At 41.9% G+C, this 288358-nt stretch overlaps 7 protein-coding genes and 2 long non-coding RNA genes across 11 annotated transcripts in view; 3 read left to right on the forward strand and 6 right to left on the reverse strand.

The window, feature by feature from the left end:
• Window positions 1-5717: 5717 nt before the first annotated feature.
• MTX3 (metaxin 3) lies at window positions 5718-15428 on the reverse strand. Of its 2 annotated transcripts, none has more exons than XM_058044099.1 (9): window positions 15328-15428; window positions 14822-14891; window positions 13298-13374; window positions 11852-11944; window positions 10649-10831; window positions 10435-10511; window positions 9429-9586; window positions 8945-9033; window positions 5718-7591 (listed from the first exon to the last, which is right to left on the reverse strand). In XM_058044099.1, exons 1-9 carry the CDS (start codon window positions 15406-15408, stop codon window positions 7481-7483), a joined length of 939 nt encoding a protein of 312 aa, XP_057900082.1. In that variant the 5' UTR covers window positions 15409-15428; the 3' UTR covers window positions 5718-7480. The 2 variants fall into 2 exon arrangements, with proteins under 2 accessions (XP_057900082.1, XP_057900081.1); XM_058044098.1 differs by having other exon boundaries at window positions 5718-7617.
• A 10839-nt stretch (window positions 15429-26267) lies between these two features.
• THBS4 (thrombospondin 4) lies at window positions 26268-61306 on the forward strand. Its single transcript, XM_058044096.1, has 21 exons — window positions 26268-26417; window positions 30492-30739; window positions 31821-31926; window positions 37244-37326; window positions 37909-37960; window positions 39292-39464; window positions 42570-42707; window positions 43304-43381; window positions 46618-46770; window positions 48111-48215; window positions 48435-48542; window positions 49984-50143; window positions 50837-50955; window positions 51791-51843; window positions 53894-54087; window positions 54378-54556; window positions 55962-56010; window positions 56103-56299; window positions 56810-56982; window positions 59079-59218; window positions 61077-61306. The coding sequence occupies exons 1-21, from the start codon at window positions 26285-26287 to the stop codon at window positions 61136-61138; spliced, it is 2703 nt and encodes a 900-aa protein (XP_057900079.1). The 5' UTR covers window positions 26268-26284; the 3' UTR covers window positions 61139-61306.
• An 8920-nt stretch (window positions 61307-70226) lies between these two features.
• SERINC5 (serine incorporator 5) lies at window positions 70227-105297 on the reverse strand. Its single transcript, XM_058044097.1, has 12 exons — window positions 105143-105297; window positions 92416-92583; window positions 86003-86181; window positions 85595-85677; window positions 82639-82732; window positions 80823-81034; window positions 79987-80082; window positions 77230-77356; window positions 75576-75642; window positions 72372-72411; window positions 71527-71674; window positions 70227-71266 (listed from the first exon to the last, which is right to left on the reverse strand). The coding sequence occupies exons 1-12, from the start codon at window positions 105167-105169 to the stop codon at window positions 71119-71121; spliced, it is 1389 nt and encodes a 462-aa protein (XP_057900080.1). The 5' UTR covers window positions 105170-105297; the 3' UTR covers window positions 70227-71118.
• A 161-nt stretch (window positions 105298-105458) lies between these two features.
• On the forward strand, window positions 105459-113680 carry LOC131095847 (uncharacterized). The gene is made up of 3 exons (XR_009115920.1): window positions 105459-106043; window positions 109965-110250; window positions 112589-113680. It is a non-coding gene; the product is annotated as an uncharacterized LOC131095847 (long non-coding RNA).
• Window positions 113681-114064: 384 nt separating this feature from the next.
• Window positions 114065-135716, reverse strand: CDK7 (cyclin dependent kinase 7). 2 transcript variants are annotated; one of them, XM_058043972.1, is made up of 12 exons: window positions 135573-135716; window positions 135308-135367; window positions 132229-132262; window positions 130389-130456; window positions 128521-128589; window positions 127077-127187; window positions 125788-125906; window positions 124663-124762; window positions 122889-122975; window positions 120999-121148; window positions 119282-119429; window positions 114065-116552 (listed from the first exon to the last, which is right to left on the reverse strand). In XM_058043972.1, exons 1-12 carry the CDS (start codon window positions 135630-135632, stop codon window positions 116527-116529), a joined length of 1032 nt encoding a protein of 343 aa, XP_057899955.1. In that variant the 5' UTR covers window positions 135633-135716; the 3' UTR covers window positions 114065-116526. The 2 variants fall into 2 exon arrangements, with proteins under 2 accessions (XP_057899955.1, XP_057899956.1); XM_058043973.1 differs by lacking the exons at window positions 132229-132262; window positions 135573-135716.
• A 2091-nt stretch (window positions 135717-137807) lies between these two features.
• MRPS36 (mitochondrial ribosomal protein S36) lies at window positions 137808-144836 on the reverse strand. Its single transcript, XM_058044423.1, has 4 exons — window positions 144751-144836; window positions 143657-143720; window positions 139175-139377; window positions 137808-137963 (listed from the first exon to the last, which is right to left on the reverse strand). The coding sequence occupies exons 1-4, from the start codon at window positions 144787-144789 to the stop codon at window positions 137946-137948; spliced, it is 324 nt and encodes a 107-aa protein (XP_057900406.1). The 5' UTR covers window positions 144790-144836; the 3' UTR covers window positions 137808-137945.
• Window positions 144837-145085: 249 nt separating this feature from the next.
• On the reverse strand, window positions 145086-152011 carry CENPH (centromere protein H). Its single transcript, XM_058044192.1, has 9 exons — window positions 151851-152011; window positions 151703-151758; window positions 150447-150513; window positions 149995-150069; window positions 149266-149322; window positions 148320-148383; window positions 147988-148039; window positions 146666-146826; window positions 145086-145940 (listed from the first exon to the last, which is right to left on the reverse strand). The coding sequence occupies exons 1-9, from the start codon at window positions 152009-152011 to the stop codon at window positions 145848-145850; spliced, it is 786 nt and encodes a 261-aa protein (XP_057900175.1). The 3' UTR covers window positions 145086-145847.
• Window positions 152012-167029: 15018 nt separating this feature from the next.
• Window positions 167030-186389, reverse strand: SLC30A5 (solute carrier family 30 member 5). Its single transcript, XM_058043671.1, has 16 exons — window positions 186127-186389; window positions 185806-185928; window positions 183352-183418; window positions 181988-182073; window positions 180526-180613; window positions 179731-179818; window positions 178048-178124; window positions 176731-176901; window positions 175812-176100; window positions 175241-175449; window positions 174083-174240; window positions 173313-173442; window positions 172697-172922; window positions 171085-171311; window positions 169099-169227; window positions 167030-168466 (listed from the first exon to the last, which is right to left on the reverse strand). The coding sequence occupies exons 1-16, from the start codon at window positions 186198-186200 to the stop codon at window positions 168296-168298; spliced, it is 2313 nt and encodes a 770-aa protein (XP_057899654.1). The 5' UTR covers window positions 186201-186389; the 3' UTR covers window positions 167030-168295.
• Window positions 186390-285396: 99007 nt separating this feature from the next.
• LOC131095929 (uncharacterized) overlaps window positions 285397-288358 on the forward strand; it is a 5023-nt gene continuing 2061 nt past the window's right edge. The window contains exons 1-2 of the long non-coding RNA XR_009115934.1: window positions 285397-285483; window positions 288065-288358. The exon at window positions 288065-288358 is cut by the window's right edge and continues 2061 nt beyond it. This is a non-coding gene — a long non-coding RNA (uncharacterized LOC131095929). The remainder of the gene's footprint in view (window positions 285484-288064) is intronic.

Below are 288358 nucleotides of genomic sequence, written 5' to 3' on the forward strand. Positions count from 1 at the left end.
CTGTGCATCAGGCTTGTTTCTGAGTCAATCCTTGTCACAACTATGGGTTAATTTCTGATGTCCCAAGACAGGGCATCCATATTTATTTGTCTTAGTACCAACCAGTTATTAAATCCCAGGACAAAAGCTGTAAAAACAGGAATGGTAACATCTTAACATGTGTTGGAACTTCCCAAACTAAACACGGTGAGCAATTTATGGACAGCTGGCAGCTTCAGGTTCAGTCTTCCTCCATCTGGTGGGACTGGAGGAGAGAAAACTGGAACAATGCCAGGGTCAAGATGCACTAACGTAAGTGAGGAACCTTCTACACCAAACCAACATAAGCGTGACCTAAGTGTGACCTGAGGCTGACCCAAGAGAAAGCTGAGCTGGTAATTTGAGGACGAATGTGGGTAGTGACCACTGTCTGTCACTGGGGGACTGCCATTTCAACTATCCTAGTTCTCTTTGGAGTCTCTGGTGGAAATTAATGTCCACTGATCAGGGCTGCAAGCAGCACAGAGCCCTTGGGGATTTCTGTCATGCCCATTGCTGGAGGCAGTATCTAGCTGATAGTATGCCTCCCACAAAATATGCTTCATGGAAAAAAAAAAGTATTCTGCCTCCTTCAGTCCTTTTGAGCATGTCACTCCGTTGCTATGTTCTCTGCACTGGGTGCCACCGATTGCCAACACCATTTCAACACTTCGTCTTCCCTCTGTAAAGACAGCTACCTGGCTCAGCTAAATTAAGGACACCAGATAAACAGAATAATCCTTGTGTGCAAGCTAAGAAAGCAAACGGAACAGGTGGGAAACTGCTTTCTTACTCCAAGGAAGCCAAGGGAATTTCTGAGATTTTCATATCCTGCACCAAGGAAACAGGACCTTTCAGGGATTTTTGAGAAAAATAAGGTACTTCTGCCCACTGCAGAGAAGCTACTAATCCATTGGCTCAAACACTTGCCAAGAGCTGTGGAGCAGCCAAAATGAGTTATCACTTTCCTTAATTGAGAGCAGAAAGCTGAAATCCCTTTCCCACGTAATCACAGAGTATCAGCTATTCCAGGAGAATTTGTGCTTGTTCTGTATCCATCAGTTCCCTTCCCTCCTCTCCAAATTTCTATCTGAGTATGAGCAATCCTTCCTGTCCAAATCACTACAGTTTTTTTACAGAACATGTAGGTGTAAATAATTAGCTTTTTCCAACAGCAGTTTCAGCAAGATATGTTTCACTGGCCCTGGAGGTGCAGTAGCTCTTCTCCTTACCATGGCTGCTGCTGAGCAGTTGTGTGTTGGTTTTACATGTCTTGGTTTTTGGTGGGAAGTGATTTTCTGTGAGAAGCTTCTGGAAGCTTCCTCCATGCCTGGCAAAGCCAGTCCTTGGCTGGCTCTGAGAACAGACATGCTGCTAAGCCAATTATAGAATTTGGTAACGCCTCTGTAATGACGTATTTAAGAAGGAACTCAAAACCATGCGCAGTTCTTCTGAGGGGTGGGGAGGCGCGGCGGCCGGGGCCATCCTGGCACTGCGAGTGTCCATGTGGCCCGTGTGACTGTGTGGCCAGCAAGCCTTGCCTGTCGTGCCACCCTCAGCCAGGTCTGCTGTGGGCAGAAGGACAGGGGCGGCGGCAGCAGCTTCTCTCTTTCCTGCACCCTGCATGGGGAGAGATGTAGAATGGTGCCAGTGCTGTGGCTGGCAGGGCCACATGGCCTGTGGTAGAAACATGGCAAGTGACTCCTCAGCATGGATCCAGATGAGATTGACCTTTCAGCACTGTGAAATCCTATAAGGACTTTTCAATTGACAGAACTTGAGAATAGTACCTATGGACAACAATTTTCTTCCTAGCCAGAGAATGGGAAGAGGTAAAGTCACACGAGGAGAGCCAACATGGCGGCACTGAGGTCAGAAAGAGGGAGAGGAGGGATCCAAGTGCCAAAGCCGAAATTTTCTTCTGCAAACTGTGCTAAAAGACTATAGTTAAGTAAGCTGTCCCCTTCGCAGCTCATCAGGTCCCCAAAACACATGCAGAGGTCCAAAAGGATGCCAAAAGGAGCTATAAAAACCTGCACTCAGGTGGACAAGTAACTCACAGGCAATAGTTTCGGGAAGCCTGTTTTGCCCATAAGCCTGTTCATGTTTGCAGAAGACTGGGTGGGGCTGCTGCTCATGAGAAGAGAACCAAGTTGGAGAAGTTCAGAGAGAACTGTCTCCCATGGGGGAACCTCACAGTATAACAGAAGAAAGACTTTTTTTCCCTGAAAAAACAGAAGAAAATTCAAAGTAATGAACTGACTAAAACTCCCATGTTTTGTCTTCCTGAGCTGTCAATGGGAAAGAGGGAGGGGCTGGGAAGAAAAAGTGTTCTAGAAGTTTATTTTAGTTCCTATTACCCTCTTTTAAATCTCTTAATAATGCATTTTTCTTTATACCTTTTAAATATGACCCTATTTTGCCCTTGGTGGTTTTTTCCTGATCCTTATCTCAACCCATGAACCCTCTGGGTTTTTTCCCCTCCTCTGCTCGACTACAGCACGAATGAACAGTTTTTGTAGATGCCTGGTCTTTCAACCGTGTCAAACCATGACAAGTTGTAACATACTGCTGAAGGGATTTTCAGAGATGTCTTTCACTAGTGGCCAACTCAGAGCAAAACTCACTGTGAAATCCTGGCCTGAACATAGCCCAGTATAGTTTCATGTATGTTTCTTTTCACCACAGCAAATGACAACGCAGGCAAAATGAACTCCATCTCCATCACTTGGAGGTTGCTTTGAGTAAGTCAGCACTTTGCAGACTTCCACTTTTTTGATTGTGCTCTCCCTCTCTCACCTCTCTGTTCCTGACAAACAAAAACTGTGATGTGTCTGTATGAGTTGGCAGGCTGCCTAGCTGCCCTTGTCAAAATGGCTTGGTAAATTTGACCTGAGTACTGAATGTTTACACAAGGATTGCTTCTACTTAATGAGCTGCTTGATACACAGGGCATATAATTTCTGTGCACTGAGGGCTTAAATGAAGGGCCACATTCTGAATTTTGAAAACAGTAAATCACCAAGAGAACCCACACGTAACACTTGAACATATACAAGATTGGAACATTGACATTCATGATTAATAAAACCCATGTGATTTTAAAGATAAATGAGCTAAAGGGAGGTGAACAGCACTGAGGAACATCCTTGTGCCATGGGCTGATGTACTGCAAGATCTTGCTTGCTCAGGAAGTACAATGATTCCTGGTCTCAGCTTAACTTTTAGTGAAATACAGTAAACCGTGCTCACTTGGTTCTGCACTGAGGCAGACTGGCCTAGCACATCACAAATATTTTTTTACCAAACTTGCAGCAATTCACTGGATTCCCCCCATGTTTTGCTCACAAAAGCAGCATATTGTAACTCATGAAGCTTTCTTTCAGTCCCAAATACCACAACATTCATAAAATTCTGACAAGAAGTCATTGAGAGTGAAAACATGCCCCTGATGCCTCTCCCTTGATCTTTCCTTTCCTTCTCATTCCTAGGTTCTCAGTCCAATCTGATCTGATAAATTTAGGGAGCTGGGATCTATTCCTGGGACTTTTGCTCCAGGCACAAGCACAAAGAGCAAACCAGCATGGCACAGGGGACCTCGACTTAGTTTTTCCCTTCTTTGCTTTAACACATCCCTCAGACAGTGCAAAAACCTCACTTGCCATCCTGGCAGCTACCACTGATACAGAACTCAGCTCCAGAACTGCTCCTGGCCCTGATGTCTGCTGGGCAGGTCTCCATTGGGTGAGGAGGGGACAATGGAGTGGGGCTTGGCCTCTGCCCTGCTGCCCAGACCAGGACACAAGGCACTACAGGAGCATTAAGCCCCACATCACCATTACCCTGGCATGGCTGGGTGTCAAACAGGCACAGGACAGCAGAGTTGCTGAGGGCCTCCAGGCCAGATATCACATACCCTAAGCCTGGCAAGTGGGGAAAAGCTTCTCACCGATAAACATGCCTATGATCAACTACTTAGGACAGCTTGTTGCCAACTGCACAGACCATCCAGATTTTTGAGCTACAATATAGTTTGTCAAGCTAACATATAAAGCTGGTCTGCCTTTCTGCATGGGGGGGAAAAAGAAAGTGCACTATGAACAGCTCCTGTTCAATGCCAAGAATTATACCAAGAAACCTGCTCAAAGGAGTCTGCAAACCATGGAATCAAATAGGGTGGGTTTTTTTCTTAATGGAGTGCTATGCTATATTAGCAAAAGCAATGTGACATCATGAATGTGTAAGTGATGTAAGTGAAAAGCCTAATATAACAGTATTTTCAGACTGGGGGTGGGGGAGGGGGAGAGGAAAAGGGGAAAGGGAGCAGCAGACATTTTTGAAGCAGTCTTGGAAATGTTAAATAGAACATATTTGCAGCTATTAATTTGTAACCTTTTTAATCTCATTTCTTCTGGAATATATATATTCCTACAACTAGGTGACACAGAAAAACACAAAATAGCCCTAAGGATGTCTACATACAGCTTTCACCAGAAAATTGCCTGGGAGCAGGGGCATTAATTTGCAACCTGCCAAAGTGGTCCACTCCACTTATAACTGGCAGCTGGATAAGTTGCTTTCAAGGTAAGATCTGTTCCTAGCCACCACCTTTCCAGGGGAAGGGCAAGGAGGATGAGGCTCATCAGCTGCCATGGTAGCAGCACGGCCCTGGAAACCCAGTGGTATATCCCACACTTGCACATCGTAGGTGTGTGCACCAGAAGCCAGAAGGGAACATGTGAACCCTAAGTACTTGGAGATTGCAGAGCCAGCTGCAGAAGCTACAGCAGCCAGTGCTCGGCACACAGGGCAGGCTGCAAACACTGGTTCCAAGGCCACACCACTGCTGCCCAGGCAGAAGGCTGCCTGACTCCTTCTGTTTCAGACCACCCACCAGCTCAGCAGTGGAGGAAAGGCCAACCACCACAGCAGGTTTTCATTTTACGGTAGCATTAGGCAGCCAGGGCTCCCTTTGCACAGAGCACAACTGCACATGTCCAGGACTCAATCGTTAGGTATTTGCTCTAAGGAGACAAATCACACCTCAATGCCATCTTTCTCCCCTAGCGAAACAGCTTTGACTATTTCAGATGAAGAGAGTTTCTCAAATTGACCCCACCCTGGAAAGCATTCACCTCCCAGCTTCAGAACTCAGGCACACAAAATATGCCAGAATAAACTAATGGGCAAGCCTGAGTTACCAGGCCAGGGATGACAAGGAGTCTGGGCTTGAATTCACCTTGGATAGAAAGTGAAATAAGGAAGTATATGGCTCTGCAAGGTCACTGTTTGCCTGGGATGGTGTGCACGACTGCAGGCAATGTTTGCTTTCACCTCCAGCCCTGTTGTCCTCTGCCATCAAGTGAATGAAGTTCCGTAAGCATTGGTTTACCAAAATTTCAGATTAGCTCAATCACACAGCCCAAAGCTCACATTTAGTAAGATCAGCAAATGTGTGGCTCCTCATTCCCTTTCCCAAAAGCAGTTGTGTTGAAAGAAAGGAATGGTACTGAAGAGGTGTGATAAAAATTTAAAATCTGATCTCATGAATATGCCAAGATGCTTCAATTTCTTGTCCTAGCAGTCAGCAACATTTTTTTGTTGTTTTTTTTAACAGACAAGACAAAACTTTTCTACAAGGAAATAAGAAAAACACTCAAAAAAATCAATGTATATAGCACAAAAAACTCTACCAAAAGTCCACTAAAAATGCAGAATTTTAATCTTGGAATAACAATCCTTTTTACAAAGAGATTTTATAGGCTGAGTGTATGCATTCACAAAAGCGACAAACTAAGGCATATTCTCCATAGCCGTGTTTGTAAAAGAAAAGCTCTGGAAAGCTACATGACATGATCTCACATAAATCTTGTCAAGATACAGGCAGTATGAATTTTAAACATTTAAATTAGTTTTGCATGTAATGGACTGTCAGTTCATACAGTTATAAGTATGAGCTAAATTAATTTCAAATCACTGCAACAAATACTCTAGTAAGAGCATGAAGCTTAAACAGTATTTTAAAGTGCCCATTAGAAACCCATTTCAATTAAGAAATGTTAAAGATATTACATTCCTTACATATCAAGTCCAAAGGTACAATATGTACACAATCTACCATCTTGTCTTTACAAATAGGAAGTAATTTATCTGTGTATCTCAAACATGACTAGTAGCCAAAGTGAAGCTGAAAGACCATCTCGATCTGGCCAGAAAAACAACAAAATATCCCCCCCAGAACAGTTATCCCACACATACTGCTATCAGAATTCTATATCTGAAGCACTGCCACTTTGGCCAATCTCCTTGTCTCATTTTCTTTACACCTACTCGTGAAGTATCTGCCAGTACTTTGCCAGTAAAAAATTACAGCATCTCTCTTGTAACAGAATTGCTTGGGTCTCTAGAACTGGGAAGGCTTCTGTTAAAGTCAAAATGTAACTGAACAGAATAAATATGCCCTGCAATATACCACAGTTTGCAAAGAGAAAAGAGCTCTTAACTAAACAGCCGATCATATAACAAAAATTTTGATAGTTGTTTGTTAATTTTTGGATCAACTGTAGTGCTTATTAAAAAAAAGATGAAACTAATTAAGAGGCATTTGTGACACATTTAAAAGCCTACATCAGCTTTCTTATCCAGCCCTAACCTGTCCCTTTCAATCCATAGATGCAGTTCATTTGCTAGTTAAGTCTTGTCCTGACAGCAACTAATCAAACGTTTCCATTCACTACAAGTTTTCTGTGATTTTGACTTAACAATTTTGCAGCATGTGGTTATTACTCTGTGCACAGGTTAAGCCTGTTTCACAAAGGACTAATTCGAGGTACTATGAAATGTTAGCACTGTGCATCATTTTAATCCCCATAGCGCACATGCTTTTCAATAATCCCCTTCAAAGTACATGACAAATTTTCAAAGATACAAACAACCATAAAACACAAATCCCAAATTCATTAAAGCACAATAAAAATATTTACGTTCCTGTCATTGATTTCATGTCTCAGTTGCCATGAATGGCAATATTTTGTCTTTTCAGACTTTGCAACTGGACTTTGTCCTTTTTAGACAAAGAGCATACCCACTCACATACAGTAACATGATTACAGTAAAATCAAAACCCACAAAATAAAGTAACAGTGAACATTCCATAAGCATATTCTTAACTTTAGGTAAACATTTCTGCTAGGCTGAAGGCAAAAATAGGCTGTACAAAATCATGTTAACATCTGCAGTAATAAGGTTTATTTAGCTTAGCTTAGCTTCAGCGTAGTGTGTGGCCAGCCTGATCTATGCAATTTCTTAAAAGAACAAGTAGATAGAAGATTGTAAAGCTGTAGTTCTTCTCTACTTGTACCCATTAGCAGATTCTTCCCTTGCAAAACATTCATGTGTAAAAAAGATCTACGGTGGCAGTCAGCTGAGTTACAAAACACGCATTTATGGGCAACAGGAGATGTCAAGGTGATAAACGACTCATTGGACTGCTTTCTTCTCCTCCTGCAACAAGCTTGAGTGTTGTGAGCTTACGAGGGGGATGCTGAGGACTCTTGCGAAGGTTGTCGTCCATCTGCAGAGAAACAATGAGAGCTGGATCTGGCAACAGCAGAATATAGATTGTACAATTAGTCTTATTTGTCATCATTAATACTGGGTTGGTTGGTGTATGTTTACTGTCAGGACCAGCAGCAACTGCTGCTTTGGTTTCTTTCCACTCCCAAATATACGCTTGTGTTAGAGCTGCTAATCATTCCCTTACATATCATGCATCCAACCCAGGGCGTCTGCATGTGCTTCTGCTCAAGTTATCTGGGCAAGATTACTGAAGGAAGCAACACCAATTCTAAGAGGTCAAATATTGTACAATAACCAAATGCTGAGAAGGCAGATCAAGAGTCAAACCGCTAACAATGGATGCTTCTGCATATTCACCAGCATGCAAGAATAAATCTTTTGAAATCAGAAATGTTCTGGAGATGCCGAATGAATTTGTATTTAGTTACACATTTCAAAAAGTACAGAATAAAGCACTTGTGATAAGACCTTTTCAAAGACAGATTAAAATTAATCTCTGGATATAAACAATTTATATTTTCATAGGAAGTCACTCTAATGCCCTATGTGGTCTGAAAAGGTTTAGTTGGTACAGAATAAAAGTACAGGGGAGATCTGCAGAGGCTGTCTAGTCTACTCCATTCCTTCAAGTCAGGATCAGATTTTCCTTAGTCATGCCTGACAAATGTCTGCATAACCCATTGTTTAAAACTTCCACAGCCACACTTCAATGACAGAAAAAGCATCAATACCTAATGCTACAAAAGCTGATGACAGTTAATGATCTATTTCACATACTGATCTTTCTCAGAAGAAATGCCTTCTACCCTTTCAGTTAGAGTGCTCTATCTGCATGAAAAGGCTAACTCTTCACAAGTTTTTTTCAGTTAAGTTGTATAGTTTTTGATAGGTGCTGAGTGACAGCCTTAGAAACAGAGAACATAAGAAAAAACAGCTAGATGTAGAACAAGCAGGAGAAGAGTGACTGCTGGGTAGTTACTACAGCATGCAGCTGGGAGCAAGAAAAGCTGGTGATCAGTCTTAATTTGCAGGACCATTTCTGAGTTTTGACCAATACATTTTCCTTCTTAGCTGAATGTACACTTGCAGAAAGATACCACTCCTCTGTTGGTGTGCACACCTGCAAGACAATGTTCTTTTGGTTGTATTAAAAATACTTTTTAGTGCAAGGCTTCATTAATTCCTCCTTCCAAATGATGTAATATTCTTCCCGACTCTCTACAAACTCACTAGAAAAGAAGTAATTAAAAAAAAGTCCACTGTACAGTTGCAATTGCCATGCAAGGATATCTGTGAACAAGTAACCACAACAAAGCAGTAAAATTAAAGATACTGAAGCAAAAGTAACCTTTTCAATCAAGTTGGATTCCTTATTTACAAGCTGTGTGAGTTTCTGCAGATTAGCATCTGCTGTATCCTGTCCAGCTGGAGAATGGCCTGGAGAGTGAAGGCAGAAAGATGAAGAGTGAAAAAGTATTTACAGAAGCTTTTAAAATTCTTAAAAAATAAAGTCACATTGAAGAGAATTCATGCAGTATTTTAATGCAAAGAAGAATTTAAGTGTAAAAGCCATTCCATGTGAGAAAATAAGAACTACTAAGCATGAGCCATAACATTTTGCCAATGCTTGACAGAATCTAAAACTGAGTATTAACACTTGCTTTTAATTTTGAATCCTTTCTGCCCAACTTTAGAAGTTTCTTCATTTCCCCACAGAAAGTCTAGCATAAAATACATGAAATCTAATCTGCCTTGGTTCACAGGTGGAATCCTGGAGTACTAATCCCAATATGAGTACAGGTGACAAAAAGGAGAAAAGAAACACAACTTACCTGAGACAGTTAACCTGAAGTAGCAAGTTAAAATATCATCACAAAATCGGCACAGATTGGGAAGCTGTTTCAAATGTTCTTGCAAATGTACCCTTGGGAAGCACACTTTATAAATTGGTGCAAGGAAACCAAACACAAAGGCATCCAAGGTAGTAGGCCTAAAAGAGTGACACAAGAAAACACTGAAGTGACTTAAGACTTCTATGACTTTTACAACCTAGTTTTCCATGTATATCAAATACCACTCAGGAGAGAATATAGTCAGTCCTTCTGTCATTCCACCTTTGCCAATCAACCTGGTAAATGCTTTGTATCTACTCCTTTCACTATCTCTTAACTAGAGACATGCTGACAAGCTGAGACAGTAACGTCAGCATCACAACACAGTTACGCTATCCCACACGCTGATGAGCAAGCCCCTCTAAAACACCTTTCTGGCACCATAAAACTCATGCAGGGCACCAGGGGACCAGGATCTCTCCCTTATGGAGGATCAACTGCTAAACTTCAATTGCTAAAGAAGAGATCATGCTTTTCAGGACCTGTTGGCTCTATGTTGCTAGCCCTATCTGCTTCCTGCTCTGCACACATAAACAGGAAAAGTGTTCCTGGACCTATGCCCTCGTCCCATGACGGCAGTAGTAGCACCTCAGCCTAAAGCTTTTTTCTTACATACAAAGCCAGGAGGAGACATTCGGTAGCTAGGAAAGGGTTCTCCACTGCACCTCACATTTTCTTAACCGCTATGGGAAGCACTTCCTTCTCTGTGGAACGAAGCAGGATAAGAGAGACATCACATTGACTCAGTCTGACCACCTCATTTGTGCCCTGTTTGCTCATTCAGTTTCATCTGAAAAGCAGACTATGAGACATAAAACTACTGGGAAGCACTTCTAACATTCTGGCTGGTTAAAAACAAAAGAAAAAGCTCAAGTGTTCATAGAGTGGTGTGGTACTTTTTTCATTACTCATTCACCAAAATAATTTTTAAAAAAATCACACTCACGTATCTCCAAAGAAAAACTGAGATGTTCCCAATCTCTTCGACAGGAGATTCAGGCACTCCTTGGCATCTCTGTATATCTGATGAGACACAAAAGCCCTAGGTGTAGCCATGCTGGTATGCCCAGCACCATTAATCGTTTAACAGTGTGCTAAATTGTTAAAGTTCTTGTCTTTGACAGAACCAACTTACGAATTCCTTACTGCACAACTCATACCTGTGCTTCCACTTCAGTGAGACTGTAGAGTGGAGGGCCTCCCTTGGTCAACAAGATCCTGTTCAGCGCTTCCCTGGACATCTTTCCAGGCAGATACAAACTCAGTGGGAAGGCAATCCTTGAGGCAAACCATGGCTTAGTCACACTGCAGTAATTTTCAGCCTCAATCCAAAAAGTGTGCAGCTGTATCAACACAAGGAAAAATGTAACTGGAATTTGAATGTCATGAGTAGACATCTCATGACACCTGATATGCAAGACCTCTCTCAGAAAAGCAGAAGAACAAGGAATTACTGTAATTTAAGGCTATCAAGCTCTGTAGAGGAATATACTAATCCTCTGAGTGCAGGATTACACGAGTAAGGAAATAATTATCTTCCAAATAAAGAAAAACACCAAAGATATTACAGAGATCTATATGCAGCTGCATAAAATTACATATGCACTATGTATGTACAGATACGTACACACACACACAGAGTAAACTGAAAATATATTGCAAAAGAGTTGCATACAGAGACATAAAGCAATAGGTTTGAACTTCCTGGAATTTGGTTTTGAAATTTTATATAAATATTAAAATACAAGATACTACAGAATTATGAATTTGAAACCAAGGTCAGCTGAAAAGGCTAGCTCATGATACCATCTGGACAGAGTATTTTTCACTGTACAAACTGAAGCCAAAGTCATTCAAGAGAATCAGTATCTGTGAGTCTTACAGCTCTAATGTAATTACACTGAAATGGTGAGGGCAAATGTCCATGTATTTATTCAGAACTGAAAAATTTAACTAGTTATGGGCATTTTAATTTATTAGAAGTTTTAACTCAATAGTTCAAAAGGCTTTCAGGTGTGTGTCTCATATCAGACACATCTTAATTAAAAGTTTTTCAGAAAATCAAATGAACCAAAAAATGGGCACAATAAGGTGTTTTCAGGATACTGTTCCCCAAACACCAACAGGAAAAAAAACCCTAAGTAAGTGTCCTTTTAAATGTCTTTCATAAATCTACTATTATTACTCGACACTCCACAAACACACATTTATTTCCTTTTCAAAAGCTGGTAGGCAGTAATTCCAAAAAACAGACTAACAAAACAACTATGTTCCAGCCAGTGCTGTGGCTCTCACACGGGGCACCTCTGACAGTATTCAATTCCAAGTATTTGGACCATTACAAAGTATTTATTAATATTTACCAGAGCAGGAAGCAATTTCTCTTCAAGTAATGCAATATATGCCAGTGTATCAGCTCCTTGTTTTGCAGACAAATCATAATCAGCATTGTATTTCTATAATTTAAAAAAAAAATAGACTCACGATGAACTTTCAAAAAACATTATCATGGAAAGTTACTTTAAACTTAACACCTTTTAAAGGCAGTAAATATATGTACAATTTTTGGAACAGAAAGCATGCACTCAATAGAATTTTCCTCTTGCTTATCCACCTTCCCATTCCTAGAGCTTTGGGCCCCCTATTTCCAAAATAATTCTTGTGTCTCCTTTCAATTGTTTTCCAAACAAATGTCCAGCGATACAGAGGCAATTTTTCAATACTGAGGGATGTAGCAAACCTCTGGTAAATCTCCTCTGTTATTTTTCAAGAAGCATCTGATACTTCAGAAGGTGTAAGCATGCATTCCCATATTTTGCTTTAAATGAACATTCAGAAGTTAAGAAATTGGATGGTAACAATGTAAGGGAGCAAATATAGAGCAAAATTAACGCAATTACTGACTGAACTTTTAATTCTAACAGTGAATTCTTCTAAGATACATTACAAGGATTGAAAAATTGGGGGAGGGGGGAGAGTGATTAGATTGCTTCATTAATTTATAAACAAAGGGCCAGTGCTGACACTTGAACATCTGAAAAGAAAGCATACAATTGTTATACTTTAACATAAACAAGGGCTTTCCCCCCCCCCCCGCAAAAATTTGAAGTTTCACCAACATGGCACTCATCAGATCATATGACCACACAGGAACTGCATTTCTAATGTAAAAGCAGAATAGTGGGCTACAGGACCATCTTGGGAATAAAAACATGACGCCATGGTTTATTAGGTATCTTTATACTTTGTGAAAAGAAGAAACTGTACAGTTTTATTCTTTGTGTACAAAACATTAAGAATCCTACAAAAGGCAAGCAAGAGTCCATAACCTGGTGTGCATCAAAAAATGCCTGCAGACCTTTTTCTGTTACAACCTATAGAAAAAATACATAGACTAAATCAATGCTGTATATATTATCTTTCAAATAAAAAAAGAGCACTGAGAAATGACCTATTTAAACTATTAACTAAACTATGATATCCTAGGTCTGCAAAGTCATAATGACATTGAAAACGTTATAATTACAAGCAGGGTGATCAGTAAGAAACTGCTCAATTAGAGACAGATTGTTGTCCTTTGCAATTTTTTTTTCATTCTTATTTTTAAATCTTTCACACAACTAATGATAAGACTTTTAAACAGCAAATTCTTGTCCACCATTTTGCAATTCTCATGCCTGCATGAGAAAAATAAAAGCACTGAGTCTGAACTAAACTCCAGGTTTTTGGAAGCCTGTATCAGTGTACAGAGGAGACATGAAAGAGTCACTGCGAGTCAGGGAAAACAAATCTTTTTGAAAGAGACCTACCTGTTTTCTTAAAAAGTTTAGTATTTTTGCTGGCTGAGAAATAACAGTGTCTTCTGATACCAGGACTGGCAGATCTCCTAGAAGGCATAAATAATACAGTTGATTTGTACAGATGACTTCTAACTAGAAAGCAATCAGTCATGCTATGTACTTTCCTTTTCTCAGTAGCATGCTCTCATTTTTCTAACATGTAAACATAAAATTTTACACAGCAGGAGAGTTCCTAAAAGGTAACAAATACTTTACTAATAAAAAACATTAAAAAGGGCAACATCAAATCAGACGAAGCCAATGTTTTTTGCTAGGTATCCAATACCTTAAAAACCAGGCTACTTGTCCGGATTTCAGATGTTCATCTTAAGACAGAAATTCCAGCTCAGTCCAACTGCCCTCTGAATTCATCCACTCTGAGCCTCTTTTCAATTTTCCTCTGTCCTTCTCCTCCAAATATATTTTAACCACCTTTTTTCCTCTGTCCTTGCTAGAAACAATGCCCAAGCTACCACTGCATAACCACGAATTACTAAAAGAACTAAGTACTTCCCTTTTGCAAGAAGCTGACTGGACAGCCTTTAGTTATAAGATTGCAGATCAAAGTCTATAGAGTGCAAAGTCTCCGTAACAGGGTCTACCTTACGGCACATTCACAACAGAACTGCCAGAATGAGCCCAATGGGACAGTGCTAAATACTATTAAATTATCAATTATCACCAACAATTACTATTTAAACTGCTTTCTTAACTGATTTTATGTATTTTCCTTATGAAGATAGCCCCCAAATTTCTACAAGTCCACCCAGCTAGTTCTTGGTATTTTCCCCTAACAGGAAACAACACACTGAAAACCAAGAACCAAAGGCTCAACTTCTGCATGAATACAGTATTGCCTGCACTGATTAATGTGGTTAAGTCTAAGTGACATTAACCCTGCAGTGATTTTATCTTTCTTAAATACACCAAGACAATAACTGCTGAGCAAACAAATAAGCAATGAATGAAGCATCCAAAACAAAGAAGTCCTCTCTGACAGCTTACCTTCACCTTTTCTCAGTCAAACCCTCTAATTCAACATGATACCAAACATCCCAGCTAGTGTAACTGTGCTGAGGCTCACATTCCATTTCCACCTGTACCAACTAATTAAGCTATGGGTAATTAAACAGCTCTTCCATACACGTCTAGTTACTACCTTCATAAATATGCAGAGTGCAAAACGCTTACAAATTTGCTTTCACTACACCATCAACTCAGACTGCCTGAATGAAACAGTTATGTACTCGGCATTACGGCTTTGTGAACAGTCTGTTGCCTCACCCATACATATTTTAATAAACTGTCCTCTGGAGCACTTTATTTATGACTTCCATTATTTCATTCTCTCAAATTCATCACACTTAATCCTGTGAAGTCATTCAGTTGGGGGAGACTGCATTCATGAATACAAGCCCAATGCAAACACAGAAACTAGGACCTACATTTATAACACGGCTGTGATTAGAGCAATAAAGGCTGCAAAAATGGTACCTTTCGGAGTTCTCCAGGACTTATTTATAGTATTCACTGTCAGGGGAGCACCAGAAAATTTGGCGTAAGCCTGCAATAAAGATTGGAAGGCAGGGAAGAAAACCTGTCACAATGTGTAAGAAAAGCGTAAAACAGGGCTTCAGAAGTTGTGTTAAACACCTTCGTGCACTGAGGACCAACCACCAGCAGGTGCGCGACGGTTTTCGGCTGGGCTTCATTGCCCTGAGGAGACTCCAGGGAATGCTGGGCAGAGGCCCCGCTGTCCCCGGGAAGGGCGGCAGCGCCGCCGGGAAGGGCTCGGCGCCCCCGGGAAGGGCGGCAGCGTTGCTCGCGTCTCCCGCGGGGAACGAGCCAGGCGCGCACCGCGGGCCCAACCTCCCGCCTCCCACCCCCGGCCTCTCCCGAGGCAAGAAGGAGCCCCGCGGACGTCCGTGCGAGCGGCGGGCAAGCCCCGGGGCGCCGGCGCTCCCTCCCTCCCGGGCCGGACGGTGGCCGCCGCCCGTTACCATGACGGTGAGAGACTCCGGGTGCAGGGACGGCAGCCCCCAGTCTCCTCCCCAGCAGCTCAGCTCCATGGGAGCCGCCATCTTGTCCGCCGCGCCGACAGGGCAGCGCGGCGCCGCTCCCCCCGCATGGCGGCGCCAGAGCGCCCGCGGCCGCGCGCGGGGCCCGCGGAGGGCTGGGAGCGCCGCCCGGAGAGACTGCCGCCGCCCGGGCTCCTGCTCCCGGGATGCCCCGCTGCACGGGCTCCTGCTCCTGGGAACTGCCGCCGCCCGGGCTCCTGCTCCCGGGATCTGCCACCCGCGCTCGGGGCGCCGAGTCACCGAATCAACTGGGTTGGAGAAGGCCTCTGAGATGATCGCGACCAACTTGTGGCCGAACACCGTGTCAACCAGACCATGGCACCAAGTGGCACATCCGGGTTTTCCTTGAACACCTCTAGGGGTGGTGACTCCACCACCTCCCTGGGCAGCCCATTCTAGTGTCTAATCACCCCTTCTGTGAGGAAGTTCTTCCTAATGTCCAGCCCAAAGCTCCCCTGGCATAGTAACTTAAGGCTATGTCCTCATACTACCCATGTCCCTTCCCAGAAGGACAACCCCTGCCTGGAGGAAAGGAGGTAATGAAAAAAGCAGTAAATGTCTTCCCCGAGGCGCCTCCTTTCCACCAGGCAAAACAAACTCGGCTCTCTCAGCCCCTCCCCACAGGACTTGTGCTTCAGAGCCGTTCTCAGCTCTGTTGCGCTTCTCTGGACTTGCTCCAGCACCTCAATGTCCTTGAATTGAAAACTACGTCCTCTTGTCCTGTCACTAGGCTGGGAGAAGAGGCCAACCCCTCCCAGGGAACAAGGTCGTTTCAGGTGGTATCCAGATGGGGGTCAGTCTCTTGGGAAGGGACGCGGGTGGCCGGTACCTGTGATCCTGTGGGGAAATGCAGCAGCCATAGTCCTCTTGAAATGCTTTTGGTACTGTCAGTCTGAACCCTCACCCTCCAACCCGGACACTGCACACAGAGGTGTGACTTTTCGTAGGAGCAAAAGAAAAGATTGTGATTCTCAATCAACAGTGATAAGCAGCCATGAGCAGCTTGGCACTAGAAAACAAGGAGCTCTGGTCGTACGTTAGCAGTTTTGACCAGGTTATAATGATAACCATTCAGTGTGGTTTTAACTACAGAGCTTTAGAGGCATCAAGTTGTCAGCTGTTTATTCCAGAGCTGTGCAGACGTGCCACAGCACGTCTCTAAATGCTAAGTCAAGTTTCCATCCTTCCCACAAAATGAAAAAATACCACACGCTGACCAAAAAAAACAACTCTGCACTGACCATCCTTATTTAGGTCTTCTACACATAAGGAGAGTAAGAAAAAACTTCATTTTTCATTTCACCTTCCTAGATCCACAATTTCAGATTCACTTGAAATTTGTCGAAGAAAGTGTGATGAAAATTTATGCCACAGATCTGAGATCATTCTGCTCCATTTATGAGGAACATGGGAGAAAAAATACATGCCCATTTTTTCCCTCATAAAACTATACCACTGGCAATATTAACATAAACAATTTTTTAAAATTGTTATATTACATTTTTCCTTCTAAAGACTTATTTAAGATATATATTCTAAGGATATTTTTAATGTCTTTTCCTCCCTACAGGCACTAGCTAACTTCCCAGTCTGTCCAAGTACTTTGCTTTGGTCCTTTCACCATGTGAACTGAGATGCAAAGCTCTGAAAGGGAATTGTGGATGCTGGCAGCTGTGATCCCAAAGATCTGTTTCCATAAGGAGTATTTTACAAAGGGCTCAATAGTTATATCAGCCCCTTTTAGTATCTTTATTGATTTTGATGACCTGGACAAGGGGATCAAGTGCACCCTCAATCAGTTCACAGGTGACACCAAGCTGGGTGGGAGTGCTGATCTGCTGGAGGGCAGGGAGGCTCTGCAGAGGGATCTGGGCAGGCTGGATCATGGCTGAGGCCAATGGTGAGAGGTTCAACAAGGCCCAGTGCTGGGTCCTGCCCTTGGGTCACAACAACCCCAGGCAGCTCCACAGGCTGGGGCAGAGTGGCTGGAAAGGAGCTGGGGGTGCTGGTGACAGCAGCTGGACATGAGCCAGGCTGTGCCCAGGTGGCCAAGAAGGCCAATGGCATCCTGGCCTGGATCAGCAATGCTGTGGGCAGCAGGAGCAGGGCAGGGATTGTCCCCCTGTGCTGGGCACTGGTGAGGACACACCTCCAGTGCTATGTTCAGCTTTGGCCCTTACTACAGGAAGGTCATTCTGGTGTTGGAGTGAGTCCAGAGAAAGGCAATGGAGCTGGTGAAGGGTCTGGAGGACAAATCCTGTGAGGAGTGAGCGAGAGAGCTGGGAGTGTTTAGCTTGGAGAAAAGGATTCTCAGGGAGGACCTTATCACTCTACAAGCACTTGAAAGGACACTGTAGATCGGTGGGGTTCAGTTTTTTCTCCCAAGTAAGCAATGTTAGAATAAGAGAAAATGGCCTCAAGTTGCATTGCGCTGGGGAAGGTTTGTATTAGATATTATGAAAAATTTCTTCACTGAAAGGGTTGTCAAGCATTGAAGCAAGCTGCCCAGGAAAGTTTCCTCAGCATTTCTGGAAATGTTGAGGACGTGTTTTAGTGGTGGATATGGTGGTGGTGCTGGTTGATGTTTAGATTTGATGAACTTAGAGGTGTAATTTTAAGAAAAACCTAACTATTCTATGAGCTTTTCTGTCATATGGCTGTTTTGAGGCAGGCTGAAAGAAGGCTTAGGAGGTAAATAGGCAAGTAAACTTTGCATTGCCTTCAGGCCCAGTTTATCTCTGTGTTGTTGTGGAGTCTGGAACAAAGATAAAAAAAAGAGGCAATCTCTACCTTCCCTCCCCCATGTCAGGAACTTTTTCCTCTTGGTTGCCTAAGTGGAATTCCTAGCAGTGTAAATGAAAAGTAAATAAGTGCATTGAAGATGAATATATGACTTGACTTGAAAAAATGGAGCTTCAATTTGTGTTTTAGAAAAGCAAAAATTCTTTTGAAATCTGTCTTTGAAATTTGAAACCCTTGAAACCAGCATTTTTTTTAAATGAAGCAGGATCAAAACCAGGAGTGTTGACATAAATGTGAAAGGATGTGTTTTAGAGCTGATACTTCACTTGCCTTAAGATTTCTATATCTTAATTGCCCATGAATCCTGATATTTAATAATCCATATAGTTCCATGAAAACAGTGAGTCTCCTGATGCATATTAGGAACAAAACATGTAAGGTGAATTAAGCAGCAGGGTTCTTTTCTATTTCCCTTACCCCATTATTTGGAATTTGAACAAGTTACAGACACTTCTGTAAAACAAAATCTGTAATGTTTGCAGCTTCTCTGTATTCTGTATGCTTAAAATCTTATCAAATTACATAATCAGGTCAAACATTATAGTGATTCAGGTTTTCTTGCAGATGCTATTCAAAAATTACAGTCACATACTTATGACTTCCTGACGAAATGTAACTGACATTATGAAAGTTTCTTGGAAACACAATTGATTAATCATGTTTTTATTCTTGCTTCTTATTTAACCTCCAGTAATTTAAACTGGAGTTTGTGTTTCAGAGAATACAGAGGACTGAAAAGGGAATTGCTAGTATTCCATTGTTTTTATTGAAAATGTTGATTAAAAGGTCAAGTAGTCCCTTCCAGACAGCAGATAAACTTTCCACTTTGTCAAAATCCCTTATGCTTGAGCACCAAATCCCCTTTAATCTGTAACATATTCCAACATAAAACTCAGAATAGAAATGAAAACTGAAGAAATTACAGTGACCTTTAAATGTGCTAAGTTCATCTAAACATGGACTTAAGCTTCTGTTTATGTACATCGTGAACCAGTCCCCTTATGTCATACTGGATTGTGCCTCGTGGGCTGTTTGCCAAACATTGCTTCCATGTGCATTCTTTGCACCAGTATGAGAGACTCCTTTGTATGTAAATCCGAAGTAAGGAATGGTAAGTTATAATTACTTAATATTTCTTTCAGATAAGGAAATCTTTCAAGAAAACATTTCATATGCTTTAATAATCTCAAATTCAGTAAACTCAAAGTGCATAATACATAGCTACAAATTCTTGATGGTTCTCCCCTTAGGTGAAAGCAAACCCTTACTATCCTTTTTTTTGTTTTGTTTTAGTTTGTTTGTTTGGGGTTTTTTGTGGGTTTTTTGGGGTTTTTGTTTTGTTTTGTTTTGCTTTGTTTTTTGTTTGGTTTTGGTTTTGTGTTTTGGTTTGGTTTTTTCTGTTTTTTTCCAGAACTGTAATGATTTTGCAGACCTTATCGTGTTCTTCTGTCATGCACTTAAGTATATGTTTGCAAAAAACGCTCTTTGTTGAGTCAACGCTTTTCCTTAATAAACAGTTGAACATCATCAGTACTACTCTTGATCTGCATATTAGCCTTGCAGCACTTGTACTGTCTCCCCATGCTTTAGGCTGGGGACAAATTCTGAACTAACACTTCTCTTTAAGGAGTTTACGACATTCAAAGTTCTTCCTTTTCTTTTTCCATCTTCTTGCCTCCTGCTTACCCCTTTTAGCCTCCCTTTTTTCCCTGCTCCGCAGCACTCTGCACCTGATGATCTGTTTTTCTCACTCCCCTGTGCAGCTCTTGGCCAGCTCATTGACACTATCATGTCATCCTGTCATTTGCACTGCAGGGGCAAGGATGTGGGAATGAAGCTGAGGTGTTTCTTCTTGTGTGGAGATGTATACAGAAGAGCAGTAGGGTGAGGAGGAGGAATAGCACCATGATGTCACACAGGGGCTATGGCTGAGCACCCTTCTGCCTGGCAATGGGCAGAGGAAGAAATGGGCAACTTCAGGAGCGGGTCAACACTGCTAACAAGAATAAGCTAAGAAGTAGGGGTGTGTTATGGAATATATGCCATGTAGGGAGGGCAATTAGAGGACGTGAATATAGGCCAGCTGAAGGTATCTAAAAATCTCACTGGGGCTGTGTTGGAGAGCAGCCCACAGCTCTCTGTGCTGTAGAGCTGCTGGGGCAGCCCCTTTGCAGTGCTCGCAGCCCCCACCCTGCAGTGTGCTGTGTTTTGCCTCCCACACTATAAGCCCCTCAAAGGCTGTTCTCTGTGGTGGTTCTTAGATATATGCACCAAGCCTGATGAGACTGAACATTAATCAACGCTACTTTGCTCACTTTAACATAAACTTCCCCTTCTATTGTTGCCCTACTTTTTATGATGTGAATAATATCAGACAGCTCCAACTTTTCCAACTGAGTGTGGATAGCAAGCTGCGAAGGGGCCAGGCAGGGCTTCCTGGATTTCTGACGTGACAGGGGTTCACCAGCAGAGCTGATACATACAGAGATGTACAGGACAAAGAGAGCTGTGCAGCAGGATAGGAAGCTCACAATGTGTTTGCATTTCTCACTTGCTCCCTTTCTCCTGTACTTTAACATCAGCAGTGCAGAGACTAGAATTATCTGAAGTAGAGGACAAACAATTGGATAATGATATCCTAAGGGAACACACAGTGCTGAAAATTGTTGTAGTTGAAAGAAGAAGGTTTTTTTAAAATTTACTTTGGCTAAGTTATTGAGTTTGGGAGTTTGCTAAGACTTTTTCCATAGTCTCCATCTGGTCAGTTTGAGCATTTCCAATGGTTCTGAACTCTTTAAATGAAACAAAGGAGCAGATGATACATTCCTCAGTTTGCCAGTCAGAGTCTTCTAGAAACCCAGTTTTCCCCAATCTGCAAACTGCATGATCCCTTTTAGTGACACTCTTCAGTTAGGAAAAGTGGAGTATTTAAATTTCTACCAAGACCATGTCTGCACACCACAGCATGCCGATTTGTTTTGACTTAAGATGTGCATGAGAGAGAATCTGTTCTAATATATGTTAAACCTTAACAGCTGACACTAAATACCTGACTGCAGAGCAGGCAGAGAAACCTGTGAGAGGGCTTTGCAAAGATGACAGCTGTATTGCTGTCAGAAGACACAAATATATGGTCACCACTTGGTGAACACAGAAAGGGAGACAAGAGACATTTTAAAGTAAAATTTTGCCAACCTCAAAGTTAAGCATCCTGCAGTCGGCAGGACTGGGTGAACAAGGTTGCATTATCTTCATGCATCATCTTCTCTAAAGGGCTGCTTGTAACAGCACTGGACTTGCCGTCCCTTAACTTGCAGAACTTACAGAACTCTTACTCACCTCCCTGAACTTACAGAACTCTTACTCAGCTCTTAAAGCACATCCAGTCCACTTTTGGGGCCATCTTCTTGTGACTGGTAGTAAGCATAGTGGCTTATTAACCTCTGAACTCCATGATCTTACAGGTCCTTTCCTATATCGCTAATTCTGTGATACTATGAATTTAAAACCATTAAACACATTGCAATTTCCAGGGCTCCTCAAAGGGCAGACTCCAGACAGGGTCCTCACAGGTGTTGATTTTGGGGGGCGTCTCCAGGATCTCCAGTTCTGTCCGAGCCACCTCCATCAGTGCCAGTTGTCGGCTCGGGTTCCGACGGCGCGCTCCCCCCTGGTCCCCCCAGGGCTCGGCCGTCCCCCTCCGCGCCCCCCGCCCGCCGCCCCGGCCAATGGCCCGCCGCCGGCCGCCGGCCGTGCCCGGCCCCGGGGCCGCCCCCGTTAAACAGCGGGGCCCGGTGCGAAGCGGCGGCCGTCCCTCGCCGCCCTGCCCGGCCCGCGGCCGCCATGGGGTGCGAGCGCGGCGCCGCGCTGCTGCTGCTGCCGCTCGCCCTGCAGCTGTGCCCGGGCCGCGCCGCCGCGCCCGCCCCCCGAGGTAAGGGCCCCGCGCCCCCATGGAGCGCGCTCTCCTTTGCCCTCTTCTGTGGGGAACGCTCTGGGCTTGCGGTGTCCCGACCCCTGTCCTTCGCCGGGAGCCCTGCCTGGCAGCGAGAGGCAGCGCCTCTGCAGGTGCTAGGGGAGCCGGAGCCGTGGCGGGCGGCAGGAGCCGCCTCTGCCCGTCGGGGCGCAGAGCGCGCCCGCGGAGCCGCCCGGACTAGCGGTGGGGACCGGAGGAGATGGCGGTGACAGCCGCTCTCACGCAGCCTGCAAAAAGTGTTTCTGTAGGTGTGCTGGTGGGTGCGTGTAGCATCTGAATAGCCCTTTTCCAGCTGCAAGTTCTGCTAAATGAGAAGTGAATTTCTAAGCCGGGAAAACTCTACTACATAGCAAAGTCCATAGGAAAACTCTGTACTTTTTAAACCCAGCATTGCCGTGGCAATATTACGCTCGTAGTAAGTCAGGAGCTGCTGTATTTTAGAGCTTGAGCGAAGTGGGTGGTATTACTCTGCGGTAGCAGCTTATGACTGCAGCCAGCTCGGCTGCCGAGTGCAGCAGTTAGTGCAACTTCGTGCTACTCCAAGAACCTTAAGGCTGCTTGTGGTTTTCGCTACATTTTTAACCCCCTCCACTGCCTTACAGAATTATTTTTGACACGCCAGTTATTACCTAAGATCTAAAAGACAGCCGATCACAACAATATAGCTGCATTTTCAGAAGCCTTTGTTGTAGATCTTTATGATGTGAAGACATTTCAGAGAATTTTTGTAATGACAAGTTGTGTATTACCGGATTAGAAAAAAGCCAGCTTTCTAACCTGTCAGGGGCAGTGGCCAGCTTTCTAACTTGTCAGGGGCAGTGGCCACTCCACTCTCAACAAGGGATGCTTTCAGCTTCTTGTGGTCAGTGGGAAATTGTTGTGGTAGGGGTTAGGATTTCACTCCTAGTGTCTAAGCCATTAATAATTGCCTCGAAAAGTGCTGGACAGTAGTGGAGTAGTGTTTATATCTACAGCTATGATTAGGTGTGACCAGAAAACAGCCTTAGAAGGTCTCAAAAAGCTGGTGTGATATGGCAGCAGAGTTAGAGAAAAGAAGGGGTACTTTAAGTTCCATGCTCTCCTGTGTCACTAATTTTGCTCCTCCGTGCTTCCTCATCCTAGCACTTTCTGTCATGTCTTCTAGCTCTCATCTGAAAAGCCTGCCTTGATGGGTTTGGGCAGATTTCCAAAGTGTGGTTTGCCACTGTCTCACCATGTAGCTCATCCCTTGTTAGCATTTGGCTAGGAGGGTAAGCAGCTCTATTTTAAAAACCACACAAGGAAGGTGCAGGAGAGAATTCCTGGTCTGTCTCACGAGCGGGCTCAGTTTAGCCCAGTGGGTATGCACGCTCGTGCTTGAAGGCATGAAGGCATGTCGGAGTTTTCAGTCCATTGCATGGATTAGAACCAGCTGCTTGTGCTTTTCAGCTTTGGCAGTCATATCTATACATTTGCTTTCAAGTCTGCCTTTGCACTGAGAGGAGCAAAGAGACAGGGTTCTTCAAAAAATGAGATGTCAAATCTTTGTGATCTTTTTTCCCTGTTTCTTCCAAACAAATAATTGTCTCTATAATGGCCAAGAGCTGTCTCTCTTTGCCTACTCTGCTAAGGATGTAAAATGAATTTTCATAGCCTCCTCATTCTTCTGCTAGCTACATTTGCTAGCATATGTGTAGCATTGTACTTGAGGATGGATCTGATCATGTAATGCACCACATACTAGTCAGTGAAGATATTCCAGGAAAGATTTTGATAACATGGTGCTAAAGGATCTGGCTGAGGCACTGTGCTCTGTGGAACACAAACTGCCAAACCAATTTGAGTATTAATTTAAATATGCAAATAACAAAAATTTCAATAAATGTTTTCTGTAACATTAGACAGATGTTTCACAGTGTTTAGGCATTACTTTTGTAATATTTTGAAGTGATTCTGGCTTAGATTAATGAGTATCACAGAAATTGATAGAAATTCAGCCAATAGACCCAGAACTGAACAAAATGTATATATTTTGTACTATATTTTGTACTGTATTTCATGCTCTTAAAGTCTTTGGTATTGTATTGCATTGCTCCAGCTGAGGAAACACAGCTGAATTTTATGAATGGCTGTTCCTTGTAAAATGCTGTTGCACAGAGTAGTGAGTTGCATTTCAGTCTCTTATGTGGGCAGTTGCTCTACTCTCTCTGCACTAAGTGTGATGAGGCACCCAGCCTTTTGCTTCTGCTTTCCAAGTCCCTGCTTTCAGTGGGAGCGGTGGTTGTCCTGGTATGCTGTAAATCTGAAACTTAATGAAGGAGAAGTCTTTTGACCAAGTCCACCTTACATTTATATGTCTTAATTGTTTGACAGCAGTACTACTAGTGCATGCAAGTCAAGGGCCTGATACTTTTTGTAGTGTGTCCAGAAAATTCTGCGTAGAGTCATGAGATCCTTAGACCAAATGTAAGTGTAGACTTCAGAGATTGCTTCAATGACTTCATGAAATGAAGGGAAAATGGTCTTCTTTTTTTCTCTTTTTTTGGAAATAACATTAGTGTCTAAATGAGTGGATGCTTCAGAATGAGTGATGGGAGCAGCATGAACCCGCACTCTAGTAAAAGGGAGCAGGGTTTCCCACGTATCTGTGGGAAGGTCTGCGTGCCCATGTGGTTGTTCTTTGAGTGCTCTTCAGTCTTTTCCTGTGCGTAACTTACGGGAACACTGGAATGGTAGGATGAGCTCATCACCTTGTACACAGCAACAGCTTCGGGGTTGTGCTGCATAGACAAGGATCATCTGAAAAGGTCCACCGGTGTTTTTTCAGCCTGGGAAACAAAGCTTATTAGTACAACCACTTGAATCAAGCTAAGGCACAATGTGCCTTTGCCATCTGCCTGGTGTTACAACTCTTCTCTAGTGAGAGCTCTACAGCAGTGTTCTAGAGTAGGAGAAAAATATGGCCCAGCTATGGTAGGCCTGTGGAGTGTCAGTGGTATACAATGGCTCAGTGTGCTCTTGTATTTAAACAACACTTGTGCAAAATCATTTATCAAACTTTACTGCCAGGGTATAATATATATACTGTTTTAATTGCAGTGGGTTGGAATAGGAGATAACCAAGAAACCTAACAGAAGCGTTTATTGAGTTTGGAGATGTCGTGGATTTGGGAACATTGAGGGAAACCCCACTTCATTGTTTCAGTGCTGTAAAGGACATAGCTGACTTATATATATGTAAAATCATAGACTCTTTGCTGATGCATTGTGGAAAAACTAAAATAAAAATTTGAAAGAGCTTTCGCTATGTCTTTAGGGTTTGTGGGTTTTGTTTTGTTAGGCCTGTATTTCTTTGTTTTCTTTTCCAGAAAGGAAAGATGAGTCTTATTTGTATAATATATATTCTGGAAACTCAGTGAAGTGAGAAAGTTGTGAACATTGTATTGCTTACCTGGCTTTTTGGCATTTTAATTGGTGTTCTGCAAAAGCTATCAAAGGATGAGCACTCTGAAAATCTGTCTGAAAATTTTAATGCTGAATCCTTATCTAATTGAAATGTGAACACAAATATCTGAATTTATGAAAGCAGAAGTAGGTTAAAAAGCTTTCTGTTGAGGTGGATCCTCAGAAGAGAAGCACCTTTGATATCTACCTAAAAACATTTGCACACCTCAATTTGAAAACTAGTTATTTCTATGTTAGTAACTTATCAATAATTCCTTTGAAAAATAAAAATAGTTAAAATAGTTGCAACAAACTATAGATATTTTGATAGAATTATAGAATATCATAGCTGTAGCTGGCAGGCACCACCTTGTCCACACTCCCTGCATCTATGGGGACATGTTTCACTAGACCAGGTTTCTTGAGATAGCCCTTCCAGTGCCAGGGATTTGAACTTCATGATATTTACAGATGATCATCATATTGATAACTTTTTTTTTTTTTTGGTGGAAAGAGTGTACAATCTCCAATATGTGGTTTCAAATATCATTCTTCTTTGGTCATTATTATATTTAATTTTCTGTTAAAATTTGCTTTTTTTTTCTCTCAGTTTTTGATCTTCTTCCTTATTCAAACAAGCGAGTGGTACTGAACTTCTTGCAACAAGCATTTGGGGATCCTATGCTGAATGAAGTTTACTTGCTTTCAACATTCAAATTACAGCCAAAGAGTACAGCCACTGTTTTTGGCCTATATTCATCAGCTGACAACAGCAAGTATTTTGAATTTACGGTAATGGGACGGATGAGTAAAGGTGAGTTGCTTGGAATGTGTATGGTAGAACTGGTGTTGGATCCGTAGTCACTGGTGTGTGACAGATGAATGTTGACAACTGTGTGATTAACCTTTGTGCTTGAGTCATTCCTGTTGCATAGTGTCACTTTTCACATCCCCTCTCACCCCTTCATCTCCTTCCTTCATCTCTTTCCTTCATCTCCTTGATGCTGCTCTCTCCTGGCCAGGGAAAACTGACCTGACAGTCAGCTGGTATCTTCACTTTGGCTGCAGTGCTTACTCTGAGCAATGCTGAGAAAGGAGAAAAAAGACATGGAATATGGAGCAAGGAGACAATTTGGTTTGGTCTTTTTTTTTTTTCCTTTTTTCCCTAGGGACAAACACTGGTTCTTATTACCCAGGAACGCGAGGGACACACGCACATGCTGCCTCATGCATATGAAAGGCAGGTTCTTGTTCCAATGACCCTGGAGGTTAGATGTGACTACTCAAGACAAATATTCCTGGCACTTACAAGATCTGTTGCATGAAGTAAAGCATTAGCCACGAATCAAAGTAGGAACTGCAGCATTTTTGAAATAATAATAATAGTTTTATTGATCTGCAAACCAGATCTGGGATATACTACAATTTTAAGATTCAGTGAAAGATCATTGATTTATTGATTTTTGTTGATTTATGTATTGATGTATCATTTATTGTTGATTTATGTACATTATTGTTGCTGCATTGACTTCACCACTGCTATAGTAATTTGCTACTGAGTAATTAGCTGAATTGAATATACTGTGAAATTCTACTGAGAAATTTCAGTTTCTGCATAGGGAAATTATTCAATATGTTGCAAAAGAAGAAAAGCATGCCTTTTCATTAAACATGGTTGGGGAATGAGTTCAATAAAACTTTGGTAATTTTATCAGGTCTGCCAAAATCCTTCTGAGGTAAGGGAATAAGAACTGTGTGTGTAGGGAATGGGTAATACATGGTCACACAGCCTTATCAAAAGTGCCCTACAATTCCCAACACTGACTTACTTAATTGCTAAATAAATGATAAATTACACATACTCCCTGTCCCTCTCACACATGTACAACTATGTGTGCAAATGTTGTACATATATATATATAGGAAAACATATATATATGCACAAATGTGTGAATTTACATACAAGTTTGAACATTTCGAACTGATTTTCCAAACTGTCTCTGTGATTGCATGACAGTCCCTTAAGCCTGTTAGAGTGTTTCTGGTGGAAGGTTACATGACTTCTTTTGGTTTTGTCCTTGGTGGTTTGGTGTTTGAGTAACATCTGTGTGACAGGACAAATGCAATAATGGCCTATGCATAGGCAGCATGAAGCAACTTGTCCTGTCAGTGACCAGTGTTGAGTAGATGGGGGACATCTGCAACCTATTTGATGTAAAGGATTTACCGTCAGGTTGATGTAAAAGATTGGCCAAAGAGAGGGAGGCTTTTTGCAGTAAGACAGTTCATTGGATTTCTTTGCCTCCTTGTTACTTTAGGGCACCTTGGTTAAGGCATATGGCAGTGAGCAAGTGGTAGGCAGTGTTTTCACACGTGATTTCTCTGAAGTGTTAGGGATCCCATATGGCTACTTCATACAGTAAGTTAAAATACATCCACGAGATTGTCATGTCAGCTGCAAGTATGGAGTGTGTGAGTTGTGTATGATCCTCTCAAGACTGAACAGCAATGCTTAAGTGATGAACCAGTGTCGGCATCTCAGCAAAATGCAGGGTCTTCATATCTGTGATATTTCTCTGCATGTTACTTCTAGTTAGCACCCAAATCTGATTTAGGGAGCTCAAAACAGACCTTAGTTAAACTTCAAAATGCCACATTTAAGAGTTTTGTTCCCAATGGTTGCCTCATATTATGTTTTATTGTGGTATAACTGATAGTAATGTGTTTATAACACCTAAATGTTTATAAAAGCACAGGTCTGAATTACTGAGTTAACAGCTAAACTTACTGTAGACAATTGTGTCTTTCAGAGACAGATAGCAACCATGGATTTCATATCCTTTTTAAATTATTCTTGTATGGAGCAAACAGCAGTTAGTGCATAGAAGTGTTGCAGTTAAACAATTCTGTGAAACAGCTCCTATTTTAATTAGAAAATTTGTTTCTTAAGCAATTTACGTGACACTCTTATGAATTTCTGTAAAATACTCAGTCAGCAAACATACTGCAAGGGCTTGTATGAGTTAAATCTTGGAGGTGGAGGCTGTGATCCAAGAAAATCTCTCTTCAAAAGCCTACTCTAGTTTACCAGATGAATATTTGGCTTTGGCTGAGGAAAGAATACTTGATCTTCTTTCCAAGTCTGATTGCTCCTTGTCCTGAAACTATTCTGGCAGGGTCTGTTCTGGGCCCTGCTTCCATCTCCTCTTTCTTTCTCTAGCCTACTGTTGTGTTTGGTCACTCTGAGTGCAGGGCCCAGATCCAATTTTATATGGCCAGGCATGAGTAATATTCACATAAATAAAATGCCTGCAATGTACTCTCTTTTGCCGTATCTTTGAGTTTGCCAAGAAATGCTACCTTTTAGCAAGTTACTGGTGACCTCATGCACCTTTGCGGAAATCTCAGCTCTGGCAGTGTTTTGACATAGACAGTAGTGAAAACATTCCTGATATTGATCACAGCTGCTGAGGCTCTAGCACTGGTGTAGACTTCAAAGATGGAGACATGCCCTGCCCCATTCATGCTGGTATAAATCTGGGGATTTTTTCATCATCAGACTGAGGAACTAAAAAAATTTTAGGGAGCATGTCCCAGTAAGTTGGGAGGTCCCCAACAAACAGGTATCATAGCATCAAAGCAATTTTATTAGTAGTGGAAAGATGGGAAGGTAGTTTGTTAAATGAATAGAAATTGGATGGTTTCAGTAAGTAGCTATTATTAGGTCCAAAGCTAGTATGAGCTTTTACCTCCACTATATCCACAATTTTTGATTGACTTAGTGTCAGATCATTTGTGAGCTCTCGCTTGACACAACTGTAGCAGCCATCTGTGAATTTCAGACTTTAGCAAGAGCCAGCACGTAAATATTTAGATGCCTCATGTCTCTGCAGCTTGATTCCTCATGCACATAACTATTATGATCAGGAAATAAGAGGCTGTCAGCTGGTGATCAGCAGGGTCTTTGAAGATCTGTCTGATTTTGCAGGGTAGTTATGCACTGTCCAGATGCATTCATCTTGTTGCTTCTGCAGATACGCAGTTGGAGAGCCAGGGAGAGATTTTGTGGAGAGAACTAGCTAGCTGATCTTAGAGATCTGGCTCACAGATTCTAGCTTACTATCCAATTTCCTTAGGAAAGAGACTTTCTTTTCAATATTACTCAGCAGGCACTTATTGTAAGAGTATTTGTCTGCTGTTGCGGGCTTTTTTAATGGTGAATTTTACTTAATGAAATGAGAATTTTTGTCAGGTGGATCAGTCACTAAGGCTTTTTAAAAGAGCTGAGAAAAGGTTTAGTCATCCCTAGGAGTGGACTATGTCTTTTCTGTACTATACTTTGGTTTTACTGAGTGTTTGTTACAGAGAAGTGCAGGTTATTGGTTTGGAAACATGCTTCCTTTGATTTTTAATTATGCGTTTGGATGCACTCTTAGACGGGTCCACTGTATGCAGTATGCATCACTAAAATTGATTTTCTAGTTGTACGCTTCTGCTGCAGAGTATCTCTGGGTCTGTCAAATGTGTACATACCAAAGTGCTGACTGGAGGCTGCCTGCTATGCCCTGTGACTTTACCACTTGCATTTTAGCACATTATGGCCTGTAAAGTGACTTTGGTTATGCCATTTAGGGAAGCTTGGACAAAGCAGAGGAAAACTCAGCACAGGCAACAGAGTTTCACAAATGTCATGCAAGCATCCTGCTAGTGCTGCTTCGAGAGTCAATGTCCCATTTATTATTACCATTGTGTCTGCATATGGGATGCATTTGCAGAAGCGGACATGTGGAAAAATACCAGAGCAATTGCAGATTTCCACAGGATGTTCCTTGATCAGCCTTGGGCTGTCTGCTACCCTCTGATAGTCCTTCTGTGTGTTTTGTCCTAGCGGTGCTGCGCTATCTGAAGAGTGATGGAAGGCTGAATTCCGTGATCTTTAGCAACATCCAGCTGGCTGATGGGAAACCCCATGCTGTCATCTTGTGGCTGAGTGGTCTGCAGCAGGGAGTGAGCACTATAGAGTTGTATCTGGACTGCCTGCAAGTAGGTGCAATTGAGGACTTGCCAAAACCATTTTCAGCACTGTCTCAGAAGGTGGTGGCAGCTGAGTTGCGCACTCTCCAAGAGAAGCCACAGGTGAGCATGGAAACTGGGAACAGGCTGAGGACTTAGAGGGATCACCCCTGAACCTCTGGATCACTGAATTCCAACCTCAGTCCTCACAGCAGCCAAGCTCTCTACAGTAATACTTTAATATTAGGTTGTGAAATAAATGTAAATAGAAGCTCCTGTGGAGCAGGTGAAATCTTAGCTCACATGAACCCTATAATATTTATGGTATTTGTTTTAGACATAATTTTTAGCTTTTTAAATAAAATTTTAAAAACCTACTGCCTCCTTCACTTCAATCTAGCTGTTTTTTGGGGTGTAGACTTTTTGTAAGGACTCAGCTAATGCAGTAAGAGCAGCTTTTCAATGGCTTTTTACAGCTATCCTGTATGAGCAATGCTTGTCTGTGTAAGTGGCTTTCCTCTTCATGATATGCCAAAAGACTAAAAAAGACAAAAGAAGGGAGGACTCTTTTGGTGCCAGAGTGAAACCTTCATCTGTTTGACTGCAATAGCTTTTCTTCCTCTGTCTGCCAAGCAGGAGTTGATAAAGCTTCCTGTCATCTCCTTATCAGCAGTCTGAGATAAACAGTGTCTTCCACAGCATCTTCCATCATCATTAATCAAAAATACTTATTAGAAGGTACAAAGGCATTCTGCCCCCAAGGTTTCCCACTTACTTTGTTTCATTACAGGCTTGAAAGTGAGCCTGTTTTTATGGAGAATGACTGATGTGCCCATATTCCTGACATGAATATGTGTACCTGTTTGAGAGGAGGGAAAAAAACCACAGCTTTGGATGCACTTATAACAAAATCATATGCCACAGAAATATGGGAACTTCTAGTATGTGAGATTTTATTAATTAGAACAGTAAAAATAAGAGTTTGAAATAAAACCACAGCTATATGAAAATATGCAAGGCTAAGACTAGAGATTTTATACAGTTCAAATGGTAATGGGTGGTCCTGAAGGGAATGGTGTAGGACCCCTGCATGCTTAGGAAATGGACTCCCTCTCTTAAAAAAATTAATTTACTTTGTCTGATATTTCATATTCTTCCCATTGTTGTACCAGAATTGTGAGCTCTGTTTTTCTTGTGAGCCCAGGATACACTAGATGAGCTAAAGCTGGTAACTGGAGGAACCCTTGCTGAAGTGGGAAACCTGCAAGATTGTTTTCTTCAACAAATTGAGCCTGTACCTCAGTACACTGGTAAGGCCTGCAACTGGGAGTTAAAATTATTCTTAATGACACCAGTGCAAGGAAACTAATGTGATGAATACTGAAAATGTAAAAAAGCCTATAGTCAAGTAATAACAATTATTTGACTAAATTATAGCTATGACAATTTCCTGTAAATGTTTTAGAAATAGCTCTGTTTGGAGATAAAACTGTTGCTGGTGATAAAACAATGATCTGCTGTTTTAGTGAAAGACAAGTCTGCCATGATTAAAAGAAGTTTTTTAGCCTAATTTGGAAGACAAATTTTTGTGATGATAATCTACTTGTGTCAGCTTAATAATATTTTAAGTTACTCAGATTGCAAACAATTGCAGATGGAAGGTAGCTCTAAATGGGGTACATTGCTACAGGTTGTGTAGCACTAAATGGAGTACATTTAGTGTACTCCAGGTTGTGTGAAAGGAAGATCAATGGAGTAGCAAGACCTACCCACATACTTATCCACACCCTCAGTGTCAATCTCTCGTTGAGCACTAGACTGTCATCCAGAGGGGAGGAGCAAGGTGTGAAGAAGCTTGCAGGAGACTAAAGAAAACATTTGTGCCATGGCTATGGAGCCTGTATGTCTATGTGGGAAAAACCATTGCACAGTAGCCAACTAGTCCTGCCACAATTTAGCCAAGGCTCAGAGGCTTCTTGCAATCCCCTCTGTTAGGTGAGGGTGCTTCCCGACCTCTCGACACAGAAAACCTGTGCTAGACTATCCCATCTGTAGTCGTTCTAGTTCCGTTCATCTGCCTTTCTGCTGTGAGGGAGAACAAGGGGTTCACACTGTGCATGGAATATGTTAATATATGACAACCATAGGAAGGAAATTCAGTTCAGGGCTTGAAACAGGATTAATGGTATGTTTTCTCCTGTAACCTTTCCTGTCCCCCTGCCAAGCCCAACCCTGCAGCACTGATAGTTTTGATAAGAATAGAGACAAGATGCAGAAATTTTGTGAGAGCATCCTGGGTATGCCACATGAATGTAGGCACCATTGCAGTGGTAACAAAATCTGGTCTACCTTTTATCTATGTAAATCCTTAGTTCCAGATACCTCTATTTCCTTGCTTCTTAACTTAGATACACTTAGATTAAAAATTAATTTTATTCTCCAGGCTCTCTCTTTTTTACTAGACCAACAGGCATTCGAACTTGAACCAGAATGGTAATTCAGTGTTTCCTTCTGCAAAAACTGTCAGGTCTCCCACGACAGGTTTCCAAATGACAAACTTGCAGCTTTCTCATTTTTATCTTTTTCTCACTAATCAATAATGCAAATGGTAATATACAGACAGACAATCTTTCTGTGGCTGCCTCCACTTGGCTTAGACTCTCAAATTCAGTTGCTTTTAACTTTCAAATGGAATTAGTGTCAATAATAATAATAATAACCCAACTACTCACATAAATACATCCAAAGTCTACATAGTCTAATCCACCAAAAGAAAAGGTGGGTGTTCCAACAGCAATTTAAACTTGTCTGCCTTGAACTTTGTTTATGCATCATGATGCCTTTCTATGGCAATGGTATATCAGATAATCTCAATTGTGCCTGCTTCCATGAAAAGCTGGAATGCAACTGTTCAGCTGTGTAGCGGGGTAAGACCTAATGTCTTGGTAAAAATCTATGCTTTCATATTAATTGGAAAATCCTCAGGAGTGCTTTGGACCTTAATAACTGTACATGGCTTTGCCTGTATGCCTGGTTTTTGCTCATTTTTTTCACAGAAGCATTACCTCCATGTTCAGTCTGTGAGGCTGAGACATCTGATCAGTGGGATGAGATTATGATGGTCAGACACAGGCTGAAGATGTATATTTGGGTTTTTGTGTTTGAGTAGGAAATTAGAATGCAAGGTGCAGTGGGTTTGGTAGGTGAGATCAGTACACTGCATGTGATCATCATGACAAGATCATTGTGGTCCTAAGGGATCTTAGGAGGTTGTATAGCTTATGTAGGGTACCTGAACCTGACAAAGTATTAAAAAATAAAAAGCTATATTGCACCGGCCCAAAGATTCTTTAAACAAGTTGCTGTTAGAGACAATATGTCAATATAGACCCACAGGCAAGAGAATAATGGAAGGGAGAGTGTGGCTTTCTCTGAATGCTTCACTGTTCTCCAGTTCATGGTATTCAGAGCTCTTGACTCAGTGGTGATGTCTTTGTGCTTTGTATTCAATATATGTTTTTGTCCATGAATCTATCCAGTCAATTTTAAATGCATTGTCAAGAAATTTATCACATATCTGAGGAATATTTCCTTCTGTTTACTTGGAACCTGCCTCTTCTTAATTCCACATAAAACTTGTACATACAGCTTCTTTGGTGAAAGATTTTAGGCTGCTCAGAAACGTTTTTTATTGTTAGCTATCATCTATTCTATAGTCCTAGTTTGCTCTCTGGTCAAGAAACCACAATCTTCCAGAGCTCAAGAAGTTGGACAATGTTCTCATGCACATGGTGAGATTCTTGGGATTGTCCCATGCGGGCCAGGATTTGACCCGATAATCCTGATGAGTCCCTCCCAACTCAGGCTGTTCCATGATTCTATGGGTGTCATTCTCTTAGAATGACAATTCAGGATTTGAATGACACAGACAGGAGCAAATGTGTTGCTTGAGCCAGAGAGCTGTTGTTCCTAAAGAGAGGAAGAAGCAATAGCTGTGAGGTGTTTCACTGTGGCTATTGTTTGTGCATGTCTGGGCCAGTTGGCTGTGGAACAAAGCTGGATCTATACTGCAACATCCTGGCAAGAGAAAGATGGGGACTTCAGTTCCCAGTTGGTCAGTAATACTTCAGAGCAGTCTCTGAACTTAGTTATTACTGTGAAGTCCACTCTGTTAATCATATTGTTAGTGATTCAAGAACATAGAGCTATGGAGTAGCTGAACTGGGGAGTTAGGGGTATGGATGAGAGAGGCTACATGGAAGGGCTAGATAACTGTATAGCTTCATGCTGGTACCTTTTGCTTACCTGCTTTCTCCTGGATCCACTGTATTGTGGACAGACAGTTCCTTAAAAGCCTCTCTGAGTACTTATCCCTAACCATTGGTTATTCTGCTGCAAGTGGGGCCTGCTGTTGGAATTACTTTTAATGGAAGCAAAAAACCCAAAACCAGGTGTATTCAACTGTTTCTGCTCTGTCTAAATTTGCACACAGGGCATGTAGTTCATGGCAGTTTACCCGTTGAGTCCACCTTAATGTTCAGCAGTCTGCAAAACTTAACTACAGAATAGGTCTGGTTTTGATATAGATGCTAGCCAAAAGACACTATCTGAAGTCTTGAGAATTTTTTACAGGTTTCAACCAATAATGCCTAAATTAGCCTTTGTTTTAAAAATAAAACAAGAACAGACCCCAGTATCTGGCCTGACAGCCTGTGCCAGGTTCCACTATGGGATTCTGAAATACCCATGATATTATGTCCTGCTGTTGTCACCTAAATAAAAATATGGCAAGGTTAGGACTAGAACAGAAGCAGGCTCTGGAACAGGTGATTCCTGACTTCAAACTTGTTCAGTGTTTGGATGAGAAAATACAAAGTGAAGTAAACCCAGTGTGTGAGGATTTGGATGGTTCCCATTAGAATGGAATGTTTGGAAACAGTTAGACATGCTTTGAAGTACAAAACAATGAGGTAAACATTAAGGGATGCATTTTTCATATAAGCTTTCAGTACTCACAAAAATAACATATGAATAAACCTCCCTGAAGCTATCAGGCATAATATCAAAATATCCTGCCTGCCTAGACTGTGGAAGAGCATATATTTGTGAAGTTTGTTTTTAGACACAGTCTTAGAGAAGCAAACAAATATCTTCTTCTTGAGAGGTACAAATTCATAAGTAAGCTGCAAAGAGAAGCAACTACAAGCTACTGTGCTTTCTGCTTCTTCTCTGTCACTGTCTGAAAGCCAATGTTTCATTTAAGATCTTAAAATCTCCTGTGAAGATCTTGAGTTTGATATGGTCCTTCCCTATGGCTCATTACAGATGTAACTTTTGGTCTTGTTTTAGAGGTCTTTAATTGGTTACTTGGTGTTGAAGGCTGACTTCTGGTGTGAGTTCACAGTGTGTTGAGTAGATGTTTTGTGAGTCCATACAAAGTCTGCACCTGTCTGAAGCAAATGCAGCCATGAAACTTGTGCAGTGTGACGAGCTGCCTTTGAGAAGAAAATCCAAGTGACTGTTGCAGTTACTAAAAACACTGTTTTGTCAGAGCAGGCACTGTTGATGTGTTCTCAGAGCTTCACAGTGAGCTTGCTCAGAAAGCTGGGTAACTTCACTTTGAAAAATATGTATGAATCAGTAGTGGTTACAACTGTGCTATGACAGCAGGACCAGGGAAGTAATCAGCCCCCCGTACTCAGGATTGTTGAGGCTGTGCCTCAAATCCTGTGTTCGGTTTTGGGCCCCTCACTTTAAATATGATATTGGGGTGCTGGAGTGTGTCCAGTGAAGGGCAACAAAACTGGTGAAAGGAGCAGAAAATGTGTCATATGAGGAACAGCCGAGGCAGCTGGGTTTGTTCAGTCTCAATAAGAGGAGGCTCAGGGGGACTTCATTGCTTTCTACAACCACATGAGAGGAGGGTATAGATAGGTGGGTGCCGGTCTCTTCTGCCATGCCTGCAGTAGGAGGACATCAGTAAATGGCCTTAAACTGAGGCAGGGGAGATTCAGCTTAGATATTAGAAATAGTTTTTCATTATTAGGGTTGTCAGGCATTGGAGTAAGTTGCCCAGGGAGGTGGTGGAATTACCTGGAGGTGTTCAGATGCTGGCTGTATCTGATGCTAAGCTGAAGGTTTAGTGGTTTAGGGGTCACGGTGGTAGTGTTGGGTGGATGGTTAGACTGCGTGATCTTAAAGCTCTCTTCCAACACTGGTGAGTCTGTGGCTCTGATTCTGTGACAGTGAATACATTTACTCAGGGTGTCTTCCTATTGCATGCACACATGCTTCATGGCCTCACCTTGCCCTCCTGCCCCAAATAGGTTATCACAAATACCCAGTTCTGAAATCCTGAGGTTTTCACTCAGGGTTGCTGGTCTCAGGGCTTGGGAGGAACCACTGGTGGCCTTAGTTGCCCAGGATAGCCCTAACACTGAAGTAATGGTAGAAGAAAATTTGAGGTAAATACTATGTTTGCTCTGATGATTTCTACAGGGCTTGCATAACAGTAGTGTCTGTCATCTCTGGCTCTTCATGGCGTTTCTATCTTATATCTCCGAAATTACCATGACAAATGAACAAAAGTTATGTTGTGCACTCTTTTTCATTGCTGTTTCCCTGCAGGTGATTTTAATAGGCAGCTGATGGGTCAAATGATGCAGATGAACCAGCTACTGGGAGATGTGAAAGACCTTCTTAGACAGCAGGTAATGTATAGAGGCTTTGGTGTGAAATCCCAGTTTTGTTCCTTTGATAGAGTCAGCACAGACTTCAGCGCATGGTAAGCAGTAAACTCCTGTGTGGAGTTATTGCCCTGAAGGCATGACACAATCCAGAAGGAATAACCGTATGGGTCCTGGTACCCTCTGCTTGCAAGGGAGGATCATTGAATGTGGGGGTGTATGGGGCTTGCTTATTCAGATCCAGAAAGTTTAGTGTCTGGTGAGGAAGTACAATAGCCATCCTTGCCCGCTATTAGATAGTTGTGAGTCTGTTGCATGGAGTGAAATTGCATTTGTTTCACTTGCTGGTGGGCGACAGAACTGAAATTGCTGGTGGCACATTCCTTTGGTCAAACAAGGACCTTTGGACCTTTGATGAAGGCTGAACCTAAGTATATCCATTATCCATATCCTTAATTTTATGGAGTACAACTGCATCTCATTTAAGACCAATTACCTGTGTTGCATGATTTGAGTGGCATCTTGGGGACTAATAGTTCCTCTCTCAGCCAGGTGCAAACTGGAACTATCTGTACCTAAATAACTTTGATTTTCTATATTCTCAAGGTCAAAGAAACAACTTTTCTGAGAAATACCATAGCTGAGTGCCAAGCATGTGGTGAGTATTCCTGTTATTGCTGATAATCTAGAAGATATTAGAGTTGTTTTAAAACTAGTATTGATCACATTAGCTTTATGTGGTTTCTAAAAAGTACTTTTTAAAAAATACTGTGTCCAAAGTTCTGGGTGTATTTGTATTTGGACACAAATTTAAAATAGATTTTCATTAGAGAAAAAGCTTTCACAGACCCAACAATCACCTATTGGGGGATTAAATGCCACTAAACCAAGCAGTGTCACTCAGGCTGTACTGTCAGTTCTCAGTCTGACACAAAGCTGTGCTACATGTTCCAGTGGAGTGAGGCACTGTCTCCCAGCTATCTCATGCACAATCTTAGTAGAAGAACAAGGGAGAAGGCATATTCTGCTCTGGCTGGCATTATGAGTCTGAGGAAGATCCTTTGCAGTCCACCTGAAGTTTGTCTGATTCTGAGTAATCAGTCACTGGTTAACAGCAGTAGGACCCAAAAGGTGGTCTTCAGCTTTTCTCTAAATGAAAAAGTGCATACTTTCTAAATGCTACTGTGTGGCACTCCTGCATCACACACAACTGACAATCAGTACAGAAGAGCAGTCAGTATAAAGACCAATACACTCCCTTACTGTGTGAGATGAAAGGTCCTAAACTCATCAGGCCTTTTAGTTGATTTATTCTCCCAGTCTGTCAGCCTCATCAAAACTCAAGTTAAGCTCTAGGCAGGCTAACCTTTATATGTAAGTGCCAAAGGAAAAGTCAAATTCCTACATGCACTTGTACCAAGGTTCTGTACCTGCCAGGGTCTCAGAAGGACCTGTCTTTGGCTAGTATCTGTGCACCTAAGCCTGTGTACTTGCATAGTCCTGCTGTGATTGTGGGCTGCCTGCTGCTCCTTCTTTATTCTTATTTGTAGACTGTCAGAGATACTGTTGTGAATCCAGAACATTGTTTTTCTTACGGAGTTGTGGTGTTACCAGTTTAGCCAGAGAAATGCTCTATATTTGTACCTTATACTTGAGTCCCTTGATCTGAGGTCACAGGCTTTCAGAGTTGCCTGCCCTGGCCAGCAGCAGGTCTGTTTTAGGACAGACCTAGAAGGAAGACTCCCATATGTATCCAGGAGAAGCACATGAACCTAGACGAATAGCCTCAATTTCCCCTTGCTGGGGACACACTAAATTCCTGAGCCATTCCTAGGATGGAGCCTTTCAGCCACAGCACAGCTGTTGGCAGCAGTGGCACAGTGCAGGGACATGAAGTGTCTTGGGAATTTCTTCAGAATGCTTGCCAGCTGAGAGCCACGATGAAGATTTCTTTCAACCACTGAAACTGTTGTTCTCTCTGCATTAAAGGTTTAGGCACTGTGAGTTTTCCAACTCAGCTTCCTAGGCGCACTAAACCGAAATGTGAAGTTAATTCCTGCTTCAGGGGAGTGAGGTGCGTGGAAACAGCAGAGGGATTTCAGTGTGGGCCCTGCCCTGAAGGACTCACGGGAAATGGAGTTACGTGCTCAGATATTGATGAGGTAAAATAGCTACTTTCACTGAATTAAGAAAAAAAGCTAAAAAGCAACTGTTTCATACATATCAATGGGTTGCTAATACTTTCTGTCTTCAGCATTTACTGACTGCTTGTGCAGTGAATATTAATTCATTCTGATTTGATTTTATATCCCTGTTTTGCTGTTTCTTCAACTTTATGGAGGTTATGTGTGTGAAAACTTGAACCACTCTGGTGAGTTGAGAAGTCACTTAAAGAAGCTTAATGTTTGGGAAAAAACCCAGAATCTAAACCCAACCAAAACACACTTTTGACATTGTCATTTGTGTTTCACAAGAAGCTATAGCTTCTGTTATAGGCTGCAGAAGCACTTTTTTTTTTTTTTTTATTATGGGCTTTGTTTCTTTAAATTTTTGTGCTCCTGAAGCAGCCTTGAAGACCAGTCTTCTCTTCAACCCAGACTGGAGTCATGTTTGCATCCTTACCTTAGAAGTCTATGAAAGAAGATAAACAATCATTGTCATTGTTCCTTTTGCTTCTTTGCGTTCGTTGAAATCTGATCATGTTGATTTAAATCTACTTCTTTTCTAGTGCTATATGTTAGAAATTCAGAGCTTGTTTGTACTGAGGACCGAATTAATAAATCTACAGTATCTTAATTAAAGAAAACCTGTGTTAATTGGAATGTGACACTTACTCAGAGCAGAAACAACAAAATGACTTACAGGTTCACTGCATTTTTTTCTGTGGAATGATTTTCACCATTACTCTTTAGTCTTTTCTGTGAAAAAGAACCTGGATGTAGTAGACCAAGGAACCAGCAGAATTAGGTCATAACTGTGGATAACTGTTCTACCAGTGTACCTGTTTAATAATGTAAGACAGCAAAAGCAATTCCATATTTCTCCTTTGTAGCCAACAGGAAATGTGCTTTAACTGCTCTTTTGATTTGCTCCCTCCTGTAGACCATCAGGAGAGGATTTGATGTACCTCACACCTGTCTGCAAAAAGCACTGGGGGAGAGAAATTGAGTTGAGGGTGGCAGTTTCCTGAGGCATTGGCAATGTCTCTTGTTTTGCCTTACGTGGCATGAACTGTGTCTGCTGCGACAGAAGGCACAGAAAATGGAGGTGAAGCTCTGAAATGTGAATGCAAGTGATGGATCCAAGACAGCTGTGGTACATATTTCATGCTACAGACAGCCATGGTGTGAGACTCAAGCCAGCCTAGGTGGAGCCTGCCAGTATGGATGGGTTTCACCTCCTGAGCTATTTTCAGACTGAGGCAAAGAATGACAATAATCTCCTCCCTGCCATTTTCAGGAGCAACTCTACCCTTTACAGCAGTGGTGGAAAAAGAAACAGAGACTGGTTTATGATGGCTTGATATTATAGTGGTTATCTGTTACCAGTCAGGCTCTGATCACTGGAGATTCATGTACCTTCATCTTCCTGCCACCATTCCACATGACAGATGACCTGCTTTCACATTAGAAACAGCAAGGAATTTTTGTCAAAATCATATCATAAAGTCTTGCTTATTATGAGATCTTTATTTGGACACTGCCATTAAAATGCCACCTTGTCAAGAGCAGTTTTGTTCACCAGGAAATACCTACTTGATCAGCTGGATTTTTACTTGGAGTTACACAGGGAAAAATAAAGAAACAATAAATATCAATCATTTTGAATTGTCTTATGAGAGGGATGTGTCGTGGTACTTGTTTTCCTGAGTTAGCTGATATGCAGGAAATTTTTTTTGTTTGGTTGGTTGGTTTGGTTTTTTTTTTTAATTTATTTAAAGCATTTTATGAATGAGCTATTTCTGTACTTCCTGATAACAGGCATTTAAAAAGAAAGTATTATACAAGTTCTGGCAAAGACAAATATGGAAGATCCCTAAGATCTGCCATCATCTTCCCCGTCGGTGTCAATTTCTCTGTAGTACCGTCCCTAATTCATTACCATTTTGAAGACATTGCTTTGGTATTCTGGTGCCCATTATCTTGGGAGCTGCAGCTCTGCTCTCTGTGCTGTGTAATTTGGGTGCCCTCTGCTGCCTACAACAAAGAATCCACAGCAAAATAAGGAGACACAAAATGTCTGTCCTCGGTTTGCCATTTTCCTCATATTACTGACTGATGTACTATTAACAAATCTTTCTGTCAAACACACTTTGATATTAAACATGTCTTTTCTTGCTTCGGGGTGTGTGTGTGTGTTTGGTTACAAGTTGTAGGTCTCTTGTAGGTGTGTATTGTCTGGTTTGGTCTCCCTCCATCTTGCAGAAATTTTTCTGTTAGTGATGGAAAAGAGGAAAAAAAGGCATTTTAAAAAAAATTTTAGTATTCTTTTGTGATGTTACTCATTCATTGTTGTCTTTGAGCCCTGTGCAGCAGGATGGCATGTTGATGGTTTTGGTACTTTTATAAACATTACCTAGCAGCTAGTTGGTGATGTTGGAAAGGCAGTAATGTGGGATATGTTTCCCACATTGGCACCCACAAGACCGGTGAAGTCGGTCACAGCTGTTTTGAAAAACTGCATAAAGCAATGAAGTGAATGGTGCCTTCAGGCCAAGGGTGATTTTGTGGACATGTGATATTTTGGGAGAAGTTCCAAGGATTGTCTGTGGGCCTCCAGTCTAGAAATGTGTGGATGCCACTGACACATTCCTGCTCATCTGGCTTATGTTTGGATTCATTCCTTGGCTATGAGATTTGTCCAAATAGAAATGAAGGAAAATGCTGCTGCCACTTCTGTGTGTACAAAACACATTAGAAGGGGTGTTTGGAGGCTTGGAGTTATGTGGCTTTCCTAATATTGTGGTCTTCAGCCTCCAAGGGATCTGAATCTTCCCAGCTAAAAGAAGGATTCAGGATGAGAGTTTAGGACATCTACTACAGGCTGTAACGGAAGGTTGCAAATGATATTTGAATTACAGAGATAGCTGAAGACTTACTGAGGTCAGAGATACCTGCAGAGACAGTTTCCTCTCTAGGCTCTCTGTGAACAGAGGACATACAGATCTTGAATGTAGCATTGCCTTTGGTGAGAGGTCTGTACTCACAGTCAAGAGTTTGGATGTTAGTGAAGCACGAACATGTGCTTGGTTCATTTTTTCTTTGCAGTGTCGTTACAACCCTTGCTTCCCTGGTGTGCGATGTGTGAACACTGCTCCAGGTTTCCGCTGTGAGACCTGTCCTCCAGGATACACGGGACAAGCTGTGCAAGGGATAGGACTCAGCTATGCCAAGAGCAATAAGCAGGTGAGTGGTAGCACCTCCACGGCAACCTCCATTGCAAGGTGCTGGTTTTATATTAGCAGGGCATCTCTGTTGAACGGTATTTATTTTTCAGTTGTTCCACAATTGCCTTATGCTGTTAGGCAGAGCTCAGAGTGTTTCAGTTAGAGATCTGAATTTTGTTTGCATAGCTTTAATGGGAGTATTAACAATCTAATTCTCTTCACCGGCCTAGAGACAAGAAAAAATGTCGTCATCTTTGTAAGTATCTCTGATCAGCCTCAGGGGGTTCTGTAAACTGGCTTTGAACTAGAAAGAAAATTATTAAAAAGGCCTATTTTACGGTAATATTTTTGCATATTTCTGTAAGCACCCTAGAATGGGAACACAGTTTTTGTGTAAACTCTTCTGTATGAACCAGAGCACATCCTAAAGTTGAAATTTTCTGTTTCTTTAGGGCTTGGAAAATTAGCCTATGGATAATGTCAGTGACATTCTGACAGCAGTTTCAGCAGAGGCTACATCTCTTTTCTAGTCTTAAACTTTGGTGTTGTTTCTTCAGTCTTTGATCTCAATAAATTTACTTAATTTTATTATTTCTGGATTTGGTTTATTGCTAGGTCTGCTTAGATATTGATGAATGTCAGAATGGAGGACATGGACTCTGTGTTCCAAATTCCCATTGCATAAACACTTTGGTAAGCATCTTTTCATTTATGCCTTTAAAAAAATCAATTGTTTTAAAATACCATGAGACTAGGATTGGATTTATGGGTTTGATGAAAGACCAATTAATAATGCAATTTTTTTCTTCTTATAAATCAAAGAAGCCTTTTCTCTTCTCCTAGCTAGTAATAAAAAAATCAATATTTGATTTGTCATGAACACATTCATCTGAATTGTATCCTTATCACTTTCCCTGAAGAGCAGGAGCTCTTCTCTCCATACCATCCAGCGATGTGTGTTTATGCGTACGTTGTTGCAAAAAACCTCCTCTGAAAGATTGAACCTTTGCTTCCCTTATCTCCTGCCTCCTGAGAACTGTGGCAACAAGCTGTTCCCCTGGGTGCTCTCTTTATATGAGTTATGCATAGAATAACAGCTATCCCTCTAAATAAATGGAAACAAAGAGAGCTGCAATTGGTACAAGGTTAATGCCATATGTATTAAACCCAGGAGTGCAAGTATAGGAGAAGTAAAAATGGTTTGAAAGATGTTAGGATCCAATAAGAAGAGCATACGACCACTTTAATGCTATGAAGCAAGCTGGACATAGAATTACATGATCATATATTCATTTATGATAGAAAAGACCCTTAAGGCCAAGTCCAACTCTTAACACAGCACTGACAATCCTGCCACTACAAGTGTTACATCCACACCTATTTTGAACACTTTCAAGAATAATGAGTCCACCACTCTGCTGGGCAACCTGTTTCAATGCTTGATAATTCTTTGTGCAAATAAATTCTTGCTACTATTCAATCTTAATCTCTGCTGACCTGAGAGGGCCTGAAGATATGAGGCCATTTCTTCTTGTCCTATCACTTCTTACCTGGGAGAAAAAACCTGAACACTACTCACCCATCTATTGTGTCCTTTCTGGTACTTGTAGAGTGATAAGGTCCCCCCGAGGCTCCTTTTCTCAGGCTAAATACCCCCAGCTCCCTCAGCCTCTCCTCAGAGGACTTGTCCTCCAGACCCTTCACCAGTTTTGTTGCCCTTCTCTGACTCATTCCAGCACCTCAGTGTCTTTCTTGTAGTGAAGAGCCCAAAACTGAACACAGCACTGGAGGTGTGGCCTCACCAGTGCCCAGCACAGGGGGACAATCCCTGCCCTGGCCCTGCTGGCCACAGCATTGCTGATCCAGGCCAGGATGCCATTGGCCTTCTTGGCCCCTGGGCACAGCCTGGCTCATGTCCAGCTGCTGTCACCAGCACCCCCAGCTCCTTTCCAGCCACTCTGCCCCAGCCTGTGGAGCTGCCTTGTGGAACAGCAGTGGCGACTGAACACCTGGATGAGCACTGAACTGGACTGAAGAGTGGACTGAACAGCTGGATGTAACTCTGCTCAGCACCACTCTCTGGGCCTGGCTATCCAGACATTTTTCAGCTCATGAATAGTACACCTGCCCAACCCAACAGCTGCTGCCCTGGGGGATTGCTGTGGGAAATAGTGTCAGAGGCTCATCCACTGAGCAGGTCACCCTGTTACAGAACAAGCAGGACCCAACTTTCAGAAATCTGTGCTGGCTTGGCCTGATTCCCTGGTTGTCCTGGACATGCCACAGGGTTTCTTCACAGCAGGAGAAAGGTTAAAAGTATCCTTCAGGTGTAGGGGTGGTCCTTTCTGCAGCAAGGCATCGTTGAGGCTGCCATTTGTGTTCAATGTTATTTTTCCTTGAGAATAAGCTTGTTTTCATTTGGCTGCTTTCACTGTTCAGTGTGTTTGTATCTTTTTTTTAATATCTAGAACATTCACTGTCACATTTTGTATCTTACTGCATGACTAGACGTGGAGCTTCTTTGGGAAGCCACTGGGCCCTGTCAGCAGAGGGCAGGCACCAAGTGTCCTGCCGTCTGTCCGAACAGAGCAGTGTGGGGTTCCTAATCCTTTGTCCCTTCAGAAACAGCCTGATCTGGAAATGCCACCTAAGAGGCTATTTTAATGCATACCAGAGCTTGATATAGGACAGAATACACCAAGCAAATTCAGCAGACTCCAGAATATACTACCCTGGCGTCCATTAGGATAAAGTGCATAGGCTGGTGTGTTTTAAATAAGCCATACCATTTGTATCACTCAAGGATTATTTTACTCTTCAGTCATCTGTTTATTTTCATCTTCATCCTGAAAGTATGCAGACAGAACAGACTTAAATTTGTAACAAAATTAGGAATGGGAATAAAAGATAATGCCCATCTGAGCAGTAAGTAGATTTCTCTGTAATGGTGGACTACAACAGTCCTGACAGTTCTTCCAACAGACTTTGTACACGAAGAGTGAAGTTGTATGAAGCAGCTCAGTTGCACCAATGGTTGGATGCACATGTTTGTCTGAGATCCGCCCATTTCTGTCCCTTGACATGTCAAAAGATAATCATTCTCCACAAGATAAAAAGATTGTGCTCAATTAACTTTTATGTCTTAAGTTACAGATGTACAGGAATGTGAGAGAGGAATGGTTTGGATGCCTAAAGAAGATCTCGCTTTATCTGCATTTATCTGTTTATATCTCATATGGGGATTAACTCACCACATAATGAGATTCCTTGGCTTAGCTCCTTTGTGTCTGTTAACACAAGAGAGTAATACATATGAAATACATATGCATGTGTCATGGTAAACCATAGCAAAAACTTACATGGATGTTCTTATTGCAGTGTAAATGAGGATGGCTATGTCTTCAGATACAGAATTCTTTTCTGAAGAAGACATTAAAAACATTTTAGCTTAAAAATAAAACTGGACAAAGATATGATGAACTTTCTTATCTCTCTTTGATTAAAATTTGGCCCAGTTGATAGACTGATAGGTGTGCTTTACAGTGAAATAAGATCATCCCCTGATGATTAATCAGCTGATGCTTCAAGTTTTGCACAAAGTTTCAGCCACTTGGAAGCAGCGCAGGGTGATGCTGGCAAGGACAAGGCATCATGAAGAAGCTTTTGCTGCTACGTGACTTTTCTCTGGCTTAACAAAACACTGGTCTAAACAGACAAGAGTTGAGTATGTTTTCCAGCATGCACTCTGGGAGCCAAAAATCATTTTCCTGTAGAAAATTAAGTTTGTTTAGAGTACAAGAGGCCTCAATGGATGAAAAACTACACTTGCACAGCATAAGCAGTATGACTTGAATCTTGCTCTTGTGCTTGCTTTAAAAAGGAAAAAAAGTACAATTAAAAGGCTGGCTAATGACTTCTTGTTCTTATAGGGGTCTTACCACTGTGGCCAGTGCAAACCAGGATATACAGGGGACCAAACGAGGGGATGCCAGGCTGAACGGAGCTGTAGGAATCGAGCCCTCAATCCATGCAGCATCCATGCCCGTTGTATTGAGGAGAGGAGAGGAGAGGTGACATGTATTGTGAGTTCATTAATTCATGCATTTTTACAGTGAAATCTAACCATTTTTAGGCTGGAAATGAGAATGGCTTTGTGGTCATTTTATACAGTTGGATATTTTACTAATTATGGCACACTGGCCAGCTGTGAAAACTGGCTTGCAATTGTTTTGTTCTTGTCACATGTCTTTAAAGCAGCCATATTAATGTATCATATTCACTGTGCCTGTGTAATTAGATCTTTAGGAATCACTTTTGTAGACTTTGTGTAGTCCCCTCAGAAATGACTGTCAAGTGTCACTCTAGAGAAGGCATCACAAGGACAAATTCCTCTCCTGCTGCTTAGCTACGTAGCTGTGAGTAAGGATCCTCTCTGCATAGCCAACGTGTCTGTATTTGCTGGCTGGTAGAGATGGTGTTTTCTAAAGTGAGAGGACAGATTCCAGGCACAGGGAGGCTGTATGAGGCTGACCAGCCAAGGGGGCAGAGGAGCACAAGTAGCTTATGAACTTCCACTGTAAAGAGTATACTGAAGTATATTACTTAGTTTTTCCATCTCGCAGCGTAAAGCAAGAGACTAATCCTGTGTCCTAAATTTGGGTACAGAGCATGCTTTTGCTGGCACTTGCTTTGGTCTCATTTTTAAGTGCATCTGTTTCAAAGATAAGTAATAGGATATTTTAAGTCCATGCTGTAATGGGAAGATGCCTAGATACTTGTAGTGGGCAAGTCCTGGTTTTAAGGGAAGGTCAGATTTTGACATGCAATTCTTAGCATATGTCTTCGACACAAATGATGTGTTGGTTTGAAACAGTAATAATTTAAAATTGGCTAGGATAAACTTGTGTGCAGATGCATTTGTTTTGCAGATGCAAACTTAGTAATTGCCAATAGAGTTTTCTCTTAAAACTTCCTCTAGTTGCAGATGTGTACTTGAGGTAGTGAACAAAACAGTCATCTCATCTAACCATGTGTCCCATGCCCAGATGCTAGGTGCAGACTCTACCTAGTTGCTCTTTTCTTTTACTCAACCTGCCAGTGAGGAGCCAAAATTAATTCCTGGCCAGTGTCTATAAGAAATCTTATAGACAGCTCCCACTGAAATCATTAGGTGTGACAGGCACACATTCCAGTTAACATCAAGTTGTAGCTCTTTCTAGCAATGTCTGGATACACTGTAGCATCTCTCAATGTGGAAAGAAAACCTTTGTTTCAAAGGTTTCTGTATTTCATTGTACTTCAGTGTCTGGCCATGACTTCCATATACTGCTGTTTTCAAGACTGGTGTGAGTTTTCCATTTTGAATATTTCTACAGTGACTCATTAACCTTTTGATAGTACTGCTATGATATTTTATTGATAGTGTGGCATTGGCTGGGCTGGTGATGGTTATATTTGTGGAAAAGATGTTGACATTGATGGCTACCCTAATGAAGAACTCTCATGCGCTGCTGAAAACTGCAGAAAGGTAAGAAATGCTTTCTTAATTCTGTAATAATTCAGAGCATGAAAGGATAAAGAGGAAGACTATAAGAAATATGACTCAGTGTATTCATCTTTTATTCAGGTGATTGAATTCTATTTAATTTGATGATTAATTTTTAATAATTAATAATAGAAAAAATTCAAATTATGAAGGCATCCAGTTTACCTCTAGAACATCAGACTTGTCTCCTCTTCTGTCTAGGACAATTGCAGATTTGTCCCAAACTCTGGACAAGAAGATGCTGATGGTGATGGGATTGGAGATGCCTGTGATGACGATGCAGATGGAGATGGCATTCCCAATGAGCAGGTGCTGTGTATAGATCAGGATGCAGGGGTCTGTGCCAACAGAAGGATTTCCCACTGCTGCAGTGGGAAGTGACTCTGAAATCTGACTCACTACTGTTTGCCAGAGATTGTTACATACCCGTCACTGTCAGTGGCCCCTTAAATTCTTTTATATAATGCTCATTCTTATAAGATTTAAACCACACAGCCTTAAATCCCACATTTGTGTCCTCTGTTACTACCTTTTGTCATTTAATTATAGAGCTTTTTGTATAGAGCTTGTGTCTTTCTGTCACACTCTCCCACAACATGACTTCAGGAACATTCTTGCATTAACATCTTTCTATTTAAAGAGCAGGTTGACCTGACAACACATTTCATCAGGGATCCAAAACCCACATAAATGAATGTGTGTCTTGCCAATAACTTGAAAAGCTTTGGATCGTGTCCGCAAAGCAGAAGAGGTTTCCACGTGGGTACATGTGGCAGAATATATTAGAGGACACATCAGATTGGAAAAGTGGTTTTGTTTTCACCCTGTATTCTTACAAGCCAACCGTTGTTCTATATCGAGGTCATTGACTGATACTGCTTAATATGCTCCCAAGCCAACAAGAATGTGTTATCCAGAGTACAAATATCCACCTGGAGCTAGGGCACACCAGCAGTCATAGAGGGTCTGGGACAGACTAGCAGTCACAGAGGGTCTTTCTCAGGCTGTTTTGCCACAGAGTTCCACACTAAATTCTGCTAGTTTAAATCAAATAGTTATATTAATGTTTTAAAACGAAAAAATCCTCGTACAACTGTAAGTCTATTTGCAGGTTCAGCACCTTCATAATAAAGTAATTCCTATATTGTTTCTATTAGTCTTCTCTATGGGCAATGGGGATGAGGTCATGAATGAGGTGGATAGGTGAACAAATTTTATACCACTTTGACATAAAGTTTTCTCCGTATACCTCCTGGTGGACTTTAAAAGTCAATAGCAGCTTTCTTGAAACAAGCCCACCAAAACCAAACAAAAACTGATGCCTTTTTGCATCAAGAAGTTCTTTCCCCATTTTCCAGCAAGTCTGTACCAGAAGGGGGCAATGGCCTTTCACTGAGAGCGTCTGTAAAGCTTGTCAGAGTCTCTGAACTGCAGCTTTTGAGAAGGACCACATGAGAAAACTCGGGTTTTTCACCATGCACCCATGCAAAATGAGAATCAGAAATCAAGTTATAAGTAAAGCATTATGGTGCTGGGCGTTTGTTATTAGGGTTCCCACAGTGTGTTCAAAGCAGAGCTTTGAGGGAGCAAGTGAAATCTGATCCAGAGCTAATATTGACATAAAATGTCAAAACTGCTCACACTTTTTTTTTTTTGGAAGTAGAAATAAATACAAGAGTTTTGTTAATCAACTGAAGTAGAAATTAAAGATTCATGGCCGGACTGATGTCTGAGTCTGTGTCTTTTGCAGGATAACTGTGTCTTGGTTCCTAATGTTAACCAGAGAAACAGTGACCAAGATATCTTCGGGGATGCTTGTGACAACTGCCGTAATGTCCTGAATAATGACCAGAGGGACACAGATGGTGATGGGAAAGGAGATGCGTGTGATGATGACATGGATGGAGATGGTGATTTTTTACTTTCGGCTTCTCTGATATCATTCAGATTTTCCCAGAGTGTGCTGCACGTTAGGAGATTTCATGTCACCAGCTGTAACACAGTCTTTCTTCATGAAACTTTTGGCTTTAATCCTTTTAATTTAGTTAATACATATCTTAGCCTGCATTGGAAGCACTGTACACTGTAACAGAGAAGCCAAGCCATGTTTCATATAGAAGTTAAGGTTGTTGATCATTCAGCATTTCATTAAAGGTACAAACTTTCCAGGGCGTCCAGTGACTGCCAGTCACTGGTACCCAGAGCTACATAACATACTATTTTCATTGCTGTAGGAGCCTTGAAAGAAGTGAAAAACTCACACCTCTTCAAATATAATTTAAAAAGTGGAATGTCCCGTCCTACAAGTTGTGATACAGGAACAGGATAAGAATTAATTGTGTGTAATTAAAGGGTGTGATGGCGTGGACAGCTGTGCTTTAGTGAGATGTTCCTAACTACTACTAAATGAGTGATGCACACATAAGGAAGATTAACTTATGTGCAGACTTATAATTTCATTGCAGGAATTACATATTTTTTAAAAATTGCATTTCATTAAGTAGTTGCTCAAAAGGAATAGTATCTTTACTGTTTCAATGTTTATATTGTCCAGTGTGGAAAATATGGAAATTGTCTCTAACACACAATCCGCTTTACTCTAGGTGTTAAGAACCTTTTGGATAATTGTCAGAGGATCCCCAATGAAGACCAGGAGGACACAGATAATGACGGTGTTGGTGATGCCTGTGACAGCTGCCCTACAATCAGCAACCCAAACCAGGTTAGCAGGCAGAAGGAAAAAACTATTCTTGTTTAGAGACAAGGACTGCTGAGGCCTAAAAAGGTGCAAGAGAATGAAGCAACCCATGCAACCATAGTGTTTGTATTTTAATAATAAAGTGTATTTTCTGGATAATATAATTTATAGTATATATTTAGGTATTCAGGAGAGTTTTACAGACCTGCTGACTCTCCTGATGTGAAAAGGGGGAGCCAGCAGTTGTACTCTCACCATTTGGGATGTTGTTAGGACCTCTGTCCAGCATGTATCTTCTACTCTTATGCTCTGAAATGGGCTCCAGTCCCACAGAGTTCAGTGTCAGACTCCACACAGGGCCGTGATTTAGTTATCCTTGATATTTCTTTAATCAGGACAAAAATCATGGTGTCCTTATTTACCAAAACTTTCTCCTAGTGCTCCTAGGTGAGAAGTCACTGTAACTTTTCATGTGTAGGAATTCTGATTTCACCCTCTGTGACTAATGAAAAATGTTGGAAATCATAGAGAAACATAGTAGATATTTAAAGATGGTTAAGATATAAACCTTGGCTAGAAATTAGAATTACTTCTTCTCAGTAGCAGAGGAATCTTGCTTGAGCTCTTCAATTAAGTTTAACTGTGTTTATTCACTGTCTTTTTTCTTTAATAAAACTGAATTTTTGGTTAGATGCATGATGCAAGAGAGAAAATGCATGATGGATGATGCAAGAGAGAAAATGCATGTCTTTTCATGCATTTACTTTAGTTGTATTTGATTTGGTTGTGTTTTGATTTAATTGTACAAATAGATGCTTTTGACAGCTGATACTGGAACTTTCTCTGTTCTCTTTTGCAGTCGGACGTCGACAATGACCTGGTTGGAGATTCCTGTGATACCAATCAGGACAGGTATGCTGTGAGGGAGGCTAGTCCTGAGCTGAAGCATGCTGCTGATTCCTGGAGAGCTGTAATCCCTCAGGCTAGTCTGGATTTAATTGCTGAGAGATGTTATTTCAAGAACAGTGTTAGTATTTATTAGCCTTGTTTGTTCCCTCTCCTGTGGTAGTACACTTAGAGTGCCTTCACCCTTGTAGCCATTCACAGGCTTCCTCTGAGTTCTGTGGAAGTGATGTTCAAGCAGTTCTCTGGCTGTAAAACCCAGAGCACTGCTCAGAGCTTCTTAGTGAGAAATTGTCTCTCCTTTTTTGTTTTGTTTTTCATTCCTCTTTTATTTCTCTGCTTCCTTAGCAGAAATTTCACAGTTAAGGGCTCTATTTATTTCCTTAAGAACCTAGTGTTGCAGAAACAAAATTCTGTTATCAAGTGTAAAACACTCGCAGAGCAGCCCCTTTGCTTTAGCACAGCAAGACTGGCAAGGATCCTCTGTCTATGGCTTTCATATGCCTTGGGCATTCACAGGAGCACATCCCATGACAAATTGCATCACTTTTCTGGAAGCAGCTTCTGCATAACCACCTTAAGGGATGGCAGGTTCTCCCATGTGCACCTTACCTACAGCAAGAGGCAAGGAAAATGATAAATCCTGTGCTGTCACAGGATTTCATCAGCCACAGACAGCTGCAGGGTTTCACCCCAGGGCCATTGGTGGGTGCTACTGTCTGTGAAGGGACCTGCAGGGATCCCCGTGTAGGGATCATTCCCAGTCTTGGGCCAGTAGCTGCCAAGGCCATCAGCATTTTACTCTTAAGTTGATATGTCTTTGTTCTTTTTCCTGTTTAAAAAAATGCTTTACCGCCCCCATAAACTTCACTAATGTGTGTGAAGCATTTCCTGTGTGAAACATGCTTAACCTTGCATACACATGGATGGTGCTTATTGCATTTTATCTCAGTGTTGTGCAAACATTGGCAAACATGTTGTGCAAACTCTGACCTAAAACTAAAGCACATTTCTTAAGCAGGAGAGGTATTTGGGAATATTCCTACCTATAAGCCATAGCATGATTTTAATTTGGCTGCAGGTAATTTCTGCTCCACCTGTGCTAACAAGAACTATTGAGGGAAAGCATGCCTGCTAATTGCTAGAAAGCAATTTGGTTTTGGTGTGCGTACAAAACACACCATACTTCAAGCAGTTTTTCTTCAGGGATGCATTTAACAGTTGGGATAGAAAAGTTATGTAGCCACCCCATAACTTCTTGAACCCTCTTCTGTAGTCTATGTCCCTGTGCCTTCCCTGTAACCAGCTGATGCAGCCATGGCCTGGAAGGAGCTACAGACTCTTTCCTCTGTTTCTTAATGTATGTCCCCCCTGCAGGATGCAATAATTTAGTTTAGAAAACACCTTTAAGGCAATTGAGTCCAAGCACTAACATGGCAGCTAGTCCACCACATGGCAAGTCCACCAGATGACAAGTCCACCACAAAAAACTTGTTGTGGAGGGTGAGAACAGTGCTTGTATTTAAATAAGTCTGATTTCAGGTGCTCATGTAGAGTCTCTCCTAAAGCTTCATTCCCACTTACACCTGTATGTTCATGAGCACCAAGGCACATGTCCACATAAGACAAGTGACCCAAGGTGTCCAGCTCTTGCTGTCTCCTGAGTGCCTCTTGATTAGTGACACTGCACTTGTTGGATATGCCTTACACGCCCTTCAGGAGTGGATGTTGATTGGGGTCTTGAGCTCCAGTATGTTTCCCACACCATGTAAGGCTTATTTTTATTTTCTGTGAGTATTTTTTTAGGTCCTGGCTTGGAGTCTTTTTTAGTTCCTGGCTCCTTTGCTTTCCTGCCGCCTTATCTTATCTGAGTCTCTTTGTTCCTGCTCTCCTTGCAGTTCAGCCACCTGAGCAACAACAGGTTGTGTTGCCCACTGGTCTGCTTCCAGCTCCAGAGCTGCCCCTGGTGTGCTTTCCCCTCAGGCGTCCGCGCTGTTCCCTGTGCAGAGGCAGGAGCTGATGCTGGCATACCATTTCTTTTTTGTTTCTGTGCTTGCAGCGACGGTGATGGGCACCAGGACAGCACAGACAACTGCCCTACTGTTATCAACAGCTCCCAGCTGGACACAGATAAGGACGGGCTGGGTGATGAGTGTGATGAGGATGATGATAATGATGGCATTCCTGATCTCTTGCCCCCGGGCCCTGACAACTGCAGGCTGGTCCCCAACCCGGGGCAGGAAGATGATAACGGTAATATGGGCCTTAAGGAGCCACTTTGATTCTCAGGCACTGCATTCATCTCCAGATGAGTGCACCAGCATGCAACATTGTCATTACCAATGCATACATTCATCCCAGGAACAACAGCAGCACTCAGGCTACTGATTTGGCCCTATAGCCAAAACAGAGGCACCCTCTCAGGCACTACAGCCAGCAGGGCTGATGCTCTGCCTGCTTCTTGGACACCCTAATCCTGTGGCTGAGGCAGTGTGACTACTTGCTGTAACACAAATCTCCTTTTGCTTCTCTGATGCATTCAGGTGATGGAGTTGGTGATGTCTGTGAGTCTGATTTTGACCAGGATACAGTGATTGATCGGATTGATGTGTGCCCTGAGAATGCAGAGATCACCTTGACAGACTTCAGGGCCTATCAGACAGTGGTGTTGGACCCAGAGGGAGATGCACAGATTGATCCCAACTGGGTGGTTCTGAACCAGGTAAAAATACACTTGGTCTTTGTTACCTGTCTGAGAAAGATCATTTGAAAACCACAACACAATTAGCTCTGTAGTTGCTGGATCTCTGGCAGATGTGAAAAGTGGAAGGTGTTGGTTAGTGGAATATTTTCAGGAGTAATAACAAAGGAATTTTCCTTTTGATAGCCTTCAAGCTATCAAAATTGATGCTCCTAATACTCTAAAACAGCTACATGCTGGCCAACTTATTCTAGGTGGATTTCACTGCTGCCTGAAGGCAGACATGTGTTGCCCTGTTGAAATATTTCAGTAACAAACAAGTTTCATTAATCCTTCCATAATTTAAAAATCTGATGTGCTAAATAACAGAGTATTTAATAGAATGATAGAATGGTTTGGGTTGGAAGAGACCTCAAAGCTCATCTCATTCCAACCCCAACCTGCCATGAGCAGGGACACACATCACTTAACCAGGTTTCTGAGAGCTCCAGCCAGCCTTGAACACTTACAGGTTTAGAGCATCTCTGGGCAATGTGTTCCAGTGCCTCACAACCCTGACAGTAAAAATGTTTTCCATCATACTTAATCTAAACCTACTTGCACTTTGAATCCATTGTCCCTTGTCCTGTCTCTGCATGCTCTTGGTAAAATAAGATCTTTCTCCATCTTTCTGGTAGGCTCCCTTCAAGTACTGGAAGGCCACAATTAGGTCACCCCAAAGCCTTCTATTTTCCAGGCTGAAAAACCCCAATTCTCTCAGCCTATCTTCATAAGAGATAGGTGCTCCCTCCTTCTTCTGATCATCTTTGTGGCTCCCTCTGGACTTGCTCCAACAGGTCCCTGTCCCTGTGCTGGACCCCGGAGCACTCCAGTACTCCTAGACGGAGTCCAGTAACTTATTTACACTAACAAATTTTAGCCTTCCAGGAGGCTAATGTGTTATGAGTCAGAGGGAACATGCAGTTTTTTCCCAATGCAAAACTCTCTGCCAAGCCAGCTGGGATGTACACATCTTCCTTAACACAGTCCTGGCAGTCAGTTTAATCCTGAGCTCTGTGATCCAACTGTATGAGCTAAGCCTAGGAAAAGTGCTCTTCCTCCCACAACCCTCTTCCCCTGCACCCCAGTTTTGGCCAGATTCAGATTTCCAGAAGACTGTGGTAGGGAAAGAAAGTATCAAAATACCGGTATGTAAAGTATCAAAATACCAGCACTAGAAAAGCTAACAAATCATTACCGACTCAGGCTGTGCAAGCAGCTGAAACATTACTATTTGATTATAGTTCTCACTGATTTTAGTTCAGAGCTAAGATATGTTGTGAGCAAACAAAAGAGAGGGATGAAGGAGGTGCTAGAGGGAGACCAGAAAAGGCTTAGCCAATCCAGCTTACCACACATGCTAACCACCCTGAATTTACCCTTACAGGGGATGGAAATTGTGCAGACTATGAACAGTGATCCTGGTCTTGCTGTTGGTATGTAGCGTCTTCTGAGATTCAAGTTTTCCAGCAGAAAATGCTGAATATGAAGATCTGCAGAATTGTTTTTAACTTGTGTGTACTCTCAGGTTACACAGCTTTTAACGGCGTTGACTTTGAGGGCACTTTTCACGTGAACACAGTGACAGATGACGACTATGCTGGCTTTATTTTTGGTTATCAAGACAGCTCTAGCTTTTATGTGGTAATGTGGAAACAGACGGAACAGACGTACTGGCAAGCGACTCCCTTCCGAGCTGTTGCAGAGCCCGGCATTCAGCTAAAGGTACTGGTGGTGGCTCCTGGCTATGGACACAGTGCTCACTGCAGCCTGGCTGTGCCATCCTGCCGTGTGCTGGCCACGGGCTAGGTCATCATGCCATGCATAAGCCAAGCCACTGCACTGCACGTCAGCTCTGCTGCCCAACTGCTGTTCTCTGTTGTTGGCAACTGCTGCCCAAATAGCTAAGTCAGGCAGCTGTCACACAGCCCTTTTAAGAGCACTGGTTTTTAAGGAACCTAATCTTGCCTTTCTGATCAGCTGGACCATTTAGTCTCTGCAGTGATTGTGCTCTGACCCTGACTGGTCCGATTGCCTCATTTACTTTTGTCCAGGTACCCAGCTGGTTGCTTTGTCCATGTAGGCAGTGGCTGTGGCTGTAGAACAGAAGTTAGGGGCCTGTTAGTAGTAGAGTGGATGCTTCTGCAGACCTGCTCCTCACTAAAAAAAAAAAAATCTCGGCTCCTGAAAGTGACTTTTCTCTGTGGTCAGTGTTGGAAAATTGTATTTTTGCAGGCTGTGAAATCCAAGACAGGTCCAGGCGAGCACCTCCGCAACTCCCTCTGGCACACAGGGGACACCAACGATCAGGTCAGGCTGCTGTGGAAGGACCCCCGAAATGTAGGGTGGAAAGACAAAGTCTCCTATCGCTGGTTCTTGCAGCACAGACCTCAGATTGGTTATATCAGGTAAGAGAGGAAAGGATACATAAGGTGAGTACAGATACTGTAATTTCTCAACACCTGACTCAGATGATTACCTGAGAATTTGTATTATGTCTGGGCTTTGTACTGATGAAGCCTAATAACAAATTAGACTTCTGCAATTCAGCCTGCAGCTCTTTTCCTAGTCAATTCCAAGTTAAATCTCTTTGTATGGACCACCTGTCTCTTTTAACTGTGCCTTATCCTGATGAGCTCTTTTCTGGCTTTAATACCTTGTTTTCTAAGCTACTGCTGGCCACTGATCTGAAAAGCAATATATTTCAAATTTTCTTAATTTTGATATATTAAATTTTTTTGTTGGAATTGGGATAGTGCATTTATGTATTCTAGGATAACAGAATAAAAGTTGTCCACTTAGAAGTTGTGATTCTAACTAAAAAGTCATTATCCTCATGTGATAGATTTGACATTACTCAGAAAGTTTGTAAAAGCTTTGTAATGCATGTTTTATATTCTTACTTTGGTGGTTTTGGGGAAAAAAATAGTTAATAATATTAAAACATCACCATTCAGGTGATTTTTTTCTGCAACATCCAGCAGAGAAATCAGCAGGAATTGCATTTGTAGATCAAGGCTGATGTTAAAATGCATAAACCTAACTGCCCTGGCATGATGAGCTCAGGTCTCTCAACCCTAAAATAGAACAGAAATATGGGTAAGTCAGCTTTTCTTCAAGAAAATCACCACTCTGCAGTTGAGATGCAATAACTTGATGGTGTAATTATTCCACTTTTCTAAGGCAAAACATCATCTTCAGTGGCAATTGCAGTGAGCATGATTGACTTTTACACTAAAATGGATTAGCAACATTTATACCATCAATTATTGTGCCCCAGCCACAGGGCAGTAGCAAATTGATCTCAAGTGGGAACTTACATTTAGACCAAGACGTGAATGTTTGCATGAGCAAACATCTATGGCTGCAGTCTCTCTGACCAGCCTAAGTATTGCTCCCTGTACCTGGGAAAGGTAGCACAGTCTGTGTCACAGAATCCTTTAAAACTAAAGGCAGCCAGGCCTAAAGCGAGCCTCTGTCAGCTCTCTGTCTCCTCGTGCTGTGCTCTGGTTAGGGCAGATGCCACAGACCGCTGTGTGTCTAGCAAAGGTTTTCCGAGGCTTCAAGGCAGTCACTTGAGCCAGCCTCTCCCATGGAAATTTGCAAGACTACAAATTCTATTCATTGTACAGATACTTTTGGACTGACTCAGCAAATGAGTAAATAAAATCAGAAACATACCAGGATTTGGGCTTTTTTCCGTATTTTATGAAAAGTCACAGGAACTTTCATTCCTTTCACCGTTTGCTCTTTTCTTGTATGCAGAAATGTATCAGCAGTATCCTTATCCAGAACAGGGCCCTCCAGGCTCATCATCCTCCAGGTCATTTACCCTGTATCCCATAGGCTGAGGACTTGATTTGGGCAGTGCTGCAACAAAATCCCAGCTGGCTCCACTGTGGTCTGCTCGAGCCCCCAGTACAGAGCACACTGGGAAACTGGTGGGGGCAGCTTTCACAGGGCTATTTGGGAATTTGCTGATGCATTTTCTAACAAGAAGGTGCCAGATCAGCAAAACAGTTCCTGGAGTTAATAATATCCACATTTTTAAAGAAATCTCACAGACAAGTTTAACATCCCAATGGTTTGTTTGAAACTTTTCCTATTACAAAAAAAAAAAATAGTTGAGCTTCAAACTATGCAAGACAATATCCATCTAGACTTCTTCTGATCTAGTCTGGTTCTCCTATCACTATTGACTGTGGAAAATTTCAAGAGCTAAAGCACTCAGCTGGACTGACTACAGGAAAAACAAACATTCCAAAGTTTTTTTAGGATATGTAGAAACCCCTCAGAAAACCCTCCCTTGTCTGGCTTTTGCCAGCATGCAGCATCGCTCCAGTTCCCACTCTACACAAGAGCTACCTTAACTCTTTCTTCCCCCTGGGCTGGATGGGAGGGATAGCATGTCCAAGAATAGAGTCTCCATGGATAACAACATTACTTTCAGGAATGTTACAGCCTTAGAAATGACCTAATAGAGCTTCTGTTCGCTTCCATTAAGGGCAAGATTTTATGAAGGCTCTGACCTAGTGGCAGACTCTGGTGTAACTATAGACACCACGATGCGTGGAGGACGGCTTGGAGTTTTCTGCTTCTCTCAGGAAAACATTATTTGGTCCAACCTGAAATATCGCTGCAATGGTAATGTTGCTCTCAGGCCATTTTAGTTAACAACAAGCATGTGACAATGAAGAACCAGTAGTAAGGCTGTTGCATTAAGCCATTTAGCATTCTTTCCTTTTACAAGTTATTCACTTGTAAAATGCCTGTGAAATGCCTCCCCTGACACCAGCAGCACACTGCAGCCCAGCCAGACAGGACCTGACAACACCTCACAGCTGCTCCTCCCAGAGCAGTCACTCTGCTACAGAGAATGGGCCATCTGAGGGGCACAGCTGTCATCAGAGAATTAGGAATGTTACATAAAACCAACTGACTGAGAGCTGTACACACACAATAAACGCAGCAATGCCAAAATGTATGAAGATGCCTTGAGCTTTGAATACAAGGTGAAATACACCTGGAGAGTCAGCAAGCTCAGGCATCAGGCATTACTGTCACTTGTGTACTTGCTGGCTGGTCTTGTGGGAGTGTGCTGGCTCAGTTCTCTTGGGGCAAGAGCCTTTCAGCTTAGTCCCGATCATCAACTATACAAAATAACTCAAACTTTTCATCACTCACATAGAGTCTGATCATTTCAGGGTATTTCTGTCCCAGCAGCAGTTCAGGTAACTTGAACTAGGGCTGAAGGGGCTGCCCCTCTTCCTCTCATCATCCATACCCTGTCTTTGGAAAATCATCTACTAGCCAAGTTGGAATAAATTCCTTGTCTGCTTTCTGTGGCCCTGAGAAGCCCAGTCCAGGACTGCAGGGGACAGGGCCACTCTGTGGTATGTTATGCTGATGGACTCTGGTACTTGAACACTTAGCACACCTAGGCTGGCTCATGGAGGTCACAGTTAAACAGGGAACTTCCAGACAGTAGTGCATACAAATAAAATTTTCTTGGTAAGTATTTTCAGTATTGTAGTTTCCCCAGAAAGCATGTATCAAAGCTGCCACTGAGTCACACTTACATGGCAGTGAGCAGGCAAGTGGCATTGCTGCAAGAGCTACATACAATGAAACCCGCTCAAAAGAACTCTGAAGTCCCACAGTATCTCTGTTCTCATATCAGAGAAGTTCCTACATTATGCAGAAAAGGCTTGAAATTCCTTTCAAGCCTTTTAAAGGTGCTCAGCAAAAAGCAAAGGACTTACCCCCTTTTCCTAAATACCCTTTGTTTATATACATGTCTTTTTTTTTGAGTTTAGAGCTACCTCTCCTGCATCAGGGTGGAAATAATCAGAGTGAAGTTGAGGTCGTGCAATTGAGCTTTGTTGCTGTGGCTCCATTGCTGGTTGCAGCTTTAACTCTGTGGTTGCTCTGTCGCTCTCCGGATAAAATGTTGTGGGATCTGGTACAGGCAGACTGCAAATAACTCTTCAAACAGAACTGTAGCTGCTCTTATGACATTGATCCATCTCCAGCATCCTTGTCCAAGTCTCAAGTCTTTATGCCAGATGCTGTTGGTCCTGGGGTTAATGCTTTTTGTCCCTTATTGTGGCCTGGGAAACTATCACATCCAAGTTGAATTAGGATACATGAGAAATAGAGATGCTGATGCTACAAATGTGTCTGGCATGCAGAGCAAGACAAGCGTATCTCTTGCCTTTCTGGTCAGTGTTCATTGATAAAAATTTAAGAGTGCTAGCCACAAAGTCTTCAGAGATACATAATTTGAAGACTGACAGTACTCTTTTTTTTGGACTGTAGCACTCACTGTCTTGTTAGCCTCTTTCTCAGTGGTATACAGATAAAATTGAAAATATTCCCTATTCATTATTAATGTGGAAACAAAAGAGAAGCATGTTACCTAAAAAGAGACTAGGTGGGTAATTTAAGTGCTCCTTAGTTTTATCAGAAGAGACTAAACTTTTGCATATTTTCCTGCTTTCAGACACCATCCCAGAGGACTTTCAAGAATTTCAAGCGCAGCAATTTGGTGTTGGGGATATTTAAAAAGTAAAAGCAAACTAACATTGCTATTGCAAACAGTAAAACAATATATTTTAAATCCTTATATGATTTTTGTTGTCAGAATGCACACCGCAGCTTTGTTCTCATTGATGTGACTATGTCAGACTTTTTTTTTGTAAAAAAGTGAAAATAAAAAGGAGACAAAATATACTTGGCCCTCATGTCTTTTCAAATTTGCCCTAAAATCTAAAGAGCAGCATGTAAATGGAGTAACAAATTGCTCAAAATACACTCAAGAAAAGTTTGCATATATTGCTTTTTTGGATTCAGTATTAAACAGGGTAGGGAAGAAAGTGGAATTTTCTCCACCTTGAATGTGTTATAAACAACAGGTTGCATCTGGTAATGAAGTGGTTCGGAGCTGTTTGGCTGAGACTTGTAGTACCTTTCCAGTCCTCCTGGGAATAGGTTATATCTCCTTTAGGACATTTTAAGGCCTTGGGAGACTGTTACTGTTGGCAGACCTCCTCTTAAGCAATGTATTGAACCTCTCACTCCCAAAAATTGTGAGTCACACTACTACATCGTGGAAGAGCAAAAAAGCTGACAGCAGAGCATTGCAGTCACATCTTACGACTGCACGTGACTAAAACAAACAAAAGGACTACAGAGATAATAAATACAGAATCACCTAGATGAAACAATCCTAGCTTTCACACTGACCTGTCACCAGAGCCAAGCTCTCTAGGCAGCTAGTGTAATATAATGCAAAGAAGTCACCAAACTAAAACCCCAAAACATCACATTAAGCACTAGTAACCATTAGAAAAGGACTGAAAACAGCCAAAAGAAACTGCATCACAATGCACTCTCTAATTGGAAGTGCAGAAAGGTGTTAATACAGTGTGCATTTTTACTACATTGTCTTTCAAAATGGGGCTAGGAAGGGAGAGAGGACAAGCTTCAAGGACTGTTGAATAGATAGGATAATTACTTTAAAAATAACTATATACTTTTAAAATAACTGCAAGAGAATGACTTCAAAAGGACAGTTGGAAATGACACTTCAGTCTGGAGGGAGGGGGAAGGAATATAGCGAGAGTTTTAAAATCAGAAGTAACCCTGGGAAAATGAACAGTCCTAGCTCTTTCCCAGCACTAGGATACATGGGGAATGCTGAGTTAAATTATCAGGTGGGAGCACCAAACAACAAAAACACATTTCTTGTTCTCAGTACCAGAAAAATACCCTTAAGGATATTACAAGCTATCAGAGGCTTTGACTTCTAGCAGAATTTTTCCATGAGCTCCTTCAACATTGCCAAAGTTTCTGGAAGCAGGGTGGCCCTAGGAGCTGACCCATGAGGATCCCAGAGTCCCACTACAAAAAGCACAATGCCAAAGCATTAATTTGGTTCAGTGCTTCATGATGAAAGGTCCTCCAGTTTCAGTCCTCCTTTCCCCTTGGCATCACTAAACCCAACCACTCACCAGATGTCTGACTGAAAAGGCTCTTTACTCTGGAGCAACACAGAGGGCATTGTCAAATGATGCTTAATAGATGACAAAAAGTGTTTTTCTAGCTGAGGCATGGGCTGTAACTGCAGTATTGCTCATTTATGAAGAACACACACTGTAAAACAAATTTACATCTTCCTTATCAAACATTTGCATTTCACCAAAACCAGCCCCTTCTCCGGGCAGAAATCCTCTCTGAATGGTGTGGGCAGAGCCTGGGCAGAAGGCAGTCACTATGCTCACCATGCCACCACTGTGGAGCACATGGGGCCTGCAGTGCTCACATTTTGCACAAGTGGTCTCCTCACAGTGGAGAGGCCTGGCCCACCCTGACCTGTCTGCAGCATGGGCACCAGCTCCATCAGAAAACAGGACTGCACTTGGCCTTCAAACCCTTGCCAGGCTCAAAGCTCTGCTCAGCCCCTGTCTCCTCCTGCTGCAGTGGCTGGAGGGAGCAGCCTGGCCCTTTGCCTTATCAGCTGGTTTGCCACCATGGAGCTTGCCTGTTTCAGGGCTCCCTTCCAGTCCATGGGCACTGGAGGCTGGAAGGTGAGATACAGGCTCTGGCTCTCAAGCTGTTGCCAAAGGTAACTGTGTGGAGCTGTGAGCCTCTAACCACCCCTGACAGAAAACCTTTGGGCTTGCAGTGCTGGCAGCCACAGATAAAAGTCACAAGTCAGACAGCCAGAACTTGAATTTCAGAAGTTGCTGTTGGAACCTTACAATGGGATGCTGGAGCTTACTGTGTCTGTTACATGGATACACCAAATGCTGGGCAGCCTATAAGCTCAATAGTGAAGCCAGCTGTAGCAAACATTTCTCCCAAGAAGATCACAGTCAGGGCTTGGGAAACCTTCTGCCTCTTACATTCTCATCAGAGATTGTGCAGTCCCTATTTAGAAGTGTTTAAACATGCTTCTCTAGCACCACAACTCCCTTCTGGACTGTTGTGCAATGCAGACATAGCTCCATGTGTGGCCCCTGGCAGTTGAAGATGCTGCAATCCCACATCTTTAAAACTGAACATGTAGCTTACTCTTGACCCCACCACTGCACAGCAGGGCTGCACTCAGCTGGAGCAGCAGCTGTTGCTACTTTGGAGTTCAGAATCCTGCAGCTTCTGCACCACGATCCACCCTCTCAACAAAGGTTAACTCTTTCCTGTGTGCTCCAAACACCATGGCAAATAGACTTCAAGTGCTTCTGTTTCCTGAAGACCATCTGGCTGGAATCGCAAGGAGGGAACATCGTGCCAGGATGCTGGACTGCTGGGTGAGGGCAGCGGTGGGCAGGCTGGCAGGAGGCTATGGAGCACAGGCACTTGACTGTGCCAGTCCTTGATACCTGCCTCTGCCTTCCTCCTCGGCCCAAACACACCCTCCCAGCTCAAGCACCAGAGCTCTCACATACCAGCAGCTGCACAGGGAATAACAGCCACCGCTGGAAGCTTGGTCAGCAGTTTCTCAAATCCAGGGGAACTGTGTCCTGGTGTGGGTCTGGTCAGCTCTCTGGCACCGGTGCCAGCAGTACCAGTACCAGGAGGCAGCTGACGCATGCTGAAACAGGACATGGATGATGAGAGGGAAGGAACTACCACCCATGAAGGCAAAGCACTCTCCCTGGTGTGGATCTCAGCATGTCAAGCTCAACAGCTGGCCACCCACCATCTGGGCAAGTGAGGGAAAAAGAAAAAAATCAGAGATTTGCATCTCAAACAGCTGCACAGTGCTTCAGTGATACATCAGCCTTGAAGATCTTTTGTTTGTATTGCAAAGGTATCTTACACATCTCAAGGAGCTGGATTGTACAGAACATATACCGCACACAGATCTGTGAAATCTGCCATCATCCAGTGTCACAGATCAGAGAAATACAGAAACAACATGGACATTGGAGGCCTCTAATATTCCATACAGCAGCATTTTTTTGTTAAACAACACTGAAATTTAGTGAAAATAAAAGATCAACCAATTTACTTTTACTGGCTCAGTAACTGCATAACTCATATATTTAGCTTATTTTATAAGTTTCTTCTAGAATGAACTGACTTTGAAAATTTAATGTATCACAATTCATTTCAAATGTAAGAAAAATTTTATTGGTCCATTAAACATTGAATCTAAAACAATACATTCACTCAGTATACAAAAGGAAGTGTCCATAAAAACCATTAACATGCTAAAAAGGCAAAGCTGTTGACTATTTTACAGGCAAGATCTTACAATTCTTTAGATCTTACAAATCTTTACCAATCCTTAAAGTCAAACTGTTACAGTTACTAAAGACCACAACACTTGCAAAAAAGTTAAATAAACTAGCAAAATTCCACTTCACTGGGCTACAGCTTAATAAAATAAAACCACACATACACACCAAAAAGTTCCCTTGAGATATTAAGAACCTTGAAAAAGACTAATTATAATCCCCTCACCATTAAGAAAATGTGTTTATATTTTGACAACTATTTTGCATCCAGCTTTTGAACATGGCATATATGAGACTGAACACCACGCATCAGTGGTGAACAAAAAGCAGACACTGAATCCTTATGTTCCTAGTAAATCTTTTCCCAGCTTGTATATTACAAGAAGAATGATTTCATCTGGAAGTTAATTCTCCGCACTTTAAGTTTGCATGGATGTCCAAAGGACATCTAAGCACCTGGACTTGTATCGGCAAGAGGAAAACTAAAGCTACGGTATGTCCAGTGATCCATTACTTCCCCTTAGTTTTGCAAAATTCTTGGCTTTGCACTTTCTTCTTGGCTTCACGCTGAGGCTTCTTTGGCAAAAGCATGGCTGCAGTGCTGCACCCTGCAGCTCTGGTGAGCAAATCCCTGGAAGCTTTGGGCTGCTGGAGTGGTTTCAAAGCTGACGAACGTGGCTCTGAACAAGTCTGTGAAAATGTCTGTAGGCTACACACTGGGAACTATCAGGGACTGGCAGGCAGTGGGGAAGCCAACATGGCTTATATCTGATATAAATTCTAACTTTTTAAAAACAACATTATTGAACAGGTGAGGAAAGAATCAAATCCAGATTTGATAAAAACCCCTGAACAAATGGGATTTAAGGCCTACTTGAAACCTACAGAATTTCCTTGGGCATTAGAAAGCAGTCATCATGCCAGTGTCTCAAAGTTGCTGCTTCAAATTCTGTGTCTACATCCCCATCCTAGGCACTTGGGCACTCTGCCATGAGGATGTAGAAAATGCAGAGAAACACCAGTTCCCAAGCTATGTATCCCATTCTGAGTAAAAAAGCTGAAGCTTTCTAAGCACTTGACCCCTGGCATTCACTTGTACAGTCATGTGAAACACTGAATTTTAACTACTGTTTACAAAACTGAAAACACAAGTAAAATGTCACGGTGTTCATTATGTGTTTCCCTCCCACAAGAACTCGTAGGCCACTTTGGAAAACAAAGAAGCAGCTGTCACAGAGAAAAACTGATCCATGTAATAAACTATGATCCTTGACTCTGCTTCAATGCTGCAGGCTGTCCTGCTATGAAAAGGAAAGGATCAGTAAGACTTGGCAAAGAGGTCTTTGCTAGTTTCTAGCACCAAAGACATCCCATTTGATAGGCAGCAGGTTGTCTGGGAATGAAGGAGGTGAACAGTGCCTTTAAAAAACATATCCAAGGAGAAAAAGGCAAGTAAAACAAGGAGATACAGCCTCCAGGTGAAAGACATTGCTTCTAAAGCCCGGAAGGAAAATGAGAGCAAAATTTTAGCTGTAGATAATCTCAACTCATTTAGCCACAAGGGTATGGTCTTGTGGTATTTTGCTTCATCAGCTTAGGAGAAAAGCCTAGCAGTTTATAAAATCTTTACAGTGCAGTTTAAAAACTGTCAATGGATTACTCTGTTGCTGATCTGTTCAGAGATGCTCATGATACTGTGGGCTGCTAGCCAAAGTTCAAGCAGCGCACTATCTTAAGTATCCAAGATTTCCTCACGCCATCATTCAAAGCCAAAGAACTGTTAAAAACCAGCTTTTTCACAAGTGCAATGGTTGCTTTGTTAATAGCAATGTTCTAGCCCAGAAATGGCTGCAGCAGTAGCTGACAAAGCCATTACACATGCGTAATTTATAATCTCAAAGCACTTACAGACTTGTAAAAAGGTGCTAAAACACAAAATAAATAAATAAATAGACATGCAGTGTTTATGATTCTGTGAGGGGACAATCCCTCTCTCTGGACTACACATACACAAGCAACACTGAATTCTGCATTTCAGAGGAAAGCAGCCCAACCAAGGCAGGATTTACCACATCAGCTGGGCACGTAGAAGCTGTTTGAACCTCATGGAAATGCTAGAAGGAGAAAGCTGAGAGTATCACAAACATGCAACACCTTCGATGTGCGACTGCAGTGGAGCTCAGCTGCAAGGGCTGCCCGCACACTTTGAGGAACTATGTGGTCAACAGCAAATGAGCATACCCATCTGCTTTTCGCACATCCCTAGTAAAGTTTTACTATCTCATTTGTTAGTCCAGTTACTTGGATTCAGACACTTGCTCTCCGAGTCTGTCCCACTTATTTTACCCCAAACAAGAACCGGTCATGACTGTGGCTCTTGGTTGCCTTCACAAAGAAAAGTAAAATTGTTCCAGTCTCAGATGATAGTGCAGCACTGAAGTCCCATATAGACTTTATGACGGCAAATTTGACAAAGCAGAAAAAAGCCAATAAAATTATTTCACCTTCCAGCAGGACTTCTGTCAACACTGTCTGTTCCTCAAAAGTCTCCTAAAGATAGCATTAGTTCAAATTTAAACAGAGGAAATTTAGTACAGTACATGTTCTCTGGTCTTGCTGTCTTTGTAAGCTTTCTCGCAGCCCAAATCCACTAGGAGCCAGAAGTGTTGCACTGCTTACGTCTGGGAACAAATTCAATGAACAAACATGGTACAAGGCAGGATAGACACTGTGCTGTGAACTGCCTCAGCAGACAGTCACCTGCACTTTCAGGTATGGGGAGAGAAAGTTAACTGTTTACAGCTTAAATGTAAAAAAATTATTTATTTACAAAAGCATCAGGCTACTTGTGAGTTTTCCCACTTAATTTTCCACTGCACAGTAACACCTGAAGCAGTCTTATCCCCAAAGGTTTGTCAAGCACAGATTGTTTGGTCTTCCATGTGCACTCCAGGTCTGATTGTGCCTTGTACACACTGGTGTAAGCTACAAGGCAGCACCACCCAGTCACAGGCTCAGTCCAGGTTTTCCAGTTCTAGCGCCACATGAATTAATAGTTATCACAGCAGTAAGTATGAAGGCACTTCCTAACAAGTTTTTTTTAAGCCCATTTGCATTAACTGTTTGGAATCTATGGGCTGGGAATTTGATTCCTTGACCTGAGCCGAAGATTTTGTTATGTAGTTGCACATGGAAGTTCACAGTACAGATTTTACAGCAAACACTAAGGCTGTAACATTTGCCTGGCCAGCAGGAAGCCTTGTCTTGATGAGGAACTAGAGTCTTTGCACACCCAAGTGCTACTAGTTACTGATTCCTTAGAAAGGCCTGGAAGTCCACAGCTGGATCTAGGGCACCATGGACACACAGGCTCTCAAAGTTATTTATTTTTGAGGGTTCCCCCCACAAGCATTTGCTCAAAGTAGGCAAAACTGTGTAAACAGGCACTGCCCTATTCCTACTCTGTGTACACCTGCAGATCTACACGTCTAAGGTCAATAGTTAGTAGTAGGGAAGGATGAAGGAGCAGCTCAGTGAGGTGAGTGCTGTGTAAGAAGAATGGACCCACGCCTCACTGTGGACTTTCTTTTTACAGCCTTGCTTCCTCTGTGCAAAACCTATTTCCCTAAACACCAGCATAAGGAGGTGCAGAAAGCCCTGATGCAAATACTAGATAAAATAAGTATTTCTGTAAACAAGAGCATCCAAGGACCGAGATCAGTATTAAGATCATCCACAGTTGTGACTGGGATGTCTGAGAGCCAGACGACAAAAACCTTCTGCAGCCTGTAACCTGGCATAGTGTGTGCCTTCCTCCATAAAGCTTCTTTCCCTGATTGTTCTGTTACAAAAATCATGGCTAATTTCTAAAAAAAGAAAAATTCCAAACAAAACAGCAAAAAAACAAACCCCAACCAAGCTTGGTTTCTCATAGTGCAACATCTATGGCACTAGAAGGCAAATCTTGCATGCCTCTTAGGATGAGGCAAGGCATGAGCCTGGACTATTTCAGTTGTAGCACACAACTACAGCACTGGATCAAAACTGTTTGTCAGAATTGCTGCTGTGAGTTAGGTGGGACAACTATCAGTCATCACTGCACAGCCCACAAGCTCTCATCTTAAAAGATTGGACAAATAAATGCTTCTGGATTGAAAAAGCATTAATAAAGGCCTACTTCAGCTGCAGAAGTATCTGTGTAGCAAGACTCTAAATGGAGGCAGAAATGTTCTTGCTAGCAGAGCTCTTGGCAGGATCAGAACCTCCCAGCAGAAGCAAAGGGAGAGAGGAAAACCTGCCTCCCTGTCCAGAGCTATTTGTTGCTCTACTAACTCAGTGTCAAAGCCCAGCTTCAACTGCTATTTTTAATTCTTGGTGCAAATAAGAACACCAAGGCAGTCACTGCTGTACAGACTCCTCCTTCCCTCAGATCTCAGGACATGTATTTTGAGGCTCTAATCACTAGGGTAGGTGGCATAAGTAGACAGGACTGCAGACCTGAATATTTTGTTTCAGGTAAAAGTGCACAGGGTAGGGAAGATCACATCCATAGAAGCTCCAAACAGGACAGAAGCCCTGGAATACCATAACAACAAGGCAGCTAAAAATGGCAATGAAAACAAGACGAGAATCAAGATCCAATATGTTAAGATCACTGACCAGGTGGGCATTAGCCATTAATTATTACAACAGAACAACTAAGGCATGCAAATCTTTTGGCCAACCCATTGGCATCCATGTTGTGCTTTTCTTTGACTTGCAGAAAGCAGTGGATGAAGATTTAAGGCTCAATCATATTTTTTTTTAAAAGAGAGCTGCTAATTGGTTGATATTTTACACTGTACATGTGTGTGAATACACATGTTGCGTGAGAGAAGACAAAAACCACCAGGACTAGCTCAAGTCATAAATTCATCCCACCAGAATGCAGATAAATATGGGGGTTCAACGTTTTTCAGCATTCAAGGCATTTGAACTGCTGTTTTACCACCAAATTATCTGCTTAAATTAATTTATAAAAAGGTGACAAGGTAGTGTTTAATATCATCAAGTCATTTGTGCTAAGACAGCTGCTTGTTGCATTTGTGTCTTCTGGTTTTGCTTTTCTGACTGCTTACTACAGTGTTTGGAACAGGAGATCTAAAAGAGAATTTCTGTCTCCATTAATACATTGGCTGGCAACTCCCATCCCAAAAGCAAAAGTAATATCAACAGAGGAGTATAAAAATATCGTAGTTAGAAGAAATACTTTCCAACAAACACACAAGCAGAAAAGATGATGACACACTATAGTCCTTTTCTGACCATCAATGCATGTAAAATATTATAAAACTAGTCATGGAAACAGAACTGAAGACTTGGGAGACCTTTAGAGACAAGCTGGAAACAGCAGGGCAGAGAAGTAAATTTAACAGCAACGGGCAGTGCTCCCTAACTATCATTTTCTCAACAGCAAATGATGTAAATAAAGAATGTACCTTATCTTACATCCCCATGCAGTACACTCAACTTTTGAGTGACCTGGCAAAGCAAAATTGGGCAAAATTCAGTTTGAGAATTTGCGTGTAGAACTCCCATTCAGTTATTAACTCGGCTAAATCTGAATTGCATAAAATATCGATGTGCCTTTAAAGTAATAATAGAATAAATACTTTACTATCATTGGTACATTCCTTTCTCAATCTAGGTATAAAATAACTTAATATATTTAATACTTAGATAAACAATTTTTAGATGCTTTGGCAGTCAAATTTTATATATTCTCTTATTTCTACAGAAGTACTTAGATATGGTTTTGGAAAAAAAATTATCTGGATACTACTTACAAGTATTATATGCTGTACAAAACAGCAGTCCAAATCATCACTGCAAACTGTAAAAGAAACAGTTAATGAAAGAGTATAAAACGGAATTAATGCATATTTGCTGGAAGATACCAAACATTCCTGGGAAGTAAGAAGATACCATCTGCACCATGAGTATTTCTTTTCTTGTCAATGTAGCCAGAGAAAGATTGCCAGTTATTTGAAGAGTACTTCACTTATTCCAGGTTATGCAACAACTGTGTATTCTACACATCACACATAAGCATTGTAAAGTTTCAAAACAGATTTGTTCCCTTAGGCAATGCTTGTTCATGATAATAAAAAATGGTAAAAAAAGTCTTCAATCATTTGTTTAGTCTGACTAAAAACATAATAACTGGTAGATTATGATAAGTGGGTAATTGGTGTTTCCTCATTCCAAAAAAAAGAGAAAAAAAAGCAAAAAGAGAAAAACTTAAAATGACCTTTAGACTGTTCACACTGAGAACTCTCTGGTTGGGCAACAGAGTGGAGCAATAAGAGTCCATAAGTAGAGACAGACACAAACCCAGCAGGAGACCATCTTAATCCAGAAGATAGACCAGGTTCCAGTGAAGAATTTTTCAATCTGAGCACTTTCATAACTGTTAAGGGGAAAAAAAAATATAATGACACAAAAGACTTTAACTAGTTAAACCAAGGATGAAGCAAGGGAGAGCAGCCCTTTATAGAGCAAGATCTTGCTCAAGAATTCCCAAGAAAGACTAGTAATGTCTCTTCAAACTTCTACCATAAGGATTGGAAACACCTACACAGCAGAACTTCCCCTTCACATCTTCCCTCTCAGCACAGAGAGATGTTAATTTGTTGACATTAAAGAAACACATTAAAGAAATACACTTACTGGAACCAATGAGTTACTGTCATCATCACATAGAGAGAAGCCAGGAAGAAAACAAAGTGGAAGTAGGCATAACTGTACACTGTGCCCTTCTTCTCATCATAAACCACAGTCTGGCCTCCCCTTTTCTCAACATGCTCTTCAGCATCAGCTGTAAGAGACAGGAACAAGAAAGTTTTGCAAATTTAATGAGAATTGAAAACAGCAGCTGGCTTCAACAGAACACAGCAAAGCATCAACAGTGTGATTTGGGAAAGTGTGACTGACACAGAGTAACACTTGAACTTTTTCTCATCCACAGGGCATGGGCCTAAACCCTGAGTGAAAAACTGGACTAAAACTGAAATTCTGCCTTGTAACAGCTTCCTGGTTTACTGAGTAGATTTTGTACCATTGAGAGCCCTTAGATTGATCTACCTGTGCAATATTTTTCCGGCAAGTCCAAGCTGATAAACCTGATTGTAGCAGGTCTGCAAATAGGACACTCCCTTCCTATCTCACTCCTCAACTGCAGTCCCTGCAGAGCTGCTGAGCCAAAAGTCCAGCAGCCAGTTACACTCACAGCCATGCCAAAAACAGAGATTACTCTTTGTATGTTGCAGGAATGAAATGTACTTTAAAGAATTATTAACTAGCCTAGTATTCCTAGTATTTTTGAAATGGTGTTGTGACATCTCTTGCTTCTCTCTGTAGTCTAACTTGGAGCACTTCATCTGCTTCAGTTTGCATTCAGTACTCTATTGAATGAGGGTACGAGCACCTCTCCATCCACAGCTGCGTCCTTATTCTCTGTGGCTTTGGTCCACAAGCCACAAATATGGTAAATTGTGCAGAGAAAACATAATTACCGTCTCCGTCAGGTACACAGCAAAAGCAGCAACGAGCTACCTGTGGAACAGACAACAGGAAGGGGGTAAGAACCTGTGCTACAGCAAAGCAGAACAGCTGGGGAAGGAAGGTCTGTTATGTCTAAACTACAGACACTAATTTAGAAAAGTCTGGTTTGCATTTTCAACCAGGACAAAATTTAAATTAGCATTTGCTTAGTAGCTCAGAACAGCAGTTTCCAAGCTTTGGAAAAACCTGCTCAGTAAATTTGAAGAAATGAACCAGTCTTTAAAAATTGCTCTACCCATTTTACATAACTGTAGGTCCAACACACAGATTCAAATAATTATGACAAAATGGTGGAAAAGCTACAATAAAGCACATTCATATTTAGAGGACTTATCTATTTAGAGATGTATACAAGTGCTTTTTAGGACATTTCATTTCTGTACGAAGATGAAAGTATAATGAACTTTTAAAGTTCATTATACTTTCATCTTCGTACAGAAATGAAATTTCACACTGGTACAGTTGTAATTTCCAACTCATGTATAATGAACTTTTAAAGTTCATTATACATGAGTTGGAAATTACAACTGTACCAGTGTGAAATACACCTACTTCTCTTAGCAAGATTTTGCTGAAGAGCCAGAATGAGCACAAAAAGAATTAATAAAAGCAGAAACCTGGTTTTACTATTTTATTTAAATTAAGATCTCCTTTTTTTTTAACCTGATGGAGAAAGAAAAGCTGAAATTTACACTTTCTGTGTTGAATGGTAATGTAAAAGGACAAAAGGCGCTGACCATGCAATAAACAAATATAAGAGTATTTCCTGCACCAGCACTTCCTGCAGTGCATCACAAGTATTATTTGTACTCACAGTATCCTTCTCTGGGATTTCTTTTGCTTGTGGTCTGATTAAGACAATGAACCCTGTTAGGAAAATTCACTTTCCTATTACATCAATCAGTCTTTATACCATGAAAGTGTGTTAACCTTGTTTACTCGTATTAGTTCACAGCATACTGTACAATGCAATGAGGCACTGGAATTTTACTGAAGACTTTGGTATTGTTCACACTTAAGTTAAACAAACTAAAGGACTGCCCAGCCCTGGAAATAAGGACATTGCTCTTGGAAACTTAGAGCTGTCCATGAAGGACAAAACACAGCCCTGGACAGCCAAGGTAAGGCCAGCATCCCATGGCCTCTAAAACACCTTTGAAACCATAGCAGCATCACAGATAAGTAGCTGTCTCAAGACTGACTTAAAGGATGTCTGGATCAACAGACGAGCAGTAAGACTGCTGCAGAAATATAGCTGCTTTGCAAAGTTTTATCAGGATTAGTAATGATGGTGTGGGTGCCAGTGATTAGTAAAATCATGCTGCACCTGAATGCCTGAAGGGTAGAAGACCCTTGTATAAAACCACATTGAATAAATATTTATGCTTTGCACTTCTAAACTTTATGTTTTAGTTTATCCCCTGTTGCAGGGACTGGTTGCATGCTTTCCCAGACAATAGGTCTTTAAAGTAAAATGTCCAGCAGAAACATCAAGTGGGAGGCTCACTGGGAGGTTCGCCCCATATATCCCTGATTACCTGTACTCAGTGGGTTCATAAACTCAGGAAAAGCCAAAAAGTTTATTCTTTCTCAAAAGACTGTCTGAGACTTTATGTAAACTCCTGATTCTCTACCTCTTTCTACTCTGGTTGTGCCAAGTCTCACCTGCAGTGCCAGCCTGCCTTATGCTGGGGCTGTACTCACATTCTGAAGCAAGCACAGGGGTTCCCTTCAACATTTTAACCAGTTGTAATGTAGTCCTGGTACAGACTGGAATTAGCAACGCTGGCCCACCAGCCCTAACCCCTAACACAGCTGCCTCCAGCAGAGTTGACAAACCCTCCCTGGGCTGGAGGCAATCACAGCGCAGCTGGTCGCTCTTCAGCAGTCCTTTCCTTATATTTACATTTAGTGGCTCTTCTACACTATTTAAAACCCAAAAATCCAGAACTAATCCAGTGGGCAAGTACTCTGGCTGACGAGATGGACCGTCCCAGTGAGGGGCCACATCCCAAATCCATGCCATGCCATAGGTCCCAGCCTTCCCACTGCTACTCAACAGGGCACAGAGCCATAGCTCTGGCAGAGCCTCCTACAGCTGGCAGAGGAGGAGCAGGGGCACAAAGGGTGGCTGTTTTCTCTGCAGTGCTCCCTGTCCTGTCCCTCAGCACGGCGTGGGAAGGCACAGGCCCCGCCAGGACCCGGCTAAGGCAGGCCAGGCCAGGTCTGTGCTCCGTGCCCAGCGGGCAGCAAGGGCTGGGCTGGCACTGGAGCCCTGTCCAGCCACAGCATCCTGCCACAGGGCAGCACCCCAGCACCCTGGCAGTCCCACACTGGAATGCCTCGTGATTCCCCACGCCCAGCTACTGCAAACACCAAAGGCCTCAGCAGATACCTCTGCGATTTTGAACTCTCACACTCTGATTAAAGACTTGTGAAATAGAAGCTAAAATTGCAGATGCAAGTAACAACAAGGCAGAGAGCTAGGGGTGGAGACTTATCTTCCAAACACACACATATATTTGAAGAGCATCACTAGCAAGCCTAAGCAAGGGGAAACTGTTACTTAGCAAAACCCCCCTGATTTCCCAGAGTTTCTGGGTGTACCTAGGACAAGGAAGTCAAAGTAACAGGTAGGTGGAACAAAGAAACTTGTAGAGCTGAAACAGGGACAAGAAATACAATCAGAGATTAAATTATAGGCAAAAAGAAAGGAACTACCTATGTATGGAAATAAAAATAAGAGATAAGAACTTGGGATCCTAGTTGCTATGAGAACAAAGGCAACCAGGACTGAAAATGTTCAAGAACTCCTCCACTTTTTCTTCTGGTAGCTTTCCAGCACACTTTTCCCTTAAATGACAGGACATGAGCTCATGTAGAACACAAGATTTACAGGAAGTCTGCAGGATGCTGAATAAACTTCAGAAAATAGAAAATAGTTTCAGAGCATAAAGGGACCTCCACGGGACCAACAAGACCTACAGAAAGGCCAATGTGGATAAATGTTCTGATGAGTCCATACCCAGAGGCACATAGCATACATGCTACCAAGAATAGCTTCTCTTTTCAGATGACTGGCCACACAAACAACAGCAATAAAAGCATGGGGAAAAGTCTACACAAAAAGCCTGTGTGAAGAAGCAAGAACTCACTTCAGTTTCAGCTGTCGCATATATTCCTCTCAGTGCCTCTGAGCTTGCACGTGTTGTTGAGGTCAAACTAGGAGGGAAAGAAGACAGTGTCAAAGCCCTGGGCATAACTACAGCCCCAACAGGGGAACTCTTCAACATCACAGCAAAAATAAATAGTCAACTCCCATGTCTCAGCCAAGCATTTGCCTGCATGCTATGATCAAGCACTAAGTATGTGAGAAGTTTGTCCTGCACTAGGTAGAAACCAGCCTGGCAGATGGCCACTGGCCAGCTCACACTGAATCATGAGCTTAAAAGTAGGTCACTCCAGAAAGGTGGTAAATTCACCATCTGACAGCAGCAAAATCTAAGTGCTCCAATTTGCAAGCCAGAAGAGATCTCCCCTGCTGTGCACAACCAGTGCATTTATACTCAGTTCACAGCCATCGCTTTGGCTCAGCATTTCTGTAAAGGCTTTGCCAGCAAGCTCACAGGTCTCTGGCAGCCAGTTTTCAAAAGTAAATTACCAGCAACTGTTGTCAGTGTACCAGTTCCTAGAAATTACTTTCTTGCATGACTGCAGTTATCTGTGGGGGAATCTTTTCTAATTTCTCCTGACAGAAAACACTTCTTGCCCTGTCCTGCTCTTTCAGGATGTGAAATGCAAACTTCCCATTACCCACAGGAAGGCCTTGGTGTACAGACTGAGCTTTGGCAAGCAATGCTTCAAAGCACACCCCCTGAAGGTATTCTTACCTCCCCAGCTACATGGTACAGTTCAGTGGTAGGCTACATTAATATTGTCTGTGTGCTAAAACACCTCCCTGATGCAGTGTAAGTGCCCTTCTAACATGAACTAGATCCATGATATCCATATTTATCTATTTTGTATCAGAACAAAATGGAACATGTGTATTTGATAAAGAGAAGAATAAGTCTCTTGTTTTCACTTCATAAAAATATGAAGGGGTTTCTGAATGTGAATTTTGAAGTGGACTGATTCAATAGCAGAACCTGCTCAAAAATCTCCAGCAGACAGGCAGTGCTGTCTCCTGGCAAGCTGCACAGCCAAAATAAATGACACACCACCTTTCAATCACTGGCAACTCCCTGTCCCGGAGCATAACTTAATTTATTGAAGTGAGCTGCAATAATATAAGATGAGCATCAAAGGTGAGCAGCACAGGGCTTTTTTTAGAGCAGATCAATGGTAAATCCTGATGTCAATACTGTGGCAATCATTTTTTCAAAGGACACCCTAAACCCTCTCAACAGTTTATTTGTTTTAAAGACCTTCAAGGACAGTCATAGCTTCTGTCAGGAGGCTACAAAAATTTCAGATAAATTTTTCAGGTGAATGTAACTGTATAGAGCTTTAGAGTTCAACAATGAGATTACTTGGGATCACGGAGAGGTGGAATTTCTTTCCCTCTGCCTCTACATAAATTGCTCTATTTGATTTTAATGAAATATATTTGTTTCAAAAGCTGTATTATGTTGTTACATTTTTAGCTAAAACATCTAAAATTCTGAAGCTGAGGAAAATACAAACCTTCCAGCTCAGCTTTATTCCACACTTCTCTGTGACTTTGCATGAGGCCTGCTATAAGCCTTCACTCTTTGGACCACAACATTGCTTTTACAGAAAGGTAACTGCACAAACTCCCAGACTTACCAAGAATATAAAATGCAGCCAAACAGAATCGTAGTACCCAAGCCAGTAACCAGGTTTTCATCTCTGTGCAGGCCTTGACTGAATTCAGGTACACAGATTGTGATATTCCTGTTGTTTTCATCCAGGACTTCACAAACAAACAAACACAAAAAAAACCAATTTGCAGAGCTCATTTCATTCCATTTTAAAGTAGTCTTCAGACTGAAGGCTTTAACTGAATTTTTATTATCTGACAGTGGATAGATAAATTTCAGATATTTCTGTCTAGTTCTTAGAAAGATCACAGAGAAAAAATGGGTAAATCTAGTCTAGCAGACTCTGTGTTTCAGACAAAACTAAAAATGCAACTTAGTAGGGTACTAAAATTTCCTGTCTGATCACAACAACAAACAAGGGAAAAAACAACTGTTTCTGACCTAAGAAAGAGGAAGTTGGAAGTCTGCCAACACTTCACCCAAGACTACAAAACTATGTAAGACCAAGACAGTACAGACCTCAGACCAAAAATCTCTTTGACAGCAAGGGTGCCTTGAGGACAACTATGAAATCCATACACAGTAAAAAAAGGTAGTTGGTAGTTGCCCTGTTCTCAGTCAAATCAATGTTAGCTAAGTTCATGGCAAACATGAGCAACAGGGCTGGGACCCCACAGTAAGTACCAGCCCCTCACACATTCTCTAGCACATGCCACTGCGAAAGTTGACAACCAAATGTGGAGTCCTTACCACACAGATAGGCAAAGAAGGAGCATCTCTGAGAGCAGATGACAACTGTGAAAATTCTCAGGCATGGAAAGACAAGGAGGTCTGAAAGTGTGCTTGATGCATACTCTAACCAATGCAATAACCACACTTGAAATATATACAAGAAGAATTAGAATATTCACTTAACTGCTGAAGACTTTGTCTGTGACAAGCATGAAGCATGAAGGCATATGATTTAATTCCACATATTACTTTCTTGACCTTCTTCTTTTTACACTGTGGACAGGCTTTTGAGTAACTCAGATGCCTTCTAAATTCAACTTTATATTAATTCAAAACATGGCTAAAGTTCCATAAGTAAATCTTACACCTAAATATTGTCTGGTTTACTTCCTAACTCTAGAATACTCCCATGTGTATATCTGTACCTACACAAGTATGACAGACTTTTTCCCCTACCTTTCCCCTTTCTTCTTGAGAGATCTCTGTATAAACTTTTCCTTCCTGCCATAGGACTTATTTTCCTCTAGCTATTGTTGTTTCAGCTACTGAACACTTAAAAGTTGGGCAATAATAACGAAAGAGTGTACTAACTCAAACCAGAAAAATCTTCTCTAAGCGAAAAAAATGCTTCCAGTGAAAACATAAGAATCTGACATTTATTTGGGTAAAGGAAAGTTTGAATTGAGGCGTAAAGCCTTGCTCTGGTTTTGCTGTGTCAAGAACTTAAAACTCTAGTGAGTTCCATACTCCTGAACTGCAATACTAGTGGCTGAAAGGCAAGGGGAGTTCAAGAGCTCTGCTGAAGAACAGCACCATCTCAGCTGCAACATAACTCTGACACACAACTCCAAGTCCTTTCTTTGAATATTTCCTCTCAAAACAAAATACAAGTGGTGTTCAATTTTTTGCTTCATTAGGAGTCCAGGCCTACCCAGCAGACTAATTCTAGGAGGAAAAAGTGTCATATTAGTATCCACTTTGTTGGCCAGCACATGCTAACTGGACCTTGTAAACTTTTGGATGGAGCTGATCCTCCAGCTCCTTCTAGAGGAACCCAAGAGCCATTTGTTCCAACCCTCTCCTATCATGTGACCTAAGACATCATGTGTTTTGTCATACTCAGTATTAAGACAACGTGTACTTGTCACAGGAGGAATCGACTACAAGACTTTGTGAAATTTGTTCACAGGAAATGGTGCAACAGATGCAACTCATCCAAGGTAAGTGAAGTGCTCCTAGACCAAAGCATTTAACACCCAGGGAGAGTGCCAATTGCACAGTCTCTTGGCTGCACAGATTTATTGGTACCATTTGCAATTTTTTCTGTGAAGACCAAACCCAGCACTTCTGTATCCCTGAGTCTGTTAGTCCAGGTTTGCTAAATTCTTGCTTTTACTACACAACATGTTTAAAAGCATTTACATTGTGAAAAATGCATATTTTATGATTGGCATTTTGCAATCATTAAAACAAATATTATATGTGTTATGTTAAAAGGTATGCTGTATTAATTTTCTTAGGCTATAGCATAATGTTAAAATAGAAACTTTGCTATGTAAGATACTTTTTTGAAAGAGATGAATGAGGTACTCCCACTGAGATAGCAGCCACAGGACACCTAAATCTTTCAGAAAAAATAATTTATTGCTCTCTTATCAGAAGGAAACTAACATCTTCCCGTCTCATTCAGCCCTGAAGAGTCAGGATTAAGAGGAAGAAGTTGACATTGACCAGACAGAATCCTGTGTTTGAATGGAATTTATGCATCATGTATGAGGTGTATGAATACGCAACAGGATATTGTTTTCAAGGGTTAATCCTCTGTTAACTTGTGTCCTTCTTCGGGCTTATTCTGCCCAGAAAAAGATACCCAGACCATTCATAACTCTTTGTTCTTATTGTCTCATAATGTCGTAATCCTAATTGTCCAAATTTTTATTACTCCAACTTTATTACTATTTTTATAACAATTTTATTACTATTAAACTTTTAAAATTTTAAAAACAAGTGACTGGCATTTTTCACATACATGAAGCATTAGATAACTTACTTGTTTCTGGTGGTTTGCTGGATAGTGCTGAGAAAGTGAGGTACATGACATAGCAGCTGATGACTCCTGACTGCAGCAAGCCAGAATGGGGCTGGCCTTTACAAGAGTGAGGAAAATTAGTTATTTTTGTAGTCACTTTTGCAAACTGAAAAATAAATTTATATCTTTTAAAGAACAGCACACCAGTACTTTTTTTTTCACTTTAAGCAGTTAGTAAGTGTTTGAGGCAGTTAAGATACAGTTCCACTGTCCAATAAAGAGAAAAAAGTCTATCCCTTAGTTCTATGGGCTGTTTTAGGAAAGCATTAGTGATTCCTGTGTAAGAACCACCTCTGTGCTTTTGCAAAACAGAGCTGCTTTTCAAATGCTGCCACAATAATTTTATTTGCCTGTAAAATCTCTGTTGGAGTCACACTACTATTTTCAGCCCAATGTGTGCAAAATACTAACAGCAGACAAAGTATAAAATACTCCTGGTAACTCCACCAGGCCCAAACTTTACAAACAATAAATCCCAAGAATTCAAACGTAAATAGTAAAAGAGTAGTGAGTATGAGAGCTATCACAGCCAGACCTAGGTAAGTTTCACAACACAGTGGCAGCCATCAGCAGGTGGGTGTTCTCTACACTGTGTGCCTGATGGCACACCCAGAACGTCTCACACCTCTGCAGTTTCAGCAGTCAAGCTGACAAGGAGAAACCTAGCACAAGGCAGATAAAGAGTCAAGAGCAGCGCCAGCTCTGAGCTACCAGCAGACTTTGTGCCCAGACATGGCTGATGGCACACAAGTGGGGCAGCACCAAAGCCCAGGAGGAGAGCAGGCCCGGGGACTCACGGTTCTGGACGCAGGGCGAAATGGCCACCAGGGACACCAGGAGGCACAGGCCGCCGTTCACCCCGATCAGCACCTTGTTGTGCAGGCAGCCCTCCGGGCGCGTGTAGAACAGAGCCATGAGCACCAGGGCTGCCACGGCAATGGAGTACAGCGTGAGAGTCACCAGGGCAAGCAGGCCGTTCCACACCTGCTTGTGGTTTGCCCCGGCAGTCCTGCGGAGAGAGAGACAAGCATCCTATCTCTGTCTTCCCTTGCCCAGAACATAAAATTCTAACAGCTGAAGAGTTCATATCCTCAAAGACAAAAGACAGTGTTTCCTTTCCCAAAGCACGCCTGCGTCACTACACCAGCACAGATTCTTGCAAGGTTTCTACCCATGAAATAGAGGGAAACAATCCTTAGCATCCGTGTTTATCTTCTGTACTATCACAATCAGCTCCTTCTGATTATAATTTTAGCCCAGTAATTATAATAATTATAGCCCAGTGCTGACTCCCAGAACTCCCAGGAGTTCTCTGGGATCAGCCCATCAGCACGTCTCAGCTCAATATATCAGGGACTTCCTCAGCACCAACTCCAAGTACCCCAGGCTGGGCTAGCGAGTGGTGCTCTCCACACAATGAAACCAGAGGTTTATTGCTCATGGCATAGCCTCTCCTCTGCTCCTTGTACTACCTTGGAAGTTTTACTACTCTTTCACTCAAAAAGCCTCCTCTCTGTTTGAGTCTAACCAACGGACTCCCTCAGCTGAAGAATGGTTCATCTTGTTTTCCTTTCTTCACCTTCTAAACATCTCTTACAAAGCCCACCCAGGTTTAAAAGGAGCAACTAAAACAGCTGTTCTGAAAGAATGGGCTGTTTTGTAGATGGAAAGTCTTTTCACTGGGGTTTTTTTCCTGTGGTTTTGTGGAAACAGGATTCATTTTAAAAGACTATCTAATGTAAAGAGAGCTAAAGTTAAAAGCTGGTGCAGGAATTCTTTCATCCACAAAACACCAGCTACAGTAATTAGCACTAAAAATATCTGTGGTATAAGGAGTTCTCACCTCTTCCTCCCTGAAACAGGAATTTATCAAAGACGAAGGATTGCTAAAACTCTTTCTTAGCAGGTATTTTAATGAGAACAAGAAAGAGCTGCAAGAGTTTATAGAGGAGGAAATGTGAGACAGAAAGGGTGGAGGTGGAGGCAGAAGAATACATGTGAGAAGAAAACTTAAATATTTTAATTTGATGTGAGGCAAAGGGCTAGGACAGTAATAGAAAATATACTTGAACCAAAAATGAAGTCAATGCCCAAATATTGTATATCCAGGTTGATAATGGAATCTTGCCTATTTATATGACAAGAAAGAAGGTGAACACAAATTAGCAGTCTTCATTTGAGAAAGAAAATTGACGTGCATTAAGCTGACATAGACAAAGCAGGATTTCTCAGTTCACAACTTTGCACATGGTTTCACTATTACATTTTTGCAACTCCAGTTTTATTCTCTTGCACCACTCCACTTAGCAGATGTATTTTCATATAAAATATATAATAACTTTAAAGTAAGAAATTTTTGCATCCAGACACACTACTACTTAACAGAAGACAAGCAGTTCAGGTAAGAATAAACCAGCAGAGTAGAAGTGAGCAATAAGGAAACATTTCTGTTGGGCAAGGAGAAGGTAGATGAATAAATTATGAACAGGTCTGATTCAAGTGTCTGCTTTCAAAAATTACATCCAAGACACAACTACATTCTTCGTTACGAGAAAAATATTGGTCAGGAGTCCATCAGAATTTTAGGGAAATAACTGCTTTCCCAACACATACCAATTTTTATTCCACTTGTGTGCGAACTCAACCAGCAGGATGAGCTGAATGGCAATGAAAAGGAACCCTCCTGTTGCTCCCACATAGCGCCAGGCTGCAAGGCAGAGAGGCAGAAAATAGGTCAAACACCCTTCCCTTGAGAGAAAATGGATTTATTGTCTATGCGGTGAAGCTGTTAATGTGGTTGAATATCTCAAGCTTAACAAATGTAGCAGGAGATTTCAGATGAAAGGCCAGCTCAGTTAACTCAAGATTAGCTCCCTTATGAATTCAGCTTGCAACCCGCTACATTTTCAATATAATCATGTCAGGACAGCTACTGGGTTTCCCTAACCTAGAAAATTTTGTGGAACCTATGAGTTACTACGTTAAGACAGAAAATACTGAAACCTTTATTTGTGACTCACAGAAAGGAGGTGGTGTGAAGGCTTTCCACAGGAATCTAAACCCTGAAATTGAAGGTACTGGAACCCAGTCTTTACTAAAACCGGCAATTTCTTCTCCTCCAGATTCCAGTACCACAGAAAAACAAAGGTGGGGTTTATCTATTCACAAATGCTGTTCCGAGCCACTCCCAAGGAACACTTAGTATTCACTGACTGGTTTTAGGACAGGTTATTTGGGTACTTAACTGTTGACCTATATATACTGCATTTGGGCAGCTGCTTGGATGCTTTAGACAACAGATTTCTTACATGCAACATCAGAATACCTATTTTAATTTTTAGCTGTATATACAGCTTGTGCTGCTCTGCAGTACACAGCCTACAAATTACTCCAGGTGTGCAACTGATTTCAATGAAGAAAAGACCAAGGAAGTGCATTAGCAATATTCAGCCATATCCTTCCATTGTGCTTTCCTTTTGAAAAAAGCCTGTGTAAGTTAAGTGGAAGGATGGAACAGTCAGGGCTCATTTCCATTAACAGTTGATGTAGAGATTTTTATTTTCTTACTCTATCATAAGCTCATTATTTAAAAACAAGCAAGAATGTCATTGTCTGGTTTGCTAAACATATTGCATGCACTTGACAAGCTTCTTCAAACATACAAAACAAAAAACAAGATGAAGTTATTCTGTAAAAAAGTACATAAAAACCGGCAGGGCACAAAGTGGCATGTGTATTAGGGAAAGGGAGAGTAGGAAAGGTCAGATCACCAATGGAGTGAATAATTAAACAGACTCTCCTGATCTCCCTCGGCCACGGTATACTGCAGACATTTATGGATCAATCAAAATTAAGATCAGCATAGCCAGGGTGGATTTAGCACTACAACCCACAGAAACCTACTGCTTGCACATAATCTTCCTCCTCCATGATTAACAAACTGCTTGGGAAACATGGCAAGAGATTTTATTTTTCAAGAAAAAAAGAAGCAGTTGGGAGAATGACCCTCTCCCTCTAAAAAAAAAACCTAAACAAAACCAAGCAACCAAAAGACAGTGTAAGTTTCTTGAAAGGAGGGGAGAAAATCCCACAAACATATCATACCCAAACCATCTGCAAATTTCAAATTCAGGGGCAGACTAGAGGTCAGTTTAGCAGCAGTTGCAGAATACAGCTTTGGAGTGAAAAGTCATGAGCTAGTTTGGGAAAGAAAGCTTGTAGTGCTGTATCTCCAGACTACATTAGACTGCTGTTGAGAATCAGCACAGAAAAATTCTGTTTCTCCTCTTCTGCAAACACATCAGTTCCTGAAGATGTTTCACCATGACAAGGGTCACTTGCAAAGACGACAGGCAGTCTCACCTGCTCACGGGTACAAGGCATAGCACTACATCTACATCTAATCCAAACAGAATGGGTCCTAAGGACAAACACATACAGCCAGGCCACAGCTTCAGAGAGGACATGGAAGAGAGCCTCCAACTGAGCCAGGGCCAAACAAACAGACAGCAAAAGCAAGAAGCTGAATTATAACTGTCAGTGGTTTACTTGTAGTGGTTTTTACTTTAGTTTCCCAGAGTACTGTGCTCATAGTCTGCCTGCCCACTCGATTCTCTTCCTCATGTTTCTCCTCCCTCCTGCCCTTTTAAACATCCTGGCTAGAGCAGATGGGCGTTGAGAACAAGGTAACCAAGCAAGTCTTTGTGGAAGCAAGCAGCATACACACCTGCTCCTTTGCTCTACTGATCCCATCCCATTCCCCATCACCTGTTCAGACCCAGCAGCTCAAGTGCTTACAAGGACCTGCAAGATGTACTTACTGCAAATGGAGGAGAACAAACTCCTCTTGGTATCACCAGGATTTTTGCTCCTAGCCCACAAGATTTCTGTGATAAACTCCCCTCCCAGCTGGTACTTCAGTACTGGGCTAGCACCAGCATGCCTGTGCCCTGCCAGCATTCCTTCCAAAACTGGAAATGCTTCTGATATGGCATCCTCAGCAGAGCACATGTACCAGGGCCCAAGAACTCTAATTTTACTTTACTGCATGTACACCCCCAACCTGAAAACTAACAACATCCCAAATTCTTTTGGGGCACTGCAAGTTTGCAGTGCCCAGCAGTGCCCAGCAGGTTACTGTGCCTCCTGGAGCACTGGCATCTCTCCACTGTGCAGCCTCACTGCTGCACTATGCCAGAGCTACCCTGCACAAGCCAAACTAATAAGCAGCTCTGTGCTCTTGAGTGAACAACTCCTTCTGCACCATTATAGTTGCATATTTCTTAAAGAACTGGCAAGAATTCCTGAAGAATTGCTGCAGTGGTATCATTACCTACCACTTTGGCCTGCTCTTGGTCAGAAAAAAAACATGCTGCTCCCTGCACATTCACATGAAGACCATGTAGTTTGCACATACAGCGCTCCCCCCAAACACTGGTTTTGCATCTGGCCTGTAAAGGCTTTACTTGAAGAAACAAGGCAATATTCATGTTGATCAGACTTCTCAGATTTCTAACCAGTCACAAGATAGTAGAGAATGAACCAGCATAACAAAAATAAGAGGACATACCATTGAGGAAAGTGTCCTGATCAGGAATGAAGAAGGCTCCTGAGCACATTGCTGCCAGAATTATAAGTTTGATAAGCCAGAATCTGTATGAGAGAAAAAAACCATCTGGTTGTAATAGGAATTAGAGATTTTCAGCTTTAGTACCTCAAGAAATCTTTATTTAAAGAGTAACGAGGAAAAAAAACCATCCTTTGATGACTGATTACCACTTTACTTAGTTTTCACTTGACCACATTATTTCTAAAAATAAGAGCAAAGTGAAGATTTTTGATTTGTGGGTTTTTTTTCTGCCTAGTAATACATCTAAGTAGAAAGTTTGCGGCACAAATTTGTGAAGAGATGTTAAAATTAGAGTGGAGATGTTAAAATGTTAGATGTTAAAATTAGGCAATCAAATAAAAAACTCACCCATTATGAATGTATGCTCGGCAACTTTTGCTGTTGTTAATTTTGATGGTGAACAAGAAGAATAAAAAGAAGAAACAGGCCATTCCAAAACAGACTTTGTACACTGCAGAGTATCCCACCAGCTTCTCACACATCTCACCCGCCTGAATACCCTTGCACATCTGCTTGTAGAAGGGAATCTGAAAAGCAGAACACATTATATATAAACTGTTAGAAAGGACACAAAGCACACATAAGCATGTCTATGTCTGGGCACCACTGACTTTTCACTGGCTTCATTTAATACCTTTGACTTTTGACATCCCTTCAGCCTGGATTTCAGGGTTCAGGGGATATAATAAAATCCGAAACATAAGGGACTGAACTCTTCCAGAGCCTTCTCTCAATTCTTTACAGATCCCTTGGGGTACAAGTCCACTTTCCTTCAGCTCTCCTGGTTCATGCCATTACTGCTTATTCCCTCACCCTAGGGACCTTCTCCCTTCTTCCCACGCTGTACAGCAAGAGACTCTGATTGCTTCAGTAATTCAGCTTACGTGAGACACACCAGGGGCTTGTGCTGCCCTGGCTGCAAAGGCAGACTGAAACACACCCAAGTGTCACAGGGGCAGCAGCCACCCTCCTCTCCATCACTGCTTCTGACAGGGAGCTGTGCCAGATGACCCGATTTTGTTTTAAATTAACAGGAAGATGGAATATTCCTGCCTCTCTTGACTCATTAAATATTTGCTTTTGAGGCCTTTCCCCGCAAAGGGGAAAACAAACAGCTGCACATTGTGGCTTCAGTTGCACCACAGGAATATGATGCTGGGTGCTCAGAAAAACAGGTCTTGTGGCCAGGACCCACTGCTGTGAGGCACCTCTGTGTAGACATGGGCTCCTCACAGCCAGAGAACCATTCAGCTGCACAGAAACATAGGAATTTAATTAGAAAACCACTATCCATTTCAAAGAAAAAAAGGGCCTCTCTGTGTGCTTACAGCCTTCAGCTAAGGCTGGTAAGACCAGTTGAACAGCATTATTAAACCCTCCGGAGTTGACTGCTGCTATCCATGCAGGTGACTGGAGGATAGAGAAGCCAATGTGCAGCAGGACACAGCATGCACAAATCAACAGCTATGGCAAAGGAAACCCCTTTATTCAGCAAGCAGGTCAGTACACAAAGCCATGACAATGAAAGAATAACAGGGTCTGCAGGCTAGCCATCAGACAGCATTCCCAGCTGGGTAGAAAGTCCTTGAGATTCAGGAAACAAGTGATAAACAAGTAAACTGCCAGCTTCCAGCACCAGGCTCTGAAAGCCTACCTCTCTCAGCAGGGCATGCAACTCCAATCCATGTTCCAGGACTCCAAACCAGTCAGGGGCTCAACAACCCTCCTAGCAGTTTCTCAAAAAGAGGAGCTCACTGCAGCACTTGTGGCTGAGCTGAGGATAGCAGACCTAACTACAATTTGGAACTGATTTTTTGGTGAGCTAGAACCAGACGAGGAGACGAAAACTGCTGTTTCATCACCAACAGCACAGCTCTGTGGTGTTACAAGAAGGGACTCAAGCTGGGCCACTCCAAGCTGCTCCTTCAGCAGTAACTCAGAGATTAGCAGCCTCTGCATAAAGAAGCTGGACATTAAAGTAGCTGTGGCTAACCTGCATCCAAGAGCACGTTAGCTTTTTTTGAAAGCTCCTGAGAAATTGTCTGGAGCATCAGCAACACTTTTCCCAGGTCTTGGAAAGCAATGAAATGTCTGACTGGGAAAATATGCCAGCATCCAAAATGAGCAAATGGATTGAATGGAATAATTATGAGAGCTCTCAAAGCTACAGTGATGCCAGGGCAAGCCAAGGGGTCACAACAATGCCAGGGAAAGCAACTGGGCTATCAATTAATGCTTTCCTGTTCTTTGCTTATAATAACCATCAACCAGGAAAGGTTAGAAAACAGCATAATATTGAACTAAAAATATTTCTGGGAAAATTACCTATTTGTTTGACATCCATGATAGTACTCACCAAGGAGACAGATTTTTACAAGATCTGTTCACTTTACTTACAAGACTTTCAGAACAAAACACAACAAAACAAAAATATCACAGAACCTGATTAACTGACTAGCTAATCAGAAACAGATCTATGGGTAGCCATAAATAGGCACCTTCTTTAATTGCATAGGTTTCTACAGAAATCTTGATGGGATTTTTGAACCTATACATTCTTTCCTCCTGTAAGTATTAACTTCATTACAGGTCTGGCTGAGAGAAAATGGATGGATTCACAAGAACAATAGCTCAGTTTGCCCTACATAAGCAACAAAGAGTTTAGCCACCATGTAGTATTCACCACACTAAGCAGTAAAAAGTGATGGCCACAGAAACAGTCCCATGAGACTGAATGGTCTTTTAGGAGACCCATGGTCCTGAAGGAACAAAACAAGAATAAAACCAAACTCTTGGAGACCTTAACAGGTGCAACACACAAGCACAGTGCTGGGAGCAACAGGACTGGCGCAATAAAAACAGTATGTTTTTGTGAAAGGATGGTCTATTGCTGGGAACAATGTATCAAGGCTTATGTGACTTCAATGATAGACAAAAAAGACTAAAGTTTCTTTTCAATCTATATCTCTGAAACATGTTCAGCTGCTGAGAAGGCTGCCCACCCATGTGCTTTACCATGCTGGGTATTTTCGACAGCCATTAAGTCACATATTTGTAATTTGCCAAGATACAGTGAAATAGCTACTTTTGTACCTTTAAAAGCAGCAGTAGTTAAACTCTTTGGCCTCGGAGCAGAGGACAAAGCATTCTTGTTGCAGAAACTCAGTATCCGCTCCAATAACATGAACGCCTCAGCTGCTGTGCAAGCAATGATGTTATCACAGCAAAGCTGGCCATCTTCCAGCACGCACTGCAGCCCTCAGAGGTGATCAACATCTGAGCAGCATCTACAGAAACACGATGTCCTGAACTTGCTCTCCTCTCAGAGCAAGCTGCAAGCACACAGAACCACCGTGGTGCCTGGCCAGCCCCAGATGGGGTCTGTCAGCACCTGAATGTGCGAGTGCAGGAGTGTGGCAAAGCACATCCCAGGGGAACAGCAAGGGAGAAATGTGCAGAAACAGCCCTGGAGGACCCTGCTTCCACCTGGATGTCCTCTTCCAAGGAGGGAGAATATGGCAGGCAAACTTCGTTAAGGATGCATGAGTGAAAATCTATGTAGGTGGGAAAAAGGGCAAAAATCCCCACGTAAAATCACCTGTCCTGAGCAGCTGAGAAATTAAATAAAAAACCAAGAAATAATCAGATCAGAACACATCATCATGAATCTATGGCTAAATTCTTATCAGAAATATGCAAAGGGCATCTGCACTCAGAACCCTTATTTTTGGTAGCATATTTGGTGTTTAACATGCAATAATGCAGCTAAGAGCCAAGACATAAACCTAGCAGGGGAAATAAGCCTGAAAGTATGTTTTGCTGGAACATGTGACGACCTTGTACTGAAATGCTTTCACACAACTAAACTGAGGGTTACTGGTGTTCATTTTCCTGAAAATGTATTTCTTATTTTTCTTTTCATTAACTAAGTAGGACATGGATATTTTTAGACTGAAACCATTAGTTTTGAAAGAGCTTTAACATTAAAAATTTAAATTTTAAAAAAACTAAACATTTTTTTGAGAGACCAAAACAATTCTTTCCCTTTTCTTCTCTAAATTATCATTTCCAAGCCTGTAAAATGGAATTTTTTGCTTCAACAGAACACATGTGAGTAAAGCTGTATCTGTTTTTTTAAAAAACAGCGTAACAGGAAAAAAGAAATAATATATGGATCAAGGTATAGAAGCACAATATGCAGTGTAATTCCATATTGGTCTTTTCTGTATTTCTGTCCCTGTCACTGGGCTCACATGTCTTGATTGGTGAATACCCAGTCTTTTGCCTTGATATGCAAAATTGCTATTGCAAAATCTATTTTACATTTTACTATCTGAAATTTTTCTGCAAATAACCACCAACTTCTTCCCCGTTCCTCCACTGCCTCTTGCTTCTTTCCCCAGAGGTCTACTACTGTATACTTGGGAACGTACAGCAAAACAACCAAAGAGAAAAAAACACCTCTCACTGACAAACGAGAGATTCCTTCCATGTAAGATCAGCATGAGTATTTGAACTAGTAAAGGAGACACATGGTTCCTTGCCAAGATTACAGCTCCAAAAAGGACTGCACTACAATTTGAGATTTGACATTCTTTACCTAAATACAATTAACAAAAAATCTGATTAAAATTAATCAAAATCTGTTTTCTCTCAAAAAAAAAAAAAAAAAAAAAAGGAAAAAAAAAAAGAAAAAAAAAAGAAAAATAAAAAGGAAAAAAAGAGAGGGTGAGGTCCCAAAAGTATCATGCAAAGCATTTGCTTACAGTCTGGCTTCAGGAGCTGGGAGTGTTCCATGACCCGGCCAAAAGCAAAGGAATCAGTAAGTGCATAGCACTTCAAAACACAGCTCATCACTGAGAAGCTGAGACTGGTTAGTCTGGATAAGTATTTCCAAGGTGCACTCTATCAAAACTGTGCTGAATTAGCATCAGGGGTCTTTGAACTCTTAACAGCCCTGAACATAATTATTAAATTAGAAAGCAGATAAAGAAAGCCTACTTTCAGATGGTCCATTTCCCATTCAAAAACATCAAATGCTCTAAACTAAGACAGTGATTATCCTTCCACTTCAAGCTAACAGCTACCCTTTGTGTCATTTCTTCCCACACTGAGCTTTCAGGACTATGAACTGGAAAAGAAATTTGGCAATACTGAAAAGCATGTTGTTGAAGGCTTCTTGAATCACTTCTCTGTTGGATAAAGAGTATTTTTTGTTAGGGATACAAGCTGCATTAAAACCACACTACTGATGGAAAAGAACTTTATGAAATTTGGATATAAGCACATAATTTGTCTCCCACACACTTAAGTTCCTTGGGTTATTCACTTTATTGCCAAGCTAAGCATCTAGTAAGTCAAAGCAATTCCTGGCAAGCGATTTCAGCACACACATGTTGAGCAGTTTTTAAGTCACAGCTTACAGGCAAGCATCACATCTGTCCTGGGTGCTCCTACGGGGTGGTCATCAACTTCTGGTGGCCTGGGGTAAAATGGGGCACTAGGATAACTCATGCAAAGTGCTATTAAATGAAAGAAAATTAGGACAGAACATACAAAGAAGGTACAATTGGAAGACAGAAGGGTCACAGGCAGCAGAGCACAGAAGCCCCCAGTCAGCCTGCTGTAAACCCACAGGTTCATCTGTGTTGCAGGAAGGGGTGCTGCCACCAGCTCCTTCATCTGGGATGCTCTGGCTGTTTCAGGGACAACCAAAAGTCAAGTGCAGAACGTAACCAGGGCATCAGCTTGTTCAGCAATTGGTTCAGTGAGGAAAGAGGCCTCACTGTGCAATCTCACTCCCTTGGGAAAGGGGCACCAAACAACAAGATGCTCACACTGATGGAAGCCTTCTGAGCCTCCAGGACAAGCACATACACAACCCCCAGAGCAGGCCCAATGATGCATTTGATGCATCTTAATTTTTAAGAATTAAGCAATGCAGTCCTTGTTCTCTCTAGTTAAAAGCAGAGTTTTATTATTGTAGTTTGTGAGAGAGAGGATTTGTGCTACTTGGGTGGCTTATGAAGCCAAACCAAATATATGGTACAACAGGACCAGTGTGTGAGCACAAGCAGGCTGGTGAGCATTGAGCTTAGGAAAGTTTTATTAAGACTCTGAAAGAAACTTGAGTTTTAAAGTCTAGCTTCAGCCACAGCTCCTTTCATGCTTTTGAAGCTCTCTAATTAAAAAGACAATTAGAGATGAACAGTATTTGCTGTGGTTAGAGGCCATGTGAACACAATGACTCAACACACACTGAAGAAAACCCCTTGTAGAGGCTCTGCAGCATTGTGCTTTGCAGTAGTCTGTCACACCAGGAAGGCAGAATTAAAATTGCAACACTTGAAGAATTATTTTCTAATTTGCTGCTTCTGCTGCTAAACAAGCTGCCAGAGACAAAAATCAAGGTTAGACTAAACTGATTTGTTCTACTAAAACAAGTTCCCCAATACTTTCCCCTCCTGCGACAGTGCCTGCACAGCAAACCTGGGGTGGGTTCACTGCAGCAGATTTCTGCACTTGAGAGGAAGGACGCTAGGCCTTGGCTCTTCCTGTTGTGAAACACACTCAGTGGGTGACAGGAAGATGTGAGCATGGAAAAATCAAGAGATTGGGCATGGAAAATCATCCCATCTGTGTTCTGAAGTGGATGGCTGGAGGAAATTGACCGCCTGAGGGAGCACCCCTGTACACAAAGAGCTGTGGAAGGAGTCCCGTTTTCATCCAGGGGCAGCAGTGACCCCATCCCTGCTACTTACGTGAGTTTTCATTTCGTTAGCTACTGTTGTGGACATCATGACACAGCAGATGATGGTCACCAGGATGAAGTAAAGCGCGTACATGAAGCGGGTGCTGGTTGACTGCTTTATCTTGGGGCAGCACTTGCAGCACAAGGAACAAGCAGCAGTACCGCAGCAGCAGGCCAGCTGAAAAGTAAGGCAAAAAACACAAGTCAAAAGTCCACCCAAACCCTCCATCTTAAGGTTTCTTGCAAAAGTTAGACAGCTGGGAGAGTTCCTGTAAAACTCCAGAATTTCTCAAGTCCTCTTCTCTCAGCTGAGAAGCATTTAAGTGGAAGCAGTCTGTCTTGATTATGAAAACTCACTAGTCTGAAGTACATCAGTGTCTAGCTTTTCCAGATTTGCTATGGATGAGAGACAGATTTCCCTGTGTATTTCAGTTTTGTACCAGCAATTGAGGGTCCACCAAGATAAAAATCCACAAAACACAGCAAAACCCATGTAAATATTTTATTCAACAAGGATAAAGGTACAGAATAAATCCTGAAAGGGATCTAGATTGAGGTTCATTATTTTCTTGCTGTCAAGAGTATCACTGACTTTCAAAGAACCTGGATTCACCTTCCCTGCCTTCTACTTTTAGAAAAGCCATATATAAAACACAAAGGCAAGCCTTACTTATATACATAAGGCAGCACTGTCCATGGCAAGGCCCTTCTTTGCAATTGGCAGCAGCTCCATATGGCTCCTGTGTGTGCTTAACCCACCAACCATGACCACAGGAGAGATTTTTGGACATCAGCAGGCAGCCAGGAGCAGGGAGCCGCCCTCCCAGGTCTCATTGCTGCCAACCCAGAGTAACCTCACCCTGCTACATTCCCATTTTCCAGGCACTCCCTGAGGCTAGGTATGGTGAGCTGCCAGAGCACAGCACTCCAGCACACCAAGGCTGCTTCTTACTGGTGTTTCCTCGCTTTTGGAGGGGCCACGGGAACATTCAGAGAACCTTCTGCTTTCTGCAAGCAGGTGTACAAGGTGGATGCTTGCCAAAAGACTGAAAATTCACAAACACCACATTTGAGCAGTCCGGGCAAACTTCATTGGTTGTATGAGTCTTCAGGCACCCAAGCATCATGCACTGTTTTCCTCTCAGGACACTTTCTCTTCCAGCATCAAGGACTTGTCTGATGAAGGGAGGGGGCTTCATGTGTGTTGTCACACAACTATATCTAACTCCACAGAATATCACAACCAGATTGGTTGTTCAAAGAGCCTCAAATCATTCAGAAGAAGTCTCTTGAAAAGACTCCAGTTTGTCACTTCCTTGCTATGACTATCTCTGCAACATTCAAGGTCATACTTCCTGCCTCCAGCCCCCAGGAAGGGGGTGGCAGACAGGCCCTTCCCTTTCTCAGCAGCAGCTCTTCAGCTGCAGAAGACATAAAATGGGCACAGTCCAACCCAGCCCCCATGCTGCTCTTCTCTCCCTTCACTGGATCTCATGCCAGAGGAGACAGGGCCTCAAAGCATGCAGCTGCTAAAACTGCTGCTACTGCAGAACAGAAATCCTGCCCAAAACACAGAGCTCCAGATATGGGGAATAAACAGAATGGGTTCATGCTGGCACCTAAGCTGGAAATTAAAAATACTATGTGCAATAGCACATCATGCAAGTAATACTTTCAAAATAGAAGGCTCTAGTGGCTGAATGGCAATTCTGTTTTTATAGGTAGTGAAATTACATTGCCTTTTAGAGCATCAACACAGGTCCAGGATATAAGGAAGCTACAGCAAGTTACTGACTCAGCAAACAAATGCGGTAACATTTCAAAACAAATGCACACCAGAAATGTGTAATTTGCACACTTCAGAATTTCAACAGCAACAATAAAAAAGTAATAGTTTGTTTTTTTTTTTTTAAATAGGTCCTTTTAACATGAAAGGATTTGGTATCAGCCCAATCCAAAGCATCCACAAGGAACTTGAACTGCTTGCCTTAGCATAACAACTACAGTATGGAAGTAAAAAGGTATGCAGCTTTGGCATTTGTAAGGAGAAAAACATTTTCCTACACCAGGTGCTAGAGAGCTCTGCCAGTAAAACCTCATCTACATCCAGCAACGTCTGCTATTCTACTCCTGGGTCACTGCAGCTGCTACTTAAAGCAACAAATGCTTAAACAGAATATGTAAGTCATTTATGTACTTTTCCACATTACTTAGACCTTAATGATAGTTTCTAATACTGAGCACGTACCCTAAAAATAGGAAATATTTGTGAAAAATACCACTATTTCCATCTTGTTCCACATGCACCTCTTCAAGCACTCTGAAAAGCCAGGGACGCCATAGAAAGTTGGTTAGACTATTCAGCCACAGCCTCAAATTTGGTGGTCTGGGGTTTTTTTGTGAGGGTTTGAATTTTTTTTCTTTTTTAAACTTTACCTCTAACATTCCAGAGTAGGCCACAATGAAATAGGTGTTATCCAAAAATAAATGAGAACAGTCTCTGTCCCAAATACTAAGATGCTGACCACAACCTACTGACCCAAGAGGTTTCAAAGATATTATCTTTGAGTGACAAGGCTTCAAAGCCCACATATACAAAGAGTTCTCTGTTAAGTTTTGGTCAACATGGAGCTAAGCTGCACAGACACACTGATGCCACATCCTTTACTGCAGGCATGGCCCATCTCACCTCTTCTTTGCTTTTTGACTGCAGCAATGGTCTGCACAAGGGCTCAAAACTCACTGCAAGCCAGCAACAAATTTTTGTCACGTTGTAAAAATCAGACTGGGAAAAAAAGAAAGTAACGTCAAAAACCTTTTGCAGATTACACTTATAAATAAAAGCTCCTTCAAAGAATGGGGCTCTGCAGGAGGAAGATGCTGTGCAGTTTTTAGGACAGAGAGAACCCAACAACGAAGGTCTGTGAACACTACCAGTGGGCAGGCCTTGTATGCACAGGTCTGTATGCACAGAGCTCCCTCAGAGTCTCACGAGGACCCCAAGCCCAGGCTCTCCAAGAGCCCAGCACAGCAGCACCTGAAGGCCAGGCTGCTCCACCAGGAGTCTGTCATCCTGAAGCAGGTTCTGGTTTCAAGTCCCTCTCAATCCAAAGGCTCCCACAAGTTAGGCAGCAAGCACAGCCAGCCCGGCTCATCTCTCTCTAGCTTTACATCTCCTCACCAGGGTGAACACCACGGTCTAACAATAATTACAAACAGTGGGCAAATATTTATGCTTTCCACAAACACCATCAGCCAGCTCGCTCACACTAACCCACCAGGACGCCACAGCGTAGACTAGCCGCCTGCTTTGCTCCATGCTACTCATTCAAAACTCACAGAGTACAATGCCAACTTGCCTGAGACCCCAGAATCTGAAAGCCTAACATACTTGATACCAGATTTGAACTGCCTGGATGATGGCTGGCTTGACTGGCTTCACAACAGCAGCTGTGGAAAGCTGTGTGGGAAATATTTCTGTTAAAATATATTCAAACTACAGTTTTACAGCCATTTCTTCTGGTAGCCAGGCTGGCTTAACAGCTCCAGGCTCGACCCAGCCTTTGTCCCAATGACACGAGAGTTGTGGGTATGACCCCCACATAGCCCATTCATGTAAGAGCTGCACTCAATGATCCTTGTGGGTCCCTTCCAACTGAGACTCATGTGCCAGCCGCTTGCCCACTCCTACCCCTGCTCCAGCAGTCACGAGCCCTGACAGTTCTTTCTTCTGCTGCGGGTGACCAAACCAAGCAACCTAGTGGCAAGTTGTGAAAAGTCACATATCAACCCTTCTGAGCTGCTGATTTATTACACAACAGCAGCAACTGTTCTACCACTTCATGTGAGGGCACAGTGCACAGGAGGAGGGGAAAGCAGAGGTGAATGCTTTGCAGCTGCCCTACACACCTTCTCCCCTCTCTGAGCAGATGTTTCCAGGGGTGCTTTCCTACCACCTCATTCAATTTGAGTGCTGTAGGTGCCTGCCAATGCAAGGAACAGTAATTTTGACATTCATCCAGTAAAGAGCAGAAGTAAGCAGACACGTAAAAGCCCTAGCTCGTGCAAACCACTTTCCAAGTACTGGCAGGCACAGACACATTGAACAGCCCCATCTTACAACAGCCTGGGGAGCACCTATGGTTAACAAGAGTTAGGCAGGTCAATAAAACAGGGTAAAAGCAGGCTTACCACCTTGCGAGCCCGCTCTCGCTTCCCTACAATAAGTACTCTGCCAACACTCACTTAACATCTGCCACACACTCAAGTCTTGATTTTTGCAAGCTGTGATGCGATCTGATAAATCAGTAGAATGGGGTACGAGAGTAATGTTAAGCACATGTAACTGTTTACATACAAGACTGAAAGGAAGAGAACCTATCTTGCCTGCTGCTTTTATAGAGACAGTGAGATTTTAAGAATGTATTTTCCACATACATTTCCAAAAATATTTCTAAGGCTTTAGAAAATACTTTGTGTAGTTATTAGGATGAAGAGTTTCAGGATCACTGCCCAAAATAGCCTATGGTATTTTAAAATTATACTAACCATAGGCAAGTATCCAGCTTATCACAACAAAGAATTTCCTTTTGGGAGACTTCAGCAGAAATGGTAAAAATCAAAGGGGATAAGACCACAATGGGAAAAAAAACCTGCATTCTTTAATGAAATGAAGACTTAGCAGCTTTTCATTTTTCCTTCCTAACTGACAGCCTGGTGAGAGCAACAGGGGAGACAGGGGAGAATGTGTGCCTTCCAGCCCGTCCATGGAGCACAGGAATGTGCCTTGCTGAAGCTTCTTTTCACGGGGGCCTACAGCAGCTTAGTTTTTCATGCATTGCTTGGTTACTTGACTACCAGCATTATCTGGGCCATAAGATTTGCAGATAATGCAGTCACCGAGCTGTTAACAGCAGTGTCTATCAAAAACACCCAAACATCTACTCCCACAGCTGCAGGCAGCATCCAAGCAGGCTGGACAGGCAAAGCAGCCAGCCCTGCAGGAAAAAGATCCTGAAGTGACCACACATCCACCTTTTCGTTTCAGGAAAGAGCATCTAGACGCAAATATTTCATTAGTGCACTGGTTCATGAAAACAAGAGGTCTGATGCCAGGTGTCCTGAGCGTTAGGAGCTGATCTCAGACTATTACTGAAAACCCACTGCTGTTATGCATATGCATTTTCCAAAAGCTTCTTCAATGGGTCACATGATAATGCAGCTGTTTGTCCCTCTGAAGTAACTAAACTCACCAAAAAGGAGGCTTTATTTTGTCTTTTGTCTGACTTAACTGGCTTTCCACTGCTTGTTATTTAATACTCAGACTCACCATGTGACTTAAGCCAAGAGGCTTTGTGAACCAACATACCAGTTAATCAACTGATGACCTATTTTGAGGAGCGCATCTCACACTGCAAACTCTGCAAAATTGAAACAGATTTCAGAGAAAAGCCACGCCAGCCCCGACGCTGCCTGAGACGTGCTTTCTGGTGAGGCTTTCCTGCCCTCAGCCACCACGGAGGGAGCAGAACTGCCACGCAGCACCAAGCAGCTCCAAACCCAGGCAAGAAAGCCCCACTGGGCTGAGGGCGATTTGCTTCTGTCGCTCTGCACAAACGTGTCTGAGTGGTGACTCAGCTCAGCATTAGAAAATAACATCACTGCAAAATGTCCAAATTCAAGTCTGTTCAACTGCTCTTCTCCTGCTGATTTTGGAAAAATCAAGTCAATTGTTCAGTCTGATCTGAGCCTCACAGGGTATTGTATCACCCATCTCCTCTACTGAGCTATTTTCCATTAGCACAGACCATCTGGATTTGACAGCAGTATGAGGAAAACTGTCCATCCCTGTGGTTACTTAAATCTGACACTGAAAAGTGAAAAAACCTTACCTTCTAATTTGTCTGCTACAGTTTCCCAGGCACTGGTTCCTGGTGAGGCTTTCTTTACTAGCTTAGACAACCTTTTAATTTGCTGGTCTTTTCTCCCTGCTCATCAGACAAGGAAACCAAAACATTTATCCTCAGTCTCATTTGAAGACTTTAAGACTTCTCCTCCCAGCACCTAAGTTTTGCAGGGTCTTTTTTCTCCCCAAAAATTTCAATTTTACCCAGTCCCTCCTAGAAAACCACGGTAGTCCGATGGCAAAGAGTCCATCAAGTCACCTGACTCCTCTCTCCAGCATACAGCCTCTCTCCAGCATACAGCCACAAAGAGGTGGACTCAGCCTTGCAGCACTCAACACACAAGGCGGCCAACCAGCTACATGGCTGCACTTAAAAAGTTGTATTTTTGCCACACAGGTTACATCTACTTCAATAGTAGTCTCTGCTTCACCAGTCCTTTCATCCACCCATTGCTTCTGAGAGCAATTTTAAATATCCTCTCCAGTCAGACCTGATCCTGAATTTCCTTCGCATTGATCCCTGGACATTCTTCACTGAGAGCAACCTCTGTTGGGTGACAGGTTCAGCTGTCCTTTCCTATAATTTCACAGTTTTCTCATCTGCAGGTAGTTTAAGCTCATGCTGCGGACACTTCTCAGACTTTCACAGCAGAGGAGACAGTAACCGAGCAACTGAAAGATGAAAGAGAAGTGAGCAGCGCCAAAGTCTCACAACTGGGGCCATCACTTCATACAGAGAGCAGATTTTCCCCAGGTTGGCTCTGATGCTCAAGATCTGGACTCTGGAGGTAGGACAACACATGGTATAACATGGTACATCACCAGGTACAGAGAACAAAATGCAGGGCAGTAACTGCCCAAGTCCATGTACCACTGAAGTGAAGAAGCAGTTAAAATGAAATTTTCATATGCGTTGATTTAAAAGCACATAGCTGGAACAGCTGCTTTGCTTTTGAATAAACAGACAGCCTTGAGCTGTTTCACAAACATGCTGAGTCTTTACAAGATGGTTTCAGTACTGAGTCCAAGACGACTTTAGGATGAGGAGTAAAAAAAGAAAAAAAAAGACATTAATACTTTGTACAAAGAGACAAAAGCCAATAAACTGGTGCAAAGCCACAACTCCTGCTCATCCCTTCATATTAAAAAAATATCCTCCTTGTTCAAAGCATTGCTAAAGGTGTTTCAGTTTACATCAATGTCTCAACATTCACACACTATTCCTGAGCGGCAGGTTCAAAGTGGAGCCTGCTCACATCCTGACATTGCTTCTTGATGAGCATTTTTAAATATAATGCCTACATCTTCCTGATATAGGAAGTATTCCTGAACCCCTGTTTTGCCAGTGACGGTAATAAGCCAAGAGAAAAACCCTTGAGACAGGTCTTTCCAGAAAACATGAATAACAGCTCCTGTTAAAACTCGGGTTGATATATTTTAGATCAGTGCTACTGGGCAGAAAGAAGAGCAAAATTTTATATGCTTAGACTGTTAACTTTTATATGCTTAAGTACTTGAGCACACACCATCTTTAATTGCTGAAATATCCAATTACTAAACTGCAAACACTAGTTCCTGCGTATCTACCACTAATTAAAATGATGATGAGACGGCAGGTGTACAGAGCCACCTCCCCCACATTCCATCACAGTCACACCCTGCAGTCCCCCCAGCCCTGGGCGGCGCAGTGCCTCACTCCCTCATGCTGTAACATGCTGATGCTGGAGCTTATTTCATGGATAACTGAACAAGGCAGCAGGTCAAATCCCATCGACAGAATGGTCAGCTGCAGACTAAACATCTTGGAGGGCGGGCATTCAACATGCTAAGACCTATTAGGGCCTGCACCCTAATGGTGGAGAAAGAAATGGAAGCACCACTGACTGAGGTCCTTGAAAAGGACACAGGAAGCAACCTCAGGTCCAAGCATCTTCACATGGCTAACCTGAGAACACCATGCAGCCTCAGCATGTGTCTGGGATGAGAGCAGACACCAGCTCCAACGAGACCTACAGCTTCCACCGCAGTCACAGCTCAGCCTTTCATCCCTGAATTAAGCAGGTCTTGTACCTACAACTGCGAGCGCTTCCATGGCAATGAAAGCTCCAGTAACAAGAAAGGCACAACCTGGAACAACCACACTTGCAAAAACTAAAATAAAACTAGCCGTAGTGTTTAGATCCTTCGGCAGAGAAACAGAAAAATACCCCCTTGCCCTTAAAAGTGAAGGCCCTGCTCTTATACTGCCTTCACCCCACAGCTCTAGAGCTATAGGTATTTAAGGCATTTCTTTAGCCCCACAATAGAGCCAACTCATGGGATGCAAGAGAAAAAGTCTAAGAAAATAGGAAGCAATTGGAAATCAGGCAAAAATGAGACAGACTGTCTTCTCCCTCTTATGCAGCGACAGGGAAAGGATTCCAACCTAGAAATGCAATGTCAAATGATACAACCCTAACAAGATCTCCCCATCTTTTGGTCACTTTTCCTTCCCATTTTGATCAGTTTTGAATCCAGCAGTAAATTTTATCCTGCTATGGCAGGCAGATGAAACCTCCAAGATAAGTTTTTAAAGTTTCCTGGAAAAGAGGCAAAAGTTTTAGTAGAGGAAAAAATGATCTCTCAACCCTAACCAAAGAAAAGGCTGCAGTGCAACTTCATATTTATTAGAAAGGGAATCAGCCTGAGAGACCAACCTCAATGGACAAAGCTGCAGGAAATCAGGCTTTGCTAATTCAATTATTCAGGAAACCATTTATTTAAAGCAACAACTCCATGTTTCTGCAAACAGGGAAAACAGTTCTTCACCAGGCTTTTTTTTTCCTAACATACTGGAGTACACTGTAATATCCTACATCTGACCTCAGACAGCTAGTTTCACCTTCTATCACAATTAATAACAGCAGTGGCAGAGGTGTGGAAATACCTGCAGCTAAATGTTCAGGTCAAACACACCAAACACACCCCTGGCACCTAGGAAGACCATTTGCAGAACAAGAGATAGCATTTTTGGGAGCACCATGTGGAGTGAAGCCAGGATCACCACCGCACCATCCCTCAGCACTGTGGTACATCACACTACGCATACGTCTGCAATGCTCCTGTGACCTCAGAGGACACAAATCTGGATGAGGGTGACAGAACCACCCTTTTCACCATCTAATGAAAAGAGGAGACCATGGGGGACAGGACTGCGAGCCCCCTTCTCAACCTGCAGATGCAAACAGGCAGCACCAGAGAGGCAGGCAGTCCCAGAGTGCATAGGCATCTCCCTCCTCTCCCCAGAAGCTATGAGTCACAGAAGTCAAAAGATGGGCCAATGTCAACCTTAAAAATATAGCAGTACTGTTTTTATCCCTTTTCTTTTTTTTTTTTTTTTTTTTTTTTTAACCCCGTCAGAATTAGAATTCTGGGTAGAAAATGAAAACTTGATATTATAACTTGTGGCACTTCTTTTATTTACTACCTGATATGATTTCTAAGTGCAGAACACTATTAAGGACGTCTCTCAAGACTTAACAGACCTACAAAAAGAGCTCCATCAGCTTGAACAGCTATCAATTCTAACTGGAAAATTCATCTACTTGAACAACCCAGCTACAAGATACCATCAACCCAAAATGATTGTTAACGATCTAAATTACATTTATTTAACTCTGGAAAAAAAATATTCATTGTAATAAAGACTTTCCGCAACAGCTGCTTTCTTTAACCATGATCTCAACTTTATCCTCTTGAGAATCATTAGTGAAGAAAAGCCAAAGAGAAAATCCAGTTTCCTGTCAATTTAAGCAGTTTTTATGTAATCAAAAGCATTGTGAAGGCCCAAGCCAAACTGTATTCTCACTGCATTCTAAAAATAAGTCTATCAATGAGACACAAGCAAAAGAAGAAACATATAGCAAGCTTATTACAGCTCAGAAATCCAAATATCACAATTATCTTCAAAGCAAGATTGTACACTGCCCAGTAAAAAACAACTGCAGAAATTAAAGTTTATAAATGGCCAAATTCCTTCAAAGTAAGTTTCCAGAGTCTACCTGGCAAGGATGCAAGTCACACTGTAATGTCCATTAAGATAATTTTAAATAATTTCACAAATGCAAAATCAGCATAACTGAAGTACAGTCTGCAGTCTGGCATCTTGCCGCTACATCCTGTAACAACAGGAATCTGGGCTGCAAACCTAGATCCATTCATTCTGACAGGCATCATCAACTAGACATTTAGCATGGTCTGACTCAAGAAAGTACCAATCACTCATCATCCACTTCGCACCAGGGAAATTTTTTTGAGTGAAAATTAATTGTCATGTTAACTCACAATAAAATTTTCATATCAGCTACAGACAAATGGCAATTACACACAAATGACAACTGTACTTAAATAGAAAGACAATACCAAAGTTCTCATTCAGCTCTAGGAAAGCACATCCACAGACAGAGGCATGCATAAGATATCAACAAAGCAAAAATACTCGCCACAAAAAACTCCTCACACTACAGGACATCAAGCACATTAAACTACTGCATTTTAGGAAAAAATGAGGGACCTAACATGAGAGTTGCTTAGTATAACTCTTGTAAAAGTTTCATCTTTCCTCAAGCACTTAATCTCTCTTTCTGGATACAGGGTTAACTTCATCTTCAGGGAAACATTGAAGGAGAGGCCAAATTCCTCCTTGATTTTCCAGCTTGATTAACAGTACCCACAAAATGCCTGAGGATGCTTGGATGAGACAGAATGAAGAACTTCCATCCCATTTGTTTTTCTTGTGTATTAATCATGTTATACAAACATGCCCTCATCAAGGCTGGAATAAATCAAGTAAAAAAGGCAAAGACTATTTTTCATTTTAAAAATGTGACACTGCATGCTAATGAAACATGGTTTATTCTGTTTATTATCATAGCCTGTAAAAAGGTTATCCACGCTGTGTTTGCTGGTGTAACTCCAGCAATACGTCCTATTTAGCATAGATAATTCTTACATCAAAAGTGGTGCTTGAGCCAGCAGAATAAATGTCCCCAGAGATTTCTGGCACTATGATTATATACACTTTAGGGCTTTCACTTCGTCTTCAACAACACTGAGGAGTTCAGTTTATTTACAGACTCCAAACTGACATTTCAGTGTCAATGAAACACATTACTATCAGGGATTACCCAACAGTGAAACACATTACTATCAGGGATTACTACACAGGGTAGGGTTGGAGGCTTTAAGAATGGCTCAAAGGTTGGTCATGCTAAAGACATGCCATTCTCTGAGCATCACAACAGTTTCATCCTCTTGGTAATTTAAATTACTTCTCCAGGAGCTACACCAAAAAAAAGGCACAATGAAAATGCAAAAAGCCACGAGTCACTGTAGTAGCAGCACCTACTAACTTCACTTTGTTGAGCTGCTCCACAACTTGTTTCACACCCTGCCAGAATGGTTATGAAGCAGCAGTCAGGGAGGCCCCTGCATTATGAAGAGCATTAGCAAATGTGGTTGCTGCTGTCCTGCAGGTCCACAGGACTGTGTGGAGAGGCTCAGAGCAGCTCCCAGAGGGTAAGCAAGTGGATGCATGCTCAGCAATCCTCCTGTCACACTGAAGACTGAAAGAGCCACAGACAAAAGACCAAACCCACCCCAGGGTTTCAAACTACAGGAAAGACGCAACAATTTTCCCAAGTGGCTCATAAAAAAGCAAGAGAATAATCAGAGCCTTAGAGTGGGCAGAGTGAGCAAAGGAAAAGAAATATCAATAGAATTAGGACCACAAGGTACTTAAATATGTAAAACAATAGAAATAAGCTCACTGGCTAGTCTGCTGCAGACAAAAGTAGTAATGGGTTTCTATTGCAGAAACAGAGATTTATGAAAATTAACCACAAAATAAAGTGCCTGGGGAAGATGTCTAACATCATACCAGAGATGTCAGACAACTATTAGGAACGGAGTCCTTCCCTTCAGTGCAACCAAGAAGGAGATCTGGAAAGGGCCTCACTACTGCCTATCTCCTCCAAGTCATGATCCTTCATCTGTGGAATTGATTTAAATAGGAAAACAGGTGTACCATGGTAAGATGAGGAGTTCTGAATTCCCACCCCATGGATACTGAACAGTGTAGCTCCTGCACCGCCCTCCATCACCACTTGCTCTCATCTCTCACTTCCTCTGCCAGCACCTGAATATGCTGAAACCTTCCACAAGCCGAATTTAAAGAAGTTTGTGGAAGGATCTGAGCACTGATAGGCATCCAGGGGCTGTGAGATTAGTTAAGTGCATTCCAATTGTTATACCACGTGGTTTAAGAACTCCGCACCACCTGCAGCCAGTGGCTATCACCCAACCGCCTCCCGCAGCAGCTCAAAGGATCTGTAGCCCTTTGGGAATGGCTCCTTGCGGCGCAGGGTTTGGGAAGGCCTCTCTCCCCGTCAGCGCCTCCACCCGCATGCCGCTGCCCGCTCCCGGCTCCCGCCCGTCCGCGCCTCGGGACAGCTCCCTCTCGAAACACGAGCGGAGCCCACGCAGAAACTGGCCGAAACACCACCGTGGGCACTCGGAGAGCCTGCACAGGCACCCCGGCTCGCTGCAGGGCTGCTTTTCCTCTACCGCGCCGGCGGCCCGGGGAGCCCGGCGCGCAGCCCGACCCGGAGCCCGCCGAGCCGCGGCCGCTCGCAGGGCAGGGTCGGCCCCTGCCCACCCCGGCCCCGCTGCCGCGGGGAGCGCCCACCGCCCTGCCCCGCCGGGACCCGGCTCCGCGGACCGCGCTCCCCGCCGCGGCCGCGGGAATGCCCGGGAACGCCGCCCGCCCCACACCTGCCGCGCTCCCCGAGCCCACCTGGCCGGCGCAGCAGCGGGCGGACATGCTGGCGGAGCGGGCCAACGCGGCTCCCGCATGCAGGAGAGCACAACGCTGGGAGGTCCTGGGCTGGGCAGGGCTGGGATGTCCTGGGATGGGATGGGCAAGGCAGCCCGGGGCGCCGCGGCGGGCGGAGCGGCACCGCCTCTGCCCCGCTGCCGGCCCGCCCCGCCGCCCGGCTTCCGCTGTCGTCAGCCGCCTGTGGGCTCCGCCGCCGCCGCCCGGGCCCGCCGGAGCCGCCGAGCTCCGCTGCGAGGAGCGGGATCGCCCTCGGCGGGCTGTCCTGCTCGCCAGGACACTGCTGACACCGCCTGCCTGCTAATATACTTACTAAAACACCTGGTTTTCAGTAGCTGAGATCTAATAAATTCAGTGAGTTAAATTCATTTAAACGTGCGGGTCTTAGGAGGCCGGGCATGGAATTGAAGTTTAACGCTGTAGTGCACCAGCCCCGGTGCAAGCCGCTTTCTCACGGCCGGCACACACGCCCGTTCCTGTGTGGAAAACCCATGTTTGTTCCAAGGAGAGCTGTAAGGCCGTGCTTTCCTAACAGGAGCTGAGACCTTTCCCCGATGTTTTCCAAAATACTTCCTCCAGTCTCCAGCTAAGAATCCTGGGCAGTACTAGGCAGTAGCCAAGGATTTCTCAGCTTCTCATGTGACAACAGGAACTTGCAAAGCCAAATTCAGATATGACAGGCGTCATCATATCAGACTAGTGTGTCTTTACAAACACACTGCTTGTAGAGAAGGCCAGAGATAAGGTAGATAATGAAATAACGAGAAAACCCATTAATTTTAGAAGGCTTTACTAATTGATGCAGACAGCTGCTCAGCCAAGGTCGCGCTAAACTCCTGAACTTTGTGAAGACTTTATAGAGGTATGAATATTACCTTCTCTGCCCAGGGCAGACTTGAAACTAATTTTAATGATCATGTATGTTCTAAAGGAAGGCTGCATATTAAAGAGATGTGTTTAGATGGATATGGGAAAGTCTGCACTTCCACAGGACTCCTCTGTCTCCTTTGTGGAGACTAAACTGTAGAGACAGGAATTTTCCACACAGATAGGAATTACTACTGTAATGCTATGAAAAGTAGAAATTAAGGACTCTCTGGAAGGACCCTGGTCTTGACTGCTCTCTGTGTGTGTGTGTGTGCGTGCTGTAATATTTAAAATAACTATTTTAAACTCTATTTCTAGTCCTAACTGCTCTTATTTTAGGAATTCAGTGCAACTAAAAGCTATTATCCTGAATAGGAGTACGTATGTGTAGATAATGTAGCAACATTTACCAAGGAAACTGGGATGGATTGCAGGATGTAAAACCCCTTCCTCTTTCCTCATGTATTCAAACAAACAGAGTTGATGCTTCAGGAAGTGGATCACATGATGAATCAGCATTACATAATTTGGTGTTACACTAGGGACTGAGGAGACCCATTACCATAGTGGTACAGTTAATAAAAACCAGATATGTACTTTGTTTTTAGTGGTGCTCCAAAAACTGCATATACTCAGCCAGAGACAAGGTATTTACCAGTCTTACAAGATTAATTCTGTAAACCAGATGGTTGTTAAACTGAAAAACACATCAGTGGGCATCTGAGAGGACCTCAGCACAGTTCAGGCACTGATGTGGCTGATGCTCATGCTTTATGGCAGCAGCAGAAGTCCCAGCCTCAGGTGAGGACTCCTGGAGCCAGGGCTGGGGACTCAGTACACCTTCTCTGATTTGTAGCTCCTTTCCCCAGAAGCTGCAGAGATAGACTCAAGAATTGAACAAGGATCAGGAAAGCAGCATCACCGGCCAACAGGCAGTGAAAAACCACTGGTGTGTTTAACTTTGAAACACAGTCAGCTTCCCAAAGAATGTGGTTAAGACATAGGAACACAAGCATCACAGAATAGTGAAAACTCAGCAAAACTGCAATCATCTTCTATTTCTGTTCCAGACTTTTTGTACAATTGCAAGAAGCTGTCAGGTCAGGTTTTGTTAAATTTCCACATCTGTAAAATCAACTCAAAAGATGAAGTAGAATTTGAGGTTTAATTTAAAAATGAAGTTGCCTTACAAAGAGAGACTGGTGAAGGTGATGTATGGGCATGGTGGAAGACTTTGAGGGGCTGTACCACACATCAGCATGTCTGCAATAGCAACAAGCATTCACTGCATGGGGAGCACCATGAATTCACTGTTTTGTGCAGATCTGTTAATGTCAGCCAGTGCTGTCATGAACAAACCCAGCCTCTGCACTGGGGAAAACAGCAGAGCTCTGTAATGGCTTTCCAGTCAGTTAGAGCACCCTAGAGCTCTGGGATGTGTGCCTTGGCTTTTTCAATAAAAATTCATCACCAGAAAGGCTTGGACTTCCCTGCTGTGTTGCTGGCAAACATTACGCAGACTAATAGCAAAGCAGTGTGCAGATGTTATTACATGGAAAGGACTGTCATTCTCAAACTATCAGTGCATTTAGAATAAGGTTTATCCATCAAATGTACATTCTAAAATCAGAGAAGGGTGATCTGATTTACTGGGCAGAAATCTTCAACCAGTAGGAATTCCTGCCTCAAAATCTTCCTTTTGGCACGGGGCCTCTTTGAGGAGATGCTAATTCTGATTTAGGGCTTTCAAGTGACTGCTTCACTGGGGAATTCACTGCTTCACTGGGGAAAGGCAAGATGCCTTGGTCTAGCTTTGTATGGGGAATTTTATGCACACAGACTTAGAGAGTTCTAGTAAGTCAGGAAGAAGGGAAGCATGGAGTGTCCCCACAGGACAAAAGACATCCAAGGAGTACCCAAGAACTTACTTAAAATTCTGATCTCCATTCAGGTGCCAGGGAGCAAAGAAGGAAGGAAAGCACTGGGTTAGGAGCTGTAACCATGGGGCAATTCTCAGGAAAACCCTTGGTTAGAAGCCAGTTGTGCCCTGGGAGCAAACCATTCTCCTCACCAGAATGTGCACAGGTGGAGCAGCAGCACCTGAAGCCCTTGAAGATGTCACTTTTAGGCAGCCCACAAGGTAGCCAGCTCATTTTTAGACATACTGGTGACCTCTGGCACATCAGCTTTGCTCAGGTCACTGAGACAGGCGTTATTGCCCTCAGATGCCAACCACAGTTTCACCTGCAGGTGTTGCACCTTTACACATATCTGCTTTACTCTTGCCCCGCTATGGACTGTTGTTGCAGAAGCAGGGGAACTCACCATCCTCTTTCACTGTGAGAGGAATGCACTGCCTCTGCAGAGAACTCAAAAGATGTTTGTAGTGAGGCAGAAAGCTTTTTGGCATAGCACAGGGAAATTATAACTTACCAGGAATGCTCAAAGACTCTCTGCTTCCTCAGGATGAACCAACTCTGTGTGTTTTAGGATAAGAATACTGGGAATTGCATTGTTCTCATCTTCTGAAATAAAGCTACAATTCAGAATGATGTTTTCAGTATTATGTAATTTCAATTTTTCTCAGTAATTAAACAGTTTTGGTTTGTGTCAGCTGGCAAAATGAGGAGCACAAAATGTCTGCATCCAATGAGAAGGAGAAATACACCATTTCGCTGTTTTTCAGGTGAAATTAAATATGGCAATTTTCTTCCAAATGTGTATGCAAGCAGAAGGAAAACAAAACCACATTGTTACATGTTGTGGTGGTCACTTCTGTAAATTTAGAATTTCTATGCCTGTTAAAACAAAAAAGGCTTGAAATTGCTTTTTAAGAAAATGTGTATTCTGCTTGAGCCTAGTAGTTAAGAAACCAGACAAAAACATGGTTATGGGAAAGAAAAGAAATGTCTACGCATGTGCACACACATGTTCTGGGAACCACAATAGATTCCCAATGGGAATTCTGACACAGCCAACAACCTTACTGTTTGCTACAGTTGTTTCCTGTGGAAAAGATATTGCAGTATAGGGAAGCACTGCACAGATGTGATCAGACAGCAGAAATACCTTATCACCTGTAGTTTTACTTGTGTGTCATTGCAAGACCATCTGCGTCATGGAGTCTAGGTGGCTAAATACCGTAATAAAGTCACATCTTTCTCCATTTGTTCCTAAGTGTGCACCAGTATCTGGATTATGGATCACATCTCGTCACATTCTTGTAGGTAGCCAAGGGTTTCCAGAAGCCCTGTCCTTTGGACACCTTCCGAAAGCCAGCATACCCTAGTGTGAAAAATGCATGTTATGTGATTGGCTCTTTGCAAATATTAAAATGAACACTATATGTGTTATGTTGGAAAGTTATGCTGTGTTAATGTATTTTAAGTAGTGCTGTGTTAATCTGTTTTAAGGAGTGGGGTAAATATAGTTTTTAGGCTATAGCATAATATTAAAATAGAAACTATGTTATGTAAGATACTTTTTGTAACTAGCTCAAGGAATGGAAGAGATAATCAAGGAATTCTTTGGATTCTCCTATCTGGGTAGGGATAACAGCAACAGACACAGAGATCCCAAGAGAAAAATTATTGTCTCCTTATCAGGAAAGCTCAGACTCCGAGGAACCAAGAAGGCTGATTTACAAGATCGTGGTGGGGAGCTGAAATTAAGCAGAAACACCCTAGTTTGAAAGGAATGTTTGAATCATGTATGAGATATATGAATATGCAATAGGCTATTACTTTTAAGGAGTTATTCTTCGATAGCAAGGGGTGCTTTTTGGCGGAGTGCCAGGCACCCAGACATCCGTAATTTTTTGCTTTTTATTGTCTCATTGTCCTAATTTTTATTACTATTTTCATTACTATTAAGCTTCTCAAATTTTAACAAAAGTGAATGGTGTTTTTCACACCAGGAATCATGCCAGGAGCAGCTGGAGCAGCACAGTATGTCCAAGCTGCGGGCCTGAGAAAAAGAAAGTTGGATTATCCCAGTACTTGTTACTAATGTGGCTGGATGACCACCCTTATGACTGTGTGGAGGCTGGGGAGGCAGAGTGAGCAACCACCACAGCAACCCAAGGATCTGCCAGCACAAGGCAAGAGCAGCCCGCAACTATAAATGCCTGAGGAGGAATGATCACAGACACTATCAGCGCATGTGGGGCCTGACACACAAATGTAACTTCCCCTTTCAGAACAGTGAGTTGGTCATAATGCTAAATGGTGGTATCTTCCTCTGTGTTTTTATTAGTGTTTTGTGATTCACACAAAATATATATTCTGGCTGGTAGCAGTTATTGATTTCTAAAAAACTTATCCATGCATTTAAGTATTCAAATTTGGTTAGATTCTGGTCAAATGAAATTTGCTGGACTTGAAAGAAAGTATTGCATGTGGCAAATGCTATGGCATTTGAAGAATTTATTTTTAAAAAGCCAACAAGGCTGGTATTTCCAGGCAAAATTGCTTAAAGAACCTTGGTTTTTTGAGAATGATAGTTTAATAAACTGGTTCGTAAGCTGTTTTTCCACTCCAGTGTTACTTTAGAATGGATTAAGATCTGCATTGTCTACTAAGGACATGCATAAATAACCCCTTTCTGAGGGAGTTAATTTTTGTAAGGTAAGCACAGAAGTGGGGCATTGCACAGGTTTGCACTGAACTCCACAGTGTTGCATCTGCATGCTCTTCATTGCCCCTTTTTAGCACAATGCCATGAAATGCCACTTACAAATGTTATTCTTTCTAAGCCCCTTGTCTCTGGATGCAGTGCAACATTTCCTTCCTACTCAGCATTTCATTACATGACATCTCAGATTTTCAATCACAACTAATTCCTTCACCTTAGAAACAAGTGACATGGACATTTAACTTAGGTGATGCTGGGGAAACAGTGTGCTGGGAGGAAAGGAGACTGCAGTGTACCCCAGCATATTTCACATTTCAGACACTCAGGTAACCAGCAGGAAGTATGGTGCTGACTGGGGGGCACTGAGCCTTACTGGACTTCATGAGTGACAGATGGAAGAAGGGAAGACTGATATCCCCGAGTCACCAGATAAGGTCAATATAAAGGTTCTTCTTAAAGCAGCAGGAAGAGCTGAGCTGGTTGTAAATCAGAAATTAAACTCCTGCAGTTAAGTCTAATAGACTAAAATCAGTTTCTACGACCATACATAAAGCTGAAAAACATGGTGGCATTTTCTGGACTGCTGACTCCTTTGGGATGCTGATGTGGGAACACCAGAGGAACTTCCTGAACCTACAGGTAAATTTAGAGTAGCAAGAAGAGGACAGTTTTATATTTGTCACCTCTGTAGCAGACTTCTTCAGGATTGGCAGATTGCAATAACTGTTAATTATCTGTTAATTTTGAAAGTGAATGTTTTCCTTATAAAAAAAAATCACAGATGACAAGTCCATGCAGGACAGCATAAATATTCTCTAAGTGCACCTGCCTACCACCTTGGCCCAAAGTGGAGATTTCCCCAAATCAAAGCACATAGCTTTGATACATATCTGTTGTGTAAATGAGCTCAGCATAACTATCAGTGCCAAAGGTACAAATCCTATGTGGTGGGCAATAAACTACACAGCAGTAATGCATTCTAATTAAGAGTAAAGTGCCTCATCTCTTTCTTCCATCTCTGCAGATCATTCTGCTCATATCACAGTAATGAGTACTTTTACTATGAAGCTTTCAGGGCACAATTTGGGGTGGCAGAACAAGAAGAAATTATTACAATCTAATGGTCTCTGTGCTGTTCACACAGCAAAACTCTCAAAAAAATATCCTTGTGCATGACCTGTAGACCATGGATTTGTTACTTTGGAAGGAAAAGACAGAACCCTCCCCCCCACTCTGTCCTTTTATTTGAAATTAGTTTTCAGAAATAAATAAATAGAAATTTTCTTAGTAAGTTGCCAAAAAAGAAAAAAAATATTGGAAACACCAGAATGGAACACGGAGATTATATGAGTCTAGTTCATGTAGCATCAAAGCTCTACTTAGGAAAACCTGAAAATGAGAAGTTTGCATTATGTGATGAAAAAGTTTGGCCAAATAGAGTTCTCTCACTAGCAAGACCAGAGCTGCTTCAGGAATCTTCCTGGTAGTGGTGAAATACAGGAGGAGTCAGTCTAATTCCCAGAAGGTCTTCTGGAAGATTAGGATCAACAAATGTTTTCCTAGGCAGTGCTGTTTTGGAGTAAAAAGAGACTGAAGCCGTGCATGTCTTTTGCAGAGCCACTCACAGTACTGGATACCAGCAAGGCGTATGTCAAAATACAGCCTGCCAAAAGTGTTCAAAGCACTCAGTTTAGTTCTCTGGGAAGTTTTTCTGTCTCAACTTGATAAACCATATGCAGACCTATCTGTGGTTTATCCTGTAATTTTATTACAGGCATGTGGAGAGAATAGCTTAACTCAGAGACAATGATGTATCTGAGTATAAAATGCAAGGGGGAGAAGAGGGATTAAAAGAAAAACAGACCCAATGACAACCTCTTTTGTAATGACCCCTTCCTTGTCTTGCAGGATCAAAAGGCCACAGGTGAAACCTGCTCTGTGAAAGAATCATTACACTGGAGCACATGGGGCACAAACATTTGTGCACCAGAAGAAATGGCCAAGTGAGCAGTGCACGTGCAGTAATTCAAGAGAACAAGAACAGTAACAAAAGCCAAGAATGACTGGTAAAAACAAAGAATTGGCAGTGCTGCCTGGAGCATATCAAGGCCACACTGTGTATAGAAAAATACCAAAAATGTAAAATAGTAACTGCGTAACAACTCAACTCCGAACCTTCTTTGCCAAAACAAAAAGGTTTCTGGGATAAGCATTGTTATCTATCAAGAACCATGGAAACAGAGAAGGATGTGATAGCTAGCAGTCCTTGTTCTCCATGCCACCACAAGTAATCCTGGCATCTACAAGAAAAGGAAATCAGTTTTGTTTAAAAAACAGAGCACCTTTCTGTGTGCTCTGTGTGCACACCTTTCTGGTGTGCTCATACAATGCATTTTGCTCCATTTATTGTGGCAACAAAGTGGAAGAAGAAAACAACATTCTGGTTCCATTATAATTACAACATTCTTGCTTAATTACAAACAATACCAGTACAATGCACAGAAGACACTCAAATTCCATCAACTCCCGAAGTAAAAGTTGTCATGTTTGCAAAGAGAATTAACCTTTTAGGAAGAAACAGCAGTAACTCATGATAAAAAGATGATAAAAGCAGAAGACACACTGCAAGGCATTTACATTGTGTTCCTATTTGCTCAGGTGTGCAACTGAGAGTTTTGCACAAGCATGTAGACACATCGCATGTTCCAGACAAAACCTGCTTGATTGTTGTGGTTCTGAACAGAAGCTAAATATATTGCAGCAGCTGCATATTCAGTCAGTTGGTGTGATTAGAGACAGACTGTCAATGCTGAAGCGTGATTACCATGATATATAAAGCTTACAAACTAATCAAGTCACAAATTAAACAGTATTTAGATGACTAATTGTGTGACTGCATATTATATTCACCACAAGTCCCAAATATTTCTTCCTGAGTTCTGACCTGTCACAAAAGTTAAATCAAACCATCCAAAAGCCTGAGATTAAGGAAAAAAATGTTGTGCTGATCCTTTCGATCATCTTATCTTACTCTGTGATGCACATACATTTTATCTGTGTACACCATCACTAAGAGCAAGGCAGTTTTAGTCCCTGATACAGGGAGCTTCACTCAGCTCCACTCAGCTGAACTCAACTGAAAACAAAACTCACTGCACACACCCATGGTATAGAACAGGGCTCAACTGTACGCACAGAGCACAGTCCAAATTGCTGTGTGGGATCTGGAGGAAAACACCTCCTGAACTTGTATCATATAAAAAACAGCATTTTATGAGCTTCTCCTGTGGCATACACGCGTACAAGACAATCTTGGTCACAAAATATCCTCCCATTTTGTTTTGCCAATTGATGGGGGCAATTTAAAGAACACAGACACCAATGGAAAGAATGATCTTATTTTACTACAAGTATTAAGGCAACACAAAAGTAAAATGATACATTAAATAAAACAATAAGCTTACTATGTGCTTATTAGGAACATAGTGTTAGGAACATGCAAAAATAAGCAAGGTAATGCACCTCATCATTACTACACAAGAGAAAGAGCAGTGATTTAGAAAGACATATAACCAACTGCCTAAATACTTTACCATCATCCAGAATAAGAAATTGCTGGGGAGCCTCATTTTGCAGTGATGACCTGGAGAACCCTTCCTGGCAATTGGGAGAATCCTGGCAATTGGTGCATCCACTTGTAGATGAGGTCTCTAAATTCACCCTGAAAGGGGATCCAGCTTTTACAGGTCCAAATCAGCAAGTCAAAGTGACTTGATTGCATTTTTAGTGCCGAAGCACCTGTGTACTTCCCTCCCAGTTGGGGGCAGGGCATGGCCTGGGGCCAGGTCTTGGCTGGGAGCATCTTCTCTAAAACATCCTACAAACAAGCCTCTATTAATGCCCAGTGGGAAAGTTCCTTAAAATGATACAATTCTTGCAGACAGTTGCACAAGATGTGAAAGTTTCTAAAGCAGCCAGTTGGTGATAAACAGCTAGCATAAGCATGTTGGCCATTTGTTTTTAGCTAAACAATACTGTTATCACATAATGCCCAAGATTCATCCCCTAAGTCAGCTCTGGCTGAGCACTTCACACTTCAAGCCCCCTCTTACACAGTACAGTAACCATGGTCTGTACATTAATATACAGACTGCCTATATAATTTGGTACGTCTACAACTCTTGCCAGTAGGAACTTAGACGTTTGCTACTTGTTCTAGTGGAAAAGGTTTCCTTCAAGGAAGGGTATTGTCCAGATTGATACAGCTTTTTCACAAGAAGGAAACGGTGTTTCTTTCCCAAGGCAAAACTGACAGAATACTTAAGATTGTCACTGTCATGCAAACCTTATCTGTTAGAAGGGATACTGCATTTTTCAGTGACTATCTGTTCTAGGGGCTGAAGGTCTCCAAGCTTTTAAGACCAGTTAAAAGATATGCTAGATAAGTAAAGGCAAAGAAGTTTACAATACTCCTAGATCCCTCTTCCCTATTCTGATTAATGTATTTTTGAACCTGTGCCAGTGAGAAGTAGGACTGTAGTTACCTTAATCCTCTAGCCTGCAATGAAGAGGATGATGTTTGATTAAACAGGCAATAAAAATTTATACAACTAATGTTAATGGATAAACTTTTCTCTACACTCTCAATTACCCATCCTAGGAAATCTGTTTACTTTTCAACTGCCAACACCTAATAGAGAACACAGTAGGTACTGGGAAAATACCAACTCTTCTCCCTTACAAGCCCTAATACTTTGCATTAGCTCAAGTAGCAGCAAAATGAAGGAGCACATGAGCAAGATGATGGTTGCTGTTCCTCTACAAGCCTCAAAGTCTGGCACTAGTATACTTGCCACAAAATTAGGAAAGAGAATGCTGAATGTGGTTCCAAGGCAGAAAGATGACAATGGCTCAGCAGGTATCCCTGAAATCCACTGTACAACAGCAGGTGGGCACACAGTTAAGATGCAGCACCAGCGTGTGTAATCTTGGTTCTCTCCACTGCAGAAGTCTAGTTACCCAGCAGAAACTTTGCTACCTCTTGAATTTAGGCAAAGCTGAGTGCAGTGTCTGCACCACAGACTGTCCTACAGACACAGGCTGACAGCAGGACTAGTGTAGTGTAGTTTCACCAGCTGGATCTCCTTCCTCTGTCTCTCACTGCCATCTTCAACGCTTTGAAGGAAACCGTATTTGTATGTTTTCTCTGGTAACTTCTCCTGCAACAATCAAATAGGGAAAAAAACCCCTCCAAACAATTCACATTAAATCTGCACTTCACACTGTTTTCAAGGCAGTGGCTGTGTCTTTGCAGAAGTCTGAATGCATGACTGCGGAGAGAGCATATGCAAACTTGTTTGTTAATACTTGAGCCTACTAACTGAAACAAAAACATATCCTACCCTTTACTTACAGGGATACATTTTTATTATAGGTCATATAATAAAAATGTCATATGTTCATCTAAGCAGCATGTGAGAAGAAAATGTTATTTGTAGTTTTCCCCCTTAGGATGCATATGTGTACAGAATAGCACGTGATTCAGCACAGAGGTTCTGCAAAATTACTCTATGTACACCTGTAGCCTGCAAGCAGTTTTGACAGTTATTGTTTCAGAACACAACTCTCAAAGGACAAGACAGCAAATCAGATAATCTTTTTTTCTCAATAATGACTTTATTGTAAAAAGAACAGTTAATAAAACTTCTCTGTACATAAGGAAATAATAAGTTCCTATTTTACATACGAAAGTATTGAAAAATAACCATCCAGCGACGATTACAGCGTTTTGTCAATGGCTGGGACTCGGAGCATTTTCACTCATTTTCACTCATCATCCACAGCAATTAAAAAATCAGTTTTTTTGGTAATCCTGAAAAGTGTAAACCACAATGTTAGCAAAATATAGAAGTCCAGCCTCCTCCTCAAGGCCCCCTCCTACTCTTAACTGTTGAATGCTGTTTATGACAGTGACAGTACTTCTTGACATTTTCTAACAAATCCATGAGAGAGTGCTAGAATAAAAGTTCACTTGAAGCAATATGTATATTCCAAAAGTCATCAATTCTGTAATTAAGTTTTAACTGCATTTAGGATACATGTAAATATTTCTCTTCGTTCATACAAAAACCTAACTGTTGATATGCAAATCTAACCACCTAATTCTACTTTGAAACTCAAGAAAAGCAAGCTTGTTCTAAGGCTTAAGTTTGTCCCACCATACACATACTCTAAAGGATTTTTCTTATGTGCTGTCAAATCTAGGACAAATTCTTAATCTTAAATATGAATAGAATGTTTCTGGTTTTTTTCAAAACCAATAGTTTTGATACCAGATTCCTTATGCTTAATCTACATAGGAAAACTTCAGTGCATCATCCTTTATAATCCCTGTTTTGTGTAGCTACAGCTCTGTAGGAATGTATATTAACAGGACTAGAAATAGGTGTTCTGGGGAAGCAGTGCTGCTTGTGGTTAAGTGACAGAGAGGAGATGGGCAGTTATGTCATTATAGAATCAGTGTCTCCCAAAACCTCACTGATCAGAAGTAAGTGGTAGCAGCAGATACAAAGCATGTACGTTTCACACTTTTCTCAGGCAGTCATCCATCTAGTGATAGACTTCCTCTGAGAATAGAGACTGTTTTCTGAGAAGTATTTAGATTTGGTGAACACACCCCACAGGCTACAGGGGTTTTTTCTTGTGGAAAAGCAGCACATGTGGCAATGGCATGAATCTTTATTCCAACAGTCAGCTCCCAGTGCCAGTAATTTCAAAGAGGATACCGATCAGCAAGCACTCAGTTTACTCTGCCAAGTTCTGGAGTGCTAACTCAACAGGGCTAGGGGAAAGAAATGTGCTCTGTAGGATGCAAGGCTATTCTAAGAGTTTCATGGAATGCAACTTATTTTTCTTGGAAATTACATTTGCACATTTCCACACCCTACAGCAATGTTGTCCTTCAAATTTTTATTTAAACCAAGACTAGAGGATTATTCTTCCAAATTACTGTTCAGATTTTAAATTTAGATGGTAATGCTATGTAAGAAGAGCAAATCCAGGACAGCAGATTTGCTAGCTCTATCATTGGCTCTCTACTTTAACATTTGTTGGCACTAGAGGAACTACCTTTGAAACCTTCTGGATCTGTCAGCTCATCAAAGGCAGTAACAGAACATTATGAAAATCCACATTAGAAAATACATCATGTCTCCATTCCCAGTTGGTAGAAATTATAATGCTTTTTATAGCAATACTCAAAGGTCTCAAAAAGTAATGCTAACTTCCTTACCGCCTCATTTCTAGCCAATCTCAAAACTCCTAGCATTTACACAGAAGCATGGAAACATGTTAAAGCAACAATTGTTCTAGCTTGATATAGCTCTGGAAACTCTGCTTATTGTCAAATGCACAAATTCAAACCATTAAGTCACAGAAATCAAGCACTCATTTCTCCTTTTTCCTGTCCTTTAGTTAACAGATGTATACCCCCAAAAACTTATCACAAACTCTCCATGATCTTTGGAAAAGGAGATAAAATGCTTAAATTAATTGTCAGTGCTATTGTAACTTGACAAGTCCCCACATGCCAGGACACCCATGGTACTGGGGTCAGCAAACAATGTGCAAGTAGTCAGCTGATAACTTTTTTTTTTGAGATTGAAAACTCAAAGTAGTGAACCTAATGTATTTTACCTCTAATTTGATGAAGACAGAAACAACAATTCAAAGTGCCTAAAAAGCAAGTTGAACCCTAATAAGGGAGATTTCTCTCTGAACTCAAGAGGAAGTACACTTCTATCAAAGTAGCTCCATTAAAAAAAAAAAAATATCACTCATATTAAAACTTGAGTCTCATACTGGCAATAAGAAAAAGCTGATGCTAACCTGACCACTGCTATCTAGCATATTCCAGATGTTAAGAATACCAACTCCAAGTTTAAAAATAGTATTTACCTTCCTAATAGAAGACCTGAGTAATTTAGTGTCAGATACAGGTCGTGAGTCCTGAGCACTTGTGTTGCCACAAAGGTATGAAATACATCCTACTGTCTGGAGAAGACTGGAGGTGCGTCACAGAAGTGTGCTTAATGTTCCTGACACAGAGTGGTCTTAAAAGTTAACCTCCTTACCTTAAGACAGAGTGAGCAAAAATCTCTCCTCTGAATCTGATCTACCCTCTCCAGCCTGTCATTTCACAGAATATCATGCTATGTTTCAGATTCTCTCTGTCTTTTCTTAAGTGGTGTGAAGTTAAATTACTTCCATCTGAGTAAGAGGTCTCAGCAAAAAAAAAAAAAAAAGTTCATCATAATAGCCTATAATTTACTGGGGAGTACCACTCTCCATTACAGAATTAATGGAATAGGGTTATTTTTTCTAATAGACTCCTAAGCATCATTGAAGAGCCTTTTTTGTGCTAATTCTGTTAGAAACAGGGCTAAGTAATTCTGACTCCAAACCATGTATCATTAAAGGGCTTCAGCCAGTGCTCAAGGAATTAGTTCATTTAGAGGGTTTTTCTTCTAAAACACTGGAAACATCCTATTCTCTCTGAGCATGTAGCTCCTATTTAAAATTGGTGACGTATTACAAAGTTACCTTGATCTATTGCTTCTGGTCTTTTCCTTTTTAAATTTATAAGTCTATTTTGTGGCTCCTTTGCAGCTTCAGCAGGACAGTTGGGTCTTGGAAGCTGATTTCCTGGAGTGGGTCCTGGTCGATTACTGAAATACTTCTGTTTCAATGCCTTAATGATAATTGAAGAAACAGAAACAAGTAATTAGTATGAAGAGGTTATAGTGAAACCAAGCACTTTTAATTGGGCCTTAAAAACTACTTGAACACTTTTATACTACAGAGTGACCTCAAGGCAAATAAAGGTTGTGTTTGCAATTACTATCCACCCCACATGGATCTGTAAAGCAAGAGATAATTGTACACTCCTATTTTTAATCAGTGTTCAAACATCCTGACAAAGCTAGATTATTTTGTAAGAAGTCTTGTATAAGTGGCTTCTAGCTCTGAAGAGCTTACATTCTGAATAGACAGATCACATAAGATGATGATATAAAAGAAAGTAGGAATAATGAAAAATTAAAGGAACATTTTTGAAATCTTGGTCAGATTCACAATCTGAACACCAGCTGTTTTGTTAGTTTTTAAGATGGGCCTTTCCCCCATATTGCTCTAACTGTGCTGTTTCTACCCTGTAAACTGTGAGAAAGAAATCACTTGTACTAGAGCAGAAGACAAACACTAGTCAGCAAGATTGGTTTCATGTAGCAGAATTACATACCTTACTTTAAATTTTTGGAACCATGAAGTGTGATTAATAAAGTAGCTGTCTCTTAGGTAATAATTTCTTGGCCAGTTACATGATATTCAATGTCAGCTATAAAGTTTAGACTAGAAAAGTAATATATATTCAAGTCACTATCCTACAATATGACCTGAAAAATGACTATATACTTTTGAACTATCAGAGAGATTTCTCAAGCATAGCAGAACTAATTATCTGGAAACTTAAGAGCAAATATTCTTAAAGATAGTGGCCAAAACAGCCTGAATGTGCTCTGGAAAAGTCTTCTAGTAAAAAGATACATAACACATGCACTGATCTCATGGATTCCAATCTAAGCAGCAATGAGGGAGTCCTGGCTCAAAGGGGACAGTGGTTTCTTGCACGCTTCCCTATCAGTGTAAAGTGATAGGGAAGCGTGTCAACTGCTTTTAACTTTTAAGCTTTTAACTGCCAACTGGTGTATCTGCCTCATCTCAGAAATCAGTACTGCAAACTAGAACATTCGGCAAGATCTTTCTTCCAAGTCCTCCATTTCTCCCCATCACGGAGTAGTAAAATTGAAAGTATCACAGAAAAGGATAATTAGATAAGAATGACGGTTTAAACACCACAGAATTTTATGTTTAAGAAGTACCATAAAAGTTTAAAAGACTTTGAAGAAGAGACAGGATGAAGTAAGGAGAAAAATCTTCCAAACCCAGGGAGTAAGATAAGCTATGTTAAGACTTAACCTTCGATTTTTGGGTGACTGAATTCAGCATGTCAAATATCACTGTTGGAAGGTCATGGCTCATACACATTTTAGTTCTTTACCTTGACTCCACACTGGGAATGGAGATGACCACTTAGTACTATCCATGCCTTTCACAGTTCTCTCTATAAAACACTGGGATTACGTTTCTAGTAATTCAAGTCATGTTTCATTTCAAACATGGCTAACTGGCTTCAAAAAACATTTATCTGATATTAAAAGTGGTTTAATGAACATTAGGAGATAACCCAAATGTACTGTACCTGAGTAGCTGTTACTCTAGTGGAAGGATTAAACGTGAATAAGCCTTGAAGAAGACTGAGCAGATCATCACCAGCTGCACTGAAGATATGCTGAAGTGGCATTCCAGGGAATGGCTTAAAAGTGACATAATCTGGAAGACTTGTCATCCCCTACAAAGACCAAAAATAGAATGTATATTCTAAACTGAAAGAGTTCAGCTTTTCACAGAAAGTGAACTGCATATGGCTCTTTCACCAGAAGCAACTCATCTTTCAAAACACATTGCTAATACTTGGTCACTGAAATAAAATAACTAGAGGAATAGAAGGTCATAAAAGCTTTTTTTAAAGTAACTGTTACAGTGTGAAACAACTATCCAAATGATCACTTCCCTTGACCTTCACTGGTCACTTCCCTTGCCTTAGTTGTGACCAGTTCAAAAGGAAAAACTGCTCAAAGAAGTATGAAAGAATTTTAGACTGGGTCAGACAAATGAAATAAAACCTCCTTTAGTGAACTGACATGGCAAGAGGGAAAATATTTACAAAAGAGTCAGTCTTCACCTTCTCTACATTAATAAACGTTATCTGAACATCATGTGCATTTTGATTTTAAATGCACAACTGAAACTTTATATGGACAATGGGAGCAGGGAAGGAAAATATGCATCCAGCAGTTAAACAAAAAATGAACTGCACTTTTTTGTCCTCTAGGTATGAGATCAAACCCATTGTGTTCACATTCTAGCATAAAAATTACACAGACAATTGTAACAGACAATTACACAAACATAATGATTTTGTAGTGTTTTAAGTATTTAAAGCCTTAGCTGTCACACTTCAAGTTTGTCCAAGTAAAGTAAAATATTAATACAACATCAAATATGTATTCAATCAGTTATAATCTTGATAGTAAAGGCTGCAATTATTAAAATGCACATGTTTGGAAATGAACTTGGGAATTATGTTATCTTTGTTATGTTAACCAATCTCCTATTCTCTCTTTTCCCCACTAGTATCTTAAATTTTCCACTCCAAAGGAAGGAGAAATGTCATTGCAAAAACCTTCATGCATTCCATTTAGAACCCTCGAGAAATATCAGAATTGTGGGGGCCTAGCAGTGCCTCACACAGCAGTTCTCCATTTGGCTACAGCTCCACTTCATGATCACATACCCATAGCATTTCAGCACCACTTACAATAAAGAAAAGCTGCATGGAAAGAAGGCAGAAGTGAACAAGTCCAGTGAGTGCTTCCACAACTCAGCAACAAAAGACAACATCCTGATCAGGGAATTCTGGACTCCCTGTGTCCAGAACTGGTACTACTCCCTGGTAACTGGTACAAGTAGCTCATCAGACATTGTCTTGCCTCCCATCACTCTGTTTAATAACCACGGTTGGGTAGGTCATTGTGTGACGTGACAATAAGTTTGGCCTGGTGTTACTTAACTTGCTGTCATCTCAGAGAAAATCGTACTGATTGTATTTGTTTCAGGACCATTGTTGAGGCAAATTGTTTATCCTGTTGGTCTCCGCTTCGTATTACTCCCAAACTATAATTTACCAAGGCCAACTTAGGTCCCTGCAAATGGTTCCTACTTCTGAAAGTGATTAAAGCCTTCCAGGTTAAAGCATGCTAATTAAACAAGCACCTCAAAAACTTTAAGCAGCAACAACAATCTCACACTAGTAGCCATGTGATACTGTGCACATAGAAAGGAAGTGTTGATACTGTTACTGTCGACCAGAGGTTTGGCAAGAGAAACAACAAATCTCAGTTGCTTTATGAGATGAAGCAACTGCCTTCTGAAAAATCTACTCAAGTATTCTGGTATAATCACTTAATTTCAAGGGCTAAAATAGAGAGTATCAAGTAAAACCAGTATCAGTCTGTTAAACAAAACTCACAGGCCACTGCTCTTCTGTTGGAGTGCCCAGTGTTTCAAATATCCTTGTCAGCTGGTCAAGATCAGAGTCTCCAGGCAAAAAAGGAACCTGGAAGAAGAACATGGTATTTGAATTAGCTTCTGAACTTCAATTTTAGAAAGAAGCTTTGAATGATACTGCATAATTGTAAGGCAAAAGCCCCCTGTATACCATCTCCCCACAAAGAGGTACACTGGATAGTTGAGGCATTCTATTTATGCTCAAATAGATTCTGAAAGTTTCTGAACCCAGGCTTGGTATCCGTGACTTGACAGCAGTCAGCTTAAACATAAGACTGTGCTTAATAACAACCACATTAATGTAAAATTTACTAAACACAGAAAAGATCTTATATCTCAGTAGTCAGCCTAAAGTCAGTTGGTCATCTTTTCCCCACTTGTTCACAGGAGGTAGCTTTTATATATATTTAAAGTGAATCACAAGTTTGCCTTACGAAATTAAATGAAAACTTGAAGGAAAGTAGAGGCCCACTAGGAGAGAAAACTGTCTGATCAGTGTCACATGACATTTAAATAAAGCAAAAAACTGAAAAGGGGATATTTGTCCAGTCCAACTTCTAGCTCACATATCAGACACACAATGTAAGGAAAAATAAACTTGGTGACCAAAGCAAATTTATGAAGAATTAGAGGCAGTGTTTAATTAATTGGGACAGAAAAACCATAATTGATATCCCTAGTAGACAGCATACTATATTGTGGCATCATGAAAGCCCCTTGAATATAAACTGCATTCATAAAAAGCTCTCGGAAGTTGCATTGTCCCAAAAAAGGACACATACATTTCAAAATATCACAATGATAAAAACTGAACCATAATGCACTTTGTGTTTTGTGACAAACCAAAGAATCAAATGAATTCAAGAATTATTGGCTTACTAACTTTGCTTAAATGCATTCAGATTTAGCAGGTCTAATGCATATTTATGTATCCATCACCAGTGCTGCTTAAAGAGCCACTGATCATTTCCATATCTTGACCTGCCAATCAAATTCAACCAGCACACCTATTTGGTGTGACCAGTCAAAAGGTTTCTTTCAAAGTCTTTTCACACAAGTCTGGTTATGATATGGCCACAAAAGCATTCAAAGGTGTAGAAACCAAGCAGAAGTCACTTAGTCATGGAAGTGCAGGATACTTCATGCCTTCAGCTGTGTCTGTACCCCAACTCTCCACTGCTCCCCTCACACTTTAATGTCTTCTCCAAAGAGCTATACAATAAACATTCCACTTCAGTGGAAAATACTCAAGGATCATTACATTTGTGTACCACACTGAAGAGTGCCATAGGATTATCCTGATGTTAAGCTTCACAGCTTCATTCCAGTATTGTCAACTAATCGCATTTTAGAAGAAAATTAGTCCTCCATTCATTTTCAATAAAACCACAATTAAGGTACCGGTGATTATAACTGAGGAACAGTGTATAAGGGATAGCCCAAGCACGTTTATGCATGTGATGTTACATTACTAGAACAGTAGTGAACTAAAATAGGTATCTGGACTGGTGACAGTTTCTGGCAACTTTTTAACCCAGGTGTTTAAAGACTTCCAATGCTTGTGATGTTTATGAAGTCTCAGTTTATTCCAGAAAACCACTTTGATTACAGTTAATAAGATTTTGGAAAGTTTTTTCTGGCCTGTATTCATTTGCTTTTAGCACGAAAGAAAAAACCCATAAAAAGCTGTAGTGAACAGAAGGGCAAATACAAAATGCTTACATTTGAATACTTACTCTGAGGAGCAATTCAGCTAAAATACAACCAACAGCCCACATATCAACACCAACACCGTACATTCTAGCCCCAAACAATAGCTCTGGAGCTCGGTACCACCTGAAAAGAAAACACATTTTGGAAGAATAATCTGGCTTTGCCCATGTCAAATGCTACATACTGTTACAATGCAAAAGCTAAGAAAAGGATATAACTTCTACCTATATACTTTTCCAACATTGAAGAGTTGTATTCTGTAAAGTATTTTGTTTAAGAAGAAATGAACAAATTTGTGCACACGTCACCATAGGGTCATGTACAACCACAGATTAATTGCAGTTTCAACTGACCTGATTACAAGTATTGAACAGCAGACACGCAAGGAAGAAAGTTCTTAACATGCAGGTAAACTGAAATTTTCTTAAAATTTTATGTTGAATGAATCACAGCAAGACAGAATTCCTTCCATCTCCCAACAATTTCCATATCAACAAACCTAAGTATAGAGACTACTTTTATGTAAAATGAGCCTTGTTTTCTTGAAAGAACTACTCACACTGCCTAAGAACAATCAAATTTAACAAAATGGCACTGCATTTGACACTGTAGGATTTCTGTCTTTTGAATAAAGGTGTTAAATCAGCTTTGCCTGAATAGCTTTAGCATCCCAGCAGTCAGAAAGCAGAATGTTGCATATTTTGCAGCCCCACTTTTTAGAGCACACCTTAAATAAGCATGCCATAAAAACTATTCATAAATACTTAAACTGGTTCAAGTGTTTGTCTCAAAATAGGTAATGTGAATAACTCCAAAAATGGTTCTAGGTTCTTGTGATTAGCAGAAAGTAGCAGCTGTCTTTCTTGCTCCAAAATCCAGGCTTCTAAGCAGACACGTGCTATTTCCAGACATTTCAAAAGAGTATAATTTTGATAGATAACAGGAACCACCCCCACAGATATATACTCAAGCAGCTCTTACGGAGACTTTGTTAAACAATGCTTCCTTGTGGTACTTTTATGCAGCTCTTGCCACATCACATGAGCAGATACCACTCTGAATATGTTGATTTGACATGACATATTTCAAGAAATACCTATAAAGCAACTAAACAATCTCTGTGTAAGAAACAAAATAGAGCACCTTACCTTGTTACTACCTGATGTGTGTAAACTCTGTTCGGGCTTCCAAAAGATTTTGCCAAGCCAAAGTCAGCCAATTTCAAAACTCCATTTTCATCTAGCAACAAGTTATTTGGTTTAAGATCCTGTCAGTATAGAAAACAAATAATGAGATTTGCCAGTATTGATAAAAACAGACATATAATGAATCTCCTGGCAGACATATCATAACAGTGTTGTAAAATGAAAGATTTAATTCTATCCTAAATCCTACATTGTGAGCAAAAAAATTTAACCCCCCCCAGGATATAAGGATTTCATTATATATGAAAACCATAGTGAGACAGACCCATTTAATATTAACACATTTAACTTGCAGAGTTTAAGAAAGCCTCTTGATAGGTTTTACATTTTCTGCAAGTACAGCAGTTATGTTATCTGCACAGCTGCCAAATGAATAATAAAAAGACTTGGCCGATGCTTCAAATAATGGCAGAAATCACAGAAGTCACACAGTTCAATACAGTAGCAGTATATTGTGGGCTGACCTCAGGCCAACAGAGATCAACCCAACAGTACCCAACAGTATCCAACCCAAAAGTATCCACACAGCCATTTGCTCTTTTTATTCTTATCCCACCCACCACCTTCAGCAGTACAGGGGAGAGAAGATCAAAAGCAGGAAAACTCTAGGAGCAGTACAAAGGCAGTTTAACAGGAAAGAACTAAAAATCAAAGCAAACAAGCAAGGCCATGGAAATCCTTCACCACCCTCCAAAAGGAGAGTGATACATAGTCTCCAAACAGCCGCTAGCTTGTAAACCAAAGTCCCCCTTTCTCCTCTACCCCAGTTTTTACCACTGACCAAGGCATTACATGCCATACAGTATCCCTACGAACAACTTGGGTCAGCTGCTCCAGCTGTGTCTCCTCCTTACTTCTTGCCCCAAGCCTACTTTTCAGGGCAAGGGCAGAGTGAGAAAAAGAGAAAGCTTTGACACTGCCTGATAGAAAGGAGAAAGCCTCAAGAGTTCAGCTGCTATGAAAAAAGTCCAATCCATCCCAGGCAGACCCAGTTCACAGTGATAATTAAAGTCACATCTAACTGGAGAACCTTTTATGCAAGTATCAAAGTCATAACCACATCAGTAAATGTTAACATTTCTGGTACTGCTATTATCTCTCCAAAACAGCAAATATGAATGCTTATGGAATGAGACTGTCTAAATTCCAAAACTACCTTCATTAGGCTTTAGATTGTGACCCAATGTGATTTTTGTTGCAGGATGAAGGCGGTCAATTTAGTACATGCTTACCCTGTGTAAAATCCAATGCTGATGTAAATACTCTAATCCTTGAAGCGTCATCAGCATATAAGCCTTGATGTGAGACTGCGTCAACACAATACTTGTATCCTTTATAATAACCTGCAAAGTGTTGAAGTCATGGTAAAGCTCAGCACACAAGACAACCTCATCTCCATTCTTTCAGCTCAAAAGTTATTTCCACCTTTAAGACAGGCTTCAGATTGGCAGTCATATATTCTCTACCATTTCACCCTTTTCCCAGAAAAATAGTCAGTTCTGGAGATCAGAATTGAAATGGGGAGTCCAGATAGCTTACGTGAACTTTGCATAACCCAACAACAAAAAAATGCATGGGAAACAGAAGTTTAGCATTCAATCTCAGTTCCATGTTGATACCCAGGACAAAGACGTACACATAAAAATGATAAAAGTGACAATAAACTAGAAATTATGTTTCCACTTATTCCTTCTTTCTCTTTGCAATTTAAGTAACTAATCTTTGTAAATACAATGGTTTCCTCTTCTATTTCCAAGAAGACCAGAGGGTATGGCCACTTGATTGTATTTAAAAAAAAAATCTACTTCAGTTTTCTACATTCTTTGATTTTTAACATTAAAATTCTACAAAGACCCCAAAGCTTGTTTGTTAATACTACAGTCCTGCTCAGTAACAGCCTTCCATAAGCTGAGTTACGGAAGAGCTAAGACTGCACAAATTTCATGTACGCAGCATATGCTTAATCACAACAGGCAGCAGTCTCAGTGGCAGCCTGAGTGATAGCACAGCACAATTTACAGATTGCACACATGTACATCATGCAATCCAAGAATATTTAATTTTTCTTTGTACACCAATCTTCTTCATCTCTAAACTTTGCCTAACTACTACGGAAACAGAATGAATCCTCTAAAAGTCTACTCGTTACTAACCTCTATTAGCAAAAATCTGATCTAACCTTTTCATGACTTGCATTCACCTAAATTTCAGCAAGCCTGTCCCTGGAAGGCACCGATTTGCAATTACCTAGCATTGCTAAATTTGAAAACATGTTAAAAGTGCACATGATTTTACTACCAGCTTGTCTCTTACTATATTTTAGTGTCACACTTATGTGAACATGTTTGGTGTTATGCTTATCAACTGCATTCCAGAAGCAATGATCCAGAGGTTCTACACTCTGACTGGAGTTCCAGAAAACGAACATAGTCAACACAATTTCTTTCTTTAAGATCACGCTGACAAGTATTTCAAAGTAAAGGAATTAATCAAATGAGAACTCAAAAACTTAAATTACTAAAGCTACTTTTAAGACATGACCTTAATCAACTGACATAATAAAAGACACCTTTCAAATATAGGCCTGTTAAAGCAGCACTTTACATAAGCCTGTTAAAGCAGCACTTTCATAAACCATCTTAATATATGGAAATAAAAAGTCTTTAAAAATCTTACCTCTAAATCTGTTTCCATAAAATCAAACACCAGACTAATATTAGACTTGTGTCCAAATGCATCAATAAGCTGCAAAACAAAATACATTATGATTAAGCATGCTCTGATTCTTCCAGTTTTCTGAAATTCAACACTACTGTAGTCTGTACGTGGATTTTCAGCTTACTGAGAATTTGTTCAAGTTCTTTGACTTGTAACACAAAAATTCTTACTCAGTTTAGCTTCTTAACTCAGTTTCCAAACCAGAAAAAAATTCCCATTAAATATGGCAATAACATTTCACATGATTGCCCTTCCTTCCCGGAGACAGACAAAAGAGCAAGAATTAACTTTATCATGTTAACTACAACAGATAATGTAATGCAAACTACTTATCTTCCAAACTTTCCTGTTCTAACTACCCTTCATTGAGACAAGACTAAGTTTGCCCATGGATTCAGCTTTGTGCATCTCCTTCCTGTAAGCATACAATATTTAGAAATTTTAAGTGTTAGGCTTATGAACTTCAGACATTTTTAGATCTGCATTCATTATTGTAGCTAGCTTTCGAAGGTAAATAAACCTCTTTCGAGGACATCCAAACAGCCCTTTCTTAGGATGAAGCTGTGTAATGACACAATCAATTTCTAATTTGAGAACACAACCGTGATATTGAGCAAAAGCAAGAGATCATTTAGCCTGGTGTTCTTCCTTCAAGATGAGGAAGATATGTGTGCAACTGGTGCAGCTCATTCCTCAGTCTCAGTGTGATGACCACATAAATTGGCAAATTGCAAGGTATTTGTTTGAATAGTTCAGAATAGCAGTGACTGTGCCCCTTACACTCCCAAAACCCACAAAAGTTTTGTAGGGACTACTAAGAGGAGCACAACACCATCTCTTGTTTTTAGAACCTGCTTCTGGAACTCCTGATCATAAATTTGTCTAACTCTTCTTTGAACGGTTGATGCAATTTGCTTCTACACGGCCCATGGCAACACATCCTATGAATTCATTACACACTGAGTGAAGCAGTACAGTCTCCACTCCTGCTGCCAATAGGTTTTAAATGCATCTTATTTCTAGGACAATGGTGTTTAGAAATATAATTCCTGCACGGACACCACCTATCAGCTTGGTTTTGTAGACCTCCCCATTACCAGCTTTTCCCTCTCCAAAGTGATTAATTCCTCATTTTTTCATAAAGAATATGCTCCATCCCTCTGCCATTTTAGCTGTCACCCCCTGCATATTCTCTAACCTTGATAGCTAAAGCAACCACTTTGAAAGTAGGGTCACAATCCAGAAGAGAACCATATTTCCACTTTGAAAAGTATATGGAAAATTAGTATTTCATGTACTTAATCATATTGACACTTTCTAATTACCACTATGATCTAACTTTTTAGTGTCTTTAGCTCCAGCTGTGTATCTGTAGGTGTAAGTATACCAAAATGCAATTAAAACTAAAAAGATATCAGTCTTACTCCTTCCCAAAGAGACTTTAAACATCATATCTATGTGCTAAAATAAGCCTGCTACTTTATACATGACTAATAAGCCACATGACTTCCCTGTTACCATTGCTTTAAAAAGCCTGCTTTTTGACTGTCACCAGTTCCCTATGAAGCAATCAATCAAGTAAATTCAGCACTGTGTTCATTAGCAATCCTATCAGAGATGCAAAACAAAGCAATCTACATTCTCACAATTGCTCTACCATTAGCATCTATGTAGGCCCAGGCAAAAAACTGAAATGATTAAAAAAAAAAAAAAACAACACCTCTGCCTTTGTTATTGAAATAGGCACATAATAATTGACATAATAATTGTTGAATTACTGAAAGTATTTTAAGACTGATTCTAGAACTAGCATTTGTTTTACTTACACCAATAATATTTGGATGGCTTAGCTCCTGTAACAGTTTTATCTCCCTGAGGGCAGTCCTGTTGATTCCTACAGTGATGGAAAGAAGAAAAGAAGATGAAAGAACAAAATAAAAACTCTGGATTAAGCTCCAAATAAACTTGTCATTCTACTACTCACAGACTATTTACTACTACAAATTACATTCCTAACACTAGTCAATTTGCTAAATAACATGGACATTGCCATAACTAAATTGCTGCAAAATAGAAATGGGCATACACTTTCTTCCACGGCAAGTCCATTTCACACCATAGTAATCAGACTTAGATTATGAAGCAACACATCTACATTTTGGCAAAAAGGGAAAGTTGTAGGAAAAAAAATCACCTTTTTCAGGGTATTGGAAGGCTTCCTTTAATTTTAAAGAAAAGTTTCATTTTGCAATCAGTCCCTCAACATGTCTCACTTCCAGAGGGAGGCATACCATCAACCCTCATTAATAAACCTCTTTTCTTTTTGACATACCATTATCTAATAATGCAAGGCATATGTTTTTCTACATTTATTCTGTAGCATATACAAGGCATAAAAGAGAGAGCAACCAAAACCTGCTTACTCTTACTTGAATTTCCCCATAAGCAGATTTTATAGAGGAAAAACCAGGGGCCAACAGGGAGCAAATGGTGTCCTTCAGCAGTCACACTGATGGCACTGTATCAAACCATGGTTCCTGCAGGGTACCAATTCCTCCTTCAAAAATGCCAGAATGCGTGGCTTGTATGAAAACTGGCAAGCAAATACTCCTGTGGTGTATCATGCAGGAAATTCCAGCTGCACATGAGCTGAAAAACAGTGCTCTCCTAAAACCTGGCATATGATTCAATGCTAAAACTTGCAAAGTTTTGGGTCAAGCTACATTGATTACTTTACATTCCTGCCTTGCCTGTTTTAATTACATGTTTTGGAATCAAATTAACAAAGGCTGCTTTTGGGTAGGCACAGTCTTAGATGAAAACAAAAAAGCATGCCATGTTATCAGATAACACAGGGAAAGCAGATATGATCATTATTTTGAATAACATCTTTCACCTACAGCTAGATACTGTAGAGGGCAAAAGCAATGACTGTCCCTAAGGGCCATTAGGCCATTGAGGGACAAGTAGATCACAACTCTCAGGCAGCTGGCTCAATTGTGAGACTCTGGGATGAGTGATCAGTTTCTCTTTAAAAGAAAAGAACTGGAGAGTTGATAGCAAAGACTGTTCACTGGAAAGCTGATGGAGTCCTGAAGGACAGCAGCCTTCACACAAATAAAATTCTGCTGCACCTTGCAGGCGATAAGACAAAGATTACTTGGTTTCAATTTGCCATATTCACACCTACAGGCACAGGGTTGGTCAGAGCACATGCTCCATAGGGTTGAACATCAAAAAAACAGGACACAGAGACAAGAGTTTTGATCTTGTTTTTATCCACTTTTGCCTCTGTGCACATCACAAAAATAGAACAAAGGAAACATCTGAAAACATGCTAATATTCTCACTCATCTTAAGTATTTAAGGCATAGAGATGTGTTGATACAAAAAGGTATTCTAAACTCAGTGCTGTTATTACTATTAGTCCATGCTATATTCATGTGTGAATTCCATTAAAATTGAGAAGGTATATTTAAACATATACCATTCATGCAGGTGTCTATGCTGTTTTTGGTTGTGCCTGCAGATTGTGAAGCAAACCTCTACTAAGCCTTACTAAGCTCAATTTTCTCAGCCAATGGTATGGGAAATTAATGTCTCAATTCACAAAAACAAAGCAAACAAAGCACAGCTTCTACAGTATGAATTTGTTTTAAAACTCACCATCTTTAGCTTCTGATCTATGCCCCAGTTTAATCTGAAAATAAATATTTCATGTTAAGCAAAATTAAGATGGTGGAGAATACATTTTTTTAGTGTTGCTCCTCTAAGACAGAATTAGTTTTTGAGTAATGAAGCACTTTACCAGCTGGGTTGGCTTTAACTGGAGTTTATTTCCCCCTTAAAAAATAACTGTCTCTACAGCATTAGTTTTGACAAAAAATAGCAATGAGGGCACTAAAAACAGACATAATGCAAGTATAAACTACTTTGTAGCCACAAAGCATTATTACAACACTAAATGAGCTTCTCCTTAGGGAGAAATGAGAGCTAAGTAATTGACAGTTATCTTAGAGTGATTCTAGTAAAATTAGCATAGGCTGTAAACTCAGGCAGGCTCTAGGTCTTTTTGTCTCAATCATCTAATGACTTGAAATTTTAAGTCTAGAATCCTACCATTGATATTTCCAGATGATAAAAGTTAAGAAAATATTCTGATAAAACAAAGAACGCTCTCCACCACAGCCTCTACCAGCAGCAACCATACAAAACAAATATTGCAATGCGAAAGGAATTAGTGCATTAAACAAGATTGCTTACTATTAACACAATTCAACCTTGAGTCTTCAAATAAAGAAACCATTGTGACATGCATTTTTCATCCCTTACAAAGAACAGCTGAAGACCCATTTTTAATATAAAAACTTCCTGCAATTCCTTCAGATAGTAACAATTGAAACACTTCATGACAATGTAAGCATTTTCATCATTTGTATGCAAACCAGCATGCTAGATATCCAAGATCACTTTTGTCATATTTTATCAAAAAACAATCATACTGGATAAGGGACATTACTGGAAAACTCTGAAGTCTAGTAAGGGCCTCTGACTACTATTCATTATTGTTTGTTCAAGCTGGCAGCAACACAGTAACAAATAAAGGACTGAGGGTACTCAAAAGAGACTTGAGGGCCCCAGGACAATTAATAAAAGAATATGGAGCACAGACAGTGATCCTTCTGGCATCAAGAAATAATACTGATAGGAATAGGCAGATCCATCAGGTTGCCATGTGGCTCTGAGGTTGGTGTCACAAGAAAAACTTTGGGTTCTTTGACAGCTGAAAGTTTGAACACCTGTTCTACTGACACCTGATGGGTTGCACCTTTCTCAGAGTTGAAAAAGAGCTCTGGCAGAGGAGCTAGCAGGGCTCATTGGCAGAGCTTTAAACTGGCTTGGAAGCAAGGAAAGGAAAATACCCAGCTCACCAGTGATAATCAGTGGGACAGTGTGTCAAAACTTGAGGAAATGAACACTAATGGGCTACCTCCATCTGCTTCATGAGGGGCTGGCTACAAATTACAGCACCTGAAATGTTTCTCTACCAACACATGAGGAGCAAACAAGAGGAGCTCAAAGCTTCGATTCAGTCCCACAGATGTGATATCATTGACTTAAGTGAAACCTGGTGGGATCAGTCCTGAGACTGGAGTGCCCTGTTGGGCAGCTGCAGGCTCTTCAGGAGACGCACACAGGACAAAAGAGGCAGGGGGGTGGCATCATATGTAACGAAGGGCTGGAATGTACCAAGCTTACAGCTGGAAATGGTGCAGTTGAGAGCCTCTGGGTAGGAAAGAAGGGACAAATAATGTGGATGTCATTGTGGAAGTCTGCTACAGATCTCCCAGTCAGGACAATGATGCCAATTCATTCTTCTTTGAGGAATTAAGGGATGCTTCCAAATAAACTGCCCTTGTTCTTATGGGGGACTTCAACTTGTCAGAAAGCAACTGGAAGCATCACACAACAGGTACAGCCTGGGACAGAAGATTCCTGAAAATCTGGACAACTTTGTAGAAAAGGTCCCACGGGAGCTGACTCAAAACGACCTTCTTGGATCTGCCGCTTGTCAACAGAGAGAATCTCATGAGCAAAGTGGAAACTGAGGCCATCTTGGCCACAGCAATCACAAAGCCATTGAGTTTAAAATCTCTGTTAACAGTAGGAAAGTGCCAGCAAAACTTCAACCCTGAACATGAGGAAAGCAGACTTCAGGCTACTCAGGGAATTGATAAGTAAAGTCCCCTGGAAAAACATTTTTGCAGGTGCTGGGCCCATCAGTGCTGGCTACTTTTTAAGCATCACCTCCTAGGGGCACTGGAACAGGCAATTCCCAAATGTCATGAGTCAAGCAGATGAGGAAGAAGGACAACTTGGCTGAACAGGGATGTCCTCTTGAATATAAGGTAAAGAAGGAAGGCATACGCTCAATGGAAGCAGGTCAGGTGACATGGAAAGAACACAGAGAGGCTGCTACACACTTATTATTAGAAGGGGAATCAATATGAGATTTTATTGAGATGGTGGCCAACCTCAATGGACAAAGCTGCAAGAAACAAGGCTCTGCTAATTCAATTATTCAGGAAACATTTGTCTAAAAATGACAAGACTTGAGGTAACAGCACAAAGCTGATTCAGAGGAGTTTAAGTTGGATATTAGGATAAGATTCCTCATCCAAGGGAAGCAGCCATGGCACCCAGTGGTGTTTGGACAACTGCCTCAGGCACAGGGTGTGATTCTTGCATCGTCCGGCACAGCAATGACAGCTGGACTTGATTATGTTGATGGGTCCCTTCCAACTCAGCATATTCTATGTTTCTATAAATTTTAAGGAACTTTATACAGGATAACATTCTGGAATGAAGGAAATTGGACACTGCCACAGGAACGATTTAAAATAAAACAAAAAAACCCAACTATCAAGGCACAGTAAAGTCTGCAGTTCAGTAATGTGTGTGTGTTGGTTTGTTTGTTGAATAAACCTAACAAATAACTAGAAATTCAAGTCACAGACCATGCAACCCTTCAGAAACACAGCAAAGCCACTCCCTCTTCTGGGGTGGGTGGGCATTACAAACAGGTTAACCAGATCATTTAAACAAACTTCTGTGCTTAAAGAGATAAAAATGCATATCATGCCATTTCCCATCAAGTTGGTTAAAAAAAAAAAAAAAAAACGTTAGGTAGGTCAAGAGTAACCAGACACTTTGTGACACGCTGAGAAGACATTCTGATACATACCTTCTTAATAGCGACGATTCGGTTGTTCGTCTTGTCCTTGGCTTTGAAAACGGTGGCGAACTGGGGACAGAGAGAGATGCTGCCGTGAGCAGGGCCTGACAGACTGGGCGAGGGAGAGGTCCCGAGCCCTCCTCGGGCCCGGGGTGGGCACCGCCCCGCGCTCCCCGCGTCTCCCTCCCGCCGCGGGCGGGCGGCGACACGGGCCGGGCCCAGCTGAGCTGCCGCAGCCCCAGGGCCGCGGGCGGCCCCCGCAGCGGTCGCTCACCTGCCCCTCCCCAAGGAAGTCGAGCTTCTCGTAGCGCTTGGCGCGGGCCCGCGCATCCATGACCGGCGGTTGTGCGGCGGGAGCGGCGGCGGGGATGCCCGGGAAGGCGGCAGCACTGCGCGGCGCTGCTCGGCGCTTTAACCCCCCGGCCCCGCCGCTTCCGGCCCCGGCCCGGCCCGGCCCCTGCGCGCGCAGCGGCCCCCGGCGAGGCGCAGGCGCCGTTCCCTGGCGGATCGGCCCCGGCTCGGGTGCGCGGCGCGGTTCGCGCTGCGGCTCTCTGCGGCAGCGGGCAGCAGCTCCTCCCCGACGCTGCTCCTGTTTTCACCCTGATCTCACGTCTGACATTCAGGGACATTTCTGTAACTTCTGTGCTTAGAGGGATAGTTTTTTAATTAAAAAATTATTATTATATAGAAAGGGTGCTCTCAGGCACTTTGTTAGGTTCTAGTGGAAATTCTTAATTGTACTTCTATAGTTTCTTCATTATGAAAAATTACCTACAATATAGTACTTAAAACTACCGTCAATACTATCAATACTACTACTGTAAGAGTTCTCATACAGGAGAAATTCTCACTTGAAAATTAATTTCCCTACACGTCCAAGCTTTGCTATTATTTACTAATTAGTCTGTAAGACCAACAAAGTTGTGCAACTATGAAGAATAGCCAACATCTCTGAGAGCACTTCAGCGTCTTCCTGCCTGTAAAATCATTCTCAGTGACACATCCAGGGGAGTCAGTCTTAACCTCAATCCCTGGAAAAGTGGTGGTGTGCCTCATACTGGAGGCCATCTCTCCCTATGTGGATGACAAGAAGATGATCAGGAATATTAACAGGGCTTCAATAGAAGCAAATATTGACCAACCTGATTGCCTTCCACAAGGAAATAACTACCTGGATGGTAAGGGGAGGGCAGTGGATATTGTCTACTTGATATCAGTAGGGATTTCAACGCTGTCTGTTAACATCCTCATAGACAAACTCAGGAATGCAGGCTGCATGAGTGGACAGTGAGGTGGATCAAGGACTGGTTGAACAACAGATCCCAGAGGGTTACAATCAGTGTCACATTGGAGGCCTGTCCCTAGTGGTGTCCCTCTAGTGTCACCCCTAGTGGTGTTCAATGCTGTACTGTTTAACTTATTCATCCATGACTTGGATGAAGGGGCAGATGCCTCCTCAGCAAATTCACTGAGAACACAGAGCTGGGCAGAGTGGCTGATACCCTGGAGTGCTGTGCAGCCCTTCAGAAGGACCTCAGCAGGATGGAGATGGACAAAGAACCATCTGAAATTCAGCAAGGGCAAGTGCAGGGTCCTGCACATGGGGAGGAACAACCCCAGCACAGCACAGGCTGGGGCTGCCCTGCTGGGGAGCAGCTCTGTGGAGAAGGACCTGGGGGTCCTGGTGGACAAGAAGCTCTCCATGAGCCAGCAGTGTGTCCTGGTGGCCAAGAAGGCCAATGGCATCCTGGGGGCATTGGGAAGAGCATTGCCAGCAGGTGGAGGGAGGTGATCCTGCCCCTCTACTCAGCCCTGCTGAGGCCTCACCTGGAGTGCTGTGTCCAGTTCTGGGCTCCTCAGGACAACAGAGACATGGAGCTGCTGGAGTGGGTCCAGCAAAGGGCAAAAAATTTTATTAGGGCTCTGGAGCATCTCTCTTGTGAGGAAAGACAGGGAGAGCTGGGGCCGTTCAGCCTCGAGGAAATAGAACTGAGAGGAGACCTCATCAGTGTTTATCAGTACTTGAAGGGAAATTGCCAAGATGGACCAGGCTCTTCCTAGTGGTGCAAAGAAGTAGAACAAGAGGCAGTGGGCAGACACTGATGCCCAGGAAGTTCCGCCTGGATATGAGGAAGAACTTCTTAACTGTGCAGGTAACCATGCACTGGAACAGATTGCTCAGAGAGGGTGTGGAGTCTCCCTCACTGGAAATACTCAAGCACCATCTGGACACAATCCTGTGCCATATGTTCTGGGATGACCCTGCTTGAGCAGGAAGGTCAATAAAAATGACCCATTGTGGTTCCTTCCAACCTGATCCATTCTGTGACTTTGTGATCTCAACCAGTGGAAAAATAAAATGACTCTGTTAGATTGCTGACTTTTCAAATGGCTAATTAGAAAAATATTTTAATGGTGCAGACATCATATATATTCAATTGCTATTAGCCATCAACATAAAATCCTTCTCAGTCACAAACAAATCAGTATCTTGTGTGTTGTGTCAATCTTCTCACCCATCATATGGGATTTTATTAAAGCTATTAGTATACAATAATTTTTAATATTAAGGCGTTTTAATTTAATGCCTTTATTGTGAATATAATACCTCATTCTTCAACAGTGGCCAAGAAACTATCTTCTACATTTATTCTGGACCTCCACGCTGTAAAAGAAAATCATACAGTTAAATATATTCCACTAATAGAACTTGAAACTGAGATAAAATTCTCTTTTACACTGTTATAGACTAAGAGACACAGTTCTAGTTTTAATATTGACCTATATAAGAACAGATAGCGTGGATATCAGCTTCCACCAGTCATGGCTACATTTTTTTCAAGGGAAAGTACAAAAAAATTGAGCAAGACAACACATGCCACCTACAGTTACAGCTGCTTCCATGTCTCTTTCTCTGAAGAAACCTGACTCTTATACTTCAAAAGGTCTGACAAACGCAATGCTAACAGATACAAGTTTTAAAATAACTTTCACTGCCTACATTCCAAACTGCAAAGTAAAAACAAAGCCAAACAGAGTCATTACAATCTTAATGAGAAATCAGAAAGGCATTCAGTTAATTATTTTTCCAACAAAATTATTTTACAACTTACCTCACTGTTAACCAAACATGCAAAAAGTCAAAAAGTGTATTACTGTGAGAAATAACTGATTTTACTTCTGCTATATAGATGCAGCCTACTTGCACACAAGAAGATTTCTAGATTTCCTCTACTAACACGGTTATGCCCTTACCATTTAACAAAACTTTGCAAGCATCTTTTAATTTCAAACTCACCATCACCTCACAAATTCCTCAAATTTTGTGCATTGTCCCTTTTCAACCATCAGTTTTTACAACTCAGAATTGTTGAAGAATAGAAGCAGGTTTTTCTTGCCTTTCATGTAAAATGTCATATTTACAAGTATTGCAGAAAATACTTATATCAAGTTTAATAAAATGTTTCCACTAGTAGAAATACAATAGTTAATTTACTAATAAATAACTTATAAAACTAATTTGAGAAATATTTTGTACTTTGATCACCTGGTAATAGCCTTTTCTGGTCTAAGAACGTCTGTGATCCTGCTCAGCAAAGTCAAATTACACTTTAAACAGCTGTTATAAAACAGGTAGTGGTGACAATTAATGCAGGCTGTGACTATCACCAGCTTACCTGCACATCTGTTCTAAGTCCAAATCTCTCTACTCAGTGGTACCATGCTACTATGCAGTGAAATTTGGTACCTTCTGTATTAAGAATTGGTACATTGGGTACTGCATATGAAAACCATGAAAGCCCAGGGCACACTCTTATAAAGAATTACTATGTAGTACCATACCAGAAGAAGTAGAAATTAAAGAAGAAAACTTACTTGAATATACTCAATCTCTTCATCTGACATTTGTCTCCTTCTGTATTTCTGAGGTAAACTTCTTGCTAATTCAGAAGTGTCTGGTGTGCCTTGTACTCTACTAACACGTGAAATATTTTGAAAGGCTGGTGATGTGCCTCCTACAGATTCCTGTGCTTTTGAAGCAAGGAGAGATGGCATACTTGCTTGTAGAGATTCCTGTACTGAAACCCAGATTTTAAAACCATTTACAGAAATATTACTAGACTGTAAAATTAATAAGCAGCCAATAAAATCTACCATTGCCTGAAAATCTTATTCACTACAACAAACACATAAAAGAATTTAATCACTCTACTTCTCACAACCTGTTTTTATTGTTGTTAAATGTATCAAGTGCAGACTCTAAAAATGCTGACAGTAGTATGAATGGCAGAAATGCTGATGTGGAGACGAAAGATCAACATACACCCTAACAATGGCTTTTTCACTGAGAAGCTGTACTCGGAGAAAAAGCATAAAGTTATGTAAATGTTTGTGTGTGGGCAATTATCTAGAAGATAACTGAGATGATGCTTTTAGTTTACTACAACTGAAAAGACAGACAAGTGAAAAAGATCTAGAGGCTTACAGAAAGATAAAGCTCGCAGCCAGAACAGGCCGCAACATGCAATGCAGGGCTGCACCCATTTTTAATATTACAAAATGGCATCCTATCACATTTTGTTAATGATGTGCAGAATGACCACCAAGTATCAGGCATCAGCAGTCAATGTTAATGAAATGTAAAGACCAAGGAGTGCATGAAGTTCTTCACAGGTGAGGACCAGGAGCTAAGCTTCAGGAATTCACATCAGAAAAGTTGCCTTGATTGTGCAGATAGAAGAGATGACAAAAGGGCAATGTCACAGTCAGTGTTCCAAACCTTAAGTCTGTCCCACCATAGCTGATTTTACAATGGAAATATGCAGTTGCCCCACTAGGCAGGACAGAGATCATAGCAATATGTTCATTTCAGGACTCAGTCCTATATATGGGATAGGATCCATCCCAGGTGATGAGGGGGCTGGCAGATGAGCTTGCAAAGCTGCTCTCCATCATTTACCACCAGTCCTGGCTCACTGGTGAGGTTCCAGAGGACTGGAAACTGGCCAGTGTGACTGCCATTCATAAAAGGGGTGGGAAGGAGGATCCTGGCAATTATAGGCCAGTTAGCCTGACCTCTGTACCAGGTAAGGTTATGGAGCAGTTCATACCGAGTGCCAGCACACAGCACTCACAGGATGGCCAGGGTGTCAGACCCAGCCAGCACAGGTTTAGGGGGGACAGGTCGTGTTTCACCAACCTGGACTCCTTTTATGACCAAGTGACCTGCCTGGTGGATGTGGGAAAGGCTGTGGATGTTGTGTACCTGGGCTTCAGCAAGGCCTTGGCACTGTCTCCCACAGCACACTCCTGGAAAAGCTGGGAGCCCACGGCTTGGACAGGAGCACTCTGTGCTGGGTTAGGAACTGGCTGGATGGCCGGGCCCAGAGGGGGCTGGTGAATGGTGCTGCATCCAGCTGGTGGCTGCTCACCAGGGGTGTCCCTCAGGGGTCTGTGCTGGGGCCAGTGCTGTTCAATGTCTTTACTGATGACATGGATGAGGGGATTGAGGCTTTCAGTGGTGAATTTGCAGATGACACTGAGCTGGGATTGTGTGTTGATCTGTTGGAAGGTGGGAGGGCTCTGCAGAGAGACCTGGAATGACTGAATGGATGGGCAGAGTCCAACAGGATGAAGTTTAACAAGTCCAGTTGTCAAGTCCTGCATTTTGGCCACAGTAACCCCCAGTAATTTTACAGGCTGTGGATGGTGTGGCTGGACAGTGCCCAGGCAGAAAGGGACCTGGGGGTGCTGGTGACAGCGGCTGAACACGAGCCAGCAGTGTGCCCTGGTGCCCTTACAGGCCAGTGGCATCCTGGCCTGTGTCAGGCACAGTGTGGCCAGCAGGAGCAGGGAGGTCACCCTTCCCTGTACTCGGCACTGGTGAGGCAGCACCTTGAGTGCTGTGTCCAGCTCTGGGCCCTCAGTTTGGGAAGGACCTTGAGACACCCGAGCAGGTCCAGAGGAGGCAACGAGGCTGGTGAGGGGCTTGGAATAGAAACCCTGTGAGGAACAACTGAGGGAGCTGTGGGTGTTTAGCCTGGAGAAAAGGAGACTCAGGGGTGACCTTAACACTCTCTAAAACTCCCTGAAACGTGGTTGTAGTCAGGTGGGGGTTGGTCTCTTTGTCCAGGCAAAATCTGACAGAATGAGAGGACAGAGTCTTAAGCTGCACCAAGGGAAGTAGAGGTTGGATATCAGGAAAAAGTTTTTTTAACTAACAAGTAATAAAGTACTGAATTGGTCTGCCTGGGGAGGTAGTACAGTCACCATCTCTGGATGTGTTTAAGAAAAGACTGGATGTGGCACTCAGTGCCATGATTTAGCTGAGGTGTCAGGGCATGGGTTGGACTCGATGATCTTGAAGTTCTCTTCCAACCTTCTAGCCACCCTGTGATATGTAAGGGTATAACACCTGACAAAGCTGAATGCTTCCACAGAAGTCCTTCCCAATGCTCCAGAAAATTGAGCAAGACAAGTGCAACATCTAACAGCTGGACAGAAACTCTATATGACTATAAAATAAGCAGCACGAAAACAGCATGTGCAAAAGCATGTGAGCAGCTACAACAGCACAGTTTTGCCTGCCTTCGCCCTTCTTGGCTCCAGCAAGACCAATGACCACAAAGGAGAAGGGAGCCTTAATGAAGTTTTAGCCTTAATGAATCCGATGCAGTTGCAGGATTGGGACAAACAATCAAACACTTGCAGCACTGTGATGAAACTACCATTGAGAGGCATATTAAGAAGCTGTCAGTCAGAAGACTGGGTCTGAAAGTCCCAAGGTGGTTCAGTAATAATGGAAGATCCCAAACAGAGCAAGGCAGAAGTGAGCCCATCAGGAGTAGCATATTTATTGTGAACAGGGGGCAAAGTATTTTTGTTTCAAGAAATAATACACCTAACATACTACAAAAAAAAAAAAAAAAAAAAAAAGCAGCAGTTTCTCTAAGTTTGTTTCACCGACCACGAAAGTCTAGAGATTTGTCAAGGATTTTCCTCTACTGTATGTTTCAGTCTGAAGTGTAGTTGGAATAGACTCATTAGTGAATTAAAAACATGAGAACTGCAGTAATCAGAAATTTTACTGTTGCTGCTTTAGTTCTATTACAGTCTCTACTACATCTCTCCCTTCCCTGTTTGAGACCATAATGTTGCAGCATTAATAGGCCCACTGGAATTTGGCTGGCCTTTCACATCCCTAGTTGCTCTGAGGAGCCATTTAGTGATGTAGGAGCAACAATCTGGTACAATTAAATGCAGATTTTGCTACAGTATTCAAGCAAGACAAAGTAGGTTGCAGTTTACTAACAAGATAACAGATCCTGATGAAGGTAGAAAAGTCTAACATACTTAAAAGATACAGTCACAAGAGTCTTCTGACACAGAGATAAATAAGAGGTCAGAAACACATTTTCAAGCTTTTGAGAAACTAGTTCACTGGCATGAGAGGTGGTGCATTTGGCTGAACTGTGCAAAATGTGCAGAAGTTTTACAGAAAGTTATTGCAGAAAATAGTTCCTGAAGAGTTCACAGGCAAGTCAGAAGAGGCATTTATATGCACTGTGGAGGCTTTCAAATGTTAAACTAAACTTCAAGCTAAACTGTGGGCTTGGTAATCCTGACAAATAACTAGGCATAGTATAATATCAAAAGAAGTGAGAATAATGTAACAGAGCTTTTAAAGACAACTTCTACTTTTCTTTCAGATGCTTTTTGACCCAAAAGGACTTCTAAATCAACATATTGCTAATATAAGTTTGTTGTTTAAATATAATAGTATTGGGAATACCATAAATATCAACACAGGTATAAAAGTTAATGACAAAGATTGCAATGAATTTTTTTTTTCCTTAACATTAGTTAGTAACACAAGAAAATACTTCTTAAAATGTACATTGGGTTGGATCTCCCAGCTATAATTATGTTTTGAAAAAACAGCAGAAAATACATCACACACTTTAACTAAGAAAAAATGAGGAAAATGCAACATAATTTATGCAAATATCACTGAATAACTAAAGCTGCTTCAAACTGACTTGGGCACAGTAACTTCAGTAAATATTAATATTTGGGAAAATGTGACTTTATATAAAGTAGAACACAAACACTGGAAATCCTTGACAAAAAAAAAAATAGATCTGCATGCACTATGTGTCTACACACAGCTGCACAGAAAAGAAGTTGTGGAGAAAGTTCAAGAGTTGCCTTCAAAATAAACCAAGCATGTTTCAAAAACCTCACTCCAACTCAGTTCAGCTGTATAGCTGAAAGAGAGAAATTGGGTCCCGGTTTTTAAATAAAACAGTCCATGTAAAGAAATGTGGCGCAAGCTGTATCCATATCCAAAATACTTACTTTTAGGTCTGGGACCACTTTTTCTGTCTGGGAACTTTATTAATGGAGTATGTGGCTTGACTACCTAGAAGGAGACCAGGCAGTGGGAGAAACAGACACAGGTTACCGTGAATAATAAAATGTATCAACCAATCACTCTAAACAGCTGCTCTCTGCTGCACTACTCTGATACGCTTACTGCTTCTTGAAGTCCTAAGTTCACCTCAGGAAGAAGTCTACTTTAAAAAGTAGTCCTGCACCCTGAGGTCCAGAGCAGTTACAGGCTTTGTCTTCCTTTTCCCATCAGTCTGTGTGTATGCAGAAACAACCACTGCTATTGCATAAATGCAATCACAATGCAATGTGCTCTGGTTAGAACCCATCCAGAGTGCTGCGTCCAGCTCTGGGGTCCCCAAAGGAAAAAAAAATACATGGACTGGAGTGAGTCCAAAGCAGGGCTGTTAAGATCTTCAGAGGGTTGTCCTCACCTCTCCTGTGAGACAGGCTGAGTGCTGAGGTTGTTCAGCCTGAAGAATGCACTGGGGAGACCTTACAATCCAAAGGGCAGGTTTGGATTAAAAACATTAGGAAGATTAGGAAGAAATTCTTTATTTTGAGGGTGCTGCAGCACTGGCAGAAGATGCCCACAGCATCTGTGGCTGTCCCATCCCTGGAAGTGCCTACGACCAGGTTGGATGGAGCTTTGAGCAACCTGGTCTAATAAAGGTGTCCCTGCCCACGGCAGGGGGGTGCTGCAACTAGGTGACCTTTAAGGTCCCTTCCGATCCAAACCATGCCATGGTTCCACAGTGCTTTAGCACACGGAATCGCGAGCTGTGCTCTGCCTGTACAAAGCACTTTCACCTTACAGAGGCCCATCTTAGGAAGGAGCTGCCAGCCAGCTCCGCACCCGCTGCTATCACAGCGTCCGGCACCTGCGACACCGTGTGCACGCGGCTGCACAGCTCTCCCCAAGGACACCGGCCGCCCCGGCGGCGTCTCCTCATCCTGCGGCCGTCTCGACCTGCTGCTCGGTGGCAGCAGCAGAAGCGAGCCCCGCCGCCCGAGCCAGGGCTCCGGCTGTCTCAGACACGCCGTCCCGGGGCCGCCCTTACCTGCACCGCCCTTGTAGCGGCCGCCATCTTGCTGCCCATGGTGAGGAGCCTGAGGGGCAGCTCGGGGCCCCGCCCACAGCCCCCAACGCCGGTACGTGCGGGGCCTGTCTAGGGGCGGGGCCTGTCTAGGGGCGGGGCCTGTCTAGGGGCGGGGCCTGTCTAGGGGCGGGGCCTGTCTAGGGGCGGGGCCTGTCTAGGGGCGGGGCCTGTCTAGGGGCGGGGCCTGTCTAGGGGCGGGGCCTGTCTAGGGGCGGGGCCTGTCTAGGGGCGGGGCCTGGCCTGCCAAACCACCCACTTTACCGTGAGTTTAAAAAAACTCCAAACCAAGCAAAACATTTTCAGTAAAATCAGTGTTTTATTATTAGATAAAGGCATCCACCTACAAAAAATAGCTGGCGATCACTCACCAAGTTAAAAGTGAAGCTACAGACCAAGATAATAAGGGACACTACACATTCCTAAACTGTGCTATGCCCCAAGAGTCAATTTCCTTCAAACATCAAACAAAGAACACCAAGTTTAAAAAGCGCAAATTCTAGTGAAGACATGCAATTCAAACATTGCTTAGCTGCACAGTCAACAGTATGAAGTCACCTCTGCAGACAAGACTCAGTGCGAACAGGAGGAAAAATTTTTGGTGTTTAAAATTATACATAATGCCTTAAAACCAAAAATAGTCCCAACTCCAGACTTGCCCATAAATTTTCCTGACTGAGCATTTGACTGGGACTGAGCAGGGTTGTGCACCCTGCTTGAGCTCTATGGCTGCTGGTCCCCAGGGAAGGGGTACAGCAAATCCTCAGTTTAAGTCCACTTCTACATGAAACCTTGAAACTTTTCTTGTGTTCTTGCTGCCTCTCAGAGGAAAAGAAGTGCTTAGACAGGACAGCCTGAGAAACGAATCTTCAGGTAGTTTCATTTCATCAGCTCTACCACCCCCTTTGACACAGTCTATTTCTCTGGAGAGAACAACATCTTCCACAAAAGTCAAATTTTAAAATTTAAGATCAAAAATTAAATTTAAATTAAAAAATTAAAATTTATCAAATTTAGTTAAAATGCACACAATGTATAAAATAAACACCACATCTCCTGACTCACAGACTCACTACATTTTTTTCAAGCTGTAGAACAATTGCCTTTAAAGATTCATCTTCTGCCCAGTTAATTCTGCTTCCAATTATGATGTTCTATAAATGAGAAAGATTTACAGGTTAAAACAAGCCCTTGTAAAGGACAATTCCTAGTAAAATATCTTAAAGAAAGTCTGCTTTATAATTTTAATTTGAAAGCCCTTGAAATTCACAAGTGTTTGAAGTAGGCAGGATGGAGGGAAAAAGGAGAAAGGGAAGTATTGCTTTAAATCCTATTGTTGATACATAGGCAAAAAAACCCCAAATCCACGCTTTTTTATTTTCTAGAGGGCCTTGCATACTACCTCTATGTTAAATACAGAAACCTAGAGAACGTTTTTAACAATATGAAATAAAGTTTGCCTCAACAAAAATAACAGTTAACATTCTCACCCTGCCATTCTGGATCGAAAAGGGGAATTTAAATTTAACCAAAGAGAATTTGCTCTACTTAGGGCTGAGAAAATTTCAGGAATACAAAGCCAAGAGATAGTTTTAGACTCTTATCTAAATGCCAATACAATGTTAAATTTCTTGTTCTGAATTTGAGATGTAAGACTGTCTCTAAACTCTGCAAAAAAATAATGCGAAGATGCTTGTGACCATTTCATTCTCTTAGCCTTTAAAGCAGAAGTTTTTCTTCTATACACAGTTCTTCCGTTGATAAACTTAAAGGTTTTAACAACACAAAATTGTTTTCTAAGTTATATTTGCCATACAGTATAATATCTTGAGTGTAATCAAAAATTGTAAACTTGGTTCTAAAAGCCACACAACATTACCTGGAACACATGTTGAATTATTGTAGTAATCCATCTTTCTTTTTCTAATTTATAAAGCATCTTCTCTGTTTCACATACATTCACATATGCTTGTTTCTTCTTTTGTCTTTTCTTCATGGTACGAATTTGCTGTAGTTTCTCTCCTCCATATTTTGTCAGTGCTGTTACATTATTAGGAAAATTAAGCATTAAATAGTTATGTGCACAGTAGAACTGAAGATACTCTTTTCCTCACAGCCACCTAAAGCACTTCCAGTGCATAATCCTTATTTCACACTCCACTCCTTCCCTCATATATTCCTCAATATATTTCTTTTATGAAAGAAGCAACACACGCTGTGGCTACTTGGTTATCAAACTATATCAGTTGGTTCCCTGGTCAACTGTAAAACAGAATGTACATTGTATGCTGCCTGCATTTCCCTCACATAGGGAGAAATTTGCATCTCTTTCCTATACCCTGTTTTTGAGTGCCACAACTTTTATAGGTCTTTTTTATACCTTTTAAAGACCCTTACTCCTTTTTCAGATTTCACTGAAACCAAATTCCAAAGTCATACAAGGAGAATATAAACATGACCAGCGAATATTACTATTTTTATAGGAAACCAGGTTAAAAACTAGACTGATTAAAAGTGTTTAGGGGCAGTTCATGTGTTGAAAGAATGCCGGCAGAGCATTCCTTCCTTTATCTGCAGAGATATCAGTATGTTCATTTTTCCCATGTGAACAGGTATTTCACTGGGTTCGTTCATTATTGTCTACATATACACAACTCCCTGCACGTGAATCAAACAATAGCTGTTAGAATTGGTGGCAAACCTGGTCACGAAAGAAAGAACATTCAAAGAACACATTTACCATATGAAGTTCTGAATATTGATGTCACGTCTAAATTTGACCCACTCTAACAAGACTACTGAAAACCAATATATGTATACTTCTTTCTAAGCAAATTCCCTCTCTATTCTGCAAATACCTCATAAATGTGCCATAGGACAAAAAAGTATCTTTTAGGTGCTGTAAGGCTGATTTAAATGACTAAACAATGTGTAACTTTCTGAGGAGCTTACCTGAAATAATAAAATGCTGCCACATTGTTTTTGAGTATTGTCTTGCATCTCTCATTCTAATGTGTCAGTCTCACAAGTAGGGAACACAACAGCTCATCTCTTTCTACCCTTTTAACAAGTTTTATAACTGTGTTGAGTTTTGCTGCTTCCCATGTAAATTAATATTACTACAAGAGTAACTTTAAAATATGAACTATATGAACTCTACATTAAAATACAAACCAAAGTCAATACAGGTAACACACTTACAGAGTCTGTCCGTTTTAATGTCAATCAGCTGCTGTTCCTTCTGATGTACTTGCTGAAAGAAAACAAAAAGTATTTTCCAGACTCTTGTCTTCAAAAATACTGAAAGATGCTAATTCAATCCCCAAAAACAGCTAAGGATAACTCTAAGCCAGACTTACTTACATGATCACTTGAAGTAATCCTTAATTTTGACAGCAGTAGGAACTGCACACGTTACCACATATTTAGCTTTGAATGACTTGTGCAGTCATGCTGCTTTCCAAGTGCACTCCTTCCCACGCTGAGGTTGATTTACCTGCACTACAGTAACAGAAGCTTCAACTGCCACTCACCTGCTGATAGTCAATTATTGTCCAGCTGAGCAATAGTATGCGTTGCATTGTTTCCAGGATCAGACTAAGGAAGGAAACAGTTACATACCTTAAGACCACTAATATAAGTCAATATCATAAATGTTTAAATCAACTTTATTTAGTTTAAATAAAGAATTTCTGATTTCTCCTAATAGCAAATTAGTAATATGTGTCACTTCTTTTTGCACTTACACTTACAACATCCCTTCTTTTTACAGTTAATATACTCAATGTCACTGTAGAGGCCAAAGAGTTCCATTACTTCCCTCTCAATTCTTCTAAGATTTCATTTAAGTCTGCCCAACATTTTACATCACAGAGTTTGGATGGCATCAAGAAAGCCTAGCCATCTGGAAATGGCTATGAATTAAAGCTCCTAAATCAAGGAGATGCAATCCCTTACCTGTATTTCTGACAGAAATTAAATTTCTCATATTACACTTCATATGCATCCACCTGTTAATAATTGGCAGGCAACAAAAAGCTACTTTTAAAAATGTTTAAGCTTTCAGTTCTATTTCAAAGACATTTTGCTCCTACATAGTTAATATATAAAGGCAGCAAAGCAGACGCAAGGCCCTGTTACAAGCCTGTAAAGTGTTCAGCTATCATAAATGCAGGTAATTTAGGAACTAAAGACAAAAAGCTCTCTTGGCTACAAGCAGTTCTCACTAGTGAATCAAGAGTTATGATCTCTGTAATCAAAGGTGGGTAAATTCAGAGCCCAACTGCAAATCTACCATGGGTGTATGAAGTCTGATCATGCTGATTCTAGCCAGAAGGTAGACACTATATCATTCTGTCAAATCTAGAAAAAGGAAGCTTGCTTTCACAAGAGGTAAAATGAAATAATCTAGAAATGTGTCACAATAAACTGTGCAAAGTTCATTGCTTTCTAGCTGTCTGACTCCCAAGAACACCTTACCGTGAGTCCTCATCATCTTGTTTCAATTTGTTTCTGAGAGCATCCACAATTTGGGTCCTGCATATTGCAAGAAATAGCATATGACTGATGAGAACTCATAAGAAACTGAGAAAAGCAGGAAACAGAGAGAAGCAGATTTAAATAAGTAATATAAGAACATAATTTCCAAGATTCCACTTTCGTCCACTTTCACATTGGAATTATATAAACAAAATACTCAGTACCTTTAAAATACAACACTCCTTAAATAATGGGGCTTAACTCTCAGGACAGGAAAGATACATCAATGATTATTTGTGAGAATGACAACTCCTTTTTCTCTTGACTAACATATTTGGACACCATTAATCCCAGAGTCTACAGAAAGGAAGCTGGGCAAAAGTGTAAATTCAAATAAACAGCCATGAAACACATGCCTAACATTATTAAATTCCATCTTCTCATAGGCATTTGGAAAATACTGCCAAGAAATATGCTTACTGATCCTGTACAGTCACTCTTTCCCAACTGTAAAGGAGCTTTTGGGTGTACACATTTCAACCTGTAAGTTTTTTTGTTTTGGTGGGCTTTTTTTTTGCTTTGTTTTCTACAGCATTCCTATTGTTCAATGGTACTTAAAATCTCCCCAGTCTCCCATATCACTTTAAAATCCTGTACCTATGTATATATGCATCTATGTACGCACACACACAGAGAAAAGCTCAAAGTAAAGGGTGAAGAAAATTCTACCTTTGCAAGGCCATCGTCCTGTTCTGCAAAGAGACTTTTGCATTTTCTAGATCTCTTTTCAAATTTTGTGTGGCACTGAAAGACAAAAAGCAATTAGACAGACAAACTGAGTGTGAAGATAACAGAGTTTAAAAGCAGTGTCACATTTTAACTTGCTTTCTACATATCTAATTTTAGAATTTTTCATGTGAGCCACAAATCATTAGGGCCAGGATTAATTTAGCATGTGGAACTATATCAGCGAATTCTAGCCATCATGTAAAGGACTGCAAATTTAAAACCCACATCAGATACAGAAGTACATTGGGAGGATGAATACAGCATTTCTTCCCCACAATTCTTCTTAGATTCCATTATTTTCACCAATCTTTTCTGAAGTACTGATTGTAAATCCAGCAATTCACTAGGAAGGAATAACTAGAAGAGAATTTTGAAGCTATCCCGTGACATACCTCTGGCTAAAGTTTTCTTCAATTTCATGATCAAGGAAATTTTCCTGACCTGCAAAAGACAATGTTGCTAAAACAAGCACAACAGAGACTTTTAAATACAACCTACAGAGCACAAACGATTAGCATTTTTGTGTGAACAAGTTATTTCTTACTTCTACCTCAAAGCTTTATTATCTTTTACTGTTAATGAGGCTACGCTATCAACCAGCTGTATCAGAGAAAAAATTAATTTAGCATTTTTTAGATAAGCTAGAGCTGGTTCTTGCCATCGCTCCATGTATGCAACTGGATAGTTCAACGGAAGAGCATGTACCCAACTGCACCCTGGGCTGTATCAGAAATGTGTCCAGCTGGTCAAGAGAGGTGATTCTGCCCCTCTACAGAGCTCTTGGCAGACTGGTGTGCTGCATCTAGGCCTGGGATTCCCAGCATAAGAAGGACATGGATCTCTTAGAGAAGGTCCAGAGGAGGGCAATGATCAGAGGGCTGGAGCACCTCTCCTATGAGGAAAAGGGTGAGAGAGTGGTTGTTCAGCTTGGAGAAGGAGGATGGGGATTTTGCTGAGTCCTTGCAAATGAAGGAGCTTACAAGAGAGCTGGAGAAGAGCTTTTTACTAAGGTATGTAGTTTGTATTTGGAAGATGGTAGGTTTAAGTTAGATATACTGTGGGGTGATGAGGCACTGGTCGAGAGATTGCCCAGAGAAGCTGTGGATGCCTCATCCCTGGGAGTGTTCAAGATCAGGTTGTCAGGTTGAATAGGGCTCTGAGCAGGATGATTTAGTGGAAGTGGCTGTGCCTGGTGGGAGGTTAGGAACCAGATGTGTTTAATGTCCCTTCTAACCCAAATAATCTCATGACTCTACAGGTAATGGAAACACCTTAAATCAGTATTGCTGCCAAACAGTTTGATAAACTTTTGGCAAGACTTCAGCCCCAGTGACCAGATTTCTGAAAACCATCACTACATGTCAGGTGAACCTAAAGTTCAAACCCAGAAAAGGAAGGAGAGGACAGTGAGCAGCAGCTATATGGCATCTTTGCAAACACTCAAATATGTCTCAAAAGCTGCATAGAAAATGTGTTAAAATGTACAGCCAGGAAAAAACCCCCATCATTATGGTAAGGAACACTCTTAATAAATAATTAAAGAAAAGATTAACAAACTATGTAAATACATATTTATATATTAAAATATAAATGCCACATCCCATTCTTTGTTAGTGCAACATCCCACTGCGGGGAGGGATATACTTACCGGCAAGAATAGCCGTGTTGTGCTCTATGAGCTGCTCCTTCAGTTGGTCCCTCAAGCTGCGGCGGGAGTAAAGCGACAACGGTCAGAGGCTGCGCATCCCTTCATCCCACCCCCGGGCTGCTCCCCGTCTCGTCCCGCCAGCACTAACCGGACCAGAGTGGGGACATCCAAGTCGCCGGAGCCGTCGCCGCTGCCCTGGTACAACGCCGGGGCCGGAGTCGGCTCCAGCTGTCGGGTCGGAGCCGGAGCCGGGGCGGGGACCGGGCCCGGGGCCGAGGCCGCGGCCGAGTCCCCGCTCAGCGCCGCCATGACAGCACCTTCAAAACGCGCGCCTCGCGCCCCCCGCGCCTGCGCAGAATAGCGGCGGGGTGGCGCTGCCCTCAGTGGCCTGGTCCCGTACGTGCAAGCGAAAAAGGAAAACATTGTCAGAGCACTAGGTAAAGCGCAATAGTTCTTCCCTCTGACCTAGTTCTCACATGGAGATAGACGCAATAGGTGCAAGCTACTAACGGAAGTAAAAAATTGACTGCAAAAAATAAGCACTAAGTGAAGAGAGCTGCTGCATAGAACAATTGGGTTTAAGAGCAAGTGCAGCTGTCAACCCAGCACAATGATCCTGTTTACCATTAAACCATGACCTGAAATGTGAAATGTATCATATTCACACATTATTGAATACGGCCAGTGCAAAAAACGCCAATCACTTGTGTTTTTTTAATTTTAAAAGTTGAATAGTAATAAAATGGTTATAAAAATAGTAATACAATTAGAGTAATAATAATTTGGACAATTTGAATTAGGACAATTAGAAATATGAGACAACAGAACTAAAGAGTTACGGACGTTGGGGTGCCTTTTTCGGTGCAGCACAAGCCCGAAAAACGACACACATCTACAAAGGATTAACCCTTAAAAACAATAGCCTGTTGCATATTCATACACCTCATACATGATGCCTAAATTCCATTCAAGCACAGGATTATGTCTGGTCATCGTCAACTTCTTCCTCTGAATCCTAATAGTGCCTTCGAGGCAGGAAGAAGTTTGTTTCTTCTGACAGGAGAGCAATAAGTCCTCTCTGAAAGATTTAGGTGTCCTGTGGCTGCTATCTCACTGCAGGTCATTTCTTTTAAAAAAAGGTATCCTACATAGCATAGTTTCTATTTTAACATTTTTATAACCTAAAGCTATATTTAACACACTACTTAGGAGAATTAATACAGCATTACTGTCTAACACAACACATATAATATTCATTTTAATATTTGTGAAAAGCCAATCATAAAATATGCATTTTTCACACCCAGGGATGCTGACTCCTGTACAGCTCTGGGCACCTTGTTCCAATGTCTGACTACCTTGGACGGCTTCTGTAATTGTCTAAGGACGGGTACATTATGGCTCCCCCAGCCAGTCTCCAAGAGTCCTCAACAATTTCTCCTTCCTCTTTGAGCTCTGCCAACAGGCTGAGCAGATCACCACCTCATACAGCTGATTTCTCTGCTGCCCCCAAGTCTAATCTGGCAGACACTCCTCCACCAAACAGCAGAGCTCACGGCAGTGCTGCTGTCCATGCACCACGCTGCGTGGCCAGCCAGGGCATCTGAGCTGGCCTGAGCTCAGCCAAGCTCTCAGCACGGCTCACAGGCTCCAGGGAGATGCCTCAGCTGCAGGAGGAAGGTAACTGTGCTGCCCTCCCCACCGGAAAAACCCAACCAAGCAAAAATTATAACAGCTTTAATAAGTTTAATATAAATAAGGTACTTTGTATATACAGTGAGCAGCATTCTGCTTAAATTCATATAGAAGTTTAAAATTTTTAGCCAGATCCCATATAATGGGGGACTACAACTGTTCAATGGTGCTTATCTTGGTGTTGGCAGTGCTGGTAATATCTTAAAGGCCTAGAAATGAAACAACCAACTTTTGAGCCAATATTAATGTGGGAGATAGTATAAAAGCTGGTCTTTATTGGAGGCCTCCAGGGAAAGATATGGAAAAATGCCCTTCCAGCCACATGTGGTGAATACAGTTTTATAAGTTTAGCAAATTAACATAACTGCCAAGAATTCTCAATTAGATGCACAAGTGATGAAGTAATTCCCACCTGTTCAGCCATCTCTGAATCCTCTCCCACCCCCTGCTGTCTAAGGATAGGAGCTAAACTTTGCTTTTGAAAGTGTGTCTCAAAGAGCTGCTTTCAATCTTGGCTTCCAGAAAGAACCAAGATAGGATAAGGGCCTTGAACTCCTGGGGTTTGGAGCCTCTGGAATCTGTTTTATCTTTCCGCCTATCAGGGTAGGGAAAAGCTGAAGGGAAGTATTGGGGCTAGCTGGGAACTATGTACAACAATAATCTACAGAGCTATGAATATATATGAAGGAAGTATAACAGCAAAGGAATGATGTATAACAATAATCTACAGAGCTATGAATATATGTGAAGGAAGTGTAACAGCAAAAATCATTCTGGCATCAGTGGCATATTTCTTTGTAACTGCCTACAGAGAAATAACGTTGATTATGTTTACCCTGTTCACTATTTCAGCTCACTTAATTCTCAGTGATCAAGCCAGGCCCATCCTAGTACACAAACCCCGTTCATGGATGGTCCATGCCACCTACACAAGATAAAGATCTTCAGCTCAGAAGCAAGCAGATCTTATTTAAGTCTGTCTGCAGTGACTCTACTGAACCAGCCTTTATGTGCCATGTATTGACACATGACCACACATATTCCCCCCACACCCCTGCACCCTAAGATTCTTACCTTTTGCTTGGCAGCACACTTATTCACATTGATTACATTCTTTGACATATGCTGTATAACTGAGAGAATGTCACTCTCAGTGAGAGATGTGTAGCATTGCAGAAGTGGTAACTGAAAGGAATGAAATCCATTAGATAAACCTATTAGAATAATCCAAGTACACTGGGTTCTTTGCAGTTTTTCTTAGACAATTATGGTCTCTTGTCTCACAGTGGGAGGTTTTAAAAGCTACTGCCCTACTACTGTCCCCTTTTAGTAGTACACAGGGAGACAAGAACATGGTGAAATACCATGAGGAATGGAGGAAGTGTGCACCTTATAAGAGTGGCCTTTAGGCACACTGAGTCACAAAGTAGGAGGTAGCCTGACAAGCACAACTTACAAACATGCATCTATCAAAGAGTTTCAGAGACAAACAGAGGGCAGCTGCTGGAATCATGGATGGTGGGATGTGAATCATGTCATAATTCACAATGCACAGCTCCATCAGGTACTTGGCCAGAATGTTCAGTTTATCTGCAGTAAGTCAGAGTTGAATATTGGCTATCTCCAGAGCATGAGCATCCTGTCATCTTGGTTTAGTTACATAGGAAGAAAAACTTCCTTAGAGAGTACAGGGTTGAAATTCAAGTGCCTTTATCACAGAACACTTCTGTGTTATATTTGGCTGCTCATAGTCTAGGACTGCCCCTTTCAATGGCAGTCTAGCAGTCACCTGCAATGTCAGTGTCATGTTTCACTGTGGGAAACTGCAAGGAGTTATTTTAAAATTAAATGGTCAGGAACAAAGTTAAGTCAAATGAGACAAGCATTGCATCTAAGAACCGTTTATTCCTAATGAAAAACAAAATGTAAGGTGTCGGAGTCCAGGGACGCCAGATGTCGGAGTTCATTTTTCTCTTTTTCTTCTGTTTTACGGTTGATTTATGTTTGCTGGTTTTCTGTTTCTCCTGCTGGCTGATTTATGTCCGGAGATTCTCAGGGATGCCACTTGCTCGGTTTCTCGGCTGTTTCAAAGACCTGGAAAGGCCCAGGGTGGCCTTGGACAGCCCGGCGCTTCAAAGGACGAGGAGAGACTTCTGATCTTGTTTCGGTCTTGGTGTTTATTAATTGTTTATCTAAAAGATTTTCTTTCAGCCCAACAGAGGTCTGCACAGCAGTCAGCCATGGGCACACTCTCCAGCCTCCGGGGCGGTCACTTATCTTTATACCCAGAGTTACGTGTACGATATTTATGATTTTTCTCCAATACCTTCTACTCTTATTAACCGGTGCACTTCTAGTAAAGACCAATCCCAAAGTGCCACCATCACCACAGAAGATGGAGGCCAAGAAGAAGAAGAAGAAGGACAGGACACGCCCCAATTCCTCCATCTTACTTCTTTAGACCCCCCTGTACAGAAATCCTAAACCCTGTGTTCTACACCTTAATTAACTTATCCCTTCACCATTCACCCAGTGAAATCCTCCCAGTCCTCATACAGGTGTCATCTCCTGTGTAGGATCAAAGTCCAGCCACCAGACACTTCTGGCAACATTCCAGGACTCCCGAGCCCCCCAAGGGTGGTCTTGGTCTCTGCACCTCAGTTCCTGAGGTGCTGAGATCCCACATCTCCCCCTTCTGTTTGCACCAGGAAAACTTCTTTTGCTATCCGATTTATAGTGTGTTTTAAACATGCAAATATGCATGGGATAACAAGTATGAGGACTAGTAGAATTATTAAAACATAGAATCCTACCCTTAAAATTCCTCTCCAAATGGGAGAGATGTCAAAGAACTCTACCCTTAAAATTCCTCTCCAAATGGGAGAGATGTCAAAGAATTCTACCACACATTTTGCTTTTGCTGACTAATAGGTATATTACCCCCATTGCTTACTGCAATGAATGAAAGAATGATGCAGATAAGCATCATAAAACTCATGGCTTCGCTTCTATGTGAAATCATTGTTTCGCTTTTCTTTTCAGGACCTTAACAGAGAATTCCCCCAAAGTCCTTAGTTTCTTTTTATTTCTCTTCCGAGTCGTCTTGTGCAGTCTGAGTCTCGACTCCTGTCTGAGTACTCGTCTCTTTGTTACTTGAATCATTGTTTCTCGGATCCACGTTTTCATGTTCTCGCACTCGAAATGGTTTCACGTGTCGTGCCGACACCCACGTCAGATCTCGCTCTGTGGAGATACAAGCGAAAGCCTTGCCCCCCTCTAGGTGGCGCTGTCACCGGCCTCCCCAGGTCGGACGACAGCATGAGCTCGACTGCCCCTCGTCCTGTCAACTGCCGTGTTCGTGATCTCGTTTGAGACCGTGTCTGCCTGGCTTTTAATTCAGCTGGAAATGGAGCTTGAACACCAGAACGTCTCCCTTGAAGGGAAGGGACTGGGACTCCGAGGGTTTCATCCAGAGGTACCAAGGCTGAAGAGGGTGTGGAGCCGCTGGGACACAGGAACCCGAGCACGGCCCCTTCTCGCCCGAGACGTCAGGGGACCGGGCCGGCCCCCGCCAGCGCTCTACTCTGCGCATGCGTGCTCTCCGAGCCGCCCCCCGTCTCTCCTGGGCTGACGTCACTCTCCCCCCCTTGTTCCACCTCCCAGGTCTCCTCCCTCGGTCTGCCCCTGACTCTGTCTCTGTGTCCATTCCTCCCGCCGGTGTGTACGGCCCGCCCCCCGCCGGCACCCGGGCCCGCCCCGCCCCGCAATTCGAGCCGAATTTGTCCGCGGGTTTTTGCGAGTTCTGCCCGCCGCGCGCGTCTCCGGGATGGCCGCCACCCCCCGGCGCCGTGCTGACAAAAGCCGCACCGGGACATGTGTCTCCCGGTATCTCTTCTCTCACGCTCCCCGTCTGCTCCGCCGCTACCGCGCCGTGCCCCCGCGAGGAAGCGTCCCCCCCCCCGATCCCTCCTCTCTTCCCCCTTCACCCCCCCCTCCGATCCTGACTCCCCTGTACTCTCCGGAGTTTCAGGACGCTTTAGGAGTTTCCTGGGGTTTCTGGGTTTTGGGACCGGGGCTTTAATATTTTTTCCTGCTCTCTTTTCTCGAGAGCCCTTTCCCCCTGGCTTCTTAAGGCCAGAAATAATTTTTTTCCGGAGCTTTGCTCCCCCATCCTTCTGCTGAGGATGCAGAGCAACTTTTCGTTACTCTCCCAGTCTTTTCGACTGTGCTGATATGCTTTTCTTTTTTTTTCTTTTTCCGGGAGCCTTGCTCCCCCACCCTTCTGTTGAGGATGCAGAGCAACTTTTCGTCGCTCTCCCAGTCTTTTCGACTGAACCGGTATGCTTTTCTAGCATTAATCTTGCCGGCGAGAGCAGCTTTAACGCTGTCTCGTCTTTTTTGTCGTTAAGAAATATCAGTGCCTATTGATTTCCTGCCAAAACCTCACTTCGAATAGCAGGCATGTTTCGGCCAGTGGGTAATTAAGCTTTGCCCACAACAATAGCTGTTTTAATACTTTCTTTGGGATCTCTTCTGTATGTGTTTGAGCCACGCCTTGTAAGGCGGACAAAATTTCCCGTTGTTGTTGGGAGAGTGTGCAATTATGTTCTTATGTTTTGACCTTCTCACCGAATCTGTCGTCAGAGCTGTCCGAAGGCTCCCGTCTCTGTCCAGCAGGTCACAGGAGAAGGATCCGGAGGCGCCTTCCGGTTCTGATCCGGGCTGCTCTGCTACGAACTGTCTTCGGTAGAAGCTGAGAGATGTAATTCTCAGTGACTGCTGTTTTTTGCAGACGCTTCTGGCTGTTTTTTTTTTTTCCTTCTTCTTTTTCTTTTTTCTTCAGGCTTCTCTCCTCAGGAGCTATCAGTGCTCTCCTGAGAACTCGTCCTAGATTGGAGCTGCCCTCTTTGCTCTTCAGCTCTTTAGCTCTTCAGCTCTTCAGGGCTGATCCCCCCCCGAAAGGGTTGGTGGGGAGTAGCCCACGCAGTGAACGCCACTTGTCGGATTCCATTTTTCTCTTTTTCTTCTGTTTTACGGTTGATTTATGTTTGCTGGTTTTCTGTTTCTCCTGCTGGCTGATTTATGTCCGGAGATTCTCAGGGATGCCACTTGCTCGGTTTCTCGGCTGTTTCAAAGACCTGGAAAGGCCCAGGGTGGCCTTGGACAGCCCGGCGCTTCAAAGGACGAGGAGAGACTTCTGATCTTGTTTCGGTCTTGGTGTTTATTAATTGTTTATCTAAAAGATTTTCTTTCAGCCCAACAGAGGTCTGCACAGCAGTCAGCCATGGGCACACTCTCCAGCCTCCGGGGCGGTCACTTATCTTTATACCCAGAGTTACGTGTACGATATTTATGATTTTTCTCCAATACCTTCTACTCTTATTAACCGGTGCACTTCTAGTAAAGACCAATCCCAAAGTGCCACCATCACCACAGAAGATGGAGGCCAAGAAGAAGAAGAAGAAGGACAGGACACGCCCCAATTCCTCCATCTTACTTCTTTAGACCCCCCTGTACAGAAATCCTAAACCCTGTGTTCTACACCTTAATTAACTTATCCCTTCACCATTCACCCAGTGAAATCCTCCCAGTCCTCATACAGGTGTCATCTCCTGTGTAGGATCAAAGTCCAGCCACCAGACACTTCTGGCAACATTCCAGGACTCCCGAGCCCCCCAAGGGTGGTCTTGGTCTCTGCACCTCAGTTCCTGAGGTGCTGAGATCCCACAGTAAGGGAGTTACTCTACTAAAGAGGGTTAGACAAGACCAAGCAAGAGTAAGAAAAATGGGAGAGGAATGGGGGGTGGGGAAGACAGTGAGTGAGTGAGTGAGTGAGTGAGTGAGTGAGTGAGTGAGTGAGTGAGTGAGTGAGATGCCACTGGAGGTCAGGGAGTGCATCCACGAGGTGGGGGGTGTGCACGCTGCTTCACGGGCGACTGGGCTCAGGGTGAGGGGCCACTCAGGCCCAGAAGCCTGGAGAGGGTCGCAGTGAGGATCACAGCAGTGGGCTGGCTCAGAGGCCAGCAGGGTTGGATGCAGGTGGCTTAGGCAGAGACACAGGGAGGCAGAGCAGACACAAAGGTGACAAGAGCCAGTGAGGAAATGAGAATCAAAAGACAGGCTGGGGCCAAGGCAAAGAATCAGGGGATGGCCAACAAGGCTGACATCAAGGACAACAACAAGGCTGGTGGGAGTCTGTTATAGAGCACCCAACCAGGATGAAGGGGTAGATAACTTATTCTACAAGCAGCTGGAGGATGTTTCAGGATCAGCAGCCCTTGTTCTTGTCGGTGACTTTAACCTGTTAGACATCTGCTGGGAACTCAACATAGCAGAGAAGAGGCAGTCTAGGAGGTTCTTAGAGTGCATGGAGGACAACTTCCTGTCACAGCTGGTGAGTGAGCCCACCAGGGGAGGGACAATGCTAGATCTGCTCTTTGCAAACAGAGAAGGGCAGGTGGGAGATGTGGTGGTAGGAGTCTATCTGGAGCACAGCAATCATGAAATTATAGAGTTTTCAATATTTGGTGAAACAAGGAGGGACATCAGTAAAACTTCCATGCTGGACTTCTAGAGGGCAGACTTTGGCTATTCAAGAGACTTATTCAAATAGTACCTTGGAAGCAACCCTTATAAACAAAGGAGTCCAGGAAGGATGGGTGTGCTTCAAAACAGAAATCTTGAAGGCACAGAAGCAGGCTGTCCCTATGTGCCAAAAGGTGAGCCGATGAGGAAAATGACTGGCCTGGATGGGCAAGGAACTTTTGAAGGAGCTTTTCTTTTTTTGAAAAAAAAAAAAAAAAAAAAAAAAAAAAAAAAAAGAGGGTGTATCACTCTTGGAAGGAGGGTCAGGTATCTAAAGAAATGCTTAAGGGAGTTGCTAAGTCATGTAGGAAAAAAATTATAGAGGCAAAACCCAGTTAGACCTCAATCTGGCCACTTCTGTAAAGGACAATAAAAATTATTTTTATAAATACATTAATGGCAAAAGGAGAGCAAGGACAACCTCCATTCTCTATTAGATGAGGGAGTGAATTTAGTAACTAAAGATGAGGAAAAGGCAGAGGTGCTTAGCACCTTTTTTGCCTCGGTTTTCAACTGAAAGACAGGTTGTCCTCAGGACAACTGTCCTCCTGCACTGGGAGACGGTGTCAAGGAACAGAACAGCCCCTTCCTTCCTCAGAAGGAAACAGACCTGCTGAGCCACCTAGGTGCTCACAAATCCATGGGACTAGATGGGATCCATCCCAGGTGATGAGGGGGCTGGCAGATGAGCTTGAGAAGGCACTTTCCATCATTTGCCAACAGTTCTGGCTCACTGGTGAGGTTCCAGAGGACTGGAAACTGGCCAGTGTGACTGCCATTCATAAAAGGGGTGGGAAGGAGGATCCTGGCAATTATAGGCCAGTTAGCCTGACCTCTGTACCAGGTAAGGTTATGGAGCAGTTCATACCGAGTGCCAGCACACAGCACTCACAGGATGGCCAGGGTGTCAGACCCAGCCAGCACAGATTTAGGGGGGACAGGTCTTGTTTGACCAACCTGGACTCCTTTTATGACCAAGTGACCTGCCTGGTGGATGTGGGAAAGGCTGTGGATGTTGTGTACCTGGACCTCAGCAAGGCCTTGGCACTGTCTCCCACAGCACACTCCTGGAAAAGCTGGGAGCCCACGGCTTGGACAGGAGCACTCTGTGCTGGGTTAGGAACTGGCTGGATGGCCGGGCCCAGAGGGGGCTGGTGAATGGTGCTGCATCCAGCTGGTGGCTGCTCACCAGGGGTGTCCCTCAGGGGTCTGTGCTGGGGCCAGTCCTGTTTAATATCTTCCTTGATGATCTGCATGAGGGGATTGAGTCCACCACCAGTAAATCTACAGGCGACAGAAGCTGGGAGCATGTGTCAATCTGTTGGAAGGTAGGAGAGCTCTGCAAAGGGACCTGGAGAGGCTGGATCAATGGGCCAAGTCCAAAAACATGAAGTTTAACAAGACCAAGTGCTGAGTCTTACATTTTGGCTACAGCAATCCCCTGCAGTGCTACAGGCTGGGGACAGAGTGGCTGGACAGTGTCCAGGCAGAAAGGGACCTGGGGGTACTGGTTGACAGCCAACTGAACATCTGCACTTCGAGTACCCCCAGGTCCCTTTCTGGGCCCCTCAATTTAGGAAGGATTTTGGGACACTTGAACACATCCAGAGAAGGGCAAGAAGGCTATGACGGGCTTGGAACACAAACCCTATGAAGAACAGCTGAGGGAGCTGGGGTTGTTTAGCCTGGGAAAAGGAACCTTAGGGGAAACCTTATCACTCTCTACAACTACCTAGTTGCAGTGAGATGGGAGTCAGTCTTTTCTGCAGGCAAGCATTGACAGAACTAGAGGACACAGCCTTAAGCTGTGCCAAGGAAAGTTTAGATTAGAGGTCAGAAAAAAATTCTTCACTGGAAGAGTGATTGGGCACTGGAATTGGCTGCCCAGACAGATGGTGGAGTCACTGTCCCTGGATATGTTTACAAAAAGACTGGATGTGGCACTCAGTGCCATGGTTTAGTTGATGAGGAGGTGCTAGGTTGGGTCATAGGTTAGACTAGTTGATCTCTAAGGTCTTTTCCAACCTAGTTCACTCAGTTAAAAAAAAAAAAAAAAAAAAAAAAAAAAAAAGGGCAAAGACAGGCTAGGACCAGGGCAAGAAACAGACTTCAGCAGGCTGGAGCCAAAGCATAGATATAAGATTCAAAAAGCCCCTCTAATTACCAAGCTTCAAATACAAAACCAGAGTCTCAAAAAGGACCCAAGCCCAAAACCCACACTTAAAGTGCAAGTTTCAAAAATCCCGGAGCAACTGTGACACAGTTACTTTTTATGCCCCTGGCTTCTCCCAAAGCCCGTCTGCTTGGCAGGAGACCATTGGCCCAGTCCAACCTTTCACCATCTGATTGGAGAAGTCCCTCTAGGGAGTTCAGCATCTCCTATTACGTGGCCCATGGGAGATGTTGCCAGGAGAAGTCCTTCAGAGACAAGGCTTCTTCTAGTTGTCTCCTACACATTGCCCATGTGCACCCCGCCTCCGCGTGCCTCTGACAGCCACTGTTGAGGGAAATCAAAACTAAATTGGCTCCTCACAATCAGGCATGCATTTTAGCACTGAATTTTGGTAAGTTAGGCTCATGTCACAGGAACAGATAAATAAAACTCATTTCTATGTGGAAGACGTGTGTCAGCCAGGCTCAGTTGCAAATTTTGAGCCATTTTAACAAGTTGCCACAGTTAAGTATTGCCTTTTCCAGATTCAATTTACAGTAACACCTGTTCTCAACACTTCTGCAATCTTTGAAGCTCTTCTTAGGCAGTGCTGAGGGAGCAACCCAGAGAGAAGTCCAGGGTTTTCAGGATCTTCATCTCCATGTGATGGATATGGACCTTTGAGCAAGTGTGGTCAGCTGCTTAGCAAAGTCTCCAATATATAGGTGAAGAATCTCTTCATATTTGGTGGCAATGTACATAGCTATGACACCAACCAGCAGCAACTTCAACTTAGAAACAGCATTGTTCTGTAGAAAGAAGCAGATTTATCTAAATTACTTGGTTCAGAACACAGGTTTTCAAGTTGGTCAGTGTAAGGTTTGTTATATGGCAGGATGTTCATACCCATGTTATATTTGCCCAATTATCCCATCATCAAAAAAACCCAAACAATATTAAAGGTAGCAGCAATTTTAATTGAATAGCTTAGAATAGATAAAATCGTATACACTTAAAATATTGAAAATATAATTTGGTTAAAATAAGGGATAATTTGATTACAATAATAGCGCATAAGCAAAAAAATAACCGCGCGGGGTACAGAGTGCAGGGTCCTTGGACCCCTGCCACCTCACGTACAAGCTTGCCAAGTGAAAATTCCCCCTTATATGCCATATGTCAATGCTCTCTCCTCCCATTTTTCATTCATCACACTTCTACCTCCGCCCTCATCGCCACCACTACTGCGCATGCTCCACCACTCTTTTAGGTGGTCACACCACTCTTTGGGGGTCGTCACTGATGAAGGCTCTCCTCTTCCTCGATGTCCTTTAATTCACCTTTGGGTTACGCATGCGCACCAAGCTAGTATAATGTAAGCCAAAACTAACATAATTTATATACATATATTTAAGCATCAAAGCATAAATCTCATATAATTAGCATTTTCCTGGGACCCAACCAGATTTTCCCTTCTTTTCCCTTCTTTCTGTTAAGTTTTGGTAACTGTTATATCTTGCTTTTTCCTGCCTTGAACATCTGCAGGAAAGGGGGGGTGGAACCCCTCCTCTCCCTTTCTTTCTTGGCATTACAACTTTTAACGGTTTTATTATTTCCAAATATTAATTACTGTATCAATATTGATTACTGTTTCAATTTTGTTAGCACGAATCATACCTATTTACCACACCCACTTGCACAGAATAACTACACATCTTCTGTTACCTCTATTGGCACCTGCAGGTGTGTTAGAAGGCTTTGAGTTCAAATCAGGGAGAGGAATAAGCAGTTTTGATACATCAACTCACTGTTGATAGCCAAGAGCTTTTTGTGTTACATACAATTGGGAATTGAATGTCCTTTGTTGGTCATCTGTATTGTTAAGGGTATGTACAACCATGTAGGGTGTCACTGACCAGCATTCATGCTTTAGCCTAGGGTAAAAGCCCTTTGTCAACTGACACATCCAGTCACTTCTTGAACGCTTCTGGAGAGTGACTTTCCCACTTCCAGTATCTGACCACCCTTTCAGTAAAGAAATTCTTCATGTCCAACCTGAACCTCCCCTGGCACAGCTTGTGGCCATTTCCTCTTCTCCTGTCCTTATCCAGAAGTTTGGTACAGACATAACCCATGGGTGTAGACCACAGGCAGCAAGGTTTCCTTGCTCACAAGACATGGGCTAGAAAGAGCACAGTACTAGTATTAGTAGTTAACCGGTCTAACAACCAGCATCTCTTCATATTATCAGCTGAGTTCAATCCTATATTTCAAAGTTGAAGGAGACTTACTAATGCCTCTGGAGAAATCATCAGTGAAAGTGAATCCCAGCCCTAAGGCAAGCCACACCTACAAGGACAGTTTACTGCAAATGTCCTTAGGTGCTGCCTACCAATCTCCAGGTGTCTCAGATTGTTGTAGATGCCCTTCACATAGTTGCTACACAGCTTTGGGTCATTACTGTCATCTGTGTCAGGGTCTTCAGACTCAAGCAAGACATTAGAAAAAGTCTGACATAGTATGTGTCTTCTGCTGGATGACATTCATGTATTTCCGTGGGGTTTGGAGACTGATGCTCTGACTACAAGGACATTCAGAAAATCACTGCTGACAGCACCTCCCTTCACAGCCCAGTGCAATCCTGCAGCGTGGAGCACTGCAGGGGCTCATGACCCCTATTTCAGGGCACCAGACGGAAGGCACGGCTCTACTGCAGCGGCAGCCAAGCACTGGGCTGGGGAAGGGGCACACAGTACAAAGAGGCCGGGACTGGTGTTGGCGGTGGGGCTGGGACGGCACGTTCTCCGTGGCGAAAGCCTCCCGGTAACCATCCGCTCCGGAGCGGCGACCTACTTGACACTCGGCTGCCCGCGGTCTCCCTTCAACGTGGCGGCTGGGCGCACTTTCGGCCAGCCATGCAGTGCCGATGTCCCCCCCCCATCGTGGGGGCGGTCGCCGTTCCATTCTTGGGGACCGACGGCGTGCTCTTCTCTTTCGAGGGGTCGGCTGCGGAGCGGGACTGCAGAGAGAAGGGCGGTCAGCAGGACGGCGAGCGGGGTCTGCGCTGCACCGCCGCAAGCCCGGGCCGCGGGAACGGGGCAGCCGGGGCAGCGCCGGCGGGCTGGAGGAACGGAGCCGGGGCAAGATCTCTTTACGGCCTCGGAGCCGAAGGGCCGAAGATGCGAACCTGAGGGGCTTCGCGGCTGCTTCTCTTCGCACTAGAGGGCTGAAGGAGGGCAGAGTGAGGGAACCAACGGGCTGTCCCAGAGAAAGAAAGAGAAACACCCACCACCCTCCCCGCCAAGCAAAGACTGGACTGCCCCCGGGCTGTACCCCGCACTGCCCGCCAGGCTGTAGGGAAGGAGCGAGCAGGACACGAAGGGCGGCGCAGGTGCCTCCCCAGGAGCCAGGGCAACAGCCCGCTCCCGCTCCGCTTCCCCGCCCGCGCCGAGCCGAGCCGGCCCCACCGCGCACGTACCGAGGTGAGCCCGCCGGGCAGGAGAGCGCAGCGGCACGGGCCGCGCTGCCGGCGCCGCTCGGTTCAAGCGCCTAGGCGCCGCCTCTGGTTGGCCGCCCATGGCCTGCCGCGCCTCCGAACTCGCGCCCTGCTCACGACCCCATGGCTTCTGCACCAGGGAATAAAGCCTTACTGGAAAACACGGACATTTTCCTCTTTATATACACACGACTGCTCGTTCGGAGTTCCTTTTAAACCTGTTTAATCTTTCAAAGTGTTTTGTTGCAACTCTCTGCATGCGACCAGGTGACTCGATTGAACGTCCCCATGCCTTCCCAGTACTAAGATATTAACAAACTGGCCTCCACCTGCGGTTTGAAAACCTGCCCACAGAGCACAATAGATCTTATGGGGAATCCTGAACCCTTCTTTCGTGGATTATTATCCGACTAAACAAATTTAAAATGGACGTTTAAAGAGAGACAATGCTTGTTGCCAATCATCTTCTTGCCAGGAGAGCCAGGAAGAACACTGTGCATGTGTGCTGGGTAACTTACTAAAACGTGCCAAATGCAAGCCAACATGCAGGTCTGCACTTGCCTGTGAAGTATACAGGTACGGGCTCATCTTCACTGCCACCATCACAGGGGCAGCCACCTTGATTTGTTTTGGGTTCTGCCGCTACAGAAGTAGGAAATGGCCATTTGCTCAGAGGAAGCTGTGACAAGCACAAAAGCTTTGCAATTATGCTAAGATAATGCTTTAAAAGACATACACTCCTTTTCATCATCTTCATTTAATGTCACAATGGGGTTTACTGAAATATTATCAAGTCTAGTTCAACCCTCGCAAAACAGGAGTGGCATATGTAAACATTACGTGAAGCTTTGAGATTGGTTTCTAAAGCAAAACATCACCCTAGTTCTAGACTGAGCATAATTGTAGCTCATCAAGTGATAAGCCTTCTGGAGGAGATAAGGTAAGAAAAACACTGTTAAAAGGGTGGAAAACAGGATCCAACTTTGAGGCGGTGGCTGGCTCTCCAGCGTTGTCCCAAGATATGAGGGATTGCAATTTATGCACTTTGTATTCATCACTGTGCACAAGTGCAATGCAACTTCTAGAAGTTTTCTGACCATGGTTTTCCAAGTCAGTCTTGTACTGCAGACAGTGTTTTAACATAGGTCAGGAGGAACTCCTTTAAGAGTAACAAAACAAACCACAGAAGTTGTATAACAATCTGATAACAAGACAAGCAGAATGGCTCAAGGACATCCCTAACTGCATTCCTGGTAAATCTCTCCCAGTTAAATCATTCCTTTATCACTCTGTTCTGTCCTTCAATTTCACTAACATCAAGTCTATTCTTATTATGGTATTCAAGAACGACTGAACACCAGAAACAAGAAAACAGTACAACAAAACAATACTGCCATGATACTTGGAATGGTGAAAGATGTATTTGTTCTTGTTAACCACTGAATTAATTTCTTAAATTTCAGGGAAAATATTAATGTGCTACAGACAAGAAGAGGGGGGCACAAGAAGCCTGTGAACAGATGTAAGCACAACTACCTCTGAAGATGTATTTTATTATCGCATTGACAGGTTTTCATTAAACATATGGATGTGTTTTCTTTGCAGTATTAAATCCTCAACATCCATAATTCTTTCTTAAAGGCACTCTCTTTCACTTTCCAGTCAAGAAGTCTCAATTTACTGTTCATTTCAGCACCTTGTCAAGTTCAAGACTACTTTCATAGTTTAGCATTCTAAACCTGAACTTCTTCCCTAGGTAATACATGGAGGTACGGTTGGCTACAGTACATCTGCAGCTGTAATGGTATTATTAAAAAAATGAGTCAAGTACAGGATAACATATCTTGAAAAGATGAAGTTTAGCAGGGTGCTAGGATGCTCACTGATTTATTACTTCTAGATTTCAAGTATTTCATTTGCAGTTATTCATATAAAAAGTACAAGAAGTTTTATTTTAAGTGGTTTGAGTTATGATTCTGAGTCTTCCCAGGAAAAAGTGTTCTCATTTTTCTTCCCTTCCCTATTTCTCGTTGTTAAATCTGTGTATTTCTTCTAAAAAAAATAGTTCAATACAAATGTAAAATGGTAACATATATTTGCTCTGGTGCATTAAGTATAGAAATCATATTTGTATGCTGAGACATAATATAAAAACTGTATATTTCTATTATTTAACAAAATATGCAAAACACAGGACTTGATGTTTTTTAATCCCCATAATAAAGTGGTTTTTTCATTCCAAGAGTCTTCAAGCAATCTTTGAAAGAAAGAAAAGTAGTGCACTGTTGATTGTTTGCATTCCAATATAAACTACTTCTATTTCCCACTACTAACAAGAAATTAAAATACCGATGTTCCACACTTTGGAGAAAGTATGGAATACATCTGTGCTCATCTGCAAGTTTCAAGACTTCTGTTTAATAAACACCAAGTATAGTATATAAGATTTCAACTATTTTCACATTTACAGCAAGTACTCAAGTCCTTCTTGTTTCCTTTATAAAAGCATCTCAATCCAATTAACAAAGATAGTACACTTACAAAAATTCAAATATATAGTACATTTGTTTCTGTACATGTATGTGCAAGATCTCCCCGCAAAAATACAAATATGGATTCAATTAGCTTGACCATTTACATCTCCTTTGGCAAATACGAATTTGTATCACATGATGTAAGTACCATCTTTGTAGTATTTCATGGATTCTAGCTGCTGCGTCATTGCAAGGACATCCTGAAATCCTGTACTGAGTCCAGACATGTGTTGAAAATAAGCTTCTTTCTCCACTTGGACAGTTAAGTTGTTTACACCAGCATCTTTCAGAATTGCTGTGACCTGAACAGAATGGTACAGTTAACATTAGTATTGCACTTCACATGTATCTCACAGTAACTTGCAGTATACTGGCTCTGCAATGCAGAAAATAAACCCCCATGTATCATTGTGAAGAATTCAATTCTTTGGAAAGCAAAGACTAGCTTTAGAGGGTATGGCTTTGCAACTTCTGCACACTTTTTCCTTAAAAAGATATATATTTCATATGCACAACACTGAGGAGACTCTCAGTGTTGTGCATAGGAAATAGATATCTTTTTAAGGAAAAGAAAAACCCATGGCAGATACGTAGTGGTATCCAGTTTTAGACACGCGATTAGCCTACAGGTATCTCTACTGCTTATTCCCTGTTTTGCAGGCCTGTTTGAACACCTCCCCTTCTTTTCTCAGAGCAGATATAGTGCCACTGTCAGTCAGTGTTTTGGCAGATGTTCTAGCAAATAACTCTTTACATGACTAATTTCAAGCTAGCAGGAAAGGGGGCAGTACAGCATTAGAGACCAGCTCTGAGACAAAAATGGAGAGCTACAAGAAAAATCCTACATGTCAGACTGAAACTTCCATCTGTGACCAAAAGGGAGAGGCTGAGTAGGAAATTAAGGAATTAAGAGTCTCAAGACCTTGCACTGTACCTGCTGTACAATTCTCTGTTCCATCACATCTGATACCACTTGCACATGTATTGTGCCTGCCACAACAGTTGCAGAGTGACACCAAAAATGAGGATCTCTGTAGGATATAACTCCCTCTATTTTTTGAATCTGCAAAGAAATTTCATTAGCAAAAATTAAGTAATTTTAACCTTGTACATGTCTATTGGTGGATAATATTTCACAAGGAAACAAAACTGTAGCACAGCAGCTTTCCAACTAAGCTATATTCAGAAATATCTTGTATTGAAAGGTTACTTTGCTACTTCTGTAAAATTCTAGAAGGTAAAAGTCAAATCAAAACTCCAGAAGAGCAATGCTAAATAGGATGAGGAAAAAAATCCCTTGATTTATGAACAGATCACAGGAACACAAATGGACAGGCTAATCAGAATAGTGGTCCAGCATCTACTAGGGCACTGGTTACCTCACTGTTTAGCAGCTGTATTTAGTTATCACAGCTGAACTTTATTAAGACATAACTTCTTTTCCATAATACATTAATTTTTTTGAATTGATCTTTGTTCTGGGTTGGCTGTGATGGTTTTTCAGAGCAGCTGATAGGGTGCTGTATTTTAGATTCCTGCTTAAAACCATTTTGGTAACGCACTAGTGATTTGGCTACTGCTGAACTGCTCAGGCTATTTCTTTTCTATCACGCAATTTCAAGGCTTTCTATCTTTCCCACTTTGCCATTGCCCTGGCAGATAGGCTGGGGATGGGCAAGAAGCAGGGAGGTGACACAGCCAGGGCAGCTGTCCATGGTGTGTTACGGCACACCATGTAACACCTTGCTCAGCATTGAAAACTGGGGTAGAGGATGAAGGCAGGATTATGGCTTCCAAGGTGGCTGTTGTTTGGGGACTGCTTTTTCTTTCTTTTTTCCACTGCTCTTCCTTCACCTGTTTATATTGCTCCCAGGGTTTTTTTGCTTATACTCCCATCCCACTGCTGGTGGTGGTGGTAAAGGACGGGATTGAGCAAGTGGCTGTATGGATGCCTGGCTGCTGGACAGGGTCAACCTACAGCAAACACACTGTTTTACTGTGATGTATTTTTAAAATGCTTTTCCTATTATCTTTTAATCAACTGGTCTTTGATTGTTCTCAAGAAGTACTTTATTTCTCCCCAGTCTCTCAGAGTTACTGTCCTCCCTCATCAAAAAGGGAAACCACACTTTGCATGTCACTGTCCTTTCATTACATGAATCTCTCCCAGACAATTCCCATTTGTTCTTTTCTTTTTGTCTTTATCTCATGCAGACAAGAACACATTTTGCCATCTAGTAATTGACAAGACACCATAAGAATAGCCCTCCTTGAAGCCTCTAGTTGATGGCATCCTCAAAGAACTTTTAACTCATTCTTTTACAGAGAGGAATTCTCCACACTGAGGTCCACATTACTATTCTGGGCAGGAACTTAAAATGAGGCAACAGCAAAGACTAGCTGTAGCCTCAAGGCAGATGCCATACTGCATCAGACAGGAAAAGAACGGTCTAGAATGAGAAAATAATTAGAAAAAACAGCTTAAGTTTTGCCATCCCACCTACTGTGAACCAGTATATCCTTCATGATATGGATAAAGCAGAAAACTTGAAATTACAAGCTTGTGATACAATCTGTACCCTGAATGTTTGTAACAAGTTTTAAAAGGATGCAGGTTTAGGGAACTGTATATTACTTTCTTAGTACTACAGTGTGGTACATTTACCAAACTGTTACCATGCTTGTCTGAAATTATGGGCTAGCCATAAAACCAAAAAACAGTGGAAGTCTTTTTTGCTGCAAACCAACTTTTATAGTTAGAACTAGTCATCCTGTCACCTCTCTGAAAAATAGATTTTAAACAACTTGAGACATGAAGTTGTCTAAGACAAGAGAAGCTGACTGATCTGCTTGATTTTAATAATCATTAAAAACAGTTATAGCCTTGTATGTTTGTATACAAAACCATTTATAATTGTACCTTTTCTAAAGCAGCATGCAGATCTTTCTCCTGTTCTGGAGGTATCCTCAACAAAAGCACTTGACAGGCATCTTTCAATAGAGGGATAACACTAAGAAAAATCAATGTAGCAATAAAGAGAGAGCAGAGCGGATCAGCTATGAGCCATCCAAATTGCTGAATAAATATTGTGGATACGATAACACCAACACTGCCAAGAGTGTCTGCTAACACATGCAGAAACACACCTAAAACCGAAACAAACAGAGTGATTAACAGATCTGTCTAAAATGTATGTATATATTCAATAGCAGAAACTTAGTAAGGCTTACTAAGTATCCTCAAGCTAAACAGAGTAGACTCTTTGCTTAACCTGGGACAAAATACACAAAATATTTAGCTCTTCTAATGTTTAATTGCAAATTATTGTAAAAAATGATTTTTAATCTATGGGCCAATGGTGTGGGCAGGCATCCACAGACTAAAGTATATGTGAATATGTGGGATTTGTACAATACAGCATAATCATTTACCTCTTTATGTAAGGACTCATTGATCCCTAACAGAGAGTCAGAAGATCAGTGTACATTGCTTGCTAATGTGGACATACATGAATATACTGGCTGTTTTTTGTATGCCAATTCTACTCCAATTTTACAAGAGAATTGTTTTTGCGCTCCTGCTATGAATCTTACACTTTCTACTGCTTTAACTGTGAGCTCATTTTCAATGTACACTCAATGGGCATAGAAAAATACTCTTCAACCACTGGTAAGATTAGTACTAGTTAGGCATCAGGACTTTAAAGAATATTGAAACATGACTATATGCAGAATTAAAAAAATTACAGACATGATGAATATGAACAACCAGGATAATCTAGTTAAGACATAAAATAACATATGAAACATGAGACTGCTCACCATATTCTGACAAGCTTACACAGAAAACACCATTTTTAAAGAGTTTTTTTATAAGCTAGACAGTTGGTAAATAACTATTTTCTAACTACTAGGGAAAAAATTCTATGCTGAACTTTCACATGCAGTGCCCATCTCAGTTAGCTTCATGATTTCATATTTCAAAGTTTTTCTTTACCACTTTATCTTCTGAATCACAATAATATAAAACAAATGCCATGTTTTATATGCTACAATGCTACAAATCACAAAATAAGAACATATGCTATGCTGGTCTGTATTCGCCCTCCTGCTTCTTATCCCCTTCCCAGTATTTTTACAAACAGCTGTCCCATGATTCCTAGAAACATGGTAATATCTTTATAGATAGAGACATTGTACCTTCATTTCCAGTTTGAACTTAGAAACAAGGACTTAAAACTCTTTGCGTATGGTTTACAGTGACCTTTTCTTTAATGTTAGTGAGTACTATGCATTACTGCTTTTTATTGTTCCTTAGGTATTACATACATATGCACAGAAATATCTCATGTTTCTTCAAGTTAAATTCAAAAATGGTTTAAGCAATTCCTATATATGCATTTAATGACTGTAAGATCACTCCTCAAAAGCGTATTTAGATTGAGGCATAATACTGCATAGGTCTGATCCTGAAAATCTTCAGTCTCCTACAAATCACGTACATGCCTTACGATTCAACAGTCTGTACTTGCCTCTCATGTTGGTGTTCATGCCTCCTCCAGAAGACCCATGGGCATGTCCATGGCTGTGGCCATGGTCACTGTGGGAATGGCCGTGCCCATGGCTGTGGCTGTGGCCATGGTGAGAATGGCTGTGGTCATGTGTGGGACAGCCTCCCCGAGAAGCGCCGTGCGAGTGCGCGTGGCTGAAGGCGCAGATACCAACAAGGTTTACAATGAGCCCTCCAACAGACACCGGCTGTGAGAAGGAGAAAAGTCTTTAGCTCCACTGTATCCTCACAGGTATTCAAACTTATTTTCTACAACACGGTAGCCAAAACCACCATGCACTTAATTAAGGAAAACTGTGGAAGCCACAACTTCTCTGGGCAACCTGTTCCAGCGTCTTACCACCTCCTCAGTAAAGAATTTCCTCCTAATGTCGAATTAATTCCTAATATCTAATCTATACCTGCCCTGCTTCAGTTTGAGGCCATTTCCCCTTGTCCACTAAATGCCCTGGCAAAAAATTCCTCTCCAGCTCTCCTGAAGGCTCCCTTCAGGTAGTGGCAGGACTATCACCCTGGAGATGAAACATAAATGAACCATTAACTGCAAAACTACATTGAAACAGAAGGACAAAACTTACAGTTAGCATATTTGTATCTATATCTGGAGGATCTACCAGTCTTGCCACTGATTCCATGAAGACAAAGAAAGCAATCACCATCAGAAAGAGGCCATTTATAAATCCAGAGAGAATTTCTACACGTCCATACCTGAAAGTAAACACATATACATTTGAGAGTGAAGAAGGGGTACTCTGAACAAATGTCAAAGTTATAATAGATAAAGTTATAATTCTTTCAATACAGCATTAAGATTGCTGTGTTTTTTTCCCTCAATGTCACATAATCATGTCTCAATTCCTGAGTTATTTTTTTCTGGTCAAGAGGTGGCCAGTTTCCAACTGTCCAAACTCCATTATAATAAAACAATGTAGAAGTATTCTCTTGTATGTACTGCCCATACAGGATTTCAAACTGCTAAACTGCTATGCAAACATATAAAGTTAAATTATTTCAGCTGAATCTAAATCTTCATACAAACACTGGTTTTTGACATAGATTTCTGTTTGACATAAATGCCTAGCATGAGGCAATTTCTAAAGAATATTCACAGTGATAAAAGTTTTACTTGTAGAGATAAATGAAAGTTACATTTCAGACACATTTTTTTGACAGGTAAGAAGAGAATAGCATGAGTACAAATGGAAGAGAAGAGACACAGCAAACACAGCACACACCAAAACACACATAAGCATGCATTACTAAAATATCCCATACATACCAAGACATTTTGAAAATGAGCAAGGAGAGTTAAGTTTCAAACAGTCCTTAAAGAACCCAAGATACATACCCATATGAAAATATGCGAGTTGCTTTCCACCTTGTCATCAGAGCTGCAAAAAGCCCCATCACTAATGCAGAACAATCAAAAAGCATGTGAAATCCATCAGAAATAAGACCAAGGCTATTGGTCCATACTCCATAAAAAAGCTCCACAAAAGTGAAAGCCTAAAACAAAACAGAGTTTAAATTTTTCCTTAAATATTAACTTGTGTATTAATGTTTTGGTAGATAGAAGGATATTCTTTTCATAGAACACTCAATATTTTTCAAAGGTATCGTTCTAAGTATTTCTAGACCATTTTTCCTCTCCTCCAATGAAATACATGATGCACTCCAAGTCTATAAAGACACATTTTTTAACCCACTCTCCTTACAGACTCACACATAAAAACCAACTCTTTACAGGAGTAAATTTTTTGTTTCAAATTTTGGACTGACATTCTGCAGACAAATTCTAAGCATTTTATTTTAAAAATACAAGAGCTCTGATCTGATACATTATGAGTGTAAAAGTAATGTCTATAAATCTGTTAATGCCAACATTTTCTTCACCAGTAAGTTGACTGTTTAAATCTTAGGTATTGGCTCTGAGAAAGGTACACAAGGAAACATTTTTAATACATACATTTACTCTGTACATTTTACTATTATTAATCCATCTGCTCAAAGATTTTTTTCCAATCTTTCATATTCCATAATGGAATTCCTTACAGTTAACACAGATACTTCAAGCTTCTCCCCTTATTTTCCAGATCTTTGCAAATGAGGTTCTACCAGTTTTGCTTACTGCATCATCTTTTCCTATTCAAGAAAAAGAGAAGCTAAAAATAAAACTAGCCTGCTCCAATATAGCACTAATCAATCCCACAACTTCTACTTTGTTGTCCTAATCCTTATCATTTTCACTGAGGCCTTATCAGTTTCACCTGCTGGCAACATTGATGTATCTCAACCTTAACATACCATCATACAAGTATTCAGTTACTGGTATAACCCTAACACACAGAACCAGTGCCGCACTGTGACAACAAATCAGTGACCACTACTTAAATTGCCCTGTCAAACGCCACAATCAATTATGGGAATCTTCTAAAGAATAACTCTTCTTTTTTTGTTATAGATGCACTATTGTGATTGGGTTTGAAGAAAAAAACCACGCACTTACCAGATTTAGGCACAAGAAATAGAAGATCTGCCGAGAATCATACTCCTCAAGGATTTGTTTCAGTGACTCCTTAATAAACCGGGGCAATGACTGGGAGCTTTGCTGTAATGCATCACCCATGAAGTTATAGAGAGGAGTGCCTTCAGGGGAATAGCCAATAAGGGTACCCTTCTGCCCTTTCCTGGAGGGGGAGGACAGGATATTGGCAGCTGCAAGGAAAGTATTGAAGTTTTTGTTGCTGTTTCTAAGCTTCACAGCTATTTTATAATGTGTTTAATCAGCCATCAAAGTTTACATAAAATTTTCTGGCAGCAAATTGATTGCCAACTTCATATTGAGGTTTATTACTGGATTTCAGTGCTACGTAAAATTAGATCATTGCTTCCACAACAGATCACATTCTTTTTTTTTTTTTGTAGACAGACAATAGAAGAGCAAAAAGCTACAGGCTACCTTATGCCAAAGAATCCATAAAAGCTTGTCCAAAAGAATTCCAAACACCTCAATTTTCTGATTGGCTTCCCAGTCACACAGACCACAGATTTACTATAGTTTAGACAAGAATACGTACATAAAACAAAGAAGACAGCACTCACTACCACCCCTCCAGAAAGAACATGCTCTGTGCTTTCATGTTGTGGTGGCTTGTTCATAGCTCGAAGCTGGTCTGTTATTGGATGCGTCCAAAAGTTTCCAAAAAGCAGAGCACTAATGAAAATAAGAAAGGATCCATATCGAGCACATGTGGAAGCTTCCATCTTCACAGAGCATATGGACTCCACGTAGAAATCCAGGATCACAACAAAGAAGATGACTGTTATGAAAGGCATGATGAGAGATGACCAAGACTCTACTTTACTCTGCAACAAAAAAAAATTTCAAACAGGACTGCCCACCAGAAGAGTGATTGTATTTATAGCATTAAATGCACTTCACTTAAATTACATGTGTTTTCACTAATCCATAAAACATAAATACTTTTATATTTTCAATTTATCACATAAACATATAATTCCAGATATAAAAAGATACATATCTAAAATGCACTTAAGCACTTAATTTTAAATACTTTTCTGTTCATAAAAGGAATTCTATATATAAAGCCATGGTTGCAATGGCCTACTCTCCCCATGCATGCAAGCATAAAGAGCATTTTTTAAAATGACAATAAATGATCTACTGCTCAGGGATAAAAGAGCACTGTATTTATAAAGTCATTAATGCTTGAGCAATGTTAGTAGATGAACCCAAGATATAGTATCTGAGCTAGAAGGATGAAACACATTTATCATACAAACAAGGAAATTAAAGTACCACACAGATAAAAAACAAATATAGAAGAAAAGCATAATGGAAAATTTTCAAACAAAGCTTACTACAAAAATAAAGACAGCAACATTGGTAATTTCAAAGATATTTTAAAGGAAAGATTTAAATTACAATTCACAACCATTACAAAAAATGATTTACTTTTTTACTTATTATCTTACCTCTGTTGTCAGAGAGAGAACAATAACCCATGGGCACAACAGAAGGACGGAAACAAGGTGGGACAAAGCTTGAAGACGCTTGGCTCCACCTACATCTACAGATAGTTTTCGGGATGCTGTATGAAAACCAACCTTGCAGCATAATGCCAGTACAAGAAGCAATACTCCACCCTGGAAACATAACAAGATTCCCTTAGCATTTCTTAAGTACTAAAAACCTCACTCCAAACACAGTGACACTTACAAGGAGGAAATACTAATGTGTTTTCCTTAACCTGGAAACAAAAGCCAAAACTAGGGTATTTCCTGTAATTTTACTCTAGCTACAAACAGCAACATAGCATACCGAGTTGTGCCTTAGCACTATTCACAACAGCCTGAGTTGAATTTTAAAACTCTCAATAATGTGAATTGGCATACACCAGCAGCAAGATGGTAGCAAACAGCTTCTGAGGAAGAAGAAAAATCACCCAAAGTTTTCCCATCTTCCATTATTAAAAGTGTGTTGAAAGCATACATAAACCCCCAAAGATTCACATCATCTTGTCCTCTAGAACCTTCAAGCCTTTTCATCCACTTACTTTTGAACACACCGTGTTTCTTCACAATATACTCTTTCAAAATTTTTCTTCAGATGAATTACAAGATACACAGGTTCTCATCTCCCTTAGATCACACTTGCTTTTCTGCACCATTAACCAGTCTTTCTAATATTTGATGCATTTTTATATTAATACATTTTCAGCTGATCCATATTTTTTTCCTGTTTTAGTCCTCAATTAAACTACTTTAGCAAGACTAAGCTAACACAACTCAATCAGGCAGTTCAACCCTGTACAGTCAGATTACGATATTCAGCTATTCATACCACCAAATACAATGGGATTATCTTACTGACAAGTATCAGAATCTGTGTCTTCAAATACAAGTATAATTAAAGGAAAGACTGGGGAAAGCTAAAGATGCAGAAACAAAACACAGGTACCAAAAGTGAGTAAGAAGCGGTTGGTGGGCAAAGCATTATAAACACCAAGAACACTGATGACAGAATATTTCATGATAATTTTAATGAGACTTGTTAGGCTCTGCATTACAGCAAAGTCCTTATCAACTAATAAAGGCTGAATATTGTATGGTTTGGCTTGCTGTACTGAAGCTCCTTATAGTCCAATCAGTGTGCAAAGATTACAGCACTAGTTCAGTTCCAATACGGGGTAGGGATGTCCAACCTTTTGGTTTTGATTCAGGCTTGGATTAGCTCAGAGCTGGTGAAATTCTTACCTTGAAAACTTAGATTCTAAAACACATGTTATTTACCTTGTGATCTGCAACACCCAGGAAAGCAATGATTGTATACAGAACATGAGTAAGAGCACTGTCATGATGCCCCTCAGCTAAATAAAAAATTAAGGAAGAATTTCTTTAGATTTTCTTTTATTTTTTTTAAGCAAGAACAGGCAAAGGTAGTAGAACACAGAAAGCAGAGGTAAGCAAACTGAGCTTTATGCTCTGTTGGCATGTGCAGGACAACTAGAGATAAGGCCCAGCCATCAGCATGGGTTTGTGAAAGGCAGGTTCTGACTGACCAGTCTGATCTGCTATGATGAAGTGACCTGCCTAGTGAATGAAGGAAAAGCTGCGGATGCATGGATGCCTTGGACATCATTTCCCACATGATCTTTCCAGAGAAACCAGTTGCTCCTGTCTTGGGCAGGTGCACTGTTCACTGGGTAAAAAACTGCCTGGATGGCCAGGCCCAGAGAGGGGTGGTGAGTGGAGTTACATCCAGCTGGTGTTCAGCCACCAGTGCTGTTCCCCAGGGCTCAGTACTGGGGCCAGTCCTGTTTAACATCTTCACCAGTGATCTCATGGAGGGCACCCTCAGTCAGTTCACAGGTGACACCAAGCTGGGTGGGAGTGCTGATCTGCTGGAGGGCAGGGAGGCTCTGCAGAGGGATCTGGGCAGGCTGGATCATGGCTGAGGCCAATGGTGTGAGGTTCAACAAGGCCCAGTGCTGGGTCCTGCCCTTGGGTCACAACAACCCCAGGCAGCTCCACAGGCTGGGGCAGAGTGGCTAGAAGTGGCTAGAAAGCTGCCCAGTGGAAAAGGACCTGGGAGTGGCTGAACATGAGCCAGGACATGCCCAGTATGGCCAGCAGGAGCAGGACAGTAATTGTCTCCCTGTACTGGACACGGGTGAGGCCACACCTCAAATCCTGTGTTTAGTTTTGGGTCCCCAAGTACAAGAAGACACTGTGATGCTGATGTGTGCTCAGAGAAGGGCAGCAGAGCTGGGGAGCACTTACAAGGAGCAGCTGATGGAGGTGGGGGTGTTTAGTCTGGAGAAAAGGAGGCAGCTCAGGGCAGATCTTTCCACACTCTACAACTATCTGACAGCATGTTGAACCCAGATGGGGGTCAATTTTTTCTGCCAGGACAAGAAGAGATACCCTTAAGTTGCATCAGATATTAATATTAGTATTGAGTAGATTGAGTGTTAGGAAGAATTTCTTCAGACAGAATTATCAAGCATTGAAACAGGCTGCCCAAGGAAGTGGCTGAATGAACATCCTGCTGGCCTTTAAAATACATGGATGTAGACCTTAGGGATATGATTTAGTGACAGGTTTGGCAGTGCTGGGTGAACAGCTGGACTCGATCATCTTAAGGTGCCTTCCAACCAAGGCCATTCCATGACTCACTCTATATTGTGATTCTACTCACAGAAAACTTCAGTAAATTCATCAATAAGGTTCTAGAATAGACCATTTGCGTAATTCCATGTTTTTATTCTTCCTTTGGAAAGTTTACTTTCACGTTGTTTGTTTTTACTGCCCATCTATAGATGTACTACCTTTTGTCAGTACACTATGATGAGATGATCAATTGAAAATTAACTTCAAAATGACTTCTAATTTAATTTAATTCAGTACACTCAATTTCACATTTTTCTGCTCCAGTACTAAGAGTCACTTGCTCTTTCACACAAGAAAGGATACGATGTTCTGCTATTTTAGCCATGAGGTCGTCATTATCAAAAAGTAGTAAGCAGATGATAGCTATGATGAAAAATGCAGCACCTCTTGTCTGTAAAATAAACCCAAACAAACAAACAATAAACAACCAAACAACAAAAAACCCCAAGTATTTCTAAACTGGTACAACAGATTACTGTAAAAAAATCTAAGAAATTGGCCCTCTCCTTCCCTGCTTCCTGATCAATGTAAGCATGCTCCAGTAAGAAAAAATTAAAGAAACTCCTATTGTTTTTGACCTTGACAATATAATTTCACACTTTTTCTGTTTTTCAAACTTACCAGATAACTCAGGACACATCACCACTGCAGCAAGCTAGATGCCGGTCTTATGAACTTTAAGTGTGATTACTTTCTTCATGGTGTCTTTCTGCCTGCCAGAATGCACTGCTACTTCAGCCTGATGATTTAATATTTCATAGCATCAATGAGCTACAGACAAGATCTACAAACTGTTGGATTTTGTCTTACGGGACCTAAAGGCTAAAGAACTATGCAAAGACTATGAGAAAGAATAGCTCTGAAGTTCTTTTGTTGGGAAAGGACAGGAGGTAGCTATGAAATCCCAGCTCCCAGAGCTTTCACCACCCAGACTTAAACCACTGGGAGTAGTACATCTTACTATTTCACCACTAATTAAACTAAAAAATCACATTTTCTATGATGTGGATCCAAAAAAAGGTTTGTTCCAGGTAAAGAAGTACTTGAATTTATAGGATTTAGTATGTTTTACATTTGGTAAAAGAGATTTTTAAATACCTTTGCTGGTCCTCCACCTGAGCTTGTGAACAAGACACTAAGGAGTGACAGCACAACCACATCACTGTGCTCAAACAGTAATAATGTCCTATTAAAAAACCAAATAAATACTCTATTTACAATGAGTTTACTTCAAAACCTTGATATACTTCAGTTAAAATTTGTGACCCAACAAACATCTATCCTATGATTACAACAGCAGGTTTAAAAATGCAAAAGAAAAAACATAAATCAATTTGCTTTCACCAGCAATAGATCTAGCTGCAGACAACTATACATGTTACAAAACAGGAACTTCCTAATTCAAGTAACAGATTATAATTATTCATTTATGGATAACTTTAAATGGTATTTTCTTCTAGCAACACAACAAGATACCAACTTGTTCAAGATGGAGTTCTTATTCCCACTACAATACCTCCTCTAAACTAGTTTCTGCTCCCAGAGAAAAAAAGATGTCCTGTCCTGTACTACTGTGTCCTGTTCATTGAGGTGCTGATGACCTAGTAGCTTATGCCACCTCAAAACTTAATTGCTGAAAATAAAAAATTCTAGCTTCCATGCTACCTCCTTCAGACAGCAAAGGCTAACTACCAAGCTGTACTGACAGCTTTCCCTGAGCAGAACATGAAAGTAATTCTTGCCCTCAAGTCTACCAAATGCTTTTGCAATCCTCTCTACAGCAATACAACATGACTGGACCCATGTATCTGGTTTGGTTTGGGAAGACTGCCAGCATCCAGAAAGACCTAAGAGTACTAACTACATTAATATAATTAATCACAGTATTATTACTCTTAGGTATGCCTTCTCCTATGTAGATGATAAAAAATCACCTTCATAAAAGATATAATTTAAGGCTTTACTTTCCTCTCTAGATTGAAAGATGCTTTCCAATACATTAACCTTAATTTTTGAAAGTCTAGCTACTCTTTCATAGTTACTCAGCCATTAGTACTAACATACAGCACAAATGGTTACCCAATTTAAACACAGCCAACCAGATAAAGAAGTACTCTACATGCAACAAGTGCAGAAATTGATTCTAGTCACCTGTCAAAGAATGCCAGCTGCTACCATGAGCCATCAAGCCATGGACTCCAAACAGGTAAATAAACAGTTGGCATTACATTAATGAAAGCAGGGAAGTGACAAAAACTGCACTACGTCACCTTGATGTATCACTCACAACAAGTGTTTAAGCACTATCAAGAATTTCACTGGCATCTCATAAAAGAAGTAGTTCTTCTGGTAGAAGAAATTTACTAGTTCTACAGAAATTATATGTACTTCTTCCCAACCACTAAAGATGTCACATGAAAATTCATAAGGATTCAATAAGTTTTTGTACATACATCAAATGGCTAGCACCACTGTCTGACAGACAGAAAAAAATCCCCAAGGAGCAAGACAGGGAAGGATCACAAAACAGAACCAGTATTTACAGTAGATATGTATTTACCTCAGTGGTCCACATAGAGTAAGGCCAAAAAACCATAAGAGTGAAATGATACATCCAACAACAGCATGCTTAAAAATTTTGATCCACTGCAAAAGAAAGGTATTTCATTACAATTTTCTCCAGAGTTTCAAAATAAACACTCTATTACTAGCACTGTTTTAGTACGATAGCTGAAGAAACTGAGGGGAAAACATGTGCTTTGCAAGTTCCATAATTATAAAGTATGATTATTTTCTTGGATACTCTGCCAGGCAACTAAGATTTATGGGGCCATACTATGAACCAGAATTTTTTTATACCACAGTCCTAAATTCTGCAACATTGTCTGAGTTCTCTTCAACAAAAAAGCCTGAAAATTAGTTTAAAAAAATCAAGTCCATTTACCTCTTTTGTAATCTATTGTATATATCAGAAAAAGATAAACCGAGTAAGAACTAGATAAAATGTACAAATTAAGGCTAAGACTTTATGCCTACAAATATCTATGCGTGTGTTATATTCTTTCTTCAGGAATTAGGCTGTAATTCAGATATTCAATACTTTATTAAATTCTGATGCAAGTTTTAGAAAAAAATTAATTCTGGAAATATGCTAAACAAGGGGAAGCAACTACAACAAATATAACATCTTCAAAATCCAAAATCCGAAATTTTTTAGCAAAAGTAAAACCATATATGGACAGATTTTTCTGAACTCAAATCAAGGATGCCATTTATTACTGTTTACATTTTAAAAATTCTGCCATATACATCTAGTCATGAAAGCAGTTGACAAAAGGAACACTTTGAGGCTATCCTTCACATTCTGTCTACTTCCTGCACACACTAGATCAAGTTTTTGTGCACACAATTACATAAATCCAAGATGCATATGAAGCAGGTGAAGAAAATTTATTTCTTACAAATCAGCATGTTCCAACCTGGCTCTACCCCAAACTCCTTGGGATACTGCAAACTCACCAAGGTCTGATGAGCAGCTAGATTAGGCCCTCGTCACATGCAGACAGGACTCTTCTGTTCTGAGTGACAAGACTGGAGCATTTTGACATCCTGGCAGTCCAGAAATTGCCTGTCTAACTGTCCAGGTCGGCTAAGTAGACTGAGCTCTGTTTGAAAATCCACTCCGAACAGCTGATGCTGGCTTGGTGATAAAGACCAGCCTTTTCACTACACTCTCAAAAAGAAGCTGACAAAAGCTAAGAATGAATGTTTCAGCCCACAAGACACTGAGTTAGTACTATACCTCTAGAACCCATAACCACATCTTCTAAGTGGAGTAATATTTGTTCACCTTTCATTTCTGGCAAGAGCCATACTGCCAAGAATATTTACAAAGCTGCAAGTCACTCCTACATGTCAACTCACCTGACGCTTGGTTACCACTTTTCCAGATGAAAATGGTTTTTGAAACAAAACCATAAAAAAAGCAGACCTGTCAAAAGGAGAAAGTTTTGTGCATCAGTCAGCTTTTTATTCAAACCAGATCTAAACAACTAGGTTTCTCATATCTGGCCCAGTTTACAAGACGGCTTCTTCTACATTTTATCCATCAACAGGCCACACTGACAACAGTCGCTGGTTTTATTTTCCCTGCTGCATTACCATCATCAGTTACCAGTACTACAGTGATGCCAAGTGAACTTCAGTTCTGGTCAACTTCAAGTGCCAGTTCTTGAGAGAATGGCTAATGATAAGTTGACTTGTGATTTACAAAACTCAAAATAACTGATCTCAGAAGTTTTGAAGAGAAATAATACTCTGATTTTTATTAGCAAGATAGGTATACAAAAAGGCTTACTCATATATAGAATGCTGAATACACAGTCCTGTAGGAATAAAAGATACAGCACACAACTTCTTCAAGTGGGATCAAAAGTGACGGGCAAAAAAAACTATGGTGCTTGGGAACATGTAAGAAAGAAGTCCATAAATATGCTTCAATATGAAATAAAAAGAAAAAATGCAATTCCAAATGTTCCAACTCTGTCAAGTTTATTACATAAATGATCTTCCATATCTCATCAGATAAACACGAAGCAGAATTTTGTCTGCAAAGATTGTTTTGGTGTATTTGCTATCAGTTTTCACACCTCAGCCCTCAATCTGGGAAAAACAGCAGCTGAATCCCACAACAACTTCAGGAATACAAACTATAAGGAAGAAAGCTGATCTTCCACACTCTTGTTAACAAAATTTGGACATGCCTGAGTGTCCTAGTTTCAGCTTGAGCTGAGATAAACTTTTCTCAGTAGCTGCTACTCCAGTGCTACTGCTAGTGCAGTGCTGATTCAGTGTGAGTACAATGTTGATAACACAGTTTTGGCTGCTCCTTAGTGATGCTTATCCAAAGTCAAGGACTTTTTGGTTTCCCATGCTCTGGCAGCAAGCAGGTGCAGCAAGCTAGGGGGCAGCATGACTAGGAGACCTGGCTTGAACAGGCCAAAGGGATGTTCCATGCCATAAATACCATTTACTCATACAAAAACTGGAGGAAGTATGCACATGGGGTCTGACTGTGGTTTGGGGTTGGGCCAGGTATCACCATTGTGTGTTGAGCAGATGCACACTGTGCATCATTTTTTTATTACTATATTTTGCTTATTAACTTATTAATAATTTATTAGCTTATTAATTTCAATTATTAAACTCTCCTTATTGCAACTTGCGAGCTTTACTTTTTGTTTTCTTCCTTACTGTCCTCCCCAGCCCCCTGGGGTGGGGGAAGGTGAGAGTACATTTGTGTGATGGTGGATTGCCTGCTGGAGCAACAGTCACACCATCACCAACAGCACTGTCAGAATAGGCCCAACTTTGAAGCTAGAAAAACACTGATGTTTCTTGAGGGCAGAGAGGCCTTACAGAGACATGTGGAAAGACTAGAAAGCTGGACAACTGCCAATGATATGGAACGAAAGAGTGCTGATTCTCCACCTGTGGTGGGGTAACCCTGCTTGTATGCATAAAGCAGGGAACAAAAGGATGGACGGCAGCCCTACAGAAAGAAATCTGGAGGTCTGGGTTGATGGAAAATTGACTATGGGTCAACAAAAAGGGTCAGCTGTATGCTGGGGGGCATTTACATTCAAGCACAGCATCATCAGCTGTTCAAGGAAGGTGATTGTCCTGCTCTGCAATGCACTGATGGGACCCCAGCCAGGTCCTGTGTGCAGTTTTGGGTGCCTCTGTATCAGAAGGACATCAAACAGTTAGAGCACATCTGGGGGAGGCAGCCAAGATGGTGTAAGGTCTCAAGAGCAAGAGCAGTGTCTGAGGTTGCTTGGTTTGCTCAGCTTAGAGAAGGCTGAGGGGTGGCCCATGGCCCCTTCTTCACTGGAGGGACAGGGGAGGAGATGTTGATCTCCAGTGACCAGTGACAGGGCATGAGAGGGAATGACACTGCATCAGGGTAAATTCACACTGTACATTATGGAAAGGTTCTTCACTAAGAGAGTGGCCAGCCACTGTAACTGGCTCCCCAGGAGTGTCACAGCTCCAAACCTGTCAGAGCTCAAGGAGTATCAGGAGAACATTCCTGATCCTATGTTTCAGTTTCAGGTGGTTGTGTGAGGAGCACAGAGTTGGACTCAATGGACCTTATGGATCATTTCCAACTTGAGACATTGCAAGACACTGAAATTACAGTGAACAGAAATGTGAAGCAAAAACACTGCTATGAACAGAGCACTTCCTGGACTCATTATTATGCCTTCTCTTCGAGTAAATGATAACAACATAATGCAGGGTTATAACCTTGACTCTGTCAAAGAACACCCAAAGTATTACACGTGGAGCACTAGGCTCCACCCTCTGCACACTCACCCCAGCTGCACTACGAAGATAAACTGCACGAGGTGGACCACTTTCAGAAGATCATAGGATTCAAACAGCCCCACGGCTTTCAAAACCTTGGCGAAGCAGAGCAGCACGATGTATCGAGTCAGCCTGTGGAAGGAGAGAGGCCGGTTCGCACCTGCCACGCCGCCGCCCGGGCCCGGCCCGGCCCCGACGCCTCAGCGAAGGCGGCCGGCTGCCCGCCGCCGAGAGGGCGGGGGGCGATGCCCGCTGCCCCCCTGAAGAAGGGACGGCGACGGGCCGCCCGCCGGAGCCAGCAGAGCGGCCGCTCCCCCCCGCCGCCGTTACCGGGCGCTGGGCACATCCACAGGCCCCAGCGCGCCGCCGCCGGCCAGGGCCTGCCCGCCGTACGGCTGCTCCATGGCGGGACGGAGGGAGGCAGCTCCAGCAGGGAACGGCTGCGAGCGCTCAGGAGGAGCTCAGGCGCGGCCCGCCTGCCCTGCGCCGGGAGCACCGCATCGCCGGCGGGCAGTGCGGCGAGGCGGGAACGGGGGGAACGGGACGGGAGCCGGGGACGGGGAACGGGAAATAGGTGAGGCAGAGCTCCCGCCAGCGCGCGTGCGCGGGAGCAGTGCGCAGGCGCCATCGGGCGGGGCCGGGGCCGTGTGGGGAGCGGCTCCCTCCCCTCGGGGCGGGGCGCGGGGAGGTGATAGAGGATTTTTTTTCTTTTTTTTTTTAATGCAAATCGGTTTGTGTTATTATGGCGCAGAGCTCTGCGCTAGTATCAAGCATCAGGAGACAGTTTCCCTGTCAAACGCTTCAAATGCCCAGTTGAAACAGATGGGAAAATTGAGGCGGAAGATGGGAAATGTCCATGTTGTGAGCTAACTGCTCTCTTCAGCCATGTCGCAAGCCCTCTCGGTTTCGGTTCCCAACACATGATTTTGGTACACAGTTCAGCACTGAGGCAGGAAAAAGAAGTATGTACTGAATTAGCTCAGCAATGGTCAGCTGCATATTGAATTTCTTTGAAAAAGACTTGGATAGATTTTAACCAGCAAGGGATAGAGATATAGGAGAACAGGGGGGTATCACTGCTGGCAAATGAAATTTTCAGAACTCACTGGTCAAAAATCAAAAGATTTAAAAATTTATTTACAGATTTTCAAATTATTTCCAGTATAGGTGACGACCTCAGCATGGCAAGCATAAGACTATTAAAATGCCGTCTCTCTGTTCCAGCTGTCTTGTGCGGACCCCTTCAAAGTTTAATCCGCTGGTCTGGTCTCCTGTCAAATATACCCTCATTTAACAACTTGGAAACCCTGAAGCTCATGGATCCACCACACGATGTCGATAAGGTTTGTAAGCAGGGGAGGGGTGAAAAGACGTGTAGCTCGATGCAGAGTGCGCCGTGTCCGGGAGATGGAGGTGTTCGCCAGCCGCGCCCCGGAGAGGCCGCGAACGAGAGGCGGCGGCGCTGCGCGGCCCGGGAGCCACGCACGGAGAGCAGGGGCTGTGGAACCGTGCACAGGGTAAGAATCACCCTCTGGGTCACAAACATGAGGAGAAGAGGAGAGAAAAAGGCTAGTAAGGCACAGGGGAGCGCTTTCTGGGACCAAAACGGGGAAACACAAAAAGAAAGGTATGAGTTAAATGACAGCATTGCAAAGCCCGGAGGATGCAGATATGCATCCACAATGCTTTTTCAGGGTGGGTGTATGTGGCATACTGAGGCAGGCTACTGTCCATCAGTGGCTCTCCCCCTCAGACAGGTGGTATTACAGTTGCCAGCCTGTCAGTTCACTTCGCTGGTCACCACTGAGTGCCTCCCCAACATGTGTCTCAAGCACCTGTGCCAGGTGTCATCCTCTTGGGGGCTGGAGATCCCAGGCTGGAGGGGTGGCATGGCATCCCTGCCTAGGGTCTGCACCTCAGTAGGACCCCTGGCTCAAAGGAAACTCCTGGAAGGACATGTGTCCTGCCACTTAAGCGGTCCTGTCTCACCTGTATCTACATAAAACATACATAGGACATGAACTTAGACCAGGGTGTAATCTTGACATACTAGAAATCCACTCCTGGCTTGTCAGCCTGTTGCAATTGTACTTGATTTGGCCAAGAGGTGTCTTGGCCTCAGCATGTGAACTCTATTATGTGTGAAAACACATAATAACTTCACTAGTTTTGAAAATACACGTTACTAGGTCCTGCCAGGGCTTATCAGATGTGCATAGTCATACATTCTAGTAGAGCACCACTGCACACACAGATGGTTACTATCCTGTTGCAAAGATGGGGCCAGGTACCTAAAAAAGAAAATTGCAGTATTAAAAACCACACAGTGAAACTGGTCTGGGTTGTTCAAGGGAATGGTGAAAATAATGACTACTGGTGAGAGCAAAGTTGGTGTCTGCAGGAACAGCTGAAGGAGAGAGAAGCTGAAGTCCCAGAACGAATAGCCCTAAACCCCCAGACTTCCTGACTGAAAAGGAAGATGTGCAGAGTATGGGGTTCTTGGATAGAATTTGAAAGGACTCTTATTTAAACCATGCAAAACATGCAGAAAAGGTCCGAAATAAAAACATAATGTATATGTATGTATCACAAAAGATCTGTTGTTTCATTTAGTTCTAAATGTGTACTAAGCTATGGTTTCTCTTTGCTTGAATGTTGTGTACTCCTGAAGACTTAAATTGTGAAATCAGAGTATCGAAAAGGTTAGAAATCTGTGGAAAAGAGTAGTTGAAGTGTTTGGAAGTTGAAGTAAGGGTCTGTGTTTGTCCTCAGTGAGAATACGATGTGGTAAGAAGGAGAACACAGGTGTAACAATGTCCCTGTGAAATGATAAACCTGGTTGTTACTGCAACCTAGTGAGACCAGGGAAAATTTGGAAGGAAAAGGCTCAGAGAAATTTGGGAGGATAAATTTTTGCATTTTCTCCACTAAATGAGATCTTGGAGCAAAAATCCAAGGAAGCAAAAACGTCCGCTTTTTAATCCATGTACTTCTTTTTGTTATTTCAGGATTACAGTTAACTATAGTAGATTAAGGGAAAAAAAATTCCTCCCTGTGAAAACAAAACTTGTGCTCAATGAAGAACTGCAGTCATTTCAAGTTTGGACTTTTGTTCTGTAAAGAAACATCAAGCATTTTTGCTTTGCACTGAAAGAAATGATGTCGTCATTTGCCGCCAAATGCAGGAACAGTTTTCTGGAGATTGCTCTCGACTTAAGTCTATGGAGAGGCACACTCAGGACAGTGGCAAATGTCCTGGTGAGGGAGCTCTGGTAGAGCAGTGCATCCAATGGGCATTTATTTCAAGTTGTGCTTTTATGAAGAGATTTGTTTGGGAAATATCTTAATTGCCTTGTGCTTATTGAGTAATGGTGACATTACAGATACCTGTTCCAGGAAAAACTCACTGGGATTAACTGAGTAATTGGAATGGCAGAAAATATCTCTTTGACTCAGGTTAGGAGGACAGTGACTTTGCTAAGACTTCTGCTCTTCCTCCTTTTGATTCTAATGCAAGCTGTGGTCCTTCATTTTTCAGCTAGCAGAGAACATCTAAGTAGAGAGTGGTATTATTGGGAAATGCATTATTGGGATATCCATTGTTCCTGTCATCATGCTAAAGCAACACACATAATTTTGCAAGAAATTTCAGACAGTTGGTGTCTGAGGAAGTGAGGAAAGGAGACCAGCTATCTCTGAAATAACATTGTGACTTGGATTGCTGTGAATCTCCATCTCTTCTTGTGCTTGTGCTACTGCTATTGTATATATATCAATGCATCACTATGCAAACTAGTGAAATTACAGTGATAGAAGAGAAATAGAAGAGAAAGTAAAAAAAATCCTTTGGTGTAGCAATTCAGAGAAAATGATGTAGCAAGAAAGCCTAATTGTGATTTTAAAGTGTCATTTTTCTGTAATAAAGCTCCAATATTAACTATGTAGCAGGCATGAAAAGGAAAAAAGTGGCTGGTAGAAAATCAGAAGTGCCTGAAAATCAGCATCACTTTAGAGACTTTTGTGATTTCCTGTAATGTGACATAAACCACCTATTGTATTTTTGCTGGGAAACTTGTAGCTGAGGTCAGTATAGCAGAAAATAAAACTTGAAGGTTTCTGTGCTAGAATGAGGGTTGTGTTCTTTATCAAACCATTCACAGAAGATGGTGCCTGTTCAAATTTACATAAAGCATGCTAAAATGTATGTTTGGCTGTGTTGCATCATGTTTGCTGCTCCCTGTCAGTAGGAAGAAGCAAAATGTTTAATTTTGTATCATCAGAATGCTTGAATTTCGATACAAGCAGACTTTTTTACTTGGACTCATTAACACAACTTACTACTGTGGCAGTAGTTTTCCTTCTTCTCCCTGTGCTTGCTGCAGCCTGGCACCACCTTCCTTGATGTGGTTCAGGCTCTGCCGTGCTTGGCACAGACAGAGCCCCTGGTGGGGATCTGGCTGGTTCCAGCACTACTTCTTCTAGCCCTGTGCCCTGGTCTGTCACCCTGCTGAGACCTAGTCTTCAGTCTGGCCTGGATTGTCCCCACAAAAATCAAGAGCCCCCAAAGATCAGTTCTGCCTTCTGTGTTCTGCCCTTCAGGGTTTGTCCCTTTGATAGTGGTGGTGCATGCAGAGAGCTGAGCATCTACCCAGGTCATGTGTATGGTTTGATAAATGTTTAGTAAAAGGAACCCATACAGCAAGGGCCAGGAAAGTGATGTGGTTTCATAGGGATCTCACTTGTTGACTGGACCACAGTCATAGGCCAGTGATTTAACATGGTCAATTCCTCATTCATATAAGTTTATTTAATAATAAATCTGAAACAAATACTTGAAATTGTCTTAGATAATTTTTTGCAACTTTCCATTCAGAATTAATTAGATGCTATGAGTTGAGCAACTGAATCATTAGAAATGATTCACTGCTTTCCTTTCTAAGGATGTGAATTAGCACATGTTCTGTTTGCTGATGGAGTGCATTCTGCTTTAGGAAACCCATGGAGTATGGCTAGTGTGAGTGCAGACAATTACATGGTGCTAACTTTCTGTCTAAATTTAGAAGCTTCAGTTAGCTCTGATCTTATATTGTCTTCCCAGTGCCAGACCTGAGTGATAAGAAACTTGTGTTGCTGAAAAGATGAATGACATAAATGTCCTTTAATAGCATTTTGACTCAAATTTCCCCTTTTCCCAGCATGACTGAAAGCGTCAATTATGGGTTCTCAATCATGTGAACGTTAGCGATAAAGTGTTGTCTTCTCAAGTCTCCCTGATGATGCAATGATATTAATGGTTATTTTATGCCAGCTCATTTATATTTTCTAAAAATTGTATAAAATTGAAGAGAGCTGGCAGTGCGGGCAGGAGAGATGATGGAGATGTGGTGAGTTCATGGCAGTAGAAGTCTGAAACCCGTGACTTGCTTCACCACCCTCTTGGCTTCCCTCAGAAACTACCAGGGCTTAAAAAAGGCGGCCTTGGGCATTTGTTACAAAAATATATAATAAAATATGCTTTCAAGCCCCTGTATTTGGACTATGTACTTGTTGACTGTGCCTCACTGTATGTGGCTTTGTTCTGGTATTAGCCACGTGTGGCCCACGAGTAACTGCTTGGACCTCCAATTCCTGACTGTGGAGGACTACAGATGTATGGGCTGGACATGATGTGGATGGTGTGCAGGCCCTGCCTCGCGAACAAGCCTAGTCAGAAAGCTATCCATTCTGACATAGATAAATGGAAGCTGTAGAAAAGTGACAGAAAGCAGAGTTCAGACTATTCTCTGTGGGTGATATTCCTCTTCATGTCTTATTTCCAGTTATTTTAAAATGAAGCCATAAATCGAAAGCAGAATTCACATTGTGCATTTATCTCTTCTGCAGGCCCGAGGGGGACAGCTGGACTACTTTATCAGGATGGAGAGTGGAAGGTGTCTGACCATTGCTGAGCTCTTGTGTGAATGTATGTGTACTGCTTGAACAGGCAGGTGTTTTACATTGTCCTGGGATATATCATGTTTTTTTTCCATACTGTTAAGATCCATACTGGTATTCATCAGGTCTTGTTTTGACAAGTTGTATAACAGGACTTCATCTCTGGAGAGCCAGGATTTAGGCTGGGGATGCATTTTTGCTCATATTGGAACATAGGGTTTTTTATTTTATTTTAAATATAAAACCTCATGATAGCAGGTAATGTGAGGAGAGGAAGGAAGAGGAATTAAAGAAGGCACTGTGAACAAAGAAACATTTTTATCACCAAAACCATAGCAAGTAATAACAAGCAGGTTATCTGGAATGACATTCTAACCACTGAATCAATTAGTCCTGAATGAAACTTTATCTATTATTGAGGCTGGGATGGTCTTACTATGTGTGGATTCTCTTTTGTCTGGTAGTTGGGTCAAACTCATAGTGAAGACTTTCCCCAGGGTGACGCCAGTCTAGATCTCTTTCCTCCACCTGGGTGCATATTTTCACTAAACTCTGGGAACTGAATGTCTCTAGGATCTCTGTTGCTCCACCAGTAGCAAAAGCTGGCCAATAAGTGAAAATATCTTAGGAGGAGATGAAAGCAAAGCCACTGAAATGACCTATAGATAATACTTGGGAGAGCAGTCTGGTAGGAAAACACACAGATGATCATAGATTGGTTTGGATTGGAAGAGACTTTAAAGGTCATCTTGTTCCAACTCATGGGCAGGGACACCTTTCACTAGACCAGGTCATCCCATCCAACTTGGCTGTGAACACTTTCAGGGATCCAGCAACAGTGAACTTAGCTAGGAAATTAAGCTGTGAAATGGTCTGGCTGGCTTCTGGCACATGTGGCCAGGCTGTCTTGAGGTATGGGTTTGGCTCTAGCCCCAAGGGAACTCATCAAAATGCCTGCTCACAGCTAATTCACTCTGTGAGATCTCACAGGTTGGTGTGATGGAGGGTGGCTGGCTGGCTTGCTTAAGGGAGGGGGTTTGTGGAGTTGCTGGGTACCAAATAAGGTGTCTTCTCCTAGTGTTGAGGAAGGAAGGGAGCCTGAGGGGTTAGTTCTTGTTGGAGAAACAATGGAAATGGAAATGAACAGTAGAAATGCTGCAGGGGAGATCTTGACGAAATCAGCAGTTGAATTAAAATGGAGGTGCTCTGATGAACTACTTCTTGCTTCCTTTTCTTTCATAATCTGATCCTGCCTACAGCTCTGAAATAATGTTTTTGTACATCTCAGCTTGCTTCATCTGCTCCCACTTGCTGTTTGGCAAGGCTGAGTGTTTTCTTGACTGGGCTGCAGAGTACTAAGCTCTTTGGCACAGCTGATAGCTGGGATCAAGGATTGCTTTGCATTCTGGCTTGGCAGGCCATGCTTCCTCTCATTGCAAATCCTTTTGGTTTTTGCCACCCAGACTTGTTCTTACCTGGCTGAGTGTATCTCCCTCCGCCCAGCTAATGGTGCAGCATTACGTTTCCAGCAGCGAAAATAGCCCTTGCAAGAAGCATTGCTCAGCACTACTTCTCTCCCAAGTGGACCAAGTGGAACCTGTGGGTCAGGTGGCTACAAACACATCCTTTCTTACTTGACAAGTGACAATCCTTCTCTAACAGAGCTTCCTTAACTTTTGGAAAGTCTAGAGCACTCTAGTTATATTTCACACAACCCTCTCTGGTAGTCTCTTTGTTTCAGGCAGTAAAAACTATTAAGAAAGGGGTATGGTCAGCCAGATGATTCCCCAGATAATTGTGGAAACATGTTTAATCTTATGTTGCTGTGAGCCCCCTGACTGTTTCTTCATGCCAGTAGTCAGAACATTTATCATAACTCCTCTGAATTATCTCAGCATGCAATCATGTCAGGCAGAGCAAGAGTCTCCCTTTGAAGTGACCTTTCTTTCAGTAAGTGGATTTAGCAAAGAAAAGGAGAAAGGATTTCAGTAAAGATTATTGAAACAACCTGCAATCAGTGAGCTCACTCACAGTGTATGCTTCTGCTTGAACTGTTGCACTCAGACAGCAGCAAATGATGGGTGGCCTGCTAGGATCATAGATGATGAAGAGCGGGATCTGACACTGGCATCTGCAAGTGTGGATGCTCTGAAACCAACAGAGTGGCCTGTTTTGTCAAATCTGGATCTGGTAGTGAATACAAAGACATATGGGATGTGGAAGAGGAAGATTACCAGAAGTCAGGAAATAGCACTGGACTGAGTAGTTGGAGATGATCAAGCTGCTCTCTGTCTCCTGATAAACAGTAACTGGGGTTGTGAGCTAAGGAGATGACACGTCTCAGTCCTTCTAGAGTAGCATATTAAGAAGACTCATTTTTCTCATGGCTGAACCAGCTGGATGCACTTAAAATGTGCTATGGCCTGGAGAGCTTGAGTATCAAGCTATAAAAAACACAGTGACAGGCAGGCTGGAAAGATGGTGCTAGGTTTGGCTGTGCTCAGAGCTGGTTGAGCATCCTGCAGCTCAGCCTGAGCGTGCTGTGGTCAAAGGCTCAGCCAGAGCAAGTGTATCCTGCATGGATGTAGAAGGATCCTTGCTCAGCTCAGCATCAGGCTACTGTGAGCACACCCTTCCCAATGTGGTGTAGCGGAAGAAGGAAAATCAGGCCTGTTCCTCACTTTGATCTGCCCTGTAGACATCTGGGACAGTGCTGGTATGAAACTCACTTCAGCCTTGCCAGCTGCTTCAGATTCTTCCAATGAAGGTGGGGACATCAGAGGAGTCATAGAATCTCACCTGGGGATGTGTTAGCCCTATAGACTCTGGAGATGCAGCTGCTGGAGAAACATGAAGCTGCAGAGGGGATACAGTGATGAGGGTGGCAGAGGAGCACAGATATCTGAGCTGCTGAGAGAGATTTCAGCTCTTATGGTAGCCACATTGCACAAGAGGATCTAAGGAAAAGTCAGGAATGTAACTGGGACAACTTATATGTGTTGTAGCTTTGTATTATCTGCAGCACTGAGACAGCAATGTTCCTCCCACTGTAGGTATTCCTTGTCTGAAACTTTGGCAGTGTTACCAATAATAGCCAAGACCAATCCTTTTTGCTCACTTCCCCCACAGAAATTGGCCTGTTACAGCCATACAGAGTGCATCAATGTCTGTGTTTTTCTACCTCTCATCAGGATCTATGGACCAATTTCCATTGGAGATGTAGAAGCCATCCAGGTGGAGATGTAGAAGCACTTATTTAAAAAAAAATTATTAGAAATGACAGCCAGCATAGAGAGAAGAGATGCCATGGAGGGTACCTTTGAGAGGCCTCTGCCTCTCTGCATTCACCCTTTATTGAACTTCAGAGAAAACCTACATATGAAAGGTATATTTTTGATATTTCTTATAAAAGAAATCTTCTCTTGGAGCTTGTGCTTGTTGAAAAACCCCAGCCTAGGAGACAGAGCATCAGGAAACCTGATTCCAGTAGCTTAGTGACTTTCAGTGCTACTTCTCCCTTTTTCCCTTGCTCTCTTTAGTGGACATGCCAAACTGAGAGTGAGTTTGGCATAGTTCTTGGGCATCCTGACACCGCAGGAACTGAACTAGGCAGAGAAGCTCACCTCACTATAGTGCTGCCACGCCAGAGATGTGCTGTGAGCAGGACTTGGAGGCAGCCAGGAGGCAGAGAGGGACTAGCAGTGAACCTGAGAGATGGAGCAGGTTTTGTTTCTGAAGGCATGGAAGACCCAACCCTGTTCTACATTCTTTGGGAGTGCACCTATTAAGTGTAGCTCACTGAAGGGCGTTGTTTCATTTGCCTGCATGTTTTGACAGCGTGAGTTGTTACCAGGTTTTATTTGTGCTCTTTGGGGTTTCATTGGTTCACAGAGACCAAGCCCTCAAGGCTCATGACAAGGGATATGAGCTAAAAAGACAAGCAGCCTCATATTGCAAGAAGTCACGTTTCTTTATTGTAAACATGTGGAAATTCTTTGCTAAAAACACAGTAATGGAAAAACAAACTTTGATGGAAACTAGATACAGGAATGAGTGAGCCAATATAGTTCATATGAAAATAAAAAGTACTAAACCAAAGAAAGACAAGAACTTTCTTTGTTGTCATGCACTGATTTGAAACATTGTAATTGTGAATACAATTACAGTTTGTGTTTTTCCTGAAGTTTACAAGATTCTAGATGGTCCTTTTTTTCTCCTTTTGTTGTGTCTCCTTATGCTTCTTGGTTTTGGAAATTACTGCAGAAGAAGCCATGAATTATGAGAAATATTTGTGTTACTATATTTCTGGCCAGGCTGAAATAAAGTATTTTCAGAATCTTTCCTGTAAGAAAAGACATGGGGTGATGTCATTTTTCTAAACCAGGTAGTTTTGGATACTTGAAAACTATGCTTCAGGTCCTGGTTGCTCTGCAAATAAAATCACAGGACTCTGTATGTTGGAATTTTGTACTACCTGCTTTACTGAGCCATACATTGCACATGTAACTATTTAACATGGACTAAATTTCCATTTACATGACAGCCTCTTTGCCATTTGGGCAATGCAGTGCAATACTTAACACTGATGTGTGTACAGACACAGAGCTGCACACACAGGCATGCATTTACCTCTAAAATATATGCATGATACATCTATATCTAGATATATATTTTACAAAGAAATTCAGACAGCAAGTACAAAAGTTTTTTGTAAACATGGTCATTGTGGTGTTCTCCTCTTGACACCAGTGAGAGGATGGTCAAGTGAAGAATCAAGGGTCAGCCCCTTTTTGTGGTGTATGTACTGTTAACACAAACATCCTACTCTAAATGCTGATCATATGAAAATCAGTGCCAGTTCTGTCATTGATTCCAGAGCAATGAGGATTTGGCCCAAAATCTCAATTTACACCACCTTCTTAATGATTTTTGTCTATTAAATTTAAATTGCTGGAGACTATAACATAAACATGGGGGGTAAAAAAAATAATAAAATGGTTTAATTTATTTCTGGGTCCATCAAACATTTGTGCTGATAGCAATTTGATGTTCTTAGTTTTCATTTTAAAATAAACAAAAACACTGCGATGGGTGATTTCCTAATTTCCTGTTAATAGAGTTTAAATTGAAAAGCATTTTTCAGTGAGAGAGCTGCTCATTAAATTTGTAGATAGCAATTTTGTTCCATTTTAAGCTCTTCTCTTCTGGCTGGAGATCCTTGAGTAATAAGGCATTTGCAGTTTCTTTAACAATACATCAAAACAACAGAATTCACATTTCCACATACATCTGTAAAGATGTTAAAACTGTATTTTGTTGTGACAAAGAAGAGCAAAATGAACAGGTTACAAGAGATAACTTGCAGCCCCTCCCCAGCCTTGAAACCCATGTCTATTTCTTCCCTCGGTGGTGATTCACCTGTGTTAGTCCACAAGCAGACAGAGGACTACTCGAAATGAGGGCCCCAGCTGAGCCATAACCCTTGGTGAAGGTAGGACAGGATCATACCCATGACCCTGGGTACATATCAGATCTGCAGGTTCTGTGGTCCAAGTTTCACCTAATTTAGAGCAGGGGGAAGAGAAAACTTGGGGACTAGGAGATGACACCCCTCCATTGTACTGGTGCTCCAATGTTACCTAGGCTGTGCAGCTGGATTGCTGGGCAGGATAACTGTGTGAGCTCATAGGGCAGTGGGACCTATACATATTTGAAATCTTTAGTTTATCTATATACACTTCATCTTTCCCTCCTTGGAATCATAGCTATACATACACGGATCTTTTTGTATATGTATCTGTATCCATATCCATTCACATATATGTAAGTATATGTGCTCAGTAAGAGGTAGGCATTTCTTGCTGCTGCTGAAGCTGTGGAGATGTCTGGTGGGATATTTGAGATATCTGGTGGGATATCCCAGGAGACGTTGGGATGGGCAGGTAGTGGGCCTAGGTGCAGGACTGCTGCAGGATTATGCCAAACCACAGGCCCAATAAAATCCTAGTGTGAGGTGGTCCTCCTGAAGTGAATGGAGGCTCTAAAGCCAATACTTCACATGGTATGAGCAAGATATTAAAAGTGAATTGATAAGAAAGTAGAAATCCTGGGTAACAGTGACCATGGAAGGAGAAATAGGAAGAGTAGATAGCATTTTAATGGGGCTTTAGTTTAGCAACACATTTTATTCTCTTAGGGAGTGATGCAGTGTAAAAGTGATTCCTTGATTCCAAATTTATGTGCTTTATTGGTTTTGTGCCACTGCCGTAATTTTATTGATTTTTTCTTTTAACAGTGGTTCCATAAGAGGCCTCTTAAGCTAAAACATATAGTGAGTAAAATCTTCTACATTCATTTCACTTTGCAAGTCAGCCTCCTGTGTTTAAATTTGGTGTTCTGACATGCACTTTAAGGCTTATTATAAATGGCCATTATGTGGGAATAGGGGAGGGAGAATTCTGTCCTTGAGGCTTATTTTTGATGTCTCTGATTTGAGATTATTACCACAGTGGGTTTCATCAGTCATGTTGGATATGCAGTAAGTGACCTCAGCTGTTTGGAAGCCATTAATCAACAAATCGTGAACAAGATAAAAGTGTCTCTTTTTGTGTCTTTTGAGTGTGAGGGACGGTGCCTGATTGCTCCTGAGACAATATAATCAGAAGAAAATTGCTGCTGATTTCTTTAGGAGTCAGTGCGGTTTTATTTTTCTAGTACCAAGCTTTCCTAGTGAGCATGTGAAATCTTGTGGGCTGATATCAAGGGATATTTTCTTGGCTGCTCACTCACTGCAAAGAAGTTCAAAGACTGGAATGTCTTGATTTTATGAATGTGAGCAAGTTGTTTAGGAGATTTTGCCTGTGACCTTGAAGTGAAGCAAGTGCACAAAGGGTGTTGCTTGGAACCCTGATTTTTAACTATGAAGAAACACAAAATCCCCAACAATTCTGCAAAAGCATTTGAATGTTATTGTATCTCCCATTCTGAAGAGGTGCAGGGAGCCAAGGAATTATGTTTTATTATTGGGGATATGGCCTGAGGGAATGGCAGGGAGCTGTGTCCTGTCACGCATAGGTTTAGGTTCAATATTTTAGGAAAAGCTTTTTTGTTCAGAAAGTGGTTGGACACTGGAACAGACTTCCCAAGGAAATGGTAATGACAGGAGGCTGGCTAGAGTTCAAGAAGCATTTGGAAAACACTGTCAGGAATGTGGTTTGAATCTTGGAGGTGTCCTGGGCAAAGCCTGGAGTTCCCTTCCTAGTCAGGATTCTATAATTGTAAACTATGATTTACAGTCCACTGGTTTTTGGTGTTGATGGTCCAAAGCACAGACTGCTTAAGAGATTCCTTTTATTAGGCCTTCCAAGCTCAGTTCAATTTTCCTGGTGTATGTATTTATATTTTACCTTTAGCAGAGTTAGATGTTAATATCTTTTCAATCTTAACATAATAATTTGCAATGGGCTTTTGTAATGTGTCGGCTGCTTATGAAAATGTTTTACACAGCAATTCTGTCTGATAGAAGAGGGATATATATCAGGAAAACTTGATTTAAACCATCTTGAAATGGATTGTGCAAGCCTGTAACACGACTCAGTGACATGCACTCACTCTGATGCATTTTTAAAACACTTGCAAGTCAAACTCTCAGCCACTGCAACATTGTGCATCTCTTTCTTGCATCTCCAGTATTTGTTCCATAAATACCTACTAATCTGTGCCAAAGAAGTCTTCAAAGAAGTCTCATCCATTCCTCCTGAAATCTCTGAATTTCTTTCAGTATTGTACAGTGTAGAAGTGGGCCTCAAACCCTGGCATGCCTGTGTTCACAGCACAACTTTTGGAAAAGTCAGATTCACAGGATAACTAATAACCTCTACAACAGAGGGAATGCAGACAATTTGTCCTTGTTTCCAACAGGAATGTACCAAGAAACACAAGAAAGTCAAAATGATGGAAGTTGTAAAAAAATTAGCTTTCTAAGTACCTTTATCTCACTTTCTTTATGGAGTTAAATGATCTGCAGTGAATGATGTGTATAAACCACTTTATCTGCTATTGGGTGATGCATTGCAAATGAGTTAACAAGTTTTTAGGGAAGGGGCTGTTGAATATCTATGTGTGTGTGTGCACTGTCTAACAGAATGGTTTCTAAGGATTACCACAGCAGTTATGCATTCTCCATGCCTGCTAAAGTTGTTAAAGCTCAAATAATAATATACAGATACAACACCACATCCATACTTCTGTGTTGGAGACTTCTGAAACAAAGACACAGTGCTGGTAGAGCAAGCGTACTACTAAATAAAGTGGGTTTGCATTATACATGTTAAAACCATGACATACAGTACACCTACTCACCCATGAAGACTGGTGATAAAAAGGGAGAGGGACAACTAAGATTTCTGGTGGTAATTTTAGAAATCAGATAGTAATTCAGCTAAGTTGCAGTTTTGCTAATGCATTCTGTGGCTGATGAAATTCTGCTGTAAATTACTGAATTACATATACTTGTGAGTGCATGCATGAAAATCATAGTAAGTATAATTGGGTTGTCCTACAGACCGGTAAATGTGCTTCCTTCTCTGACTGGCATGGGAACTCAAGATCACTAGAAGGTAATAAAGTTAAATCTTGGTCTTCTAAACACTTCTGCATGTGCTCAGCTTTAAGGCTGTGTCTATATCTGTTGCTGTTAATGGCACTCCTCAAGTGCTTAGAGGTGAATTGTTTGTAAAAGCTTGCAGGTGTGTAGGCTAATAGCATCCCAGTACTGGACCAAAAGAGAAGAAAAAACAGTGTATCCCAAAATGTACCATGTTAATTCAATAAATGTATTTAAATTTAAATTATTTATAATATTTCAGAGTATATTAGTAACTGTTCTGTAACATATTGACAATAGTAATGAAGTCTGAGTAACTCAAGGTCTGATTACATCATCTTGCTATTAGGTTGTGCTTAGAAGAGAAAGCACCAATGTAAGTTCAAACAACAAAATACTATTCAGCAAAGAAGTGCCAGTTGCACTAGATTTCTAAAACTTTTAGGAATATTGAGTAGCAAGTATCTCTGCTTGTCTTACTAGATGTGGGTATTTAAGTTAAATGGATAACTTGGAGTCTTGATTTACTTGCAGTATTTGTGGTAAGAGAAGCAGACTGTCTTTCAATTTGTATTTCTTGTATTCAGAACCCATAGAAACCTCCCAGATTTGGTCCCCATCACTTTCTTTGTGGAAGAGGCTTTGCTACTCTGTGTTGACTAGGTTGGAGAAGCATAAACTAGACCTGCCATACACATGGTGTTGTGGCATTGATTGTCACAGCTGTGAAGGCTAGTGGTAGTTCCAGCTGGGATTTGGTAAGGTACACTGATGGTGAGTCCAGGGATTTGTCTGGACTGACCTGGGTGATGAGCGCCATGAAGAAAAGATTTCTGTCTCAGCAAGCAAAGGCCAGATCCCCAGAAAGGCATCTGTCTTCCTACCAAAGTACCAGCGTGGTGAAAAAGGCTCTCATGGCTGATGGGCAGCAGTGGTTGAGATGGCTTCCCTTGCTTTTCTTGTCTACTTTGTAGTGCTGTCCTTCACCTCCTCCCTGGTGCTGTCATAAAGAGGTCACCAATATATATCCTTTACATAGATCAAAAAGAAGGCAGATATGACCTCTCAAGCACATTGCCACTTGTTTTAAGATGTTTCTGAGTAATTATTCTATTTTAGCCATTTCAGTGCTCAGCAGTCTTCATTTGTTAGTGTTGATAGTGGAAGTCCATGCCTTGCCTGAATCTGAGTTATTTTGACCAACAAACGTGGGTCAATTTGAATCAATAGAAATGCCATTAACATCCTAGTACTGTGGGAGATAATATGAACATTTCTCATGCATTCAGTTTATTAAAATTTGCTAAAGTGTGAAATATGTATGACAAGTAATGATGTTTTAATCTTTCACCAAGGTAACAATTGAAAGCTGATTGATTCCATTCAGTAATTATAAAATCAAAATGATGGAAGATTGTAATCAAGAAGGATTCTGTCTCATACTTTGTCATGCCTCCATGCAAGATAAAATTCTTATTTCTAACATCTCTTTTATCTGAAAAGAAATCAAACCCCTATTTGCCAAGTTTAATGCGCCTGGCTAGTTGGACAGCAAACTTTTTTATAAAACTCTGATGAGAAGAAAAAAGCAGCCTGCATCCACAAAAGCTGCCAGTTTTCCAGGAGAATGCCATGGAAGACGGTATCAAAGGCTTTACTAAAGTGCAGATAGACCACATCTACAGTCTTTCCCTCATCCACCAGGCAGGTCACTTGGTCATAAATGGAGATCAGGTTGGTCAGGCTGGGCCTGCCTTTCACAGCCCCCTGCGGGCTAGGCCTGATCCCTTGGTTGTCCTGTATGTGCTGTAATCTTACAAGAGGATCTTTATTCCATAACCTACTCTAGTACTGGGGCCAGGCTGACAGGTTGTAGTTCCCCAGATCCTCCCTCTGGGCCTTCTTGTGGACAGGCATCACGCTGTCCAGCTTTCAGTCATCTGGGACCTCCGTAGTTATCCAGGACTGATAATGATGGAGAGCAGCTTGGCAAGATCTACTGCCACCTCCCTCCTTAGATGAATCTTATCTGGTGCCGTACCCTTATGAATGTCTGAATTGCTCAGCAGGTCACTAACTACTTGTTCCTGGATTTCAGGGGGTCTTTTCTGCTCCCTATCCCTGTCTACCAGCTTACAGGACTGGTTGACCTGAGGACATTTAGTCTTTCTTTGAAAGACTGAGGAAAAGAAGGCACTTGTGGAGCCTCAGTCAGCCACTCATGGAATACATCTGCCTCTTCATTCAGGTTGTGTAGTCTGTAAACAGACTCCCACCAGTGTATCTGCCTTGTTAGCCTTCCCCCTGATTCTTACTCGTAGCCACTCAACCTTGTCATCACTGTCCTTGGGCTCTGTGCAGTGAAACTCTCCCTAATGAACAAAGCCACTACACGGCCTCTGCTTCCCCACCTGACCCTTATGAAGAGCCATTATAACCATCCTGGCAGCACTCCAGCCATGTGAGTCATCCCACCAACTTTCAGTGATGGTGACTGTCACAGCTTTCCTACTGCCAATGGCTTCCTCCTGTTTGTTGTTCCTCCTTTGTTACCCATACTGTGTGCCCCAGTGTGGGTGCTCTTCAGCTGGACTACTGACTTCACCCCCAATGCTGGCATGCCCACTCTAGGCTTATCTCTGCTGAGCCTGGTTTTACCATATTCCCCCTTCAAACCTGGTTTAAAACCCTCTCAAACAGTCATGCCAAATCACTGGCTAGAATCTTTTTCCCTCTTTTAGACAGTCAAACTCGATCTCTTTCCAGCAGGCCTGGCACCATATACAGCACTCTGTGAGCAAAAAAGCCAAAATTCCACTGATGGCACCAGGCTTTAAGCCACATATTGATCAGGTCACTGTTCCTTTTGGCATTCTTGCCTGCTACTGAAGGAATTGAGGAAAACAACATCTATGCTCCTCTCCTTAGAACCAGTTATCCCAGTGCCCTGAAGTCCCTTTTGATTGCCCCCAGACTTTTTGCCAATCTGGGCAACAACAGTGAATAATAATCAGTGTGCTGACTCAGTTCATGAAATTCAGCCTCACCCAGGCTCCAGGGAGGCAGCAGATTTCCCTGTGGAATGGGTCCTTTTGGCACATGGGAGCCTCAGTTCCCCTCAGAAGGCAGTCACCTAGAAAACACCAGAGATTTGCCTTTTCTATGACCAAGGGGGATACACCATTTAAAATGTCAGGAAATAAATAAAAAAAAAATTAAAAATCAAGATTTCTTTGGTTTTCTAGTGACTCAGCAAAAGCAAAATCTGGCCCTATATTTTTAGAAATAAGGAAATTTAAAATTCTTTTCAAGTGCAGCTTCTCACTGCAACATTTTGCTTGATGCAGGTTAATGGCTGACTGCTAAAAAAGAGGAATTCTCTGTTTCAGTTGTCTAATGGGATTTTTTGGCAAGTTGCTTGTTAGAAGGATTATTTTCTTTAACAATATTGCTGTAGGAATGCATCTTCTAAATAGCCTGCTACATTATTTTGACATGACCTTCATGTCTTTTGAACTTAAAATTTCTGGAGTTCTTTTTCTCCCGTTAGGATGCAGTGTTGTTGGGTGTGCTTTTCCTAATATATCTTGATGGATGATCAGGAAAAAAAAAGCTGGTGTGTCCAATGGCTTGATAATTTCAGGATCAAAACAGATTTTATGTGTTGATTTTCTTTCACTTGCTGATGCATTTGTTTAACCAAGCAGCCGGTGCATAAGATCTAGCCAGCAGCACACAGATCACATTAGGAGAACAAAGGGAATGTGAGATTAAACCAAAAAGAGGCAAGAGCAGCATTTCCTCACTGTTGTGCATGAAGGCAGGAGCTGCTCCAAGACGATGCAAACTCAATTTTCTTATTGGACTTATGGCCTCTTCCCCCGTCAGATTATTCAAAGGTAAATTTGCTTTTCACTCTCTCAGAAAGACCATTTTCCCCTCAGTGGTATATTCATTTATTAGTAACATTATTTGTAAAATGCTAACATCATTGGCTGCACTGTTATGATGTTATCTCTATGTGCTTCTGTGAGAATATAACAATGTCATGAAGAAAAATGATGTAAAAATGATGTGGGTACATAAAATGGGATTGACAAAATGCAATAAATCACTGCTGGGCTGAGGAACAGACCTGCATGTGTAATGAAATACTTCAGCATTACATCATCGTTTATGTAACATCTGTCAGAGCCTTGTATTTCAGTGCTGCTTTGAATCAGGATAATTTTTTTCTCTCCGATAAAAGAGAAAAACAAGCCTCTAGGTTTTGCACATAGAAAACTGTAAAGAAAAAAAAACCACCAACCCTTAAAATATCCGTTTTAGTTTCACCCTGAGTAGTTTTGCCATCTCCAACTGGATGCAAATAATGTAATGACTGAGATGCATACAAAAGAATTAGCATCCTAGAGGACGTTTTCAGTTTTATAAGAGAAATGTATTTTTAATATGAAGGGTATCTTTTGACATTATTTCATCCAAGAACAGTTTTTCTAATTTACATTATTATACATATATTGAAAAAGTCTGGAACCGGACTTTTAACAAAAAAACAGGTGTGAATTTGTGAATTTTATGTACTTTAGTGCTATCCACTTCGTGAGTTTTTTAAAGTTTTTTTTCAAAGGAGAATTGAATTATCTTTATTGTGGACTTCTGATCTTGTCTCATGCAGACATGTGGGTGCTACATCAGTGTGGATTCCTCCATCCCATGCTGCCAGCAGAGTCTTTCTCTTCCCTAGGGTGGATCATTCTGCCCTGTTCACTTGTGCTGCCAGGCAGGACAACATGATGTGCTCCTGTGTGGTGAGGATTAGTGGAAATGTATTTAATTGGCTGTTGAAATAGATTAAATCAGAAATGCGTCTGCTGCAGAGGTGTCTGGATGACCCACTCACCTGTCTGAAATCAGTAGTAATCTTGCCATTAGTTTCTAGGGCTCTTGGCTGTTGCTTTGTGCCCCTTGCCTCTGAAGCCTTTGAGAGGTCCTGGTGTGGTGGTGGTGGTGGTGCTGTGAGGGTGCTGCTGCAGGGTCCCAGCTGCTAGCCCTCTCAGCAGCTGCGTCGCCTTCCCCAAACTTTTGGTGAGTGACAGCTGCCCAGAACGCAGTGCTGGGGCATTGACAAGAACTTGATGTACCTAAAAATAGGCTTGCTTTCTTTTTTTCAGTACTAGGAGGAGATAGAACAGATTGTCAAAAATAAATCACTGTTTATTTACTTCCTTTTACAGATAAGCCATGGTTACTGCATTTGTTCATCTCTCAGGGATCTTCGTATGGTATATTTATCCAGCAGTATAGGACTGGCTGCCACACACATAGAGCTGGTTGTTACAGCTATTTTACTTCCCCTCCATATTTTCCCAAGAATGGTAGATCTTGATATACATCAACTAAAATTTTATATCTCAGTTTGTTTTCTGATAGCAGAAAAGGCAAAAGGAAGAGGAACAGTCCCAAAACAGCAGTTACTGAAAGCTTGATGAGGTGCAGATATCTGGAGTGCTTTTTTTCTCTTTCTGAGCAATTGTTTGGGTAGCTGAAAATATTATTTCCTTCATTTTGTAAACTAGCAGTGACTTCTATTGATTACATTTGGAGGAGAGAGGTCCTGAAGAGCATGAATATCATTGAAAGTAGTACTGTATAAAACTGGCAAAGGCAGAAGAGGGAAGCAGTGGCCATATTATTGAAGGTTAAGATTCTGAGTCAGGATGTCTTAATTCCTACTGCTGATTTTCCAGCAGATGACTTAGGGGAAAAAAAATCACTATCAGGGGTGAAAACTGGCCATGTGCAGGGCCACAATGACTCTTTTTGGCAGCTGAAGCAAGAGTGGGGTGGTCTAGGATGGAAACCATTCTTTCCAGCACCTGAGGATTTTGGATAAATATGCTTTTCCCTTACAGAAGTATCAGGGCAATGTACCAATGAATTATGGGTTTCCAAGGGCAAGAAGAAACATTTTTACAACTCAGAGGCATGACCATGATATCTTTGATCCTGGACATTGCAGGAGTGGAAGCAGAGGGTCAGGTTATTGAGCAGGGATAGTGTAAGGTTAGAGAACAAGTGCAGGTGGAAGCTAAGACCATCTTGAGGTGAAAATTGAGTTGTGCTAATGCCATCTCAACCAACTCCCTCTCCTGTAATGAAAAATAAATGACAGACCTTTGCAATGAGGTGATATCTTCCCACAGGACTTGCCATGGAACACCAAGGGAGACGTCCAGTGAGTTTAGCGGCTCCTTCACATTTGCAGTTTCTACCCTCATGCTGTGTAATGACCACAGTTTGAACAGGTCAGTAGAAGGTGAAATTATCTAATGTTGGTAAGGTTGTCTTAGTCCCCTGGGAAAGATAAGCTGAGAATGCAAGAATATCTCTAAGCATCATTAACAACTGGCTTCCAAGGAGCAAGTCCTTTGCTAAATATTGTCTGAATGGAAGGTGATTTTTTGAATCTCTGGTTTGCCTCAAATTTGGCAGCTGTGTCGAAACTGAGGCTAGTAGGCACTAGCCTATATGGTCAAAGACAATCTCTAATTCAGTGTATGGCAAGGATTTTGGGCAGTCCTTTACTGTATTGTGCAGGACAGAGGATTTTACTCTTTCATGGACCAATAATGTGTTCAGGATTTAGTCGAGCACTACAGCAGTACTGATACACACCACTGGGACAAGAAAATGAGAATGCCGAGTCTGTCAAAAAGATGAAAGCAATTCTGGAGAAGTGAAGGCAGTCACTCAGTGGGGAAAAGGGCTGAAGTGGTGCCTAGGTGGTCAGAGGCACCAGAGTTGGTTCATTACTGCTGCTGGCTGAGACACCCCATTTCTCACAATCCCTAGTGTCCTGTAACTTCACAGCAAGGGCAAGATGCCTGTGTGATTTCACTCTGTATATGAGGAGATAAAGAATGGGTTTTTCCATTTCTATCAGCTTCTGTCTGTAATAACTTTGCAGCCATGCCACCTATTGGGATGTATGACTACCTACCATTTGCTTGTGTGATGTCTGGTTGAAATTAAGCATGTGTTGATGCTAGGGTCCAGGAACTTCCAGGCTGGCATCTCTTAAAATGGATCCCACTCTCTGAAGTCCAGGGAATGGCTTGAGGTTCCCCTCAGCTCCACCTGCTCCTTTACTGAGCATGGGCAGCTGTCCACCATCACTGCCACTGCTGTCTCCCTGGACAAAGGACTGTAAGTAATCACTGTGGCCACATGAGCCTGTGGAATCAGGGAGAGTAACCAACCAGCCTTTGACCATTGCTCAGCAATCAAAGCTATGAATAATCTTACTGAGTTAATCCACCACCTAGCAAATCTTTTCCTGCTGATGTAACAGATAAAGGAGCAGTAATGATTACAGGGAATGAATTATGTAGAGGATGTATACTAATGGCATTTCAGATTTGTTTTTTTTCACTTCTTGACAGCTGTTTAGCATTTCACAGATGCACATATTGATAATTTTTCCTGTCATTTTTACATCATAAAGCCTCAGTTATTTCATAGATCTTCTATTTAATTCAGCCAAGCTGAAGCTCAGTTACCTATTTAAAAAGCAGATTGTGGGCAAACAAGGCTTGGAAGGTTTCTTCTTAGAAGAAAAATTGATTGGTTTAATCACAGCTGACGTATGACTATGCCTCCATCCGGCTGTGCTCCCTGCTTCCCTTCCTCACGATTTTGTGGAGCTGTAAGGAGAGGGGAAAGGAAAAAGAAGGCAAATCTTCCATCTCCTACACTGGCCTGTGCCCATGCTCCCTATTCTCACTAGGTTGACAGGATTCTTCTGGCAGGAGAAGTATTGAAGTGAATGGCTATCTTGATCAGTTGTTAGACTAAAGATTACCGCCAGCACACCATATCAGGTCCATGCAAAATATCCAGAGAATTTCTGCTGCCTAAGTTTGTTTCTGCCTTCTTTCTTCTATGTGCTGACTGCTCAGGGCAACCTTTATTAAGACTGCTGGGCTGTTCCTGATTGATCTTATATTGTGTTTTGTTTCCTTTGTTTCCTGGTGGTGTCCATATGCCAAATTATTCCAAATTTATTGCAGATGATGTCAGAATCATAGAATTATTTGAAAACAATAAGTTTGGGTTATATAGTTTGGTTATTTTTTCACTTTGTTCTCTACTATTTGATGATTTGCTTCCAATGTTCCTTCCTGCTGACTTCTAATAGAGGTTTCTTGCTTTATAAACAACTGAATTGATTTCCAATATAGACTTTTACTTCCCTGAAAACAGATCTTCTCTGGGGAAATTGGCAGTTCTCTCTGTATGTATTTTCCTATTTGTATTTACTTGGAGGGGTTTGAAGCCCAAAGACAAGATTTATGTCAACAAATCCCTTTTCCTCTTATCCAATTTAGTTGTTTTAACATAATGCAATCATTTTCTAAATCAAACTGATGGAGCGCTTCCTAAAGGCATTACACCAACTGTATGTCTGGAATCATATTTGCCTTCTTTTATTGCATTAGCACTAGGCTTGAACTTTTCAAATTTGCATTGTGCTTTGCAGAAGTTCTCAGGATACTTGAAGCAGTTTATAGCCAGAATCTGGAATCTTTTTAAAAAAAGACTGGAGAATGAATTGTAGAGCAAAGGATGTGTAGAAATGAGATTTTAGTTCCATGGAACAAATAGAAATTGGAAAGAGTAAGCAAGAGGAATATTGCATTTTCTGGGTGCATCTGGAGGCACTGCAGAGGAGGGGGCTGCTGTGTTACAATGCTGATCCTGGGTGTCTCACAAGGCTTTCTAAAATGTTTCATTTCTGCTCTTTGAAGAAGGTGCTGAGTAAGGATCTGACATACAGCAAAAGCGTATGGGCAGAGAGTACCCAGGACAATGAACTTAACACCTGGGATATAATGTGATGGTGTCTCTGCACTGGCTTTTGGCAAATCCATCTCTTGTTATTTGAACGTTGTCTTTCTTTTCACGGTATGGTCTGACACTATCAGGCATCCTTCTCAAGATAGGCTTGTAATACTATTGAGGGGAATTTTCAAAAACACAGTCAAGATTCTCATGTTTATCTGTGCTTTTTAATATCTCCTCCCTTGTTCTTGTGTGGTTATTTCAGTGGTAATTCTTGGTCATACGGAGTAGTGGGTAGTTTGGAACAAGCTAGCTAAAATAAGATCAAGAACATACAGTGAAAGGGAAGAAGAAAGCTCAGATGAAATTGATTCAGGTGCAGAAGTGAGTTCCCCAAGCTCTGGGAGGGAGAGATATGTTGGTGCAACAACCCTGTGTTTGAACAGGACCAAACTATGTCTAATTTTCAGGGAGCTTGTGTGAAACCCTTCCAGTTTCTCAGTGCTTGGAGCACAGTTAAACCACAGCTAACTACTTGCCTGTTACTGTGATGTCACTGAGATGGTGAAATTCCCATCAGAGCTGGATGCTTTAGGGTAATGCTGAAAGATTGTGGAATTAACCTGTTGGTGTCTTTTTGCAACTCTTCTCATCTTCCAGAGCAGATGCCAAGTAATCCTTTCATAAGTTCTGTCCCTTTCACAAGCACTGGTAGACAAATGGGTGCAAGGGAGGTTCTCGGGGTAAGACTGGGCCCAATAAATCACATTAAAGTAGTAAGCCAGCAGGGGAGCAGAGGGTCCTTGCAGTTGCATTTCCTGTGCTGTGAGTCTAAGCCTGTCTCTGTCTCAAAAGCATTTTTTTCCATTCCCCACCCTCCCAAAATATCACAACCAGCTGTTGGAGAATAGCTTAACAACTAAAAAATTAATATCAGATTATGACTAATAAATTGGCAGAAGACAGGTGACATCTTGAGAGCATTCTCTATTTTAAGTGCAAACTTTAAATTTTAATAAGCAAATAAAATTACAGTGATAAAACCCATTTTGAGGTCTCTACTGCAATTTTAGGAATAAGACTACTTTAAAAAAAGGTAGTCCACTGCCTGCAGATGGCACTTAGATGAACAACTGGGCTCCCAGTGTAGACAATTAAAAGGATGCTTATGGTATTTTCCTGACACACAGATCCTATCAGGTAGGCAGGTATTCCTGGAAGACATAAGCACAGCCTTGTGCCCAACCGAAGGATCAAAGAAACTTGTACGCTGGCACGTGGCTGGAATTTTTGGTGGTCAAGTGGTAATTTCTGGTGATTTGGTGATCCTTCACAAATCAACTGAAGGAGAAGGTATGGTTAAGGGAGGATGCTCAGGAAAGGTCCCTAGTCTGAGTCCGGTTGGTAATGAATATTCAAAACATGAGTGGTGTGACGTCCACTGATACTTTTGCTCCTTTTGCCCTATCCTCTCTATGGCTTGTGTGGCTTAGCTCCTCCCTCTGGAATAAGCACAGTGCAAAGGGAAGTTAACTGCTGCTGAATTCATACTTGGTGCACACATTTTCTGAAAAACCAAGAAGTTTGTGGTGTTGCAGAGGTGTCTGGCCTAACTGACATGGTTCTTGCTGACACTGCATTAAACCACCCCCATGGATGGCTGCAACACCCTCTCTGAGATGATGTTTCTTAGTTGTTACTAGGACATTTAAAACATCCTCTCAGTCTATTGACTACCCACATGAGCAATTTACTTACAGTCTGTTACTATTGATTATATTAGGAAAGATGAAAAATAGGAAACCAGCATTGCAGAGAATAGGTCAATTTGTAAGGGCTCCCTCTCCAAATTAGCTGTTCTAAAATTCAATATATATATGAACATAAAAATCTGGTCTTAGGGGGAAAAAAATACTTCACACAATTTGTTCTCACTTTTTATTGTTAAGGTTTGCAAGGGAAACATGAAGGTGTAGAGTGCTTGACATCTCGCCAAATGATTAATAACATATTTTTACCTCAGATAATCACATTTTGTCACAATTTCAAACTGCAACAAATTATCAGTATGTCCCACATGTATTTCATCTTGCCATATATCAACAATGTAGTGTTTCTCTGTGTGTTGTGTTTTTTTGAAATCCGAATGGTCTTAAAAGAAAAATAGAATAGAAGTACCTGAAGTGCAGTATCCTGCACCTTTTTTCATGCTTTTCCCTTTCTGTGTCATATGCAATGGATATCATATGCAATGAATGATCATATTGATGCCAAAATCCCAGAGAGGGTTAAAAATCCCACAGCAAAGCTGTGTTGGGAAAGCAGGACTGCCTTCCTGCCCTACAGTATGATCCTCCTTCCTCACAGAGGAACTCCATACTGATTACCTCCCAGCCACTCACCACTGCCAAAATACATTTAATTGTCTGTCTGTTGTCCCCTGGGTTTATTTCAATCCTGAATTTTGAAAGGTGGTATTATGTTCTTAATGGAATGTGCACATTGCTATGTGTACTGAAATAGGACTGAAATGCAGAGACTGGGGAAAGCAGGGCTCATACCCAACACTTAGGTGACCATTTTTGTGGCACAAATGGCAGCTCAGATTCATGTCTTGTAAATGAATTTGTATTCATCACATACAAAATGCACCTGGAAAATCAGTATGTGAGCAGGGAGTGGGAAACTTGTCCTCTCCTCTGCTCCTCAGCTTCTTGCAGCACCTTCATTACTTACACTGTAATGTCACCTCTGATGTCAGTGTGTTTTAACTCAACAGTTAAATCTGCCACAGGAAATCAGTAGCAAACTGTCCTAACTTGATTTTCCTAACCTGGGGACCTCCTTCACCACTGTCTTTCCAGCATATAGATTTTCAGATGTCATTTTTCCCCTAATGTGGTTATGAAAGGGTGCTGTTTTGTATGACCTTACAGATCTGCTGACAGGGTAAAGAAACCTAAGTCAAATTGTGTTTTCTTTTTCTTCACTCAGAAATTTATTTACAAGCAGGGGGCTCACTCATGATTATGGTTGGGTGTTTTGCTCTACTAACGTTGTCATGAGGTTTAAAATAAAGTTTAGAAATTGTATCAAGATGTGCATGACCCCAGAGTTTAGGGCAGATGTGGGCTTGACGTGGATTTTGGTTCTCTGAGCATATGTGGATCTTGTTTCTCTGTATTGGGAAGCTCAGGGGGGCAGGGGGCTGTGCTTGGTCATGGGACCTGTGCTCCCTTCATGCTTTGTCCGCCTGCAATGAAAAGCTTTTGAGATTGCTGTTGAGATAGAGGGCAGGATTTTGAGAAACCCACTGTGGGGAATATCTTTCCAAAACTGACCTGGACTCCAGCCAGCATACTGGGGAGAAAGCCTTGAACATTGAAGGAAGTGTGAGAGAGAGGTGTCTGCTGCCAGTGGCTCATCCAGCGGAGCCTAGTGACTCAGTGAGCACTAGGAGTGCTGTGGGGGTCCTGGGAGCAGGGCTGTCCCCTGAAGCCCCTGAACCTTGGCCCCAGCGCTCCTCAGCCCCCCCCTTCACAGCTGGAAGGACACTGAAGCTGGCATGGGTCTTCTCTCTCTTTCCCGCCCTGGAAACCCAACAGGTGGCACCTCCAGCCCTTCAATGGACACAGCTTGGAGACACACTTGCACTGTCACAGTAACTACTAATGCTAACACACAGCAAACGCTGCATGCTGTCACAGAGGAATGTTATGTCACATTTTATTGCTGGAAAAAATTATAATTTTGCCCCTTGCTGGTGTGGTGGGAACACTGTTTTCTTTGCACTTACCTGCTTCTGACTGCCTTTCATGTTCTCTTCAGCTGTTGAGATACATTGTTTATGGTATATAATGTATTTCAAGTTATTTTGGTCTAATAGTACATTCTAAAAATCTTATAATTTAATGGCCCCTGAAATCCTGTTGTAATCCAGTTGTTGTCCTCTCTCAACTTAATAATTTCTATTTGCTGATAATGTATATAGTGAAAGAAATTTTTGCTATGCACATGTACATGAATAGTTTTCTTCAGCTAACTGATAGCAAACCCTGCATTATGCCCCCTTTTCCCCATGTCCCTGTCCCTCAAGGACAGTGTGGCAGGCTATGTACTGCCCTGACAGCTCCAGCAGTGCTATCTGCACCATCAGCTCCTGCTCCCATCCCTGGACGTGCACCTTGAACATCCATCTTTACAAGCACAAGCTTGGGGTGCAGATGATCAGAGGGTGATATCTGGGGGCAGAACCAGTGTGGGCTGTGGAGCAATGGCTGTGGGAGCAGGATAACAGCAGGGCTAGGGAATCTGAGAACAATGTGATTACTGTGGCTACTTACCTGCTAATATTGTGATGATTATTAAATAATGCTTAATGAAATTGGGTCCTGGGATTTGGCTGCAGAATCCCCAGCCTGCCTGGAGTAGCTGTACATAAGATGGGAGGTAACTAATTTTATACTAGTCCTGGTGCTGTTGTGTGGACATTTGGTGTTAAGAATAAATGAGTTGTCACTGTGGGAACCAGTCCAGGTCCTGGAGGTGGCAATGCCAAAACCAAGTCTCTTAGAACAAAATTTGGGATTAGTACATGTGAGCAGATAGTGTTGACATCTTGGAATGGACTGAACATAGACATCACCTTAATCTCCCCCAGGCACATCTACACTGCATTCTGTAGTGGTTTTGTAAGTGACTGTCTGCCCTTGTGTGTGCTGATTGATGGGAAAAGATAAGGACCTTTCAAGTGACACCTGCCTTAAACAAACAGTGACAAATGAAGACCAAATCACACTGTTTTTAGAGATGTCACTGGATGAAAGTTTATCCTCCTCAGAGTGTCTCCATGGATCTGCGACATTTCACAGGCCTGTTGGGGGGGAATGGAATGTGGGCTTTGGATGTTTCATCCAGCTAATATGGGTCTTTGTTGTGGCATTTACAGTGTCTTAAAGGAAAATTCTAGTGATTTTTCAAAATTCTAGCAGTTATTGAAAGCAGTTGAATTGCTTTTGAAAAAAAAAAAACCTAGAATGTTGTATTTATGAGACCAATCATCAATCAGGAAAAAAAAGAAAGAAAACCCAACAACCCAGGAAGGCAAATGCTGATAAAGATCCCACATAAGTCACTTTTCTCAGCAGGCAGAAAGTCTGATGAACTGAAATGGAAAGTCCTTCTCATTGATTTCACTGGGAAAAGTAATTGACTTTGAACTCTTTGAATAAGTTGCAATCTGTATTTAATTTCTTGTCCAAGAAAGAGAATGTAATTTTGTTTTTCTTGTGGCTGCTATTAGCCTTAATGTCAGTTGCACAGCTGAATCTCTTGCATCAAGCTCCACATTTACCCCTGATGTCAGCATGCTTAGAAATAAAGCAAAAATCAGCCTTTCATCTCTCAGTTGCTTAAAGGATCATGCCATAATACCACATTTATTAATCCCAAATCTCTATTGTCTATACATGCACAAATGGAGCTAAGTATTCTGAGGAAAGGCAGAGAAAGTGTAAAGACTGTAATTTAACTTCTAGATATTAATGCAACATACTAACTGAAAATACTCTGAGACTTTTAGCAAACATACACATTTTTGCCCTTCCACTGCCTGAATGGAGAGATTCAGCACTTCAGGCTGTCAAGGTGGCAGATATGAACTGCTGGCTTTCTCACAGGGCCACATTAACTTTTGAATGACATGGATACAGTGCTAAGTTTGTCATCAGGTCCGCAGGGAGACCCACAATGACCCCATCTGACCAGCGGAGCCACAGAACAGTTTCCTCATGCAGATGTATTTGGGTAAGATCAGGTCAGTTCTGTACTGAGACAGCCATTTGAGGGCAGAGGAGCTGTGCTTGAGCTTGTGCACCTTGTCTTGCCTGTCCCAGTATGAAGCATCTGATCCTGCAGGCCTTCCTGACACAGGCATCTTACATGTGCCCTTGCTGTCCACATTCCCTGGGTATGTACAATCTGTCTGTAAAAACTCCTGTCTTCTTGCCCTGTCACATCATAGAGTTGTTTAGCCAAAGACTATGAGGAGAAGAAATCAGTTTTGATAATTAAGCTTTAATGATTTACACTGGCAGTCTGGGGACATTGCACTTTCAATCACCAACACAAACAAGATCAGCTCATCTAGAAAGACATCTTTATGGATGAAATAATGAGTCTTTTCAAGGCTCCGGATAGCAATATGTGCTGGAAAAGCAGCAAATGTTAAATACCAACCCACTTGAAAGATCCTTTAAAATTACAGAAAAATGTAAACAGACCATTCTGTGAATGAGAATGGGGGATTATTTGTTTGAATTAATCAGCCCTTGTTGTAAAAATTAGGGGAAAAAGGCAGTCCAGATTGTTTTTGAAGTCTTCTGACAGGGAGAAACAGTGATCTTGAGGCGTGGATTGATGAGGTGGCCATGCCTGCGTCCCTGAAGAGGCGCCTTTTTTAACCAGGAGAGAATGTCTCTCCCATGCTCATAGTTTTACAAATAAAAGAGTCTAAGGGAAACTGGAAATATAGATGACAAATATATTTAAAAATGGTGCTAAACTATTTTAAATGCCTATTTTCTCAGAGAAAGGAAAAAATGTGATCTAAATACTTTTGCTTCCCAAGAGAATATGTGTTCTTGTGTGCAGAGTAGAAAATCCGAAGAACTTTTGTTTTTCCCAGAAGTGTTGTTGTTTGTCTAATACTTTCTTGCATTTTTCTGATAAAAACAGAAGATGAGCTAAAGTATTTCTGCACACAATCTATAACATGGCATTAGTGTATTCCAGGAAGCCTCAGACTGCAGGAACAATCTGGATGTAGATGTTCATGTCTGACTTTGTGAGGTCCAATATTCTGTGCTGTTTTTCATTGTTTGTTTTCTTTTTGTTTTTCATGACAATCGATTTACAGATTTGCTCCACAAATTCTGGCAGCTTAATGTTGTTCCTGCAAGGATATTTTTGTACTAGTTATGGTCTTTTTTTTCACCTCTTTCTTCCTCAGTCATATGCTTTTCTTTTAATACTTCATATTAAGTTCTTTTAACATTGTCATCATGTTTATCTCAAAATTTTTTTGTCTATTTTCATGGGCATATACTAAGAAGTTCTAAGAACTTATTTTCTGTAGCCCCACTGAAAATTTTACAAGCTACTTTGCATCAAGTTCTGCTACAGAATTTTTCCTTATTAACAAAATTGTCATTTATCTTTCTTTAGTATGCGCTATCACAGGCTGTTTTGTTTGACAACATGACTCTTATCCCTGACAACAACAACAATTTTGCTATCAGTATTGAAATCCTGTGAATGTCAGAGCAAATAGGACAATCTGGGAAGTTGTGGAGTAGCTCCACTGTAAAGGTCAAACCTATAGATACTGCACTGGCTGAACAATGTACAGCACTGCAAGGACTCAGAATAACCTAAGTCAATGAGTAGCTAACTAAACCCAGAAGTAATTTTTGAACACAAAGGCCCAAGGTGATGCACCTGAGGTTGTTTTTACTAGCATTACCAGTTTTACTTGTGTATCATAAAGGCTGTCATGAAATCCATGGCTTTCCAGAATCTCTTATCTTTCAAAACAAGCCCTAAACCTTTCTGTGTAGCTAAAGCAAACACGGACCATTATGTATGGCAAACACTGCCATTATGGTAAGCAGATATGACTTGCCAGAAAGACTTAGTGCCATGTCTGGGTAATCCTCTTCTCTACAACAAAGACCCCTCCTGGTTTTGAGGTTTTGTCAGAGGTCGTGATATATAGCCGGCTCTGTGATGAATAATTCCCTATGCACCATTGCTTCTGTGTAACAGGCTGCACCACCAAGCAGGTTTTACTACTGATTTTTAGTTAAGATATTCTCTGGAGCTCTTGATGCTGTTGACTGGGCACTGTTGCTTTGATGGAAGGAGGTAATGTGAGTGGGCCATAGTTTTAGTCCATTCATGGCAGAAACAGAATAAGCTGAAGAAATATGGCTAGACTGACACATGTTTCTTAAAGTTTTACCTGTTTTCTGTCTTCTTCAGTGTGTTCATCAGACATTTCCTTTTCATGGCCCATATGCGATTGTGGAATCTCAGCACTTCAGCATCTGAGCTGTTACAAGATACCATGACTAGAGCACTGTTTTAATCCTTAAATTTTTTAAAGAGTGAAAAATTAGTTAATAATTACAATTACTAAATGGCTTAAAGAAGATCACAGAGCTATTGTGGGCCAGGAAGTCCTAAATCCAAAACTCATGGTAACTTATTCTATTCTTCTTCCATGACTATGTGAAGAGACATTTTCTAGTCATAAGGGACAGCCTTGCCAACAGGCTGATAATACATTAATATTTTTGTCATGTGGGCCTAGTGCAAGCTGGGCCTAGAGCCCTTGGACAGTGCTTCCACCTGGAAGGGTGTGAGGACTTTTGTCTTTGGACACTTTGCTCTTGAAGAGAGCCCTTTGATGGAAGGGAACTTATATTTTCTTCTGATTGCTGTTTCTGAGTAAATGTGGATTGAAGCAACATACAGCAAGAAGAGCTTTGATGTATTTTCACCAGATTATTTGTAGATATAGGAATCGGATGTAGGCATTTTCTGTGCATTGCATCCTAATTTCTGGGTGGACTGTAATTATCTTCTGGTGAACCTGAAGCAGCAAAGAAAAACACACTTGTTCACTCCTCTCCTGTTGGGAAGCAGAGGAATTGATTATTCAAATGGTCACAGACATTTAATTTCCAGAGATGGCTTCAGATTAACATATCTCTAATCAAGATTTTCTGAGATTCTCTTTGGATTAAAGGAGATGTATTTCTGCATGGCCCGGTGCTGAAGCTGTAGCATATGTAGGTGATTGACTTCATGCTTCATCAAAATCTTTGAATCCATCTGTCTTCTTTGGGGGAAAAAAAAAAATGGAAAGTTCATGGATGGGTTAGTACTGAGTGGTCTGGAAGAATGGTTAATCATGGGGAAGCATTACAGAGCTGAGGTGGCTGTAATGCTTAGATGTGTCCTGAACCTCATATTACTCAGCACTATTATCAGAATTCTTTTTGCAAATATAGAAGAGTTTCCTTTTATAATTTGATGCCACCCCAAGGATTACTGAGGGCCACCACACTGATTAGTAATTTTTGCTGGGTCAACGGAGTCAGAAGGACTTTCACCTAAACCAAGTAAGACTTAGTGTCTTGAAAAATGAAAAGTCAGTCATAGCCCAAAGACAGCCAATTGCTTCCTCTACTAAATGGGACACATTGGACACCAGATTTGACCTGAAAAAACTTAAGGTAGTGACTCTCATCCAAGGGGCTTCATCTCTCGAGAGAATGTTATGGAAAAGCTGCTCTCACTAAGCTCACCTCAATTCAGTCAGTGTAGAATATGGGATCAAAGAATTTGCCCTCTTGTTATCTATCAGAGAGGTGATTTACTTGTGGTGTGCAACTCTTCTATGGGGACAGAGTAATAGCTATTAAAAGAGAATTTAAGGTATGGAGAAAGGCATAACTGGCTGGAGCTGTAGTGCAGGGAGGGTAATTATTTCTGGGGTAAAACATGGGGGCAGAAGACAGAGTTTCCATTTCGTGATGTTTTCATAACAAGACTGAATGTCCAGACAGACTAAAACATCTCAGGCCAAATCCAGCTGTTCTCAGGTCAGATGCAAGTGCAGGCTCTCTCTACCCTAGGCATCTGAGGCACATATTAGGTAATGGGTATAATCCTGCCTGGCATCCTCTACAGAAAGATGGTCCAAGTTATGTTGGTGCAATGTTTTTATAAATGGAATTGTCCCTGATGCTACTCAGACATCCTCTGAAGGACCATGGCTCCACTGCACCTCAACAACTGCTCAAACACCCGCTCCTGATGCCCTGCAAAGACCTGCTTCCCAGCCCCTGTGCTCAGTAAGGGAACCATTGTGCTGCTCTGCTGGGGCTGCTGTAATACTTCCAGTTTTGCAGGGAGCCTTCTTTATGGGTTTCATTTAGAAAGAAATTTGTATCTTTACCAATTACACTTATGTTTGTGAGTTAATGAGACCTATTTTGAGACTGAAATGCACGAGGTTACTTTCTTTGCTTGTTATTATTTCTAAGAAACATATCCATAAGTAACACTGAATAGGAGATTTCTTTAACACCTGCTCTTATACATGGATGGGTAGAAAACAATACAATTTGGAAATAAATATCCCTATATAGACAATGCAAACAAAAGTCATAAAAGGAATTGTTTTAAATGTTCCATGTCCTAGCAATTAAAGGAGATTTCTGAGCATGTAGCAGGGGCAGCCCACCAGCTGGTGATCAGTGAGCCCTTCTAGAAACTTCTTCCTAAAGGTAACAACTGGATATGTGAATGGAATCTCTGGTGAGGGAAGATGTCTGTGTGCAGATGTGAGGTGGCTTGGTGTGCAGGTCTGATAGGCTCACTGTCCTCTGCGAGGAGGAAGGTTGCCAGCATATGGCAACACTGACTGTTGAGGTATTTGACAGGAGCTATAGACAAGACAGGCACATAATTCAACAGCATTTTAGCCTGGCATTTACATAAGTAATTTACTTTTTGCACGTACGCCTTATACTGTTGGTCACCTGGGGCCAAGTGTGAGGCTGATGATGTCACATTCCTCAGGGAGACCATCAGACATCAGAACTTTGGTGTTTAGATTGCAGGCCAGAAGTGCTGGCAGGTAAAAGCAGAGCTGTTCGAGTAGGCAGGCAGGAGGTGCCATGGGCTCTCAGGGTGCAGGGCTCACAGCTGTGCTGGCTGTGGGGAGAACTGACAGGGACGGGCAAAGCACCCAGCCCTGCTGCCCTCTCAGCACACTGGGAGTCTCGCCAGCTAAGTGCCAGGAGTAGGTTCCTGTACTCCTTCTGAAGCATCTTCCTCCAGCAACTCATTTTTTCTCTGCTGAGAAGTTTATTTAGCTGTCCCTTCCCCCAAAGCTTTAATGACATCCAGTGCAGACAGTTGTTCTGGATCACAAGATGGTATTTAAATTTATGTCGGTGTGACTTCACTCTCTTGCTCACCTTTCTGTGCAAATCTCGTCCTGCCCTCTTTCTGAGGTGAATTTGGCTTTGGCAGTGACTGATGGCTCTCTGCTGAATGTTCCTCTCACTCCTCCCAGCAGGTGTTGCAAATGGATACTGAAGAGGTTTCCAGGCATTTGAAATTGCTGTAGACAATTTCTTTGTACCTATACACCCTCTGGAGAGTTCTTCTTTCGAAGAGCAGCTGTCCAATAAATGATAGACACAGACAGGGCAGTTATTTGCATATCCTTTCTGATGCAATGGATAGCCTGGAGCATTCCTGCTTCCTTCTCTGAAATGCAACAGTCCAGCTGTGACGAGAGGTACAGTGTACCTCTGTGGTGCAGGACTACCCATGGGGCTCATGCAAGGGCTGCTGCCCAGGCCCTGGCCAAAGCATGACAGCAGATTTGCCACCTCTGCAGAACACCCGAGAAGTGCCTGCTCCTGCCCAGGGCACTGAGAGGCTGGCAGGGGTGTCCCATCAGCTCTACAGCAGTGGCCCATTGATATGGCACTGCATCTCTTTGTGGGGCAGCACAAAGCCCTGAGGGCTCTCTGCCTTGTGACTAAGGCTTATCAATAATTTCATGATGGATATTCCCATCTGCATAAAGCAAGGAGTGATATTTATTCTCTTTTTACTAATACCTTTAACTTTTAAATAGAAGAGAAGAGAAATTGGTTTTATATGGATTCTTTCACTCTTCCATATTTCAAAGCACTTTTACAGATCAGTTAAGTTAGGATATTGTGCTGGTAATACAGTGACTCTGGGCAAACAGGGCAGTCTGAACTGTACCATATATCATGGCACCCATCTCTGCTGGATATGATGTGTGCATGCTGTTTGATTTTTAAAAGAGCTATTCTATACCTGCCCTTGATTTTGACTGACTAAATACAAGCTTTTAAATCTGCTCCTCAGTATGTCTTTAAAACAGCTTTTAAAAAGGATATTTAAGCACTTGTAAATGTTGCCAGATTAAGGCAGGTTAGTGGAATACACAGTTTTATCCCCTAATCACAATGCGAAAGCATTTTACTATTCAAGGGTATTGTATGAGACATCAGATCAGCATCTGAACTCTGCTGAGCTTTGTCTGTCTGTAGGGAAGACTGTCCTAATTTGGTGTCCTTTTATTGTAAAAAGTTCTATTCCCAATGATAAAGAAAAGGGCTTTTTCCTTGCAGGAGATAACTTTTGAAAATGAAGGACAACCCTCTTTCCTTGTAAATATCTTTATTTACCTGTAAAATACTGGGCCTCCTGTGTGTGTGAGTCATGCAGGTGCTGCTGGTTCCTCTGCACTGGTGGCCAGTGGGGATGTTGACACCAGCAGCAGGGAGCACAGGACAGATGCCCAGTTATGGGAGCTGCCCCAGCCAGGCAGCCTCAGGAAAAACAAATACTGTTTTACCAGCTTTTTAACCCAATCAGTGCTGCAGATGATACTTTCTCAGTAAATCTGAGACAAGGCTGTGGCAGCTGCTGGAAGCTTTGAGATATTATTATTCATACAGAAATACTGGTATAAGAGTTTATTAATAGCCATATACTCCCAAACTCACGGTGCCAGACAAGCTTGTAACCCTTGTGATCATTCATTTTTTGTTCTCCCATTCGTGCCTCTAAAGTGAAATAGTAAATAATTATTTCTGTACCCCAGAATCTTCCCATTACTCTTCATTAATGATTATTTCTGTCATTTTCAAACTGGTTCTGTAAAAAAACTGTGCTTGTATAATTGACCAAATCCCTTTCTCATTTCCTCTTATGCTATATTATTGCTGTAAAGTGAAAACAGAGTACTCCTGAAGTGTAAGACCTGAATTTGTCTCAAAGACTATGCTATACTAAAAGCTTTCCTGTCCTATTATAGGTTGAATCCAATATATTTAGCAGAAGAAATAATGAACTACACAGAATCTTTTATCTGAAAAGTTATCAGAAGAACACATAACAGATACTGTTGAAAGAAAAATTAATTAAGGTTTAAAAAGAAAACAAAAGAAAACTGAAACCTTTAGGGCTGGTATAAAATGGCACGCACATTGTGTTCCAGTGCAAATCACTAATGGTTAAATTCTTCTTTCAGACCCACATAAATCAGAGGAGCTTCACAGACTTTAATAGAGTCATGCCAAAATTATACTGGTGTAGTCAGCTCATTTTGGCCTTATATACTTGGCATTTGTCATTGTAGCTCTAATCCAAACTCTGAGGAACCTCTTGGGAATATTTACATTCAGATAATGGGATTTGGATTGGACAGTATAAGTTTAACATGAATCATAATTAGCTCAATTTGGTATTTTTATGGCTCATAATATGCAAGAGAGGCACATGAGCCAGCTGGAGCATTGATCTTGTTGCCTAGGAATGGAAGTGAAACCATGAAGTGTTTCCCTTAGTCCACCTAATTTAAATCAGATGGTACCTAAGTAAATACCAAATCAGAACAATCTTGAGCCCTGACCTCATATCATGGGTTCTGTCTTCTGGTGCCAGGTCTCCAGTGAAGTGATTCTCCTCTTCTACTTCTCATGAGCCTTGGCCATTCATAACCCTTCTCTCATAATGTTGATGTCGTTAATTGCATTAGTATTTGATATGCTACAGGGATAGCATTATCTTGTCTACTATGTTTGCTTAGTTCATTTTGTTCTGTGCATGTAGTGGACAAGAGGACCCAGAGGTCACAAAGCCTGTTTCTGATCTCATTTACACTGGAGATGCATCAACAGAATTTGATGAACTTCAATGAAATTATTCTTGGTATACAGTAGTGCAACATAAGTATGAGTCTGAGGTCTGCTGTTATTCTGTTAATCTGCTAGAATGGCAGTGCTCATGCTGAGGGTAGGAGGGAGCTGTAGTTCACATGTATATGTATAATAATATATATACATATTTAATGATTCTTTAAAATGGCTGTTCATGTTCAAAAGGAAAAAAAAAAATCTCCGTTCATTGGGGATTTTATGAGGTATTACTCTGGTGTTAACAGCAGCAAAATTTAGCCCACTGTATTGCATGCTTGGAATCAAAATGACACACAACCAGTACATGCCTCCCTTGTCCAAAACCCTTGGGTAGTGAAAATGTTTGTCACCTTCTGTACTGATGAAAGGAAAACATCTTATTGCCAATTTGTCTGAGGAAAAGAAGCCTTTCTTCTAATCTTCATTTAAGAAACAAGCAGATGAATGGAAAGGATGCTTTTGTATCAATATCACATAAAGGGTAATGAAATTGGAAATAGATGAATTATGCATTGTTCTTCCAGCAGCACTCTTAAGTATATGGGAAAATTTGCTTTCAGTATATACAGTAGCTGCTTATATAGCTTGACTAAAGAAAGGCCCTGTGAATATGAAAGGTCCCAAATGTATGAGGCCTGAAATGGGAAACCTCTATTTCTACAGAGGGCAGGATTGTGTGGCTTTCACATGCCTTGTCAGTAATTTGCCAGTGTTTACATTTGATCTTTGGCTTTCAGAAGCATTGATTTAGTAGGCTGTAAAGGCCCCTTTCCCCACCTGCCATTTGCACCAATAAAAAATATGTTATAATCATCACTTTTTCTATGTGTCAAGCAGGAAAGCCATCCCCTGGGAAAAGGGGAAAAGTGGTGGTGTAAGCCCTGGTGTGCCAAGTTCCACATCACTTGCCACACTGAAGAAAACATGAAGAAAACCATTCCACTATGGAGAGGAGTAAGGTGTCCTAAGTAGCTGGGAGTGGGAAAGTGTTTGCTAGCAGAGAAGATCTTGACCAGGAGAGCATAGGCAGGCAACAGCCCCTTCTTTGAGTATTGCCTGGTGTCATCCCCAGTGGAGCTGCCTTGCCTCTGCAAGAACTAGTACCCCCTTCTAAGTGAATGACGCAACTACTGGGGCTGGGGTCTCTTTCTTAGGGTGGGTGGCAACCAGTTATCCTAAGACCTTGGTGCTTGTGACTTGGAACAGGAAAGCAGATGAAATCTTGAAATCCTGTGTGGGGCTGGAAACCTGGTTTCTATACCTGATTTGAAGCAGCACCAACCTGCTTGGGTGTTGTCTCTGTGCCAACACGTGATGGAGGAGCAGGCTTGGGTGCAAAAAGCAGATGTGCTCTTTGTGAGGCCCCAGCTAGTAAGGAGGTATGCAGTGCAATTTCTTTTCTGAATTAATATTCCTTTAGCAGGCTCTGAGACTATATCTGTTTCCTAGATCTCTCCAGTTAATGGAATGGCCAAATACAATTGTCTGGCAATGGAACTGCACTTCAGTAATACAAACAAAAAGACACTAATTTACATTTGTGCCAATACCATTAATGTAAATTGGTTATTAGCTATTTATGCTAAAAGGCTGTAATAAAATCATAAAGGTAGTTTTATTAACTACATTTTGCTCCATGAAATCCATACTAGAAGGCATGCTTTGCAATCTCTTGCAATCAGGCAATATGGCATTTGCTCCACCTAACTAACATATTTATAAACAAATTACTCCCCCTTTTTCTTTACTTCACATTTTATAACACATCAATGCTGTGAAGTTAATAGGACAATCCTTTTGCTATGCTTTTGTAATTCAATTGCAATGTTGTATTATTCTTTATCCTATCATTCTCATGCATATATTGGAAGGGGTAATTAAAGAAAAAATGGCATTTACAAACAATTATAGTGCAGAAATAGCAAGGATGGAAATGTGTTTCAATCATTGCTTTTAAATAGGGATGTGGGGAAGACTGACTATAGCAGAAAAATGGAGCAGCACCTGATCTGCCCTTTAGGTTTCAGTCTCTTCATGCATTTGTGGGAATATTTTCTAGATTGCATGGGTCAGATTTTCCCTTTTGTGGTGCTGTTATACCCATGCTGATGGAAGAAAGAGCCTGTCACCTCCTTGATTTCTAGCACAGCCATTCTAGTGTCATGCTGTGTCACATGAGCTTTTCTGCAGTACTTTCATACTGGGTCTCCAAGTCAGACATGCAGGCAGTAATGGCAAGAGAAAGGGGAGAGGCAGGTCTGCTGGAATGAGGAGAAAATATGTTGGGAATGGCATGCTCTTTGTAGAGAAGTACAGGGGTACATCATGGGACAGCATGGCTGCCTCCCCTTGCCATGTTGCATAAGCATCTGTGTAAGTGACAAAGAAGATTAAAATATTGCATGATGCTCCTGGTCCCAGACATGTCAGTTCATGGCTAGACTTAGACAAGGCTTTCTTCTGGCAAGAGAGCCATAGACAGCAGCACCAACCTCCTGCTGGGGCTCCTGTGGCCAGCAAGATGTCACAGAACCAGTTTCCCAAAACCCAACCCTGGAGGATGATCCAGCTTGATGCAGGTTGGTCCCAACCAGTCTGGTTGTACCCATCCCAACCAGGTGGCCTGGTGCTGCTGATGGATTTGTGTGAAAACCTTCCCTGTGGCAGGACAACATGCTTGTATGTGATTCCTGCCCTGCCCATCACTGCATCAGGCACTTGAGGCTAAGGTTCTGCTGCTTTTCTCTCCCAGGAGGAGCTGCATTTGAATATTTGATGTCAGTTCCTTGGCATGAGAGAAGATCCAGAATGTTTTGGAACTGAGAAGCTATTTTGAGCAAACAAAAGGTGCTGCAGCGTGGTTTGAGGTTATCAGATGAACCTGTCTCAGCCACCTGCCCTTTCAGAGCTAGTGCTTCAGGCATCCTGACCACACCTTCTGATTTGGCTTCACCACCATGCAGATGCAGTTTCAGCCAGGTTTTTTGGTTCCTTTGACTGATGCTCCTTTGGGGAAGGTAGGGTGAGAGAGGTGATGGTTCATGCTTCTCCTTTTCCAGAAATTCAGGGTTTTATTTCAGACAAAACCGCAATATTGCTAATAGCACCTGTAAATTTGGAGGTTGGTTTCTTATTTCTGTAAAGAATGTATTCTGATGGATGAAAATATCTTCTGTTTAATGAATTCACATATCCAGTGAAATTTCAATCTTTCACATTGGAATTAGAAGTTCACATTAAATTATATTCTTAAATTATAATGTAATCTAACCCAGCTATGTCTAATAGGCTGATGTTGGTTGTTTTAAGGGGAGCTAGCTAGTTTGGAAAAGAGGAGGGTAAACCTGTTTTTTGTGCAAAGAGATTTATAAAGTTGTGATAACTAATAGATAGCAACCAGCTTTGTGTGTAGGAATATTTTTACCCTACATACATTCATTCTCCATGTGAGAATGTATAGGAGAATGAACATATATGTTCCATAGCACAAAATAGTCTGGTGCTCCTTTCATTCTGGTAAGGAAGATCAGCAGACTGTTTTTGTGGTGAGTTGATATCAGAGGCTCTTCAGCTCTCTGCATTCAGTGACCCTGCCATAGATTGCTCTTGGAGGGTTTTTGTTGGTAGTAGGGAAGGGAGTGCCATGCTCTCCTCTGACCACTTGCTTGGGAGTCAGCACTGGTGGCTCTGGCTGCAGGGTAGAGCATGGAAAACAAGTTAATAATTGACCTATTGTCCTTGTTTTTCATTCTCAAGACTACAGACATAGAAATGATAACATCTGTTTTTTCAAAAACTTATAACTAATAGAATGTTTTTACATCTTGTGGTAAAAACAACAGACATGGTAGGTCAAGGAATGAATGATTTTCTGTCTCTTTTTAATGAGTGTTCTTTAAAGAAGGAGAGATCAGATACTGCTAGGGAGGATAATGCAGCATTCAGAAAATTTTGTATATCAACCACAATAGGATGAGGCTGCCATTTTTTTGTATGTCTTCAAGTTCACATAAAGGTTACATGGCTACTGAGATGAAAAGCGCTCATCTGGTTTTTTTATCCACCCCAGCCTTTTCCCATTACTAAAAATGAGGATTGTGATGAATCATGTCTTCAGATGAACATCAAACACAAGTCCATAGTCTTCAGTGAGCATTAAATATAGATGTGAATATAAATAGAGAAGAGGAGGTTATTATGTAGGAAGAAGGAGGATAATAGCTAGGCACAAATCAGATATTTAACATGTGCTTTCTATTCTCTTGGTATCCTACACTCTTTTATTTGGGGAGAAGAGGGCAATGGGTTAGCATGACCTTGTTGTAGACTCTAGGCTTTCAGCAGAAAATTAGGATGAATAGTTACTATTATCTATGAAGCAATTGTGATTCTGCTCTATCTCTGTAAATATCAGAATGGTTATTTCATCCTGCTTTGTACTTACATGTCTTCATCCAGCAGTATTTTGTGTCACAGTGCAGAGGAATCCCAGGGTTTAAATTTTCCTCATTTATCAAGAGGCCTGGTTGCAGAGAACCTGCAATTGAACCTGGTCTTACCACCCTCCTCTCTGCTCAAGACCTCCAGTCTCTCTCTTCCTTCCAATCCCAGCACAAGCAGCTACAAGCAGTGCCCTCCTTTTCCTCATTTAATACACGATGTGAGCAGGTAATGTCTCTGATGCAGATTTGTTTAATCATGTCTGCTTAGCATGTTGCCACTATGCTGTAGCTTTTGGTTTGCAGTGGGATTCCTGGCTGTGTCTTAGTTGAAGACTCTGTCTCCAAAGGCCTCAGTGCTCAGCTCATGTATTGGACTTCAAGACTAGCACCATAACCAAATTCAGTGATTTTTCTCTCTCTGTTATATCCAAAAAATTCTGGATATAAATGCTGCAATCACTGCCTTGGCTGCACCCTGCAACTACCTGGCTTGTTGTGGACTACAGACTGAAAATGGGATGGTCTAGTGATCCTCTATCAGATCCTAAATATCAGATTTAGGGTAGAACCTGTGAAATGTGTTACAGAAGGTAAATGAAGAGTTGCATTGTGCAGGCAACAATTTCACCCAGGCTAAGGTCAAACTTATCACCAGCTAGCTTCCTCTCTTGGTAAGATAGAAGGTAAGGAAGTAAAGAGTCTTGTCACCCAAGCACTCTTGGAGTCTGTTTTGCACTGAAATAGCAACACATTTGTACCTTTTGAGGATGGAGTTGGGACACATTTCCTGGTGACTTTGTAGAATTCCTAGAATACAAAGTTTTAAAGAACTGATTCATCTAGTCAGTCAAAGTTAGAAACATAACACTGAGATATAATGGAACAGTCTTTGATGATTAAAAGTACTTGGTAGCTCTAGGTGGACAGGAAACATTTTCTAAAATCATTTAACACTTTGGAAAGAGAATCAAGAGTCATAATTCAAATACAGCCCCTTTAATTAAGTCTTCCAAAGATAAAAACGGTTCTCTAGAAGGCCTATGAAGATCTTTATAGCAGAAAAAAGTCATACTGACTTTTCATATACATGTCTTCAGTGGACGACTTTGCTGATCAGAAGAGCCCTTAATGATTGGGCTTAATTGTTACTCATCAACACCACTGCACCATCTGTCCTAAAGTGGTAATTTTCTGTGATAGTTGTATAATACCATAGCCACAGTTCTCTTCAAATATCAGGATGATATTGAATTAATCATGAAGGGGTTTCCATTAGCACTGGGAAATACTGCCTCAATTTAAAAGACTTAAAAAAAATTCTGGTCAAGGATCACTTCAACTTTTCAAGGAAACTTAAATGCATGCGATAAACTCTGCAAGGCTGCTGTGCCATATGCTGGTCCTGACCCCTCTGGGAATTCCTATTAGAAATATTTCTAGTATTTCCTTGGAAGTTCTTGCTTTAAACTTCTCATTTTCTCTTGTATATGGTAGAGCACAGTATTTCCTCTGGAGTTTTTACTTGTCTTTAGTTACCTATAAAATCAAAAAGATTGCTGTGTACTTTCCAAAGACTTTCCACTTGATCTACTTTCATAATGACTCTTCATCAAAAGATGAAAATCTCTCACCAAAAAGAGATGCTAGGGTTTTGAGGTGTCTCTGCTAAACTGTAGAGGACTACAGAGTCCAGGCAAAACATTTGCCAGTTATTTTTAATACCTGCCAAAAGTTTTGAAGTTACTCACCCTGGGAGTGCAAGCTAGCTGAAGATTTTGTGAACAAAGAGGAGCAGGTAGGAGAGACCTGCTAACTCCATGGAGAAAATTATTATTTCAGCACATTGTGAGCAGGTACAAATAGAGCACAACCCTTGTAAGTATGCAGCCATTCAAGGTATGTGGAAGTCAAGCATGCACATTCTGGGAAACTTCTCTGAAACAAAATTTTTGTTTCTGATTTGATTTAAAGAAGATGTGTGTAACTATCAACATAATATGATGCTAGCATCTGTACGGCTTCACTGACTGTGAAATATGTGAAAACTTGAAAGTCTGTAAAGACCCTTCCTGTAAAGGAGGGGCATTCCATGCCCATCTCCTTCCATTGTGACTAAATGGGTAACTTCTGTTACCATCCTCACACACAAAGTTTTGCAGGCAGGCTTGGAGGTGAGTAGTTCCAGGGCTTCACTATGCTTGCTCCTGGTGTTCTCATGATGTTCAGCTTGTATCTAGCTACCCTGCTGCAGTAGCACCGCTCAGTCTGGTCTGTTTCACCATGGGCACTGGGACAGCTGGTTTATTTTCTCTTTGCTGGAACTGTTTATGTATTTGAAGTTGAATTCCCTGCAGACACATTCTTGATCTGTGCTTTGGAGATAACATTCTCTACAAGTGTGGGTTCTCAAGGCTTTCAGAAAGATATTGGAAAGCAACAGCTGTCTAAAATCTTCCAGCTGCTGCTAATAAACTTCCCACTCTTGGCCCTGAGCTGTCTGATGGCGCATGCTGTGAAATGTTAGGAAAGGAAAGCCCCTTTGGCACAAAGCCTGTCTTTTCCTTGCATGATGAGGACTATGAACCTGTCTGGGCTGCTGTAATCATGCTCAGTGTGGCTCTTTGTACTGCTACCCAATCAGCAGTCTGTGCAAGCCTGCAATTGTCCTCTTACTCATTATCTGAACACATGGTTGCTAATCCTGTCCAAAATGCCTATTTATGGTCCAACTCCTTGTTGGGCCTTACTGACCCTGTTGAGGGTCAGCTATTGGCATTTTGAGTTCTAGTTTGCCCAGGAATTAAAATACATCCTTTTTTCATTCTTGCCTTATCTTTTCTTTCATATGGTGGGAGATCTGACAGTTTTTTCTGCCCATAGCCAGAAGAAATCAGCACTATTACAGAGTGTGCTGAAAACCGTCAGGGCACCTTGTGAGCACTTACAAACACCAGGATGAAATCTCAGCATCATCAATACACAAATGACCTTATTACAATGACTCCTTATTTAATTACTTCATTTTAAAATGTTTCTTTGTTCTACAGCTGAAATTGCTTACATTAACAGTATGAGCCAATTGATTCCACCCTACTGATAAGACCAGGAGATGAACTCGGGAATAACTCCATGGGCAGTGGGATCACAGACCTGCTGACAGATTTAATAACAATATTTGTGCTATAAGTGGGGAAGATCCTGGCATAAAAAGTATGTCTGGATATATCCCTACTACCTTATTCTTAAAGGCACTAAGAATGAAGAGTGACTTCACACTTGTGCCTTAGCTTTTCTGTTTGGCTAACTGTTGTCTCGAAGAAAAGGGATCTTGAGCTCTTACAGGCTCCAAAAAATATCCAGAGGTTTGAGAGATCTAGGCACCATGAGAGATAAACAAATTGCTGTGAATTCAACTGGGTGAGGACTTTCCCCGGAAGGATTTTCTAAGGCTTACCTGCACCTACTTCAGAATAACAGAGCCTGGTGTTTGGAGTGCTCTCATCATTCCAAATAGCACAGCTGGGGAGTCAGTTTGCCATCCCTAACACAATCCTTGCTCTTTCTCATGCTTTCTCATGTTTTCTCACTTGGTTTTATTTATTAATATTTTCCTTTCATCATGTATCTCTCTTTTTTTTTTTTTTTTTTTTTTTTTTTTTTCCCTTTAAACTCTCCCAAATGTCAGCAAGAGTGATTTTCTGCAGGGGCAAAAAATGGGGGAAGTGTATACACCTAGGTCCTTTTATTTACCTTTTCTGAAGTTAATGAGCCAACTGATGTGCCAAGTTGATGAGCCAAGTTCCCATGAAAATCTGAAATGTCTTTTACAGCAAAGTCTCTCAAAAGCAAAAGACAAAAATGATCTGTTGTATATAAATTTATCTCTTTCCTCTCCTTTCCATCCCCACTTTTGTATTATTACACTGTTAAGAACAAGATTTAAAACCAGGCAAAGTCAGGACCTATGGGATTATAATGTCAAAGATATTTGAAAAAAGTAGGATTTCATGGGTGGCCTCATTTATTTCAGCATGTAATGCTAAATAGAAGAACTTAGCCCACAGAGCCTTCTCTGACAGATAATTAGTTTCCAGTTGCTGAGGAAGCTGAAATAGAAGAAATAGAGACCAGTGCAGAGTGGGAAATTCTCGGGGTATGAGCACATGATGCTCTCCTGGCCTGCAAGAGGGCTGTTCCCAAAGCAGTACTGAAAATACTTTTAAACGTGTGCAGCAACAGAAATATGCATTCCACACCTAAGTCCTGCAATGCTATCAGTGAAGGATAATCACTTCTGATCTTCCTGTATCAGAAGCACCAAGGGGCTCCTTACCCCACACCTTGTTCTGCTTTTTGGAGCAGGACTGTGTGACCTCCCCTGGGTACAGCTTCTTCTGCACCTGCGAAGCTGCGTGGGAAATACTAGAAAAAGTCTGTTTATCTCTTGTTTTTTACCGGTCTGAGAAGCTCCATGTAGACCTATAGTGCAGCATAGAGAAAAGAAAAGTAATTCACATAGTTTTGGTGTGACTTTTTGACTTCTGCTTCTTGTTAGTGAGAAGTGTCTCTGAGATTGGGTCTTGGGGAAAACAAAAAACTTGCGCCTTGCTCCAAGAAGTTAAGACAGGCAAGGAAGAGGAGGAAATGTGATTCTTTCCAGAGTCCCTACCCATGTGTCTGGTGTGAGTCACCAAGAGCTCCTGCTGATTCATTACCAGTGGAGGTCATGGAAAGGGAATGAGAACAGAAAACCAGGAATGGAAGTAAAAATTTGATTTTTTTCTTCTCCCCATGCATTAATACACATTCATTGATATTGGAACTGCTGCACTCTGGAACAGACATAGATCAGTTCAACCTCTTCCCTAGCATTTCTCATCCTACAGGATAACACACAATAGCCTGTGGGGCAAGGAAACTTGGGAGCAGGTCTGCTGACTGCTGGCCTTTTTAGTACAGAGTAAAGCAGTGGGAAGGCAAAAAACCAAAGCCAGTGTGGAAGGAGAAGGCATGAGTCAGAGACAAGCCCAGGCCTAAAATATGACTACAACTAGTGCAAACCACTTGATGGAGTCTGAATCTGAACTTGGGCATGGTTACCAATGACCATACACCTGCAGCCACTGCTCCCCCTATTATTTTGAGATATTTTTTCAACTGCAGTAATTTTTTATTTCTTTGTGGACCCAAGGAAATACACAATTTTGCCTGGCTAATATCACTGCTGGGATATATTCTGAACATTTAAAGAACCACACTGTGCTACAGGGATTAGAATGTTCTTCATCTTGACTGCTGCTGCGTTCTTGATCTCTTAATATTCATTCTTTCTGAGTATCAATGAAGAATGGGCCTGGTGCCCAGACAGTTATAATCTGAATCTACATGGCCAATCTGGCACATAATATAATGCACTGAAGTGACATTTTCATCTTTCAAAGTACTTAATTTTTGCTAGAGACATAATAGCAAAACCATCCCCAAATGATATAATTTCTAAAACTTGTCCTGAAAGTTCCAGTTTAGTGAGGTTCTTGCAATATTTTTTCTGCATTGCAGCTCATATTGTCAGTATTTAAGTCTGAGTTTTAGGAAGAAGAAGGTTAAGAAACATTTTAATGCTTTGATCTGCCAATGGGGACTCTTCTGTCTGACCTCAGGCTCACTCACTGCCCAATTCAACTTGAAAAGGTGGTATAGCTCTGTTAATTTGTCAGGTAACTGGGACAAGATTTGTGGTTGTCATCACACTTGAGGAACTGTGGTAATATATCCTGCAAATGCTCAGGAGCTTAAATTTAGTTGTTCCTTTCAGTGAAGCTGCTTGGGTACTTGAAGTCCAGCAAGAGCTGATGAGTTTTTCAAAACTAGATCCTAATTAGCTTCTGAATTTGGTACAGTTCAAATAATTCCAGAAATAGTAAGCAAAAAGCATCTGTGTATCATGTTCTAAATGAGAATACACCTTTAAGTTTTCTCTGTCTAGCAGGATCCTGTGATACAAAACAATCACATCTGTCTTTACTAGCATTTTCCAGAACATCTTAATGAAAATTAAGAGATGCATGTTTCCTGTGCCAGCACTACCCTGGCATTTATTAACTGGCTGAGCTAAAAACTAGTCTTAGATAGAAATAATGAAAACATGAATCCAATGTGACTTGATGATCTCTATAGTTAATAGTCTCATTAGTGATGTTACTGTTTTAAATGATGGCAGAAAAACTCAATATGCACATTAATGTAACACATTGATAGATTATTAATTATCCAAATGCTGAACAAAATTAGTCCCTTATATAATTCCAGGGAAGTCATATCATGCCAGAAATAAAATCGATCCATATTGTTCTTGGTATGATTGTTATGACTAAATTAATGCTGGTTTATTATTTAAATATCTGATGAAAGTCCAGACATACTTCCCATACAATCAGAACACCATATAACGAGTATCAGTTTCTTTTTAGGGTTGTAGAGCTGGATGGCCTCAAGAGGTTGTGCAACCCATTTCTTGCTGAACACAGAAGCAACTATGCCCAGGTTATTCCTGGGAGATGCTTGTCTAATCTACTCTGAGGAATTCTTGAATGATGGAGATTCCACAGCCTTTCACAGCAATCTATTCCCCTGCTTGATATCTGTAACATACATAAATCAGAGGACATTCAGAGATGCTGAAAGGCAGCAACATGCTTGCCTCTTCTAACAATCAAAATATATTACTTGCCTAATTGTGATGATTTGGGTATTTGTGACCTTGATTTTTATTTGTTACATGTTTGCAGGTTTATTTACTAATCAGATACATTGACATAAAACTGAGATCAGATTGTCTAGAATTACACTCTGGATAAGAGTGTTATGATATTAATATATGAGTCCATCTAGAGGGTTGTTCTCTATTCTGTCTTCTTATTAGGCAGGTATGTGCTGGGTCTTGTGTGAGAGCCTCTTACATGACACTGCTGATACTGCTGAAGAACCTGCACCCCCCCAAAAAAAACCCTTTATCCAACTAAAAATGAAGATTCAAAGGGCTGAATTTATCATAATTCCAAAGTTGGAATAAGTTAATTTTCTCATTACCCATTAGGGAACTAATATTGTGGTGTTTTAATGCTATCAATTTTTTATACAGGATTGCCTTGACTGTCACAAATATTGAAAGAGTGCCTAACTGATTGTCAGACTCCTCAAGTAGCATTGATTTTACTGCTGCAATATTCAGTTGATGAGGTAATTGTACCTTATCAGCTTATTGAAAAAGTCTTGTAAAGCAGTCAATGGTCATGGACTTACCTAGCTTCCTCAATTCTCTTTGTTTCTGTTCTGAATTTTTTTTTTCCGTTCCATTACATCTGAGTTCTGGAAGGTGGGATAGAGGTCATCACATTGCTCTGTGTCCACAAATATCACAAGATAACCACGACTGCTTCCTGTTCCTGGGAAAGATGTCAGTCTGGGGTAAGGTGCAGACAAATGTGGGTTATCCATGGCGCTCACAATGTCAGGCAGGGGAAGACAGTAGGAGTTTATCTTGGGAGAGAACTTTCACACACAGGCACTTGCTGTGAAGGGGTATGCTACCTGCATGAGGTATTTATGCCAATAGGCTTTGCAATGAAGATGGGAGTTCTGGTAGTCACTACTGGTGTGAAAACAGAGGTTTCTCCATGCTGTGAAACTGCACTGTCTTCTGGTGCTTGCCTGGCAGAAATGTTACTGAAGGACAAATTGCCCACACTGATTCACAGTGCTCATAGCCATTCGACAACACCCACAACACTGCACTGCATGCAATCTGTAAGACCCTCACCCCAGTCTGAGCTCTATCTTCACAAGAACCTCCTCTATTTCTGGCAATCACCTATCTATCATCAACCGCCAGAAACTTTAATCTGATTACAACAATAAAACTGTGTTCTATCTCTGGCGCCTGACTCAGGTTTCAGAGCAAAGTAAAAAGTATGACATCATCCCTGCTTGCATCTGTGCTGGGTAGCTAATGAAATTACGTGAAGGGTTTGAAGACCATTAAAGTCAATGTTGATCCTTGTTATTATTAAGAGCACTTTCCAATTTACTGCACCACAGGGCAAGCTTGAAAGCATCATTTTTCAAAGCTGTGTGCTCTGCAGTGGATTACAGCAAAGAGCCCTGCTGGTGGTAGAGGATGCCGGCAAATGAGAGAATCAATTGTAAAATTAATTGGCTAAAAGTCTGCATAGCTCCTTCCCTTCACAGATCCACACCTCCCATTATTTGGTGACAATAGACACTACAGTGACCTTGGCAGAAGAAAGCCCCTCTTGTGTGAGGAGTTGGTGGTTTGCAGGGCTTTCCTCTTGCAGCCTGCCGTGGGTCTGGGGCTGTGTGTGGCTTGGCTGAGCTCTGTGCAAGAGCCCAAATGCCTGGCATTACTGCCAGCATAAGCCTGTGAGTCCTCCCTTTACCTATTCCAGCAGGTAGGTTGGGATTTTTCATTCCAAAAATTGATATTGACAGCTCACAACATTAGTGTGACGACCAGGCTAGGAGGGACAGCATCTTTGAGATTTCTCCCTCAGTTTTCCTCTTGCTGAACTTGGGAACTGCCTTCAAACAAATAAAATGATCCTTTGAAAAGACATAATGCAGACCAAAAATACTTTGATGCTTGATGGCCACTTGCATGGAATGCCTCTGATCCTAAGTGCTTTCACTTCTGTAGCTGCCTGGGCTTCTCTGCTTTATGTGAAGGTGAATTTGAGCTGAATATTATAAATACTGATACTGTGGGAACTCAGCACACCCCTCCAGATGTCCAGAGTTACTGAGAACCCTCTGGGGGGACTCAGAAGTCCTGGAATGTTGCCAGGAACACCTGGTGGCTTGACTTTGATCCTTCTAGTGATTTGCCACCTGTGTATGAGGACATGAGAGTCACATGGGTTTGAATGGTGCAGGAATGATGTATTCACAGGGTCAAAATATAGATTTTAGGATTTTTGGTATAGAGGTTATGGGGACAAGATGGAGGAATCAGGGCGTGTCTCGTCCTGCTTTCTTTTTCTTGTTCTCCGTTTTCTGCAGTGATGTTGGCACTTTGGGATTGGTTTAGAGTAGAAGTGCACTGTCTAACATAGGTGATAGGTATTGGGAATTAAGAGTAAATATGATATACGTAGTTTGTAGTATGAAAAGACAACACCGCCTCGGGGGTGGTCAGAGTGCCTTTGGCTGCCTTGCTGTTCAGATCTCGGCTGGGCAGAAAGAAAATTTTATAGATAAGAATTAATAAACAACCTGAAGACCGAAAAGTGAAGAGTCCAGTCTCATTCTTTGGAGCTCGCATCCCACACATCTCAGGGCAGAGACAAACAGCTGGACCCGAGAGATACTACCAAAAACCTGAGATATTTTGTATCAAAATCTTTGTTCTCTCAAATGACTTAAAGCATATTGCAAAAAAAACCCCCCAAACAACAACAACAACAACAAAACCCCCAAAAACTTAAGGCATGTTTTGCTATCCGAATATTTATTGCATTTTATGACATTGTTTCTTCAATCCACCAGATAAAGGAGGGTTTTACTTCAGGTAGTGTAGATTTTTCATGATCTTTATGAACAGGTAAAACTGTTCTCTGTATTTTAAAACTTTGAAAAGTGGAAGGAAGAACTCTGCATTGGTTATGGAATGAGCAGGATAAGCCTCTAGGGATCCCTGGATTTTGTTTAGAAGATGGTGTCCGTAGTCAGACTCAAGTTATGCAAAAGGGTTTTACAGGCTAGGACAAATACAGAAACTGCTTAAATCACGTGTGAGCTTTCAAAAACAGCCCAGGAAGGTGACTTAAAAACTTGAGCAAGCACACAAACGTTTGTTTAGCTCAAGAGCTGTCAGGCAGATAGAAGCAGGGAAGGATGCAGACGTCTTCTCTGCAGGAGTTTTTAGGGTGGGTCTGCCCAGCAGTGTTACAGTGTTCCAGGGCCCAAATTGCCTGCTGTGTTAGGCAGTGCTGGCAGAAGAACTACAGTCATCTTCGCTCCTCCAGAAAGTTTACCAAACAGTAAATGGTGCCCCCAGCAGAGAGGAACGACTGGGAGTAGACTACATACACCTCTGCCATGTCCTGGAGTTGCTGCTTCATTTCCTCAGGTATTCACTAGCACCACAAGGCAGAGAAAAGCTGCATTATGTCTTTTCAAAGGATCATTTTAATTGTTTGAAGGCAGTTCCCAAGTTCAGCAAGAGGAAAACTGAGGGAGAAATCTCAAAGATGCTGTCCCTCCTAGCCTGGTCGTCACACTAATGTTGTGAGCTTCTCTAAGAATCCGGCAGTAGCTCTGCAAACTGCTAATACATAGCAACAGGTCTGAGGGAGACCACTGGAACTGGAGAAAAACCTTTTATTTCACACTATCAGCTGTTTACTGATAAAGCTGAAATGCCCATCCATGCATTTCCTTCCTGCCTCCTGATGCATTCAAGAGGAGAGGGAAGACACATCCCCAGGAATCCTCATGAAGACTTATTTCTGCTTTTCAGTTTTGCACTGCCTTGTCCCATCAGGCTCACAAAACCTTTATAATGGTCCATACTGTCTAAGGAGTGGCTGGTGAAATGGTGTCCTCCCTAGAGTGAATAATGGTGCCTAATTTTCCATAGAGGCCATTTACAAGGGTAGAAATAGTATAATCAGAATAATTGTGTCATTTGAATCTCTTCTAAGTGTTCCCCTATCAAATTTTTATTTTATTTGAAAGATGTATAACACCAGCCTTAGCGCAAAAAAGAGCAGCATCAATTAATACTGGCCAGATAAGGAACTGCATAAAGAGACTGCACAGGGAGAGATGGCCCTAAGTAAACAGTATGGAACTACCAAGAGGTCTGCCTTGCATGGAAAAAAAGAAAGATAGTCTTCTTTCTGCAGACATCACAACCTTGGAGTTGCTAAATACAAAAAGAGGAAAGGATAGAGGCAAAAATTCAAAATAATATGTGCTGCCCCTGAAGAGCATTTTTGCTATCTGTACTATCTTTCCTAAGTGTGAGTTTGTAAGGACACTTGCTTATGATAGATTTTCTTACCAGGTACTTGCCATTCAGGTACTGGAGCCTGGAGGCTCTGTCCTGGGGACAGGTGGGTATAACTCCTAAAAGTCAGAGTCAGCATGGTCAAAAGCAGTGAGGTACACTTTCCTAGCTAGAAGCCATATATTTTATTTCTTTTTAATGCTGGAATTCCACTGTGGAGATATTAAATAATATGACTGCATTAATATTAGAATTAATGCTCTGAAAATCAGAAAGTTCAGTGAAATGATGTACTACACAAGGTATTTCCCAGCCCTTTGCACCACTGTTGCAGATATCTTTTCATAAAAATCCTTTCTTTAGGACTTTCCCTTCTGAGAAGCTGAGGTCCCAGAGAAAGAATGTAAACAATGGTTATCTGCTGCTGTGGAATGCAACAGGTGCACCTGTGATTGGCCCATCTTGGATGTGTACAGTTAATGGCCAATCAAGGACCGAGCTCTCTCTGGGACAGAGTCGGAGTGAGCTTCTTTGTTATTAATTCTTTTCTATTCTTAGCTTAGCTAGCCTTCTGAGAACTCTTCCTTCTATTTCTTTTAGTATAGTTATAATGTAGTATATATATCATAAAATAATAAATCAAGCCTTCTGAACATGAGGTCAACATTCTCGCCTCTCTCTTTACCCTGCAACCCTTGTTACCAACGTCACACACCACCATTGAAGACTTCCATATATTTTGTTCATGTCATTTTCATACATATTATATTGCTTATCAGTGTGCTGCCAAGTGTTGCAAACCAGTGAAAGTTCATGGGGTTCTGATTGCAGGCAAAGATAAGACTACAAGCATTTGTAGTGCTTGAACCTTATGTCTTTGAAACGGTGATGTTCCCTTTGAAAACTGCAAACACTAATATTCCCATTTTAGGAAAATGTCTGCTGAAGTACTGGTCCATTTTCTTGTGTACAAGGACTTCAGTGGTGCCTGCAATTCTGAAGGAAAGCCAGTCACTCAACTAAAAAATTAGAGAAAGTCTATTCAGAAGAAGCCCCCATTCCTTCCCTTAAGAAAATAAAAATCCATAATCTGCAGGGTCCTTAGGTTAGAGAAAGCACATATCACTGCAATGAAATCTTGAACATGTCTCCAGAGCCATAGCATGTAACATTTGTCAGGACGTTTGGGCAAATTTCTGACAAGCCTGGCTAAAGTGCCTAGAGGCAAGCACTACCAGAAGGTAATTACAAGAACAATAGGTGCTAGCTTAAAGCCCAACTTAGCATAGCCTGACAGCTAAGTCTTTCTAGGCTTTGAGTGTAGGGGAGCCCTTGGATGCCACAACAATTTTAGGGCAAGCTCATGGCTATACTTTCCTGTGGACAAGATCTTTCTGGGAGATGCAGGAAGGTAAGGGGGTGAGCAACTCATTTTGTTGATTTGTCTTCTCACCTTCCCTAATTAGAGAAGAATAGAAGAATTTAGACATTGTTTGGCAGCCTCCTCAGGTGAGCAGCTCCTCGCCCTTGCCAAGACATGACATTTGTCAAGGGCAAAAGAACTGATTAAGGATCTAGCTGAGGTTGGGTGAAGTAGCTGAAAGGTCTTAGGCTAGGGCTGTCTTTCTCTGTCAGTTGTACTTCTTGTGTTCAGTGAAGACCAGTGGATCATATGTTCCAACACAGCCTTAGGGAGAGCAGCTACTTTGACAGCAGCCTTCATTGTGCATATACTGGAAAATTAAAACTGTTGATTTAAACTTTTGAGTTTACTCCAGAGACAGGCTTCTCAGACAGGGATACACAGATTACACAAAGTGGTACAGAGTTAGCCTGTGCTGGTAAGCGGCTGCCCCAGCTGCTGCTCTCTATAGTTGCCACTGATGGTTGTGGCATCCAGCAGAAATACCTATGAAATTGCTTTAAAATTGCATCTATAGCAGGGAACAGCCATTCAAAACTCAGTCTGGAGTCACCATGGGAGGTCATGAATATTACCTATAGCAGACTCAGGTTAACAGACCTGTGTTTTGTAGTCTAGAAACTTTGCCTCCAGAAGACCTTGAGATCTTAAGGTGGATCTTTATAGGAGTCCCTATGTAGGTATCTTCTTGTTTAGGGCTTGAACAGAAAGGTACAACCTGTCATTCAATCACTTCTGATAGTCAGCAATTTGATGTTAACCAAGCCAAGAAATAAGCTGCTATTTTATCTTCTTCTCTTGCTCTTTCCTCATATTTGTGTTCAGCTACCCATTCATCTGCCTACCATTAATCATAAATTCAATACCAGGCCCCCTTCTAGGTGGCAAGATTTCACTGATGCAGGTTTGTTTTAAAGAGATTGTTCAATAAACCTCTATCAGGATCTGTTTTTTTAATTACCAGCTGTCCCCTTTTCAAAATGCAAGAAATTTTCCTTCCCACATCATTGTTGCATCTTAGTTGAGTGGGAAAAGACAAAAAATAAAAAGGCCTAACTAGCACAAGGTAGAAGGATATTTTATAGAAATGCATGGATATAGTGAAAAACACTATATTCCCTGGACATGCTTCCTCTGGACTGATGCAGTTTGCATTTCAAGATTTTGGAGTCAGGTTCCTCCTTCATGTCCATCAGCCTGTGGGCAGAAGAACCATGTTTCAATCACAGTCTAACAAAGTGCAAATTTTTTCACAAGTTAAATAAAAGAGCTTCAACTAATTTACAAGCAAAACTGTGATGTATTTCACTGGCTTACCATATTTTAACATTTCCTTCAGAATAATTTACTGCCTATATATTGGGTGTTCTATCTATGCAAAACCATACTGCTAGCTGTTAACTTATAAAAAATAGTAGAGTGAGAAAACATTCTAATTTCTCATCAGTGTAAGAAAAGATAAGGGGAAAAAGAAGTAAAACATTGGATAATAGCTTTCTGAATACAATTGGATGAGTTTGCAAGAAAGGAGTCCTAGGCACTGATCCTAGGCTCTCTTAGAGGCTAGAGATTCCCACTTTTGGGAATAAAGCACTTTTAAAGAAGCATTTAATATAGGCCAGATTCTGCATTAGTCTCCATAGCTTGAATCTGTTATAAGTGTTGGTGGTGTTGTGTGAGTGTCACTGGTTCACAGTCACTGGGCAGGCACCATCTACAGCCTGGCTCCACATTTCATAGTCACAGTACAGGAAAGAGTGAAAAGCAACATACAGCCTGTGCAGAAAGATGTGCTTGCACTGGGAAGTGAACAGTGGCTTATTCAGAAACTGGTTCAGCAAATCTCCTGGGAAACATTCCTTAATAACAAAGGGCTCCATGAAAGCTAGACAGACTTTAAAGAGGAAATCTTAAAGGTGCAGGAGCATCCCTATGTACTGAAAGATGAGCCCAATGGAGAAGAAGACTTGCCTGGCTGTACAGAGAACTTTTGAGTGAATTCAGGGAAATAAGGAGAACTTCTGACCTTTGGAAGCAGGGGTAGGAAACTCTGGAAGAATACAAGGATACCGTTAGGTCATGTAGATAGAAATTTAGAATGGTGAAAGCTCAGCTAGAGCTCAATCTGGTCGCTGCTTTGAAACATAATAAAAAGTGTTTTTACAAGTACTTAGGCAGCTAAAGAAGGTCCAAGGAAAATCTCTATCCTTTATTGAACATGGGTGGAGCAATGCCTTATTTGCCTCAACATTTTACAGAAAAACCTGATATCCTCAAGGCAACTAGCCTCCTGATCTGCTTGACAGGGAGCAGAAAAGATGATTTGAAATCCAGGAGGAAGCAGTTAGTGACCTTCTATTTCACTTAGATGCTCACAAGTCTCTGGGATCAGATGGGATCCAACGGTACTGAGAAAACTGGCAGAAGAGGTTGCCAAGCTGCTCTCCATCATTTACCATCAGTCCTAGCTAATCAGGGCCATTCCAGGTGATTGGAGATTGGTCAATGTAATGCTCATTTACAAAAAGGATCAGAGGAGGATCTGGTCAACTACAGGTTGACCTTGGTGCTGGGGAAGGTTATGAAAAACATCATATTGAGTGTCATCACACACAAGACATGTACAGGAGAATCAGCATGGCTGTGTGCAAGGCAGGTCCTGCCTGACCAACCTGATCTCCATTTATGACCAGGTGACGTGCCTGGTGGATGGAGGAAAAGCTGTAGATATTGTGTACTTGGATGTTAGTGAAGGTTTTGGTACTGTCTCCCATGGCATTTATCTGGAAAGCTGTCAGCTGATGGCTGGAACTGTTCACTGGGAAAAAACTGCCAGGATGGCCTGGTCCACAGAGTGGTGGTGAGTGGAGTTACATCCAGCTGGTGATCAGTCACCAGTGCTGTTCCCCAAGGCTCAGCATTGAGGCCAAATTATTTTTAATGTCTTTATGAGTGATCTAAATGAAGGAATTGAGCACACTTTCAGTCAGGACAGCTCTGCAGAGGGATCTGGACATTGACAGGCTGAGGACACTGATAAAAGGTTCAACAAGGCCCAGTGCTGAGTCCTGCCCTTGGGTCACAACAACCCCAGGCAGCTCCACAGGCTGGGGCAGAGTGGCTGGAAAGGCCCTGGGGGTGCTGGTGACAGCAGCTGAACATGAGCCAGGCTGTGCCCAGGGGGCCAAGAAGGCCAATGGCATCCTGGCCTGGATCAGCAATGCTGTGGCCAGCAGGAGCAGGGCAGGGATAGGCCCTGTGTACTCAGCACTGGTGAGGCCACACCTTGAATCCTGTGTCCAGCTGTTCAGGAAACGTCCTTGCCCAGCCATCCAGGAGCCACTCTGTCAGTCACTCTCGCACCACCTGAGCTGAGACTGAAGCCCAATCTCAGCTGCACACCCCACACCCACACAGCCAGATGAGATTTCCTTACTGGCCCAACCCCAGGTTTCTCTTAGCAGAATCTCACATGTCCAAATCCTTAAAATAATTTGATCATGGCATAATAACAGAATAACAGCTTGAGCTGCGTGCCTCTGAGGAAGGACCCAGAACAAAGGAATTTTATACCCTTCCGCCATGTCTCTATGTCCCCTCCCCTGGCAGGGCCACAGGCCCCCAGGTGCCCTGCTCTACAGAGCCAGCAGTTCATGGCCTCTTGCCTGGGGCTCTTGCCAGAGGTCAGCCCAGAGCTCAACCTGCAGCTCTGCTGCAGCTGCACCCTGAGCCACCTGCACTGAATGTGTTCCTCAACACTGTTTTTGTGCCTTACGAGAAGCAGGACATTGAGGTGCTGGAGTGTGTCCAGAGGACAGTGGAGCTGATGAAGGACCTGGAACACAAGTCCTATGAGGAGCAGCTGAGGGAGCTGGGGTAGTTTATCCTGGAGAATAGGAGGCTCAGAGGACAACTTATTGCTCTCTACAATTGCCTGAAAGCAGTTCTTCACTGAAAGGGTGGTTAAGCATTGGAACAGGCTGCCCAGGGAGGTGGAAGTGTTCAAGAAGTGACTGGACATGGCACTTAAGGGACATGGTGGTGATCAGTCAAAGGCTGGATTCAATGATCTTGGACGTCCTTTTTAGCTTCAATGGTTGTGTGATTCTTTGATTCTATGCTGTTTCATTGCCATAATCCTTCTGTGGTATAGAAACTCTTATCAAAATTTCACAGAGATCCTGAAGAGTAGACTTATCATGATGAGAATTTTCAAACACTGGCAAACATATCTTTGTTTTAAATCTGCATTGGGTTGTTTCAGTTTTGAACTTTTTATTTCAGAGGTAGCAGAGGAACTCAGCTGAAATTATTCAGAGTTGCATCTTTAGTTTAACCAACTCAAACAATCAGTTTTGGGTTAAATTTAATATTTTAATTAATCAAATATTTTTTTTTATCTTTTTAATGAGAAGGACATTTGTCCTTTATATTTCTTGATCAATGAAAAGATGAGAAAAGCCTCTGCTGGAGAAGTGGTAGGCATCTGTCTAGCTTTGGGCAAATCTGGAAGTTTTTGCAGCCTAAACCAGAATTGCTTCAATATGCTAGAGCCAAGGCAGGCACCACTGCAGCAGAAACGTGAAAACAGTCAATTTACATCTTGCACTGTGCCTTTTGCACAATTGCTCCTTTGTAATTCTTGTCTGGTGGCTATTGGCAAGGCCTGGTTCAATCCCCAGCTGACACAACAGTGTACGAGGACGATGATGAAGGAAGTCTAGGTGGAATAGTGTCCTTCTCCCCTAATTTCTGTCTTTTTCTAAAAAAAAAAAAAAAAACCAACAAAAAAACCAAAACGAACCAACAAAACCTCTCCAAAACCAAACCAAACCAAAAACAACAAAAAAACCCAAAGACAGACAGTTGGTTGGTTTGATGTTTTCTGCTATAGGCATTTCAAGCATTTTGAAATCTGTTGCTTTTCATCTTTGAATTCAGACAACTTTTGTCTGAGGTAGTAAAATCACTGGCTAGCTAAGCCTGTTATCTAGCAGAAGAGGATTCGTTTTCTTTTCATTATGAGAATGACCTTATACAGACTGTTTGACAGAGGCACATTTTTCCTGCCATCAGCCATGTTTTCCACCATTAATCTGCTTAACCACAAGATGAGATTTCATTTACTTGTTTTCTCATAAGATAAATGAAAAGGATTTTGGAACTTGGTTCTTCTTGGGTTTTTATTAAAGCTTTACATAGGCTTTAGACAAATTTAGAATATTGGACAGAAACATCTTTTTGGCTTAGCCTGAGCAAGCAGGAAGGTATCAACTTTACCAAAAAGGAAGGGAAAATGGCAGCTTCTTACTATAGCAAAATGTGCCCTCTGAGCTGGTTCCTGACCTCTCCTATTCCATATTAATCAATTCAAACTTCAGAGGAGTCTGCTTGAATTTTTTTGTGTGTGATGGAGTTTCTTCCTCCAATCTTGAAAAAATTGTGAATTATCTTTCTAACTCAGTTTGTCCTAAATTAAGTCAAGAGGGTTGGCAACTTCTTATCTGTCTGTGGTTTCCAAACTTGGACACCCCAGTGCAGATGCCCGTCTGTACGGCTCGCTTGCAGCTCATGCATGACCAAAGCAGGCGAGTGGGACTCCCAGGAATGTGATTCATTCTGTCTTGAAGCACAAGCATAGATTAGCTCAGATGAATCACAGCTTGAGTCTCTGGTTGAACCACACTGGTAGCTTCAATTTCTCTGTCTGAATGTTGGTGTCACACCACAAAAGTCCTTGGAGGGTGTTCACAGTCCTTATGTCCCTGGGGACCCAGGGTGTTCCCACACCCCACTGCCCAGGACAGCATTTCAGCCACTGAGGGTGAGGAAGGGGTTCCAGCCATCCTCCCTGGTGAGAGCAGGCACTAGGGACACATGGACTGGCAAGTGTGCTTGTTAGGAGCTGGAAGAGGATGAGTGTCATGGCTCATCCTGTGGTCAGGTGCTGCTGTCCTGACTGTACAGCCAGAGGCTGAGCTGCAGCAGTGACAACTGCTCTTTCTCCTGCAGCCAGTGCTGCCAGCCTTCCTCAGGGATGTTGCAGGAAGACAACCAGAGAAGAGATGCCTGAGCTTGCTGCACCTCAGAAGGATTGTGTTACTGGTATGATAAGATGATGCAGAAAACCTGTAAACACCTAATTTAAAGAAGGAACCTGAATCTCCTCCTGTAGCCCTGTCTATTTAAACTGCTTCCCCATTACCCCTAATTCTTGTAGAAATGTGGTATAACTTATTACAGCATATCCAGTTTCACTCTGTGCAGAGCATTCTCATACCTTCAGCATAAAAGATGACTTAAAAATAAGTTTATTAAAAAGTACTATGTTACTTAAAAGAAAGTAAGTTTATTCTATATCTGCTGTAAATATCATATTCTTTCAGCTAATGGAGGATTTTGCAGAGCCATTTCATCTCCCAAATGTTAACTTTCTAGACAAATTTAGCTATGGTACTAAGGTTTTATGTTGAGAAGGATTTTTCTTTTTAATTTCTTCCTGTTCCCCCTTTGCAGCTGGAGGTCTATTCTGTAGCGCACATTGTTCTCTGGAATATTCTCACTCCAGGTTATTGGTAGCTGTAGACAAAGAAATGGCCATTTTCTCAAGAATTCATTGTGATGGAGACTTGTTTGCAGTGCATTGCTTGAAATGTATCTAGCCAGTTGTTAAATTTAAGTTTAAGAATTATCAAGCATTTACCTGCTCTGCCTTGACCGTCTGAGGGCAGTGTCCCCTTATACTTGCTGGAAGTGATTTGCCTGGTCACTGCAAGCTGTCTGCACTGCTCCCACCCTCTGAGCCTGTTATTCATAACTTACAGACATCAAGAAAAGCCTTTCCATGCATCTTAATTATGTCTTGGACTTGGATATATTTCCCTCACTCTCTGGGCCAGAGTGTCTGTTGCTATATGTCTTTATTGGCACTGAATCTATTCTACCTGATTCTCTCATCTAGATCTTGATCTAGATGGAACCATGACTGACCTTCAGGTCAGAGCACTCATAGGCATCCAACATGGATTACTGGAAAGCGCTTTTTACACACAGTTTATGCTTGGGTAGAGCATTACCCTGAGAAGAATATCAGGTTTTAAAGACCTCAAGTGATAAAGAATCTACAGCAGTCTTTGATTGTTCCATAGGGAGCCAACCTTGCTGTCAGAAAATTCCATCTTATCTTGTTTACTAACTAATATGTTAGTATTAGACTAAGAGATAACATATTAGATGAAATATGTTTAATAAGTTCTCATTCTATGGATAATCAGCCTGAATAAGTTGTTCTTCAATTAATTGTCTCCTTGTTATTAATGCTAGCTGTATGTTGTGAAGTACAGCAAACCACCAGACCTTCTTTTGGAGGCTTTTATTAATTACATGCACACAGGCATCTCTCTCTTTTCCTTTAATTCTATCTCATCCTGAAACAAAACCTTCTGTATGTGGTCATAACAGGAGCTTTGGGTAGCAAGGAATGAGAAATACTGTGGAAGGGACATCAACGAGAAAGGAATATGGGGCTTCTGCAATGGGTAGTAGACACTTTTTAGATTTCCTCTTCTGGACTAAAGGTGCAGAGGATGGGGATGATGGGAAAACATGGAAGACAACAGAATGGTGGTGGTTTATACCAGTTAAGAACGTGACCTTGTAGTCATGCTTTATTTCACCTAGCTGTGGGCAACTGAAGAGTGGCATGATTTTGTTTCAACCCACATACAGGTGACGAAGTACAATAGAAGATACGTTTATACAGACTTGCCTTATAGCACTCCATGTCTTGCCTGGAGTACTTACAAGTTACAGCTTTACACTATGATGGAAGCCTTTGCAATGTGATTTATTCTGGAGGGAAATGGCAGATTATATTGATTTTGAGGAGGTAACAACAGAGATAAAGCAATGAGGCAGTTCCCCTTGATCTTTATCTAGCAACAGAGATATTAGGTAGCCAAGTTCTAGATAAATGCCAAGCAATCAAAGATAATTTTGGCAGAAGTGTGTAAAAATCCCATGATCAGCACAGTAATCCCACCATATTAGTAGCTTGTTCACCACTTTAAAGCGTTAAATGTAAGGATTCCCTCTTTCATGACTGGCACTGAAAAAGCTGAATATTGACAGTAGAATGCAAATCACTGAAATTCAGGCATTCAGTTAAACACCAGTATACTAAATGAGTGCTAAGGTTTTTTTGGCACTAGAAATCAGCTCTGTGCATAAAGGGTGATTCTGAACACACTGAAGAACAATTTTGAAAATGCAAAAAAATTTCAGGAAATTTGCTGTCATTGCTGTCACTGCCATGATGGTCTCGTTCCAGCGACAGAGACGGGGTGGGATAGCTTGCATTACTGGAATACTGTCAGGGACAGCTACGTGCTTTTTTTTAGGAAAGGTAGTCCATCAAGGCAAGTTGGTGGATCTGTTCCTTATGTGAGAAAGAAACCAGAATTATCCAGCTTTGCCAAGGGGTAGATGAAAAATGGTCTCAGAGCTTATGGGTAAAGATTAAGGGAGAAGCTAACATGGGTGACACTGCTGTGTTTGTTAGAGGCCATCTGATCATGAGGAAGAAGTAGATGAGGGCTTCTGCAGGTATCTGGAAGCAGCTTCACAGTCAGAAGCCCTTGTTATTGTGAGGGAATTCAATCACTCCACTCCAAGGCAGCACAGTGAGGCACACACAGTCCAGGAGGTTCCTGCAGAGCATTGATGGTAGTGCTTTGGCACAGGTGGTGGAGGAGACAATGAGGAGAAGTGGGCTCCAGGACCTTGCACTAGCAAACAAAGGTCTAATTGTGGATGTGAAGGTTCAGGGCAGCCTTGGCTGCAATGACCACGAGATGTGGAGCTGTCTGGGTCACCACATCTGACTGAGTTTTGTTTCATGGTACTAGTCTCATCACTAAGTAGACCTTCCTCTTGGTTAGTGTCTGTCTTGATTAGCATTGTGGTTTAGCTATTGTGTTGCCCAATTCAGGGCTCCACAGAAACTCTCACAAATCGGATGCTGATCTCTCGCTCTCTCTTTCCCTCCCACTTCCCACTGCATTGGGATTGAGTTGAGAACTGCAGGAACAAAAGGTGAAAATCAGGGCTTGATCTAAAAACAATTTACTAGAAATAGCAATGAGATAAGGAAACAAACAGAAACATCAACAATATTAATTGCAGGAGTACTGCGAAAGAGAGGGTGATTCACATGCAAAAATTCTCACCACAGACCCCAAGAAAAATGAACAATGATGGACAACTTTCCCCACCCTTCCACCATGTTTTTTTTTGGCTGGAAGCCATGCCCTTCTTCTCAGAAGTTAGGGAGAGCCCCTTTTCCCTGCACTTGGCAATGATGTGAAGGTATCAAATAACATTAAGGTCGTGGTTGATTCTAGGATGGCTAGTTACTGATGATTCTCCCACCTCATAACTTTTTGCATTTCCCATGGCAGTTCTCATGCTCTTACCATTTGGCCTATTCTCTCAGAGATGAGAAGTCAAATGCAGTATTGGCTCAGAAACAGAAATGTTTTTAAGCTCATTGCCATGAGTTATGACCCATGTCAACCATAAAAAGGTGAAGATGAAGAAAACCCCAGGTGATGGTATCCTTGCAACAGATGATTTATCTTTTTTTAAAGAAAGAAAATAAACATAAAATTAAGGATGAACCATTTTCCTGAAGGACATACTGAAACACTTTATGCAGAGTGTGTTTCCTACACATAGAATAGGATGTGTACACTGATACAAACCACTGTATTCTTGGGATTTCACACCATCCTGCATGTTTTTGAATTGTCTTGAAGAGAAACAGAAGGTGGGAGAATGTTAGAAGAGGCTATTGTCATGAGAGAAAGCTCAGACACTGTGCTGGAGTGAGATAGCAGTGCAGTCTTTCTTCTGTGACCATCATGGAGAGTTTCAAACCAGAAGTTGTGGAATGGGGTCATGAATTTGCCAGGTAGACTGATGTCTTCACTCCTTGGAAAAAAAGTTAATCATGTTCTGTCTTTACTGTGAGCTGTTATTGGCAACTTAAGCCATATCCTGGGGAGTGTGGAGGGGAGAAAGTGCAGAGGGGAGCCAGTAGACAAGTGGGTTACAGGGGTTGGTTTGTACATGCTCAGGGAAGCTGGTCAGTTGCACAGGAAAATATTTGATTGCTGACAAAGACCATACAAAATCATTATGCTTATTTTTGGAGACCTCATCTCCATGTCTCAGTATTTCTTTTATTAGATTTTTTTCTTCAGATTATAGTGACAATAATCCTTCCCAGACACTGGTATAATGGTCGCAGCTTCATTTGTCACCTATTTATGTGGCAGGTGGGGCTAACTAAGCAGTTAGGAAAGAGAACTGCTTTCCTGATCGGGGTCAGAAGGTAAAACGCAATAAACTCTATTTTTTGCTTTTACAGGTCTTTATTTTTATTTTTGTTTATAGACATAGTTGCTCCCCAAAGTAACTTCGACTTATTTGTAATTCCTCTTTTTTTTTGACTGGTATACAGTATTTAGCTATCCGATTCTCTGATGTTCCAGCAAACAGACAGGCATTTTTTAAAAACAAATGTTCTCTTAGACTGCGCATATTTTTCCTTCTGTTCATTTCTGGATCTGCACATTGGAAAGAGATTTAAGGAGCAGCCCAAGTTTATTTTGCAATGAGAAATATATTTGCCATTCTTATTTTCTTCCATGTACCACAGTATTGTTTTCTTCATTTTATTGTCTCAGACCTGATGTTAAATGTGATTATTTTTAGGGTATGCTTTAATTTTTCAGTATTTCTTAAGCATTTTTTCTGCATTAGAGAAGTCAGAATCCATTTACTGCCAGGTGACTGATGTTCACCCATGTTACTTAGCTGGATGGTTACTGGATACTACATGTATTTCATCTATGGTATCCTAGAAAACCTTTATTCTCTCTCTGTCTTTGTCTCATTCCTCATTCTCATGTCTCATTTCTTACACAGCCTCAGCCTCTGTTGGTCACTCTGACAATGTTTGAACTAGTTTGTCAATTTAAATTAAATTATCAGGAGGTCAAGAGGGAGGTTCGAGCACATTTCATGAAAGTAGGAGATCTGTTAACAGATGGCTGCGCTAACAGCATTGGCCACACTCCTGTGTCCTCCTGCATGCCTGTGCAGCTTCAGGCACAAGGAACGGTTGCTGTGCTCAGACCTGAATTGTGTGGTGATGGCTGAAATGCAGCAGTGACGCCCACAAGCTCTGTCCTGTGCTGTCAGTGCAATTGCCATTTCTTGCCTTGGGCTGTAGCTTCCACAGAGAAGAAGCACTGTACAGGGGGAAAGAAGCCCTTGGGGAGAAAAGGCAGAACTCCACCAGCTGGCATTGTGCTAGGTCTGAGCGGACTTGTGATGTCACTGTCTGCCGTGTCCATGCCAGCTTTCAAGCTACTGACAGATGCAGCACAGCCTCCCTCACGGAGCAGTCTGTTGTCCCTAGAGAAACAGCAAGGATCATATGACATTGCACTCTTTTAAAAAGAGAACTGCAAGAGCGTCTACCTACAAAGCTAATCAGCCCGTGTATCATAGAAGTGTTAGGGCTAATCTGGAGCAGAATATGACACTCTGCATACCACTGGTATAGCATCACAGACACACTAATACACCTTCAGCTTGAGGCTTGGATGGCTGGAATTCACATATGCAGAGTGACTCTGCACTCCTCTGCTCTTGGGACACAGTCTTGAGCGGGCTCTGAAGCCTCTACGTCTCAGGAACACCTTTAACTGAGCAGTGCCAGGTGTGGAGGGGCTGTGCTGCTCTGTGCCCCGCAGCTTGCTGCCTGCAGCTGCCAGCTGGGAGGCCCTGGGCAGCACGGTGTGCCCAGGGCCCTGCGCTCTTGGAAGGGGGACTCTTCCAGACTGCTAACATCTTGGGCTTGGGGCTGGCCAGCCTAACTCAGGTGTCTGGCACCAAACTTGCACTTAGATTTTATGTCCTGTACAAAGCAGTCTTGCCAAGAGTCAGTGCTCCCCTCCTACTGAGTGGACAGAGAGGCAGGAGTCTGCACTTTGGAGCACTCCTGGAGGCTTTCAGAAGACCTGTTTTGTTTGCTCCACAGAGCATGGGTCTTTATCACATGATTCTGCTTTCTAGGGCGCCTTATAGTTGAGGGGCTGGTAGGTTAGGTGATTGGGGTTCTGCTCTCAGACATGGTTTTGCACACTAGCAATTGATGGGCAGGACCGTGTGCGCGGGCTGCAGGGGCTCAGAGGAATGCCTCAAGACAGGTACGTGCACTGCTGAAGGCACCGCTGCAGGTTTGGCCGAAACGTGCTCTCTCACCACAGGCAAGTTTCCTATCACCTCTCCTGAAGATGCACCTTTGCTGGGGCGTAAGGAAGCCTCCAATGCCTTGACTCACCACAAAGTCTGCTCAACAAAAAGAACGCCGTGCACATTGGAGTGGCTCCAGGTATGATTAGCATGATGCTAGCTGCTCAGGCTTTATTTAATCCTAAAGAGTAGGAATGAATTGAAATTTCTAGCCAACTGGTTTTCTTATTTTAGAAATCATTGCACCAATATGAACAAGAGGTGCTGAAAAAGCAGATAAAAATAGCAGTGAGATTTGCTTATTTCTGCTATTCTTGCTAAGATTTTATGTTGTGGTTTTTAGTCTTGATTATATGCCTCAAGGTAGAAAACAGACTAAAGCTGATGTTTTATCACTTGTGTAATGAACTTTACATTATTTCCTTGGTTGTATTGTTATTTTTCAGAGAAAATTAAAAAAGAAAAAAAATTGGCAATATCACTTAGCAGATAGCCTCTCTTAGTAAAATGGTCTTATCTGCTGTGGTTTCTAATGTTAGGCATTCACTGCTAGAAATATTACCATTATTTTTTATTCTGAATCTCTCTTACTAAAAAAGTCAAACACTCTATTTATTATCCAATTTTGAAAATTCATGGATTCACAAATTCATGTATGAATTTAAATATCTACCTAATTTTTGAATGTTTTGTCTCATTTTATGAATCACAATAGTTAACTGTGCTTTTTAATGTATTTGTAGATACTGGAGTTTGATGAATACATAATGAATAAAGTCACTAGCAGACTTTTCCTCATGTTTCATGACACTTGACAAGTTTTAGACAGTATTTGTTTGAGGTTTGCTGGAGTGAGTGAGAAGTGTGTAAAAAGTGTGTAAAAAACATGAGCTACCGAAAACCTGAAAGCATATACTACCTTTTGGTTTAGATTGTACAAAATGCTAAATACAAGGGAAAAATAAAAAAAAACTAGACCTAGCTTACAAGAATGATGTATGTAAAATATGTTTTAATAAAGAAGTGTGAATTAAAATTTAATTATAGCAATTTTTTTTAATTTTAAAAATCTTTTTATTGCATCAGCAAAAATCTAACAAAACAAAAAGTAGACTAGAATCCAGAATTAATTTGATAGAAGCAATAGGTTAATGAAGCATGAAAAGAGTGTTAGATAAGGTCCCTCTACTTGTGAAAACCAAGCAAAGGTTTCCCTTCTGGAAGGGAATGATCAGGAAAATCAGAGCATGAGACTATTCTGACTAGCTTAAATTTTTACTAGGTTTACACATATATATCTTCACAGGGAATAGTACCTTCCTATATTCTGCATTTCTCACTGCATATTCAGTATATTAAAGGTCTGAGTAATTCAAATGCCTTCACTACTGAGTTTTACAAAAGCTCCAGTTTTCAATCAAAATTAAAGCGTAAACACAGATGGATTATATAATACACTGTCTGTTGTTTCTCTGTGTAACAACTTAAAATATGATAGAGATTTTGTGTCTAAATTCTAACTTCAGAGAAAAATATACTCTCAGAGTGGAACATAGTCCATGGAGAAATATACCTTCCTTTTTGATCTTTGGATCAATTCACTGACATTGAGAAGTCAAGATACAAAGAAACAATCCCTAGATAAAGAATAAAATGAATAGGTTTGTTTTGCTTTGGTTTGGTTTGGACTTTTGTAGTCCTGCACACTATTTCCCTCTTCAATTGCACAGGAAGCAGTAACACTTGGGGAGCATTAAACAGGTCTGTCCTGAAAGTAACCTGGGGCTCCATCATGCAGAATGAAAAATGAAAGGTAAGGACAAATGTAAAGGGAATGCAGGGCACAGTGCAGGAGAAAGCTACTTAGAAAATACTTGTAAGTGGGACAGCTCTTGAACATGCAAAAACATGCTAGAAAACTTGTATAATCTGTGAGGCCCCTATCTTTTCAGATCAGAGGCTGAAAATTCACTTTTTCTTTAATATGTCTCTACCTCAAGTATATCTTCAGATATCGGAAAGGAGGAAAAGCATTGGAAGTGCAGAGTATAACAGATGAGATGTACTCAATAGTGATAAATAGAAAGGGGGCAAAAATGAGCAATGCAAGGATTACACTTAAAACCTACAGTGTTAATTGGAATCAAGTCATGGTGCTTTTTTTTTTTTCTTGGAAAAACAGCAATTTGTCTTCAGGTTTGGCATAAGAGCAGCTTGCATAAGAGCAAATAATATTTGAAAGTAGAACAAGCCGAAATGGCACCAAATGAGATAAATGCTTAGCTCATAATCATTAACTCCTGGCCTAGCTACTGCTTCGCATTGCCAAAAAATCAGGATTTGGAGGTGAATTATATAGGCTATAAATAATAGTTCCAAGATGCAGCATCAGAAAATAATTGTAACTTTATCTGCCCATGATCATTAACATGCTATAAAAACAGAGGGAATAAAAGAACATCTCCTCTTGGGAGCCCTAAATCACAGATTTGTTCTGGTAACTACTAATTTTTGCTGCAAAAGTAGCTAATGCCCTTGTTATTCATGAACCAAGGGCCTGCTTCTGTTGGCAATCTTTTCCATCACTACCTGCCTGAACAGAAAAGCCCTGCCGTTCTTGGGAGGGAAGTGGTTGCAGCATCTTCTAGATGACAGATCAAAAGTCTTCTGGACTTCTGCCTCAGCATGAAGCTGATCTACTGTGCAGAGCCATCTATTTAGCAAGATAACCATCTGGCTAGAGTAGCTTTGATGAGGTAATGGTTTTATTAATTTCTTATAATAAGTAAGATGAGTAGACAAGGCTGCCTATGGCATTCAGATATGAGTATTTAATCTTTACAAAATCACCTGCCTTCCTTTCTGGTGCAAAACATGATGATTTTCAGTGTATCAAAGGAGTTTCCCAGCGCTTCACAGAGAGCATGGGAAGGTCCAAACTTGCCTTTCACATCTGCAGAAAAGTCACTTTTTAGTCACCAAGACCGAACCAAGAAAAGGCTATTTGCTCCAGACTCCTGTATTTTTTCTACACTGGAAGACATTACATGCTATCTGCATTTTCTTCTAGCTTTGTTGAAAATTTCTAAAGATTTTTCTCTCAATCAGAAGCCATCGCACTCCTTGGCAGCTTGTCTGAAAGTTGTCCCCTACACTATTTAAAATGGTGACCTCTTCCTTAGCTACATTTCCATCTTAAATTTCCATCTACTAGTTTTACCTGTGCCTTTATCTTGAGCATAAAAGGTGCTCTATGACTGAGCATCTTCACTGCCTAAAGGAGCCACAGCAAAGCACTTTGCTTTCCTAAGTGTGCTAATCAAACTCCTCAATCTTTCCCTGTGCTGTTCTTCTTCCAGTCCTGAACTAATTTATATAACCTTTACCTCCAATATCTGTAAGTTTTCAGTGTATTTTTAGAAAAGAGGATGCCAAAGGTAGACAGAATTGCACTGGGAGCAAAGCTGCTTGCATTAATGGAACAACAAGTTTTTAAATTTTGGAAGAGATTGTAAGGTAAATTCAGACTCCACAGTAACCTAAGTAGCTAAATAACTGTGGTGGGTTTAGTGTTAGCTAATTATAAGTGCACTTACTAGAATGTACTTATTTATTTCTTTTTGTAAGATGGGATTGGGAGAAATGCAAAGTAGGCTCAAAACTTTAAAAGGGTGTAAAAAAACTATTAGCAGTAACTAAAAGAGAGAGTAATGAGAATCAGAACAAAGCCTTCAGAACAGTTCAATATGAAACTATAAATTCTAATAACAATGTCCAGTGTATCCAAGAATGGATATGGGCATGGCTGCAGGTTCTGCAGTCTCCAATGCTGAATGGTCAACACAACCATGGTCAGTAATACAAGTGTTTTGTCTGTTTCTGTGCTTGCTTTACTTCCATCTCTTCACCACTCTGAGCTTTTCATAATAAGGCTTCATTTGCAGTTTCATTTTATTTTACTTCTCTGGTCTTCCACTGAAATTCATGTTGGAAAGCACCAAACCCAAATGAACTGCCCCAGGTAAGAAGAGAGCATTGACAAACACTGAATTCAAGAGGGACAGAGGTCCTGTCAGCCTCCAAAGAGCTCATCAGATTGCTCCTGAAGGTTATCAGTAAATCATGGCTTCAGAATGCTTGGGCTGTTATCATAGCTTGTCAGGGATATGGCTGAGAAGCCATGGGTGATCCTGATCCTTGGTTATTCTTCCTTAATTCTGCCACCCCAGCCTCAGCAAAGATGTTCCTTTGTACATGGCGAATGGATTGTGTGCACCAGGTCCTTCCTCTGCCTCTGCATGGGGCCTTCCTCAGTCTGGGGGTCCAACCCGGGTTTGGCAGGACCACAGACAAGCTGTGGCAGGGTCACTGTGTCCTGGGGACACACCTGGAACAAGAGCTGTGTGCTACACACAGCCATCACCCCCTGAAGAAACCGTGGCAACCTCTGCTGGTGTCCAGGAGGGCACATTCAGCCTCAAGGCATGGAGCTCATACCAGCTTTGGGTATGTTGCAGTGGTTAGACCAAGGAAAGGAACAGTTCCCAAGACAGGTTTCCCCAAATTTTTCTAAATGTGTTCCGAACATATGGGTCATGCCTTACTCATGCATTAAATTTAGAGCTGCTGAAACTCAACACTTGCAGAAAACTTGTTTTAGCAGCTCTGTGGGGAGACATTTCACTTTGAATGGGGGAAAGGACCAAAGGAAGGTTTATCCAGACGAACACATGGGAGAAAGAGTGGTAGGAGAGTTGTAGCCTGTTGATCATGCCTGCAGCCAGAGGAGTGAAAGAGCTGGGGCCAGCGTCATAAAGGCAGCATGGGACAGTGTGGTGGTTGGACCAGAAATGAGATTTCTGCGATGCTGTGGTCACTACCATCAGGCCACCAATGGATGCTCAGATTTTAAGATTGGCATTTGGTACGACCACTGAGGATTAGATCCGCCTCTGAGAAAACCCAGGGGTTAAGAACCAGAGCTGTGCGCCTGGCAAGCTCTCTTGGGACTTTGAGGGAAAGAGGTCGGATCTCCCTCCCCCGTCCAGCCACTGCTGCTGGGCCGGGGAGGGGCAGCCATGTGGTAGGCCCGGGGCTGGACAGAGATGGGGGGTGAGGAGGCCCTTGAGGATGGAAGGGTGGAGGAGCCCCAAGAGACATCGGGCAGCCATTCCCCCTCCCCAGGAGAGAGAGGGAGAGCCGGCGACAGAATTTGATAGCGGCCGGCCCAGGATGGGGGGGGGGGGGGATGCAGGGAGAAGGTGGCCGGCCAGAGCAGCATGGGAGTGCCGGAGCTCTGGGACAGGCAGAGACTGAAATTTTTAACCCTTTTCTTGCATGATAGAAACCTTACAAATGCTGATCCTCCTGGAGCTGAATGAGAAGAGAGATAAGAGATAAGAAGAGACAAGGCCACGAGGGAAGTGGAGAAGACTCTTGAGTGGGTTGAGAGATGATGGAGTGGCCTTCTGGCTGGACTTTTCTTGTGTGGCCATAGACTGAACCATTTTTATTCCTGTGACACAGAGACTGCATTTAGGGGGAGGCAGTGCCTCAGAACCGGGAGGGTTCAGTGTGGGGACCCTTCGGCCCCAGGGGGTGAAAAAAAAATGGGGGGGACAGATATCCCAAAGCAGAGACTGTGCCTTTTTTGGAGTGAGACAAGGCATCCTTAAAAGACAGCCCTAAAAGCAGCTCTGGTCCATGCACAGTGGTGAGAGCACTGGGCATGGAAGGAAGGTGTCACAATGGCAGAAGGACTTTCTGGGTGGTGCTGAGTGACATGGAAGCACACGAGGTTTCTGCGTGTTTCCAGGGGAAGCCTATGGTGCAAGAAGGACTCCTCTCCTCTTGATGAACTGAAGATTGAGTATTCTAAAGGGTGGTGCCAGACTGAGAGTTGGTGATTTGGGGGAATGTATTCCATTGGGAAATTTGGTGGGGGGGGAGGAGGAAAATGCTTTTGTAAGGTTTTCATTTTTTTCCCTTACGGTTCTTTTTTTCTTCTTTTCTTGTAGTTTAGTTAATAAAGTTTTCTTTATTTCTAAGCAGGAGCCTGCTTTGCTTATTCCTGGTCACATCTCACAGCAGACACCAGGGAGAGGGTATTCTCATGGGAGCACTGGCATTGTGCCAGGCCCAAACCATGACAGACAGTTATGTGCTTTTTCTCAAGGATAGAGACTTTCTCCTGGAACAGCCAAAAACTTTAATGATGGTAGAAAGGATGGGTACAACTTGGAAAATCTATTTAAAAAGATAGAATTGCAAATCAGTACTTGTTGGCATGTATTGAAAAAGCTGACAGAGAAAAGGGATTTAGGGCTGTAATGGCAAAATCCAATGTACTGCACTGCCATGGTCAGTTATGGAATAAGGAGAAATTTTGAGGCTCTCTCAGGAGCCAGTGAGATAAGAGCCCGGGCTGCTATGTAGGTGTCTTCATGTGATGGTACTGGCATGACCTGCTCTGCGGCATGTCTGTGTGGAGGCATGGCTTGCCTCAGAAGGCAAGCCCTCCCTCCCTTTCTGAGTCAGCTTCTTCTCCAAGATCTGCTTTTCACAGTTCTGTGTGTACATTTAGCACAACCCTCTGGAATAGGTCACTTTCCTCAGAAATTAAGAAGGCCACTGTGCACGTGTACCATGCTTCACTGCTGAGCAAATGCTTTGGAGATTTCTATTAAAAGATTTATCCATGGAAAGTTTACTTTTGTGTTACACTCACTTACGTGGTCACACTGGAGAGGTAGGAGAGGGAGGGCACACACACAAAATAGTATGGGTTTCTTGCAAATAAATACCCTTCAGTGAGTAGCTATTAGTAGTGTAAACATTCTTCCCAGGGGCAATTTGAGAAGAGGATCTGGCATAATGTGGATCCCTTGGTACATGCCAGGATCCCTGGAGCTGGTCAGTCATGTCACTGCCTCTCCTACTGAACCTTTCTCGGGAGCTTCTTGAGGAGACCAGCTGTAAACTCACCACTTCCCTTACCAGGCTTTGAATTTATCCTTTCCATGTCCTCCTGGCCTCTTCTGACTTTGTTTCCTCTCCATGTGAAAAAAAGCCGTCCTTGGGTGGCGGCTGAGCTCCTAACCTCTTGCCCCAAAGGCAGCGGGGTGGGTGCGTACCTCCCGTTAAGCATCTCATGGAGGGTGTGGCAGAGAATATCAGCTCAGATTCTGTATCTGCCTGAATTCAACAGAGACATCTCCATTTGCCCTCATTGTCTCTGCTTGCTGCAGAGACGGGACAGCCCAGACAGCGCTGTGGGATGGCCCAGGGTGGAGAGAGGTGTCCAGATCGGCCGGAGCAGCTGGGTCCGTGCCGGGGCAGCCGGGTTGTGCGTGGTGTGCGCGGCAGCGTGGCATGTGACCCTGGCAGCACAGGGATTGAATGTCTCACAGGCTGTGGGCACCCAGCAGCCTACCTCAGCCGCACTCAGACACTGAAGTGGGTCAGCGAATGGCAGAAATGTCTTGGGCTGGCTTACACCTCGGGCTGTGGGATATCGGATCCCTTATCTCATGTTTCCCTGCTGGAACTGAGCGCACGCACACCAGCCTCAGTGTCACCCCTGCTGCCTCATGGCCAGCAGCAGCACAGAGGAGCTGCTCTGAAATCACAGACATAAACACAAATGGGGCTGATCTCTCTAACCTGGCTTTAATCAAAATCACATGTAGCTCTCTGCAGCCCTAAGGATGCTTTTGGTTTTTTATATATACTTTTTTCTTTTTTTGTTTTTAAGTGCAAAAAAAGGGACAATGTTCCTGTAGCTATTCTTCAAAGGGAAAACCTTGTGAATTACTTGCAGAATCTATGCATGCTTGCAAAAGTTGGAACAGTTTTAAAACAGCACAGATCAGTTCTTAGGGATGTAATTTTAAATGCCTCATCAAAACTTCGATGGAAAACCCTGAGAAATGGACTTGTCCAATTTTCTTTTTCTCTTTAGGAGTTTCTGAAGAATACTACTTTTCTTTCAAAATGTATTTCAGCCCTATTTTTAGTCTGCTCTTAATACAGGAACTCCTCACCTACAAATACTGAATTTGCTGTATTGCAAAGCCTTTGAAAGACAAGACTTGGTTGCTTAATTTGTGGAGGGAGATGGCTACTTTATCTGTAGATGACAGAAAGGATCTAATTGTAATATCACATTTGGGGTATGAATTTTCCAATCCAAATTTTAATGGTCTTGTGTAGTTACTGCTTGTGATATAACTCCATTAGAAGTTAATTTCTTTAAAATATTTGTGATATTATGGAACTGGAAGACATACTGCAAAGGATGTTCCATTAAACCTCACTCTAACCCTCACTCTAACCCCTGTCTTTGGGTGGATTTCTATTGCTGCTATTTCTAAAAATGAGCATATCAACAATCTCATTATGGGCAAGGCAGAAATTTTTCTGTTCACTGAATTACTGGTGAAATTATTTGCAAGACAAAAGTGTACATAGTTGGTAGAATACCCAAACAAGAGGAGATAGAGTCGTTATTCTTGAAAAAGAAATAAAATATATATCCTTTATTTTTTTTAAACATGAAAGTGAAATTTTGGTCTGAGTGATGCTAAGTCAGCCTGCTCCAGCTGGGAATCTGCCCCATCTAGTCATACTCAGAGGGATGGACATTAAGCTATTATTCAACTGTACAAAGTTCAGTGGAATAACTGTTCTCACTAATTGCTAATTGGCAAAATTACTGGTGCTTATAGGAGATATTCTGGTGACAGATAATTAAGCAACTAAGTAGTTGAAAATGTCAGGAGAGAAAAATGATCTTTTCACCTCAGTGAGTTCATTTTTAAAGCTGTGTCAGCTGAGCTCACTTGTGTCTGTACAGCCAGCCTGCAGCTCTGCTGGGGAGGCGTGCTATGGCCACCAAGCACATGGACAGAGGGCAAAACGAGGGAAAGCTCATTTTCTAGATCCTTCTTCAGCAGCTGCCATTCATGCTCAAGAAGAGAGTACAAATCTACGATGCTGTATGTAGCTCTTGCTTTGACCATCACTTGCCTCCTGGGTGAGAGGTGATGTTCCCTCCCGCCAAGCCATATCTCTGTCCTACTGAATCCGGAAAACCTCTTCTGTCTCTGTCATCCACATATAGTCCTAGAACCTCTCCTCTTTTGGGAGGTGCCACAGCAAGTCTGGACAGAGGATGTTGGCTGTAAAGAGGAGGAGAAAGCACTTCTCAGGCTTTGCAACATTGGATTGGAAGGAGAAGAGAGAGTTCCAGCAGCAAATGAGGACAAGAGCCACAGCATGTTATTTTGGCGCTCCACCATGTTTGCAGTTCATCTCTCAGTGTTCCTGGGGATAGCAAGGGAGCAATCCCTGACCCCCTTGGAGCCTTGGGGCAATGCAGACCGTGCCTCACCTCCTGGTGTTTCAGCAGCCTCTGGGACAGCAGTGTGGACCCAGGCATCAGGGCAAGGTGGTCCAAAGTAGCACTTTGAAAGCTGACATCTCACCCAAAGCCTCAGTGCCTGCTTCAAATCTGTCCCCCTTTTTGGGATGGAGTACAGCTGGGGATTCCCGGTGCTACCTCTACTCCCCTGCTGCAGCCCCAAGAAGGCTGTGCCTATGAAACACTGCATGCCCTCCAAGCTCACATCTTTACTGGCAGCAGCAGAGTGCTTTGGTAGCTATATCTGCACATCATGCGAATGCCCTGAACTGTTCTCTCTCTCAGGTGTGAGCCTCTTCCTGTTAGGACCTGTTTGTGGAATCACCCAACACCCGCTTGCACTTCCTTGTAATCTAGATAGGGACAAGTGGAGAGTATTTGATATATTTTGCTGCTGTTCTTTATGATTGTGTGTTAATGAGTTTCCAATGAAGAAAGCAAGGCTCCCAATGAATAAGCCTTGCACCCTTAGCTCCCAGATGCCATCCTTGTGGGTATCACTGAAATTCACCCTCCCCTGCAACCCTGGCTGCCCACCCTGCGCCAATGGCAGGCTGATGCAACAAGGAACACATGTCTGCTTAACAGTAACTATAACAGTGAAATGTGATATTGCATCAACATTTGTCTCCAGGATGGCCAGAGAAATACTAGCACACCCTTGCATGGACACTCATGTTGTACAGAGGGCAGTGCAACTCAGAATATTATACTGGGATTTGAAAGGTCAGTCTGGATGACTGGATACATTGACATGTAGTTGGAATGAATTTTCCTCAAGAGTTTGGAACTTAAAAGTCTTTCAAGTTACAAAATTATAAAATAGAGTGTATTTTATAGAGTGTATATTACAGGTACACTTAAAATTTAAAATTAAAAATACACTTAAAAATAAATTCAATTAAAAAAATTAATTTTAAAATTTAAAATTAAAAACACACTTTTTCTGTTTTGCTCATATAAAGCCAATTCAGAAATCATCATCACTAAGATTGGAAAAAGGAGCCCTCTGCCAAAGCTCCTGTCTCCTGTAATGCTTCAGGAGAGCAGATGAGAACTTGCTAGCTGAGTCCAGCAAAAAGTTTTCAGTGGGCTTTAAGTCAGATCCATATTGATGCTCACATGAGTCAGACAAGACAGTTTTCTCCAGGGATGATCATAGTGACTTTACATATCTCCTCTATTCAATCAGGGCTAACTACATGGCGTCAGAATTTCTTCCATAAACAGAATTCTTTCAAAATAAATTAATGGGCTAAGAGGATAACACATAAGTTTGTGGACACAGGAACTAGACTGTAATGCTGGGACATGGCAGAAGATTTAAAGAATTAGCTAAATACAGATATGTTCAGGAGAACAGTTCAGCAGTCAGATTACCTACACTAGGCAGAGGATGAATGAATGTACTGAATCCACAGGACCCAGGGCATGGTGTGTTCAGGAAGCTGTAGGACAGACCAAAAGCTGTGGGGACCCTAAAAAGGGATTTCTGTGCTGACTGTGGAGTGAAAGGCAGGTTCAGGTGTCCACTCTTAGAGTTTGGGCTTTTGTCATGTCCTACCATTTTCTGCCCAGAGTGTGTGTGCTGAATGTGCTGAACCAATAACTGCTGGGCTGTGACCAGAGCTGAGTGAAAAACAGGCCTTGTAATTGTGTGGTTAATCAAAACAAACAATTATGAGAAAACCATGAGATAAAATACAAGAAAATTTAAAGATTTTAATTAAAATAATGCCCAAATTAAAATAATGACCCAATTGTGTGTTATACTGACACATAAAATATACCCCAGTTTTGTTTTCACATTGCTTAATATTCTCAAAATAATTTTTTTTTTTCATTTTAGAGAAGAGGACACCTGGATCAGTTTTGAAGTGGAGCAGTGCTGCCAAAGAAGAAGTAAAAAAAGTTTTGTTCTTCAACATCAAGTGAAAATCATAAAAGTATAGAATGGCCTGGTTCGATGAGATCTTAAAGACCATCTCATTCCAACTCTCCTGCTGAAGGCAGGGACACCTTTCACTAAGTCAGGTTGCTGTGAGTTCCCTTCAACGTGGCCTTGAACACTTCCAGGACTGGAGCATCCACAACTTCTCTGGGCAACTTGTACCGATGCCTTACAACCCTGCCAGTAAATAAATTTTTCCTAATGGATGATTTCCTAATATACTCTTTTTCAGTTTGAATCCATCCCCCTTGTCCCTCCATCCTGCCACTGCATGCTCTTGTGAAAAGTGTGTCTCCATCTTTCTTGTAGGTTCTCTTCAGGTACTGGAAGAGAATTACCTTACCCTTAAGCCTTTTTTTTTTTTCCAGGCTGAGCAAATCCTCAGCCTTTCCTGACAGAGGAGTGGGTGTTCCACCCTCTGATCATCTTCTTAGCCCTCATCATCTGGACTCCCTCCAGCAGGTCCCTGTCCTTGCTGTGCTGTGCCCCCAGAGCTGATGCAGCCCTGCAGGTGGGGTCTCAGCAGAGCAGAGCAGAGGGGCAGAATCCCCTCCCTGCCCTGCTGCCCACCCTGCTCTGGGCTGCATCCTGCATTTGGTCTTGTTAAACCTCATGAGAATTCCATGAGTCCTAGAGTTTATCCAAGTCCCTCTGGATGGCATCCCATCCTCCAGACGTTAGCTGCAGCACTCAGCTTTATGTCATCTGCTAATGGTGCAGCATTTCTCAAAAATATTCCCAAATGTTAAAACCCACAAAAATTTTGAGCTTCGATATATTGTGCCATTTTTTTCCCTTGGAAACTTATCAAGTTTGACCCAATTCTTTCAAAAATACATATTTTAGTTTTTCACTTGTTGACAAAAAAGTCTCCTTCCCCATCTAAATTAGAGTTAAAGCTATAAGCTGCAGCCCCATAAGTTAAGGCTCTCTCACTGGATCTGCAGCAGGCTGGAGCAGGCTGGTGTCTTCTCTTGACATAAATTCACCAGTGAGCCTCATAACTCAGAGAAGTACAAAATTGGTTGAGCTACACGGCTGTAAAACCACAGCTGTGCAGTGGGGAATCAGGCATAGACTGCTAATTCACACCAATGGGGGAAAAAAGTAGGAGTTTAAATTTAATTAAAATTAAAGGAATCTCTCTAAATTATATCTGAGGATGTTGGAATGAAAAGGACAGAAGGTGAAGGAATATTTAAGGCCTTCTATATGAGTGAATTGAACCAGCTCTGGCAGAAGATGGTAAAGCTCGCCTTTGGCCTCACTGTTTTTCTTGCTGCTGGGGAGACTTAGTCATGCAAGGTCTGCTCCCGGGATGCAGGCATGGTCTGGAGCCTTGTACCCTGACCTCAGGCAATTCCAGCTGAGTTCGTGCATTGCCTGGAGCTGGGTGCTGGAGAGGTCTCTTCAATGTTCCTTGCTGCTTGACAACCTACTTACTGGCAGGGGGAAAGCCCCAAGCTGGCCCCTCAGGCGCTCCAGGTGATCAGAGGCCCTCAAGGAGGAATGTGCTGCAGACTACTGTAAACACGGGCACAGGGAAAGACATGCAGGATCCGCAGGATGTGAGACCAGACCAACACCTGCCACAGAAAGGGATCCCACAGCTGGCAGGGCATGAGGGCAGAGGGAACTGCTGGAAAGGGGAGGGGGAACCTCCATCTGAAGGGGAACTTGCAGGATGGGGCAACCTCCATTTGCAGGGGTAGAGCATCCCTTCCTGTGTCCTCCCAGCACACTGGTGTTATTTTCCTGGTGGGGTGATGCCCTTTGGCAACAGCCTTCATTCAGCAGCTTCTGCCAGAAGGGGCTTTCTTTGTGCAAACTGGAGAATGCATGAAATTTGCACAAGTCCTTCCTAAGGAGCTCAGTTGTTATTACGCCATTGCTTGGCACCATTTGCCAAGTTATACTCTCATTTAAACTTCGCTAGAGTCCCACAAATAATGTGAGTTTATGCTCTGCTAATCTGAAAGTGTTTGATCCCATTGTTTTGTAATGCTATGACTTCAGTTTTACAAGTTCCTGGAGGGAACAGCAAAAGTATTTGTATTTATTTGGTCTGAGTTTTAAATGCATTTTACTGTGGTGCCTTAAATGAAGCTTCTTTCAGAAGTGTTGGTCTCTCAGATCAATATAGTCTAATCTGTCCATGAATTGTGACCTAGTATCCTGAGCCATGCGAGACCCATGAAGCACCAGCCTGTAACAGCTTTTCACCTCAGTGAATCTAGCAGCTCTTACCATGCCTTCCAAAGGACCCAGCAGCCAGCCAGGCCACCTATTTGTGGGCTGCCTTGCTGACACTTCAGTCAGTGGGTAATTCACTGTCTTGTCATGACATTTGTGTTTTCTTCAGGTGAAGCATTACAGATCATCATCTCCTTTTTTTGGTGCAAGGAATCATTGCCAAAATCCCATGAGTGTATTTTCATTGACAATGTCTGGAAACCCACTTTTTTCCAGCTCTTTTGAATGGTTATTTAACAAAACAAAGTGATTTTATCCTTCTGTGTGTAGCATTTTTACATCTAATGTAGTGTTACCTTGTCACAAGAGCAAAGTGTAGCAGGACTTGTCACATGCATCTCTTTGGGAACATTAAGAACAAAAAGCCCTTGGATCCTAAACCATAAAACTTCTGTCCATGCAAGTAGACTACTAGAAACAGAAGATTCACCTTCCAAGTATCAAGATGACATCAGGTGTCAGGTACACATGAGAACTTGTTCTTCTTCCTAATGCTCCATTTTCCAGCTCTGCAACCTAAAAGGAAAAGAAGGAAAGAATAATATTTTACTGCAAGTGGGAAAGAGATGTTTGGAAGGATTAAAGGATGTCCTCCCTCTAAGTTCTGGTTATGCTACTAAGCACACATTCGCACAGGAGCTGCTGTTGCAATCTCTCTAGAAAATATGCTACAGCTGTAGGAGAGAGCCTTAAAGCACCAAACACTGATCACACAATACAAGTGAAAAATGGAGCAGAGAAATTAAAGCTGTCTACTGAAAAGAATTAGTTTATAACAAGAGAAGGAGTTGAAACTTAGTCATGCTTGAATGTTTCCCATTTCTTCTTAGCACTTGCAGCTCATTTTTTAATTGTGCTTTTGTGGAGAGAGGTATTGGAATTGTCCAAGGTTTTGGAATTATCCTTGCTTTATCTTGAAGGCATTTGTCTGATCCTTTCTTGACACAGCCTGTAACTTTGTTCTGGATGCACTGAGATGAAATGATCTGCTAATTTCATGTCTGAAGTCAGAAGAGATACTATCTTCTCATTTCCCTGCATAAAAATTTCTCTCTAATACAAACATCTTGGAATTCTGCTTTTGTGTCCTCAAAATTGGGATGTGAAGGTCCATATGGGTGTGCATGATCTCTGTAGAGACTGAAAACCAGAATACTAGAGTTGCTTGATAATACATAAAATTTTAATAAGAGATTGAGTCACATAAAGCTTTTCACTGCCTTCCCCTTTTGTTCTTAATATGTGTTCCAGACGTGTCTGTGAATCTAGCTTGTCAGTGTATGTAGGTACAATCTGATTCATGTTGACATCTTGTAAAAATCAGGGAGGTGTTTTTCAGGCAGCTGCAAGGGCAATTCTCAGGGAGTGGGACGAATCAATGTATTGTGCCCCCCTGAAGTAAGCTTTTAAAGGATGCTTTGTTTGTGCAGCATGTCCAAAACATCAAATCCGAGCGCCACTAAGAAGCAGAGCCAAGAGAGGGTTAAGGAAGTCAGTGATGCCTGATGTTAACATCTTTCCTCTTTTTTCAGCTTTGTAAAAGATAAACGTTTCAGATTTCAATCTGAGTTTCCCAGCAGTGCTTTGGAAACACTGCAGTAGGCCTGCAAAAATCGCTAATGCTGGGCCAAGCTGAGATAATGCGTCTCAGCAGGAATGACATAATGTCCTAAAAGAAGACTATGATGTAATGCATATCTCACAAATCAGAGCCAATTTCCTTTAGAAAGCCTTGAAGTCTAGCACTAATACTGTGGTATGCAAAACTTGGGGGATTTAGATATTTTTTCCTTTTTATTTTTAAGAATGATTTTGTAAGGTTTACAGCACTCATGTAGTCTGTCTCAATTACTAGAGAAGCTTCTATTCTGTTCCACCCTTTCTTGCTATTCAGGTGCTTACTAAATGCCATTAAGCATTTCACCTTGGTTGAGGTGCCTGTGATACATTAACCTGAGCCCGGTAATTTATAGCATTAACATGGCTGTTTATGCAGGTGAGGCATAAAGCGTATATAGCACATTACAGTAAATCCCGCTTAATGAAGGTGTTATGCAGGGATTTATTAAGCTCAGTAATGTCTCACATAAAAGTTAAGCAGTATTTCTGCAAAGCTCAGCTTTGATTTCAGCCAGAGCAACTCCTCAGTCCTCGGTGGCATTGCTCCTCTGGGTGAGCCGTTTTTGGACCCATGCAATTTATAAACAGTCACAGTTAGTTTTCCTGTCTTTTGTTAATAAACCTGATCCTGTGGTGCCTGAGCCAGTGAGACCAGAGTGCTGGGAGCTGCTGCAGGGCTTTCCAAGCAGAGCATCCCTGAGCAAGCCTGCTGGGGTTGTACACCTGCCCTGACCCAGCCTCTCACAAACTGGTGGGAGAGTCTCACTGTCCCGTTTGACCATGCTCTGTTTGCAACAAGGAGACCATTATTATTGCCAGGCAGGCAGCTGCCTTTGGGGCCATGGCCCTGCACCCAGGAGCTGCTGCCACTGGCTGGCTCTGTTTTTGGAGGCAGGATGAGCCAGGAGTTTGAGTCTGCAGATAGGAGAAAGACCCTATAGTTCCTGGCACTGGTGGGAATGACAGCAGCTCATGTGGGAGAGGATGTGGGCTTGGCTACCTGTGTGGCCCCTGCAGTTGTAATGTGGCAATGCACACCCTTACTGTGCCTTCATCTTACTGTTGTCATGTCACTGGAGCTGGACCTCCATGCCTCCAAAACACCTCAATTTCTCCAGAAGTAGCCCTGACCAGGGCTGTGCATCCAGTTCCTGGGATGGGACCAGAGAGCAGGGACTTTTCAGAATCCTATCACAGTCGGAACAGGAGTCACTGGCCCAGAACATGTCTTCCAGGAAAGAGAACTGTATTGCAGCCCCTTGCATATACACATAGAGATATTTCCAAGGATGTATCCTGAGCATCAGAGTCACTTCAAGAGTGTTTGCACTGGAAACCATAATCATTAAAAAATGAACCTTGAGGTAGTTCATGCACATCAGCCCTCCACCATGGCAGGCAGCTATCAGCATGCATGGTCTCTGTGACAGAGAGCTGATCCGTGCTTATCAAAACATCTCATCTCAAGCAACTGAGCTATTAATATGTAACCTCTGCTGGCTCTTGTAAATTCAAGGTTTACATTTTTGCTTCTCTGTGTTAAGAAACATCAGGAGTGTCAGATTCGGAAGGCTTATGTTTACTTGCCTATGAGATGTGAGGTTGCTAACTGAGGTTCAGCAGGCAAATAAACTTCCGACCTTGTTCTAAAAATTAATAAACCACCATCAGCACCTCAAAGGGAGAGGAAAGCTGGCATCTGCTCCTGTTAGTTCAAGCCTGGACCTGCTTTTCATTCAGAACAGCCTGAGTGCAGATGGAGACTGCGTATTTTATGTTACAGACTGCCTTCTTAAGGAAACTGACCCGTGACACATGGCATCATTAAACTGGGAATGATGCTGGACATGTACTGCAATCACACAAGTGAAAGGTGAGTTGCTGTCTCAGATTGTTTTGAAAACTCATTAGCATTAATAAATACCAAGCTGTGTTACATGCACCATTTCATTAAAAGAACGTAGCCAGAAGGAGTGCTTAATTATCTAGCTCTAACAAAAGGCTCTAGAGGCAGATGGGGAATGTATAATTATAGTGTTAATATAGCCTGCTGGCCTGCTGGTGGACTGGCAAGATGGGGACTCAGCTCTCAAACCTGACCTCACCTCTGCTGTATGGGACTGCTGGGGCAAGTAATTTAACCCTCTTTCAGACATGGGACCTCTCAAACTTCCAGAAGCAAGTAATCAAACGCCTTGCAGACTAATTTATGTGTACAGACTGGAGCATTTTTAACCCATTTTGGCATTTCCAGCTTGCATTTATGTGTACTTAAATGCCTACTGACCTTGTTCCAGCTAACTTGAGCTTGGCAACCAAGATTATACTGGCTAAGGAGGCACTGCAGGATCTATGACAACAGCAGCGAGTACCCAGCCACATTGTGAAAATTGACTACTAAGTGAAGCATCTCACCTGATAGAGAGAGAGCACCTTGGGCTCATGAAAGATCCTTGGGAACTTTTAGTGGCATTGGTGCAGTACAAGGGGGAGGGTTGCCTCCTCTTGTGACCCTTGATGGAGGATAATCTCTGTCAGGCTAGCAGATGATGGAAAATAATAAATCCTGGGTGCAGTACAGCACTAGTTCAGTGAATGGCCCAGCCCTGGGTAGGTTAACTCAGGAAAGGCAGCACAGCAGTATTCCTGGTGCCTCTGGTTCCAGGGCTTGCTTGGAGCTACCTGCAGAGTTTCTGTGCCAGTGGTGCAGAGATGTGCTGTGTGGCCTTGCTTTTCTGGATGACTGTCTGGAGAAGAACTGGGGGCTCTGTCTGGCCATCCTGCTTTTCTACCTGAACACTTAATATGCTTTTAAAACTTCTCTTTTTTACCTCTCAAAGGCTGCCAATTATTGAATATCTTAACTCCTCTTGAGGGGTAGTAAGACCTGTAAGCATATATTCCTGCTTTAAAGGTACAGTGAGATCTACTTATTAAAAAGAACTGGTCTACTTGGAAATGTCCCACTGGACGAGAAATTGCCAAACCCATGACCAGAACAGCCTCTCCCTAGCTCAGCAAGGAGCTGAGTTAAAAAGCATTTGAGTGAGATATTTCCAGTTCTGAAGGGCAGAGAGAGCACTTCCGTGCTTCTGACCCTATCCCAGATTATGAAAACAATAGGTCTTACTGACAGTAAAGGCAATATGTTTAGAAGGAATTACAAAGGATATTGCTTTGCACTCTGAATAGAGAGACTGTAGTCTTCACTAATGCAAGCATTTAATGTCAAGCATGTGTGGATGGATTTTTGAAAACTATTGGTAATTTAATCATCATTGGCTACTACATGTCATGCTAAATTAATGCAACACTGGACTTCATTCTATACTGTTGCAGCTGACTACCTCAGGGGTACCTGTGTGGCTGTGGGGGAGAACTGCACCTCTGGCTATGTATATCCAGAATTGTTTTCTTCTTCTGTGTGTTTATTTATTATCTCTCCAGAGATATAAGGCCAAAGCAAATGGAGTAATATTGGAATAAAAACAGTCCAAAGTTATAAAAGGGTTCACTCCCTTTATATATATATATATATGTGTGTCTGTGTGTCTGTGTGTCTGTGTGTGTGTGTGTCTGTGTGTATATGTATATTACCCTTTACATATAAAAGGGTAGATTCCCAAAAGGGAATCTATGTGTCAAGATCTTCCTTGTTTGTATACCCAGTATGGCATTGAACTTAGTAGGAAAACAGTTCCTGAATGGCTTGACAGGTCTCATCCTCTTGGCTGAGGTAGCAGTTGTGAAATGCATGGACTCCACACAACTGAGAGAGGAAGGAAAGTGATTCCTGTCATTTTTGCCCCCAAGGAACTCAGAACACCCTCCACTATAATTCTGAAGGCACCTTAAGGGTTGCTTTCAGTTGCTTCCAGTGTAATGATTTGCAGCTGAAATGTCTACTCAGTTAGTTGTGCCCAAGCCTCCAGTTGACTTTGCTGCACCATGAGGCTCAAACAGATTTTGTCCCTGCTGCTGGGAACATTGGAGGTTCCAGTTTAGACCATCCCACACTGTGCTTGGGTTTCCTCCCTCAGGACCTCTTAAATCTTGAGGTGGCCTTTAGAGCAAGGCAGCTGTGAAATAATAGATGGCAGAGGTACCCTCTTAGAAAGGTGAATGAGAGCTGGGGTGCAAGAGCAGGCTGTTCCCTGCCTCTTCACACACATGGCATGATGTGGACTGTGGCAAGGGGGTGATCTTGGGGTCTTGCTTTGACAGGAGATCCTTCCTACTTTTGAACTTCAGGGAGCCTGTCAGGCTCCTGTACACTGCCTGAACACAACTTGCTGCAACCCACATACCTTCCTTTTCCAGAGAGCGAAGCCCCTCAGAGGTTGCCACAGAGAGGAGTACTGTGCCCTTGCCTGCAGAGTCTCTGTAAATTCAGCATGCTGCAGTGTGTCTCCCTGTTGCCGTCACTGTGGCTTGCAGTTTCCTGCAGCTGAGGCAAGAGTGATTCACTCAAGAGCACTCTGTGCACCTAGAGCCCCTGCAGAGGGCTGCCTGCTGAACAGTCACCTATTCACTCTTGCAGGCCACTGGAGTGGTGGCTTCTGGCTGCTGGTGGAGCTACCTGAAAGCAGTGGAGACCTCCTGGGAATACCTGGGCATAGTTGAGCAAGGGTCTAGCCTCTCAATCCTCTGCTGTTTTGCAGCGTGACTCACCTACCCCCAGCTCTGTAGAAAAAAATAAATCACAGCTGCAGCTACAGATTATGCCGAGGGCAGCAGCACCAGCACTGAGCACAGCACAGCCTCCTGAGACACCCTGTGCTGGGCAGGCAGCATTCAGTGACAGAAACAGCTCAAGATGCCTTTGGGTGCCTCTTTAATTTCACAAAGCAAAACCTGTTCCCTGTCCTGCTGCAATGATCTTACAAGCAATGTTGTCATTTCACATTTTTGGGTGCTTGGAGGAATTGAATGTACCCAAGCAGCAGTATTCTGCAGCACAGGCAGCTGCAGGTGAAGCAGAAGATGTGTCAATCCTGGTGTAAAACAGCAAGGAGAAACACATGTTTCTGAGTTCCTGGCACAGATTGGAGCCTCTGAGGATATGATGACTCTCAGCAGCATGCCAATAATCAAGTAAATACTCTGGATGTCTTCAGCTGAGGGAAAGCTGTGTGTCTCAGTGCTCCTGTGTGCTGGCAAGGTCTCTGGCTGTAAGGGGTGGGTGGCTGTAGCAGCCAGTCCTTGAGTGGTGCTGCCAGTACAGGGGTGGTCAGACCTCCCCATCCAAAAGCACTGCTTGGTGACCAGGTGCCCTGACCCTCCATCGAAACATCCACTGCCTGCCCATTCCCCATCGGGCATGGTACCGCCAGTCCTGTGAAGCTCACATGAGATGAAAAGGCTGAAGTGTGGAATTCATAACCTCAGACAAAACTGGTGGCACCTCCTTTAAAAGGCCTGCACAATATTTCCCATTATAAGGGTCTGTTCCTCTATGCTTTTTGTCAAGTGCATCAGCCTACAGCTGATGTTTTCTTTAAATTTAATCCAGAACAATGCAGCTGTTACTGAAAGTGAACGGCAAGTACTTTTTAAAAATCAATATGCAACTGGATATGTATAAATATACGTGGAAAATCTGCAGACAATCAGCACAGGGAATTTCACCTTGTCTGTGCAAAGCTGCTCAAGCTGCAAGCCCTGTTTGCCCCATCTCAGTGGGGATCTGCTGGAGCTACAACTGGACCTAGCTTTCCCACAGCTCCAGCTGCAGTGAACCCACCATCAGCAAAGGTGCGGAGCATGGCCCAGGGTATCCCACCCTCAACGCTCTCTCCCTCCCCACCGTTCCTCTGATCCAGCTGATGCTGCTCCTGCCCTTGTTTCCCCTTTTCCTTGTCCTTGCTGTGAGAAGTTGGTGTACCACTACTGGCCATACATCACTCCCTCAGACCAGTCCAGCTGGAGATGGGGCACTGGCATGGACTGAAGGCAGAGGAGGATATTTTGAAAGAGAGCTAAAATCAGGGAAAAAAGCACAGCTGAGGCTTTGCTGCCAGATTGGAGGCCAGGGCTTGTGGGTTCTGCAGCTTGCAGATCAGTTTCTTTAAAAACAGGACATGAATTTTCCCTTTGGCTGAGCTGTGTGGAAGCAGAGGAGCAGTAGAGGGAATGGGAGAGGATGGCTAAAAGAGGAGAGGATGGAGAGAAAAAAAGCCGTCTCCTCTACTTCTGAAAATTACTTCCACTAGGATACTTGTTTAGGTCAATTGTAAGGATTCAAGTGTTTGGGTTTGTAGAAACAGGTTTTCTTTAAAAAGAATGATTGTAAGTGATGTCTGCTGTAAGAGATGTGTGCTGCCCCTAGAGTTTCTGTGCTAAGAATTTGTCAGGCATCACACTGGAGGGTGCATGCAGGAGCAGTTGGCGAGAAATCTGTTTTTGAAGATGGTCTCCAAACACAAATCTTTTCTCTGCCATGCTGCTGCTTAATTTATATTTCACCTGAAGTCTTTAGCATATTTTGTATGTGTGCCACATCTGCATCACCAAAAATACAGCTACCTCTGGGGTCTGGAAATGGGAGATAAACCAGCATATTTTCCCTATCTGGGAATTAGGGGCACCAGTGCAATATCCTAGGAATCTTGCAGCCATGTCTTTGCCTAGCACCTAGCAAAATGAAGTTTATTCCAAGACTAGACTCCTAGTCAGGCTGAAGTAGTAATATTATAAAAAACAATAAAACAACCTAATGATATTAAACCCATGGCTCTAATTTTACCAGCATGCAATGTGGGTTCACAGAACAGGATCTCATGCTTGCTGGGATTTAGTTGAAGCACCAGATGCTGCAAGAAAAGTGTTTTGAGGGGAAGAAACTGAACATACTTATACCACACTGTTTACTTAGGGAGAAGATCTGGACCCTCCACAGTGAGTTCTTTATGAGCAGAAGTAGTTGTAATTATTCTCACAACCCAATTAATTCAGAAAATGGAGAGGGGAAGCAAGTCTTTTTGAGAGCAGATATTTCACCTTTAGTGATCCTACCTAGGGCTTTGTCCTGGTTTAGGACAAATTAGGGGAAATCTCCAAAAGGGAGCCCCCCCCCCAAAAAAACAAACCTCCAACCACCCCTCCCCCAATACCGGGTTCGGGAAGGAATTTCTCGGAGGAGCAAAGTGGAAAACAAAACCTATTTATTGACAAGTAACAAAAGAACACTCCCCAACACAAGAAAAGAAAAGAAACCAGGCAGTGTTGTGGAGGGCGCTGAGCTTCTCTTGCAGACTCCGGGGGTCCTGGACGTCTCAGGTCAGGTCTGGAGCCGGTCCAGTATCTTCAGGGGAGGGTAAGAAAGAGGGAACAAAAGAAAAGAAAAAAACAGCGCAGAAAGCAGCAAAAAAAGCAGCTATCAGCTAGGGGCCGAGGCAGGAGCAAGCAAGCAAGCAAGCAAGCAAGCAGTGGCAAGCCAAGCCAAGCAGCCAAAAAGCAAAAAGCCAAGGTGCCCGGTCACACTCACTCCTCCCTCCCCGCCCTGCCACAGCAAGACGGCCGGGGGGGGGTAAAGAGAGAAAAGGCACAGCTGCCAGACACAACACACGATATTGGGATAAAGGCTGTCACCCCACGACAGGCTTGCAACTCATTCTTTGATGCCCCATAAAAACTTGCTGGCCTGAGTAAGGAGCAAACATATCGGGCTCACCTGACCTGAGAAGATATGAGGGGATATTGTTCAATGGTAATGGCTGATGCCTTATTTTTTACCCTGCTCCCTGCAGTCCTAGCTTTTCCTAGATCTAGTTTGCTTCTTGTGACTCTGGAAACCTCACTGGACTTGCCTTGTTCTGCCGGCAATCTTCAGTCCTTCATTTATTTCATCATTTTCTGCAACTTGCATCTATTTTGCCATGTTCTCTGCATGCTATTCCAGCACCTACCACAAAGAAGTCCAGACCTTGCGGGCTTTTGTATTCCAAAAATATAGTTTGTACCTCCTGCTTGTTTCTGAAAATTAAAATGCCTTATACTGACTTCAGTGGAAATATGCTGCCTAAGGAATGAGGCCATAACGAAAAGTCTTACTGGACTGCATTGTAGTTTAGTGAAGACAATGCTTTGTTTTAGTGAGGAGCAGATACTCAGCAGGCAGCAACCAAGTGATGATTTTTGCTCTTTCGTCTTCCCAAAAAGTATCCTTTGTTGACTGTATTTACCACCTAATCTTAAAAATAGCATTTATAATAAGTTTTAGGCTGTTTTACTTCTTTCTGTGGAAATAGCAAGCAAGTTGGTGTACTTCTCTTCCAACACACTCCCAGTAAGAAGACAAAGGATGACCCATGATGCGACATTTAATGGAGAACCTAATGTGGGACAGGAAGCTCTGGTGCAGCAGCAGGCTGTGCTGGCCCAGGACAATTAACAGTGCCACACTGCACTCCTCTACGTGGCAGGGGATGTCAGGCAGCTGAGCACCTCACTAGGCAAGTTGCTGAGAAAATCTATCCACACACCAGCACAACTATTGAATTGTGACATCTTTCCTTCACGAAACGCTTCCTTGGGGCTATAGCTGAAAAGAAAACTTTTTACTTACAGAAAAGTGAAATGTTGTTATTAGCCCTTCCACACAGTTTAGTCAGGATGATGTGATGTGGCAGAATGAATGGCAGGTGTCACAACTACACCTTTACTTTCTCTTTGGGCAAAAGTGCATGAAAAACTGTGCTGTAGTGCTTCCTCACTATTGAGTTTGTAAGTCCTTGGCTGGTCTGGCTGGACTTCCCTTCCCTTGGAGACAGTGCACCTTCTCATCTAGGTAAATGTTGGCCTGTTTTTCATTTAAATATTAATTTGGGCTGTCACAATGCCGTGTGTAGTATTGCCACTCTCTGTGAGGATTACAGTGATTAGGAGTCTCAAAGTACACTTTAATCAGTCAGTTCAATACTGCTGAGATTTTCTGTCTACCCTCTCCCGTGCAGGAGCCAGTCTTTCGACGCGCTAACAAAATTGAAATGAGTTCCTTCATCTTAGACAAGGATAATTAATCTTCAAACACTGTTTATCTTAGCCCAAAATCCCCAGAATTCAGAACTAAATTAATTTAAAGTCTAAATCTGCTTTAACTAGTAATTGGTTAATCAACGGGCTCGATGTGTAATTATATTCTTTGTTCGTACTCCTTACAGGCTTGAAAAGACCATCTAATTCCTATGTTGCTTTCATTCCTATAATTAACTCATTTGACATACAACGCTGTATGTTAGTGAACAAATTTTTCCTGGAATAATTTCCCTGAGATTGTTCCCTACTATGAATTTGGGTTTTTTTGGATTTTTTTTTCTTTTAAAGTAACTTAAAAAAGCTTTAATATTATTTCTGTGTTATTTTGGACTTCTGTGACTCATTTAGATATTGTGCAGAGTTTTGTGGTTTGAATCTTTGCTGTCTGCCTGTAGATGAAGAAATCTATACTTTGTTTTAATTTCTCTTACTTACACATGATATAGCTTGAACAGTTAAGGGATTCTTGCTCCCTCTGAATATTGATACAATGTGGAAAATTCATTATATGGTCATTCTAACTGTCTTTCAGAAAAGACCAGCCACAGAATCTATTAGCTGGTGTTATTCTTGTGGACAGGAATTATCATTGCAATTAGGAATTGACAGTCTGAGAATAAATCAGAGAAGGAAGCTGTGGTCTTTTTAATACAGAGTTGTGGCCCTTCTTTACTTAGTGGATTCTGTTATAATCCCATTGTGGCCAGTGGTCTGGTCAATGGTTTTCATATTTCTGTTCACAGAAATTCCACCAGCTTCATGAGTGCTTATATACCAGTATGTATTAATATCTGCTTATATACCAGTATGTATTAATATCCTCTCTTCAATAATCTTCTTGCCAAAACCTATTAAAGCCCAGCATTTAACTCTATTTAAATTATTTAATCTACTTAAACTCTGTTTAACTGTCTGCATACCTAAATGCATCTTTCATTCTAGTTAATACCACATAGATTGTAGCTCCAAGAAACAAATCAAACCCTGGTCCTTCTGATGAATGAGATGCAAGAGAGTTTGACTGCCAACACATTAGTGATATGAGTTCTTAGAGGATAGGGCAATATCAGGTTTAGAAGTGTTTGGGCCCAAACTTCCGGATATGTGTGGATTCATCCTGCCATTTTGCACTGCCCTTAAAAAGAGAATTTGGGTCATCTGCAAAGCATTTAGAGCCTGTGGTCCTTTCTTTTACCTAGACAGGAACTTTAGCGTCAGAGGGGAAAAATTAAAAGGGGGCAATGTAGAAAAACTTTAGATGAACTGCACTGGATGTGATGGGGGGGCAGGAGGGGCAGGGAGGGTGACAGGGGAGCCTTTTCTCTTGTTAATAACCAGACAGCTCTAAGACACACATTTGTCCTCAGAAGTGTGGGGCATATCAGATGACTGGGGCTCTGAGAAAGACGTGGAGGGCAGTGAGTAGCCTGGAGCAGCAATCCCCACTGTGTGGGTTAAGAGATGCTACCGAAGTAACCAGTGGCTCCCCCATCATGATGTGATGTCAAGTTGAGCTGGTGAACCAGCAAGATGTTCCTTGATGAAAATTCAAATTCTCTTTAACATCAGACTGAGAAATGAGCAGTGAGCTGCAGCCTGGAGGTTGTTATTCCAGGTGTACCCCACTGCCCAAACCCACCTCTGGTGGGTCAGGGACTAAGTCACCTTCCTCTAGGAGAAGGACAAGATCAGGCATATCAAAGGCACTGTCAGAAAGAGTTCTTCCCTTCAAGAAGTAGTATTTTTAAAGATGTTTACCCAATAAAAATTTTCCTTGAGATAGATTTCCAAAGATAATATCAAAGCATGGAATAAATCTCTAAAACTATTGTAGCCACCATGCAGCCCAAGAGGCTTCCCTCCCACTCTACCAGACCCAGTGAATCCTTTTCTGACCATCTGCTATTGTCTCATGATTTTTGCTAAACAGACAGTGCTTGTTTACACTCACTGCTCTGTTTCTCCTTGCTCCTGGACTCTGGTATTTGTTAGTCTAGATTTCTTTTACTTACTCATCTTTGCTGAAAACCACAACCATCAGAGAATTTCTCACCTCCTTCCCTAAAGAGGTGGTACTTCTGCCCTGGGGCTGAGATTGACCCAAGTCCCTGGAAATAGCTTTTCTGGGCTTGCTATGAGCCACCCCTTTAATCTTTCTCCCAGGCAGTGTCACAACTAGGAGCTCAGAGTTTTAAGTAGAGAAGCAAGTCTGTTTTTCCTTGAGGTCTCCTTTGCAGCCAAAAGGTAGAAACAAGGAACACTCAGTAATACCTAGGAGCTTTGCGTTACCCCTGGCCAGACACATGGCTGAGTGCCTGAGCCTCCCTCCCTGAGCCGTCTTCTCTCTGCAGTAGTGAGACTATAACATGGCAGACAGAGCTTCTTCCTGTATGCAAAATTGTGTATCAACCTCTTCTTGTCCCATTTCACCACATGTAGCACTGTCAATGAAATCTCAGTACTGTAAATATGTATTTCCTTTTATTGCTAGCTTCTGAGACTCTATGAGTCACATTCTCATGCTTTTTGTAATAAACACAGGGATAAAAACCATTCTTGAAATGTTCTTGAAAAGACTAAACAAAGCAAAACCCAAATGACTATTGCAATTCTCTTGTAATTTCCTGCTTTGGTAGAGAGACTCCAAGAACATAAAGCATAGGAAAATGTGCTAAGATTCTGGAAGCTGGAGATGCAAAGAAATTATGTTTTTCTTGGGTTTCGTAAGCATAGAGCAGTCCCATTCAAGCCATTAGGAACTCAGGAGGGAGAAACATTTTGAAGTTTCTGTGTTGTTTCTATAAGAAAACACCTGAAAGAAACTTGGTCTGAAACCTTAATAATTTCTTTTTTCAAAGAAGATGTCACTAACACATTTCTAGGGGTGAATATCTTTTATTCTGGCACCTAAACAAGTTGCTAAGAAAACCAGTAGTGTCTACATATTTGTACAGCACATAATATTGACAAAATATTTCACTTAATCTTTATGAAAAGGAAAAGGTGCCTCTCTTCCCTTTTCATTTTGAAAAAAGGTGATCACTTGACTCAAGAACCTTCCAGTTTGAAAAATTGTGTCCAGAGTTCCTCTAGTTTTGGCCTTCCAGAAGACTGGAATTCCTTTATCCAGTTTTCACTATTTGCCTTCATAGATAGCCACAGAGCAGTTGAGGAAGACTTAATTTTTATTTAAAACTTCTAGGCACTGCGGAGCTGCAAGCTTCACTTGGTTTGTTGTGATGTAAAAGGCAGTGAAAAGGAGAAAAGAGTTAACACAACCTCCCATTACGGGAGGTTATACTTACAGGACAAGAGTGTTCAAATATCCTTGGTCTGTGTAGGACACTATATGCCATAGAAAGGTACATTTTGGAGACTTAATCCCATTCCCATGCAATTAATAGAGCAAGGAGAGCTGAAACAGGACAGATGGATGTAAAATGAAGCCTCTCAGTAAGAGACAGGGTGAAGGAAACTCTTGATATTCCATCACTGTTCTACCAGATACCATGGTCCTTTACTCTGCTGTGCCCTAAACAACTCATATTTTAATTACAGAATTAAAATATTTCTGTAATGCCCAAGGAAGGCTTGAGTTACCCGGAGTTTCTCAAGGTCTCAGTGCATCCTTACAAAATGGGGATACTAACATTAAAACTCCTGGGAAAAGGCTGTCTTTCCAGGGCTCCCTGCATTGGGCAGGAAGGTGCTTTGAGAACAACCTTCCCTTTGCTTCTCACTGTTTCTCTTCCCCTGTCCCACCTAGTCACAGCTGGGAAGCTATAAGCTCTCACTATGGGCAGCACCACAGCAGCTTTAGACACGTTTGTGAATCTCAGAGTGTAGCTTTCTGTCATCTCTCAGCTCCTGCTACTCAGAAGTCAGTCCTCTCTCCCCAAAACAGCTGCAGCATCTCCTGATGAGTCAGCTCTTGACTTCAGTTTGAAATCCTCTTCCTTGTTTAATTCTTTTCCCCACTGCATGGTAACTCTTTGAGATGTTGGGCCCTGCTGTGCCCTCTCAGTATGACTCATGCAGGCACCTCCACTGCCCCTGCCTTTGGGAGCCCTCTCCTTTACAGGTCTGGCTTTGAGAGGCTCATACCAGGCAAGACTGTGGTGTTACCTTTGGAGTGACTGCAGAGAATATGTTTCTGCAGGACCTCTGCAAATTAATGGTGTCCTTATAGTAGGCAAAAAACCTGCAGGAGAATTTGGATACAAAAGAGTAAATTTAATCCTGAGAAAGAATCACCCTAGATTTCTGTTTCTAACAGCTACAGAGTGTGTATAAGACCATACTCCTTGAGGATCCTTACATTTATGGTGTGGCTGAAATATCTTAGGCTTTGGGCTTTTGTTGGCCTCTGCACAGCTATCGTCTTCAGAACTGCAGAGATGTTTCAGCTTAATTATACAAACATACTCTGCAAAGTGTGTTTTTTTTTCTTGCAAGTTCAGCCTCATCATAGGTCTAAATCCACAGATAGAAGTACATTACAATGACAATGACTGATAGCTGAAGAATTTTTGTGTTCACAGTGTTCCCTAATGTCGGACATTTTTCATCATCTGGAGTTGCCTGATAATGATGTCATTTCCATTGCTTGAATGTTGATGGAGCAGCCACATATCATGGAGTTAAAATGACTGTTTATGGGGCAGCTAAATTGTGTTGTTATCAGTTTAAGGCAGTGTTTGCTTTGCTTCTGGGGACAAAATGACAGCTGGACTTTCCTAAAACTCATCAAACAGGGATGAGAGTGTCAAGAATATAAATCTGCACTGTAGTCAAGCTGGGGAGAAAAGAGGGCAGAGAAGAAAAAAGAGAGCTATTTTTTGTGTGAAGATGTGATGACCATGAGATAAAAATGACAAAGTTGTACTTGTCAGAAAATAAGTCACATTGCTGATCACTGGATAGCTTTGATGCAATATTCCACAATCATTTAACTGAGATTTCTTGGCAGGATTAATGGTAAAGATTTTAAAACATGCATGAAGAAGAGCTTTCTTCTAATATCCAGCTGTCAGACAGTCCTTATCTGGGGCTTATGTTGACTGATTATGATTTGGAATGATCTAGAACATGACCTTTAAATAAAAAAGAAAATTATGCAGATTTGGAAGTGAACCATCAAGCTTTTGTGTCTTTTAATAAACATTTCAAGACACTCTGACACTCTGATGATTGTATATACATATGTATGACATATGCATATGTGTCTTTGCAGACTTATTCCCACTAACCTGAAAAATCACCAAGAAACCTCAACAAATTTCTCTGTCTTCTCTATCACAAAACCCAGTGAATTAAGTCTAATACATAATTTTCAACATACAGGACTCACACTGGAATGAGTTGTTTATGAGATACTGTGTGGTTGTAAGCAGTGCACATATTTTGAGTGAATGCTGACCAGTTTGCTTGGAAAAAGAAGTGCTAGTTTCCAGTGTATGACATTGAATGAATTGTTATACATACTTTGGAATGGATGGTGAGCATAAATCTCACCTTGGATATTTCAACAAACATTTGCAGCATATTTTAAACTAGTTTAGTGATACCAATTATGCCATTTCTTCTGTAGTACTCACTGCCTACCTTGTGTTTTCACAGGGGACTTCAGCAATGAAGGCAAGTATGGGTTGTGCTGGCCAGCCACAGTGCCTGCCAGACTGCAGCCAGCTGGAGACACCTTTTTGTCCCAAAGCATCTCTTCTGCAGCTGAACACTGAAGAAAGGCACTGAAGACAGGAATTTGCAGGTGTGCCCTCCATTAATTCCCTCTAAAACTGAAGGAGGTTTACAGCTTGGCTGTATTTTTTTGCTTGATCAGCCACTGAAAATGGACTCAGATTATGGAAAGCATCTGTAAGATCTGACATTTTCTAAGACCACCTCAACCTGAGCAAAGTGATGAGGTCAGGTTGAAGGTGTTATTCACTTCCATATTGTATTGCCTTGCACAGCACAGCCACACAGGACTGGCTGAGGTGAATGACACATAGGGGTCACAGCATGCCTGCAAATTGATGGGACCAACTGGAATGGGTGCTGCCCTTAATCTGCGCTGACCAGCACTGCGTTCTCCCTCTCCATGTTTTGATTAAAAGATTTTCATACCCTTCTCCAATTCAGAAGGGATTCATGGAGCTTGCTAGGGACCTGGGTGAAGTTCTGAACAACTACATTAATCCCCTAAATGAAAGTCGTAGCCAGGTGAGAAAGAGGAAACAGAAGACAAACAGGGGTGCTCTGTGAGAAGCTGGCTTTGTTCTCCAAGAAGGAAAAACAAGGGTGGCCTCCTTCCCTGTGGAGTGGAGCTTCAGATGCCTCCAAGCCCCTGGTTGAGGTGATTTAGATAGCAGAGACACCTCTGAAGGGTGATCATGCCTCATCTGTCACACCTGTGTTTGAAAAGCTGTCCATAAAACCATTGCAAAAAAAGAAAAAAAGTTCTAAATCAATCTAGAGATGTTCCTCTATATCTAAAACAGAGGGGACAATCAAAGACAAATGTGATAGCATTCAACGTACAAAATTAATTTGCACTTAATTGCAAAGGAAAATCAATATGGCAATGTCCAACGAGGTGGCCAGTGGTTTATTTCCCTTTTCACTCCTAATTTTATTTATTTGGGCTCCCAAAGGGCTAAGAAATGATGCAGGGTGACTGTGCTTCTTCCCTAGCTTGTTTCACACACCAGTGCTGCAGCCTGCCTATGCTGAACTCTCTGAACTCTGTAGCATGAGGTGATGTTCCACAAGATGTTCAACTTAAAGAACTAAGTTTTGTTTTCATGTGAAATTCTGCTCCTTGCTGCTCACATTTTTTTCAGTGTTCAGTTAAGAAAGGGAAGAGAAAATGAAGAGTAGCAGAAACATTTCCCCATTTTTTCCCCAAGAAGAAAAGTTAGGAGTAATGGAAGCAGATTTCCCCCCGACTTTTAAAACTATTGTTTCTGTCTTCAGGCACAATGGTTTGGGGGTACCAGTTTTCTTTCCTACTCATTATAAATCCTTAAATTTTTAAAAGATTGCATTTATAAAAAAAGGATTTGTCACTCCAACAAAGTTTTTAGGGTAATGTTTTCAAAACAGACAAAAGTATATTGATTTTCTCTTCCTTCTCCTGGATCTTTTACAGATTTATCTATTTTTACATTTTGATCTCATTTGAGCAAAGTATAAGGAAGTTGCAGAAGAGGGCTCATAAGACTTTAGGGTTTGTACCTGAATGGGAAGCATAGAAGTGGGAGATAGTGCAAGAGCTTGATTTTCAAATGGTAATTCAAAGGAAATGGAGGTGGAGCCCTGGCACCTCCATATTATCCTGGAAGTAGATCTAGGACACATATAAATATGGTGCAATCCAGATCCAAATGGCTGAACTTGATAAATTCTGACATGGATAAGGCTGTTCATGCCACTCACTCTCAAGAGTTGTATAAATCATACTGTAGACCCTTGGAACTGTGTCAAAGAATCTGACTTGAAAAATTAAGTAATGTTCAAAAAGTTAAAATGGAAACTTGATTTTTGACGTTAAATATCTAAAACCCAGAATCATAATGTATGCAGTCTGGAAAAACTTGAAAACAAGAGTGAACATCTCTTTACAGCAATATCTGCAGTTTAATTTGGAATATTGTAAATTATGTTGTCGTAACAATGGTATCATGAGTTTTAATGGCACAAGAAAGCATGATAACACAGATTTATATCAAAGTCTATTATAGCAGAGAGTCTTGTAACAAGACGAGAATGTATTTCTGTCATACTCAAAATGTCAGCTCAGTCACAGGGAAGACTGATGAAGAAAAATTATTAGATGCAGAGATTTCATTTATCTTTCTTTTCCAGAATAGGAACTTTTGATAATCTCCCTTTAGGTTTCAATGCTTAAACCCCAAATTTCTAACTGCCACTGTAACACAAAGGAGATGCACCTCTGCTTGCATATTTTTCTCTTTGTTTTTTAACTAACTGCTGGAAACCATTGAAGTTTCACTAGTAAAGCAAAATCCTTTTGCTCTTATTTTCTTGTAGAGAAAGCTGAAAAATACCTGTGTCATAAAATGGTACCACATTTTCCTGCTTAGTTCTGGTCTGGATATGGAAAGAAATCCTCTCACCCTCAGCCCTACAGATGAGAGGTTTTGTTTGAGGGTCTCTCTTGGTCCAGCTCCTCTGACCCTGCAATCTTGTAGTGCACCAGTGTGAGCAGCTAACACCACTGCCAAGACCTATATCCAAATTCCTAGGGATTTTAAGGAACTTCAGAGCAGCCTTCAGAGGTACTAATCTGTTATTAGCACTAGTTGCAGTCACCGAAGAAATTCAAAGGTTCCAAACTCCATATTATCATCTTATTTCATAAAACTCTGGCAAAATTTTGATGCATAAATGAAAAGGTTGTGGAGTATTCCTAAAGAGACTTTTAGACTTAGCAGGTAATATTCAGACACTGCTCTTTTTTAGTCAGCCTATAATTGTTATTGGCAAATTACCCCTAAAATTATATTAAAATTGAAAACAGAACAGCTGTAGCTTATGTTCTGTTCTCTAGTGGGGAAAAAAGGACAAAAATTAACAATTTTGCCTTCCTTCAATTTGATTATTTCAGAGCATGGGGCAAATAATGATTCTTTTCAACTTGAATATCAGAAGTAAGTTGCTTTGGGTGGCAAAAAACCCATAAACCCACACCCCAAACCCTAAATGAAATGGTCTTAATCCAAACCCAAGCTATTGCATCTGGCTGGATTTACATTGTCCAACTTTCTATGTGCATTTTTTTTCTTTCCAAAAGTGGCTATACACAATCTCTTGATTGATATTGAATGTCCCATTCCTAATATTCCTAATGACAGAAATCTTCTGTCTTTTCCAAAGAGATGCTTTGCCGCTATATCCTGAAGCACCCTCATGATTCCTGCACAGGCACCAGAATTGCACAGACTTTCTACTACTGAGGCTCCCTAGGTAGGTAAAAATGCCCATCCCCTCATTTTTCAGTGATTCACAACTTTGGGGGTGGTGGTGCTGAAAATCAAGGTACAATCATGTCAGACATTTTAACATTGCTAATGAGCTCTTAGCATGGGAAATGCTTATTTCTGTCTCCTGTCCAGCTTCTCCCATTTACACTGTACACATATGCAGGTCCATCAAGCATGGGGTATGAGGCAGGGAGAATGCTGTCTATAATTTAAAGTCCAGGTACAGTGGTGGAGTTTCAGAGTGATAGAAAAGGAGCTTCCACTCATCACTCATCAATGTCTTCCTGCTGTTCAGAGATTAAACATGCACAAAACCAGTAGGAGGTTGTTAAGTTCCTGTTAGCAACTACTGTACAGAAAAAGAAAATCCTGACATGAATTGTGCAGTCTGTCAAACATCACACAACCCTGACAGCCCTCCTCTGTGCTAAGTTCAAACATCTACAGCTGTGAGATACAGAAGCTGCAGTGGTAACTGCAGCTCAGGCGTCAAAAAGGTAGAACCCAGCATTACTCTCAAGGCAGCCACATGGCACAGATGTAATGCATTGCAATATTCCCTTTTTGTTTCATCCAGTTCAGTGTGCCTACTATAATAGTTCGGTGAGTTTTTCCCTTCATCTGTATGTGTTATTCGAAATTAGGCTGAAGATTTTTCATCTTTATAGCCACAAATGTGCCAGTGAAGAGCAACATTCTTTCTGTGTCATCAAAAGGAGTTACTTCTCCTCTTGCAGAGTTTTTTCTAATTCTGTGCAGCATCATAGGAAGAAGATACATGAAGATGCCTTGGGTGATTTCTTGAAAAATGTTAGGCTCTTTTTTCTACTGCTTACAACATAAATCAAAACATCTTAAATTAGACAGAGCCTCCTGCCTGGTCGTGCTTAGTGTAGTCAACAATAACAGAAGCAGAGAACTTGAACTGGCAAGTGCAAACAAGCTCTATTTAATCTAACCTGGTTTGAAAGAAAGAAAAATCCTCTTTGTTCAGAAAGAGACTGATAAGATAAAATTCCAGGGTAGCCAGGAAGGTTCTCTAATGCTACAGCCAAAGACCACAAGAGTCAAAATGTGCAAAGAGAGAATCAGAAAGAAATTGTGTAGATGACAAAGGAGGAGTAAGAGAGATGTGCAGTACTTTGAAGCAGACACACCTGAGCTCAAATTTAACGCGGCTCAAGAACAGCATCTTAAATTAACCATTCCTGAAGGTCTCTGTGTGCAGCAAGAGATTTTCTGTTGATGCTAGTACAAAACACATATGTTTCCTCTGTGCAGCATACAATGAGGAAATACTCATTTTCATAAGCACAGCAGGAGCCTGAACTTACGATCTTCCCATGTAGGATTTGTGAGCTTGGATAATTGGCATTGCCAGGGAAGGTCATGAAAGCACAATTACTCTGTATTGTACCTAGGGATTTAAGAGTCCTATTAATTCCAAGCTATAATATAGTAATAATACAAAATGCTGTTTAAAGACAACAGAGCTAGCAATTTTATTTTTCTTTTTGCTGACGGAAGGCTTCAACAGACAACAGCTATGTGAATGTGGGACCTGAAGTTACTTTCAAAACTTCTGTGTAAGCTGGGTTTGCAGCTCCTGTTAAATTTATGAAAATGCTCTTTTGTATAGTAGTTTCTACTTCTGAGTTTTTTATAAACCATATATATAACAGTAGATTTAATACCATTGCCTTGTATTATTGTAAATTTCTAAAAATCTCATTTGGTTGCACAGTTGCTCCTGCCAAATGGAAAACTTTGGTGTGTACCTGGCTTTTAATACTGAAGGTAGCAGGATAAAACATACAGGTATGTTATTAGGGATGGCTTCTAAATCCCTTCAAACGATAATCTAAATGCACAAGAACTGCAGAAGAATGAACTAGTAAGGAATTTAAGACACACAGCAAAGAATCTGACTAAGATTTAGAGTAGAATGTTTTGAAACTCAGCTAACTTAATTCAATATATATTCTGGTTTCATTTTTGTACAGCAACAGACGTATGTGAAAATGCTGCTATTTATTTACCGCTTAAGATTATGCTTATTTGGTGTGGAGGGAAATATTATGACTAACATACAAAATAGTGCAATCCATAAACTGTAAAGTGTATTAAAAGAGCTTTATCTGAGTGTTTCATCCACTTGATTGCTTCAGTGGTCCCTATTTTGACTAAGAGATGTCTTGAGGTCCAGTAGCTATAGTGGAAACAGCCTTTCTTTGTGAACATGACTATTCACTTTAAGGAAGGTACCCTGCTAAAAATGCAACCTTGCCAAATGTAGAAAAATTAAGTGTTACTTCAAATTCTGCTGGGAGATAGAAGAAATCTCTTTAAAAGTGGTGATAAGTTTCCCAGTACAGCCTGTTTGGTCAATCGGGTTTATTTTGTTTGGGAATTTAAAGAACCTCAATGGACTCTTAGCTTTCTTTTCTCACTACAAATAGTTAAAAGCCAGTGGGATGTGGAGTCGTGACTGAATGGATTCATGACTGAATACTTTTGGAAACCTCACTCCAGCAACGTAACTGCAAATATTTTTTTTGTTTCAGAAGCTGAACAATGATAGTGGTGAAACCATCTATGAAGCCATCTATGACAGGCAGCTTGCCTGGAAAGACACTGTGAATTCACCTCTGATCCGCACCAGTAAAACCTCCTGTTAAATGGAGAAAGTCAAGGCTGGTGCTTGTCTTCTTTCATTGCCTTCTCAGGATGTTCAACTTGTGATGACTGCAACAAAAGCAGACATCTGACATGTCTACTGGCCTCAGGGCAGTGGAATGGCATGACAGAGCTGCCAGTCCTGTGGCTTTGATTGGCTTACCCCTTTCCACCTCCTCAAT

Source organism: Melospiza georgiana, chromosome Z (assembly GCF_028018845.1).
Source record: "Melospiza georgiana isolate bMelGeo1 chromosome Z, bMelGeo1.pri, whole genome shotgun sequence".
Taxonomy (NCBI): Eukaryota; Metazoa; Chordata; class Aves; order Passeriformes; family Passerellidae; genus Melospiza; species Melospiza georgiana.

Excerpts from the sequence above, each read along its gene's own strand:
- SLC30A5 (XM_058043671.1), bottom strand. The coding sequence starts at position 186,200 with ATGGAGCAGCCGTACGGCGGGCAGGCCCTGGCCGGCGGCGGCGCGCTG. Across the intron at positions 180,614-181,987 it reads ACTCTATGTGGACCACTGAG|GACATTATTACTGTTTGAGC; the intron begins GTAAATACATAT and ends GTTTTTTAATAG. Across the intron at positions 179,819-180,525 it reads CAGGTGGAGGACCAGCAAAG|ACAAGAGGTGCTGCATTTTT; the intron begins GTATTTAAAAAT and ends TTTATTTTACAG.
- CENPH (XM_058044192.1), bottom strand. The coding sequence starts at position 152,011 with ATGGCGGCGCTGAGCGGGGACTCGGCCGCGGCCTCGGCCCCGGGCCCG. Across the intron at positions 149,323-149,994 it reads AGGACGATGGCCTTGCAAAG|GACCCAAATTGTGGATGCTC; the intron begins GTAGAATTTTCT and ends TGCAATATGCAG. Across the intron at positions 148,384-149,265 it reads CAAGATGATGAGGACTCACG|TCTGATCCTGGAAACAATGC; the intron begins GTAAGGTGTTCT and ends TTCCTTCCTTAG.
- MRPS36 (XM_058044423.1), bottom strand. The coding sequence starts at position 144,789 with ATGGGCAGCAAGATGGCGGCCGCTACAAGGGCGGTGCAG. Across the intron at positions 143,721-144,750 it reads CCGCTACAAGGGCGGTGCAG|GTAGTCAAGCCACATACTCC; the intron begins GTAAGGGCGGCC and ends GTCTCCTTCTAG. Across the intron at positions 139,378-143,656 it reads AAGTGGTCCCAGACCTAAAA|TACAGGAATCTCTACAAGCA; the intron begins GTAAGTATTTTG and ends TCTGGGTTTCAG.
- SERINC5 (XM_058044097.1), bottom strand. The coding sequence starts at position 105,169 with ATGTCCGCCCGCTGCTGCGCCGGCCAG. Across the intron at positions 72,412-75,575 it reads ATGCGACAGCTGAAACTGAA|GTAGCTCGTTGCTGCTTTTG; the intron begins GTGAGTTCTTGC and ends TCTGTTCCACAG. Across the intron at positions 71,675-72,371 it reads CTGTGTACCTGACGGAGACG|CTGATGCTGAAGAGCATGTT; the intron begins GTAATTATGTTT and ends TGTCTCTTACAG.
- MTX3 (XM_058044098.1), bottom strand. The coding sequence starts at position 15,408 with ATGGCGGCTCCCATGGAGCTGAGCTGCTGGGGAGGAGACTGGGGGCTG. Across the intron at positions 10,512-10,648 it reads TCACTGAAGTGGAAGCACAG|ATATACAGAGATGCCAAGGA; the intron begins GTATGAGTTGTG and ends GTGTCTCATCAG. Across the intron at positions 7,618-8,944 it reads AATCCAACTTGATTGAAAAG|ATCCAGCTCTCATTGTTTCT; the intron begins GTTACTTTTGCT and ends TGCTGTTGCCAG.
- THBS4 (XM_058044096.1), top strand. The coding sequence starts at position 26,285 with ATGCTGAATGAAGTTTACTTGCTTTCAACATTCAAATTACAGCCAAAG. Across the intron at positions 42,708-43,303 it reads ATGCCAAGAGCAATAAGCAG|GTCTGCTTAGATATTGATGA; the intron begins GTGAGTGGTAGC and ends GTTTATTGCTAG. Across the intron at positions 43,382-46,617 it reads CCCATTGCATAAACACTTTG|GGGTCTTACCACTGTGGCCA; the intron begins GTAAGCATCTTT and ends TTGTTCTTATAG.
- CDK7 (XM_058043972.1), bottom strand. The coding sequence starts at position 135,632 with ATGGATGCGCGGGCCCGCGCCAAGCGCTACGAGAAGCTCGACTTCCTT. Across the intron at positions 130,457-132,228 it reads TAGATCAGAAGCTAAAGATG|GAATCAACAGGACTGCCCTC; the intron begins GTGAGTTTTAAA and ends CCATCACTGTAG. Across the intron at positions 127,188-128,520 it reads TTATGGAAACAGATTTAGAG|GTTATTATAAAGGATACAAG; the intron begins GTAAGATTTTTA and ends AACACTTTGCAG.